This window comes from Mixophyes fleayi, chromosome 11 (assembly GCF_038048845.1).
Source record: "Mixophyes fleayi isolate aMixFle1 chromosome 11, aMixFle1.hap1, whole genome shotgun sequence".
NCBI lineage: Eukaryota > Metazoa > Chordata > Amphibia > Anura > Limnodynastidae > Mixophyes > Mixophyes fleayi.
Window position 1 is genome coordinate 9,398,161 of NC_134412.1, and position 282,182 is coordinate 9,680,342.

Sequence of the window (282,182 nt, forward strand, 5' to 3'; positions counted from 1 at the left end):
ACACTGGTGGCTATAAAGTATCAAATAAGGATTTGTCTAAATGATTGTTTTAAAGGGACACTATAATCAGATTTGTATATAATGTATGTTTAAACATAAATTTAAGGATGATAAAGTTATCTTTTCTATTGAAAACATTTTGCACAATTTACCTTTATTTTTTTTATTTTTATTTTTTATAATGGTTGGATTACAATTCTCTGGTTGAGCTCCTTTTTATATCTAGTTTTTCTCCTGCAGACTTAATGTGTTGACACTCTTCACATTGCTACAAAATATGTAACTGTATTAACCCTAAATAGCAGATGGGTGTATAGAGCTTTAACACTGTTTATATAGTTCCTTTTGAGTGAATTAAACGAGAGATCACCAGGTGTGGAATAACTGTAAAATGTAATTGCCAAAGGGGTACATACAACTGCCACAATAATCATTTGGGTATTTATACTCTGGGCTTTATTAAAGCTGTTCCCTGTCTAGGGAACTATCAATCCAGCTCTATCAGAGTCCATCAGTCTAACAGAATTGCTTGTATCCAGCTGCCTAGCAAATGTGGTTGGTACCATCTCAACTCAAGGTATTACTATTTTACTTTAATGTTACATGATGCTTTTAAATATTGAGCAACTTGTATTTATGTACTGCTAGGCTCTGGAAATGTACATATATTACATTTTCTATTTAAAGTTTTTGGAGGAACTCTTGCTAGAAATCTAAAGCTTTAAATAAACTTGTAACATAAATGCAACACTGTGACTAGGCCAGTAGTATGATATTAGTGTGTGTATACATGATAAACTATAAACCCCCATAATATAAGCATCTTTCACTTTACCCATACATACTGTCAGACCGTGCTAAAGACAGTTGTTCATTACCTACATATGAACAATACTTGGCTTTGCTGCTCATGCCAAACTTCCTCTTCCAAATTAACCAGAGTCAAACATTACACTGGTCCTAATAGCACCTGATCCCACCCAAGTCCTCTGCAGCTACTGGTCACAACATTCTGTGCGGCTACAGACACCTTTACACAGCGAATGCAGCAATATTGTTAGTTAAACTGATGCCCATCAGCACGCAGCCTGTCTTTTCCCAATCCGCCAGTGATGACTCTTTCCTAGTGTATCGACAGACTGCGTTCTCATGAATATTGGATCAGCTCACAAAATGTGCCTCCAGTAGATGTAGGCAACAGGTTCATTCTTATAGGTCCATTAAACACAAAATATAAGTTTTACATGAAAGATTTCCTTTTATAAACTGCTTGTTGTGGAAGCTTATCAGAGCTGGTAACCCTGGAACGCTGTGATTGAGGTACTGTGAAGAAACAAGCAGTGTCCTATAGGTTGTGCTTTTGCCTGTTAGAGAAAATATCTGACACTTACTAAGGTCTCAGTTCTTGGGATGTATGTGTATCCGATACCTGCCCAGCAGAGATTGTGATCTGATAGTTAGATGCACACACAACTGGGACTTAATGTTCTTTGGAACCCACAAGTATTTCACTTGACTCTCTTTCTCTCCCCCACCCCCAAATGGGGTCTGTACTTTGTTGCAGCATGGATGAACTTGCATGCACTGAGCTGCAGATTGACTAAAATCGGCACACCCCATATTTGCCCCGTGTCTTAGAGCTCCCTTTTTCCGTGTTAATAACTACATTGCAAGTAGACCTTCATGAAGATGTACTGTTAGATTATTTTTTTTATTAATTTAGAAAACATTAATTTGTGCAAACTAATACATTATAAGGGTCATTTAGAAACTGCAAAACAGCAGCACAAATCCTCTTATGACGTTTTGAGTAACTGCATCAGTTTTTATGGGGACGTGTAGATTTGCATGCAAAGGTGGCACTGTCTGCAGAGTGTGAAATCCCAGCATGTTCCTTGCAGTATACATTTTATTTTAATGTTTGGGGTGCATCAACACGTAAAAAATTAATTTCAATCTATTGAGAATTAATAGCTAGGGGTAGGTTGGACTTTTAAAGTGACCTTTAATTCTTTCCAGCATGTGCATTGTCTGGTATAACCACAAAGCTAGGTGGGTGTGCATCTAGGCACACAAGTGCACTTATGGGTCTGCAGTTTTTCCAGTTTGTATCTGACCCTTTAATGTGTCCACATTTTACAGATGAATAAGCACCTAATGTCATTACTAATGTGGCAACTGCTGCCACGATTTATACCAAATATTCTTATGAATACTGATTTCATAGAGAAACAAGGATTGCTGTTCAAGAACTTATTGCTAAACAAAATGGAAAGGAGCTAATGTATTAACTGGGTATTTGAGTCCTGACCTCTAAATTGATACTTAACCTGTTATATTGTCCTTGAAATTGAGACCGTTTTCTTAACCTTCAGCTTTTTATTTGAATTTGTTAACCTGCTTTCCCTTTTGCAGTGCTTGCTTGTGTGCTGGTCAGACCATTTGTGATATGACCGAATGAGGTGGGTTTAAATTATTTTTATAACCTAATCCATTCTAATTTAAATGTATTGAAATTCGCGTTAAAATCTAATGCCCAGTAACTGATTCTAATGGTGCCCAAAAGATGGCTCAGAGGGCTAAATGATATAAATAGCTCTGATGTGATGTAAAAAAAAAAAACACTTAATTTTTTTTTCATTCAGCTTATAGATGAGTTTGTGTTGGCGATCAGTATGCCTTCAGTAACAGTTAGTGTAGTTGTCCTTTTTTGTTACTTTAGCAGGAAAGTTATCCAAAGCAAGTATTACATGTGGTTTTTTTGTTTTTTTATTAAAAAAAAATAATTTTATGTATCATTGGTACAAAGTTGTGGCCAAGATATTGACACTTGCTTGTTTTAAAAAATTATATATTTTAAATGCACTTTCAGAGTATACTGGATAAACCTTCTTTTTTAACTTAAGTAGTTAGAAATTAGAAGGTAATTCTTCCATATGAAATTGAACTCGCCTGTGGTGAGTAGCAGGTGCCTGCACTATAAAAATTACTCCTTGAACAAGCTCGAATAGAGACCCCTCGCTCTGGCTTTTGTGTCACTCTGTTCTGCAATGAGAATGGAGAAAAAGTGAATTGTCTGAGGAGGTCCGACAGAAGATTGTCCATGTTAGGACCTGTGCCACTGTAGCCAACCTCCCTGGATGTGTCCACAAGACACACTTTTCTCAGAGATTGTAGCACAGGTTAGTATGGTGATAAAAATTAGCACCAGCTGAACAGATTCACGCTGACCTTCACACACAAGGTATAACAGATTGAAATTGCACCATCAGTTGCCAATTTGATGAAAAGGGGTTATATGGTAGAAGCCCTCCACTGTTGAGATAGACATAATAAAGCACAAGTTTGCTGAAACACGTCTGGGCAAGCCAAATCTGGGATGTGCTGGACAGATGAGAACAAGAGAGCTGCATTGGGTGTCTTAAACATGTTCCTGGCATAAAATGTAGATTACCAGGCTTCATTAATACACCTTATATTCTCAGCATTTGTCTTAACCAGTACACGGACCTTTTTTTTTGACGTGGTGGTACTTGCTTACACTATATATAGAGCTGATGTGCACCATATTGCCCTTAGTCTAAGGATTTGCTGAGGTCCATGGTGTTTTGTTACTGTGAAAGTATACTATTGGGACCCGCGCCTCCGTTTTGAAACATTTGGTGCAACATTTTGGTTTCTGCAATTTGTAGTGACATATTGACCTCAAGCGTTCCACAGTCCAACCCCCCCCCCCCCTCCACCACACCGCAGAGTGAATTGAGTTGTAGCAGTTTATATTTATGTGTTATAGATTTGAAAGACCTAGAAGATTGTGTATGTCTGGAACTTCATGCCTCTCTGAAACTATTAAGCAGCTTCTGTGGTCTCCACTCTGATATTCAGTGTGTGGTATGATGCTCCTCCAACCATATGCAAGGTAGCTACAGGGTCATTCAGCCTCACCACATTGCTATGGGAAATGCTGGAAGATTGGAAGAACTTGGTATTTAAATTAATGCCATATACTTTTCAATGTTGGCTGCAGCGTGCCACATTTACTCATAGAATTATTTTTTTTCATGGAACATATTTCACTGTTTTTCTTCCAGTTTCATAATATCCCTCCCTGCAATGAGCTGCAGACTTATTCTAAAGAATCTTGTTTTGGTTATTTTCTTATTAAACTACTGAGGTATTGAGCTGTTGAAATCATTACTCAATTGTGCTCATGTCTCAAACTTGGAGAAACCATTAACTCCATAAGAGATCACCTTGCTGTACTGGTATTATACCATAACCATTATACTGACAAGTCTTCAGATTACTCTACTGAAATTACCAGGAACTAAAAATGCCACTTTAGCTACATTCCTGTCCTAACAAAATTTAATTATATTAAGTATTCTCTGACATCCATCTGGACACTTTCTGTCTCAAGGCTGTGAAATGTTTGTGAACCCCTCAATGTGCTTATTTACAATTAAAAAGTAAATGACGGTCAAATGCCTTTTTTTTTTCTTTCCCTGCAATCTTTCAGAAAAACTTGATTTGTGGAGGGAAATTCTCTGCAAACAAAGGTTGCATCCAGATGTTTGCCTTCAGTCAGACCTGTATGAAAGTAACTTTGAAAGCAGTGGGTTTATTTGCTTTAATGTTTGACCAAGTGCTTTTGTTCCTGCTTGTTCCAAAATTGCTTTAACATCTAATTGTTGAAAGTTCTCTAGCCCCATGTTCTAACCAAATGGAAAGTGTTGACAAGTAATATTTGCCACCACGCACCTCATATTAACTGGTTTCAGCTTGGCACCTGTATAGTTGGTTCTGTTTTTTAAAGTATCTTAAAAGGGATCAAAATCATGAACGTAAGTCCATCTATGACTGTACTTTGTAACAACTATTAAATTAGTTTCACAGTGCAAGAAAAATTAAATTGAATGTGTGAAACTGAAATTCCTCCCAGTAGATCTGAGCCTGCTTTCTGGATTTCTGTTTAAGCTTTTTGTCAGGATTACAGGAATGAAATGAATAATTTGTGAGAACAGGCCTGATCCACAGAAAAGTGTTTGAGCACTTATCTGCATTCGTGTTCATATGCATTTTCTGTTTGTGATTGCGCCTTTTCTTTTACAAGTCTGATATTCCTCTGCTTCATCTGGCAAAACAGTCTGGCATGTGGCCCAAATGGGTCAAAAAACAATAGTTTTTCAGAAAATCCACCTTGAAGCCGGAGACTTCTTAAAATCCACTATCCTGAAGCTGTAGTCTCTTCCAGAAGATTAAGGATTCCCAGCCACAAGGCGAGGCATTGCTACTCTGCTTTTAGAACTGAAGTTCATAAAAGCAAAAATCCACCGTGAAGACTAACGTGCCATTCGATAACGTAAAACCTAGCCGAACTTTGAGGATGCACAGATCCAGAAAATGGAGGCACTTGTGGAGTACGAGCAAAGAGTTGAGCAGGCTAGGTTCAATTTAATTTACCTGACATCCATGATGGACTGGAGGTCTTCTAAAACAGAATTTGGAGGAATAACCTCTGCGGCCGTTGAACCAAAAGAGCTGGAAGCCCATCTCATACCTAGTAGTTGGTCCCAGACACGGGCAGACTGGTATATGATGGGCAGAGCATGTACGGGCTTTAGCCTAAATCCACAAGTAAAAGAAACACATGCGTATGTCATCATTCGCCACTTTTGTCCAAAAAATAAACATGATGCAAGGAAATGTGTGTGAATTTGAAGGAACAATTATCCGTTTCTTTTGTATAGCTCCAGCGAACCTTGTCTGACTGAGCATGGCATTTATAACCCATGATCCCCTGGTGCAGCGTGGGTGGTAAGACCTAAATTGTGTGTCCCTATTACCACCACACCAGAAGAGCTAAACCATGAGCCCAACAATGGATGACTGTCCACAGATCAAGAGGTTCACCATTGGAAAAAACCATGACTCCATAAAGTGGTAGATCACTTCATAACATTTTATGCAAACCGGGTATTTGTCAGTAACTGGTGTTGGCCCCCAGACGTGATAAAGACCACTTTTTGCAATCCTTAAGAACTGTATTCAATAAGGTCCAGCAAAATGATGGACACATCTCCGGATTGTTACTCTGTCTATTACTCTTAAGTTAATTTAAGTTTGAGCGTTGCTACTTTTTTGTGTGTGAGATTTGCATCCAGGGAAATAGATTCCTGTAAACAATGGTTACTTCGAATAGAACTAGATTATATAAATTACCTGGAAGTTAGGTCGTTAAACCCGAAACAATTACCACATGTTGCCTTTGTACTGTTGCACGGGAGCATCTACTTATTGAACAACTGGTTATACGTCTCCCATTCTATGGGGAGACGTATGTGGGGTTAGACGTGTGTGATTTCTACACTAAGTGGGATTTTCTCACAAAGTGGACGAAAATGCAGTTAGACAACACAGTTGGACAAACATTGGACTACATTTGACTTGCTTTTACTCCCAGCAATAAGCTGCATCTGCCACAGCCTATTTCTGCACTACTTGTCTATTTATATGGAAAACTGCTAAGAGGTAATTCTTAAAATACCCTTGCTTTTTGCTTTTACCCCTTTTATCACAATGTTTCACAAATTGCTTTTCTTAGTCTCATTTCATGGCATGATCTTTAGGACTGTCATCTTTCACCCCTCCACCAACACACAAATTTGTTCATATTGCACCTGCATTACTCCACTCTCCTCTATTTAACACCCATGAACTGTTGTCCTATTTATTATCTCTAACACGTACAGCCTCCACCTGTCGCCAGAAAATAAAAGGCCACACATCTTACAATCCCCTTGCCTATCTCTCGCTCACTCTGCTTCTATTAGCTGGTGATATATCACCTAATCCAGGTCCCCCACACTCCTCACACACACATACATCAGAACACTACCGTTCTATAGCAAACCTCAAACACATCACCTGTCTCCCCTCTCTTCCCAAGTCCTTTAAATGTGCCCTTTGGAATGCACGCTCTGTGTGTAACAAACTTACCTCCGTTCATGATCTCTTCCTCTCAAAAAAACCTCAACCTTCTGGCAATAACAGAAACATGGCTCATGCAATCAGACACTGCCTCACCTGCAGCACTTTCACATGGTGGCCTCCATCTCACCCACACCTCCAGACCTGAAGGCAGACAAGGAGGTGGGGTTGGACTACTTCTCTCCCCACAGTGCACATACACAGTTCTACCAAATGTCCCATCACTCACGTTCACATCTTTTGAAGTACATGCTATTCGCATTTTTAATCCATTCTCCCTACGTGTTGCGGTGATCTATCGTCCCCCTGGAGCACACCAACAATTTATTGAGGATTTCTCTGCATGGCTCCCTCACTTCTTATCTTCAGACATCCCCACCATCATCATGGGTGACTTCAACATCCCCATTGATAACCCACCTTCCAAAGCTGCTTCCAAACTACTCTCTAACATCCTCACTTGACCTCTCCCAGTGGATTGAATCATCTACTCATAAGGATGGCCACTGCCTTGATCTTGTTTTCTCTAGACTATGCTCAGTTTCTAATTTTATTAATACACCCTTCCCCCTCTCGGATCATCACCTTATCAGCTACACTCTCACCCCCACTGCTCTAACCTCTCTACTGTCTAACTCAACCAAGCCTCCTCATACTCGTAGAAATCTTAATTCTATTAATCTTCAACAATTTTCCACCTCTCTCCAACACCTTCTCTCCCCTATCTCTACATTCTCATCCCCTGAGATGGCAGTACCTCATTTTCACCTAACCTTAGCAACGGCCCTTGATCAAGTGGCTCCAGCGACACTTCATACTACACGTCGACTTCGATGTCAACCGTGGCACACCAAAGCAACACGAAATCTTCAAAAACTGTCCCGTAAAGCAGAACGTCACTGGCGTAAATCTCGAAGCTCTAATGACTTCACATATACTTCTGTCTACCACTCCTATCGAAATGCTCTGGACACTGCAAAACAAACATACTTTCAATCTCTTATCTATGCTCAGGCTTCTAACCCCAAACGCCTTTTCAATACATTTAATCATCTTCTCAATCCTCCCACCCCGAACCCTCCATCTACTATCAGTGCTCAGGATCTTGCTTCCTACTTCAAGGACAAGATTGACAAGATCAGACTAGAAATGGTATCCTCTTCCTCAACAAGCCATCAGCTCATTTCCTTCCCACTACCCTCTGACACCCTTTCTTCATTTGACCCCACAAATGAAGAGGAAATTTCTACGCTCTTCTTATCTTCCTACTCTACCTCCTGTCCTCTTGATCCTATTCCCTCGCAAATTGGTAGATCCCTGTCTTCTGTGCTCATTTCACCTCTAACTCAAATCTGTAATCTCTCACTCTCTACTGGCATCTTTCCATCACTATACAAGCATGCAGTGATTACTCCTATTCTAAAAAAACAAAACTCCGACCCAAACTCTCTCTCAAATTACCGTCCCATCTCTCAGCTCCCTTGCCCCTCCAAGCTTCTAGAGAGACTTGCCTACACTTGCCTCACACGCTTTCTTTCCACAAACAACCTGTTGGATCCTCTTCAGTCTGGCTTTCGTTCTCAACACTCCACAGAGACTGCGCTGACCAAGGTTGTTAATGATCTGATCACTGCTAAGACTGAACGCCATTACTCTCTCCTAATTCTCCTTGATCTCTCGGCTGCATTTGACACCGTTGACCACTCTCTTCTCATACAAACGCTGCAATCCCTAGGTCTTCAAGACACAGTTCTATCCTGGTTCTCATCTTACCTCTCTAATCGCTCTTTCACTGTTAATTTCTCTGGAGCCACCTCTGCTCCGCTTCCCCTATCAGTTGGAGTACCACAAGGCTCGGTGCTAGGTCCTCTGCTGTTCTCTATCTATACTGCTTCTCTTGGAAATCTAATAAGTTCCTTTGGCTTTCAGTATCTTCTCTATGCGGATGATACCCAAATCTATCTATCCTCTCCTGATATCTCGACATCTGTGTTGTCCCGTGTAACTGACTGTCTTTCTGCCATTTCATCTTGGATGTCCTCTCGTCAACTCAAACTTAATCTTTCTAAAACAGAGTTAATAATATTCCCACCCGCCAACAAGAGCATACCTGACATTTCTATCTCTGTTGATAACATGACCATAAATCCCACCCCACAAGCTCGCTGCCTAGGTGTAATCCTTGATTCACGCCTATCCTTTGTTCCCCACATTGACTCTATATCTAAATCATGTTACATACATCTAAAGAACATTTCCAGAATCCGCACATATCTCACACAAGACACTGCTAAAACCTTAATTCATGCACTAATCATCTCCCGCATTGACTATTGCAATTCCCTCCTTACTGGTCTTCCCAAAAACAGACTCAAACCCCTAAAATCTATTTTGCATGCTTCGGCAAGACTGATTTTCCTTGCAAATAGCTATTCCTCTGTTGCATCACTCTGTATGTCTCTACACTGGCTGCCTGTCTTCTACCGAATCCAATATAAAATACTTTTACTAACCTACAAGGCCATCAACAAAGCTGCACCAACATACATCTCCTCTCTTGTCTCAAAATATCTCCCAACTCGGCAACTCCGTTCTGCAAAAGATCTGCGTCTCTCATCCACCCTCATTACATCCTCCCATTCCCGGTTACAGGACTTTTTTCGGGCTGCACCCACTCTATGGAACTCTCTCCCTCGCACAATAAGACTCTCCTCTGTTCTACAAACTTTCAAGCGTTCTCTAAAAACCTACCTATTCAGACAAGCTTATAATATTCCTCAACCACCATCTTAACCTCACTACCTTTAGCCTGTTACACAATTTCACACAAGACAACTACCCCCGGACCAACATTGTTGTGTGACAGGATCATTTAGCTTATGAGTCACCCTACCTTTGCAGTCTGGCTGGGCCAAGATGCAAAATGCATACTTAACCTCATGTGTCAATCTCCCATTGTCCCATAGATTGTAAGCTTGCGAGCAGGGCCTTCTCACCTCTTTGTCTGTTTTACCCAGTTTGTTTATTAGTTTATTACGTTTGTCCCCAATTGTAAAGCGCTACGGAATATGTTGGCGCTATATAAATAAATGATGATGATGGTTAGTTCTAGCATGAGATTGAACAGATAACAGTAGAGTGTACTATCTATGGCCATATTTAAAAGGTTATGGTTAATCTAGTTAAATATTAGTGGATTGGCAATCCTCCCACTGAAATACATAGAGGTTCTCACTGTATTTACTTTGTGGATTTCCTAAACAAAACCATACATTCTATAGTAATATTTAGGAAGATTAAATATTGTATGTGGCCTGCAGGGCTGTTTATGACCTCGTACTGCACAGTCAGTCACAAACTACTTGTATAAATGTTGAATACTTATAAGCAAATAATACTTATTATTGCCCATCTTGAAATGAGAACTGTAAAAAGAAATGCCTAAGTTGCTAAAATATAAATGTTAGTAAATATAAGAAAATGGTATATAACTGAATATAAAATTTAAAAATTCCTAAATAAAGTGCAGATTTTTTTGAAAATTTACAGTAGTATATATAACATTTGGACCATGTTCTCCTTGGGAACAGAGATTCTAATTTCTTAGAGGGATAAATAGAAAATCAGTTTGAAACAATGTAATCTACAGATAAGAGGTAAATCAAAATTGGCCAAAAGTGTCTAGGAACGTAGAAGTCCTATCATACAAAGCAGCGCTTCATGAGCTGAATTGATATACTGTACAGGTTGCTCACCAATCCACTGTGGCAATGAAATCCTTCAGTCCCCAAGGTGTTAAATCTCTTATATAAAACTGCAGTTAGACAATGTAAGTGTGTTCCGATTTTCAGAGCATCTGTAAAATGTGTAACCAGGTCCTAAGCATAAAATATTAGGCTGGCGCGTTTCTCCACAGCTATTTAATTAGAAGAATAAAGTTCTGTGTTGGAGTATTCTTTAAACCCCAGACCTCAATCTTCAGATGGATTCAGTCTGGTAAAAGAAAAATTATTGTCCAAGTTTTAAATTGACTAATTCACAACTTGTGTATATATAATTTAATTATTCTCAGCCAAACTCTGAACTTGATGATTTGGAGAAAGCATATCCATAGATCCACAAAGGAAAGTTCTTATGTGTATCAATCAGAAGCACCCTCAAGTATATATAAACATTGGTGTTAAATCAGGATTCGGCACTGAGCATCAATGGTAATTGCATAACTTAATGGCAATGGTGGGTTGGATTGATTGAGTCTGCCCCACTATTAATGGTTTTTCTCATTGTTTGAAAACCCTTACTAACATTTTGACATTGTTATATAGAATGTTATAAGAATAGGGTTTTGGTTTTTGTTTTTTTTAAATGTGAGAAAGCTATATTAACGGGGAATATAAAGAATCAGCTCTAGAGTATCCTTTTCTTTATCTAGTGTGGTTTTCAGCCAGTCTAATCCTGAAGACGTGAAACAATTCGGTGAACCGTCCCGCGTGGGTCCAGCTGGAGGCTCATTCACTGTAAGTTCTCCCCAGCGTCCTGTCTAATCTGAAGCCAGAAACTTTAACTTTCTGGCCTAACAAACATCTGCTTCCATTGTATTGGATATTCAGCAATTCTTGGAGGTATAAAGATCCTCTAGATATCTTCTGTGAGGGGGCTAATGTGACTTTTATGAAAAATATTGATGAACATTTCTGTGCAAGTACTTTTAGGAGATGAGGATTCCATGAGTGTCTGAACTTGGGTTGCCATTGACAGTGCTGGGCAGGGTTGCAGTCATTTGTGTCAATCCTGATGTGCATTTGCCATGGTTAATCTAACCTGTATACAATTATAATATGTGGCGATGGCTTTATGTTTGGGGGCTTGGTAATCGGAGTGAATCTAAAGGCTTTTTGCCAATTAGGCTCTGAAAATGACCTTGCCTCCTTCTATAATGTTATACAAATGCTATTTGGATAGTAGCTAATAAAATCACATTTCTCCATAGCCCCTGAAAGTATATGGTTTTCTAGCTGCTTAATCATTAGACAATTTAATGAGGTGCCGTGCTATTTGGGAAAATCTGGGGTTTGAACCAAGGGTGGGTGTGTGACAGGAAATTTCTAATGATGTGTTGACATATGTGTCTAGTCCATGCCACAAGTCCTTAACATATAACTGCAGCCTGCTTATAACGAGAAACAATGCATAGTTTGATTAGCCTTTAGATTTGGGCTACTGCAGTTTGAGTAAGCAGATTCTGGGGCTTTTGTTTTTTCGACATGAGTGGATTAATTTAATATCTTGAGTTTCTAATGCGGAGAGTTAATGTATGAAGCCTGGTACATCAGTTTGGAGAAGGAAATCATTTTAGTTTCCATTGATCTACCAAAGTAGGATAACTGGCTAAAACCCCATCCCCACCTGCCCAGCTCTTTGGACAAGTTGCTTCCAGTTTTAGTTATTCTTGTGATTACAGGTTTGGGGGATTATTAGTGCGCTAACGTAACAGAAGTTGCTCAATCAATTTATAGGCCAGCACTAGGTGCTTTAAAGGGTGGGGTTATCCTGAAAGGAGCAATACAGAGAAAATTCCCCAAGCACACCACTGTTAACCAGGAATAAAGCTGCTAATTCTACTTGTACATAAAAATGCTGAATTCTTAGTTACACATATTGTAAATGTATACTAAGCTGTCCTTCATGGAGCTTCTGCAAAAAGGGTGATTTTTAACTAATCAATGAGTCCCTATATTTGGGTCATACGTATCTTTTTAAATTGAGAGCTAACGTACTAAGAGGTACCCAAGAACCTCCAAATGACAGTATTGCACCAGCACTCCCCATCAGCTACTGGTGCCAAAGCTGTCACCCTGAATATGTCATGTACTTCTTTCCCAGTCCAATGGATTATTTGCTCCATGCATGCGAGTCTGAAAACTTTGCCATCAATGTGTCCAAGCTGATTGAAAAACCTCATACCTTACCATATTTCTCAATTTTGTCCATTAGTGGTTTAAGTGAATGTTTTGGCGTAGCTAAATCTAAGAATATCCACAATGGCAGAAATCTTATTTTCTCCTATATGAATGTCCACAGTTTGCCAGCCTTGTAAAATACGCAACATTTTGAAATGACACATTGTGGAGAACTTTTCTGCTTCTACTGTTAATGAAGTCTTTGGAAAATTAAGATTTTAGGTTCTACAACATGTAATAGGTGGGTTTCTGTATTCCACCATAATATTCTTTTGCTGTGAAGTCTGTAACTTTGGTGATAACTAGACATGGCTTACAATCTGTGAAGTCTCCATCTTAGAAAGGATTCCTAATGCCCCAGGGAGAATCACAGTTGGATAATTCTGGTAATTGTGGACCTTTTAGATGAGTCTAGGATTCCGACGCTCCTTAGGGTTGGTTTGTTTTTTCTGATCTCAACGTTGTTGACCGCCACCAAAAACTGAAAAGATTGGGCTTGGGCTCCGCTGTGTTTTGAAGATAATGAACAAAGTCTTGGAGGTAGACCTTTCTTCTAAGTTTAAAAATCTAAACTTGTTTGAGGCTTCCTTGGCCAAATCCACATCAATTGTTTGGTGATTCTCTTTTTTTTTTTTCTGTTTAGGGTTATTAACATAAAAATGTAATTAGCAGTTTCTGTCGCTAGTGAACTAGGCATGATCTTAAGGGTATTATTTTAAGCTGAATGTGGAAAACTTTTGTAATGTAGGTGAGGGAGTTGTGGATTTTTATTTTTTGCATTTAGTTTATATTTGCCCATTTGTGCAACTGTTTAGGTGCAAAGACCATGACTGTTTTGTAAAGGTATCTGGCCATGTGGGATCTCAAGGTTATGGACAAAAAAAAAAGTCGTCACCAATGTGTATGTCAGAAATGGGAATATGTAATTCAAACACCCGCAAAGTTAAAACCACCTTCCTAATGTGTAAATCTCCCTTAGGCCACCAAAATAGCTCTGACCCCTCAAGGCATGGATTCCACAAGACCTATGAAGGTGTCCTGTGGTATCTAGCACGAAGATGTTAGCAGCACATCCTTTTAAGTCCTGTAAGTTGAGAGGTGGGGACTCAGTGACTTGGACTAGTTTTTTTTCAGCACATCCCACAGCTGCTTCCTCAACTGGAGATCTAGCGAATTTAGAGGCCAAGTCAACACCTTGAACTCTGTCATATTCCTCAACAATTTTTGCAATGTAGCAGGGTCCATTTATCCTGCTGAAAGAGGGCATTGCCCTCAGGGAATTCCATTGCCATGAAGGAGTGTACTTGGTCTGCAACAATGTTTAGGTAGGGGTTACATGTCAAAGTAACATCCATATGAATGCCAGGAGCCAAAGTTTCCCAGCAGAACATGGCTTAGAGTATTACTGACTGCTGGCTTGTAACCTTCCCCAGGTAAACAACGCACATGCACCCTACCACATGGCGTAAAATTAAACCTGATTCATCAAGCCTGGCTACCTACAATTTCTCCATGGTCCAGTTCTGATGCTCACGCGCCCATTTGAAGTACTTTCGCTGATGGACAGGAGTCCGCATGGGCGCTCTGACTTGTATGCTGCTAGGCTATAAACTTGGAAGCACTGTGTGTGATTATAGCTGGCATTAACACAAAATGATGAAAAAGATACAGTAGCTCTTCTGTGGGATTGGTCCAGATGTTCCAGCCTTCACTTCCCCTATGCTTCAGTGAGTCTTGGGTGCCAATGAACCTGTCATCTGTTCACGGGTTCTTTCTTGGACCACTTTCGGCTAGCTCCTACCTACTGCATCGTGGGGAAAATTCAAAAGACCTGCTGTTTTGGAGATGTGCTGACCCAGTTATCTATCACAATTTGGGCCTTGTCAGGGTCGCTCAGATCCTTATGTTGGAAGCAGGAAAAACAGGCAAACATATCAACTTCACGAACTGACTGTTCACTTGCTGCTTAATATTTCCCACCCCTTGACAGTCCTGAGAGACTGTTCTTGGCTCTGATGAGGTTGTGGATATTGATGGTCTTTCAGAAGTCGGACTTATTGCCCCCACCCCAATTGGAGCGCCTTTATTAATTTAACAGCATCCAGCAAAACCAAGACTTGTCCTAGTTGTAACGGAAGAAGCTGGCCTATTTCTCCTAGCCAAACATGCTCCAGAGAGACAGAAGGATGATGGGAGACATGTAGTTGCCAGTAGAGCCTTAAGCTTGGTCTTTTCAGAGTCTGGTGAATGTAATCGTAGAGAAGGGCAACCGCATGTTGGGAATTTCTGGTGTTCTATTCTCATCTGCACCAAAGTCCATTGCCTCCTACATCCCAGCTCAACCTTGCCCCATGAACCTCAGCAACAGTATATGCAAGTTTAGGCAAGTATTCTCATAGAACACTGATCTGTGCATTAGACTGTTAACTTAGAGCAAACGCATGGCCTCATCTGTCTGCTCCAGCTGCTGATATTTTCTGATCTATTTCTGATTGTCTCATGCATTTAACAAAGATCTCTATACAACGACCAAAACTGACGTCAGCCTTGTCTAAGTCCAGGCCCAGGAAAGGTGGCAGTCATCTAGTCAATTGCCAGCGCTATCATGTAAACCTACATCATGTTGATGTACAAACAGTGCCCCTATCCCAAGCCTTTGCAGAGCCCCAGCTCATGTGAGGCAAAATGAAAGGTTTTCTGATCAACACTGCCTCGGCCTGCATGTGTGTGATGATCTTTGTTGAAGTGAACTATGTCTCAAGTGGAACAAGACTCTCCAGCCAAGCATCCTTCCATCTATACAAGACCCACCCCACAACTGAGCGTATGGTGGAGGCTCCATCGGGTTCAGGCCTGAGAAATGACACTTCTCATATTTCTCCAGGCTCTCTGCTTTGAGGATGGGCAATGCATCACTGTATGTCCCAAAATGCCCTTTTAGGCTCTCTAGGTCTCCACCCGCTCATCCTTCACATTCCAGCCCCACTTGTAGCGGTCATGCTGTTTTCTTTGACACTTTTTTGGCATTCTTTCTCCTCTCAACATGCATGTTGTCTGCTTTTTGCCTGATAGAAACTGCAAAACTTAGCTATGCCATACATTGTGGAAACCTCATTTCTCCAAGTGATGAGTGCGTGGTCTCGTCTGTCAGCGCTTTCTTTTTCAGCATGGCCTAATTCTGCGGCAGGAGGAAAGCCATGAAAGTGAATTGTGCTGTGGCCTGGCCTACAGCCTTTGAAAGAGGTCTAAAAGTTCAGAGTCCACGGGGGAGTAATCTATATTAAGTTCTTGGACAAAGTTAAGCATGACGAGGCTGCCCCTTATTCAGAACGGTGATTTAGTCCTGTGGATAAACCGTAAATGGAAAATTGCTGCAGAATAAGTTACTCAGGACAATAAACTGATCTTACACTGGAAATTCTCAGTTGAAAAATCACTGCTCTTATACTGTTTCATCAGAAGATGCTTTCACTAGAACATGAAATAAGACACACACAGAAATTTATTCTGCCGCTTACGGCCAGAACAACAACATTCCTGTAGGTAATTTCTCTTTCGGTTTGTCCAGAACGGAAGTCCTCAATTTAAAAAAGAAATCGCAGACTTCATGGAATATGGCTAAAACATTCTGTTGCGGGACCTTTAAAGAAACCTGTTGAACAAAGATCACAACCAACTAAAAAAAAACACGATGAAAACCTAAAAAAAAAAAGAAATCTTTTATTGTTCTAGTACTAGAACAAACACGACTAGGATAGATGCATTATACCAATCCCAAGGCTAAAGCACTTCTACAAGAAAAAAAAAAAAAAAAGCAAATCTGATTTAGTTTGTAAAGATTTTTATCAACCTTGGTAGAATATAATCACAGTGCGAGATGCAGAAAACCATCAATGATGGAATCAAGAGTTGACTTTGATTAATGACCCCACAAACTTTTACGCACAGTAACTTAATAGTCATTGGAACATCACTACATACATACGCAACAGGTTTTCTGTGTCAGTACACTTAAATTGAGTAAATTTTTTTCTGGCAGGTTTCATTACAATGTTAAAAAGACTACCACAATTTTGACATTGGCTATCCAAAGCATCAGTTATCTTGTAGGCTTAGTCGGGGAATCCAGCAAAAGTGCTCTAACGACACAGTAGCCGAGCCGATTGTTATAAAAAAAATTTACATAGAGGAACAGAGAAGATTGATCCATCCGAAATGAATAGTAATAGTCAAATCATTTGAAAGTCATAATCATGAGAAATAAGAGGCAGACACAAAAACAATGCCTAATTGTCTCAGCATGTCCGGACCACGGCAACTAAAATTGTAAACGCCTATGCACACATACACAACTGTTGAGTACAATCACCAACAAATCGGCTCCATGAAACACCTTACAGGACAGTCAGATTGCAGAACATTTTTGATCCTACTGTCCATACATATGATGAGTAAACAAGTGGGCCAATTTGGGCAATACGACCAGCCAAAATTCTACTGTTCAGACATCTTTCAGTTGCTGCAATTAAATCTATGATAACACAAAGCAACTATATAGGATTAAGCGACCAATGGAAACAAAGCCTGTGGTTTATAATTCAATTGACATTTCATCACCATCATCAGCTCATTATATATAGCCACTACTTCCACCGTGCTATACAGAGAATTCACTCCCATAAGTTCCTGCCCCATTGAAGCTTACAGTCTAATTTTCCGATCATACACAGTCTTGTGTATGTTTTTGGAGTATGGGAGGAAAATGAAACAGCTGGAGGAAGCCCACCCAAACACGTGGCGACCCTACACACCCTTTTAAACACTATGGAGATTAATCGCCTGCAGTCTATGCAAGATGTTTAAATTTCAGCATTGCATGAGGAAAAGCTCATCAAACAGCAAAACTACTCTAAATTTTGTTTTGCGTAGCACAGAACACAGGAAACTGGCAAAACGAGAAGTCTCTTATTATGAGATTAATCTGTTGCACTCTTGCAACTAAAAAAAAATAAAGCCTGTGTAGCCTAGCCCATAGGAGTGGAATCTTGGTCCAGCTTCTAACTCTTGTCACTGTGGAAGATACAATCCTCATGAAGCAGAAGGCAGGAACCAGTTTAGCCTGATCGCAAAATACCTTGTTCGTCCGGTTTGTCGATGTATCTGGTATTTTAGTGGAAAATTCCTGCAGCAAAGCACTGGCCAGAGGCCGTCTCTTAAGAAAGAGGCCGTAGAACAATTCTGGGTACAGCAAATTGATAAAAAGGGAGAAAGGTTTGTAATAATGCTGTCGTCCAGTTATTAATAGTTATTTTTGGTAGTTAAAAAACATGACATTTGTAAGACTGTTTAGCCATGGAGGGATAATGATTTATTTAGCTACTCTATTTTTAATAAACTGATTAACTGCTGGAAATATTCCTTCTTACCAATACATTTTAGGTAATTTTAAATAATTGCACCCTTGCGGGTTGTCTGGAACACCTCCCTCCCCGGTCTGGGGATAGGGTGGTGAATTGGTTGACAGGCTCGTTATGCACCACCTTACGGCAGCCATGGATGGTATTAATTTGTTCCTCCCCCTTTGTGTGCCTGCCCGTCTCCTCTTGCTAGCATGGCAGACGTGGGGCACGCGCCAACTGACTGACAACGTCCCACACGTGCAAGCAGAAGAGTGTCTAGGGGGCTAATGATTTAACAGTGGGTGGGAAGTATTTATTTACTGGTGGGGGCTATTCATTTATTGCTGGAGTGGTTTTGGGGGCTTTTAATTGAATGTGGGACGTATGACCATTCAGTAAATGTGCATACAAAGTATTTAATACCAGACTGTTTAGGAGTGGATAGGTTCTTCTCTCTTCCATCCTTCACGGCAGACATTACAATGGGTGGGTTTTAGTTTCAGGTAGAGACATGAAATTTTTTATTTCTGCGCAGTCTACCATAGACAGAGTGAGTGGTGGGGATAGGCCTATTTATTATATGTGAATGCTATTCATGTCAGGGCTGGTTGCAGGGAGGTCTAATTATTAAATGAGGGTTCTATTCTGGTCTGGTTGGTGTGAGGAGACCCAGAATACTCATTGTTAGGCTTTTCATATTTCATATAGCTATCATTTTTTTTTTTCCCCAAACATGGCCCCAACATTCCAGGATCCAGCAGTAACGGAGCATAAGATAGCTGCAGCTAGTGAAAGCAGCACAATCTGCCAACTGTCCTGATTTTGGGCGACTGTCAGAATGCAGGGACAGTTAGCAGACTTGTCCTCACTGATCTTTGGTTGCTGCATGCATGCGTGTATATTTGAAGTGGCTGGGAAAGGGTTGGAGAGTTGCCTAAGAACCAGCTAAAAAAAAAAAGCCAGTGCTTGGCGTGGAATCCCTATAGAAATCCTACATTTGCCCCTGGCTCTGGCCATTTAAAGGCTGTGGCCCTGGCTGATTCATCAACAGTGACACTAATTATTTAGCAAAAGTAATCCTTTAAGAATTCATGTTCTGTAGTGGTAATTCCGGTCACTTGATGGATGCTGTGTGGTATTTTGTCAGCTGTAACGCAGAAGGCATTATTTGTGGGCGTTACCACCCAGTCATGTCACCAACCCACTGTCAAATCCAAACTCCTGAATAACTCTACTATAAAGAAAGGAACACTGCTCCCCCTTGTGGTAAGAGACTATGTAGCAGGTGGCCAATATCATTATTTAGCCTTTGACCATACTGGCTATCCGGCAGTGACATACATCAGAAGAGACCCCACACGGGAGCGTCGGGCACTGGAGTACATTTATTGGAAAGCCCTCTGCCACTTAAGCATTTCCACTAAAAACACATTTAGAATACATTGCCTTATTTTGCATTTTGGCTTTTAGTTCCGACATCATTGTGTGTGTTTATATTTTTTTTAACCAAGAATGAAGTGTCAGAGATTGTAATATAAATGACATAACGCCATCATTACAATACAAGTAATAAAGGCGTTTACCTGGAAGGAGCTGAAAAATGTCTATCAAGAGTATAATAAATAGAACTAATGTAGCAGATACTGAATTATCCATTCTGCATGGCTGTTACTGGAGTCTCATACCGGTGTTGATTGCGTAGAACATGCCGCTTTCAAAACGCAATACCAATGCACTCCTACTGTAATACGACAAATGAAAAACATACGTTTCTTCAGTGTACGTATGTACAGTAGATTCACTTATTGACTTTTAATATTTTCCCATCTTTAAACAGTATACACCAGCGGTTCCCAAAGTGCGATGCAGCCAGGAAGAGAAAACACACAAAAAAAAAAAAAGTACCAATCCGGCAGCGCCCGGGACCAGCATCCTCACTGAATGTCGGGCGTGACGTCACGCCCGACATTCGGTGACAAGCGGCAGGAGAGAGGAGGGGGCTGGGTCCTGGGCGCTGACAATTTTTTTTTTTTCCCTCTTACTGGACCCCGGGGATGAAGAGGGGGGTAGTGTGGAGATTAAGGAGGGCACAGTGAGTTAGCTGTAAATTATTCTTTGACAGAAATAGAATTGAAAGAAAAAAAAAAAAAATATATATAAAAATATTCTTTTCCCTTGAATTTATATGTGTATTATTTTTGCATATAACTAAAGTATTTCTGTCCTGACTTAATACTTATTACGTTTTTTTTTGACCCAACTATAAAACAGGACTGCTCGGTAATTATTTTGGAGGGGTGCCTTGAAAAAATGATGAAGACTCTGTGGGTGCCATGAACTGCAAAAGTTTGGGAACCACTGGTATACACAATCTAAACTGCAGCGTTAAACCTATTACCGTTAATACATAATTTTAAACACTGATTTCTTGAGCAAAAAGCTGGCATTGAATTTGTGTAATAGTGCACAGTCCATGTTACTTTTGACAGTAACGCAGCCAATTGAATATACCCTATAAAATGGACCAAAACACTAATATTTATCAAACTTTTATAATAAAAATGTAACATTTAAGAACATAAAAATGTTTGTTTGTTTTTTTAAATCTTACAAATGGGCTCATATTTGTGAATCTGCACCCAAATAATAACCAAACAATTAGGACATGCTGCCAATTTGTAGACTAAACATTCTGGATTAAACATTTCATTAGTCACTATAACCAACACACACACTATAGAAACCAGACAGATTTATACATAAAATTATTTATTGTTTTACACACTCATCCCTCAAACTGTATCAATCTTAATACAAAAATACATACAGTAATAGGGGGAAACCCAGTGAAATGCATTTCTTTAAAACAAAGAGAAAAAAAAAATTCACAACATAATCTATTGCGTCATTACATATTTGCAGTACAAAAGAGAAATCTTATTTTCAACCAACGACAATTTAAGAATTGTAACATTAAGTTATTTCTCCTTGACAATCCATGCTACGGGCGCCGTTTCCAGTCCACAACGTTGTGAGCGTGCCTTCGCCCGCGCACTTTGCTGTAGAGAATGAGCACACTTTGCGATGGGTGAAAGTATGGAACCAAGTCTACCAATGCTGTTAAATGGATACTGGTGACCCACCCCACTTCAATTCCTATAGACGTGCAGATTTCTGCTGCGCAGGCGTCTACGGTGCGGGTCAGAGGTCACGGCGTCTCCTGCACGATTTAGTCTATGCAGGAAAGGTTTTGGTCTAGTGAAAAGAATGGTTTACATATACTGTATATTAAAAAAAAAAAAAAAAAGTCTTACGAGTTTTGGATCCGGAAGATTATTTCTTCTGTTTAGGTGGAGGTCTGGAACAGAAAACAAAGAAATTATTTAGAAGTGGCATTACATGGCATCACATTATCACCTCAATTATTGTGCAAAGTAATGTGAACTACCCAAAAATATTATTACTCGCCTACCGGACTATCCCCCAGGACTGCACACAGGAAATATATTCACCAGAAGGACCCTAACGACATAATATGCAAGCCGTGTTCCTATTGCACCCACCTGTAAACTCCAACCACCACCGCATGATCCCTCTCGTAAGGCTCCAACGTAAGCTGCTCCTGCGGCTTCATGTTCTCTTGCTGCATTTTCTTTACCTCTGAAGCAAACACGGCTTCTGGCGCTGCTGTGGAGTCGATACAGTTTGCCTGGGGGAAGAAGATATAATTACAAAGTTGGTATATATAGCTAGAAGTGACAAATCGCAATATCCATGTCCTCTGAAAGCAGGTGGGCATTAGATCACAGCAATCTTTGCTTAGCTGGCAGTGTTTTGTAGAAGCCGGATTTATAGTACCAAAAAAAAAAATCAGAAGGGACAGGAGCGAAAAATGAAAACCTATGGCTCCCTGCATTTGTAATTCCTATTTAGCATGAGCAGGTTCCACACCGAGACCGTCACTTCTGGGTTTATTAATAAGAGTTGGACCAGACTTCCCAAAATTCTCATTTTAATCTCAACATCTTTTATACCGACCTTTATAGATATGACAAAGTGGCCTCCGTTCTTGAGGAAATTGTGGGCGTTGAGGGCAACAATTCTGGTCTGATCAGGCTGGGCTACGTCCGCGAATATGACATCGACCATTCCTGTAGAAAGAGATTGGTTGAGTTGACTGGACTGCGGAAAATCGAAGACATACAAGCCAAACCACGATAAACATAACGGGAACCGCGAGCTACGGAATACTACGGCAAACTTACCCAACAACATGCGGTATTTGTGTGGGTGTCTGGCGTCTTCAATCACGGGAATGATGTTTGTACGTTTTTTGGCAACGTTAATCAGATCACGGCCAGATCTGTGAGAGAATTCGACGGCGTAAACCAGACCTTCCTGTCAGATAGAAATGTACAGGGTTGCAGTGAGAGCGGCCATTATTAAGACCAAAAAAAAAAAAAAGCTCAAAATTGTCTAACAGTGAAAAAATAATAATTCTAGAGTTTCGGAATCGCGCTGTGTACTTACAGGACCGACCAAGTCTGACACATGGGATACGGTGGTTCCGGACGCAGCCCCCAGGTACAACACTTTAGAGCCGGGCTTTATGTGTATTTGATCCACTCCGCCCAAAATTGCCGCTGCAAGCTTCGATCTGAATGGGTTCCAGGCTCTGTATTCAGTTTTCACTTCTCCTTCCTGTGAAAATGATGTAAACGTCATTAGTCCACACAGCATTCCTTGCGGACCGTCTTGCAGGTTTTTAGAAAACGTAATTAGCACTAACCCACATCATAACCACTAGTAAGACGAAGCATTACATCATCATGACAATAGTAAAAAAATTAGATGTATTAAGACCCGTTGTTGTAGTCACATGACTACCACGGGCGGTTTTCTACAAACCTCAATGGAGATTCTCTTTTCTCCATACACAGATTCTCCAGGAACGAGATTCTTGGTCGCCAGCGCGTCCTCCTTCCCTCTGCAGATAAACACTCCTGTAAGAGAGAAAATGTCCGATCATAACCCGCCTGCGATGTTTCCACAGTAGACGTCCGTCTGCGGCACAGAGCCGCGATGTACTGAAAAGATCCCAATCGGGACCACCGTACTGTAGCGATGGAAACCTTACCTTCATGTCTGTGTGGCTCTACCACCACTTTAACTCCTCCTCTGAAACCACCTCTCCCGCCACGGCCTCCGAAGCCACCTCTCCCGCGAGGTGCTCCTGCAATCACACCAGCGCGTTAACACACGTCAAAGCAATCAATGCAAATCATTCACAGACAGTACACGCTAGAGAAGCCTCCAGTTCCTATCTGCACAGGATTCTGGGTATATTATGTGCTCTGAAAGGACTGTATGGCTAAACGTTCACATAACCCGCGTGTTCACCAATACACACGATAGAGCTGTCATAACTGCAACCAAATACCAAAATAGACTTACCAAGGGTCTGGCCCCCACACATTTCCCCCCCAGACAGGCAGCCTGTTGTTTACAAACACAAGTGACCTAAAAGCCATCTATATACTGTTCCCAACCATTTTTACAAGTGGTCTTCATGCCGAAGAACTTACCTCTTCCAAAACCTCGTCCGCCGCCACCTCTGCCTCCACGATCGCCAAATCCACCTCTACCCCCACCGCCGAATCCACCTCTCCCTCCGCGATCGCCAAATCCACCTCTGCCTCGGCCTCCGAAGCCTCCTCTACCGCCGCCACCACGGTCTCCTCCTCTAAAGCTACCTCTAGGACTGAATCCTGCAAGAGAAACACAAATTAAATAGATTGCAGAAAAAAAATTGAAAGAAAGCGGCAGATTTTATATAACGATAATAATGTACAGGTCACGTTGCTGCCGAAAGTATTTGAATCCCCCCCTCCCCCAAAGAATTAAACATTTTGTATTTACTGTGGTAGATCCACATAAATAATTCAATTCCTCCAGTTATACAGGCCGAAGATGAGCAGCTTGGAGCAAGGTAAGTGAAAGGCAAAGTTAAACTAATGTATGTAATCATAAGTACATAAAAATGCATAACATAAAAAAGACTATTTTTAAAATTAAAGTTTTATATCTGACTTAATATTGCAGGACGGTGTAGCTCCTCCAAAGTTTTGGACATATATATCTGCATAGTGCAGTGGTTCCCAAACTGTGTGCCGCAGCGTTCTCACAGGGGTGCCGCGGCCAAGGCCGGCCGTAAGCAAGGCGGGAGACTACTTGGTAATTATTTTGGCTTAGGGGTGCCTTGAAAAAATTATGCAGACCCCAAGGGTGCCTTGAAATGAGAAAGTTTGGGATCCACTGGCGTAGTGTGTATCACATTAGCAGCCCTTACATCATATCAGGCTGCAGCAGCCCTAGAGCAAAAGATCTGAAATAAAATAAATTGGAGCCTCCCCATTAAGCCAATGGTCCTGGTGAGAACATGTTCAGCTGGGTGTTGCACCTATCTCATATAAGCCTTGCCCTATTGCCCACTCAGGGTACACTGTGATATTGTTGCATCTGCATTAAGCCATTTGGAGAACAGTGTGGAAAACCAACATTTGTTACTTTAAATATAAAAATAATTTCCATATTAATTTATAATAAAACAAGACAAAACCTGGTGTATTAACAAGGGTGGTGTTACCAAGAAGGAGGGTGACTGAAAGCCCTTAGTTATACTGCCGCTGGGAGTTTTAGTTCCACAATAGCTTGAACGCTGGGACTTTAAATTCCATAACAGTACCTATAGTACAATGGCATAAAGTGGAAACTCCATAATACTTATACTTGATACTAGAGGTACTAAGTTACTGTATATCTGGGGTGTTTGCCTATGCAGGCGATAACAGATTTTGGTGCCCTCAGATTTTAGGTGTAAGGGGCACAACCATGTTCCCCATCACATGTAAAGCTCTCTATAAACTTCCCCCAACTATTGTGCAGTCATCTCATTAGAAGAGAACAGTAAATCACAATGTAATAATAATAATAATCACAATGTACACAACCTCTGCAGAATCTACAACACTGAATGTAACAATTACTGTACAACACCCATATGGAAAGTAATGAGAAGTAGCTGCATATAGGAGGATGTGGTGGATAATACCAGAAATAGAGTTATGAACCAGTATGAGGCATTGTCCTATAAAATATATATATATATATATATATAATCTCCTCTGAGATGTAAGAACAATGAGATATTAGGGATCACTACAGACCAGCACCCCCGGGTACATGCATCATACAGACACGTGCAGGGAGCCCGGCACATGCCCATGCTGGTGGGGGTTAGAAGGACACAGAGCCGCCTCCCCACCCCAGGGACCTCGCCCTGACTCAGGGATCACCGTGCACCCTCCCCCGGCCCCGCTCACCTGGCCTCATGGTGTCTCCCCGGGATCGCTGGAAGCTGCAACCACCCAACACGTGTCCGTCGTACTAAGACCAGAGAACTCCCAGCAACCTCTGCGTGAAAGGGGAAAAGGCGGAGTGGCGCGCATGCGCAGTAATCAAATCTCGCCAGTTGCCGGAAGTCAGTGGCCGCCATCTTTTCCCCGGGCAGTGCCCATATATAGTGGCTTTACTACGACATAGAAGGAGGCCTTTTCTAGGGCAGAGATTGTTCTGACCCCTCAGGTTCATTAATATTTTATCACAAATCGCTTCAGAGAGTGATATATCTCTCCATGTGTACGAACATTCCCCTTTATTATCTCAGACAGGCCTGGCCAACTTGTGGCTCTCCAGGTGTTTGTGAAACTACAAGTTCCAGCATGCCCTGCAGGCTATCTGCTGGGAAAGCATGCTGGGGCTGGTCGTTTCACAATATCTGGAGAGCCGCAGGTTGGCCAGATCTTTTCTAGTGCATAACATGTATAGGGACATATAGCAAATATAAATGGTAATAAAACCTAAAGCGGAGCCTAATGAGTGAATTAATTAGATAGAATCGTGAATAGCTAAAATAACAGTAATATGATTAAACAGGTTCACGTATTATTCTTTCATCAGGTGCCGCAAAGGGAATTTAGGACAGTGGGCCCCTAAAGATGCCACTATAAGAGTATAGTGGCATCATTAACAAGAGAGAAAAATTGTGTTATTGTTATCCTCATATCTCTTTCATTCCCCCTCCATTCCTCTCATTCCCCCTCCATGCCTCTCATTCCCCCTCCATGCCTCTCATTCCTCCTCCATGCCTCTCATTCCTCCTCCATGCCTCTCATTCCCCCTCCATGCCTCTCATTGCAGCTCCCTCCATGCCTCTCATTGCAGCTCCCTCCATGCCTCTCATTCCCCCTCCATGCCTCTCATTCCCCCTCCATGCCTCTCATTCCCCCTCCATGCCTCTCATTCCCCCTCCATGCCTCTCATTCCTCCTCCATGCCTCTCATTCCTCCTCCATGCCTCTCATTCCCCCTCCATGCCTCTCATTGCAGCTCCCTCCATGCCTCTCATTGCAGCTCCCTCCATGCCTCTCATTCCCCCTCCATGCCTCTCATTCCCCCTCCATGCCTCTCATTGCAGCTCCCTCCATGCCTCTCATTGCAGCTCCCTCCATGTCACTCTTATTGCAGCCCCGTCCATGTCTTTTCCAATTGCAGTCCCCTCCATGATAGCATTGCTGCCCTGTCCCCCATAGGTCTGATTGCAGCCCCCTCCTCCCCCATAGTTTTCATTGAAGCCCCCCTCCATCTATATAGGTCTCATTGCAGCCCCCTCTTCTATAGGTTACATTGCAGCCCCCTCCTCTATAGGTCTCATTGCAGCCCCCTCCTCCTCTATAGGTCTCATTGCAGCCCCTTCCTCCTCTATAGGTCTCATTGCAGCCCCCTCCTCTATAGGTTACATTGCAGCCCCCTCCTCCTCTATAGGTCTCATTGCAGCCCCCTCTTCTATAGGTTACATTGCAGCCCCCCTCCTCTATAGGTCTCATTGCAGCCCCCTCCTCCTCTATAGGTCTCATTGCAGCCCCTTCCTCCTCTATAGGTCTCATTGCAGCCCCTCCTCTAAAGGTTACATTGCAGCCCCCTCCTCCTCTATAGGTCTCATTGCAGCCCCATCCTCCTCTATAGGTCTCATTGCAGCCCCATCCTCCTCTATAGGTCTCATTGCAGCCCCCTCCTCTATAGGTTACATTGCAGCCTCCCTCCTCCTCTATAGGTCTGATTGCAGCCCCCTCCTCCTCTATAGGTCTCATTGCAGCCCCCCTCCATCTATATAGGTCTCATTGCAGCCCCATCCTCTATAGGTTACATTGCAGCCCCCTCCTCCTCTATAGGTCTCATTGCAGCCCCATCCTCCTCTATAGGTCTCATTGCAGCCCCATCCTCCTCTATAGGTCTCATTGCAGCCCCCTCCTCTATAGGCCTCATTGCAGCCCCCTCCTCCTCTATAGATCTCATTGTAGCCCCCTCCTTCTCTATAGGTCTCATTCTAGCCCCCTCCTCCTCTATAGGTCTCATTCTAGCCCCCTCCTCCTCTATAGGTCTCATTGCAGCCTCCCTCCTCCTCTATAGATCTCATTTCAGCCTCCTCCTCCTCTATAGATCTCATTTCAGCCTCCTCCTCTATAGATCTCATTTCAGCCTCCTTCTCTATAGGTCTCATTGCAGCCCCCCACCTCCTCTATAGGTCTCATTGCAGCTCCCTCCTCCTCTATAGGTCTCATTGCAGCCTCCTCCTCCTTTATAGGTCTCATTGCAGCCTCCTCCTCCTCTATAGGTCTCATTGCAGCCCCCTCCTCCTCTATAGGTCTCATTGCAGCCCCCTCCTCCTCTATAGATCTCATTGTAGCGTCCTCCTCTATAGGTCTCATTGCAGCCCCCTCCTCTATAGATCTCATTGTTGCCTCCTCCTCCTCTATAGGTCTCATTGCAGCTCCCTCCTCCTCTATAGGTCTCATTGCAGCCTCCTCCTCCTTTATAGGTCTCATTGCAGCCTCCTCCTCCTCTATAGGTCTCATTGCAGCCCCCTCCTCCTCTATAGGTCTCATTGCAGCCTCCCTCCTCCTCTATAGATCTCATTTCAGCCTCCTCCTCCTCTATAGATCTCATTTCAGCCTCCTCCTCCTCTAGAGATCTCATTGCAGCCCCCTCCTCTTCTATAGGTCTCATTGCAGCCTCCTCCTCCTTTATAGGTCTCATTGCAGCCTCCTCCTCCTCTATAGATCTAATTTCAGCCTGATCCTTCTCCTCTATAGGTCTCATTGCAGCCCCTCCTCCTCTATAGGTCTCATTGCAGCTCCCTCCTCCTCTATAGGTCTCATTGCAGCCTCCTCCTCCTCTATAGGTCTCATTGCAGCCCCCTCCTCCTCTATAGCTCTCATTTTAGCCCCCTCCTCCTCTATAGGTCTCATTCTAGCCCCCTCCACCTCTATAGGTCTCATTGCAGCCTCCCTCCTCCTCTATAGATCTCATTTCAGCCTCCTCTATAGATCTCATTTCAGCCTCCTCCTCCTCTATAGATCTCATTTCAGCCTCCTCCTCCTCTATAGGTCTCATTGCAGCCCCCCTCCTCCTCTATAGGTCTCATTGCAGCCCCCCTCCTCCTCTATAGATCTCATTTCAGCCTCCTCCTCCTCTATAGATTTCATTTCAGCCTCCTTCTCCTCTATAGGTCTCATTGCAGCCCCCTCCTCCTCTATAGGTCTCATTGCAGCCCCTTCCTCCTATATAGGTCTCATTGCAGCTCCCTCCTCCTCTATAGGTCTCATTACAGCCTCCTCTTTTATAGGTCTCATTGCAGCCTCCCTCCTCCTCTATAGGTCTCATTGCAGCCCCCTCATCCTCTATAGGTCTTATTGCAGCCCCCTCCTCCTATATAGGTCTCATTGCAGCCCCCTCCTATAAAGGTCTCATTGCAGCCCCCTCCTCCTCTATAGGTCTCATTGTAGCCCCCTCCTCCTCTATAGGTCTCATTCTAGCCCCCTCCTCCTCTATAGGTCTCATTGCAGCCTCCCTCCTCCTCTATAGATCTCATTTCAGCCTCCTCCTCCTCTATAGATCTCATTGCAGCCCCCCTCCTCCTCTATAGGTCTCTGTCACTCACCGGACTGTGAGTGCCGCTTCTCGTGTGTTTAGGAACCGTGGCCGTCCACCATCCTGAGGGTCTGCGCATGTGCAGCCCTTTCAAACCTTCAGTACCTGTTGCTTTTAGTTAATTGGCTGATCAGGCAACACTCCCTATTTAAAGCACCTGTGGTCAATACCTCGTTGCCTAATCTTGGAGTCTCATTCCCCATGAGCCTCTGAAGGTGTTCCTGTGTTTCCTCGTGTATTCAGCTCCTGCTGATTCCTGTTGTTCGTTGGTGGTTTCCAGACCACTTCAACACTCCTGTGTTCATCGTGACTGCACCAGCTGATTCCTATCCGCTGCCTCCGTGCTTCTACAGTATCCTGTTCACTTCAACTCTCCTGTGTTCATCGTGACTGCTCCAGCTGATTCCTATCCGCTGTCTTCGTGCTTCTACAGTATTCTGTTCACTTCAACTCTCCTGTGTTCATCGTGACTGCACCAGCTGATTCCTATCCGCTGCCTCCGTGCTTCTACAGTATTCTGTTCACTTCAACTCTCCTGTGTTCATCGTGACTGCTCCAGCTGATTCCTATCCGCTGCCTCCGTGCTTCTACAGAGTCCTGCTCACCTCAACTCTTCAGTGTTCATCGTGTCTGCAGCCAGCTGATTCCTTTCCGCTGTCTCCGTGCTTCTACAGTGTTCCTGCTCATTTCAACTCGCCTGTCTTCATCGGGTAAGCGCTCCGCTGCTTTCATCTCAGCTACTGGTTATCAGACCGCCTCAACTCTCCCGTGTTCTCCAGGTGTCCAGTTCCATATACTACTGCTTCCTGAGTATTGCCTTGTTCTTGCTGGTCTACCTACCGTGCGCTGCACCAACTTGGTTATCGCTTCCATCTTCCAATGGTCTCTCCTCCTGCCGGCCTTCAGCCGCTCAGGTATCCCTGTACGTCTCTCTGACAGCCTGCTCTCCTGAACCGCGGTATGCATTCTTCTCATTGACTGTGCTTGTGTATTGCATATCTAGCTGGACTGAGTTTGTTCTCCTCCGGAGTTCCTATCCACTGAGACTATTGCTATCATTTGACTGTGTTTCCTATTTGCCTGGATAGTTATTGTGACTCTGTATATTTGTGCAGTGCTGCTCAGTTATTATTATATTGTGCATATCATCGTGGGATCAAGTTCTGTGTGCCTGTGTATACTCTGCATTGCATTCATCTCCTCGTGCTCCTCCTCACATATATATTGCAGTGGTACAACTTGCTAGATGCAGACCACTGTCTCCTGTTCCCTGTGACACCAGTTTCAAGTATCCTCTCACATAGCAGTGGTACAACTTGCTAACGCAGACCACTGACTCCCCTGATACCTTCACCTGGATTCCATTCCTTCACCTAGACAGCGGTACAACTTGCTATACGCAGACCGCTGACTCTCACCACCTCCTCGTTACTCCTGGACATTCCTCCTCACTATAGCAGTGGTACAACTTGCTATCCGCAGACCACTGACTACCCTCACGTTTCCTTGTCCATCTAGTTCCTCGTGTACAGTTATCTACCTATTACCAGTGCTGCTAGTCATAGACTTTTCTCGAGCATTCTCTTACCATCTGCTGTCTCCTGTTCTGTGGTCATCCCGCTACCAGAGTACCATATTACCAACTATACTGCTCTGGTAAGTCCATCATCTGGTGATACCTGGGTAAAGACTCCTAGTGCCCGTGACAGTCTCATTGCAGCCTCCTCCTCCTCTATAGGTCTCATTGCAGCCTCCTCCTCCTCTATAGATCTCATTTTAGCCTCATCCTCCGCTATAGGTCTCATTGCAGCCCCCCTCCACCTCTATAGGTCTCATTGCAGCCCCCTCCTCCTATATAGGTCTCATTGCAGCCTCCTCTTTTATAGGTCTCTTTGCAGCCTCCCTTCTCCTCTATAGGTCTGATTGCAGCCCCCTCCTCCTCTATAGGTCTCATTGCAGCCCCCTCCTCCTCTATAGGTCTCGTTGCAGCCCCCTCCTCCTCTATAGGTCTCATTGCAGCCCCCTCATCCTCTATAGGTCTTATTGCAGCCCCCTCCTCCTATATAGGTCTCATTGCAGCCCCCTCCTATAAAGGTCTCATTGCAGCCCCCTCCTCCTATATAGGTCTCATTGCAGCCCCCTCCTCCTCTATAGGTCTCGTTGCAGCCCCCTCCTCCTCTATAGGTCTCGTTGCAGCCCCCTCATCCTCTATAGGTCTTATTGCAGCCCCCTCCTCCTATATAGGTCTCATTGCAGCCCCCTCCTATAAAGGTCTCATTGCAGCCCCCTCCTCCTATATAGGTCTCATTGCAGCCCCCTCCTCTTCTATAGGTCTCATTGCAGCCTCCTCCTCCTTTATAGGTCTCATTGCAGCCTCCTCCTCCTCTATAGATCTCATTGCAGCCCCCTCCTCCTCTATAGATTTCATTGTAGCCCCCTCCTCCTCTATAGGTCTCATTCTAGCCCCCTCCTCCTTTATAGGTCTCATTGCAGCCCCCTCCTCCACTATAGATCTCATTTCAGCCTCCTTTTCCTCTATAGGTCTCATTGCAGCCCCCCTCCTCCTCTATAGGTCTCATTGCAGCCCCTTCCTCCTATATAGGTCTCATTGCAGCTCCCTCCTCCTCTATAGGTCTCATTGCAGACTCCTCCTCCTTTATAGGTCTCATTGCAGCTCCCTCCTCCTCTATAGGTCTCATTGCAGACTCCTCCTCCTTTATAGGTCTCATTGCAGCCCCCTCCTCCTCTATAGGTCTCATTGCAGCCCCCTCCTCCTCTATAGGTCTCATTCTAGCCCCCCTCCTCCTCCTCTATAGGTCTCATTGCAGCCTCCCTCCTCCTCTATAGATCTCATTTCAGCCTCCTCCTCCTCTATAGATCTCATTTCAGCCTCCTCCTCCTCTATAGATCTTTTTGCAGCCCCCCTCCTCCTCTATAGATCTCATTTCAGCCTCCTCCTCCTCTATAGATCTTATTTCAGCCTCATCCTCCGCTATAGGTCTCATTGCAGCCCCCCTCCTCCTCTATAGGTCTCATTGCAGCCCCCTCCTCCTATATAGGTCTCATTGCAGCTCCCTCCTCCTCTATAGGTCTCATTACAGCCTCCTCTTTTATAGGTCTCATTGCAGCCTCCTCCTCCTCTATAGGTCTCATTGCAGCCCCCTCCTCCTCTATAGGTCTCATTGCAGCCCCCTCCTTCTCTATAGGTCTCATTGCAGGCCCCCTCCTCCTCTATAGGTCTCATTGCAGCCCCCCTCCTCCTATATAGGTCTCATTGCAGCTCCCTCCTCCTCTATAGGTCTCATTACAGCCTCTTTTATAGGTCTCATTGCAGCCTCCTCCTCCTCTATAGGTCTCATTGCAGCCCCCTCCTCCTCTATAGGTCTCATTGCAACCCCCTCCTTCTCTATAGATCTCATTTCAGCCTCATCCTCCGCTATAGGTCTCATTGCAGCCCCCCTCCTCCTCTATAGGTCTCATTGCAGCCCCCTCCTCCTATATAGGTCTCATTGCAGCTCCCTCCTCCTCTATAGGTCTCATTACAGCCTCCTCTTTTATAGGTCTCATTGCAGCCTCCTCCTCCTCTATAGGTCTCATTGCAGCCCCCTCCTCCTCTATAGGTCTCATTGCAGCCCCCTCCTTCTCTATAGATCTCATTGTAGCCTCCTCCTCCTCTATAGATCTCATTGCAGCCCCCTCCTCCTCTATAGGTCTCATTGTAGCCTCCTCCTCCTCTATAGGTCTCATTGCAGCCCCCTCCTTCTCTATAGATCTCATTGTAGCCTCCTCCTCCTCTATAGATCTCATTGCAGCCTCCTCCTCCTCTATAGGTCTCATTGCAGCCCCCCTCCTCCTCTATAGGTCTCATTGCAGCCCCCTCCTTCTCTATAGATCTCATTGTAGCCTCCTCCTCCTCTATAGATCTCATTGCAGCCCCCTCCTCCTCTATAGGTCTCATTGCAGCCCCCCTCCTCCTCTATAGGTCTCATTGCAGCCCCCTCCCCCTCTATAGGTCTCATTGCAGCCCCCTCCTTCTCTATAGATCTCATTGTAGCCTCCTCCTCCTCTATAGATCTCATTGCAGCCCCCTCCTCTATAGGTCTCATTGCAGGCCCCCTCCTCCTCTATAGGTCTCATTGCAGCCCCCCTCCTCCTCTATAGGTCTCATTGCAGCCCCCTCCTCCTCTATAGATCTCATTGCAGCCCCCCCTCCTCCTCTATAGGTCTCATTGCAGCCCCCTCCTCAGGGGCAGACACAGGATTTCTAGAAAGGGTTTTCCACGACACGCTGCCAATGGGCGTGACCAGCATGCATGGGAGCGTGTCTATAATTTTAGACAGTGGTGGGCTGCTCTCCAACTATTTCTATCCCCATCATATAAACGGGGCAGGACACCTTGATCATACAGTGCCCCAGGCTGGGAGGGGGGATTCCAGGCACAAAAAACCCCCCACTGAGTGTGCCTCTGCATCTCCCCCATAGGTCTTATTGCAGCACCGCACTTATCCCTCATAGTTCTCATTGCAGCCCCCTCTCCTTCTTCACAGGCATACTTGCCAAACTTTTCTGGGGAAATCCGGGTTGAAGGTGGGGCGTGTGGCTGCAGTGCTTGGCGAATACACGTCATGTAGGCCCTGCCTCCCGGTGTTAACGGCATTGCATAGCAGGGGGTGGGGCTTAATGGTGCAATCACGTCAATGGGCTCTGCCCCCATAAAGATCTGGGAGGATGCCTACTATTCCGAAATATGGGAGAGTAGGCAAGTATGCTCATAGGTCTCATTGTAGTCCCTACCTCTACCATAGGGCTCATTGCAGCTTCCCTACATAGGTTTAATAGCAGTTCCTCTTCCTTCCTAATAGGTTTTATTGCAGCCCCCTCCTCCCCATAGGTTGCCATATGGGCCTGGAGCTGAAAAATATCAAAGGCCTTTTGTGAGAAGTGCTGTCCCACCGGAGGTGTGGCCAGTGATGTGTGGGTGTGGCCAGTGATGTGTAGGTGTGGCCAGCTGTGGGTGAGTGTGGTCAGCACCATGGAGGGCATAGCTTACACTTCCCTCAAATCACCTACATCTCCCTCCCATCCTCCCTTATATATATAGAGAGCACCACTAACTGGGTCAAACATCATGTACGTAACGTGAAGAGTGGGAATACGTCCCAGCTGTCCCTCATGCCAGGACAAGCTCCTGGATAATCAGGATAGTCCCCTAAAATCAGGACTATCCTGATAGAATCGGGACAGGTGAGAGGTAAAGGTATGTTATTTTATTGACCATTGAAGACAAACAAATGGTTGATTATTTTTATTTATAAAGTGTTTTAACAGAAACATACATGAAAAATGCTAATTTAACATTGAAAACAGTACAAGGGGGCTGAAAACTTAAGAAAAATAAATAAATAAACCTTGAATCTATGTATAATATATATAAATACACTGTATATTGTATGTATCTATATTGATCCTGATATATAAACATTTACTGTCCACGTTATTAGGTACCTGAACACCTGCTCGTTAATGCAAATATCTAATCAGCCAATCATGTGGCAGAAGCTCAATGTATAAAACCATGCAGACATCGGGGGCTGGCTGGGCTGGGGGAGGGCAGGGGGGCATCTGCTCCCCGGGCCGGTCCCATAGTGGGCTACCTTGGGCTGGGTCCCTGGGACACCTGCATTTTTTTCCCTTTGAAATGTTTTTAATAGGCTGCCGACTCGAGCCCCCTCCCCCCCCTCGGACTGAAATTTGCCAGCCCTCCCATGACAGACATGGTCACAAGCTACAATTGTAGTTCAGACCAAACACCAGAATGAAGACAAAGTGTGATCTAAGAGACTTTTACTGTGGAATGATTGTTTACTGTGGAATGAAGGTGACAGTAACTCAATTAACCATGGGTGTTATGCAGAAGAGCATCTCTGAATGCACAGCACATCCAACCTTGAAGTGGAAGTGGTACAGCAGCAGACAACCACACAGCACCCTTGTGACCACCACACAATGCACAGTACCCTTGTGACCGCCACACAATACATAGCACCCTTGTGATCACCTCACAATACACAACACCCTTGTGATCGTCACACAATACATAGCACACTTGTGACCACCATACAACACATAGTACCCCTGTGACCATCACACAATACACAGCACTCTTGTGACCACTATACAACACATAGCACGCTTGTGACCCCCACACAATACACAGCATCCTTGTGACCGCCACACAATATATAGCATTCTTGTGACCACCATACAACACAGCCTCTGTAGTAGCAGCCCCCACCCCACTCAGAAGCAGGCAGCCTCGCGATTGGCTGCCTGGTGCTCTCCAACGACGGGACCGCCCCCTGGAAACCAGGGAAGCCACCAGAGGTCCACATCACCACCCCACACAACTCATCATCCCTGAACCTCCCCTCTCCCTGCGCTAGGTGCCCTCAGAAAAAAAAAAATCCCTCCTGGCTGATTGGGCCTGTTTCTGTGGAGAGGCCTGGGGCCGCAACTGGATCGGGCCCATTGTCAATCCAGCTCTGTTTATGACCTGCAGGTAACTTGTTTTGTGAAATTATTTAATTTACTATTACATCTTGATTAACTGTCAGATTTTGCTGAACATTTTTATTGATGAATGGCGTAATTGTTTTAGAACACACTTGTAATGTATAGGCAGTCTTATTCTGCCCTACAATTAATGCATTACATATCGGAAGAATAAATGAACTTTGCTTTTTCAACACTTACTGCTTTCTGAGTGCTCCAACAACACTGTTAATTAGGATTGCTTGAGATAAACGGGCTGGTTCTGACGCATTCCGTATTCATAGGACAATTGACAGTTTGACCTATTGAGCCAATGGTTAATTTTGAATAGACCAATCATAATAAAGCAGAGCGGAAAGAACAAAATCCACACAAGGTTGGGGATAATCTCATCCCAATGTTGCCATCTCATAAGTTAACATAGCTGAGGGGGTGCTCTTCCAGTTAGTAAATATTAAAAGAAGAAAGAAAATAGGATAGGAAACACAAGAAGGCACTCTTCTTGTATTTCCAATTCTATTTTCTTTCCTCCTTCAATTGTAATAAAGATAAGAGAATTGTTTCAAAAAATTTAGGGTCTTGTGTAGAGTCAGGTGAAAGTCCATTTGTGTAAAGTATGAATTTCACTACTACTACATGTATGCACAAAAAAAACTCTGTATGCCGTGTAAATAACATTCTACGTATACGGCTTCTTACACTTATAGAGGCGAATCGGGGGAGGCAAGGAGCGTGCAAGCGTAGGGCAGATACTGTAAGGGCACGTACAAGAAAATGCTAATGTTTTGGTTGTTATAATCTGGAGGGGTTAAAACACAATTAGCTAATCATCGTCATTGCTTATCTTGTTTCCAGCCCTAATGCAAACTATCCTCTTCTTGATAGAAGTATCTGTGTATGTGTCCACGTCTAATTAAATCACATTTATGTAAACACACACTTACTGTATGTATGTCCCCCTTCCCTCCTCTGGTCTAGGATTGCAAATGTCAACGATACCCAAAAATCTGCACATGGGCATAAACATACAAATTTTTGCAGATGGTTAATAATATTTAACCTTGTCATCCCAAGGTTGCATTTGAGCCGATCATGACATCTATTAGTGGGATGAACTATTCAACCAGGTAGATCACACTGTTCCCGAATCCTATGGCCAATCTCAATGCAGCTGGGGTTTCCTCACCTTTAAAAAATAGAAAACTGCTTTACAATATTTATGAAGACATCACTGTTACAAAATACAGCGTACTATGAGGACAGTTTTATAAATCTTGGAGTTATGTAAATCTGTGTTCAATACTGTCAGAAGCCCCAATAGCTTGTTTTCATCGGCTGTAAAGAGATCTGGGGGTAAATGTATCAAGCTGAGAGTTTTCTAGCGGGTTTGAAAAACCAATCAGATTCTAGTTATCATTTATTTAGTACGTTCTACAAAATGATAGCTAGAATCTGATTGGTTGCTATAGGCAACATCTCCACTTTTCAAACCTGCTGGCAAACTCTCAGCTTGATACATTTACCCCCTGGTTTAAGTCTCGCCCATGTGAGTGATTGTACTGATATTTTTTAAATTTTTCAGTTCTCCGCAATTCTAACAATGTTCCTGACAAACTTATTTGTACAGAGCTCTGGTCTGAATTTCTTCTTCCTGGTAATAAAACTAATCCCTCAATCCTCTCTGCATGTAAGTCAGCAAAGGCAGCAATCAAAACTGGAAATATACAGCCAACAACAAAAATATGCTTTGTAATGTCTTATGTCTATTTTTACAGGAAGCGCACAAATTAGCCCCTCAAGGTTGCTGCACGTGCAGAATGGCAAACGTTTGAATCTTCTGATGGGAGAAGCTATCGGACAATGGGCAGATTGGGGCTTTACTTCCTCTTATATTCTGCCCACATACAAAAATAAGTTTTTATTTCCCCAGAAGGAGAGAGGTCGGGGAGGAGAGGTAGATTTGGGTGTCTTCTGTATAGAGGTGGTATTAGAGGCTGAAGGAACATATTAATTCACCAAGAGATAATCTATAGAGAGAAAAGCAGAGGACCAAGAACAGAGCCTTGAAGAGTTTTGAGCCATGAAAAATAGTGTGAGTGTAGTGGAGGATATGCCAGCAGTAGAGACACTGAAAGAGCATTTAGAAAGTTAGGCGGTGAACCAGAAGAGTACACTATCATAAAGGTCAAAGCAGTGAAAAGTGCAGGAGAAGAGGGTGGTCAACTGGACCAAAATTAACAAAGAGGTCAAGGAAGACATTTAAAGCTCTTCTCAATCTTCCCACCCCAAACCCTCCATCCACTATCAGTGCCCAGAATCTTGCTTCCTATTTCAAGGACAAGATTGATAAGATCAGACTAGAATTGGTATCCTCTTCCTCAACAAGCAATCAGCTCAATTCCTTCCCACTACCCTCTGACATACTCTCTTCATTTGACCCCACAAATGAAGAGGAAATTTCTACTCTCTTCTTATCCTCCTACTCTACCTCCTGTCCTCTTGATTTTATTCCCTCGCAAATTGGTAGATCCCTGTCTCCTGTGCTCTTCTCACCTCTAACTAAAATCTGTAACCTCTCGCTCTCTACTGGCATCTTTCCGTCACTATACAAGCAAGCAGTGATTACTCCTATTCTAAAAAAACAAGATTCCGACCCAATCTCTCTATCAAATTACTGTCCCATCTCTTATGTTCTCAACACTCCACAGAGATTGCGTTGACTAAGGTTGTCAATGATCTGATCACTGCTAAAACTAAACGCCATTACCCTCTCCTAATTCTCCTGAATCTCTCGGCTGCATTTGACACCGTTGACCACTCTCTTCTCATACAAACGCTGCAATTCCTAGGGCTTCAAGACACTGTTCTATCCTGGTTCTCATCCTACCTTTCTAATCGCTCTTTCACTGTTAATTTCTCTGGAGCCACCTCTGCTCCTCTTCCTTTATCAGTTGGAGTACCGCAAGGCTCAGTGCTAGTTCCTCTGCTGTTCTCTATCTATACCGCTTCTCTTGGAAATCTAATAAGTTCCTTTGGATTTCAGTATCATCTCTATGCGGATGATGATACCCAAATCTATCTATCCTCTCCTGATCTCTCGTCCCGTGTAACTGACTGTCTTTCTGCCATTTCATCTTGGATGTCCTCTCACCAACTCAAACTTAATCTTTCTAAAACAGAGTTAATAATATTCCCACCCACCAACAAGAGTATACCTGACATTTCTATCTCTGTTGATAACATGACCATAAATCCCACCCCACAAGCTCGCTGCCTAGTTGTCATCCTTGACTCACACCTATCCTTTGTTCCCCACATTGACTCTATATCTAAATCATGTTACATACATCTCAAAAACATTTCCAGAATTCGCACATATCTCACACAAGACACTGCAAAAACTTTAATTCATGCACTTATCATCTCCCGCATTGACTATTGCAATTCCCTCCTTACTGGCCTTCCCAAAAACAGACTCAAATCCCTACAATCTATTTTGCACGCTGCGACAAGATTGATTTTCCTTGCAATTCGTTATTCCTCTGTTGAATCACTTTGTATGTCTCTACACTGGTTGCCTGTTTTCTACCGAATTCAATATAAAATTCTCTTACTAACCTACAAGGCCATCAACAAAGCTGCACAAACATACATCTCCTCTCTTGTCACAAAATATCTCCCAACTCGGCAACTCCGTTCTGCACAAGATCTACGTCTCTCATCCATACTCATTACATCCTCCCATTCCCAGTTACAGGACTTTTTCCAGGCTGCACCCACTCTATGGAATTCTCTCCCTCGCACAATAAGACTTTCTTCTACTCTACAAACTTATAAGCGTTCTCTGAAAACCCACCTCTTCAGACAAGCTTATAATATTCCTCAAGCACCCTCTTAACCTCACTACACTACCCTATTACCACCTGTTATACAACTACCCCTTGACCAACATTGTTATGTGACAGGATCATTTAGCTTATCAGTCACTTTTACCTTTGCAGTCTGGCTGGGCCGACTGCAAATGTAGACTTAACCTCATGTGTCAAACTCCCATTGTCCAATAGATTGTAAGCTTGCGAGCAGGGTCCTCTCACCTCTTTGTCTGTTTTACCCAGTTTGTTTATTAGCTTACTATGTTTGTCCCCAATTGTAAAGCGCTACGGAATATGTTGGCGCTATATAAATAAATGATGATGATGATGATGGAGAAATAAACCTTCGACTTAGCTGTGAACAGATCATTGGTCACTTTATTGAGGACATTTTTAGTGGACAGTAAAAAGTGAAAGCCCAATTAGAGATGGCTGAGGATGATATGCGAGGAGAGAAGCTGTCAGGTCTCGTGTTTATTCAGTACTTGACTTACCCTGCGGTTGGACCACAAGTTTCATAGCAGTGCAGATCCACAGCCACAGACAGAGGATTTCTCATATTACCTGACAAATCTGCTGGACACTGTGCAGTGAAACACAGGCTCAGTTAATAATACGCTCCATCCTGTTCATCACTTCTGTGTTCCCCCAACAGTTGCATGCACACATTTTAGCAGCAAATGCTTTGCGGGAGAACGGTAGCCAACACTAAGGGTCAGGTCATACCTGTAATCTTACAACCAGGCAGGGTAAATGTTAATCTGTGGTAAGTGTCATTATGCAGGTTTAGAGAGAAATTAACTTAAATGTATAGTTTCTTGTTGTTGCTTGTTTGTCTTCTTTTGTATGGCATTTACTTTCCTGTCGCTGGTCGATGGTAAGGAATGAAAATGTTTGGGTTTTTTTGTTAGTTGAAATTGACTTTGTTTTGTTCCCCTTTTCTATAGATAAAGACAAACAAAGAAATATATATACTTAGTAATTAAGGGGATTGCTGGAGTACAAAATTTCTCATGAAAAACAAATTAACAATGGGTCATTGTAACATTCTTTCTTCTAGGTGCAGTGGTCTATGATAACCTATTTGGCTGAGATTCATTATCTAAAATGAAGTGTGTACATGCTCTGCTCTAATGTTGTTTAATGTATTCAGGAACACACAGGGGGATACAGAGTATGCAGCATCACAAAAGGTTAATTTTGCACTTCTCCATTATAGTCACCAGTCCATCACAAGTTTATATAGTTATTATGATATTTAATGGGCTCCTTACGAGCAAACGATGGATGACACTGGATTGGATGGGTGACTTAACTCCCAGTTAAACTTGAGAAGAATGGGGAGAGGTCATAGTTTAGTGAATAGCTAAGGGGATTAGTGGAATACTAAAGCCATTTTACCATAGTGTCCAATCCAGCTATCATTTTGTTGTAAAATCTCCTTCTCTGCTTCTTTGCTTATCTGCTTCTCTGCTTTTCTGTTCGTCTGCAAATCCTTGTTTTTATTATTCTTTGCTTTCCTATTTCTCATCCTTTACATCTCTGTCAGTATCCCATTCTTTTCTTGTAAGGAGATACAAAAACACATAGACATGGTCTCACTCATGGGGCTAAGACATTTGTGACATCGGACAGAATTAGGGTTACACACCCTACATTGACATAGTCACGGAAGTAGCTAGGGTTTGTTTTTATGTGTATAGAAGCTGCTGATTTTAAGCAGGTGTTTTGTTAGGTAAATATGATTCATGTTTTATAGATTGCATGTGGTATCTGCCTTTTTGTCTCCTGTGTAAGGTGTGCCTCTATATGCACAAAGGGTGGAAGGAGACAGGAGACTCACTGAAGGTAACTTAGGTAGACATACAGATATGCATCTCTGTGTAGAACATTGGAGTAAGATTTTTGCCACAAGACTTGACATAAGTGAAACCCTAGAAAATGTAAAAGTTTCATGTTTTTATATTTTTCACCGTTAGACAGACATGTACTGGATATTGTTATAATTGACGAAAGTGTTATAGAAATGGACCCCTTTGCCCTCCTCACTTAGCCAAGTAGCTGAACGTGTGGGATTGAAAATGGCATGTGAATTGTCAGAGGGTAAATCAGTTGACATACTTTAGTCTTTAGTATTTTTCTAGTATGGGGGCGATATTGAGGCGACTGAAGAACGTTTACGACAATGGCAGAACATAAGTAGAACACTCACATTACAAGTAGGACTTGTGACAATGACACAGTTACCAACTGAAGTAGCTGTTATTTAACTTAACACTTACACACATGACTGTACATGACTTTCACAACAGGGCGGACGTAGCTGTCAAATGGACAGCAGGTTTTATGTGACAACTGACAAATCAATGTTTTGTTTGGTTTTCCTTTTTATTGTTTTAAATTGTACACACACATAAATTAGTTAATATATATGAGATTTGTGTTTCCTGAAGAATAAACAGTCTGGAAGGCGAAGGGATGTGGTCAGGAATCTGCTGGACCCTGGAGAGATGGACAAGGTAGGCCTGTGGCTCCCAGAGGGTATCTTCCAGGCCTAGCTGAAGCAGCACCTGGTCTAACTGGGTACAGAAGGTATGTGCAAGCTGGTAAGAGTATACTGGTGGGCATCAGACTTTTCTTCTCAAGCTGGTAGGAAGGCAATGTCCTGTCTTACTTGATTGAGAGAAAATGTCAGGAAGACAATACCAATAGAGCCATCCCATACCCCTCCTACAGATGAACTTTCTCCAGGTAAAACAAATCAACTTCATCCAATTACCACCTTGCAGGATCCTCAAGTATGTACTGGTGTACTGATGAAATATATCTGGGTAAAGGTGTATTGAAATGTTTCTAATGTATTGCTGAGTCATATTCAGGTTCTTTTTAGTAGACGTGGTATCCCTAGGGTTATAGAAAGTGATAGGGGTATTCATTTTATTGGTAATAACTGTATAATGTATAAGCAGTGATAGTAAGTTACATACTTTTGATCAACCTTAAACCAGTGGTAAAATAGAGTAACGGTACTAGCTAGAATAAATTGAATAGAATGATGGTCGAAACTTGATTGAGTGGCTGGTAGCTTTGGCCACTAGTCCCTCCCCACTATCAAAATCACTCCTAAACTGCCTCTTAACCTGTCACCTTTTGAAATGTTTTTGACTTTTCTTGCGATGAATTTTGTAACGGAGAGACTGTTCTAGACCTTGAAAGGAAAAGCAAATAGTGAGATAGCAACCAAGAACGTTTGAAACACTGTCTCCTGAGGTGTTATACTAACTGTTATGATGTTGGACTGGGAGAGTATGTTGTGGAACAGTAATTTCCTACGCTCAGGTTGTTTGACAGACAGGTACCAAGTGTTGCCGACCAGCATCACGTCCTTAGGGGTAGCAGAGAGACACTGGTGCCCATTCCATCCACTGCAGGAGTCAACACCCGGAGAAGGTTCAAATTACACTCGTGAATCTGTTCTGGGAGCCCCGATTGCAGTTAACAACACCTGAGCCAAGGACCTTGCAAAGACAGTTGTCCAGCATGATGTAGTAGTTTTTCCTGTTTTTCCCTGTTCTGTGTTTCTCTCATCTCATTCTCTTTTCAGGACAGTCAATTCTTTCAGTTGTGAACAAGTGACAGAGGCTGGTTCAGGTAATGATATTGAGGAGTTGGGGATGAAGAAGTTGTTAGCACAATCAGTCCAACCAATTACTCTATTCAATTCAGGGGTAAAGGAAAATTCTTATAACCTTGGAGTTTGGAGACAGTGTTAGTGTCACACGCCGGTCCCATAAACAGGTACCGGCGCTGTTACTTTCCTCTTGTAAGCGGTGATTGAACTTACTACTTGGTTCTGAGACATCACTTTTACACATGTGCTTCTTGTTACCTTGTCTTGGACCTCCTTCCTATTCTCATTGGTTTTGGAGTATTATTTAAACCTCCCATGGTTCTCTGTTCTTTGCCTGTTCTTCGTGTTACTCACTCAGTTCTAGGATTTGGCTTCCAAAGGTCTGACTTACCTATTATTCGTTGATCGCCTGGATTCAGCTGTACTCTTCACTGCTACTGTTTGTTTCATCGGGACTCGTTATAGTAGCTGGACTTCTCTCTGCTGCTAACCCGCATGGTGAACTATTATTGTGAACTATATGCTACGCCTGTGTTCATTGCCGCAGCTCAAGCTTCTCATTCCTGTCCGGCTGGCTCAACACCGCTATCGCTTCACTGTCGGATCTGCTGCCGAGTTACCTGTCATCTGTAGTTCCACGCTTGGCTCAGCTGAACTTCACCTCGCTGCTAAACCTGCATGGTGAGTTATTACTGTGAACTACTTGCTACATCTGTGTTCACTATCGCAGCTCAAGTTCCTCATTCCTGCCCGGCTGGCTCAACATCACTATTGCTTCACTATTGGATCTACTGCTGAGTTACCTGTCACCTGTAGTTCCACACAGGGCTCAGGTATATTCCACTCCTCCGCTACTTCTAGGTAACAAAATGTTTGATGTACTTGTCCTCATCTCTGCCACTTGGGATTGTTATCTGTAGATCAACGAGTTCCACGCCTTTGCCTTTTCTACAATGGGAATTACCGCTATGCCAGTGACTCACCTGGTACGTTGAATCATCTTCGTTTACGGATCAGCTAGTTCTATATTATCATTATGTTTGGACTGTTGCTGTATCAGTGATTCGCCTTTATCTGCCGTGAGTAACTATATTGGATCTAGCATTCTTCCTCTATCATCTCCATTGTTGAACTATTGCTCTACTCACTCCCTGCAGTTGTCAAGGGTTACCAACTATGAAGTAGCGTGTTGAGACTCATCATTTCATCCTGACCAACCTGCCGTGTGTTCAGCCTCTGCCGTTATCCCAAGTTATCTTATCATTCAATTATACCAATATCCATTACTACCACTCCGCAGTACCTCCTAGTCTACAGTTACTATTTCTCAGTATTGCTCTTGCCTGTGAGCTATGAACTTTTTAATCTGTACTTATCCATCGTGTCTAAATCTCCACTACCGTCTGCCACTACTCGTTTGGGAGACCATGACCTGCGGGACAGGAGCTGCGAAGCCCATATTCCCTTGCGGAGATCACTGGTGAAGACCTCCTACCCGTTAGACTCTCGGCAGAGACAAGGGATCTACTAATTCATTCAGAGTCATGACAGCGAGGGGCTATTGTCTGAGAAGTATTGCTCCAGTAAATACTTTGACCCCATAATTGAAGAGAGGTGCCTCCAGCAATGCCAGTCCAGTAATATTCGGACTTAAGCAGGGATCCTTGAGAATGATTATCATTCTTGGGTGGGTAAGGTTTTAGACCAGACTGAGTGCTAGGTGTGCTCTCACGTGCCTCAGAGATTATATCGAGTAGGACTAGTTCTCTTTCTACTAAATATTCCTGAGGTACCCGAATTATGGGGTGGGAGGTCAGTAGGGGAACAGTAATATAGCTAGGTCCCTTAGTTTGGAGTCTCCCAATATTTGGCAGTCCGAGCACCGTTTCACGTACAAAGAAACTTGAGTATTGGGAGACTGGGAATAACGAACAGACAATAGCCCGCCCCACAAGTGTTGATGAACAGAACTGTTGAAATTATTAGAGTGTATATACTAACTCAGTTTGAAGGAGATCATAAATTACATTAACGTTAATGTTGGTGAACATGCATTATTTAAATGTTGTCTAAGCTAAAAGACATGCTTTGGACAGATGAACAAGTTAGGCATAAAGAACTGTAATAGAATATTCTATATTGTTGATACATGTTCTATCGCACCCTTGAAGGGCATTCAAAAGGTTATCTCCAATCTCCAGAGGTATAGGTTGCATAGTAAAAGAAAATTGTTTCTAGGATTGTGACTCTCTTTTATGGTAACCTGTCTGAGATCTACAGACAGTGTGGTCACACGTAAAGGGGGACATACATTACAGAACAATGAAACATACTACTAAGATCCTGCAATAAAATCTTTAAGGTGATAGTTTTGTGCACTATCAAAGGGTGGAGCTGTCAAAGTCGAATAATTGGATGAAAGTATATTGATTAATATTGTTTTACCGTGCGATTGCGATCAGTACGTGTCATGGCGCAATCGCATGATAAATAACGCATGCATACACTTACACTAACACATTCACTTGTATATAGTTATGTTCTCCCCGTGTTTGCGTGGGTTTCCTCCGGGTACTCCGGTTTCCTCCCACACTCCAAAAACATACTGGAAGGTTAATTGGCTGCTATCAAAATTGACCCTAGTCTATCTCTCTGTGTGTCTGTGTATGTATATTAGGGAATTTAGATTGTAAGCTCCAATGGGGCAGGGACTGATGTGAATGAGTTCTCTACAGCGCTGCGGAATCAGAGGCGCTATATAAATAAATGATGATGATATAGTTCATTTGTATAATAGTTCCAATCCACAGTCGTTTATGAACAGATGTTGTTGAGTTTATAGTTAAATAACATAAGGTTATATGTACACGTTAGTGAGATCTAAGGTTCAGGTCATAGGAAACATGTCATGTCTGGTATCATTCTAATCACCTATTTATCTGCAGCGTTCCGGTTCAATCGCCTAAAGGATCGCACCTTGCGTATGCTAGATATGAATTATAGGGAATAAATGATCAGAATGGTATTGTCTGTGTAATGTAAATAGACCAGTTTGAACTAGTTCTTGGCGGGAAGATTAGTATGCATCTTCTGGAGAGCTGACCCTCACCCTCTGAGGGCATCGTTTGAACTGGCCAATGACCTGCATTACACTGGACCTTCCTGAAGCCTGATCCTATGGAAACATGCCAAATCATCTGTATTGTTTTCACTGTATCACTGAGTGTATATAAGCAGTGTCTCTGGGACCAGCATGCAGTCACATAGACCACAGACTTCAGGATTGAATGACTGTAAGCTGGATCCAGCAGAGCGCAGCGTATGTATCGGCTGTACTTATTTAATTGTTATTCTTTTGCTTTTGCTAATAAATCGCTTTGTGCTTTGGAAACACACAAATCGCATAGACAATGATTATTGGTAAATGATAAAATTACTTATAAGCAGCTTCCTGGAAACAACACACTACCAATTTATTGAGCTTCTCTCCTTAAAGCAGCACTCTGTATCCTGTTGTCACCTGGTTGCCTTACTCTGTGTCTGTCCCTTGGCTCGCAGATGACTGCCCTTTCTAGCTTTGACCACTGGCTCTTGGATGACTACTCTCTCTAGCCTTGACCTCTGGCTATTGGATGACCTCTTCACTGGTTTTGACCACTTGCTCTCGGACAACTACCTTATCTGGCTTTGGCCCATGGCTCACGAATACCATCTCTGGCTAAAACCTACATTTGTTGCTACATGAGACTCTCTGTATTTAAAGGCACAGTACCTCTTCTCACTGTAACGGCTAGCGGCTACTGTCATAAGCTTGCAGACCTAGTAATAGAGGTCTTCGTCTATAGCAGCCACCTTTCCCATAGAGCTAGTCACGCTGACAGATACTCAGATTCCCCAGGTCTTAAACTCTAGCGCAGTGTAAGCTTATGAGCAATAACGCAGCGAGGGACAATAGGGGGCGGTAGATAGGATGGTAGCGGGAACAAAAGTAGGCCGAGGTCAGAGGTTAGTAGCAGGTAGAATGTTTAGGTTGAGGCAAAAGGTCAGGGCTGGCAGCGGGCAGAAAAATCCAAGAAACAAGTCCAAAGGTCAGAGTACAAGCAGGATCCAATCCACAAGCCATTTCGTTAGGTGCTTTTTCGCTAGGTGCTTTTTTTTTTAAAATTACCTAGCGAAACGTGCGTCGGCGAGACGCCACGCTCGCTGACTCACTTTCTTATTAATGAGAAAACATAATATACTTATGTATGCCAACTATTACTTATAAATGTAAGCAAACATTATTCATAATCCTTTCACAATATAAATCTTTAGAACCATATTAACAAGGGTTCAATATTATTTTAGCTTGTAGGTGAACAATAATAGTGTGGATATTAAAATCTTTGCAAATCCATATAAATGTATTTCTTGTGATGATGATTAACAATAATAATTAAAGCACACACAGCTGAAGAACAATTTTAATTCAAGGTGGAATGGTGACTAATGAATATAACCAATGTTCTCGTTAAGTGAGCAGTGAGGTGGGTATGCTGCCATTTTAACAGCAAATTAATTACCTTATTCAATAGTATTGTCATAAACCTTTTTAAATATTTCGCTAGTTCGTAACTATTTGGGGATGAGATATGATTACTCTCCAATTTTAATGTATATCAATAAAGCGTAATCCATATTTTATTTTTGAAAAATAAATTAAGTCATTGAGTGTCCGCTATACACACATTTTGCTTCTTATGTTCTTTTTGAGTCCTAACACATGTGTAGTTGCACCTCCCTTCATGAAACTAAATTATGTTCAGCAATCATAGTCTAATAAAACGATAGAAAGGATAAATTACTTTTCTTAGTGCGGTGTCAGTATTTGCAACATTGAGAAAAATATCAAGAAACGCTAATGGCAAAACCTAGCTTATTTGTCTAGAAGTCCAGTACTCACCTGGCTATGATGGAGATGTCTAGAAGCCCAGTACTCACCTGGCTGTGATGGTGATGTCTAGAAGCCCAGTACTCACCTGGCTGTGATGGAGATGTCTAGAAGTCCAGTACTCACCTGGCTATGATGGAGATGTCTAGAAGCCCAGTACTCACCTGGCTGTGATGGAGATGTCTAGAAGCCCAGTACTCACCTGGCTGTGATGGTGATGTCTAGAAGCCAGGTACTCACGTGGCTGTGATGGAGATGTCTAGAAGTCCAGTACTCACCTGGCTATGATGGAGATGTCTAGAAGCCCAGTACTCACCTGGCTGTGATGGTGATGTCTAGAAGCCCAGTACTCACGTGGCTGTGATGGAGATGTCTAGAAATCCAGTACTCACCTGGCTATGATGGAGATGTCTAGAAGTCCAGTACTCACCTGGCTATGATGGAGATGTCTAGAAGCCAGGTACTCACTTGGCTGTGATGGTGGAGGTTGTTACTTGAATCTCTAGGTGTGTTCTCTCTTATGATCATGAAAGTTGCACCAGGATGGCTTGTGACATTGAGAGAAGTACACAAACAAACCTCCACCAGTGATGGTAGAGTCCCAAGTTTGAATCTGCAGACAGGTATCATTTTGGTACTTAGGATATTCCACATGTTTGGTGACATTTAGAAAAGTCTCCTAAAGATACTGTGCTGGGTCATTGGACTAGTACCCATGTGCTCTACTAGCAGAGATGTTGAAGTCCTGTTTTTTCCCCCCCCAGACAGCATTCTGTACCTTGGATGTTGCTCCAGACTGGTTGATAACATAGAGCATAATCTCCCCACACCACACCACACCACACCACACCATACCTAGCAAACGAGATGGCTCAGGAGACTTGTGTCCAGATTGTCTGTTCACAGTTAATGGTGGAGGTGCTGGTTCAAACCCCAAGGCAGATGTCTTTTAACTACCTTGTCTGATGCACCAGAATGAATTATGACACTGAGAAAGGCTAATTACTTAAGTTTGAGTTGACTCAGTGGACTAATAGCCTTGTTCTTTGCTTGAAGAGATGATGGAGGTCTTAGTTCAAATCCACAAGCTGCTGTAGGTTTTGTACCTTGCATTTTACAACTGGCATTTTAAAGACATTGAGAAAAGTCTCCCCCCACTTGCTACCATGATGTGTTGGCTCAGATGACTAGTAGCCAGGTGCTCTCCTGTTATTAGAAGGATGCAGTCCTGGTTCAAATCCTCCCCTTAGTACATTCCTTGGTGTACCTGGCTGGTTTGTGACATTGGGGGGTAAATGTATCATAGTTGGGTTTTTTTCAACTTGCCGGAAACCGGCGAGTTGACAGCTAAAATTTAAAGCGGCGCTGGCTTGTAAAGGCAAACTTGCCTTTACAAGCCAGCGCGGCTTTAAATCTTAGCTGTCAACTCGCCGGTTTCCGGCAAAAACCGGACTATGATACATTCACCCGTGAGTCTTCCTACTTACCTGAAGGATGGGTTGTCTTTAGACACATTGAGGGCATAAGATAGTGGACAAGCAATAAAGTGCTGAACTGACAGCGTAGATCCTATCAATAAGTAAAAGAGTGGAGTAGTTGCAAGTTAAAAATGTAAGAAAAAGTTGTGTTTTCATAAATTGGCTTTTAGTTCTTTTAGAACCTTTTAGTCCTGGTTTATGTTCTCCCAGACAGCATTCTGTTAGTACCTTGGATGTTGCTCCAGGCTGGTTGATGACATTGAGCATAATCTCCCCTCTTACTTAGTAAACAAAGTGGCTCTGTAGACTTGTGTCCAGACTCCTGGTTCAGCACTAATGCTGAAAGTTCTGTTTTGAACCCCAAGACAAGTTTCTTTTAACTACCTTGTCTGATGGCAGCAGAATGATTTATGACACTGAGAAACCCTGGCTTGCAAGTGCTAAAGCTGGCTCAGAGGACTAGTAACCTGGTTCTCTGCTTGTAGAGAGGTTTCAGGTGTTGGATCAAATCCCCAAACAGCTGTAGCTTTTGTACCTTGAATGTTACACCTGGCTTGTTGAAGACATTGGGAAAATATCTCAATCCTCACTTACAGCACAGGTTGGCTCAGATGACTAGTAGCCATGTGTTCACCTGTCTGGTAGATGGCTGAGGTCCTGGTTCAGATCCCCCTTTGTACATTAGTCATTGTACCTTGCTGGTTCATGACATTGAGAAGCTTCTTCCTATGTGCATCAAGTAGTGGGTAAGTAAAGTGCTCAACCAACAGAGAGATCCTTTGTAAAAGATTGCAAAAGATTGCAAAATAAGAAAGAAATGTACTTTTGAAAAGTTGGCTGTTAGTTTCTTTAGAAACCCCACACAGCCAGGTTTTTTTAAATAATGCTAGACAAGTATATTAATACATCATCACTTCAAGGAGAGAACCCACTAAGCAGGGATGATGACAGAGAAACCACCAAACCTGTCTGGGGATTCAAACCAGGACCTCCAACATCACAGTCAGCAATCTGGCTACTAGTCAACTGAGCCACCAAGCCAGTACATGATGTGAGCAGCAGTGTGTCTTTATCAATGTCATCAAGGGGCCTGGAGCAAAATCAAAGGAATTGTAAATGTTACCAGGCTGGGGATGTGAACCTGGGAACCCATATAAACTCTAAACAGATCTCCTGCTGACTGAGCCACCAAGCTAGATGATATTGAAAGACTTTTCTCATGGACTTCATCATGCCTGTTGCAATATGAAATGTGCTGAAAAGGAATCCACAGCAGGACTGACTGTCCATGGGCATCTCACTACTAGTCATCTGAGCTAACTTATCTCAATGTCTTCAATCAGCCTGATGCAACATTCAATTTACTATAATGAAGCCAGACAGGGGATTCAAACCAGCACCTCCACTGTCACTGAAAGTAAAGAACCTGGCAACTAGCCTGCTGAGCCATTTTTACTCTTTGAGAAAGTTTGGAGACTTCTCTCACTGTCTTTAATGAGTAACTTTGTATTAGGCATTGGCCATGTTTCTAAACTGAAAGTCCCAGCAAACCCCAAAAAAAAAAAAAAAAAACAAAAAAAAAAAAAAAAAACATCAAAGAGCAAAAATGGCTCAGCAGGTTAGTCGCCAGGTTCTTTACTTTCAGTGACAGTGGAGGTGCTGGTTTGAATCCCCTGTCTGGCTTCATTATAGTAAATTGAATGTTGCATCAGGCTGATTGAAGACATTGAGATAAGTTAGCTCAGATGACTAGTAGTGAGATGCCCATGGACAGTCAGTCCTGCTGTGGATTCCTTTTCAGCACATTTCATATTGCAACAGGCATGATGAAGTCCATGAGAAAAGTCTTTCAATATCATCTAGCTTGGTGGCTCAGTCAGCAGGAGATCTGTTTATAGTTTATATGGTTCCCAGGTTCATATCCCCAGCCTGGTAACATTTACAATTCCTTTGATTTTGCTCCAGGCCCCTTGATGACATTGATAAAGACCCACTGCTGCTCACATCATGTACTGGCTTGGTGGCTCAGTTGACTAGTAGCCAGATTGCTGACTGTGATGTTGGAGGTCCTGGTTTGAATCCCCAGACAGGTTTGGTGGTTTCTCTGTCATCATCCCTGCTCAGTGGGTTCGCTCCTTGAAGTGATGATGTATTAATATACTTGTCTAGCATTATTTAAAAACCTGGCTGTAGGGGGTTTCTAACAGCCAACTTTTCAAAAGTACATTTCTTTCTTATGTTCCACTCTTTTACAAAGTATCTCACTGTTGGCTGAGCACTTTACTGCTTGCCACTAACTTATGCCCGCAATGTGAATACAGACTGACCATGCTTCAGGTACATAGACTCTTCTCAATGTAATGAACCAGCCAAGTGCACCAATTTATGTACAAAGAGGGGATTTGAACCAGGATCTTGGTCATCTACTGACAGAAGAGCAACTGGCTACTAGTCATCTGAGCCACCAAGCCAGTACATGATGTGAGCAGCAGTGGGCCTTTATCAATGTCATCAAGGGACCTAGAGCAAAAGCAAAAGAGCTGTAAATGTTACCAGGCTGGGGATTTGAACCTGAGAACCCATATAATCTATAAACAGATCTCCTGCTGACTGAGCCACCAAGCAATTACACAATGTCAGCTGCAGTGTGTCTTTTATCAATGCCATCAAGGGACATGGAGCAAAATCAAAGAAGCTGTAAATGTTACCAGGCTGGGGATTCAAACACAGAAATACATATAAGCTGTAAACCAATGCCCTAGCTACTGCACCACCAAGCTGGAATGTTTGATAGAGAGATGATAGAGAGATGATAGAGAGATAGCGAGATAGAGAGATGATGGAGAGACTTTTCTCATGGACGTAATCAAGCCTGTTTCAACATGAAATCTGCTAAAAAGAAAGTCACTCTGAATTTAAAGCATGAGTATGATCTAACTTGTACTTTTCTCAGTATCTATAATCAGCCTGATGAAAGCAGTAAAGAGCTCAACTGACAGAGAGTTCTAATCAAAATGGAGAAAAGAGTATTCTAATGGTAAGTTAATAATCTAAGAAAGACATCTCTATTCATACATTTATACACAACAGACAAGTTTTTTCTAGAGAACGCTAGACAAACAAGTTACCAAACCATCACTACAAGGAGAGATCCCAAAAACCAGCCCACTGAGCAGGTTGATGATATAGGAAAGACCATCAAGCCTTCCTGGGGATTCAAGCCAGGACCTCCAGCATGACAGTCAGTGATCTGGCTACTAGTCAACTGAGCCAGTACAAAACATAAGCAGCAGTGATACTTTTATCAATGCCATTAAGGGGCCTGGAGCAAAAGGAAAGGTATTGTAAATGTTACCTGGTTGGGGATTTGAACATGGGAAACTTTACAAACTACAAATCAATGGCCTATCTACTGTACCCCTAAGCTAGAACATCCGTTCCCAATATGGAGAGACATTTCTCATAGACTTCATCAAGCCTGTTGCAACATGAAATGTGCTAAACAGGAAGCCACTCGGGGGAAAAAATATTAATCTGCGATGTATGCAAATCGCTGATATTCAGTGACTTTAACAGCTAAATTTAAAATTTTAAGGGCAAGATTTGACTTTAAAGACATTGCCATTTTAAATTTAGCCATCAAAGTCGCTGAATATCAGTGATTTGCAGATTAATACATTTACCCCTCAGAATTCAAAGCAGGGCCTCTACTATGACTGTCCATGAACACCTCACTACAAGTCAACTGAGCTAACTTATACTTTTCTCAATGCCTTCAATCAGCCTGCTGCAACATTCAATGTACTAAAATGAAAACAGACAGGATTCAAACCAGATCCTCTTCTATCACTGCAATTAACTAACCTGGCTACTAGTCTACTGAGCCATTTCTTTCTATAAGTAAGGTGATAGATTTTTCTCACTGTCTTCAATCAGTAACTTTGCATCAGGAATGGGCCATGTTTCTGAACTGCAAGTCCCAGCAAACTCAATAAACCTCTGTTAGACCATCAGTGTAGAGAGTCCAGCCACAACTGGAGTCCTCTATTTCTCTGACCGCAAAAGTCTTTGGAATGTGATTATCTTATATTTCTACACAGGTACCTTTAGAACTTTGAAACAATGGTGTCTAATCATTCTGCTCTGTGATGAGGTTTGTACATGTCAAGGACTATAGAGCGGGGAAGGTGACCAGTGATATGTGGAGTGATGATGATGATTTTGGTGTGACCACCTCTCCAACAGACAAATCGCGGCTGTGGGCAGTTTGTGGTAGTGGTTAAAGAGAGACCTTTGGGGCCTCCTCAGTGTACAGTGAGGGCGTGCCAAGCTCGAGCGCAATCGGAAGCATCCGATTCAAGCTTTGTGCATCTCAAAGGTTTGTGATTTTCTGTCGTATCTCTTGCACCAGCTACAAGTCTAGTGCCGATTACTAGTGATGATGATCGCATATACATGCTAGAACATGTGTTTGCAATCAGAAGCAACTGTACACATTTATTTTATGTCCACTAGACACTAATAACATCATAATAAATGGACTTTATGGCGAAAGAAAAAAAACTAATTTTTATTTTATTTTTTAATGTTTTGTCATTAATAACTATGACAGGTGAAATAAATTGAATTCATTTTTTTCTGTGCGTGACTTTATATTTCACATATGTATTGGACGTATCCAGCAGTGTATTGTCTGTTAGAGCAGAGTGGACCTAGACCTGAATCCATCAGCAGATGCAGGGCCAGTATAAGGCCCACATGGGCCTGGGGTTGAAAATTATTGCTTTTAAAACGTTCCTAATAGGCTGCTGAGATGAGTCTTGGCCCCCTCTGGCTAAAATTTGCCATCCCACCGCTGGCAGACAAGATCAAAAATTACAATTGTAGTTCAGACCAAACACCAGAATGGAGAATAAATGTGATCTAAGTGACTTTTACTGTGTGATTGTTGGTGGCGGACGGGTTGTTTCAGTACCTCAGAAACTGCTGATCTCTTGGGATTTTTACACACAATAGTCTAAGAGATTACAGAGAACGGTGCTCAGCACCAGAGCAGCAGTTCTGTGGGTGGAAACACCTTGTTACTGAGAGACGTCAGAAGAGAATGGACAGCCTTCACGGGAAGGTGACAGTAACTCAATTAACCATGGGTGGTATGCAGACGAGCATCTCTGAATGTACAGCACATTATACCGTGAAGCGGATGTGCTACAACAGCAGAAAACCACACAGCACCCTTGTGACCACCACACAATACACAGCACCCTTGTGACCGCCACACAATACAGAGGGCAAAATATGATTTTTATTATAACAAACTGTGCTGTTAATGTGTGAGAACGTTCCTTCTAACACCACAAATGACCAATGTGGAATATATAAGATTTGTTATATCTAACTATTCTTTCTTCAAGTGTTCATACATCTGAGTAGACTTCAAAATACAAATAATCAAACACAGTTACCAGTCAGTGGTACCAGGGTATAATCTCCATTGAAAAAGTTGGTAATTTTGTTAAGGAACGGATCCTTATGCTAATACACACAGGCCATTCACACATGCATGTTATATTTTCACATATCCCTTGTTGCTGACCTCTGTCTGGGGCTGGGTGAAAGTTGGTACAGCATGAATCACACACAGCCTCTGTAGGCGCAGCCCCCACCCCAATCAGCAACAGACAGCCTCGCGATTGGCTGCCTGCTGCTTTCCAAAGACTTGACCACCCCATGGCAACCAGGGAAGCCGCCAGCGGTCCACATCACCACCCCGCACCGCTTATCACCCTGCCCCCCCCCCGTTTCTCTGCACCATGTGCCCTCACACGGAAATATTTTTTTTCCCTCCTGGCTGGCCTGGGCATATTATTGTGGAGAGGCCTGGGGCTGTAGCCCCATCAGATCCATTGTTAATCTGGCCAAGCCTCCCCTCCCCCTTAAGTCTCATTTCAGCCCCCCCTCCACCTTCATAAGTCTCATTGCAGCCCCCCTCCTCCACCTTCATAAGTCTTATTGCAGCCCCCTTTCTCTCCAATAAGTCTCATTGCAGACCCCTTTCTCACCAATAAGTCTCATTGCAGCCCCCTTCCTCTCCAATAAGTCTCATTGCAGCCCCCTTCCTCACCAATAAGTCTCATTGCAGCCCCCTTCCTCACCAATAAGTCTCATTGCAGCCCCCTTCCTCACCAATAAGTCTCATTGCAGCCCCCTTCCTCACCAATAAGTCTCATTGCAGACCCCTTCCTCTCCAATAAGTCTCATTGCAGACCCCCTCCTCCACCTTCATAAGTCTCATTGCAGACCCCTTCCTCACCAATAAGTCTCATTGCAGACCCCTTCCTCACCAATAAGTCTCATTGCAGACCCCTTCCTCTCCAATAAGTCTCATTGCAGACCCCTTCCTCACCAATAAGTCTCATTGCAGACCCCTTCCTCTCCAATAAGTCTCATTGCAGCCCCCTCCTCCACCTTCATAAGTCTCATTGCAGCCCCCTTCCTCACCAATAAGTCTCATTGCAGACCCCTTCCTCTCCAATAAGTCTCATTGCAGACCCCTTCCTCACCAATAAGTCTCATTGCCGCCCCCTTCCTCTCCAATAAGTCTCATTGCAGCCCCCTCCTCCACCTTCATAAGTCTCATTGCAGACCCCTTCCTCTCCAATAAGTCTCATTGCAGACCCCTTCCTCACCAATAAGTCTCATTGCAGCCCCCTTCCTCACCAATAAGTCTCATTGCAGACCCCTTCCTCACCAATAAGTCTCATTGCAGCCCCCTTCCTCACCAATAAGTCTCATTGCAGCCCCCTTCCTCACCAATAAGTCTCATTGCAGACCCCTTCCTCTCCAATAAGTCTCATTGCAGACCCCCTCCTCCACCTTCATAAGTCTCATTGCAGACCCCTTCCTCACCAATAAGTCTCATTGCAGACCCCTTCCTCACCAATAAGTCTCATTGCAGACCCCTTCCTCTCCAATAAGTCTCATTGCAGACCCCTTCCTCACCAATAAGTCTCATTGCAGACCCCTTCCTCACCAATAAGTCTCATTGCCGCCCCCTTCCTCTCCAATAAGTCTCATTGCAGCCCCCTCCTCCACCTTCATAAGTCTCATTGCAGCCCCCTTCCTCACCAATAAGTCTCATTGCAGACCCCTTCCTCTCCAATAAGTCTCATTGCAGACCCCTTCCTCACCAATAAGTCTCATTGCCGCCCCCTTCCTCTCCAATAAGTCTCATTGCAGCCCCCTCCTCCACCTTCATAAGTCTCATTGCAGCCCCCTTCCTCACCAATAAGTCTCATTGCAGACCCCTTCCTCTCCAATAAGTCTCATTGCAGCCCCCTCCTCCACCTTCATAAGTCTCATTGCAGCCCCCTTCCTCACCAATAAGTCTCATTGCCGCCCCCTTCCTCTCCAATAAGTCTCATTGCAGCCCCCTCCTCCACCTTCATAAGTCTCATTGCAGCCCCCTTCCTCTCCAATAAGTCTCATTGCCGCCCCCTTCCTCACCAATAAGTCTCATTGCAGCCCCCTTCCTCACCAATAAGTCTCATTGCAGCCCCCTTCCTCACCAATAAGTCTCATTGCAGACCCCTTCCTCTCCAATAAGTCTCATTGCAGACCCCTTCCTCTCCAATAAGTCTCATTGCAGACCCCTTCCTCACCAATAAGTCTCATTGCAGACCCCTTCCTCACCAATAAGTCTCATTGCCGCCCCTTCCTCTCCAATAAGTCTCATTGCAGCCCCCTCCTCCACCTTCATAAGTCTCATTGCAGCCCCCTTCCTCACCAATAAGTCTCATTGCAGCCCCCTCCTCCACCTTCATAAGTCTCATTGCAGACCCCTTCCTCACCAATAAGTCTCATTGCAGACCCCTTCCTCACCAATAAGTCTCATTGCAGCCCCCCTCCTCCATCTTCATAAGTCTCATTGCAGCCCCCTTCCTCACCAATAAGTCTCATTGCAGCCCCCTTCCTCACCAATAAGTCTCATTGCAGACCCCTTCCTCACCAATAAGTCTCATTGCCGCCCCCTCCTCCACTCTCACAGGTCTCCTTTCAGCCCCTCTCCTCCTCCATAGGTTTCATTGCAGCTCCCCCATCACTAGTTACTTATCTTTAGTAGTGACGGTCAGCACCCTTCTGTGTGGGGCTGCCAGAGACCGTTATCAGTCTCATGAAGAGCGTTGTCTCAGCGCTCCGAGGAGTTAGTACGGAAAGATTAGTCTCATACATTAAAAAATGCATGAGACAAATAACTGTCTCCGGCAGTGGGACTTTGGTGCCAGGGGGTCGTCATGAGAGGGGGGGCCCAGGGCATGTGCCCCCTCCTAACACAACTCTGGTTGTATGGTCAGTCCTATCGCTAGTGTATTTGCAAGGCCCTCCCTCTTTGTATTGTATAGCGGCACCAGGTAGGATGCCCCTGATTTTTAGGCTTTTTAAATTAGCAGCTAAACCCCTGACAGCCATAATTACATATTATGTAGACATCAAAGATCTGAGTATAAGAGGGTTAGTTGAGAAGGTGCAATTTATGTCAATGATACCTTCGCTTTTTTACTTTCTTTCACATTGGTTGCTGCTCTTAATGCTATTGATGTATTTGGCTGACACTCTGGCAGTTTATGTAAAGAATGAAAAGGGGCCTCAGTCAGCAGAACTCAGTTGTGCAAATCTGTGTGTTATACTACAGGGACTGTGTGGATCTGTGTGTTATACTACAGGGACTGTGTGGATCTGTGTGTTATACTGCAGTGACTGAGTGGATCTGTGTGTTATACTGCAGGGGCTGGGTGGATCTGTGTGTTATACTGCAGGGGCTGTGTGGATCTGTGCGTTATACTGCAGGGGCTGTGTGGATCTGTGTGTTATACTGCAGGGGCTGCGTGGATCTGTGTGTTATACTGCAGGGGCTGCGTGGATCTGTGTGTTATACTGCAGGGGCTGCGTGGATCTGTGTGTTATACTGCAGGGGCTGCTTGGATCTGTGTGCTAATACAGAGACTGTGTGAATCTAATAATGCAGTAGCAGCAGGTAAGTACATGTACTAAGCTACATCCTGGCACCAGGCAGTAGGTAGATACAGGTGCGGAGATAGTTCCTGGCTCCAGGCAGTAGGTAGATACAGGTGCGGAGATAGTTCCTGGCTCCAGGCAGTAGGTAGATACAGGTGCGGAGATAGTTCCTGGCTCCAGGCAGTTGACAACCACAAGTAGAGAACCCGTTTCTAGCAGTTGGTAATTCCAGGTACAGTACTAGCTGCTGTCTCCAGACTGTTGGTAATAGCAGGTACAGAACTAGTTCTTTACTCTGGGCAGTTGTTTTCCAGTTGTGTCCTTATATCAGCAACTTTTATTGGGATAAGTAGTTCCTGAGCATGCTCATACTTATGTAAGTAAAACATCTATAGATATTTCAATATACTAGGCAAGAACCCAAATGTAGAGACTGCATTAACACATATGCAGACATACTGGTCACGTCTTCGCATCAGCCTTGTGACACCGTATTGTTGGTCAGAGTCCACTTGAAAGTTGCATTTGGCATAAAATTTATTGTGCTCTGTAGAACTTGTGCCCACGTTTAGTGCTGCTTGTATCCTGCAGGTAGAGCCCATTGCCTTGAGTACAATAAAAGCACACGCACGCACGAACGAACGCACACATTAATCATACCTCAGAGATGCAAACTACTTAGAGCTGAAAGTATCCTTAGATGCACCTACTTGTCTATAGGACTGAAGCAGGTTTATGTGTTTATAATTCTGCCTTCTGTATCTGTGCTGCAGACGCACCTATACCCCAGAGATGGCGATTTTGATGCCTTCTGTTTCTTCCCACCAGATGTATTTATGTGATCTATTCTTGTTTGTACATATTTAAGATATTGCAACTCAAAATAGGGTCACAGTGAGGCGAGGGTACAAGTGTGGTTCTCTAGGTCCATAATGCCATACATCTCTTTGGATACAAATACCCCTTAAGGACTATGTTTTCCACAATGCCCACACATCAGAAAATTGGCTTTTTTTGTGTCTTTTTGCACAAAAGGACACACCCTTTTACTTACAGAAACTAAAAAAATATATTGTGACAGGGAGAGTAAAAAATAAATAAACAATTCTAAAGCTGTCACAGCAGCTAACTGACACAAGGGAGCCAATGAGGAACATAAAAATACCAATGGCATTAGATGTTGTCCCTCCTTAATGTCCTTACTAGCCATGAACCAATAAATCTGTCAATGAGAAAAATGACTTAGTGTAATCTACGTGTCAGCTCTTTTCAAACGTGATCTATAAATTATTAGTATTGATGATGTAAAAGCCGTTGTTCTTTGATTACAGACAAGACATATATGTGATAAATTCTCATTATTAGTCACACCTTCAAATTTAAGATGTAGAATGCCACAAGCCAAGTACAAATCTGTTACAAGTCAATTAAGGAAACCGTTCTGACCGACATAATAGAAAATTAAGAGTCAACAAGTATAAAAACTTTTACCACCCACGTTCTGCCCTCAGTAAAAGTCCCAAAACTAGTATCAGTCCCACATCCTAAACCATGTGACCAAGTTATTTAACTCACAGAAATAATTATATTCGGCTTTTTGTTAGGATGTTCATAGATCACAATAGCTCTGCAGATATTAATATCACAATGATGACAATAATGTTCCAGTGTAACCAGCCAGAACAACCCTACACCTCTAAAGCAGACAAGTGGGACCAAAAAATAGCTATAATTTTTATATTAAACAGATGGAGAAGCTGCTATTATATTGTACGATCTCTCCAGGAATATCCCGAGTTCTATTAGCTGTGCTCTAATCACAGAGACGTAAGCTGGATCTAGCAATCTGAAACCTGTTTTAAACACTAAAACCAGCGACCATTGTGACGTCACTTGTATATGCAGACGACTCACACGGTGTACCCCAGACCTGAATTTGTGTATATTAAAAGGACAGAAAATGAAAATTTTCTTATAGGACTAGCACCTTTATAGAAACCATCATTTGTAGAACTCAGTCAGTAGAGGTGCCGTTGTTTGACTGCCCTTCATCTTTTACCACTGTGTCTGTCAGTTCCTATCTTATTACTGTGTTTGTCACCAATTCTAAAGCACTGCAAGGTATGCTGGCGTTATATAAATGATCCTGTCAACTCCTATATAAATCTTATTGCAGCTAATAAGCCTACCGGCAAACTGGCATCATACCTCCGTGGACCGGTCCAGAAAGGACAATGCCAGGGCAGCTATTGAGGTGGAAGAAATACCCTGCACAGAGGGCTGGGCCACACTTGTCATACCTAAACATCCCCCTGTGCTAGGCACAATTAAGCAAAGAAAAGGGGAGAAGGGGGCATTGTACACTTTAAGTATAAGACGGGTATCCTAAATAAGAGACAGTCACATCCGCACTGGTGCCTTCAAATATCATCCCCATCCCGTGGCCTCATCTACACTATGAATCGCAAATATTTAATATGAAATGTAAATAGAAGGGGACCAGTTCTGCTGTCCAGAAAGGACCAGCGGTAACATGTATGTTGCAACTGCACTGTGTTCACACATGTATGCAAGTATAGAACCAGGAAACGGGGACCTGCTTTAATGACGACAAAGTTTCTCCTTACGTAGACCCTGCACAGACTGTCTATAGTGAACATCCCCTACAGTCATCCAAATACCCCAGGAAGAGATACAACTGGCCACATACCCTGTACCGATGCACCCGATGTAAGACAACGGCCCCAATACCACCATGATTCCCGATAATAAAAAAAAAACTACCATATGAATCTCTCTGGCATAGCAGAAATAGCCGACCTCAATCAGCCACCTCCCCAAAGATGTCAGAAGTTATCTGTACTTTCAGTCATATGTGACCTAACTAAGCCATCAGGCTGTTGTTGGCTGCCGTGAATCCACATGATCATTACTTATAACGTTTGAGCAGAGACTATGCTAACCAAACAGTCACACATCCAAATATCCACATTTACAAATATCAGCACAATGCAGGAACTTTCTACATCCCTAGGAAGCGGGAGGACAGCACTGAGCATACACGGGAGCAAATCCACTGTAATCTCATTACAAACAGACTCCGTTTTTTTTTAGACTGGTTTAATTGCGTTAGACCCAACTAAACACATTACCAAAGACAGACAGAGCTGCAGAAACTCAATTAACAGGTCTGATCTGATTAAATAGAAGGAATGGAATCAACGTTCCTGGACAGAATGAAAACAGTTTCGGCGACTGGCGACTCCTGGAAGTAAACGGATAGACGGGGACTTCTTAGAAGTCAGGTCGGTCCTTCTTCAGATTCTTGTAGTCAATCGTCTCATTGTAGAACTACAGAAAGAAGAGACAGTTTCAGCATCACAGAAGCAGAAAGAATACACAATGCAGTAGATTTATGGATACACAGAGAGGAACGCTAGTCTAATGTCCCCAGCTGTAACTATAGAACCCTTTCTATACACCAAGGGCTAGATTTACCAAGCTGCTGGTTTAAAAAAGTGGGGATGTTGCCTATAGCAACCAATCAGATTCTAGCTATCATTTATTTAGTACCTTCTACAAAATGACAGCTAGAATCTGATTGGTTGCTATAGGCAACACCTCCACTTTTTCAAACCCGCAGCTTAGTAAATCTAGCCCTAAGTGTATATTGGTGGTGTATAGACAAATGGAAAACACAAATACATTCTAAGTCACCCTCTTTATAACACCTAGACAACTAAAACTTCCAATTCTTATAAAAGATTCAAGAGACAGCGAAGCAAACTCCAACACATTAAATGTAAATCTTCTTCCCTGACCCGGGGACATATTTGGCTAATTGTTGTAATAGATTTTAGACCTGATGTTTCATTAGGGGGAACGTCACACGAGCTATTCAAATTCTAGCTATTTAGGATCGAGCTTAACACAGTAATGAATGGAGACTCAAACTAGTCTTTACACACTACAATCGCTAGTTCAGAGCTACCACCCATTACTATAAATAACTACTTTAGCGATTAAGTGCAGCCTTTAGAAGCCAGCATTTTAATCAGGTCACATGACCCTTAGTCAAATTTAAATGATGCAAACAGCAATGTTAACAAACATATATAAAGTAGTATATGTATTTAGCAGCACAAGCGAGCCCATATCTTACATACATTTTGAGAATCTATAGATATTTTGATGGGACAGCTTGTTTTGTTCTTTATAAATTTATTACAACTTCCATATTTAATCTATAGAATTATATATAAATAAGATAGTTCAAACTACTGCAAAGAAAACAAAAATAAATAAAAAAACAACACACAAACAGTAAACAACTGCCAGCATTATACACCCACACGGTGCAGTATACACACACCTTGTACTGGTAGTTAGCGCTCTTCTTGTTCCAGGGGTCTGGGTTGTTTTTCTTGTCCCAGCTTAAAGACAAAAACACAAGTCTTAAGTGCCATAAAAACAGAAATGGATCATATTACGAAAGAATTTATGATCAACTTACGCAATTTCAGGGCTTGTCAATGCCACTCGAATAGCGTAGGCGGCCGAACCGACGGCCCCCAATCCCACGAACACGAACAGAGGGATTAACTACAAAACACGAGACCCCCGTCACAACTCCTCAATGTGGAAGGCGGAGGAGAAAACAGATTGCAGTAGATGTAGAAGCGGTAAATATACACAAGTGTTCAGTGCTTTAAATGAGCCACATAATGTAGATTCCCAGCTAAATGAGATTTAGATTTAGCTGTATGCTGGAAGGGAAGCTGAGTGTGCAAAGATTGTGCCATATAAATGAAAATATAACCTGGCTATATGAAGGGAGAGCCGTCAATGTCACCTCAAGCAAAGCAGGACTTAGTGACCTTGACATAAAGTCCAGCTGAGGAACATTCATAATTTGGAATACAGGGTCAAGAAGTTCTTTTAGCAAGTTTTACATGACACCGTCTTCTATCAGGTTGTCTGTGCAACAGAAATACTACAGGACTGAGCCCGGCATATGACCTGTCTACGATAAGATCCACAATCATCAGGATAAATCTTGTTTTATTTACAAGCTCAATGCAACTTGGCTCTAATGTAAGACGATCAACACCCTGAGCTACGTGCAGAGAGAAGCACAGGCCCCACGTGACACAGAACATGCAGGAAGTATGTAGTACACACACTAAATACACAGACATGGTTACTATTTAATTAAAGCTTCAGTGTCAGTTAACTTACAATAATTTAAAAGTGCGTGATGATACTTTCTAGATCAGTGGATTCCAAACTTTTTTCAGTTCAAGGCACCCTTAGGGTCTCCAAAAAATTTTGCAAGGCGCCCTTAAGCCAAAATAATGACCAAGTAGTCTCCCTGCCTTGCTGATCACTCACTGGCCCTGACTGAGGCACCACTGTGAGATCTCCAAGGCACCCCAGGGAGCCCTGGGGGCACAGTTTGGGAACCACTGTTCTAGATGGTCATCTGCCCTCTATAACTATGACCTCCAACATGACACTGTCTAAATATAGCAACACTAATCAACAAAAATATTAAATATCCCATATCTCTGGTCATCCCATACATGACCACAGGAGATAATACTAATATAAAGACATAAAGCTGATGGGACCATGGAAGTTAGGAGGTTACCAGACAAATTGGGACATTAAGAGGACAGTCTGTAGGACATGGAGGGCGTCTAATGGGAAGTGGGGACATATGATGTAAGGGTCACAGAGGGCGCAGAACTCCATGCAGTGATCACCCCCCTATAACTGGCCACATGCACAGTACAACCCCTCAGGGCCAGTAGTCCTGGATGGTGGACACTGAGGGTTATAATACAGCTGAGGAGGCTGCTATGTGCTCAGAGGCTCCTGATTGCTAGCTCTGTGGCCAAGCCTCGCTTACTGCACCAGGACTCATGTCTGTATCATTAGACTGTAAGCTCTTCGGGTCAGGGACATCTACCACACTGCGTCATTAGGGCATGGAGCAGGTATTACATGGGGAGGGGGCTCCCCCGGCCCGGGGCAGGGGGTACAGGGGGGTAGAGGGGTACGGGGTACTCACGCTGGGGTGCTTCCTCCCATGGGCGAGCATCGTACGGAACATGATGGCGGCTTCTGAGATTCCTGCACTGAGCACAATGTCACCAGTACACAGCGAGGACCCCTGTGACGTCACCGGGGCTGTCCTAGGTACTGCCTGCACAGATCCTGGTTACCTACAGCCCCATTATATATACATCCCAATATATACACATTATATACACATATCCCTATTATATACAGTTTCTATGTCCCTCTAGCATATACATTATATATATATATATATATATATATATATATATATATATATAATACACATCTATCTATCTATCTATATATAACCTTCCATCAGGCTCTTCCCATGTCATACAGATTTTATATCCACTTGCACATATATAATATTTATTTATACATATTACACAGGACTCTACATGGAGGTAACATACAATGGGTTTCCTCCGGGTGCTCCGGTTTCCTCCCCACACTCCAAAAACATACTGGTAGGTTAATTGGCTGCTATCAAATTGACCCCTAGTCTGTGCTTCTGTCTGTCTGTGTGTTAAGGGATTTAGACTGTAAACTCCAACGGGGCAGGAACCGATGTGAGTGAGTTCTCTGTACAGCGCTGCGGAATTAGTGGCGCTATATAAATAAATGATGATGATGATGATGATATATGCCTGTATAGATTAAATATCCACCTACACGGATCAGCCACAACATTAAACCACTGACAAATGAAGTGAATAACATTGATTATCTCCTTACAATGACACCTGTCAGGGGATGGGATATATTAGGCAGCAAGTGAACAGTCAGTTCTTGAAGTTGATGTGTTGGAAGCAGGAAAAAGGGGCAAGTGTAAGGATCTGAGCGACTTTGACAAGGGTCAAATTGTGATGGCTTAGACGGCTGGATCAGAGCGTCTCCAAAACAGCAGGTCTTGTGGGGTGGTCCTGGTATGCAGTGGTTAGTACCTACCAAAAGTGGTCCAAGGAAGGACAACCGGTGAACCAGTGACAGGGTCATGGGCACTCAAGGCCCACTGATGAGCGTGTAAACAGAAGGTTAGCCCCTCTGGTCCAAACCCACAGAACAGCTACTGTAGCACAAAATGCTGGAAAACTTAATGCTGGCTATGATAGAAAGGTATCAGAACACAGGGTGCATTGCTGCGTATGAGGCTGCATAGCTGCTGACCAGTCAGAGTGCATAGGCTCACCCCTGTCCATCACCCAAAGCACCTCAAATGGGCACCGGAGTGCCAGAACTGGACCATGGAGCAACGGAAGGTGGTCTGGTCTGATGAATCACGTTTTGTGTGTGCATCGTTTACCTGGGGAAGAGATGGCACCAGGATACACTATGGGAAGAAGGAAAGCCTTGCAGAGGCAGTGTGATGCTGGGAAACCTTGGGTCCTGGCATTCATGTGGATGTTACTTTGACACGTACCACCTACCTAAACATTGTTGCAGACCAAGTACACCCCTTCATGGCAACAGTATTCCTTGATGGCAATGCCATCTTTCAGCAGGATAATGTACCCTGGCAAACATTGTTCAAAAATGGTTTGAGGAACATGACAAAGAGTTTAAAGTGTTGACTTAGCCTTCAAATTCCCCAGATCTCAATCTGATCGAGCATCTGTGGGATGTGCTGGAAATACAAGTCTGAGCCATGGAGGTCCCATCTCGCAACAGGACTTAAAGGATCTGTTGCTAACGTCTTGGTGCCAGATACCACAGGACACCTCCAGAGGACTTGAGGAGTCCATGCCTTGACGAGTCACAGCTGTTTTGGCAGCACGAGGGGGATCTACACAATATTAAGCGGGTGGTTTTGATGTTGTGTCTGATTGGTGTATCTGTCTGTATATATCAGAGATTAACTGTACAGATTATATATCCAAATACACATATGATAGAGATTATAGTTATAGCCAAAAATATTGGCACCCTTGCACAATTTTTTTTATTTTAATTACTCAGTTTTCTTTAAACAGAAGGTGAATTAAACAACAGTATTTGGTCTCCACAATTCTTTCTTTGTTAATAAACAGAACCTTTTCATTCTAAATTTAAATGAAAAAAAATGGCAGACAAAATAATTGGGAACAGGAACATCAAGCTCTCTGGAGACTGAGTTGTAGCCTTGAGATTGCCTATGTTTGTCTCCCCCTCCTCCGGCTTTCATTCTTTCCTCCATGCTCATTGCAGTACAGTGACGTAAAGCAGAAGAATACGTCATTATCTATTCGAGCTTGTTTAAGGAGTGATTTTTAGAATTCAGACACCAACTAATCACCATAGGAAAGTTCAGTTTCAAAGTAAAGAATAACCTGCTTGAAATCGAATTATTTCTAACTACTTCTAAATTGTGACAATACATTTGTCCGGCTATTTAAGGATTTCTGTGTGGAGTAAGCTACGTCATAGTAAATGTTTCTGCTCTTTGTGTTTTAATCCACTGCAAAACAAAGAAATACACATGTGGATATCAAATATATTTTTTAAAAATTGTAACAATTTTCTGGGAGAAACAATGCATTATTAGAATAATCTGTTATAGTTTTGTTTTTACCAATCAGTTTAAAGTCAGTGTCATTAGCCAAATGATCCAAATGTTAGCTTCTTTATTCATGCATGCATGGGTGCAGCACTCTTAACAAGAATCTGAACATCGAATAATGCCTATGAAAGTCTTATATACATCTCTTGTTACTGGGCAGATTTTAGTAGCACACCCTCTTTTTAGTTCTTACTGCCATAACATTTTGACCTTGCAGGGGTCCTCGATAGATCTGGTTTCTGTCTGGATTTCTCGTCCGCTGGCACAGACAAACACAAAGAACATGTCTTATCTCTTTCTTTGTAAGGCCTCAGTTGGACAGATTATTCTTCCCTGCAGGATATTAACTGTTACTATATAAAAGTGTATATAAGTTATTGTGTAAATACATATATATGTATATTACTTGAATTCATCCAATTGCCATTAAATTTATAACTGAAAGGGTGCCAATACTTTAGCTTTATATAGTACAGCAAGGTCTGCCTACACCCCACTTAATGAAATGAGTTTAGGTGCACGATTGCTAGCACTGTTGTCAAGCTTATATGTCAGTATCCTCACCAGTAATTGGCATTGTTACCTTCCTAATTGGACAGCACTCTTTTCAGAACTCACCATATCCTCCCATCAGTGATAGAGAAAGAACCAGGATTAATCAGACTCTGGGATGCTTTCCCAGACAGCTACTGCTGGTGATCCGCATGTCTAGCCCACTTCACCTGCTCTTAGTTCAGATTTTAGTGAACAGGAGAAAAACTCTGCAAGACTTCAGCTTGGTGCCCCATCTGTGACTAGGACGAGTTATGTTGGACTGATGCAGACAACTTGTCATTGTACTCAGCTTTGTTCTCCTTCCCGGGCCGTATGATTCACGTAAGGTGCCTTCAAAAGACTGAGATGCAATCCTGCCTTCACACTCCAGATAACATCCTACTTCACCATATTCCTTCCTTCTTACCCCCCCAACCCAGTTCCCTGGCCTAAACCCTATAATGCATCCTACTACCTACAGGATTCTATTCTCCTGACCCTGCTCTACCTCCCTCTAATTGTAATACCACTTTCATACTGACAGCGCGGCAATATCCCGGGTTGTTAACCCGGGATATTGCCGGGGCACAGGGCAGTATAGATAAGAAGATTCCCGGGTCGGGCGGGTTCATACTGCACCTGCCCGACCCGGGTTTTAGAAAAAAAAAAAAGTGTAAAAAAATGATTTTAATTAATAAAAAATACATAACAAAATGTTTAACTTATTTTCAGCCAGCGGTGTCTCCGGTGCGTTGCCGGCTGTCAGGGGGACCTCTGGGTACTAAAATGACGTCATTTCTAGTCCATTAGAAATGACGTCATTTTAGTACCCAGAGGTCCCCCTGACAGCCGGCAACGCACCGGAGACACCGCTGGCTGAAAATAAGTTAAACATTTTGTTATGTATTTTTTATTAATTAAAATCATTTTTTTACACTTTGCCATTTTTTTTTTTACAGTATGAATGGTGAGACCCGGGAATTACCCGGGTTGCACCATTCATACTGCAGGCGAGCGGGGTCCAACCCGGGAATTACCCCTCGCAAAATTCCGGGTCCAAGTCCCGGGATTTTGTGGTTGGACTATTCATACTGCACCAAGACCCGGGTTTTTCAGCGTGCCTCTGCAAAAACCCAGGTTTTTGGTGCAGTATGAATGGGGTATAACTGGCACAGGGATCTTATCTCGTGGTTGTTGTTCTTAATACTCGTTTACCCTGACCGTGTTAATATGAATCTGGAGGAGTAACATCTGTTACATAAGTACTGTTTACAGGGTTGTGGGGTAGTAAGAAAAATTAAGCTCCTGTATTCCTAGGTGGTGGTTACAGCTGTACACAAGTTATCTACCTTCCGATGACTAACGTTTGTTTGGACACTATTTTTTTTTTGCTATTTATATCATTGGGCAGAGTGACTTCTTACCTTTGCCCAGAAATAGGATAAAGGCAGCTGCCTGGATGCAGTATCTAATGCAGAGAGCACAACGGAGCTCATCAGGAAAACAGAAATAAAACAATATCAGATAATAGGAAAAAAAACAAAAAAGGAGAAAGCATAATATTCAGGAAAAGTTGCAGGAGGTGATGAACAGGCCGATAACATCTGGTAATGGGAAACATCCGTCCTGTCTGGGATTCACCCTCTTTCACTAAATGAGATGTCAATCCACCTGGAGGCGGGGCTACCGTCGCCAGTCTATGGCTTAATGCAAGTCATGTGACACGAGAGGGCGGGGCTTGTAACATTCATCGCTGAGCTCCAGGATTAAACAACAGTGTCATAATGTTGCGGTTTAATAAAGTGAAATGTAGACACAATAAATAGAACACAATGGTGTCTTATAGTAAAAATGTTCAAAGTTTTATTATTTAGGCTCACCAGAAAGTCACAGTCGGCACTTATTTATATACAACGGTACATGAGAAATGTTTACATAGAAAGCATCCTGTAAATGATACTACGAGTAGTAACACCCCCCCCCATCTTGTTACTTTGTGCTGGTATAGATCTCAGCTACTTGTGAACTGTGAAAGGTATATTTGCAGCAGTTTCATTTTTAATTCATATTAAAAGAGTTTCTCAACTCAAAATCCAGTTTGATTCATTATTAAAAGACGTGGGGGATAATTAAATAGCAGCCGATAGGATATCAGTTTTAGAAGTCTCGATTACTCATACTAGGGGGAAGCGAACATCCGATTGGCCGCTATGGGTTAGATTTCACTTAAAAGAGTCCTTATCTGATGTAAGATGTATAATATATAGGACCGAGGCGAAGATGTTCGATACTACATGATGCCCCCTAGTGTTTTCCATAAGTATAGCAACAGAAAGCCATAGGTACAAAGGGACCTTGCAATCATCCCACACATCACTAGCTGTGCTGCTGGTGGACCCCGTTCGCTCCGCTCTCAGTCTGTGTCCTCACACCTCTCACCTACATCATAACACTTCACCCGACACATACACCTTACCTTCCCTAACAAAGGACAGGTCCACTGCCTTCTACAACATTAGTGTCCTCCTCCCTTGAAACAATCTGTTCTGCTGTAAATATCCTGATGCTCCAATTGGCTAAAAATTTGTTCAAACCTTGCCCACTGCAAGATTGGGGATACAGCATTTGGATAATAAAAAAACTGCTCTGGTCTTAGTATAAGGCACTGTTAAGTTCATATTTACAAACATTTCTTATAGACAAATGGAAAAAAATAAAAGAAAAAAAAATCATAAAGTAAATTTTAAGCAATTGTCACACTAGGAGAACATACAAGATACAGAATTCATCCCATTCATAACATGATGTAAAAGATAATTAAAACATAATTCACTATTTTACATTGTAAAGTTAATTATTTTGCATCCTTGCAAAAATAATTAAATAAAAACAAAAAAAAGTTCTCTTTACAAAGAATAAAAAATGTAATATAAAAAAAACAAAAAAAAAAACAAAACACAAAAAGGGCTAAAAACCACCAAAAGAAAACCAGGTTCAGGCACTTTTTATGATTTAGGTTCCCCCAATCCAGGACAAAGTAAGTCTTTGCAAGTGATAGGATTTAGTCCATTTTCTATCCAAGGTTCAAACCACCAGACTCTCCCGACTCAGAGCTTCACCCTGAAAAATAAGTTTATAGTTTAAATCAGATCTCAATATTTCAAATATCCAACTGAATTATGAGACTAAATATAAGGTTAGAGACACCATAATTGACCAGTCGGACAATACTGTATATAACACTCAGTTTTGGATTTTTCCTTAATCATCGTTGGAACCACTGAATAGCAAAAACAAGAGAGTGTGGAAAATAACACCACAAGTAATGTTAAAGAGCCATCCAAAACATACATAAAGATAATACCATATATGTATTTATGTTAACTGACCCGTTTCAGCTTCTTCCCTCTAGAAGAGACGGATTCCGTTTCAGTATACGGAGGAGGCGGTGGTGGAAAATCGTCATCCTGATGTTTCCTCCTTCCTTCTGAGCGGGAAGAACTTGCGACGCTTTCTAAACCATCTCGGTTGGCCGCTTTCTTCTCCTTCTTTCTCAAAACATCATCAAGGAATCGATCATCATATTCAGGTTCCTGACGGGACCGGCCTAAATCCCAGAGGTCATCTCTACTTCTGCTTCTTCTACCTTCATAGTAACCATCACGCGGGTCAGGGGAGCGGGTATCCCGGCCTCTACCATATCCTCTGCTGCCGTTGTCCTCGTCAGAGTTACGTCTTCCTCGATTTCGGCTGTCGGAGGGAGGATCACGGTAAGGTTGTCGTTCCCTCCTATCATAATCATCCAGGTGGTCAACGGAGCGAGCACGACCACGTCTCTCGGTGACTGGGCCACCACGGAACCTGTCCTCTCCGTAAGGGTCTTGCCGAGGAGGTGCTGGGCGCCTGTAGTCACTTCCAAGAAGACTTTCCTCCTCTACGTCCCGGATAGGAGTCATGGCTTGATTGCGCAAACGACCAAGACCATTCTTCAAGACGTTTCTCTGGTCCTCCTCGTGTAATGAGCTGACCTCACTCATTGCTGAAGCTGGAAGTAGAACAATAAAGATAATCAAGTAAATGTATAATCTCTTACCACATTTTAAACTACAGAACATATTACGAAAGCACTCACCATTTTCAAATCTGCCATTTGCAGGTCCTGGTCTTGATGGATCGAAGTTTGCCAGCTCTTTCTCCATATAGTACAGGACCCTCATCGAATCATCCTGTTGGTTAGCTTGTATGCGGTAGCCACTACGTACTAAACATAGAACGAAACGTGGATTAATAGAAATGTAAAATATGACAGAACTCGGGTGTACAATAAAATATTAAAGTGGAGCGAGATGTTGGATGTATGAACTTGCAGAGCTCATTTTGGGCCCATTTTAGGGACTAGTATACACAGCAGAAACCTCTTCTGGTGCTGTGTGTGTAGACTATATAACAGGACAATGGGCGGAGAAACCTCCAAAAGTCTGTGCGATCACTGGTTGATTATGCACATGGTAAATTTCTGGCTGCCGGAATCTACAGCTGGAGAATGTTTGGTGCTCTGTAATAATTATACACTGAGTGGGTAGGAAGGTACATGAGCTAGGTATCATTCACATGAACCTTCTCAATATTTCAAAGGTTCTTCAAGAACGAACTTTGGTTTTCGAAGCCTTGAAGAGGCTTTGCTGTCAACGCCAAAATCGTTCTTCCCGTCTACTACAGCGACTATCTGATAACGGTTAACAGACTGAATGCACAAAGCTGGAGAAACAGCATATATGATGGATTCTGAACAAAGACTGAAAGGAGTTGTCCACATCTGGTCACCAAGGAAGGATTATATTAACCCATTCTAAATGTGTGGAGCTCTCCGTACAGAGTAAAACAAGGGTTTATTTATAAGACATGATGTGGCATTGCTGTGGCACTGTTCATCTATGTTGAAGCCTACTGTTGGCCAAGTAATGAACTTTGTAGCTCCCACACATGTCAATGAATGCAAATATGACAAACGAATGTATCTGCGCTAAATTACTGGTGAAAGCTGCCTGAAACCAACATGTTTATGAAGAACACATGACAATCTATCCATACCTGAAGTTGGACCATCATTGTCATGAATAAGTGGTGCCTGGGAACTGTGTCCACCTACTGGAAAGAGAAACGGTCACATTACAATCAATGCAAAGAGGAAATGTGAACCTACCTCCAAAAAATAGACTATGGCAGCAGATAAGAACCACTTGGCCCATCTAGTCTTTCAGCCCCAATACCCTCGGGCACCATCTGATCCTTTCATACTGATCATGCACCGTTTTCACTGCTCTTCTTGTTACAATGTCTAATTTCTGTTCTGCTGGAGATCATGACCTTCAGAACTGACCATCGTATTTCAGGGGGTAAATGTATCAAGCTGAGAGTTTTCTGTCGAGTTTGAAAAACCAATCAGATTCTATTATTTATTTAGTGCATTCTACAAAAGGACAGCTAGAATCTGATTGGTTGCTATAGGCAACATCTACACTTTTCAAACTCGTTGGAAAACTCTCAACTTGATACATTTACCCCCAGGTGTGGTCTCAGCAATGGTTAAGGTTTTGTTCCCTTGTATGATCTAAGGGAGATTTTATTTAAAACATTATGCATATATATATATATATCCCTCCCCATATTTCCCTGCATCTACTCCCTGAGCTCTCCTGTAACCGAGGTCATCATTTCCCCACAGTGCTATAAAGAGGAGGGGGGTGTCCTAATGGCAAACGATGAGTAACATCACTGGGGGTACGGCCAGAAAGGTGCTGCCTATCAAGTGCCTGAGTTTGGCAATGGCCTGCTAAACTACAATATAAATAATACCACGGAGCAATGGCTATATGACAACCATCACCGCCGGAACAGAGTCTGCTGGTTATTACCGGAGCTTGCGGCATCGTAATCCATCCCGTAGCCGTTGTACATCGGTTGCATGGGACCCATCTGGATGACGGATCCTGGCGGAGGCATCTTCCCCTGGCTCGGGTGAGAGTACAAGGAGGGTGCGTAGCCACTGGGGGCGTACATGCTGGGCACGCCGGCAGTCGCTGCCTTTCCTGCTTCATACACTGTCAGAGAGAGGTTACCGTCATTATAAGCTCACCCTCTAAGGCCTATGAAGCAAACTATATATACTTATGTGTATGGACTCAGTGCCGCGGAATCAAGACTGGCAAGGATAACTTTATAAAGCTAGTCAGCTGGCTGTGGGCAGCGCAAGAAGTCACAGGATCTAGTGTAAATGTACAAACTGCTGTAATGCAAGCGGTACTGTGCGCCGCTGGTGTGATGCAAGCGGTACTGCGCGCCGCTGGTGTGATGCAAGCGGTCCTGTGCGCCGCTGGTGTGATGCAAGCGGTACTGTGCGCCGCTGGTGTGATGCAAGCGGTCCTGTGCGCCGCTGGTGTGATGCAAGCGGTCCTGTGCGCCGCTGGTGTGATGCAAGCGCTACTGTGCGCCGCTGGTGTGATGCAAGCGCTACTGTGCGCCGCTGGTGTGATGCAAGCGCTACTGTGCGCCGCTGGTGTGATGCAAGCGCTACTGTGCGCCGCTGGTGTGATGCAAGCGCTACTGTGCGCCGCTGGTGTGATGCAAGCGGTCCTGTGCGCCGCTGGTGTGATGCAAGCGGTCCTGTGCGCCGCTGGTGTGATGCAAGCGGTCCTGTGCGCCGCTGGTGTGATGCAAGCGGTCCTGCGCGCCGCTGGTGTGATGCAAGCGGTCCTGCGCGCCGCTGGTGTGATGCAAGCGGTCCTGCGCGCCGCTGGTGTGATGCAAGCGGTCCTGTGCGCCGCTGGTGTAATGCAAGCGGTCCTGTGCGCCGCTGGCGTGATGCAAGCGGTACTGTGCGCCGCTGGTGTAATGCAAGCGGTCCTGTGCGCCGCTGGCGTGATGCAAGCGGTACTGTGCGCCGCTGGTGTAATGCAAGCGGTACTGTGCGCCGCTGGTGTAATGCAAGCGGTACTGTGCGCCGCTGGTGTAATGCAAGCGGTCCTGCGCGCCGCTGGTGTGATGCAAGCGGTCCTGCGCGCCGCTGGTGTGATGCAAGCGCTACTGTGCGCCGCTGGTGTGATGCAAGCGGTCCTGTGCGCCGCTGGTGTAAACGTACGGGCTCTGGGGCAGCAGCACTTCTCCGGGCAGCAGGGGCAGCTGACATAGCAGCAGCAGGTGTGTGGGCAGCACTGGCACCAGCAGATTCCAATCAGCAGGAGAAGGAAGAATCCACCGAGGACGACAAGGACGACAAACAGCCAGTCTGAAACACACAAGAGGAACAAGACACAACGGTCATTGCCTGAACATATAAACAACTACTAACCATGCAGCGATCACCACGTTACACACTGGAATACAAGCAACTTATTGCATCATCCTAATCAATTATAATTTTAAGCGGACCCATCGCCAACACACAGTAGAGAAATCCACGCTGTCAACATGACCAATGCTCAGTCTATCAATGCACTAGTTACACGACTGAGGCATGAGGCACAGAGTATCTAGGCTGTACTGTGCAATGGAGGCGGAGCCATTGTATATTGGATCCGCCTCCATTGTGTGTAGGTGAAGGGCCCACTTTAATGTTACACTGTAAGGGACATGCCAATGGAAGTGCACGACTCATTAGAATACTCTAGGTGGTGCTGTTGTAAATGGTTTATCTTGAGGACAGTACTCAGGCAATTCTCACTTATTTTTATATAGAAACAGATTTGAAATAACGCCCTGTGTGTACAAAGTCAGGGATGTATCGATGAAACTATGCAGGGGGGGGGGAAAGAAAATGAAAGATAAAAAAGTAAAAAATACTCGTCCCATTGCAAAGTTCAGCAGTTCAATGAAGAGCGAACTTGCAAAACATTAATTCCATCAATGGACAGAATTAAGGTAACAGTATCTCAACCAAAGCCGTTTTAACCCCCCCCCCCCCACCCCCGATAGCAAAGTACAAGTGCAGCCCTGTGCAACATGCTCCTCGATATCTCATTCCCAGCTGCAACTAGAAGCCAGACCAATCACACATCACGGACAGTAATGTGTGCAGAGTAACACGCATGGAACATGCATATAAACACCAAACCATCCTAGGAGAGAGGGAGATTGAAGCAGTAAAACAAAACCGGTCCCTGACTTATCAATATAAAGGACTTGTGTGTGTCGTGGGGGGTATTATGAGGAGAGATTAGACCAAGCATTATTTTATACCAAGTACATCATCACCAAGGCTGTGTACATGATTTTTCTATTCTGTTTCACCATAGCAGAAAAGAGCAGTGTACCTACAGCCATGTAAGCACAGGAGAGCTGCAGCTATATTATATTATATTACACACTTGTTTTGCAGAAAGAGAAGCAAATTGCAGAAGCTCCCAAACTTAAATCTGGTTTGGCGACAAACCACTGTCCTCGGTTATAAGCCAGGCTCAGTGTAAGGTCAATGTAGCGTTTAATAAACAAGTCCCATCTGTATAGCAGATCCGTATAAAGCGATGTGGAATATGCTTGAGCTATATAACTAATAATGTAGGAGACAATGGCTTCCCACACGATCACAGCACTTTCCAACTTTAGCTTTTAAAAGATTCCTGAAACTTATACAGATACATCTGGGAACGTTATTAGTGGCCCTTTTATAGGTTACTATTCGTCTTTTAGGCCTGGTTAGGCCTAGTAAACGGTTTCCTAGACGCTTTGGCCAGATATCTGGGACATACATGAGCCAACATGGGCCTATACAATCCAATGAGATCTTTCTGCTCTATAATCTGGTCATGGAACCGTTACCTTCCATGTTATCTATCTGAAAGCCTGGTAATAGTTCAGAGACGTCTACAGACGTTTTACCTAGGGGGACAAAAGAAAAACAAGTTACTAAATAGAGATTTGTACTAAAAGGCTTTGCATACGGGGGAAACATCAAACTAGTGTTGAACTGTAGAAATAGATAATGGTTACCGGTCTCTGAAACCAAAAGTAAAACAAAGTGCTAAATAATTGACAGGTTAGGAATCTCTACGAGCAGCTAAACACAACATGTGCTGGTAATATGTAGAACCTGACATTGTTCAATAAATAGCAGATAAAACAGGACTCAAATTATTTCAAATGGAAAAATATCCAGATAAAAAGGCACAAATTCCACTTATATTTTGCATATTATTTTCCTCCACAGACCATTCATTGTACCACAAGTCTGTTCCCACCTACACTCATACAGAACAGCCAGACGCTCGGGACATGACCCGTTCCTCTCCCCTCTGCACTGCCCCACCCATGAACCAGGTAAATTTAGGACACCCAGACTGCATTAATATATATGGAAACAATCGCTGTCCGACTGCCAATCACACTGAAATGTCAGTGTAACTATTGGTGTAGGCAGCGATTGGGTGCACAAGCAAAATGAAATTATAATTTCCCCACTAGATTGCAAGCTCACGGGCAGAGGCCGCTTTCCTGGCGTTTTCTTGCCTACACTATCCTCTCCACCTGCACGCCCATGTCAGGCATCTTCTGCATCATCTCCAAGACTCCACCTACAGCGTCCCTGGCCCTGTTTTCTGTGCCCATGATCCTGGACACAGGTTGTCTTCACACAGATATGCTGCCTGTTTTGTCCCCAGCTCTCCCCTCTATTATACAATTCGTTTGGTTCATTGTGTAATTTGCTGGGTATTTCTCTCTACCCCCATTATACGGCGCTGTGGACCCTTTGTGGCGCTTTATAATAAATTATTAAAGAGGAGTTTCAAGATCCAAAATACTTCTACGGCGATGGTGCACATAAATATATAACTGGGTATTATCTACGTATCCTATATAAAAATGTTCTATACACTACTCGTTTTTATTAGTGCACTACACATACACCACCCCCCCAGTCCCTCTGTGATCCGTCGATCAGCACGGGAAGCTGTGGTTTGTGGACTGCACTGTCCAGGTGATTTAGGTCTAACTAGCTCATGACTATCTACAAAGGTCATTTTCCCCCAGGCGACCGGCCCTCCACTTTCCTCAGTACAAAACAAAGACATCACCTTTTCCAAACACACAGTAGATGGCAGCATTGCTTTACACACAGATCTGTGATCAGTAAATGTGAAACGCCGGAGAATTAAAAAGAAGCAGAAAGATTAATGTAACACACACCAATATCACTGACAAAAAACCAGGGTTCTACAAGAACAACGTTACCAACATATTTTGCAAACAACAATGTAGATCTGACTATCAAACACTAAATTAACATCACAAAATAAGCAGAAATCCACAATGTTATGTACTAACAACGTATAAAGGAGTGTTCACATTTATATTACAGTACAGTCTACATGTGGTGTAGTTTACAACATTGCACTGAAGGATTCTGGGATTACTGATCCCTATGCCGGCTCACCTCCCTCCTGCGGTACGAGTTAGTCTGACGCACGCGGCTTTCTACTGGCGCACGCGGCACATGATCACCGTAGGTCCAGGGCATAAAGACACCTTGGTAAGGTTACACAATGTGCACCCAGCAACTGACTGTCACTGTGATACATTTATTTTGGAAGGACCTAAATTTTCCACAGTAACCAGAAGGTTTATTTCTCAAATCAGCAATGACCGCGCCACCACAGACCCACGATTCCTTATACGCCAACGGAGGTCACTCTTGCAGCCATGATTTACCGCTCCAAGCTGCCAGATTGAAATCCCTGCCCTACGATGAGCCTTAACGTTCCAAATTCCACAATGCATTACCCAGTAACCTGTGCACCCTTCTGCTGTTTAAAGCATTTTATCCTCAGTATAGAAAGCGAAGGGATGCTGAAGATGAACATTTTCTTCTCAAAGAATTATATGTACACCGATCAGCCACATTAAAACCACTGAAATGAAGTGAATAACATTGATTATCACGTTACAGTGAAACCTGTGCATCGTTTACCTGGGGAAGAGATGGCACCAGGATGCACTATTAGATGAAGTTAAGCCGGCGGAGGCGGTGTGATGCTCTGGGCAATGTTGTGCTGGGAAACCTTGGGTCCTGGCATTCATGTGGATGTTACTATCCCTTAGATTGTACGCTCCTCTGAGCAGGGCCATCTCTCCTCCTGTTTCCACCACTTCTAACTCTGCTCTCCAGCTACTTAGCCCTCCTCCTCGAGGGTCCTCCACCCCACGTCCACTCTCGCTCCCTCCTCCCCCTGGGGGTCTCCCTGTCTTCCGCGCCCTCCTTCCTGGGCCCCGTCGTTTGCGGATCCTCCCTTCCCCGCCCTCTCTAGCTGTGCATTGAGCGTACTGAGTTGCTGTGCTTACTGTTTACTGTACTGTGCTGTCTCCCATTGTATTGTGATTTTGTTTGTCTCTGTACGGCGCTGCGGATGCCTTGTGGCGCCTTATAAATAAATATTAATATTAATAATAATGTTACTATGACACGTGCCTTGCATCTTGTAATGTCTCTAAACAGTCACAATTATTTGCATTATAACTTATTCCAATAATTTCCTACTATTGATGTGAGATGCACAAGTCTATAATGATCATATTCTCCCCAATGTGTAATTAATTCATTCATTCCCCTAGAATTATACCCGTCATCTCCAACTGGCTACAAAAGTTTGGTTAATGATGATGTTGCTGCAGGTACCAGTCTCACCTATTTGAATACTCTTGGATGGATACTGTCCGGACCCATTGACTTATCCACTTGTTACTTGGAGAGCAAAAGTAACCTCTCCTGTAGTCAATCTGTTTGTCTACATCCCAGTAGGGTATCTCTTTCAGATATACTGTGGGCGACTCCATTGAACAATAATATAGAGCAAAAATAGCTGTTTAGGCTGTAGGGATTTTTGTTGTCCCTTCTACATATCCACCCCCATCAGACTTTACAGTCACTATTCCTTCCTGTGTCTTTTTTCTGTCCGTGCTTCAGCATATTACATTGTGTACTTGGGGCTAGATTTACTAAGCTGCGGGTTTGAAAAAGTGGGGATATTGCCTATAGCAACCAATCAGATTCTAGCTTTTTCAAACCCGCAGCTTAGTAAATCTAGCCCTTGGTCTCTATTACAGTAGCTTTATATGCCTTCATCAGTTCTCCTCTAATTGGCCCCTGGTGGTCTCTAAACAGAGCCTGTGGCCTCCCACTCACCTCCATATATACCAGCGTCGCCCTCACATAATCACAGGTTCAATGATCTGAGTGACTTCACACCTCAGGACATCCCAAACAGGCAGGAGATGAAGGTCACACAGAATAAGGTGCTCAAACCCTGGTAACACAATGTAGATTATCTTATCCTGTGTACTTCGTGCAGAAAGAACAAGGTCACCATGCATCCAGGTAAAGGGCCATTTATTTAAGATTATAACACAGCCCAAACATAGGTCCCTTGTATAGATCAATTATTATTACTCAGTTTTGTTTTTGCTTGTTTGGTGGATTAACTGTAAGAAACTTATTTGGATTTTTGCATGGTCCTTAACCTCCCAAAAGATTTCATGTTCTCAATTTTCAGTAAAGCAGATCCCTTATTCCCAGGATGCATTTCCTCCTCTCTTGTTGTTGGCTGTTCTGTGTTACTGTGGGGTCTAGGTTCATATGAAAATGATGGAAAAGTTATCCTATTACTTAGGGTCTTAAGCCATCATCAGAAATTAAGCTATAATCAGAAAATAAGCTAATCAGAAATAAAGTTTTAAGCTATTATCAAATATAGTGCTTTGTATGCTTCAAATACTCACAATGTTTTTGTTAAATCAATTTAAGATGGCTTATTGCTTTAAATCTAATTCAGATATTTGGGGGCATATTCAATTCTTTAGAAGTCCCGCGGCGTTAAAACTATTACAGTTAATACGGTAATTTGTAGCTGGATTTCAGCTCGCGGCTCAGGAAGCTGCGTGCTGAAATCCAGCGAGTAAATTACCGTATTAACTGGTTTCCCGCGCGCTATTACCGTAATAACGGTAATCGTGCGCGGACCGCGGGATTTTCAGCGTTTCCGCCGACAATTGAATACGCCCCTTTGTGTTAATATTCTGTCTGGAATCAAAGAAAAGACAGACAACCGCAGAAAGAACACAAGACGTGATCAGAGCATCTGCTACAGCGAAACTGCAGAACCAAGAAGTCATGCCGGCCTCAAGAATCCGGATTAAAGAATTAATAAGGAACTTGAAGAATATTTAGCAATCTCAGAAAGTACCAAGCTTCACCGCTACCGGGTTCCCATACCTATTTTTATGATATAGAAACTTGCAACATGTTTATTAATATTTACACTGACGTGATTGATTATGACGTGATTAGGTTATAAAATATGAACGATTTCAATTAGTAAAGCCAGTTCAATTTGGACACCAGCCACTCTGTGGTCTCTTATTTCTGAGCTCGGATCGATCAATACATCAACACTGCTGCTACAGCATCTGATATATACTAACATTGACTTGTCAATTGCAGGTAAATATACATCTGTATAGCGATACAGGAGGCAACCCTATCATTACATTATTACAGATTGGACTGTTTGGGGGGTATTCAATTGTTAGCATTAACGCTGAAAAACGAGCGCTCAAAAAATATTACCGTTTATACGGTAATATTGCGCGCGAAAACCGTTAATACGGTAGTTTGCTCAGGGAGCAGCGAGCTGAAATTCCGCGAGTAATTACCGTGTTAACGGTAAGATTTTTTGAGCGCTCGTTTTTCAGCGTTAACGCTGACAATTGAATACCCCCCTTTGTATAATATTACCGGAAGGACACTGTCTCTTTATATGTCTGTAGGGATTACTGTCTTATACACCCCAATAACTGCGTTACAGATCTTACTGCTGCAGGCAGCTGCCCCTGTACTAGTTACACAAGTATTGTTGTATCGTTCAGAGCATTAGAATATTTGTATATCTCCAGTGCCCTTGTGTTATTTCACGGCAAATCTGATACACACGAACGATTGCCTCTTTTTTACCGAAGTTGTCATAATTATTCTGCATTTCATTTGTGCTTAAATTAATTTATTTCACTTCCCGGCACCTCTAATTTCTCATTCACCTGATCTCACACATGTACCTGTATCAGGAGTCGTTTCTGCAAAGATCTAAATATTTATTACGGTGAGAGCAGATAACAAAACTGCTGTCTAGATGATAAATATATAAAACGATGGTGGAAACCACCTCCGCTGCTCACATAGGACACGGCGGCTCTTTGTCCCCTGGTGCGGATTCACTAACACAATTTCCTTTGTACTCCCCATTGCAATTAGTGTCTGTCCGCTCACCGTCCTATGTCCGCTTTTACTGTGACTTTTCTCACTTTAAGATGTGCCACTTGCTGCACCCTCTGGATATCACCCACCAAATAACTGCACGGACACATTTCTAGGACTTTAGGGTCACTCTACAGCTATAGTATATAGAACAGGATAGGAAATATGTATTTTAACCCTTCCACAGAACGACAAGATGTCCTCTTTACCACCAGCTTATGTAGCCAGTAAAATATTCATTAAATTAGAGTATTTTCAAAAGCACCATTAACGACGATATCCTTACCCAGTACCAGTAATTCAGAGTAAGCCTCATTATTCCCAGAAAGATCCTGTGCCGAGAACACCGTGCAGTAGTAAACGCCGCTATCGCCCCACACCGTCCGGTCGAAGGAGAGATCAGCATCTGCAAACACACAGAGGACGAAGGACAACATTACTAGCGGCACCTATCCAATATGTCCGTGTTGTATATTGTGTCATAAATCAAACCAGAAGTCTCCCACTTTAGCTGGGTTCCCTTTTGTAGCACGTGTGGTGAATGTCCTCCTTTCACGAGACCCCCCCCCCCAGTTACTAGTCCAGTGATAGACAGTGTGAAGGGGCAAGATATGCCAGCGATGGTTGAGTGGACCCAACCAAGTAGATAGTCTGGTGCCTTCATAGAGGATTACACAGGTAGAATCAACCATCAGAGAACCCCTTTAAGCTGCTCACATAACAGGGTCAGGTAGTTTGACAAAACCAAAGAAAGAATGGATCAGTGAGTAATCTGGTTACACATGAAGATAGATCACAACGCACCTGAACATCAGGGTCAAGCTATGATGTCACACACGCGGTTAATGGCCACCATCATTCAACTGGGTCTTCCGCTACACCAAATCCAATCTGACAAGAGATTGCCTGATGCAACAACTTGTACTTTTGTGCATAATTATATGTCTGAACTTAACAAAACCTTCCCTCAAAAACAATAAGTTTAATAGGCAAACTGGTACAATACGGCTATATAGAGACATTTGACTTATATTCTGCCACCTTTACGGTGCAGTCCACTGGCTGCTGACTGAGGCCAGTCAGAGATTCATTTCAGCAATTGAAAAAAACAAAAAAAACCCTTTCCCATCTCTCTTATTTTTCAGACATAAGTTTTAAGAGATGACCGTCAGGACAGGTGTTATCCTGCAGCAGCTAGATTGATCTTCCTTGCAATCCGTTCTTCCTCTGCTCAGCCACTCTGTCAGTCTCTACATTGGCTGCCTGTATTTCAACGAATCGAATATAAAATTCTTCAACTAACATACAAGGCCGTCAACAAAATTGCACCAACATACATCTCCTCACTCGTCTCAAAATACCTCCCAACTCGACACCTCCGTTCTGCACAAGATCTGCATCTCTCTTCCACCCTCATCACATCCTCCCATTCCCCGTTACAGGATTTTTTTCGGGCTGCACCCACTTTGTGGTATTCCCTCCCTCGCACAGTAAGACTTTCCTCTAGTCTCCAAACCTTCAAGCGTTTTCTGAAAGTCCACCTCTTCAGACAAGCTTATAATATTCCTTAACCATCGTAATCTCCCTAAGTTACCTTATTACCACCCTCTACACAGCTAACACAAGACAACAACTCTCTGAACAACATTTCTATGTGACTGATCACAAATTCCACTCAATACTTTAACCTTTGCATTCTAGCTGGTCCATTGTGCAATATGATGTAGCACATGCCCTTGTGTATTAAACTCCCATTGTCCTATAGATTGTAAGCTTGCGAGCAGGGTTCTCTTCCCTCTCTGTCTGTATAACCCAGTATTGTCTTATTGTTTGTTCCCAATTGTAAAGCGCTATGGAATTTGCTGGCGCTATATAAATAAATGTTGATGATTTATTAGAAGAGCAGACCATTGACTAGACTGCCATTGTTTGAGCCTCTGTTACATAATCACCTTATCTCATCCCACAGCCCACCTGCTAATCTTATGCCAACAATACCGAAGCACAGGAAGTAGTTACTGCGGCAGAGACAAGCAATTCGTATAGAGAGCACCCGAAAGTATAGGCACTCTCACGGGCAAATGGCAGAACAAAGGGCCATCATTACATACACTGTGTATCATAAATAAAACAGCAATTGTCATATAGGCAACAGGCCTTAAAATCTGGGATCCAACATTGGGTTCACACAAAAAAAGTAAATAAATTCTGATTAGAGAGTAAAATCTCCACACAGATAAGAACGAACTACCTACCGTTGTTTATGGTAATTTGGCGTCCTTGATAGAAATCTCCCAGCGTGACAGAGTTGCCCTGCTTTGTGGCCACGATGCGCACCGTCCTGGTGCTGTCCTGGCACTCCACGTAGGGATTGTAGCCGGGGTTTGCTTGCTGCAGCTGATTGTTGATCTGGGTGTCCTGGCCGGTCGGGTTGAAAGCATCCGCGATGCGACTCCGGCAGAAGGATTTGTACTTCCATGTGACAATGGGAGGCTGGAGAGCGCTGGTCTGGTAACTGCACCGCAACGTGATTGGCTGGAATAAAATCACCACATTGAAAGGATTTCTCACCGTCACCTGCATTCCAGTGCTGCTCCCTAAGATAGGAGGAAAAACAAAGTATCATTAAAACCTACATGTAGCTTGTGCCAAGAAAATGCTGATTTAGTGCATACATCTCGCTTTTAAAACACAAACGTCGCAAAGCCTGAAAACACCAAGCAGGGTACACAATATATTACTGAAAAACCACTATGCTTTACACCAAGAGGCAACCTTGATTGGCTTCTGGCCTAAGCAGTTTCAATTCATCTTTCTCTGCTTATTTCACACTTAATTCAGAGTAACTGCAAATAGGAGGGGCGCAGCCGCCACCTGCGCAACGGCAATGGCAAATTTGCCTTAGCTATGTTAATATATAAAGCTGCCTACGCTTACTATGCAAACAAAGGGAACACAAAAACATTGCACAGCATTACTTTTTGATAAATAAATACAATGAACAATCAAAGTTTTAATGCACAAAAAGTCCCCAAATCTGCACCTTTCTCTAGTCCTACAACCAGCGAAACCTTAAGTAGTTAAGCAGTGACTATTTTTTAGATGCGGTTATTACATACAACTGTGCTAGTCGAACATCCCCGATGACGTTACCAACTGGCACAAGCTGTGTTTATCATTGCAAGTATAAATTCTCCCACTCTATGCATGTCAGAAACAATATGCTATTAGATATAGATGTAGAGGAGCATGCGCTTAAGCTGGGTACACACTACAGAATTTTCGATTTTACATGCGATCGATGGTCCGATCGCTCGGTCCATGGACTGCATACACACTAGCCTTGTATTAGACAATAAAGGGAAGAGCGGCCGTCCCGTTAGCGACTTTTTACAGCCATGTTGTCATGAGACATGATTGTAATTTCGTACACACTGAAGCAACATTTGCGGGGCATGTAACGATATACCAAAGACATTAGCATAAAGGGGCAGAGCTATCACTATAGTTAACACCCAAAATCGCACAAAAAGAGAAGACCACACGGTCTCTTCATTCATTCCTATTTGTAAACCTACAATGGATACAGTAGAAGAAAAAGCAACTCCACTTCTCCTGCTTGCTGTGGCAAGAAGACTGCAGGTACGGAACCAAAGAGAAAAAAGGAGAAAGAATAGATCTTGTTGGAGCAAAGATTGGTTCAAGAGGAGAGACACAAATATTAGTTAATAAAGGTTAATGACTTTATAAGTTTAATAGTTTATAAAGGTATAAAGTTTATAAAGGTATAAAGTTTATAAAGGGTAAATATGAATAGGTTCCCAACATAGATGCAAAGGGTAATAACACACGTGCTTTACACAAGTGCAATGGTCTGTAGCCAGACAGGTGCAATATACATCTATACAAAACACAGTGTTCCGCAGCCCCGTTCTAAACACTCTTACTATACACATTAAACAACTAAAATATTATTAATTACATATTACAGATTAACTCACAGCACATTCCTATCATACTATAAAGTAACTACTACGCTTCAGTTCTCTTTTGGGTAATATATAAGAATACTTCAGATCTCTGGAAGAGACAAAAGGCAGCGTTGCATGTTCTGAACCTCTTCAAACCAAACACCCCACCCAGGTTGAAAAGCTCTTCTGTCCCAGACTAATACGAAAATCACAGAGGTCCTTGTACATGTCATCCACTATTACACAGATATATGGCTGCAGCATTGAAGTACTCGGCAGTGACTGGTTGGTGGCGCTGTAACACAGCTGATGTAAGGAAGGAGGGTGGTTTGGACATATCTGCCCCCTCCAGTCTTCCCTTTGAAAATGGGTCTAGTCTCTTCCTGCCCTCCTGCAGAGATCCCATTCACCAGTGACTGCCTGTTCCCAGCTCTCCCCTCCTCTAGGAATAACATCCCCCCCTCCCCCAGCACCGCAACTAACAGGGAAAGTCTAATTAAAAAGTTACATAGGAGATAAAGGGTGATAAGGAGCCATGAGTAATAGGAGACACAACAGGAAGAGCTCTATACCCAAACATAACAGTGAGGGGAGGGACACAGGCACACCCGGCGTCACCGCAACGCGAGGGACACAGGCACCCCCGGCGTCACCGCAACGCGAGGGACACAGGCACCCCCGGCGTCACCGCAACGCGGGGGAGGCGCACCCCGGCGTCACCGCAACGCGGGGGAGGCGCACCCCGGCGTCACCGCAACGCGGGGGAGGCGCACCCCGGCGTCACCGCAACGCGGGGGACGCGCACCCCGGCGTCACCGCAACGCGAGGGACGCGCACCCCGGCGTCACCGCAACGCGAGGGACGCGCACCCCGGCGTCACCGCAACGCGAGGGACGCGCACCCCGGCGTCACCGCAACGCGAGGGACGCGCACCCCGGCGTCACCGCAACGCGAGGGACGCGCACCCCGGCGTCACCGCAACACGAGGGACGCGCACCCCGGCATCACCGCAACACGAGGGACGCGCACCCCGGCATCACCGCAACACAAGGGACGCGCACCCCGGCATCACGAGGGACGCGCGCCCCGGCATCACCGCAACGCGAGTGACGCGCACCCCGGCATCACCGCAACACGAGGGACGCGCACCCCGGCATCACCGCAACACGAGGGACGCGCACCCCGGCATCACCGCAACACGAGGGACGCGCACCCCGGCATCACCGCAACACGAGGGACGCGCACCCCGGCATCACCGCAACACGAGGGACGCGCACCCCGGCATCACCGCAACACGAGGGACGCGCACCCCGGCATCACCGCAACACGAGGGACGCGCACCCCGGCATCACCGCAATACGAGGGGCGCGCACCCCGGCATCACCGCAATACGAGGGGCGCGCACCCCGGCATCACCGCAATACGAGGGGCGCGCACCCCGGCATCACCGTAATACGAGGGACGCGCACCCCGGCATCACCGCAATACGAGGGACGCGCACCCCGGCATCACCGTAATACGAGGGACGCGCACCCCGGCATCACCGTAATACGAGGGACGCGCACCCCGGCATCACGAGGGACGCGCACCCCGGCATCACCGCAATACATCACCGCAATACGAGGGACGCGCACCCCAGCATCACCGCAATACACGGGACGCGCACCCCGGCATCACCGCAATACGAGGGCTGGAAAATTTTAGCCTGGGGGACAAGACTCGGTTCAGCAGCCCATTAGGAACATTTTAAAAGATTAAAAATGCAGGTGGCCCAGTGACCCAGCCCAAGGTAGCCCACTGTGGGACTGGCATGGGGGTCAAATGCCCCCCAGCCAGCCTGCCTCTGATAACAGTAACAGGGAGGATACGTGCCCCAGCATAACTGTAATAGGAAGTATGTAGGGGGTGATATAGACCCCTAAGTAACAGGAGACATATGAAGGGGGTGATATAAACTACTTATTAATAAGAGACATATATAGGGAATTAGCTATAAGGCTGAGTAATAGGAGACATATGTTGGGGCTGATATAGACCCCTGAGTAATAACAGAGGCAACAAAAGCATTGGTAGGGGGTAGTAAATTCTCTGTGTAATAAAATGAGGTGCTGGAAAAGGGGCATAGACCCTGTGTAATATGAGTAATATAAAAGTAATGTGAGCCGTGTATTCAGAGTCCATGTATTAGCCACAACCCTGTATTACACTATATATTATATACACTATAATATATATTATATACACACACACCATATTATACGCTATATAATATACTCTAGCTATTACATATAGACACCATATTATACATTATACACACACTGTATTATACACTATATATAATATATAGACACTATATCATCCACCTGTACCCCCAGTCTCACCTGTGAGGCCCAGCACCAGGCTCAGGGGTACGAGCAGCCAGGATCCCGGCTCCGCCATGATCACCTCCCGCCTGGTACCAGCCGCCGCCCAGGTACAGCCGCCCCGACCACCTGTCAGCCCGGGGAGGGGGAGCTGGGCACCCGGACACCGACTTACACACCGGACACTAAACTTTCCCGGCTGTCGGGAATTAGAGGAAGTCTCCCCCACTGTGAGTCACCTCCCGCCCCGTGAGGACCGCAGGAAACCTGGGAGAGGGTGGAGTCCCCCCTCCCTGTGGTCGGGGAATGGTTTAGCCCAGGTAAGCCCTGCCTCTGCCCCAGCACTGTGTGCAGGGCTGACTGATGGCTCAGCCTGTCCCAGTGACTACTCCAGATCAGTACTTACTACAGGCTTCTTCCATGGTGTCTATTACTTCAGAGAACAAATATTATCTTATAGTTTAAAATTGATTTCAGTTTATGTCCCTGTCACAATCCCCCCCCCCCCCCCCAATAAAAGCTTGAGCCCCAGGCTGCAGCCTAGGCAGCCTGATTGACTTATCCAGGAAAGAGACTGTCCTGACTTCATGTCCCTGTATTTACCCTCTAACACCTTTCCTCTCATTGACCTGGTTCATGTCGCTATATTTTATATATATATATATATATATATATATATATATATATATATATATTAGGGATGAGCGCACTCGGATTTATGAAATACGAGCCCACCCGAACGTTGTGGATCCGAGTCGGATCCGAGACAGATCCGGGTATTGGCGCCAAATTCAAAAGTGAAACTGAGGCTCTGACTCATAATCCCGTTGTCGGATCTCGCGATACTCGGATCCTATAAATTCCCCGCTAGTCGCCGCCATCTTCACTCGGGCATTGATCAGGGTAGAGGGAGGGTGTGTTAGGTGGTGCTGTGCTGTGCCGTGCCGTGCCGTGCCGTGCCGTGCCGTGCCAGTCTAGTGGTGCTGTGTCCTGTGCTCTGTGCTTCTAAGGGCATAGTTATTTCCCCAATATTCACCTGTGTTTAAAAAAATAAAAAAAAGTTTTTTTAAAAAATACCAAAAACTACTTTAATTTTTTTTAATTACCACAAAATTTGCACAACCAATCCTGCAGTATAAGCCCATTGGTACTGCAATATTACCAAGTTCACACATTCAGCAGTAAAAGTCCAGTGGTACTGCAATATTACAAAGTTTACACATTCTGCAGTATCAGTCCAGTGGTGCTGTGTCCTGTGCTCTGTCCTGCTGAGTTCCGTAGTGCTGCTGGGTCCTGTGCCGTGTCCTGTTCAGTCCAGTGGTGCTGTGTCCTGTGCTCTGTGCTTCTAAGGGCATAGTTATTTCCCCATTATTCCCAAGTTTTTAAAAAATAAAAAAAAAGTAAAAAAAAATTTAAAAAAAAAAAATATATATAATAATTATAACCAAATTTGCAAAACCAATCCAGCATTATAAGTCCATTGGTACTGCAATATTACCAAGTTCACACATTCTGCAGTATCAGTCCAGTGGTGCTGTGTCCTGTGCTCTGTCCTGCTGAGTTCCGTAGTGCTGCTGGGTCCTGTGCCGTGTCCTGTTCAGTCCAGTGGTGCTGTGTCCTGTGCTCTGTGCTTCTAAGGGCATAGTTATTTCCCCACTATTCCCAAGTTTTTTAAAAATAAAAAAAAAGTAAAAAAAAATAAAAAATTTAAAAAAAAAAATATATATAATAATTATAACCAAATTTGCAAAACCAATCCAGCAGTATAAGTCCATTGGTACTGCAATATTACCAAGTTCACACATTCTGCAGTATCTTGTGCTACATATAATGGAGACCAAAAATTTGGAGGATAAAGTAGGGAAAGATCAAGACCCACTTCCTCCTAATGCTGAAGCTGCTGCCACTAGTCATGACATAGACGATGAAATGCCATCAACGTCGTCTTCCAAGCCCGATGCCCAATCTCGTAGTACCGGGCATGTAAAATCCAAAAAGCCCAAGTTAAGAAAAAGTAGCAAAAAGAGAAACTTAAAATCATCTGAGGAGAAACGTAAAGTTGCCAATATGCCATTTACGACACGGAGTGGCAAGGAACGGCTTAGGCCCTGGCCCGTGTTCATGACTAGTGGTTCAGCTTCACCCACGGATCTTAGCCCTCCTCCTCCTCCCCCCCCCTACAAAAAATTGAAGAGAGTTATGCTGTCAGCAACAAAACAGCAAACAACTCTGCCTTCTAAAGAGAAATTATCACAAATCCCCAAGGCGAGTCCAAGGGTGTTGGTGGTTGTCAAGCCTGACCTTCCCATCACTGTACGGGAAGAGGTGGCTCGGGAGGAGGCTATTGATGATGTAGCTGGCGCTGTGGAGGAACTTGATGATGAGGATGGTGATGTGGTTATTGTAAATGAGGCACCAGGGGGGGAAACAGCTGATGTCCATGGGATGAAAAAGCCCATCGTCATGCCTGGTCAGAAGACCAAAAAATGCACCTCTTCGGTCTGGAGTTATTTTTATCCAAATCCAGACAACCAATGTATGGCAATATGTAGCTTATGTAAAGCTCAAATAAGCAGGGGTAAGGATCTTGCCCACCTAGGAACATCCTCCCTTATACGTCACCTGAATAACCTTCATAGTTCAGTGGTTAGTTCAGGAACTGGGGCTAGGACCCTCATCGGTACAGGGACACCTAAATCCCGTGGTCCAGTTGGATACACACCAGCAACACCCTCCTCGTCAACTTCCTCCACAATCTCCATCAGATTCAGTCCTGCAGCCCAAGTCAGCAGCCAGACTGAGTCCTCCTCAATACGGGATTCATCCGAGGAATCCTGCAGCGGTACGCCTACTACTGCCACTGCTGCTGTTGCTGCTGTTAGTCGGTCATCTTCCCAGAGGGGAAGTCGTAAGACCGCTAAGTCTTTCACAAAACAATTGACCGTCCAACAGTCGTTTGCCATGACCACCAAATACGATAGTAGTCACCCTATTGCAAAGCGTATAACTGCGGCTGTAACTGCAATGTTGGTGTTAGACGTGCGCCCGGTGTCCGCCATCAGTGGAGTGGGATTTAGAGGGTTGATGGAGGTATTGTGTCCCCGGTACCAAATCCCCTCGAGATTCCACCCCACTATGCAGTCCAGATACTTGTTTGGTGGAATTCAGACACGTGGAGGGTTTTTTAATTATATTGTGGCCTCGGTACCAAATTGTGTACCGGGGCCACCCCACTACGCAGTCCAGATACTTGTTTGGTGGAATTCAGACCAGTTGAGGGTTTTATTATTATATTGTGTGGACCACTCTATCTATACCACACTACAACTCTATACCACTCTATTTCATACTTTAATTCTATTTCATACTTTAATTCTATTTCCTACTTTAATTCTATTACTAATTAATTACCATAAAGAGGAACAAAATAAACCAATTTTACCAAAAGTATAATATGACTTAGACTTACAAACACTACACTTGAAAGATCGTGCCTTTAAATGAAAAAGTCAGTCTTCATTGCACAACTATGTGCAACAGGGACAGTTTTTTGGGTTTACAAAGTCAAACAATAACACTTTGACCCTGTCTGTCTGGGATCTCAATGACGAATTGTCTGTACCATGTTTGGAGGAGGTATTGTGGCCCCGGTATCAAATTGGGTACCGAGGCCACCCCACTATGCAGTCCAGATACTTGTTTGGTGGAATTCAGACACGTGGAGGGTTTTTTAATTATATTGTGGCCTCGGTACCAAATTGTGTACCGGGGCCACCACACTACGCAGTCAAGATAGATAGATGCGTATTGCGTATCATAGATAAAGTACATTCAGTGGTGTGGGGCAAATTGAAAAATATTCAAAATGCACTGACATTATCAAAAACAAGAGGTTGTCACACGCTAAAACTCCAACATGTATATGATGGAGAGGATGGAGGAGCAGCCGTATGTGTAGTGTAATGCAGATCTGTTGAAGGTTTTTTATATATTTTATTGTGGTGCCCAGTGCCCACTCCTCTACGCAGTCCAGGTACAATTATTGGTGCGAATCATAAAAGTTCAGGGTTTTTAAGATATTGTGGTGACCCACTCCTCTACGCAGTCCAGGTACAATTATTGGTGCGAATCATAAAAGTTCAGGGTTTTTAAGATATTGTGGTGACCCACTCCTCTACGCAGTCCAGGTACAATTATTGGTGCGAATCATAAAAGTTCAGGGTTTTTAAGATATTGTGGTGACCCACTCCTCTACGCAGTCCAGGTACAATTATTGGTGCGAATCATAAAAGTTCAGGGTTTTTAAGATATTGTGGTGACCCACTCCTCTACGCAGTCCAGGTACAATTATTGGTGCGAATCATAAAAGTTCAGGGTTTTTAAGATATTGTGGTGACCCACTCCTCTACGCAGTCCAGAAAGATACCTTGTTGCAACGTTTTGGACTAATAACTATATTGTGAGGTGTTCAGAATACACTGTAAATTAGTGGAAATGCTTGTTATTGAATGTTATTGAGGTTAATAATAGCCTAGGAGTGAAAATAAGCCCAAAAACTTGATTTTTAAACTTTTTATGTTTTTTTCAAAAAAAATCCGAATCCAATACCTTAAATCCGAACCGAGACCTTTCGTCAAGTGTTTTGCGAGACAAATCCGAACCTCAAAAATAACGAAAATCCGGATCCAAAACACAAAACACGAGACCTCAAAAGTCGCCGGTGCACATCCCTAATATATATATATATATATATATATATATATATCATATTATTATTTTCTCTCATCAAAATGTCCTCTCTCACCTTGATTTGTGTCTCTAACCTGTTTCCACTGTCCTCTCTGTATCCATGAATCTGAACTTCTTCCAACACTTGTCTCTGACTTGTTTTAACTTTGTAGCATTCTTCCCAGTTGTTTACATGTCTGACCGTTATCTCACCTGGTTCACCTCTGTAACCTTCACCTCTGTCCTCTCTGTATCCATGAATCTGAACTTCATCCAACAATTGTCTCTGACCTCATCCCAGTCATCTCACCTGGTAACGTTCACCTCTGTCCTCTCTCACGTGGTTCATGTCTCTGACCTTCTTTTACCTTTCCTCTCTCACTTGATTCACGTATCTAGCCATCCACCTGTCCTCTCTCGCAGCTGGCTCATGTCCCTATATTTACCTTTATATAGTCTTACCTGTTTTGTGTATCTAATCTTCTTCCACCTGTCCTCTCTCACCTGGTTAATGTCTCTGACCTTCTCCCACCTGTCCTCTCTCACCTGGTTCGTGTCTCTGACCTTCTCCCACCTGTCCTCTCTCACCTGGTTCATATCTCTGACCTTCTTCCACCTGTCCTCTCTCACCTGGTCCGTGCCTCTGACCTTCTTCCACCTGTCCTCTCTCACCTGGTCCGTGCCTCTGACCTTCTTCCACCTGTCCTCTCTCACCTGGTCCGTGCCTCTGACCTTCTTCCACCTGTCCTCTCTCACCTGGTCCGTGCCTCTGACCTTCTCCCACCTGTCCTCTCTCACCTGGTTCGTGTCTCTGACCTTCTCCCACCTGTCCTCTCTCACCTGGTTCATATCTCTGACCTTCTTCCAACTGTCCTCTCTCACCTGGTTAATGTCTCTGACCTTCTCCCACCTGTCCTCTCTCACCTGGTTCGTGTCTCTGACCTTCTCCCACCTGTCCTCTCTCACTGGTTCGTGTCTCTGACCTTCTCCCACCTGTCCTCTCTCACCTGGTTCGTGTCTCTGACCTTCTCCCACCTGTCCTCTCTCACTGGTTCGTGTCTCTGACCTTCTCCCACCTGTCCTCTTTCACCTGGTTCGTGTCTCTGACCTTCTCCCACCTGTCCTCTCTCACCTGGTTCGTGTCTTTGACCTTCTTCCACCTGTCCTCTCTCACCTGGTTCATGTCTCTGTCCTTCTTCCAGCTGTCCTCTCTCACCTGGTTCATGTCTCTGACCTTCTCCCACCTGTCCTCTCTCACCTGGTTCATGTCTCTGACCTTCTCACACCTGTTCTCTCTCACCTGGTTCGTGTCTCTGACCTTCTCCCACCTGTCCTCTCTCATCTGGTTCGTGTCTCTGACCTTCTTCCACCTGTCCTCTCTCACCTGGTTCATGTCTCTGTCCTTCTTCCAGCTGTCCTCTCTCACCTGGTCCATGTCTCTGACCTTCTCCCACCTGTCCTCTCTCACCTGGTCCATGTCTCTGACCTTCTCCCACCTGTCCTATCTCACCTGGTTCATGTCTTTGACCTTCTTCCACCTGTCCTCTCTCACCTGGTCCATGTCTCTGTCCTTCTTCCACCTGTCCTCTCTCTCACCTGGTCCATGTCTCTGTCCTTCTTCCACCTGGTTCATGTCTCTGACTTTCTTACAAATATTGTTTATGTATCCTCATTGTCATATACCTGGCAGTGTCCGTGTCCTTCTCACAAGGTCACTGGAAGTACAGTGGATCTTGGAAATGATCTCAGGAGTTTAGTTGTTTTTTTAAAACAATCTCTGGTCCCAAACATCCAGTTCTTCCTACACTTCAAGTCAGAACATTCAGCGATGGAGTAAATTATCAGTTTATAAATGAATCTTAATTGTTTAACATCAACCAAGCAAATGTCACAAACTTTGGTTGTGTAATGGTTCCTACTAGGAAAGTCTGCATTTATTTTCTTTAATTGGCCTGCAGTACTTCCCCAGAATTTGTGGTCCTTGGTGCTTCTGACCAACTCACTTACTTGGATAGCTACATCTAGGCCTTGATGTACAATTTTGCCACCGGCTTGCTGGTTTTGGTGCAACATATCTAGCGCCAATTCCTGTATAGGAAGCAGAACCCAGTCCAGGCAGCTAGTATAGGAAGCAAGACCCAGTCCTGGCAGCTAGTATAGGAAGCAAGACCCAGTCCTGGCAGCTAGTACAGGAAGCAGGGCCCAGTCCTGGCAGCTAGTACAGGAAGCAGGGCCCAGTCCTGGCAGCTAGTACAGGAAGCAGGGCCCAGTCCTGGCAGCTAGTATAGGAAGCAGAACCCAGTCTTGGTAGCCAGTATCGGAAGCAGAACCCAGTCCTGGCAGCTAGTATAGGAAGCAAGACCCAGTCCTGGCAGCTAGTACAGGAAGCAGGGCCCAGTCCTGGCAGTTAGTACAGGAAGCAGGGCCCAGTCCTGGCAGCTAGTACAGGAAGCAGGTCCCAGTCCTGGCAGCTAGTATAGGAAGCAGGACCCAGTCCTGGCAGCTAGTATAGGAAGCAGGACCCAGTCCTGGCAGCCAGTATAGGAAGCAGAACCCAGTCCTGGCAGCTAGTATAGGAAGCAGAACCCAGTCCTGGCAGCCAGTATAGGAAGCAGAACCCAGTCCTGGCAGCTAGTACAGGAAGCAGAACCCAGTCCTGGCAGCCAGTATAGGAAGCAGAACCCAGTCCTGGCAGCCAGTATAGGAAGCAGAACCCAGTCCTGGCAGCTAGTACAGGAAGCAGGGCCCAGTCCAGGCAGCTAGTACAGGAAGCAGGGCCCAGTCCAGGCAGCTAGTATAGGAAGAAGAACCCAGTCCTGGCAGCTAGTATAGGAAGCAGAACCCAGTCCTGGCAGCTAGTATAGGAAGCAGGACTCAGTCCTGGCAGCTAGTATAGGAAGCAGAACCCAGTCCTGGCAGCTAGTATAGGAAGCAGAACCCAGTCCTGGCAGTTAGTATAGGAAGCAGGACTCAGTCCTGGCAGCTAGTATAGGATGCAGGACCCAGTCCTGGCAGCTAGTATAGGAAGCAGATCCCAGTCCTGGCAGCTAGTATAGGAAGCAGATCCCAGTCCTGGCAGCTAGTATAGGAAGCAGGACCCAGTCCTGGCAGCTAGTATAGGAAGCAGGACCCAGTCCTGGCAGCCAGTATAGGAAGCAGAGCCCAGTCCTGGCAGCTAGTATAGGAAGCAGATCCCAGTCCTGGCAGCTAGTATAGGAAGCAGATCCCAGTCCTGGCAGCTAGTATAGGAAGCAGATCCCAGACCTGGCAGCTAGTATAGGAAGAAGGGCCCAGCCCTGGCAGCTAGTATAGGAAGCAGAACCCAGTCCTGGCAGCTAGTATAGGAAGGAGGACCCAGTCCTGGCAGCTAGTATAGGATGCAGGACCCAGTCCTGGCAGCTAGTATAGGAAGCAGATGCCAGTCCTCGCAGCTAGTATAGGATGCAGGACCCAGTCCTGGCAGCTAGTATAGGAAGCAGGACCCAGTCCTGGCAGCTAGTATAGGAAGCAGATCCCAGTCCTCGCAGCTAGTATAGGATGCAGGACCCAGTCCTGGCAGCTAGTATAGGAAGCAGGACCCAGTCCTGGCAGCTAGTATAGGAAGCAGAACCACATCCTGGCAGCTAGTATAGGAAGCAGAACCACATCCTGGCAGCTAGTATAGGAAGAAGGGCCCAGTCCTGGCAGCTAGTATATTAAGCAGAACCACATCCTGGCAACAAGTATAGGAAGCAGGACCCAGTCCTAGCAGATTTATTGCTCAAATCACCAATGACGACCACCCCAACAAAGACCTGCGATTCCTTACATGCCAACAGAGGTGACTCCTTCCAGCCATAGATTTAAATCATTGCCCTATAATTGCCCATTGTTCCATAATGCACTACCCAGTAATCTGTGCCCATATATTAGGAGTTAACCTCAGCCTAGAAAGTGAAGGAATGCAGAAGATGAACATTTTTATCGACGTATGATATGTACACACAACCCCTCCCCCCATATGCGGATGTTAAATGTTTAGCCGGTAGTTGCAAAGTATTTCCTTTACACTGCATGTGAAAATTAATTAAAATAAAACAAGGATAATGCATTTATTTTATTAATCATGAATATCATTGGGGGTGGGATTTAAAAACATGACACAGAGTTCAGCAAAGTTAGAGATGGTTCCTTCCTGCAGTCTCCCCGGTCTTCCACTGCAATCTGCTCCGTGTGCTCTTCCTTGCCTGTCAAGCTGGATAAATAAATAAAAAATCCTAGTTGGAACGAGGCATGAAATATGGAATCTTGTATGAATTCTGTATGAGTTTCGTAGGAGCTTCAAACAGGAACATAGAATGTGATGGCAAACAAGGATCTACAGGCCCAATTAGTCTTTTCTGTGTGCACTATTTTTTTTGGGTGGGGGGAAGCAGAATTGGGCTTATTTCCTTTAATGATTCCTGTTACATCTATTTGTATCAAATGCACAAAGACACACCTTGTCTTGCAGATCACCAATGAACACACTGAAGAAAACAGGACTGTGGACTGATCCCTGAAGATCTGCCCTGGTTTCCATCCTTCATCTGAGATTACACCGCTGACTACAACACTCCGTCTCCAGATCTTTAGCCAGACCCTTATTAATCTTTGAATCAGAACCGATGACTGTTAGCTTCTGAATTTATTGTGGAATATTGTATCAAATAAGCTATATCCACTGAACAGCCCCGATCTATCACTTTATTACAGAGTCAAAAGGTCCACTAGATTTGTCCTACATGTTGCCTTGCATCTTGTAATTTCGCACAAGTCTCTAATAATCATATTATTCCATACTTGCCAACTCTCCCGGAATGTCCGGGAGACTCCCGCATTTCGCTAGAGTCTCCCGGACTCCCGGGAGAGTGTGGCAATTTCCCTGATCAGCAAAATTCGTTTTAAATGACGCGATTTCGGTGCCCCGCTCCCTGCACGCCCACGTCCCCGCCGGCATCTCCCGGGAAGAAAGAAAACAAATGTTGGCATGTATGTATTATTCTCCCCAATGTGTAACTAGTTCAGTCATTCTACGATCACCTAGAATTAACAGTAAGCAGTAACTGGTTAAAAGTGTGGTTAATGGTGCTGAAGGTACTAATCTCACCTGTTTTAATTCTCTTGGAGGGATACTGTCTGGACCCACTGACTTATCTACTTGTTGTTTTGAGAGTTGAAGTAAGACCTCTTCTATAGTAAATCTATTTGTCTACATAGCAGTAGGGTTTCTCTTTCAGCTCTAGTATAGGCGACTCCTTTGAACAGTAAAATAGAGCAAAAAATAGCTGTTTCATAAGTGAGAATCTTTATTGTCCCTTCTACATATCCACCCAATCAGATTTTAGCATCACTATTCCTTCCTGTGTCTTTTCTTGTGTTCCTGCTTAAGCATATTATATTGTATACTTATGGCTAGATTTACTAAGCTGCCGGTTTGAAAAAGTGGGGATGTTGCCTATAGCAACCAATCAGATTCTAGCTATCATTTTGTAAAAGGTACTAAATAAATGAAAGCTAGAATCTGATTGGTTGCTATAGGCAACATCCCCACTTTTTCAAACCCGCAGCTTAGTACATCTAGCCCTTAGCCTCTATTACACTAGCTTTATTTGCTTTTATTAGTTCTCCTCTAAATGGGTCTTTATTTTGTCCTGGTGGTCTATAAATAGTTTCTATAGGAAAACCTCTCTCTCACGTCTCTGCTTTAGCCTCCTGCCCACCCCGCGGCCTCCCGCCCAGCCCGCAGCCTCCTGCCCAACCCGCGGCCTCCCGCCCAGCCCGCGGCCTCCTGCCCACCCTGTGACCTCCCACCCAGCCCGTGGCCTCCCGCCCAGCCTCTCGCTCTATATGCCTGTAGGGATTACTGTCTTATACACCGCACTCTCTGTGTGACAGGTTCTTGGGCAGATAAGTGCCCCTGTAGTAGTTACACAAGTACTGCTGGAGTTTATATATCTGTATATTGACAATGTCCTTTTATTATTCATTACTGCCACATTCTAATTGTTCTAATAATTATAGCTATTCTAACCAGTTTTCCACCTCATTTTTCATAATTATTCTGCATTTCATTTATGGTTAAATCACCTTATTTCACATCTCCGCTCCTTTAATTTCTCATTCACCTGATCTCACACATGTACCTGTATCAGGAGTCGTTTCTACCTGGATCTAAAGGTTCTGCCACTATCAGGATAGAATCAGGTACAGTCTCCTCTTCTGCACCATATATTAGGGTGAGAGCAGATAACAAAACTGCTGTCTAGATGATAAATACATAAAACGATGGTGGAAACCACCTCCGCTGCTCACATAGGACACGGCGGCTCTTTGTCCCCTGGTGCGGATCACTAACACAATTTCCTTTGTACTCCCCATTGCAATCAGTGTCTGTCCGCTCACCGTCCTATGTCCACTTGTACGGTGACTTTTCTCACTTTAAGATGTGCCACTTGCTGCACCCTCTGTATATCACCCACCAAATAACTGCACGGACACATTTCTAGGACTTTAGGGTCACCCTACAGCTATAGTATATAGAACAGGATAGGAAATATGTATTTTAACATTTCCGCAGAACAGCAAGATGTCCACTTTACCACCAGCTTATGTAGCCAGTAAAATATTCTTAATATTCAGATTATTCTTAATATTCAGATTATTTCCCAAAACACCAGTAACGACTTTATTCTTACCCAGTACCAGTAATTCAGCGTAAGCCTCATTATTCCCAGATAGATCCTGCGCTGAGAACACAGCGCAGTAGTAAATGCCGCTATCGCCCATCGCAGTGTGTTTGAAGGCGAGATCTGCATCTGCAAACACACAAAGGAAGAAGGGATTACTGGGGACAGCATTACAAGGAGCGCCTATCTATGCATCGGTCATTCTTGTGTGACCTCATCTAGAAGGGGAAATTTAGGCAGGTTTAACGGTATGGAAAGGTGGGAGAGGTATGGAGTCTAATACATACTTGCCTACTCTCCTAGAATTCCCGGGAGGCTCCCGAATTTCGGGGAGTCTGGAAAAGTAGGCAAAGCTCCCGCATTTGCCGAAATTCATGGCATTGAATAGATGGGATGGGGCTTAATCGCGCCATTAGGCTCCACCCCCTCCATTCAGTGCTGTGAATTTCGGCTTTTTTTTATAGTGGGGGCGGGGTTATGGTGACGCAACAATATCACCACGCCCCCCTCCTACCCCATGTCAGAAATCTTACAAGTTGGCATATATGGTCTAATATACACATATCCCCTGTACCAGACAGAAATAAGCTAACAAAAAACAAAACTTTTCAGGTTAGAGGCTTTAAAGAGAACTGGTCACCGGAATGGGGATTACCGTTTTATTTATTATAAAAATAAACATTCTGCTTCAGAGTCTAGATTCAGACTGTGGGGTATATTTACTAAACTGCAAGTCTGAAAAAGTGTAGATGTTGCCTATAGCAACCAATCAGATTCTAGCTGTCATTTTGAAAAATGCACTAAATAAATGATAACTAGAATATGATTGGTTGCTACAGGCAACATCTCCACTTTTTAAAACCCACAGTTTGGTAAATATACCCCTATGTTTCCTTTCCGGTTTCCCCATAAGTCACAGTTCCCGCTCGCTGGAGAGCACACAGGTGGTAAAGAGGTGGATGGCTTGGGCAATCTAAATCTACACCGTTCCTGTACAAATTACGGAACGAAGGGCTACCGTTACATTCCCAGATCGGCGAGAGGCTCGCTTTTAAATATGGGATCCAAAGTTGGGTTCACACACACACACAGACACACAAAAAGGTTCCGAGTAGTGAATTAAACCTCACACAAAAACGAGCAACCTACCGTTGGTTATGGTAATTTGGCGCCCCTGATAAAAATCTCCCAGCGTGACAGAGTTGCCCTGCTTTGTGGCCACGAGGCGCACGGTCCTAGCGCTGTCCTGGCACTCCACGTAGGGGTTGTAGCCGCGGTCTGCTTGCCGCAGCTGATTGTTGATATGGGTGTCCTGGCCGGTTGAGTTAGAAGCATCTGCGATTCGACTCCGGCAGAAGGATTTGTACTTCCATGTGACAATGGGCGCCTGGGTAGCGCTGGTCTGGTAACTGCACCGCAACGTGATTGGCTGGAATAAAATCACCACATTGAAAGGATTTTTCACCGTCACCTCCATTCCAGTGCTGCTCCCTAAGATAAGGAGGAAAAAAATTAAATGTTCAAAAACTTTACATACTTTATGCCTGCACCAAGAAAATGCTGGGTTAGTGCTTACGACTTCCTTCGAAAGTTGTATGCCTGGAAAATTGGAAATACCAAGCAGGGTACATGATATATTAATTAAATACCGCTATACGCTGCACCTTCATTGGCCTTTGTCCTAAATAAATCCAATTAATCTTTTGTGCTTAAGTCCAAAACAAAGTCATAATATATAAGGGGAATTCACATTATTGGCTACGTGCATAATGCAAACAAAGGCGGCACCAAAATGCTGCACACTATTAATACTTGATAAATAAATAGAAAATGAACAAAGTTTTAATGCACAAAAAGACCCCAAATCTGTACTTTGCTCTAGTTCTACAACCAGCGAAACCTTTAGTAGGTAAGCAGCGGATATTCTTTAGATGCACGCTGTTATATATTTTAATATGGTGCTGAAACAAGGTGTATGTGTCATTGTGAGTATAAATTGTCACACTCTATGCATGTCACAAACATTATGCATTTAGATATCGCTGGTACAGACGTATGCTCTTAAGCTGGGTACACACTACAGAAAAATTCTCCCCATGCGATATCGCTAACGATTTTGGCAACGACCAAAAGCCCCAATCAGCATGCCGGTTCACGTGTACACACTTACACGATTTTACATGATTTATCTTCAGATCTGTGCTCTTCATCTGTCATAACCATCAGCTGAAAAGATTGTGACTCTGTAAACTCGAATTTGCCCGACATTGTTCCATGGTTTACAGATATTTTTAGTCCGGTTATAAAATCAAATGAAACGATACGATGCTCTTTGGTGCGATAAAACAGGATTGTGGGAGCGTACACACTAATGCGATATCGGACCTAACAGTGGTTTATCGTGTGTTTTGCATCAGTTGAAAAACTTCTAGGGGTAAATGTATCAAGCTGAGAGTTTTCTGGCGGGTTTGAAAAGTGGAGATGTTGCCTATAGCAACCAATCAGATTCTAGCTATCATTTGGTAGAATGTACTAAATAAATGATAGCTAGAATCTGATTGGTTTTTCAAACCCGCCGGAAAACTCTCAGCTTGATACATTTACCCCTTAGTGTGTACCCAGCTTTAGCTATCAGTTGTGCCACTATACCAGCAGCTGCTCTTTCAAGGTGATCAAATACAAAATCAAAAATTCTGGCACCAGAGTAACTATATATATTTAACAGCTAATTTTTTTTTTTTTTCAGATTTACTCACAGGACACAAACACATTCCCATCTTAAGTATAAAGTAACTGTTATACTACTGTTCTCTTTTGGGTATCATATAATGATATAAGAATACTACAGATCTCTGGAAGGAAGACAGAAGGCAGCGTTGCATTTTTGTTTCTAAACCTCCTCAAACTGAATACCACAATTGGGTTGAAAAGCTCTTATGTACGAGGGGCTCTCGTCTCTAGCTTTTGGATTAGTCTGGACCATGTCATCCACTATTACACAGAGCTGTATTACCGGGCAGTCCCTGGTTGTTGGCACCGTAGCACAGCTGACGTGGGGAAGGAGGGTGGTTCCCAAGTATCTGCCCCCCCCCCAGTCTTCCCTTTGTAAATGGACTGAGCCCCTTCCTGCCCTCCTTCAGAGATCCCATTCACCAGTGACTGTCTGTTCCCAGCACTCCCCTCCCCTAGGAATAACATCCCCCCCACCCCCAACACTGAAACTAACAGCAAAAGTCTCATTAAAAAGTTACATGGGAGATAAGGGGTGATAAGGAGCCATGAGTAATAGGAGACTCAACAGGAAGAGCTCTATATCCAAACATAACAGTGATAGGAGGGATGTAGGGGGTGATATAGACCCCTAAGTAATAGGAGACATATGAAGGGGATGGTATACACCAATTAATAAGAGACATATATAGGGAATTAGCTATAAGGCTGAATAATAATAATAGGAGACATATGTTGAGGCTGATATAGACCCCTGAGTAATATTAGAGGTCACAATGACCCAGTGTAATAATACGAGGTGCTGGGTAGGGGGTCATAGACCCCGTGTAATATATTACCGAGTAATATAAAAGTAATGTGAGCCCTATATTCCAGGTATCAGCCATGACACTGTATAATACACTACATTATACACTATATATATTATACACTATATATTATACACACTGTATAATGCACTATATATTATACACACTGTATAATGCACTATATATTATACACACTGTATAATGCACTATATATTATACACACTGTATAATGCACTATATATTATACACACTATATTATACAGTATATATTATACACAATATATTATACACTGTAAATTATATACACACACTAGATATTATACATTATATAATCCACCTGTAACTCCATGGGGGAACCTAACTCCCAGATGCCGTGATTACAGATATACCCGGTCCCCCCAGTCTTACCTGAGAGGGCGAGCAGCAGGCACAGGAGGGCGAGGGGCCATGAGCCCAGGTCCGCAATGATCATCACCATTCTGGTAACAGCCGTCACCTAGGTACTGCCGCCCCGATCACGTGCCAGCTGCCTGGTATTAATGAAAGTCTCGTCTGCTGTAAGTCACCTGCCTGTCTAGGTGAGGATCTCAGGAAACATGGGAGTGTATTTATCTTCATACACCTTTCCCCTTTCACCTGGTTCATGTCCAAGTATCTACCTTCATATTTACCTTCATACACCTTTCCTCTCTCACCTGGTCCATGTCCAAGTATCTACCTTCATATTTACCTTCATACACCTTTCCCCTCTCACCTGGTCCATGTCCAAGTATCTACCTTCATATTTACCTTCATACACCTTTCCCCTCTCACCTGGTCCATGTCCAAGTATCTACCTTCATATTTACCTTCATACACCTTTCCTCTCTCACCTGGTCCATGTCCAAGTATCTACCTTCATATTTACCTTCATACACCTTTCCCCTCTCACCTGGTCCATGTCCAAGTATCTACCTTCATATTTACCTTCATACACCTTTCCCCTCTCACCTGGTCCATGTCCAGGTATCTACCTTCATATTTACCTTCATACACCTTTCCTCTCTCACCTGGTCCATGTCCAAGTATCTACCTTCATATTTACCTTCATACACCTTTCCTCTCTCACCTGGTCCATGTCCAAGTATCTACCTTCATATTTACCTTCATACACCTTTCCCCTCTCACCTGGTCCATGTCCAAGTATCTACCTTCATATTTACCTTCATACACCTTTCCCCTCTCACCTGGTCCATGTCCAGGTATCTACCTTCATATTTACCTTCATACACCTTTCCCCTCTCACCTGGTCCATGTCCAGGTATCTACCTTCATATTTACCTTCATACACCTTTCCTCTCTCACCTGGTCCATGTCCAAGTATCTACCTTCATATTTACCTTCATACACCTTTCCCCTCTCACCTGGTCCATGTCCAAGTATCTACCTTCATATTTACCTTCATACACCTTTCCCCTCTCACCTGGTCCATGTCCAAGTATCTACCTTCATATTTACCTTCATACACCTTTCCTCTCTCACCTGGTCCATGTCCAAGTATCTACCTTCATATTTACCTTCATACACCTTTCCTCTCTCACCTGGTCCATGTCCAAGTATCTACCTTCATATTTACCTTCATACACCTTTCCCCTCTCACCTGGTCCATGTCCAAGTATCTACCTTCATATTTACCTTCATACACCTTTCCCCTCTCACCTGGTCCATGTCCAGGTATCTACCTTCATATTTACCTTCATACACCTTTCCTCTCTCACCTGGTCCATGTCCAAGTATCTACCTTCATATTTACCTTCATACACCTTTCCTCTCTCACCTGGTCCATGTCCAGGTATCTACCTTCATATTTACCTTCATACACCTTTCCTCTCTCACCTGGTCCATGTCCAAGTATCTACCTTCATATTTACCTTCATACACCTTTCCTCTCACACCTGGTCCATGTCTATGATCTTTGTCTTTGTCCTAGCTCTTCGGTCCCTGCATATATCTCTTGTAAACTGCTGTATCTCACCTGTCCTTATGTCTGTTTCTTGTAACTTAACCTGTCTCCATTGTCCCTATATACACTATATGGCCACACCTGTTAATTATTGAATTGAGGTGTTTCAATCAGACCTGTTGCCAGAGGTGTATAAAATCAAGCACCGAGCCATGCAGTCTCCATTTGAAAACATTTGTGATACAAAATGGGTCGTTCTGAAGAGCTCAGTGACTACACACGTGGTACTGTGATAGGATGCCACCTTTACAATAAGATGGTTCGTAAAATTTCATCCCTGTTGGATATTCCATGTTCAACTATAAGTGATATTATTAGAAAGTGGAAGCGTTTAGGAACAACAGCAACTCAGTCACATAGCGCAAGACCACGTAATATCACAGAGTGGGGTCAACGACTGCTAAGGAGCATGCTGATTCCATAGTTGAACAGATCCGAACTTCCACTGACATTAACGTAAGTGCGAGAACTGTTTGGTGGGAGCTTAAGGGAATAGGTTTCCATGGCCGAGCAGCTGCATGCAAGCCTCATATCACCAAGATCAATGCCAAGCGTCGGATGGAGTGGGGTACAGCACATCGACACTGGACTGTGGAGCATTGGAAACGTGTTCTGTGGAGCGACGAATCACGCTTCTCTGTTTGGCAGTCAGATGGGCGAGTCTGGGTTTGGCAAATGCTGGGAGAACGTTACCTGCCTGACTGCATTATGACAGCTGTGAAGTTTGGTGGGGGAAGGATAATGGTATGGGGCTGTTTTTCAGGGTTTGGGCTAGTCCCCTTATCTCAAATAAAGAGCAATCTTAATGCTGCAGCATAACAAGTCATTTTGGACAATGCTATGCTTCCAACTTTGTGGCAACAGTTTGGGGAAGGCCCTTTTCTATTACAACAGGACTGTGCCCCAGTGCACAAAGCAAGGACTACAAAGACATGCTTTGATGAGTTCGGTGTGTGGAAGAACAGAGCCCTGAACTGGAACGGAGATTGCGAGCCAGGCCTTCTCGTCCAACATCACAGCCTGACCTCATAAATGCTCTACAGAATGAATGGCACAAATTCCCACAGAAACACTCCAACATCTTGTGGAAAACCTTCCAAGAAGAGTGGAAGCTGTTATCACTGCAAAAGGGGGACCAACTCCATATTAAAGTATATGTATTGAATACAATGTCATTACAGTCCCTGTTGGTGTAATGGTCAAACGCCCCAATACTTTGGTTCATATAGTATAGTTTGTACCTGTGATACCACATTGTCTCTTTTACTGCTTTTGTCTCCTGTCCTATCAACATTTTTTCCCTATCTCACCTGTCCTTATATCTGTCTCTGGTACCCATCTTATCTGTGACTTTTACTGTTTCTGTCTCCTGTACTGTGACTTGTGTATCTGTCAGATGTCACCTTACAGTTTCCATTATATAATGTTTCTTACCTGTCTCACATCTGGGACTGCATCACTGCCCAAATTGTTCTCCTCTGGCCCTGCAGTTCTGCCTGTCTCTTTCAGCTGGCACAGAAATGTCCCTGTCATCTCACCGGGCACTGCAGCATTGTCCCTCTCTTTCTAACTGGGCACTGCAGCATTGTCCCTCTCTTTCTAACTGGGCACTGCAGCATTGTCCCTTTCTCTCTCACCGGGCACTGCAGCATTGTCCCTCTTTTTCTCACCGGGTACTGCACTGCTTTCCTCTATTATAGCTAACTAACTTGTCACTGCAATCAGCTTGTCTCCATTCACCTGTCGCTATGTATGAAAATGCTCATAAAATTTTTTGGTGTAAAAATAAATCTGTAACATTGTTTTATAGAGTCCTCAGCACCTTCCTGTATAAATGAAACATTAGGTTTAGAGAGATTGCTTATTACAGACAGTTGGGGAGATTGACTGCGGCTGTTCATCTGTCGAACTGTAACGCAGGTGTCCTAAGGGAGGGCAGAAACCTCCCATAGAGCAGAAGGGCGATGTGATTACTAGCTGCAAGTGTTTGGGTTAGTTTGGGTTAGTGTCTGAGAAGGCTGAAGTGTGTGAGATTACCGTTTTATGATCGCTGCACAAGGTCCCCGAAAGTGCAAATAACCTTGGAAATGATCTCAGGCGTTTAGCTGTTGTTTAAAATAATTTCTGGGTCTGTAATTCCACTCCAAGTCAAAACATTCAGAGATGGAGTAAAGTATTGAAGTATAAATGTATCTTAATTGCTTAACATCAGCCAAACAAATGTCACAAAGTTTGGATGTGTTAGTGGTTTCTACCAGGGAAGTCTGCGTTTATTTACTTTAACTGGCCAGCTATACTTCCCTAGAATTTGTGGTGTTTCTGGCCAGCTCACTTTGATAGGTACATCCATGTCTTGTCTTACATTTTTGGCACCGTTCTGTTGGTTTTGGCAGAACATTGCCAGCATCAACTCCTGTTTAAAGCAGTCCATCCTGGTGGCTAGTAAAAGAAGCAGTACCCAGTCCTGGCAGCTAGTATAGGAAGCAGGACCCAGTCCTGGCAGCTAGTATAGGAAGCAGGACCCAGTCCTGGCAGCCAGTATAGGAAGCAGTACCCAGTCCTGGCAGCCAGTATAGGAAGCAGGACCCAGTGCTGGCAGCTAGTATAGGAAGCAGGACCCAGTCCTGGCAACTAGTATGGGAAGCAGAACCCAGTCCTGGCAGCTAGTATAGGAAGCAGGACCCAGTCCTGGCAACTAGTATGGGAAGCAGAACCCAGTCCTGGCAGCTAGTATAGGAAGCAGGACCCAGTCCTGGCAGCTAGTATAGGAAGCAGGACCCAGTCCTGGCAACTAGTATGGGAAGCAGATCCCACTCCTGGCAGCTAGTGTAGGTATCAGGACCCAGTCCTGGCAGCCAGTATAGGAAGCAGAACCCAGTCCTGGCAGCCAGTATAGGAAGCAGAACCCAGTCCTGGCAGCCAGTAAAGGAAGCAGAACCCAGTCCTGGCAGCCAGTATAGGAAGCAGGACCCAGTCCTGGCAGCTAGTATAGGGAGCAGGACCCAGTCCTGGCAGCCAGTATAGGAAGCAGGACCCAGTCCTGGCAGCCAGTATAGGAAGCAGAACCCAGTCCTGGCAGCTAGTATAGGGAGCAGAACCCAGTCCTGGCAGCTAGTAAAGGAAGCAGGACCCAGTCCTGCCAGCCAGAATAGGAAGCAGAACCCAGTCCTGGCAGCCAGTATAGGAAGCAGAACCCAGTCCTGGCAGCCAGTATAGGAAGCAGAACCCAGTCCTGGCAGCCAGTATAGGAAGCAGAACCCAGTCCTGGCAGCCAGTATAGGGAGCAGAACCCAGTCCTGGCAGCTAGTATAGGAAACAGGACCCAGTCCTGGCAGCCAGTATAGGAAGCAGGACCCAGTCTTGGCAGCTAGTATAGGAAGCAGGACCCAGTCCTGGCAGCCAGTATAGGAAGCAGGACCCAGTCCTGGCAGCTAGTATAGGAAGCAGGACCCAGTCCTGACAGCTAGTATAGGAAGCAGTACCCCGTCCTGGCAGCTAGTATAGGAAGCAGGACCCAGTCCTGGCAGCTAGTATAGGAAGCAGGACCTAGTCCTGGCAGCCAGTATAGGAAGCAGGACCCAGTCCTGGCAGCCAGTATAGGAAGCAGGACCCAGTCCTGGCAACTAGTATAGGAAGCAGAACCCAGTCCTGGCAGCTAGTATAGGAAGCAGGACCCAGTCTTGGCAGCTAGTATAGGAAGCAGGACCCAGTCCTGGCAGCTAGTATAGGAAGCAGGACCCAGTCCTGGCAGCTAGTATAGGAAGCAGGACCCAGTCCTGGCAGCTAGTATAGGAAGCAGGACCCAGTCCTGGCAGCTAGTATAGGAAGCAGGACCCAGTCCTGGCAGCTAGTATAGGAAGCAGGACCCAGTCCTGGCAACTAGTATGGGAAGCAGATCCCACTCCTGGCAGCTAGTGTAGGTAGCAGGACCCAGTCCTGGCAGCCAGTATAGGAAGCAGAACCCAGTCCTGGCAGCCAGTATAGGAAGCAGAACCCAGTCCTGGCAGCCAGTAAAGGAAGCAGAACCCAGTCCTGGCAGCCAATATAGGAAGCAGGACCCAGTCCTGGCAGCTAGTATAGGGAGCAGGACCCAGTCCTGGCAGCTAGTATAGGAAGCAGGACCCAGTCCTGGCAGCCAGTAAAGGAAGCAGAACCCAGTCCTGGCAGCCAGTATAGGAAGCAGAACCCAGTCCTGGCAGCTAGTATAGGGAGCAGAACCCAGTCCTGGCAGCTAGTATAGGAAGCAGGACCCAGTCCTGGCAGCCAGTATAGGGAGCAGAACCCAGTCCTGGCAGCCAGTATAGGAAGCAGAACCCAGTCCTGGCAGCCAGTATAGGAAGCAGAACCTAGTCCTGGCAGCTAGTATAGGGAGCAGAACCCAGTCCTGGCAGCTATTATAGGAAGCAGAACTGTGTCCTGGCAGCTAGTTTAGGAAGCAGGACCCAGTCCTAGCAGCTAGTATAGGAAGCAGGACCCAGTCCTGGCAGCCAGTATAGGAAACAGGACCCAGTCCTGGCAGCTAGTATAGGAAGCAGGACCCAGTCCTGGCAGCTAGTATAGGAAGCAGAACTATGTCCTGGCAGCTAGTTTAGGAAGCAGGACCCAGTCCTAGCAGCTACTATAGTGTCACGGGCACTAGGAGTTTTGCCCAGGATTTCACCAGATGACTGGGCTTACCAGAGTCGTGAAGTTCACACAACGGTCCTCTGGTAGCGGGGTGACTAGCGGAACAGATATCACAGCAGATGGAGAGAGAATGCCAGTAAATAATAGGAAAGTCAGTGACTTGCAGCAATCTTTGGTCAATGAATCAGCCTCTAGCTGATATAGTGGAAAGGCAGATTTGAACACGGAGATCAGGATGGACGTGAGTAGATGCAGGGGGGTAGCAGGGAAGTCAGTGGTCTGCGTACAGCAAGTTGTACCACTGCTTATGGTGAGAAGACTTGTCCAGGTGCAGGTAGGTAGCGGGGAAGTCAGTGGTCTGCGTACAGCAAGTTGTACCACTGCTTATGGTGAGAAGACTTGTCCAGGTGCAGGTAGGTAGCGGGGAAGTCAGTGGTCTGCGTATAGCAAGTTGTACCACTGCTTATGGTGAGAAGACTTGTCAAGGTGCAGGTAGGTAGCGGGGAAGTCAGTGGTCTGCTTATAGCAAGTTGTACCACTGCTTATGGTGAGAAGACTTGTCCAGGTGCAGGTAGGTAGCGGGGAAGTCAGTGGTCTGCGTATAGCAAGTTGTACCACTGCTTAATAGGTGAGGAGGTGTACAAGTGTTGATAAGTGGAAGCATACAAAGATAATAGGATGCAGACACTGAGAGCACAGAGGAACTTGATCCCAATAGGTATGCAGCGTATCCAACAAAGTCTATATAACGGTATGTGTGGCGCTGCTTGGTAGAGACTTGCTCAGCACAGATATGCAGGCCAATATTGGATAGTCAATCACAGTTATGCATATAACGACTGAGTAGTACGGTTAATTCCAAACAGGTATGCTGCGTAACAATAACAGTCTATAGCAGGTATGGATACCGCTGCTAAGCGTGGAAACTAGTCCTAGCGGATATGCAGAGTAAACGGAGAAAGTCAATAACAGATAGGCATACCGCTATTCAGTAGAACAGTCTGTCCACAGGGAGATGCAGGAACTGCAGAGACTCTGGACGGCAGAGATGAGTGTAGGAACCACAGGTGAGTAGATCCGGTAATCAGAGTCCAGCTGAGGACACAGGCAGGAAACAGGAGACTGTAGCAGGTATGGAAACCAGCAATGAGAAGCACAGGGAATCCACAGGAACTGAAGACACTAGTAGTACACAGGGGATAGTAGCGGGTATGGAAACCAGCGATGAGTAGATCAGGAATCAGCAGGAAACTGAAGACACTAGTAGAACACAGGGAACACCTTCAGAGACTCACAGGGAATGAGACTCCAAGATCAGGCAATGAGGTAATGCACACAGGTGCCTTAAATAGGGAGTTGCCTGATCAACCAATTTGGATTAAAAGCAACAGTCACAAGAGTTCTTGGGAGCTGCGCATGCGCAGTCCATTAGGATGGCGGACGTCCGCGGTTTAGGACAGGTGCCGGCAGGAAGGCTAGGGAGCCAAGCACCAGCGCAGAGGCACTCACGGTCCGGTGAGTGACATATAGGAAGCAGAACCCAGTCCTGGCAGCTAGTATAGGAAACAGGACCCAGTCCTGGCAGCTAGTATAGGAAGCAGAACCCAGTCCTGGCAGCTAGTATAGGAAGCAGGACCCAGTCCTGGCAGCTAGTATAGGAAGCAGGACCTAGTCCTGGCAGCTAGTATAGGAAGCAGAACTATGTCCTGGCAGCTAGTATAGGAAGCAGGACCCAGTCCTGGCAGCTAGTATAGGAAGCAGAACCCAGTCCTGGCAGCTAGTATAGGAAGCAGGACCCAGTCCTGGCAGCTAGTATAGGAAGCAGAACCCAGTCCTGGCAGCTAGTATAGGAAGCAGGACCCAGTCCTGGCAGCTAGTATAGGAAGCAGGACCTAGTCCTGGCAGCTAGTATAGGAAGCAGAACTATGTCCTGGCAGCTAGTATAGGAAGCAGGACCCAGTCCTGGCAGCTAGTATAGGAAGCAGTACCCAGTCCTGGCAGCTAGTATAGGAAGCAGAACTATGTCCTGGCAGCTAGTATAGGAAGCAGTACCCAGTCCTGGCAGCTAGTATAGGAAGCAGGACCCAGTCCTGGCAGCTTGCATAGGAAGCAGAACCCAGTCCTGGCAGCTAGTATAGGAAGCAGGTCTCAGTTCTGGCGGCTAGTATAGGAAGGAGACCCCATAAATTGCCTGCTGTTCTATGTTATCTTTCCAATCGCTTCTATCATTTGTGATAGAGGTCCCTTCATTCCTCTCATTATCTTGGAATTAAATGCAGGAGGAGCAATCAAATGTCACCACCAATATTGGACCCAGCAGGGATATAATATAGCTACTGTTTGAAGTCTGTTTGTGATGTTATTAGCTGGGACTTCTGGGGAGCAGTGGGCAATACATTATAAAATAACCGGTAGCTTGTTCCTCTTATAACTCCAGGTAATCATTTACCCCCTTATTTTCACATCTCTGAATCCAAAGTCGGCTTTGATCCTTGCTAAAAGCCAGTATACAACCATAACTGATTGAAAACATTTAACTATTTCTTGATGCGGAGCATAAATTGAGACACATCATTCTACAGAACACCGGCCTTTTATGATGTCATTCATTCCGCAGTTGCTGTGGTAGCGGCATAAGCACTCAATCTGGACCGTAATAGAGGTAATTATAACAGCTGAATCAATGAATGAGGTGCCCCGTGCTATATTTCTGGTGGTCATATTCCTTGAGATGACCTCTGCTAGGAATGAGAAAGACATAACTTTATCCTGCCCAGCTCACCGACCATGTACAACTGCCTTGGCATCTTATAATCCCATACCCCTAAAATGTGAGGAGAAGTCTGAAAATGCTTTGATTTCTTGGCAATACCTTGATGTGTTTCAACCCCACGCCCAGGCAGTGACTTTTATGCAAAGCAACGGTTCAGCTCCTCACAATAATTGGGGAGCGTCGAAGGCCCTGGATTTGATGTCACGGTCTAAGCTGGTATCTGGAGATCTTCAGATTTTATCCCCGAGAGTGCAAGATACTGGAGTGTACACCTGTTTGGACGGAGAGAAGTACCTGGCCTATTATGAAATTGACTTCCAGGATGCTGGACACATTTACATCTCTCATGCCAGTTTAGGACAGAGCGTCCAACCTCAGACTATGGTTGATCTTGGAGAGGAAGGAACAGTGAAGGTGTTTACTGTATGGACTGATTGGCAACCTTGTGACCGATGTAGAACACTGGGTGAGAGAAAGAAGGTTGGTTTTTGCTACGCAGAAGTTATTAAAGACTCAACTCAACCAGACTTGGTTTATGAAGGGCCCACCCCATGTGGTCTTCTAAGATCCACTTCCAGACAGATCCCACTTAATCACACACCTGAACTGAGAATTGAGATGTGCAACGAGCCTTGTAATACAACCGCATCTGTGGGTGAAAGGATTCTGTCCGTGGTCCTGGACAGTTATCACACCTATCTCCATGCTGACGTCTCGCTTAAATGTCCTACTTCTTCTATCTATAGGTAACTAAGACTGAACCTAATGATATCACCCTTAGAACATTATAACCCTTAGTATTGAAAGCAATTAACTGTTCTCTCTAAACTGATCTGGAAATGAAAGAGTCAATGGGGCGGATTTACTAAAATTTCTAAAAAGGAAAAGTGGAGGAGTTGCCCATAGCAACCAATCAGATTTTAGCTATTGTTTACCTAATACAGTCTAGAAAATGATAATTAGAATCTGATTGGTTGCTATGGGCAACACCTCCACTTTTCCTTTTTAGAAGTTTTAGTAAATCCTACCCCAAAAATCTGAATTTACTGTGAAGTCCATGACGTCATGCATTGTGAATCTGCTGTTCAGTGCAACACGAAATCTCAACATTTCAAGTGAGTACAATATGAGGTGCACAAATGCATCTGGCCCCCATTCAGCGAGGGACACCCCATCCGCCCGGCTCCACCTCACCATCTTGACGTGTTAATCCAAAAAATAGTCAAAATTAGTTAATTGATGCAAAAAATAGTCACATGATGTCACAAAATAGCGTTTGGGCTACTGGGCGGCATTTTTCATGAACAAGCTTTATTGATTCTTTTGCTAACAAATTCTGTTTTTAACAATATGATTATTAGCAGATCACTCACCCCAGCCCAGTGGACACGTTTTTTTTTTCAGATCAGATGAGTCATTACAATATTCTTGAGTCCTTTAATCCATTTCAGGTTACATTGACACCTATGAAATAATTCATTAATTTGACTGTTATATCTATCTCTAAATATTTTCTAAACTAAACTGGGCTTTATTTGTTTTCTCAAGTAGACAACTGTACAGCTTCCTTAATCCGCCTGTCTGGCTCTGTGTACTCAAGATTAACTGTCTAAATCAGTGATGGGCCTGAAACACTTCTGGGGCCACACGGTGTGGCATTTAACCTTCAGAAGGGCCGCACGTCACCCTTAATCTCAGGAATAAGTTAAACAATTCAATTAATCAAAGAAAGAAAGAGACAACTATCTGCAATAACATATCCAGACTTGCCAACTTTTCCTGGTTGGCTTCAAGGAGATCCTGGGGGAGGTGGGCATGTGGCGGCGGGCTTTGTCAAATCGCATCATTTTGGCCCTACCCCTAAACGATTGTGACAATTTTGGCCAATTACAGCAGGGGGCGGAGCTAGATGACGCAATATTTGCCTCATTAAGCCCCACCCTTGCCATTATTGCAGGGCGAGAACCGGGAGGTTACCCCGCTCTCCGGAAGCTCAGGAGGTCTCCCAGAAATGCGGGAGTAGTCAACTATGTGTTAAAGAAAAGCAGCTAATGAATCTCTAGAGACTAGAGACTGAAGTGTCTTTTACATTTCTGTCTCCATTACTGAAGTCATGTTGTCTCACCTGTCAGTCTTTGATTAAATCTTGGGGCTAGATTTACTAAGCTGCGGGTTTGAAAAAGTGGGGATGTTGCCTATAGCAACCAATCAGATTATAGCTTTCATTTATTTAGTACCTTCTACAAAATGATAGCTAGAATCTGATTGGTTGCTATAGGCAACATCCCCACTTTTTCAAACCCGCAGCTTAGTAAATCTAGCCCTTGGTCTCCATTAAAATGGCCACCTCCATAGGCATCAATACATGGACATAGGACACAATTTCTGAACTGTGTCATCATGTCACAGATGGCGAAGCCAACCACGTCTTGTACTGGCTCAGCATCAGGGAGAATGCCGGACTCTTCAGGGAGTGAGGGAGATCACCCCTAGTTCAGGGAGTCTTCCTCACATTCAAGGAGAGTTGACTAGTATGAACATATCAGCAGGCATTTTAAACAAGTGTCACAAGCTGCAACAAACAAATCTGACAATGAAGCAGGAATGAAGCTAGGGTCCGCAGGTGGAGTCTCGGAGGGCCACATATGGCCCTAGGGCCGCCAGTCGTCCATTGCTTGTCTAAATTCATTATAAAAATGTATCACAAGAAGTTTCACATAACTAAATGATTCAGGTAAAATGCCCCTACAAATGTCTACAACCTCCTATAAATGATGTGTTTTACTTTGCAGACCCGTGTACTGGGAACATGGGAATAAATCCTTCACACGCTTACAGCAGCTGACTAAGACGATGTCCTATGTTTTGGACAATACTACCGGAGGTGGCAGCCTGTATATCCCAATTCTCAACAAATCCGATGCGGGAATCTACAAATGCTACGTAGATCGTGTCCTGACTGGTATATTTCATGTGATAATCCCCGACACCCAAAACACTGCTGTACGGCAGCCTTACACCGCAACAGAATCCGTCATTATCGCGATATCAATGCTCCTGTTTTCCTTAATGTTGCTGAGCATTATCCAGGTTTGCAGGAAAATATCTATGCGTGTGGTCCATTAGGATTACATAAAACACTATATTGTTATTTATTAAATAAAATATACAAGTTTCCTGTTGAATTGCCGTTTCTTTTTTTTTTGTCTCGTTTATCACTGCATTCAGTTGCATTTTTTTAATGGCTTAAAAATATACCATAGAAAATTGTGTTGCTGTTAAGTGTCTCTATAATTATTCTACTGTTCATGAAATTGTGACCATTAGGTGGCGCTGTTTATCGTTGCCTGTGGAGGAAATATCACTTCAGCTGTGTTCTAATGTTATAAGAACCATCCTTTGTGAAAGGTCTGCAATTCTGGCAAGTATTGGACACTCAATTTCCACCAGTTTGTGATGACAAATAGTCTACTTGTAGGAATATTAAGTGATATGTATAGTTTTTCTTCAATGTAACGCCAAGACCACCACTCTCTGATATACAAATATTTGTAGGTTTCGCAAAATTGTATACATTTTTAACCATTTAAAGACAGATATTGAAAAATGATTGATTTGGAAATACATATATGTTTATAAGATCCTGGATTCTGAGTAAAACACGGTTACTTCTAGTTTCGAAGTTTTGAATTTTCATGCAAATTTGCTCACCGGGGGCGCTATCTAACTGGATTCTGTGGATGATCCTCTGTTACCATATAAATACATTAATACGTGCAAATGTGCATCCTAATAAGGCACCGTGTGAAGAATAATAAGACGATATGCATAAATGAACAGTATAAATTGTGAATGTTAGCCATGCCGGCTTATATGGTATAGTTCAAGCACCAGCGCAATCCTTTTCCTGTTCCTGGTAATTTTAGACAGTGCTTGGCTGCTCTCCAACTCTTCCTATCCCCAACATATACACGGGCAATGCTGCCTGCACTACTGTTAGGGGCACACAGCTCTCCCTTTTTGAGCAGAGCCGTGTGAAGCGGGACATACCTCCCAACTGTCCCTACACTCAGGACAAAGTACTGATTGAGTGTGTCAGAACAGTTGACAGACTGTCCTGCTCTCTCCTACCTGTTCTTGCTGCTTTCAATACTTGTTGAGGAGAGATGGCTGTGAACATTGCAGACAGAAACGATCTGCACACAAGCTGCAAAGTGGCTGGTCCCGGGGCAGGGTCCAGCCACCTCAAGCATACAGTACCCCAGGCTGGGAGGGGTTTCTAGGCACTAGGAACCCCCCCTCGGTTTGCCTATGATTTACTAGGCAGTGGTTCCGACAAACTGCCGATTCTCGACGGTTTGCCATCATTTTTTAAAAATGCCAATTTTATTAAAGACAAAGCCCATCGGGTTTTGTCTTTAATAAAATTGCCGTTTTCAGAAAATTGCGTCAAACCGACAAGTGTCAACGGCTTATCTGAACTGCCGCTTAGCAAATATACCCTAAGACTCTCTGCGGGAATCGGTACATTACAGTAATGGAGGAAGTTCACACTCTGTAACTACCTGTGGATTTGCATCCTGAATCAAAAGTTAGACACAGGAGTCATTGATGAAATCGAGGGATTACACGAATGGACATATCTCATCATCAGTGTTTAATTATAACTAGAGATGGTCACTGACCCCCGTGTTTTGGTTTTGTATTCGGTTTTGGATCTGGATTACCGTCGTGTTTTGGTTTTGGTTTTGGTTTTGCAAAACCGCCATTGCGTGTTTTGGTTTTGGTTTTGGTTTTGTTTGGTTTTGTTTTGCTATTTTGTTGGAAAATACATGTTTTTGTGCCTAAAATAACCCAATTTAGTGCTCCAACTGTTTTAGAGATAAGTAATCTAATTGTTGAGGTAATAAATCATCCAAAAAAAACTGTTTAATTCTTCATTGGTATGCCTTCATTTATTCTACACACAAAACAGATTGTCTTCCTCTCCATCAATGCATATTGGCAATGCAGCCATCGTCTTTGGATGTATATTACACCCTACACTTATAGTTAAATATGTAAAGAAATGGAAAAAGACAGTTTGCTTTCTGTCTCTATAGGCCCCCCTCCACTTTTTTAAAAAAACAAAAAATTCAGCCATTATAGACTGTACAATATTAATTGACATGGAGAAAGCCAGTTTGGTTTCTGTCTCTCTAGGCCCCCCTCCACTTGTATAAAATACCAAAAAATCCAGCCGTTATAGACTGTACAATATTAATTGACATGGAGAAAGCCAGTTTGGTTTCTGTCTCTCTAGGCCCCCCTCCACTTGTATAAAATACTAAACAATCCAGCAGTTATAGACTGTACAATATTAATTGACATGGAGAAAGCCAGTTTGGTATCTGTCTGCATCAGATCCTCTCTCCACTAGGAGTAAAATAGAAAACTATTCAGCCGTTATATAATCTAGAATATAAATAGAAATTGAGAAAGGCAATTTGGTATCTGTCTGCATCATAATCATCAACATCATCAATAGCGCCCTCGTCGCCTACACAAATCTCCCCCTCATCCTCTTCTAATTCCAAAGTGGCATCCTCAATTTGGGTATCACCGGCTACATTCGGGCTATTAAGGCACACATTAGCAGAATGCTCACGATTAGACATCCCACTGTTGGATGGACTCTCCACAGGGATTGTTGTCATTTGTGAATCAGAGCAAATATTCTCCTGTAATGCCTCACTGTTATCTTGCAGCTCGGCTTTGACGCGTAACAGTAGTTGTGCACCAATTGTAGGCTGGGTAACTTTTTGGGATCTGCCACTAATAGCCAAAGGTGAAGGCCTCATTCTCTCTTTGCCACTGCGTGTGTAGAATGGCATGCTTGCAATTTTTTTTTTATCGTCACTTAACTTTTGCTCAGTTACACTTCTTTTTCGCTTCAATACAGTAAAATTTTTTTGGGTTTTTGTTTTTTGCACTAATTTGGAAACACTCTGTTGTTTGACATCGCCTTGGCCAGATGACGTACTGGGAACACTAACATCAGGACTGGTGACAGAACCTGGTTGCTCATTCAGATCATATGTGGACTGCTTTGAATCCATTCTGAGCGCAAACCACTGGGGAGTGCTAAAAATTATTTGGTAGATACTGCTGACAGATATGACTTTTGACAGCCAGAAATATTAATGCACAATTAAGGAGGACACCCCAAAAACACTGAGGAGTGCTAAAAATTATTTAGTAGATACTGCTGACAGTTATGACTTTTGACAGCCAGAAATATTAATGCACAATTAGGGAGGACACCCCAAAAGCACTGAGGAGTGCTAAAAATTATTTAGTAGATACTGCTGACAGATATGACTTTTGACAGCCAGAAATATTAATGCACAATTAGGGAGGACACCCCAAAAGCACTGAGGAGTGCTAAAAATTATTTAGTAGATACTGCTGACAGATATGACTTTTGACAGCCAGAAATATTAATGCACAATTAGGGAGGACACCCCAAAAGCACTGAGGAGTGCTAAAAATTATTTAGTAGATACTGCTGACAGATATGACTTTTGACAGCCAGAAATATTAATGCACAGTTAGGGAGGACACCCCAAAAGCACTGAGGAGTGCTAAAAATTATTTACTAGATACTGCTGACAGTTATGACTTTTGACAGCCAGAAATATTAATGCACAATTAGGGAGGACACCCCAAAAGCACTGAGGAGTGCTAAAAATTATTTAGTAGATACTGCTGACAGATATGACTTTTGACAGCCAGAAATATTAATGCACAATTAGGGAGGACACCCCAAAAGCACTGAGGAGTGCTAAAAATTATTTAGTAGATACTGCTGACAGATATGACTTTTGACAGCCAGAAATATTAATGCACAATTAGGGAGGACACCCCAAAAGCACTGAGGTGTGCTAAAAATTATTTAGTAGATACTGCTGACAGAAATGACTTTTGACAGCCAGAAATATTAATGCACAATTAGGGAGGACACCCCAAAAGCACTGAGGAGTGCTAAAAATTATTTACTAGATACTGCTGACAGTTATGACTTTTGACAGCCAGAAATATTAATGCACAATTAGGGAGGACACCCCAAAAGCACTGAGGAGTGCTAAAAATTATTTAGTAGATACTGCTGACAGATATGACTTTTGACAGCCAGAAATATTAATGCACAATTAGGGAGGACACCCCAAAAGCACTGAGGAGTGCTAAAAATTATTTAGTAGATACTGCTGACAGATATGACTTTTGACAGCCAGAAATATTTATGCACAATTATGGGGGACACCCCAAAAGCGCTGGGGAGTGCCAAATATGAAGAAAAAATAATAAACCTCTATCCTCCTCTCTGCACTAGCGATTTTGGTTAGAGCAATTGCAAGAACAATATTGTATTCTCTGTCCCTGCTCTAATTAGCCTATGACTACACCCTGCTCTCTCCCTCTGTCAAATTGCGATGGATTGCTGTGGAGGCGTGTATTTATAAAGTTGAAGTATCGCGAGAACCGAGCCCCGAGATCCGACGACGTCACAATGACGTTCGGCCTCGATTTGGATTCGGAACGGGCGGGAGAGTACCAAAGTTCGGGTGGGTTCGGTTCTCGGAGAACCGGACCCGCCCATCTATAATTATAACACAGATTATGTAGCACTGGACAATCATCATACAGATATGACATACATATAATAAACATAATAACAGACACATGCATACAATTAAACATCATAACACATACATGGATATTTAGGAGATAGCATGTACATTGAAGGCCAGAGATGGACAAACTCAGGTCTCAAGAACTACCAGCAGTTCTTGTTTTCAGGATGTCTTTAATCATGCACTGGTGAGTTAATCTATTTTCCTGGTTCAGTAATTATCCCACCTGTTTCCACAGACAGAAGTCCTGAAGACATGACCTGTTGTCTTGCTCTGGAGGACTGGGTTTGAGCACCTCTGTCTTCGAAGGTGCAGAAAAGCCTGATAATGAGGGCTGCGGTCCACATATTAATTTGATGTCATGGAAATCCCTGTAGTGGCAGGCAGTATGCTCAGTGTATGGGGGAACTGGATATATAGCAGACAGCAACGATATACTGTTCCTCAACTGGTGTGGACCAACTAACTGAAAGTCACTATCAGCAGCCGATTCCTGCGTACACACTATACACGTTTTACACGATTTACCTTCAGATCTTTGCTCTTCATCATAACTATCGTCCGAAAAGATCGTGACTCTGTAAACTCTATCTGCCTACAGTGCGGGCCGTGAGTGATTACACACTCCACAAAATTTGCCCGACATCGCTCCATCGTTTATAGAGATTTTTAGGCCGGTTATAAAATCAAATGGAACGATACGATGTGCTTTTGCACGATAAAACATGATCATTGAAGCGTACACACTAGTTTGATATCGGAGCTAACGGTCGTTTATCGGGTGATTGGTCCGATAATCGGGTGACAAAACTTTAGGGTGTACTCAGCTTATCTGTAGAACACAAGTAACTGGAGATGTACATTTAAGAAAACATTAGAGGGTAAATGTATCAAGCTGAGAGTTTTCCCAACATGTTTGAAAAACCAATCAGATTCTAGCTATCATTTATTTAGTACATTCTACAAAATGATTGCCGAAAAACTCTCGGCTTGATACATTTACCCCTAGGTGTCATACGAATTTTATTGTCCCTGTTAAAGAAAACCAGACGCAAACAGCGCAGCATCCACGTTAGCAGTGAGAGATATACCAGGGCTGCTGCCAGAGATATCTTTAGACACATGTCAGGTCTCCGGAGGAGTAAATTACTCTATCACAGTGTAGACAATGCCTCCTTGTAGGAGACAACTGTGATCATATAGTCTATTGATGATGTCCCTAACAATGAGTAATGTTTATGACTCATGGGCACGGATGATAATCTGACTCTTTGTTTAGGTGACATACACCCCCTCGCTATCATCCCCCAGCACTGACAGACACAGCCAGCACAAACTAACCTGCAGCAGAGCCTCAAATGTACAGAGCAACTTACACCATGGGCTGCGATGACAAACCATTGTACTCATCCCCGGGAAGTCAATGCAATCCATCCATGTTATTTATTGCAGCTATGCAGACACAATGATATTCCTCTATATGATGTTTATGATACATTATTAGTGGGGAACTGACGATGTATGATTGCGGGGATCAGGGCTAGCACCAGAAGTTCAGAAGAGCATGTAATAAGAAAATTACTTTGAGCACCACCAACAAGAGCATACCTGCCATTTCTATCTCTGTTGATAACATGACCATAAATCCCACCCCACAAGCTCGCTGCCTAGGTGTAATCCTCAACTCACACCTATCCTTTGTTCCCCACATTGACTCTATATCTAAATCATGCTACATACATCTAAAAAACATTTGCAGAATTCGCACATATCTTACACAAGACACTGCAAAAACCTTAATTCATGCACTTATCATCTCCCGCATTGACTATTGCAATTTCTTCCTTACTGGTCTTCCCCAAAACGGACTCAAACCCTTACAATCTATTTTGCACGCAGCGGCAAAATAGATTTTCCTTGCAAATCGTTATTCCTCTGTTGAATCACTCTGTATGTCTCTACACTGGTTGCCTGTTTTCTACAAAATCCAATATAAAATACTTTTACTAACCTACAAGGCCATCAACAAAGCTGCACCAACATACATCTCCTCTCTTGTCTCAAAATATCTCCCAACTCGGCAACTCCATTCTGCACAAGATCTGCGTCTCTCATCCACCCTCATTACATCCTCCCATTCCAGGTTACAGGACTTTTTTCGGGCTGCACCCACTTTGTGGAATTCCCTCCCTCGCTCAATAAGACTCTCCTCTGGTCTACAAACTTTCAAGCGTTCTCTGAAAACCCACCTCTTCAGACAAGCTTATAATATTCCTCAACCACCCTCTTAACCTCACTACATTACCCTATTAACACCCGTTACACAATATCACACAAGACAACTACCCCCTGACCAACATTGTTGTGTGACAGGATCATTTAGCTTATGAGTCACTTTTACCTTTGCAGTCTGGCTAGATTGTAAGCTTGCGAGCAGGGCCTTCTCACCTCTTTGTATGTTTTACCCAGTTTGTTTATTAGTTTACTGTGTTTGTCCCCAATTTTAAAGCGCTAAGGAATATGTTGGTGCTATATAAATAAATGATGATGATGATGATGATGATGAGCACGTCAGAGAAGATGACTGCTGATAATGTCCTCTTGAAGGGTAATCCTCACTTTTTCTTAAAACCAGGACTGTTGTGAGACCTGGGGGTATATTTACTAAACTGCAGGTTTGGAAAAGTAGAGATGTTCCCTATAGCAACCAATCAGATTATACTTATCATGTATTTAGTACATTCTACAAAATGACAGCTAGAATCTGATTGGTTGCTATAGGGAACATTTCCACTTTTTCAAACCCACAATTTAATAAATATTCCCCCTAAAGTTTGTTCAGGCTCTAAAATCGATCTCATACAATTCAAGTAGTAATCTGTTTTCAGTTATCTTGTTAATTATAGTCCATCAGCATTCTGAATTGCAGGACAATGAACTTTGTGAATATTAGAGAATTCTACTAGAGAAAAATGGGATCGTCGTGGTAAAATTGGGAGTCCTAATCTCTTTCCCCTGTGAAACAATTGTTGGTGAAATCTTGTTGGCTTGTCATGGGGCCAAACTCATCCCGTGCACTATCACACAGGCCCGTAGGTCAAGACCACGTAATTTGGCCCACATACCTATCCTAAAACGCAAAGGGAAAATGTAACCAAGACTGTATCCTCTGGTATAGAAGACGTTTCCTCTGGTGGCTGAGGGGTTCTTTCACTTTTAGAAATTGGGGAGGAAAGATCAAAGCTCTGTTGGAACTCTTTGGTGGGCATTCAATTGTCAGCAAGTTTTTTATTTTGACCACGTTAAGTCATTTTAACGCTGTTTTATCTAATTTTCGAGCGGGTTAACTTTACCCGCGATTCGATTCCATTTTTAACGCTCAGTTTTTTTTTCATGAAACGGTCCTCACGTGCTCCAGTAGAAGGTCTGTTGAAAGTATAAGGTGTGCGAGAGGCAGCCATGTTAAAAGCTATTCAATTGTTTTTTAACCCGTCGCGTTAAACAGGCAAATATGTTGTTTTATCTCGCACCTCCTTGGGGTGTGTTACAAATATAAAAAAACCTCTGAAAAGTATTTGAAATCATGTACTAATGTGGAAATAAAGTTAAACTTATGTTTATCACTAATGCCTAACATGTAAAATTTGATTTTCTTGTGAAAAAAATAATGAAATAAAATAAACATAAAAAAATAAATAAAAATAAATCACTAATTAATTATATTTATATATGTTTTTGGTACAAATATGAATGTAGTAATGTGTTTTGACATGGTGTAGATGATTGTATGGTAAAAAATAGTTTAATTAAAAAATATGCTAAAGAAAGTAGTGTAATGTAGATATTACCAATGTGTAATGCAATCTAATGTATGGAAATGTATGCAAAACCTTTTTTTTTGTTATACATGACTGCGCTAAAACTCCCCTAAAAACTCGCAAACACAATGTTACACGCGCTGGGGCAGCATTCCCTCTTTTTCAATTGAATTGCACGAGTTATCCCGCTGTGCTAAATCAAAACGGTCGTTATTGCCATCAAAAACCCGCGGGAGGGGAAAAAAAACTTGCTGACAATTGAATACCCCTCTACGTATGCTGATTACTCCAATGCTGTAATCTATGTGCCTTATGAAGTAAGGGCTACAATATTGTTTACCTCTATATTTGTAATGTTGTCCTCACGTGGTATAATAATATAAATGTACTATGTCCCTTAATCTGGCCACCTATGGAACGATCTTGGAGTTCTGTTTCATTTTTTGGTCCGTCCTCCTGGCTATATGCGACAACAGCCTGCTCAGTACAACAAATGGTGGGAGTCCAAGGGGATGGACCCCACCAGATTACTTTGCTAGGGAAGGTAGGGATTTAATTATTAATTATTAAGTCATGAATGCAGAGTTAGTATCTTAAAGCTGCACTACCATCTAGGTTTTTTAAAAGATTTTTACAAAATCTTTCAGATCCATTTTTCCCAGGGCTCTGTGTTTCATCTTTCGGCGGCTTCTGATTGATCCTCCTGCTCACATACCTTCTCCACAGCTATGTGTACACCACTTTTAGTGGTAATGAAGCGTTAAGTAAAATATTGCAAATAAAAGTGAGAAAAAAATACTGTACAATGTTGTAGCACTAACAGTTTTATTGTTAAAGACAATGCTTAAGCAATCTTTTAGTCGAATGTAGTGTAATGTAGTATAATTATAATGGCATAATAATATAGCATACAGAACTTTATTGTCTAATTGATGTAAGCCAGAAAAATGTACCAATTTATCACGCTACCGGTCATTTACAACATGAAAGGTTACACAAGCGCAGTCATAACGTCAGGAAAGTCTACTCGCAAAACCTGCGCTGTGAACTTTACAGCAAGTACATTATTGGCAGGATGAGTAGCTGACCTTGGCCTTTGAAACGATGCACATGACAATGGTCATGTGCATCGTGTGCATGGTCAACAAATCGAGATTTAATTTTGCAGAACAGGATCTTGACATGAGCCAGCATGGGGTTGGAGACTGACCAAAGGGTGTCAAAGTCAGGCAGCATACTAGAAAGTTAAACCTCCACTGTACCAGTATACTGTAAGTGACCCACAGTGCGCCTTGATACCGTATAATCAAAATCAATGTATTTAACAACAAACTAAATCAGAATATTGGGTCAGGGATTATAGGGAACAAGAATGAGGGTCAAACTAGCAGTATTTTGGGTAAAAATGGAAAAGTTGAAATTAATAATCGCCGATGACATTATAACCTTAGCTCAGCGCTGTCGTTTTCGATTGTTCTACGGCGTCTCACTTTCCATACTGCAAAGAACCGTCAGATATGAGGATAAAAGTATGTACAAAGACCAATCACTCTCCATCTTTTTAAATAACCCTACTAGAATTTTAAAAAAAAACGGTTTTGCTTTTTTTTTTTTTTAGGTTGCTAAGCATCCGGGAACTTGTCCGTGGACGTCCAAATGACCTAATTTTGTTTTCATTCCTAAAGCATTTACATTTTTGACTCTTTATTCGCACGTTCATTCATGTGATTGAAGCCATGTTGTGAAGGCCAGGCCAATAACCCTCAGACGAACAGAAGTTAAAGGCACCGAGCGCAGCCTCAACAAAGCTCTGCTTGTGAGGAGCACAGAGGCTTGGTCCACCGGGACAATCCTCACAGCTCTTTAACTGTTTGTCCTTTGTTCCAGGCAGAGGGTGGTATTACTTGGTACTGTTGGTGTGTAAACCAGGGGATGACAAGACACAGCATCACATCTGTACTAGCAGAGGATATGGCAAAACTCCCTGACTGATTTGTGGTGAGTACGTCTTATAATCGTCTTATAAAAACCACAAGTTATTAGAATAAGTTTTCATTTTTTTTTTTTCCATTGCACCTTTATGTGTTATTGAGAGAAATAAATGTATTTAGCCCAAGGTTGGTTTGTTATTGCACTGTGCAAAGGCAGAGTTATGTTAGACAATCTTACAGCATTATTTTCAGTGGGTAGTTCATATTCTACTGTATAATAATAATGTGTTATTAATGCAGCTTGGAGTAGAACAATATTTGTCTGGGGTTAATATAACCCCACGGTTACTACAGTAAATTGTTAGTTTAGTTGTGTTTTGGTGCACTAAGGGATATAACTATTGTTTAACTAGTTATCTCCTTGTAGGGTCGAATGCTTTTGAAAGTATATAGGGTTTGAGTCATTAAGGAAAGTAAGCAAAAAAAGGAGTAAATGTTCTCTGGGACAAACCATGTTACAATGCAAGGGGTGCAAATTAGTTTATTATTTTGCGCATAAGTTAAATACTGGCTGTTTTTTCATGTAGCACACAAATACTTGATAGCTTTATTTTTACACTGAAATGTAAAGTTGATCTAAGACATGCCCGACCCCAACTAATTTCTATCCCCACATTTTAAATTTACCTCCCCCTCCAATGCAACATGGTTTTGCCCAGGTGCAAAGTTACTCCTTTTTTTATGCTTTGCTCTCCTTAATGAATCAGGCCCATAGAGTGTATTTAGTATAATGCATTCCCTACTGTATATTATATAGATAGTAAAAGAGTCTGTAGGCTTCTATACAGATCGGAAATCCGAGATGACTTCTAATATTCATAATAAGTTAAATTAGGGAGCGCTTTTTTCCTTATAATACACATGTATTCCTAATCAACACATGAAGCGATGATTATGACGTCAGAATTCACTGTTTATACAGATATTACATACAGGGGTCTATACATTTATTAGACTCAATTGTGTGTTAGAATGTTAGGTTTCCAAATAGCGTATTTCAAATAGCAAATTATGTGATTGTTTCATTAACATTCAGGATGCAATGAAATTAAGGGTTCGTTGTAGCATAGAATATGGGGTGATTTTATTCTATCTAAGTTTGCTCCCAGGGACCATCAATTTAGGAGAACATTTTAAAGTCATTCTCCTATCCTGATTGGTCGACGGATGTGAACACAGGTCCACCAAGCTCGGGAAAGTTTTTGCCTTTAGTAAATGACCCCCATATGTGATTCAACTTTAAATACGCGTTAAAATGAGGATATTATTTTCGATCGTTAACTCACGCAGCACTTTGTACCTCTGTTGGATCACAAGAAGAGTCTGTTTGGATCCTACAATGACAATACCATCAATCAATCAATTTGTGTTTTACTTGCTTGAATGTGTTTGCAGTTGTCTGTATATATCTGTGTATAATAAGCTGCACTTTATATGTTCCGTCCGTGCGTTTGTGGACACAAGAAGTATTTTGTTACTCAATGGCCATTTAAAATGGGAGATATGGCTTAGTGAAGTGTCTTTATCTTATGTATAATATTCACTAGTAAAAAAGCAAGGTTTAGTTGCTAAACATTGCAAACTGACACTGAAGCCAGAGCAACCAATGAAACACTTGCTTTTGTTATCTCACCTTCACCACACAGATAAAAGCTAAGATGTGATTGGTTGCTGCGGTTGTAGTGTTGATTTGCACAATTTTAAGAAATGCTTTGAAGATCAAGAATCTCAGTTTGCTTTTGTAGATGCATTTTTTTCAGCAGCTTAGTTTCCTAATCCCCCAAGTGAGTTTGGAATATTTCCCTACCCCAATTCCATTGAGAGATACCAAGACACTTTTACTTGCAAACCTGGTGCAGCCTTGAAACTAGGTTTAAAATCAATGGGCAGCTCTTTCTTGAATAAATGTGGCCCCCACATATACCAGTTAGGGGGTCCCCCCAGGCACACATCATTTATCTGACGCTGAGAGCCGTCTCTGACCGAATCGTATTCACTGTGTTGCAGAGAAAAGGTCGTATGATATCCTATAACACATTATTATAGACCTTTGGGCTGATTGATTCTCCTATGCCAAGAAGGGAACTGACTGTTTCTCCTTTCTGGCATTACTGATCAGATTTGTTCTCTGTTTCTCTAAAGGGAGACTCACAAGTTACAATCTAATCATTCAATCGAACTCTTTTTTTTAAACAAATTATTAATACACCATACAGATGGTCAAATCGAGCAATAATATGATCATCTTTGGTGGGAAATCTGCATTGAATTAAATTAAAGCCGATTGCAGTGTGCATATGGTAATACTACAATTCCAGTCCACTGACCCTGAAACTGTCCTACATGTTATTGGAGGATGGAGACAACCAAAATTGTGGTGAAGTTTCACGTGAATTGAGTTTTGCGGCAGAACAGGTCATTGTGTGAAGTTCTGTATTTGAGTTTCCAGTTTTGCTTTGTTTCATAGAACTTCACACCATCGCAGTGAATTCACATTTTGCAGAATTTGTAGTCTATGAATTAAGCTGAAACAACAGCATTCAGTCTGCTGTGTGGTGTGGTGGACTTGGAGCCAAATTCCTGCAAAAAAACATGGCAAATGCAGAACCAGGCAAATATTTTGCTTGATAGTTTTGAAAACTTTGCTCGTCTCTGATGAATTGGTCTTTCTGCTCTTTCAGATCCAAAGTGTAATGTATGCAAAGCAATTGCTTATTGACCTTATCTAAAACAATCACACTGCAAAATATGTGATCATAACACGTGTTTCTATTGTATATTGATGTGATTGTATACTGATATGATTGTATACTGATATGATTGTATACTGATGTGATTGTATATTGATATGATTGTATACTGATATGATTGTATACTGATATGATTGTATACTGATGTGATTGTATATTGATATGATTGTATACTGATGTGGTTGTATACTGATGTGATTGTATACTGATGTGATTGTAAACGGATGTGATTGTAAAGGGATGTGATTGTATACTGGTGTGATTGTATATTGATGTGATTGTAAACTGATGTGATTGTATACTGATGTGATTGTATACTGATATGATTGTATACTGATATAATTGTATATTGCTGTGATTGTATACTGATATGATTGTATACTGATATGATTGCATACTGATGTGATTGCATATTGATATGATTGATGTAAATGTATACTGATGTGATTGTATACTGATGAGATTGCATACTGATATGATTATATATTGCTGTGATAGCATATTGATGCGATTGTATACTGATATGATTGTATATTGCTGAGATTATTTGTTGATGTGATTGTATACTGATATGATTGTATACTGATATGATTGTATATTGCTGAGATTGTTTATTGATGTGATTGTATACTGATATGATTGCATACTGATATGATTTTATATTGCTGTGATTATATATTGCTGTGATTGTATATTGCTGTGATTATATATTGCTGTGATTGTATACTGATATGATTGTATACTGATATGATTGTATATTGCTGTGATAGCATATTGATGTGATTGTATACTGATGTGATTGTATACTGATATGATTGTATACTGATATGATTGTATACTGATATGATTGCATTCAGACAATTACTGCATGTATAGTCAGTTGATGTCACTGGCATCAGGTAAATGATGTGTGTCACGTGCGTACAAGGATGATAATGGCATCACCCTGTCACTGCCCTCTTGGCGGTCACTGAGGTGGACGTGGCTTGATGTCACTGCCCTCTTGGCGGTCTCTGAGGTAGGCGTGGCTTGATGATGCAATGTGCGTCATCTCCACACGTCCCAACCCAACCAGTGCCCTTGTTGGAGATTGGCCTGTGCTCTCTCTCAGGAGTCACCCACCAGTACGGGAGTCTCCCGGGTACACTGCCAGAGTAGGCATTAACAGGAGTAATACTCTTCTCCCAAGTAGCAGATACTCAATCCCACCACCTCCACTAATGGTCCCTTCTCCGGGGATTATCCAAGATGAAATGAATACAACACTCACTGTGGTGTGGTAATAACTGGGCAGCTGCCACCAGCAATTGGGGTTGAGTACTTTAGAAACTGTGGAGGTCCTGGATGTCCCCGTAGGGTCTTCCTCTTGGGACTAGGGGAGCTGGAGACTAGAACTGGTAAAAAAAAAATAGGCTGAAGTTCTTTAAATGATGTAGCTAGGAAGTTATGGTACAAAATATATTTGTTTCACTATAGGGAATAGAAAGTTTATTAAAATGCATCTATCCTTTAATAATGAAATGGGAAAAATAAATGGAGCAGTTTAGATGATGTCTGCACATTTCATACGAGCACAAAAGTACAAATAACTTATTTGTTTTTTGCATACTTGGAATGAAAAGATTCTCTTCCGTTATTCAAAATACTTGTCCGTCTTCTGTTCTGTGTAACGGAACTGTGATTGTCCCCCAAACACTACCGAATACACACCACTTGGCAGGACAGGGACAGCCTCTTAACTGTACACTAACCACTATATTTCTGGAACTCTGTTAAAGGGAAGAATCTCTTTTAAATCCAAAAGTTTTATAACTGTATATGACGTGTCGATGTGTTTTCATTATTGTCTGCTATGTTGCAATGGATGGACCAGAGGAAGACTCAAATCTGCATTTACTTATATAAGGCCTTAAACCCATAGAGAAACCGAGGGGGGGGGGGGGTTCCTAGTGTCTGGAAACCCCCCTCCAAGCCTGCAGCACTGTATAATTGAGGTGGCTGGACCCTGCCCCCGCTTCACACGGCTCTGGCTGAAAAGGGAGAGCTGTGTGCACCTAATAGTAGTGCACGCAGCTTTGCCCATGTATATTATGGGGATAGGAAGAGTTGGAGAGCAGCCAAGCACTGTCTAAAACTATAACTACGCCCCCATGCATGATGGTCACGCCCACTGGCGGCGTGGTATGGAATCCTGCGTTTGCTCCTGAAATTAGTAACAATTTTGGACATGAACCATACTTCACCCAACTAATAGTACAGCCAGGGTTCTGTGCTCTGTCCCTGCCAGGTCAATATTATGTTTTTTAGTTCCCTCTTAAAGACCCCTCTCTCCTCCCCTACCTCAAATGCTCTCATGGTTCTAATCCCTACTTTATTGCATCTGTTTGAAATAAATACATGAGACTACACAAACCTTAAAGGTTGATAATATTTAAATATTTAATATTATTGTCTAAAAAAAACATGTGCCCATTCCACAAATCCAGGCCTATTTTTTCAAGATTAATGCCATTATACATTCTGTTGGTTTAAGATATAATTTCCAAATCTAAATTGGGACAAAATAGGCAACTTCCACGATCCACAGAAACCACGTTCAATCCACAAATCTACACCCACATTCTCATACAGCCACAGCCCTTTCGAATCCAAGAATCTTACCTATTGGGCGGTATATTTAAAACCAGGGTCGGCGAAATGCGTTAATCCCGTCAAGCATGGCAGGGGGGTGCCATACTTACTGGGGCACCTTGCCAACCCGCTTGTGCTAAAAAGTTCTTGTCACGGGCACTAGGAGTCTTTACCCAGGGATCACCAGATGGTAGGCTTACCAGAGCAATGTAGATGGTAATAGGGTACTCTGGTAGCTGGGTGATCACGGAACATGAAATGATGGCCGATGAGATGCTCAGGAAAGTCTATGACTAGCAACACTGGTAATAATGAGGTAATGATACACAAGGAACTGTATGGACAAGGACACGTGAAGGTAGTCAGTGGTCTGCGATAGCAAGTTGTACCACTGCTATAGTGAGGTGGAATGTCCAACAGAAACAAGGAGGTGATGAGAGTCAGCGGTCTGCGGGTAGCAAGTTGTACCGCTGTCTGAGTGAAGGAATGGAATCCAAGTGGAGGTATCCAGGTAGTCAGTGGTCTGCGGTAGCAAGTTGTACCACTGCTCTGTGAGAGGATAATGGAACAGGTGATACCGGAAACAGGGATCAGTGGTCTGACATCAGCAAGTTGTACCACTGCATATATATGTGAGGAGGTGCACGGGGGAAGACTGCAACACAGGATATACACAGGCACCTTATACACGATCCACAGTAATATGCACAATATAGGTATATATATATGTAAATGACTGATCAGGTCTGCAATCTAGAAAGTCTCTTGAAGTAGTCCAGCACAATGATAACACAGTCAATGATGGCAATAGACTCAGCGGATAGCAGACTCCAGAGAGAACCAAACACAGTCCAGCAAGATATGCAATACACAGCACAGTCAATGAGAAGTATGCATACCGTGGTTCAGCAGTAGCAGTCAGATGGGATTGCAGCGGTACCTGAGCGGCTGGAGGCCGACTGGATAGGAAGTCCCTGGATAGGAGAAGCAGCGGTCTAGCAGGTGCAGCGCACAGGTGAGTAGACCGACAGGGACACGAATCCACAGGAGTCAGCAACACGTGGAACTGGACTCATAGGAAACCCAGGAGAATGGAGATGATCCAGCAGAGGGTAGTAGAAGAGATACAAATCCAATGCTGACAGGAGGGTAGAGGCCAGTGGAACACGTGAAGGCGTGGAGAGTGGATCAGCAGGAGATGGACGATAGCGCTGACCACAGCGGCAGGACTCAGCGGCACACGGAGGTAACCAGTAGCAACCACAGGAACCAACAGCGATGGGAAACAGGAGTGCAGCGCAGGGCCGGAGCTGTAGATCACGAAGTGTAGCAGATGGTAATGAAAAGCGGCAGTCTCGAGGAAGTCACAGCAAAGATGAGATGAGAGTGTAGTGCACGGAGGCAGCGGATAGTAATCAGCTGGCAGTCACGATGTTGAACACAGGCGAGTTGCAAGCAGGAGACTGTAGTGCACAGAGGCAGCGGATAGTAGTCAGCTGGCAGTCACGATGTTAAACACAGGCGAGTTGCAAGCAGGAGACTGTAGTGCACAGAGGCAGCGGATAGTAGTCAGCTGGCAGTCACGATGTTGAACACAGGCGAGTTGCAAGCAGGAGACTGTAGTGCACAGAGGCAGCGGATAGAAATCAGCAAACAGACTTGATGAGAAGCAGGTGAGTGAGGTAAAAGCTGGAGTGCACGGAGGCAGCGGATAGCAATGAGCAAACAGTCACATTGATATAAAATAACGTTGAAGTGGTGTAGAAGACTGTAGTGCACGGAGGCAGCGGATAGGAATCAGCAAACAGTCATGATGATAAAGTTGATGGTAGAAGTGGTATGGAACCACAGTAGTAGAAGTGGTTTGGAAACCACAGGAATCAGCAGCACTGAATACACAAGTAATACAGGAACACCTTCAGAGACTCATGAGGAATGAGACTCCAAGATCAGGCAACGTGGTAGTGACCACAGGTGCTTAATATAGGGAGGTTGCCTGATCTGCCAATTAAGTTAAAGGGGTATACACTGAAGTATAGAAAAGGGCTGCGCATGCGCAGACCCTCAGGATGGTGGACGGCCACGGTTCCTAAATGTCCGGGAAGAGGCACTCACGGTCCGGTGAGTGACAGTACCCCCCCTTTTAAAGGTGGGCACAGAACGCCTGGAACCGGGCTTGTCCGGATTTTTGGAGTAAAACTTCTTCAAAAGGGCAGGAGCATTAAGATCTTCAGCTTTGATCCAAGAGCGCTCCTCAGGACCAAAGCCCTTCCAATGAACGAGGAAGTGGAGGACTCCTCGCGAAATTTTTGCATCTAGTACCTCGGTAATCTCAAAATCCTCCTCCTGATGGACTTGAACTGGCTGCGGAGCTGAGGGAGGAGTTGAAAAACGGTTGATAATAAGAGGTTTGAGCAAAGATACATGGAAGGCATTAGAAATCCGAAGACTCTTAGGAAGAAGGAGTTTCACACATACTGGATTGATAACTTGAATGATCCTATATGGACCAATAAAACGAGGGGCGAATTTCATGGATGGAACCTTCAAACGAATATTTTTTGTGGATAACCAGACACGATCTCCAATTTTTAGTGGTGGAATAGCCCGCCTCTTCTTATCAGCGAAAGATTTATATTTGACAGATGTCTTCTTCAAACAGGTTCTAACCTGAGACCAGATATTTTTAAAGGTCTGACAAACAGTCTCCACCGCAGGAACTTGGGTGGGCGGGAGGGCAGGAAATTCCGGAAAAGACGGATGGTGACCGTAGACCACAAAGAATGGAGTTTTGGATGATGACTCATGGTACATGTTGTTATGGGCGAACTCAGCCCAAGGGAGTAACTCTACCCAGTTGTCTTGATTGGCTGATGAAAATATCCTTATAAAAGTCTCAAGATCTTGATTGACACGTTCGGTTTGTCCATTGGATTGTGGATGGTAAGAAGATGAGAGTGCTAATCGTATGCCCAAGGTTTTACAAAGGGCTCGCCAGAATCTGGACACGAATTGTACTCCTCTATCAGACACAATCTCAGATGGACATCCATGGATACGGAAGATCTCTTTAATGAAATGTTCAGCCAGGATAGACGAGGAAGGCAAACCAGACAGAGGGATGAAATGAGCCATCTTCGAAAATCTGTCCACTACGACCCAAATAGTGTTATGGTTCTTACTAGGTGGTAAGTCAGTAACGAAATCCATACTAATATGGGTCCATGGTTTGGACGGAATGGGTAGTGGTCGCAGCAACCCTGCTGGGGTTCTGCGGGAGGATTTGAATTGCGAACATAATTCACAGGAAGCAATGAACTCTTTGACGTCTCTCCTCATTGAAGGCCACCAGTAACTTCGAGAGAGGATCTCAAAAGTCTTGTGTTCACCGGCGTGTCCAGAAAAACGAGAGGCATGGAACCACGAAAGGATTTTCCTCCTTAGAGTAGGAGGCACGAGGGTCTTCCCAAATGGTAGCGTTTTGGTGGATGAAGCAGCCAGTGAGATACATTTGGGGTCTAGAATGGTATGGTTGGAAACCTCTTCTATATCAGAGGATGTAGCAAAGGCTCTAGATAAGGCATCAGCTTTTTTGTTCTTGGCAGCTGGTTTGAAGGTAATTATTAATTCAAAACGGGAAAAGAAAAGAGACCATCTTGCTTGACGAGGGTTCAAGCATTGGGCAGACTGGAGATATGACAAGTTCTTATGATCCGTGAAGATCGTCACCGGATGGCGAGCTCCCTCCAACAAGTATCTCCATTCCTCTAATGCGGCTTTGATAGCCAGTAATTCCTTGTCTCCGATGGTATAATTCTTCTCTGCGGGTAGGAGACCCCGAGAATAGAAGGCACAAGGGTGGAATTTTTGCTGTTCCGAGCGTTGGGAGAGAATAGCTCCTAAGCCCACATTAGAGGCATCTACTTCTAGGAAAAAAGGGAGTGTCACATCAGGCTGACGAAGGATTGGAGCCGAAGAGAAGGACTCTTTTAATGTTTGAAAGGCTTGAATAGCCTCAGTAGACCATTGCTTAGGATTAGCCCCTTTACGAGTCAGGGCCACAATAGGAGATGCAATGGAAGAAAAGTCTTGAATGAAGCGTCTATAGTAATTGGCAAAACCTAAAAAACGCTGGATGGCACGAAGAGTAGTTGGCTGGGGCCAATGTAGTACAGCATTTACTTTGTCAGGATCCATCTTCAGACCAACTCCGGAAACAATATACCCCAAGAATGGAATCTGGGGTAATTCGAATGAACATTTTTCTAATTTACAGAACAATGAATTTTTCCGTAGCCTGGAGAGGACTTCTGCCACATGTTGGTGGTGAGAAGGCAGGTCCTGTGAAAAAATCAATATGTCGTCCAGGTAGACGACGACACATACATATAATAAGTCCCGAAAAATCTCATTGATGAAGCCCTGAAAAACAGCGGGGGCATTACATAGCCCGAAAGGCATTACCAGATATTCGTAATGCCCGTCTCTGGTGTTAAACGCCGTCTTCCATTCGTCACCGGAACGGATTCTGATTAAATTGTAAGCACCACGAAGATCCAACTTAGTAAAAATACGGGCTCCCTTAATGCGGTCAAATAGCTCAGTGATCAACGGAATGGGATACCGGTTCTTGATAGTAATGGCATTGAGTCCACGAAAATCTATACAAGGGCGTAATGATCCATCCTTCTTTTTGACAAAGAAGAACCCAGCTCCAGCGGGCGAGGTGGAAGGTCGAATGAACCCACGCTGGAGGTTCTCCCGTATATATTCAGATGTAGCTTGAGTTTCAGGTAACGAGAGTGGATAGACCCGGCCTCTGGGAGGAGTCTTGCCAGGAAGAAGATCAATCGGACAATCCCAAGAACGATGAGGAGGAAGACGTTCAGACTGAGCTTTATCAAAAACATCGGTAAATGAAGCATATTGAGGAGGGAGTCCCGGTGAAATAGCTGAAATGGAAGCTTGCTGTACCTTGAGAGGAATGACTTGGGAAAGGCAATGATGGTGACATTCAGGCCCCCAAGACGTGACTTGAGGGGTGCGCCAGTCAATCTGGGGAGAATGACACTGAAGCCATGGAAGGCCTAGGACAATCGGACTTGTCGTAACAGGAAGAATTAAAAACGATATCTCTTCATGATGCAGAGCACCAATCTGAAGGGTTACTGGAGACGTACTCTGGGTGATGAGACCGTTGATGAGACGTGATCCATCGATAGCCGTCACAGTAATGGGAGTTTTTAAGGTAATCATTGGTAGAGACCATTGATTAACTAACGATTTGGAAATAAAATTTCCTGCTGCTCCGGAATCAATCAATGCCTGTGACTCAAAGGTCTTGGTAGCAAAGGAAATAGTCACATCAAAAGCGCAGACTTTAGATTTCATAGACGATGGAGAGGACTCCAGGGACCCTAACTTCACCTCTCCAGAACTAGTTAGGGCCTGGCATTTCCCGATCTCTTAGGGCAGGAGCTGAGGACATGAGTGGAATCAGCACAATAGATACAGAGTCTATTCTTGACTCTTCGTTTCCTCTCCTCAGAAGATAACTTGGAACGTCCAATCTCCATGGGAATCACAGCGGGTGACACTGGACGAAATTGAGGGTTAGAGCGAAAAGGTGCTTTAGCAGAAGTCGTTTTCTCAGCCTCTCTTTCACGAAATCTCATATCAACACGATGGCATAGAGAGATCAAATCTTCAAGTGACGAAGGAAGCTCTTGGGTAGTCAGTGCATCTTTAATTTTATCGGAAAGCCCCTGCCAGAAGGCGGCAACTAGGGCTTCAGTGTTCCACTGAAGTTCAGAGGCTAAGATCCTAAATTGAATGACGTACTGGCCTACAGTATGAGATCCTTGTCGCAGACGGAGGATGCTGGAAGCAGCGGAGGTCACACGACCTGGTTCATCGAACACACTTCGGAATGTAGAAATGAATTTGGCACTATCTTGTAATATTGGATCGTTCCTCTCCCACAGAGGGGAGGCCCAAGCCAGGGCTTGTCCTGAAAACAAAGAGATAAGATAGGCCACTCTGGAACGATGGGTAGAAAAATTTTGAGGTTGGAGCTCAAAATGGACTGAACATTGGTTAAGGAAACCCCTACAAGTTTTGGGGTCTCCATCGTACTTTGACGGAGTAGGCAGGTGAAGCGTGGAAGCTATAGACACCTGGGATGGCAATGGGGAAACGGAGGAAAGCACAGGAGCTTCAGTAGTAGCTGTCACAGTCTGTCCAGATGTACCTTGGGAGGTTAATGACTGATAACACTGAAGTAACAGCTGTTGGCGGGCATCCTGTTGCTCCACACGGCTAACCAGATGTTGCAGCATCTCTTTGGCGGTAGGTTCCACATCTGGGTCTGTCATGGCCTGATCTTACTGTCACGGGCACTAGGAGTCTTTACCCAGGGATCACCAGATGGTAGGCTTACCAGAGCAATGTAGATGGTAATAGGGTACTCTGGTAGCTGGGTGATCACGGAACATGAAATGATGGCCGATGAGATGCTCAGGAAAGTCTATGACTAGCAACACTGGTAATAATGAGGTAATGATACACAAGGAACTGTATGGACAAGGACACGTGAAGGTAGTCAGTGGTCTGCGATAGCAAGTTGTACCACTGCTATAGTGAGGTGGAATGTCCAACAGAAACAAGGAGGTGATGAGAGTCAGCGGTCTGCGGGTAGCAAGTTGTACCGCTGTCTGAGTGAAGGAATGGAATCCAAGTGGAGGTATCCAGGTAGTCAGTGGTCTGCGGTAGCAAGTTGTACCACTGCTCTGTGAGAGGATAATGGAACAGGTGATACCGGAAACAGGGATCAGTGGTCTGACATCAGCAAGTTGTACCACTGCATATATATGTGAGGAGGTGCACGGGGGAAGACTGCAACACAGGATATACACAGGCACCTTATACACGATCCACAGTAATATGCACAATATAGGTATATATATATGTAAATGACTGATCAGGTCTGCAATCTAGAAAGTCTCTTGAAGTAGTCCAGCACAATGATAACACAGTCAATGATGGCAATAGACTCAGCGGATAGCAGACTCCAGAGAGAACCAAACACAGTCCAGCAAGATATGCAATACACAGCACAGTCAATGAGAAGTATGCATACCGTGGTTCAGCAGTAGCAGTCAGATGGGATTGCAGCGGTACCTGAGCGGCTGGAGGCCGACTGGATAGGAAGTCCCTGGATAGGAGAAGCAGCGGTCTAGCAGGTGCAGCGCACAGGTGAGTAGACCGACAGGGACACGAATCCACAGGAGTCAGCAACACGTGGAACTGGACTCATAGGAAACCCAGGAGAATGGAGATGATCCAGCAGAGGGTAGTAGAAGAGATACAAATCCAATGCTGACAGGAGGGTAGAGGCCAGTGGAACACGTGAAGGCGTGGAGAGTGGATCAGCAGGAGATGGACGATAGCGCTGACCACAGCGGCAGGACTCAGCGGCACACGGAGGTAACCAGTAGCAACCACAGGAACCAACAGCGATGGGAAACAGGAGTGCAGCGCAGGGCCGGAGCTGTAGATCACGAAGTGTAGCAGATGGTAATGAAAAGCGGCAGTCTCGAGGAAGTCACAGCAAAGATGAGATGAGAGTGTAGTGCACGGAGGCAGCGGATAGTAATCAGCTGGCAGTCACGATGTTGAACACAGGCGAGTTGCAAGCAGGAGACTGTAGTGCACAGAGGCAGCGGATAGTAGTCAGCTGGCAGTCACGATGTTAAACACAGGCGAGTTGCAAGCAGGAGACTGTAGTGCACAGAGGCAGCGGATAGTAGTCAGCTGGCAGTCACGATGTTGAACACAGGCGAGTTGCAAGCAGGAGACTGTAGTGCACAGAGGCAGCGGATAGAAATCAGCAAACAGACTTGATGAGAAGCAGGTGAGTGAGGTAAAAGCTGGAGTGCACGGAGGCAGCGGATAGCAATGAGCAAACAGTCACATTGATATAAAATAACGTTGAAGTGGTGTAGAAGACTGTAGTGCACGGAGGCAGCGGATAGGAATCAGCAAACAGTCATGATGATAAAGTTGATGGTAGAAGTGGTATGGAACCACAGTAGTAGAAGTGGTTTGGAAACCACAGGAATCAGCAGCACTGAATACACAAGTAATACAGGAACACCTTCAGAGACTCATGAGGAATGAGACTCCAAGATCAGGCAACGTGGTAGTGACCACAGGTGCTTAATATAGGGAGGTTGCCTGATCTGCCAATTAAGTTAAAGGGGTATACACTGAAGTATAGAAAAGGGCTGCGCATGCGCAGACCCTCAGGATGGTGGACGGCCACGGTTCCTAAATGTCCGGGAAGAGGCACTCACGGTCCGGTGAGTGACAGTTCTATTTTCACGTGCCCCCTTATATTCCAAGTGCCCCCACTGAACAGCAGGGATCAGAATAAGTGTGGTGGTATGGGGGAGAGCCGATTAGGTAGCTGAAGTTTTGAACCTAAACGCTAGAGATGCTCAACTTATAATAATAATAATACTATGTTCTAATTCAAATTTTGAGTTTTCCCGTTCCCATGGAAAAAATATTAAAAATGCCATCAAATGTAGCCGCTAAAGTTCGGACAAGCTCAAATCAAGGATGTAGCTACATGTTTTCGTCTATCTAAAGGAGAATTTAAAATATATTTTTGAACTTTAGAGAAAATTCGGCAATCCTCTCTGAAACAAATCTGAACACTATTATGAAACGTTGGTTTTACTTTAATGTTTTTATCAATGTGTAATCGATTTTCATAACGGATCAATTCTTCTATTAGATCTACAATCATTCTGATCAGCAATGTCCTTTAATGTTTAGTGATAGATAAGTCACACACGGATCATTTAATTATTATGAGTCGATAAACTTTCTATCACTGCTTATTACAGAGATAGAAAATACAGGCTAGCGGTGGCTAGCGGGTGAGAGTGATCTTACCACCTCGTCAGCTAGTCCTGGATATATCTCATACTTGCCAACTCTCCCGGAATGTCCGGGAGACTCCCGGATTGGGGATGGGTCTCCCGGACTCCCGGGAGTGTATGGCAATCTCTCGTATCTGCCCACTTCCTAGTGAAGTTGGCAGAATTAGGTCCAAAATGAGGCAATTTTCGGGTCCCCGCCTCCCGCACGCCCACCTCCCCCTGGCAGCTCCCGGAAGCTAACTACAAGAAGTTGTCAAGAATGATATATCTGCATACCCATTTTTTCCAGAGTAAAGGCTTTTCATAAATAAATACAATATGAATGTGTTATATAGACCCAGGAAATGCAGAAACAAGCACGAACCTGCTTAACAGGAATACTCCACATGTATACAAGCAGGAAAACCAGTCATTTCCGGAAGTTGTAGCTGATATTCTGCAAGTGATGGCTGAATAAGCTGCAGCCCTGTACAGATCCTACACACTGCGAATGTGACACTTTGTATGTATGTAGAAGTGTATTTATAATGTGACACAAAACGCCTTACACATACCTGCCAATAACATGTTAGGACACAGCACAACTCCTGCAAACCCTGCCACAATTCACCTGTTCATATCAGACAAGACCGTTCTCTTTTTACTGCAAGACACAGAGGAAAATCAGGACGGTCCTGCAAAAACTGGGATGAGTTAAAGCACACAGTATATGACAAATTGGGTACAGCAACAAAATCAAATTAATGTTACTAGTTGTTACTAGTTCTAACTGCTTAAAGAATTTGACTCTTTGTTAGATAAATATTTCTAAGTTATATCCAGCAGCAAAAAGAGACTTTCCTATGAAAATAGGGTTACATGAGAGAAGAGTGATAGTCGTTATCTAACCCCCCTGATTCCAGTATTTAAAACAGCAAATTTGTCATTCCAGCGAGTTTTGCTTTTAATAAAATTGCCATTTTAAATAAAGCCGGAAAATTGGCGATTCTCAAGAACGCAGATTGGTACACTGGAAGTGATTAGGTGAGTGGCTATGGGTGGAATGGATATAAGGATCTGGAGAGGAGGACAAAAAAATGCTCCAAGTGTCCAAATGTCTCTATATGGAACCAAATGACTTTGTGAGCCATAAAAGCCCTTACTCTACTCTCTTCTCCATTCAGACAAGAGAGTAATGTTTCCGTTGTCTGCGGTCCTTGAGAATATTGTTGCTCAGAAATCTGGGGGCTGATATAGATTTAGGAGCAGATCAATCTGTTGGGTGCAGAATTTCAGTTGGAAAACAACATTTTGAGTTGGGAGGGGGAGGGGGGGTGAAATGTGACCTGATTTGCAGTTGGCGGGAGGGGCTGTATAGTCCGACTGTACAATACAGTGTAATGAAACAGCTGTCAGTGGAGGAAGAAATATTTTCCCTGCATTCAATAAAATTTCTACCTCTATCTCTAAATCAGCTCCATGGTGCCAATACCGCTGTACCCATTATACCCACCAAATGTGTCTACACCCCCCACACACCTCATGCATAGGCAAACCGAGAGGGGAGGGGGTTCCTAGTGCCTGGAAACCCCCCTCCAAGCCTGGGGCACTGTATAATTTAGATGGCTGGACACTGCCCCGCTTCACACAGCTCCGCTTGAAAAGGGAGAGCTGCGTGCACCTAACAGTAGTGCATGCAGCATTGCCCATGTATATTATGGGGGATAGGAAGAGTTGGAGAGCAGCCAGGCACTGTCTAAAATTATAGCCACGCCCCCCATGCATGCTGGTCACGCCCACTGGCGACGTGGTGTGGACAACCCCCTCTACAAATCCTGCGTTTGCCCCTGTCATGTGTGATGATAACGCATCCCCTCTGTGAAATATAAGGATATTAGAAGCCAATGTAGAGTTCCATAACCATATTATTATTATTATTATTATTATTATTATTATTAACATTCATTTATTTATATAGCACCAGCATCATCCATAGCACAAGGCTGCAGACCGAGTATACAGGTCACAGACCTATATTATCCTCATGTTCTACAGTAGAGTTTGTATTATTTGTTATTAATGGATGGTTTATGACAAACATTCTATAATGTAAAAATAGCTGTTTTATGACTTGAGACAGAAAGTACCTCATGTATATTGTCAAGTATATAGGAAGAGTTAATCTCACTCCCGCAAAGAGCATATAACACGTGACTCGTAAAATACTGAAAGCACAAATAGTGCTACAACAAAATGGCTGCCTGCAACATCTACAAAGGACCGGATTGCATTTTTTTTTTTTTTTTGGGTGAAAAAATAGAATTTTGAAGCTTTAAGATTTCTATTAATGTAACGTCCACTGAGTGCTGCTATTGTTGATGCTGCACCGTTGTTTTTTTTAATGAATGGCCTAATGCTGTTTTAACCCTTATTGGGTAAAAAAAAAAAATATAATATATAATTGGGATCTCATTGCTTATATGCTGTTTACTTTCAGACTGCGGGCAGGGACCGCCCACACGAGCACTGATTCTATCAGTGAACGCTGCAGATAACATGCATTGTCTGCTCATAAAGTGCCCGTGTGTTATAAGCCCTAGAGGGTTATCACCGATCACCCAAGTGCCTCTGGGCCCTTAAGCAGCTGCTACGGCTATTGTTTTGCTCTTGTCTATTGTCTCGTCCCTATTTTTCGTGGGACTGTCCCATTTCTCAGACCCTCAATAAAGGATGTGGTTAATTGCAAAATAGCAATGGTTTTGCAAGAATGTGGTTGGGTCAGTGTCGGACTGGGGCATGAAGGGCCCACCGGGGGATATCATGGTAGGGGCCCACCAGAGGGGGCGTGGCCACCCACCTGTATGTATGACTTGAGGGGGCATGGTCAGCCCACCGAGGACATGGCTAGTGCCATATTGTAGCATATGAGAATGCAATGTATACAAATTACCCAAACACTAGTATTTGGTAAGTGAACAAAACAAATATGTGAACAGAGGGCTGGAGCACAACTTCTTAGATAGTGGTCAGATTAAACCCCCTTCCAAAGAAATCTCTAGATATAATTATTTCTCCACTTATTAAAATACCAGCTTAAAACTGGTATTATGCTGAGATCAGTGTTATTAAGTGGTGAACATATAATGAAACGAATAAATTTAGATATACTTTTTTACAGAGACTTTAACTAGTGGTTAATGTGGTTGGCGTAGGGGAGTAATGTAAAGAGAGTGCACTGTATTAACTAATTCATATTATCCCTGCTTATGTATGCCAAATTGTTATTTACATTCCAGTTCATTCATTACTTTTCTTTTAAAAATGTGATCATGGTTATTTATCATTTTTTCTGTTAACATTCTACAACATATAAACAGTTTTTCAATGCTGGTAGAGAATCCGTTAAAACTAGAATGTGCCTGGTTCTCCCTGGGTTATCTATGGAATTTCTACATGTATGGCCACAATTAGGAAACACACCAGAGGAGAGGGATCTTATCTCAGTTTGTGTGAAAGGGATATGGAAAATAATATTTACAACAAATGAACAGAAAGAAAAAAAAATAAGCAGTAAAGTCTTGTAATAATAATAAACATGATAAACAAGTATTATATCTATAATTCTACAGGAATCCATACATTTAAATTTCATTAATTTCTGTTTCTATATGGCGTTTTCTCTTTTACTCTCAAAAAGTGCCACATATGACTTTGTGTATTGAACAGATAAAATGTACTGTGGTTAAATGCAGTGAGACTTTAATCATTCAGCATACATAAGGGAGGACAAGACTTAAGAAAATGAGAGAAGTTAAACACTCTGACTTGCAGGAGAGCTAAATCTATCACAAGTTTTTGACAAGCTCTGTACCTTCCACACATATTATATAGTTCTTATCTTCGTGACCTGCTGTCATCAAGCCATAAATGTACTCAGTCTGCGGGATGCCTAGGGAGAATGGCCTCCTGGAGGAAAAACAGACAATCCGAAAGGGGTTACGGCTTCTCATTTCATAGCTCTCCTATGCGTTCCACTGTGGAACGCACTGTGTTGCCTGATAAGGATGCCTGTTAGGGTCAAAATAGATCACTACTGTGTACCTGTTTCAATGCACTTCGCCAGGAATAGTAGCAGTTTGGGTCGCTGTCAGGATAGTAGAGGAACAGAAAGCCCTCAAACAAGTCAGAGCCCTTTACACATGTCCTCCGTATCGATTGAATTCTGACCCCGCCCCCTAGCAAAAGGGGGCGGGGCCATCGAACAGCGGGGCCTACCGGTGATTTTCCCGGGACCCCGCTGGGCCAGTCCGACGCTGGGTTGGGTGGACTATGAACAGGGCCTATTCGTCTCCATGTTGCTGTTTAGAATTTTGGGGAATGTTATTTTGACTAGTGTATGTGGTTATATATCATCATCAGCTATTTAGTGTCACTAATTGCACAACTACAGAGAACAGACTCACATCAGTCCCTGCCCCATTGGAGGTTAAAGTCTAAATTTCCTAACACACACACACAGTCAATTTTGATAGCAGCCAATTAACCTTTTAGTATGTTTTTGGAGTGTGGGAGGAAACCGGAGCACCCAGAGGAAACCCATGCAAACACGGGGAGAACATACAAATTCCTCACAGATGAGGCCATGGTAGGGAATCAAAATCACGACCCCAGTGCTGTGAGGCAGAAGTGCTAACCACCGAGCCACTGTTTTGTATTATAAGTATAGTGTGGCTTTAAGCCTGAGGGACACTCTGGGCTCAGGTCCAAAGATGACCTCACAGGGGAGCGGCCATGTGTCACGGGGACAATGAGACAGACTGGCTCTCGGTGAAACTTTTATTCAGCTGAAAGTGAAACTAACTCCACCTGTGGAGCAAGTTCACAGGAAAACAAAGTCACGATCTGTCTGCTCAGCCAGGTGCTCACTGTTGCTGTAGAGAACTAGGTGACGTTCCAGTATTGTAGCCTTGCAGCTACAAACACGTACAAGCTTCATTTATTACATAAACAAACTGACAGCGGTCTCAGTTCCACTACTCACCAGAAAACCATAAAAAAATGAAATATAAAAAACAAAAACATAAGAAAAATCACTCCACATTTATTAAAAACTACCCTGTATTATCAATGTTCCCCAAACAGCACCTTCTGTTGCTGGTGATGGGAAACGTCAAAATGTTTTAGTAGATTTCAATGAACATCCCTTTGCAGTTTGATCATCATCAATGTCAGGTGTCACGAAGCTCCACAGCGTCTGAATAACGCATTGTACAAGATATTAAAATATAAACTATATATATATATATATATGTGGTTGATGAATGAGGTGAGACATATGATAGAGAGGACCCTGCTTTTCTACGCTGGACAGGAATAGCAATCCCCAGTCTTAGCTCCCCCTTTGATCCCCCTCCCCATCGCCAGGTCTTGAAACTCTCCAAGAACTCCACCATTCCCAGGTACCCAGTTGCAAAGAGACATACCACGCAGGCTTGATCGTTATAATGTGCTCTGGTATCCTAATTTCACCACTGGCGACAAGGCAAGCGTGATATCACTACGGTAGGGTATGACATCGTTATGAGCCTGGTCATATCTGGGAAGGAACAATACACCAAGAAAATACGATAGAGAGAAGGATCACATAGGCAATCAGCTATTATATAATAATAATAAGCTTACTCTTAGTCCATGAAGAGAGACAGTATAGAACTGCGTCAAGCACAGTCGAGCAGGGTCAATATCTGAGCCAATAAGAGACCAGTGGTTGACCACAGAAAACCAAGTACGTTGGCAAACGCACATTGAGACATGGCCGCCATCAGGGGGGTACGGCCAGTACAGCTGTGAGGGGCCCAGACAGACTAAGGGGCCCGGACAGACCACTCCGTCCGTCCGGGCTCAGGTTTGTCCGGGCTCCCTGGACTGTCCGGGCCCCTCAGTCTGACCGACCGTGCTGCCCCTTCTTCTTAACTTAATGTCCCCCTCTTCTATTTGCCTCTCCCCTATCAAATGAATAATACCCAATTAACTTACCTTCTCCTCCGCGATGCTGCAGCTCCCGGCCTCTGATAGGCTGGAAGCGCGCCGCGGTAATGTCATCACTGCGCTGTGCTCCCAGTCTGTCAGTGACCGGGAGCTGCAGTATCGCGGAGGAGAAGGTAAGTTAATTGGGTATTATTCATTTGATAGGGGAGAGGCAAATAGAAGAGGGGGACATTAACTGTGATTGGAGGGAGGGCGGGGAGAGGGGGAAACTGTGATTGGGGGGAGAGGAGAGGGGGACATTAACTGTGAAAAGGGGTGGGGTGAGAGGGGCAAATTTACTGCGATTATGGGGGGGAGTGGGGAACATTCACTTTGGGGGAGGGGTACATTTACTCTGATTGTCGGTGGGGGAGAGGGGAACATTCACTGTGATTGGGGGAGAGAGGAACATTTATTGTGATGAGGGAGTGGGGGGAGGCATGTACTGTGATGAGGGATAGGGGGCGCATATATGGCGAAGAGGGAGGGAGGCACATGTATGGGGAGGGGGGGCCCTACCAGATTAATTAGTACTGGGCCCCACAGTTTCTAATTTCAGCCCTGCATTGAGATGTGAAGATCGACAGCCCCTCATCAGTGCCTGGTGTCCATTATTGTGGGTGTATCTGTCCCTCCTTTGAGTCTACATGTCGGAATCAATATATCTTATCCAGTAGGGCACATTTGTAATAATAATATGAAAATACAACCTGAACAGAGAGTAGACAGGAAATTGGAACAACAGCCTGAATTAGTACCAGTAGTAGTATTACTACGGAGTACAAGGTTGTGCCCAACCCAACTCGCTATCAAGTGTCTTGCGGAAACTGCCAATCTATCGCCAAACATAGAACTTAGCAATAAGTGTGTGAGGACAATGCGTAGCCGCTGGTATGTAGGTACATAGGTTCCCTTACTGATATCACCACTTGCAGTCTTTGTATATGTTATTTACAAACTGCATGAAAAACTAGCTCCATGTTTATCCATGTTTATTGCACCTGCAATAATTATTATTAAAAAACAAATGTACTAACATCTGGAAATACTCTGTGCTGCTGTTACATTGTATTGCTGCCACAGGTTGATCGGATACCTCCCTCGTCTGTGTGTAACCAATTTGGAAGGACAAACGCAATAGGTCCTCTGACCCTAGCCACACACACCTAACAAATATGCTCCTCAATCAGCAACATGCACAGACAAACAATGGAAAGTACGAAATATTAACAATTATTATTTTATTGTTCATGCAATTTACATGCACGTAAAGTAAATGAAAAGCACATGAGAAGTATTTAGCGGTGAGGGTACCTTATAGTTTATCAGAAATGTGGCAGTATGTGAGACTGCAGGTTTATATTTACCTGCATTCCTCTCCTTCAGTTGTGTAGCTGAAGATTTGACTCAGAGTTAAAAACAACATTTAAATTATAATTTGCTCAGACTCAGCACTTGGCCCTATTTGCAGAAGATGTCGACACAGCAGCAGAATATTCTGCATTCCTGAACATGTTTTTTCTTGATCTGACTTGAGAGCAGCATTTATACAAACTAGTTATGATGGTCCCTGAAATAAATATAGTTTACGGCAATCTTTTTGTTGGTTTGAACAACAATCTAGATTCTACCTGCACATTCTGAGAGTCTCCCTTGTGTGTTGGCAAGTTTGGATTAAAGAGTTGATTATTAGAAGGGGTGAAGGTTCAGTGCCCATAACCGTTCCTAAAACTTTATCATCAGCAAGTTTCACAAAGAGAATAAAGTAGCAATTAGATGCAGAGATGAGAAAAATTATTTACTGTGTTTTGGAATTCGTCAGGTCTCAACTCAACCTGTGAAATGACAAAGAGGCTCTTATTTAAATAATAATAATAATAATAATAATAATAATAATAATAATATCACCATCATCACCTCCACAATCATCATCACCACAATCATCATCACCTCCACAATCATCATCACCTCCATCACCTCCACAATCATCATCACCACAATCATCATCACCACAATCATCACCTCCACAATCATCACCTCCACAATCATCATCACCACAATCATCACCACAATCATCACCTCCACAATCATCATCACCACAATCATCACCTCCACAATCATCATCACCACAATCATCACCTCCACAGTCTTCACCTCCACAATCATCACCACCACAATCATCACCACCACAATCATCACCTCCACAATCATCACCTCCACAATCATCACCTCCACAATCATCATCACCACAATCATCACCTCCACAATCATCACCACCACAATCATCACCACCACAATCATCACCACCACAATCATCATCACCACCACAATCATCATCACCTCCACAATCATCATCACCTCCACAATCATCATCACCTCCACAATCATCATCACCTCCACAATCATCACCACCACAATCATCACCACCACAATCATCACCACCACAATCATCACCTCCACAATCATCACCACCACAATCATCACCTCCACAATCATCACCTCCACAATCATCACCTCCACAATCATCACCTCCACAATCATCACCTCCACAATCATCATCACCACAATCATCACCTCCACAATCATCATCACCACAATCATCACCACCACAATCATCACCACCACAATCATCACCACCACAATCATCACCTCCACAATCATCACCACCACAATCATCACCTCCACAATCATCACCTCCACAATCATCATCACCACCACAATCATCACCTCCACAATCATCACCACCACAATCATCACCTCCACAATCATCACCTCCACAATCATCACCTCCACAATCATCATCACCACCACAATCATCATCACCACCACAATCATCACCACCACAATCATCACCTCCACAATCGTCATCATCACCAAAATGAACATGTTTTATTCTCAAAACTTTGACTTTTAGGTAGCCCCTCAATAAAGTTCTTCTCTCCCTAAGAAGACCCAGGACTGATGCCTGTGGTGGAAATGACCAGTCCTAGCAGCTGAGACAGAGGATGTGCAGCTTATGTGCTGTCTGATGGGATCAGATGCTCCACACACTGCACATCTATAAAACGAGGATATACGAACCACCATCCCGCCACGCTGACGATGCGATCCTCTCTTTCTACCAGTGTGGCTGGACGGAACAGTGGGATCCAAGAGGGTAGCACACCTTAGGTTTACATAGGGGGGTACCTAACCCTAAGGGGGTCACCCAAAAAACGTCAAAGCATCTAACGCTCCCTACAACACATTTAGGTTAAAGCTTAATGTCAGGTTCACTTTAATGCTTCCATTCCCTGTGTGCGCAAGTTAAACACTGTTGTTAATGTGTCATCCAAATGCTAGTTCTCAGCTAGAGACCAATTCCCCTTCCTTTACGTCCCTGTTGCTCCCTCACTCCGAACTGACTGTTTCTTAAATCACATTGAATGTTACCCCTTTGTTTAAAATTAGCGCTGGTTGCAGATAGAATAGAACCCAGGTGATTCCCAATAATCACTCTGCAGAGTCTTATCGTCCATTGGGTGTGCAAACGTCAGATAATCACCTGGTGCTAAATATTTATCTAGTATTCTAGTAGCATGCTATCATTTGGCATGTTAATCTGTCATGCAAACTATGTTCTAAGGGATCTCCAGTACCTGCTTCTTAGATTATAATGTCTCTTAAACCATAATTGCCAACTTTTCCTTTATCCCCTCCAGCTGGCAATTGTGGGTTAATACATAAAGGTTAATACATAGAGAAATATCTGTATAAACTTCTGTAAATAATATCTGTATAAATAATCAGTTGTGATGTCATCACTTATAATTACTGAGTTCTGATGTCATCACCTCATTGCTCGTTAGGAAAATGTGTGTGTAAAGGATTAATCCACCACTTTCATGTTTTTGTTTCCATTTTCTACACAATTTCACTGTCATTTACAATAAAAAAAGGATTCTTGAATTTACCAGATAAAGGAAGGATTTTATTACCAGTGGAATAAACAGCTCTATGTGTCCTGAATGGCTGCCAGCAGCATATGGTGATGGCACGTTGTTATTTTAGAAAATGATGCTTAGGAAACTGCTTTCATGACACGTCATGTCATGTCATACGTGTGCTCTGTGAGCAGCAGGAAGACATTAGAGGACACAAGCACATATTCCATTAATGAGACAAGTATCCCAGGGGTAATTCACAACTGTCCTTAAAAACTAGAATGTAGTGACATGATGTGAGGAGGGGAATGGAGGCAGCAGAAAGCCACAGACTGAGAGTTATATAGTGGAAGGAGCAGGGTCCCCCAGCAGCACAGAGTATATCAGGAGATGAGTGATGTGTTAGTGAGGACAGGGCTGCATGTGACAGGGGCAGGGACATGATGTGAGGAGGGGAATGGAGGCAGCAGGAACCCACAGACTGAGAGTTATATAGTGGAAGGAGCAAGGTCCCCCAGCAGCACAGAGTATATCAGGAGATGAGTGATGTGTTAGTGAGGACAGGGCTGCATGTGACAGGGGCAGTGACATGATGTAAGGAGGGGAATTGAGGCAGCAGGAACCCACAGACTGAGAGTTATATAGTGGAAGATGCAGGTTCCCCAGCAGCACAGAGTATATCAGGAGATGAGTGATGTGTCAGTGAGGACAGGGCTACATGTGACGGGACAGTGACATGATGTGAGGAGGGGAATGGAGACAGCAGGAACCCACAGACTGAGAGTTATATAGTGGAAGAAGCAGGTTTCCCAGCAGCACAGAGTATATCAGGAGATGAGTGATGTGTTAGTGAGGACAGGGCTGCATGTGACAGGGGCAGTGACATGATGTAAGGAGGGGAATGGAGGCAGCAGGAACCCACAGACTGAGAGTTATATAGTGGAAGATGCAGGTTCACCAGCAGCACAGAGTATATCAGGATATGAGTGATGTGTCAGTGAGGACAGGGCTGCATGTGACAGGGGCAGTGACATGATGTAAGGAGGGGAATGGAGGCAGCAGGAAGCCACAGACTGAGAGTTATATAGTGGAAGATGCAGGTTCCCCAGCAGCACAGATTATATCAGGAGATGAGTGATGTGTTAGTGAGGACAGGGCTACATGTCACAGGAGCAGTAACATGATGTGTTAAAATGTGCCTCTATATCAAATCAAGTTCATCTACATTTCTACTGGTACAAAATGTTACTAGGAATTATAGTATTTGGGGGATCAGAGCTCTTTTAAGGATCAGACTAGGCTGAGAATATATCAGGCTTATGGTTATGATTTGGGCTTGGACTAAAGTATGATATTCTTAGAATAGTAGATATTATATATTAGATCTAGATTATTGTTCTCCATTGTGCTTTGACGCCTCCTGTCACATGACATTAATGGGGAGCTGCATCTTGCATCTTATAGCCCCGCCCTCAATCACATGATATAAATGTGGCGCTATGTGTAGCATCTTATAGCCACTCCCCCAGCCACATGACATTAATGTGGCTGGGGGAGCCACGCCCTTAATGACATACATATGGGACTACAAGTCCCAGTCACTTTCACCCAGCAGCATCACTTCTGCCGGGGACTTTTGAGGACACATTCAAAATATAAAAACATGTTTAACAGAATTTATTTTATGTTTATTACAACTGATTCAAAACAAGTTCCAGAAACTATTTATACTTGTAAATCAAAATGTTTTTTTTTTTTACCCTTCTCAGTATACACATAAAAAAATATTATCATATATTTATGTCTTCTTCATTTTCAACTTGTTAAGTTACTTTGGTCCTAGTAGAATAAGAGATCCAGTTCCTGTAGAACTATTTTAAATATGAATTGTGTCCATGCATTGTATCGGGGCTGCAGAATTCAGGGCTACAAGTCAGTGATTATCTTTAATCAGCAACATTTAGGATGAAAGCAGGAGAATAATAGAATAAGATGCAGTGCAATATCAACCAATCAGAGGTCAGCTTTCATTTTATAAACAGCCCTAGAAAAATGACAGGTATAATCTGATTGGTTGCTATGGGTTACAGCACCTCTATGCAATTTGCTACCTGAGCCATAATGGCTGAATAAAATATTGGCATTGCTGTGCTGTACCTATGACCGGAAGAGAGGGTTTAAATGTTATCTCTGGTTGGGTAAATATGAATCACAAATGATTAACTAGAAAATACAAGAAGGTATTTGTAGTTTCAGTCAGACTGAATGCTGATTTTTCATTTTTGTGAGATACATATTTGTGGCTGATTCTGCCTTCTTAAGCTTATAGTAAAATAAAAACATGTATAATGTTTCCAAATGACTCTAGAAAGCAAAGATAGTTCTATTTAAAACAAAAAGTAACCAAAAGTTGACCTCTGGGTAAATAATGTTTGCTGCCTGCGTCTACTGCCATCTGGTGGTGAGTGACAGACATCACCATCCAATCATGGACTGTGTTGTGCTCAGCTTTTCACAATTTATAGGACCACAACCGAAACTAGATAATACTTTGGACGGCTCGAAATCACATGGCCATCTCTTGTCCACTATCTATTTCCTTAGGGGGGCAAGGAAATAAGACAGGTCCGACCAACTGGATTTAACAATCCAAAACAATAAAAGGAGATTCACAGCACATTTGCTGCATACTTGCCAACTTTTCCTCGTTGGCTTCAGGGAGATCCCGGGGGAGGTGGGTGTGCGGGGGTGGGGCTTGACGAATAAGATCATTTTGGCCAAGTTGACGCAATATTTGCGTCATTAAGCCCCCCCACCACTTATCTATTGCGGGGGTGAGAACCGGGAGGTTGCCTTGCTCTCCCGGGAGGTCTCCCATAAATGCGGGAGTAGGCAACTATGCGTTAAAGAAAAGCAGCTAATGAATCTCTAGAGACTGATGTGTGTTTTACATTTCTGTCTCCATTACTGAAGTCATGTTGTCTTACCAGTCAGTCTTTGATTAAATCTTGGTCTCCATGAAAATGGCCACCTCCATAGGCATCAATACATGAACATAGGACACAATTTCTGAACTGTGTCATCATGCCACAGATGGTGAAGCCAACCACATCTTGTACTGGCTCAGCATCAGGGAGAATGCCAGACTCTTCAGGGAGTGAGGGAGATCACCCCTATTTCAGGGAGTCTCCCTGACATTCAGGGAGAGTTGGCAAGTATGATCTGCGGGTGTCATGCATACCACAATTATGCTAAATATTTGGGGAGAAGTCACTTCCAATAAAAAAAATATTGTGACTTAAATATGCAAATCTTTGTTCCAAATGTATCTGAGGAAAAAAACAAATTCCATGTAGATCAATATTTTGACAATTATGATCCAAGATAAATTTTAAATGCTAACTTTCTCAGTGTTGTCACATAGAGGGTTTAGTTGATGATTTCACACGTTACATTATCTGCATTATCTGTGAATTCTTTAGCCTTTGCACACTGCCATCTAATTTCTTTTATGAAACATTTTGGATTTACTTTGTGTTTTCACCAGGCCCTTTAAAAAAATGCCAGTGTAAAACTGCATGTGAAAAAGCGTATAAATGCTAGGCGTTTGCATGCATGTCCAGTGTTTGTGGATGATACATTCATATTCATTTGCAAATACAACAAGAACAAAAGCGGGGCAGAGTTTTTAACCATTGGTTTCAATGGCCCACTCATTTTTATTGGAACCCCACTGAAATAAGGGGGAAAGTTCTAGGAATAAATAATTAAAGAAATCAGGCAGCACACCTTCCTTAAGCTTCCTCAACCAGCCCCAGCATTCGAAAGCCTGGGCTGTTTTTCCCTAAAAGGGTACGATGAGTGTGGGGTCCTCTTATTGTAGAATCCAGGGCTATTGCCTCTTTGGGGACAGCCCACAAAAAACAAAGTGTGGACCCCATATCAGAGACTACTGGTCCCAAACTAAAAAGTGTTACAACCCCTGGCTACCGCCCAGGTTCTCTCTTGAACCATGTCCACCTCCGCTATTAGGAAACACGTCTCAATGTTGTGGACCTTCAAAGCTTCTCAAGCCTTAGCGATATCACTAGTTCCTTGTGAATCAATAACCAGTATTTCCATAAATATAGGTTCTAGAGGCCACAAAATAGCTGTCTCCATCCTGGGTGTACTTTATAACAAATGCTTATTATTATTATAAAGAACTTTGCCGAACAAGCACAAGGGAAAATGCAATGTACAATGCGACGAGGTATTGCAGAGCAGAGAGGTGTCGTGGGAAAAGACTGAGCGTGAAGATGAAGGCTCCTATTGTGCGTTATCGACGGCTCCTTGTGTTCTTGAACTAATCTCTGTCGGCTTTTTGTTCTCTGACTGCCGGCTGCCTGAATAGAGACACTTGTACCAAAATAATCTTTCTGAATGACGCTGACCTTGTGGACTTGACGTGTCAGGGAAATTTCAGTGGCAAACGGTCTGAGCAGCACATGAGGGGCCTGGTGTACAGCGAGCGCTAAATCACCAGTGCGGGATGCCTGGGGTATGCGATCAGCCTGACCTAATAGGAATAAAACAGGTCAGGCCTTCTACTCATAGATTTAAGCATGCAGAGTTTAAATTGAGATGGGGTGGAATCTATTTTCTACTTCCAGCGACAGCTGCCACTTTGCATTCTTCATAGTCATAAAACAAATTTACAAATCCACAAATACAAGACCACTCTTATGATGTCACTTGGCTAGGGCTAAGGGCGTGGTTTTTACAGCCAAGATGGCGGCCTTAATGTGGGGTGTAAACGTTTGCAGCATATAGCGGGAGGAGTTACATGTGGAAGAGGATTTAGGACTCCCTGCGCTTGTTAGTGTTGTGTCGTCGTAGGGGTGCTGCCTACGCTGGAGGGAGGAGGTTCTGGGTCGAAACACAAATGGGAGGAGTTTTGTTCTGAAAAATTTCACTTTGCGGGGCGGGATTATTTAAATGAGCTGCAGGAGGTGTAGAAATCAGGGAGGTTTTCCCGGTTTACAGGTAGGTGTTCAGCATTTTCCTCCACATAAAAGGGTTTTAAATTCTCTGGCTAATAAGAGGGACTCCAACTCATCCCTTCTTTTAATTGCACGCATATTGTACCTCACAGTTTCAATTTTGCGGAAAAGCGCATTTCTTTGTGCACCTCGACCAATGTTAAAAACAAAACCCTTTCAAACAGAAAAGCCACTTAGGTCATAGAGAGTTGCGATTTTCCACCTGCGGACAACCCGTTCAAAACACACCTGTCCCCTGCACGTGGTGGAAGCAGTCGTTTTATTGGCCGAACCAATATTCCTGAGAATGAAGCCTATCACCTACCTAGGGAATGAGCGATATAAACGATGTGCTTTAGAGAACGCTTGCTTACTTACTGGTCCAAACGGCGCAGAGGCGACTCGCGTCATCACGGCTCCCGGCTGCGCGATGACGAAAAACATAGGAGAAAAAAGTAAAAGTTGTAGTTATGACAGTCGTTGGTCCTAAAGGGACAGTATGCAGAATTGACTATATCCAGCTATGCCACAATACTTTGAAAATTGGCGCAGAGGGATTGTACAGGGAGTGTTCCTAAGACTGGACCATGGTCTTATCTGTGTGGAGTTTGTATGTTCTCCCCGTGTTTGAGTGGGTTTCCTCCGGGTGCTCCGGTTTCCTCCCACACTCCAAAAACATACTGGTAGGTTAAGTGGCTGCTATCAAAATTGACCCTAGTCTGTCTGTGTCTGTGTGTGTATATTAGGGAATTTAGACTGTAAGCTCCAATGGAGCAGGGACTGATGTGAATGAGTTCTCTGTACAGCGCTGCAGAATCAGTGGTGCTATATAAATAAATGGTGATGATAAAGATGATGCCCGCGCACCTTTGTATTGACATAAATAACCTCCATTGAGACGTACGCCGGTCTGCCCTGTAACAGCCGTCGCTCTATAAAGAGCTCTAATAAACTTCACTATGACCTTTACTCTGTGTTAAGCGGCTCTTTGTGTCCTCGGTGTCCTGATCGAGGCCTCCTTATAACTCAGGAGCAGGGCCTGCCAAGCAGAATAATCCCCAGCACCACACACAGATCTTTTGTGCCCGGCGACATGAGTGTAGGTTTGACGTGTGCCTGGAATGCTTATGTGGAATGCCAGGAATCCGCACAAGTGTAAAGAGCCATTCCGCCGCGGCTGCCTGACATAGTTATACGGTTCCGCTTTATAAATTTCTTTGTAAAGAAGGAATTTTCAAAAAGGTAAAACTAGAAAACCGCGAGCTCCGCCGCACAAGCGGGACCTGCGCTCGTTTTTTTCGTTACAGCGCTTGTTGGTTTGCGAAAGATTGCGGCATAGTGCGCAAAGATGGCGTTGACCGAGTGGGTGAAACTGTCTGCAAGGATTGGTGCATTATTTACTCTAGGGATTGATCACCAGGAAGAACAACATTTTGCAAACCAGCAAATGCCTGCTCACTCTGCAAAGGCTGCGGTCAATCAATTGCATCGGCTCCCAAATCCCTCTCTGCCTGTCGCCATTCATGTTAAAAATTGTGTTTCGTTTTTATTTTTAACACTATTTAATATTTTTTGATAATTTAAAGAAGTATTTTATATATATATTTTTGGAACACTTTGAGCACTACTGCGTATTATCATCATCATCATCAGCTATTTATATAGCTGCTACTAATTCCGCAGCGCTGTACAGAGAACTCATTCACATCAGTCCCTGCCCCATTGGAGCTTACAGTCTAAATTCCCCTAACATACACACACACAGACAGAGACTAGGGTCAATTTTATTAGCAGCCAATTAACCTATTAGAATGTGGGAGGAGACCCATGCAAACACAGGGAGAACATACAAACTCCACACAGATAAGGCCATGGTCTGGTATTGAACTCATGACCCCAGCGCTGTGAGGCAGAAGTGCTAACCACTGAGTCACCGTGCACAAGTTAGCTGTTTGAGATTTGAGCTCTTCATTCGCCCTAACCATCATCTGAACAGATTTTGACTCTGCACACTCCATAGAGATCTATGGACACTGCCGGTCCTGAGTGCATACACACTGCAGAATTGGAACGACATCGTTCCATCTCTGAACAAAATTTTCAGTTCGGTTTAAAAATCAAAAGAAACGATACGATGAGCTTTGGAACGATAATTGTTCACCGTTGGAGCGTGCACACTAATGCGATATCGGGCCGAACGATCGTTTATCCTGTGATTGACCCGACAATCGTCTGAAAACACTGTGGTGTGTACCCAGCCTAACTTGGAGGCTGCCGCTAGCTGGAAAGCCTCCTGTTAGGACTAAGTAGAATAGCAGCATAGTAATGCTGCTGTTCGTCCTGTAGGGCGAAGCCTCTAGTGTAATAGGTCTAATTTGCATACTGGAGCCATTGGCATTAAATAAGGCAACAGGACGCATTTATTGATTAACTATACGGCATCTTATATAGATAGTTTCCAATATAAAATACTCTTACAAACCTACAAGGCCATCAACAAAGCTGCACCAACATACATCTCCTCTCTTGTCTCAAAATATCTCCCAACTCGGCAACTCCGTTCTGCACAAGATCTGCGTCTCTCATCCACACTCATTACATCCTCCCATTCCCGATTACAGGACTTTTTCCGGGCTGCACCCACTCTATGGAATTCTCTCCCTCGCACAATAAGACTCTCCTCTGGTCTACAAACTTTCAAGCGTTCTCTGAAAACCCACCTCTTCAGACAAGCTTATAATATTCCTCAACCACCCTCTTAACCTCACTACATTACCCTATTACCATCTGTTATACAACTACCCCTTGACCAACATTGTTGTGTGACAGGATCATTTAGCTTATGAGTCACTTTTACCTTTGCAGTCTGCCTGGACCGACTACAAATGCAGACTTAACCTCATGTGTCAAACTCCCATTGTCCAATAGATTGTAAGCTTGCGAGCAGGACCTTCTCACCTCTTTGTCTGTTTTACCCAGATTGTTTATTAGTTTACCATGTTTGTCAACAATTGTAAAGCGCTACGGAATATATTGGCGCTATATAAATAAATGATGATGATGATGATGATGATGATAGTTTAATAAGAAAGCACATTTTTAATTGAAAAGAAAATATAGAGAGCCCTTTGTGAAACTGAGATCCCCTGGCGTACAACACAACTAATTAGGAGTTAATTAGGAACTCTCCAATACTTTGGCCTGTCATCAGCTCTCTACACTGCTATATCGACCCTCCATGACAGCGGTCACGTCACCATGGCAACAGCTGGCCGTGTTTAGGTAATCGCTCCGTGATAAACAGGCCGACATATTGTCCATCCCACTCGTTTCCAATTTTGGCGAATTATGTCAACATGACTGGCTTAGAAAAACATAATGGGAAATTAATAATTAGCTGGTAACATTGGAAAATAAACAGAATTGACAAAAATAGTATTAATTCTGAACAGACAATACGCAAACAAGTGATTCGCACAGAGGACTGGATTATAAGTCATATTTCTGCTCAGTGACGAGACTCTCGTAATATATGTATGTAGTCTCTTCAGAGCTTTACCATGATGCAAGAAAATAAAAAATAAAAATACGTCTTAGGTAGACCAGTCATCTGCACAAAGCGGTGTCAGCCATTGCTTGGATTAAACCAACATTCAACTTATTAATTCAGTAGGAACAAGAGACATCAGTGAGGCACGAGGCATGAGGCACGAGGCATGAGGCACTTTGTAGTTTGCTTCCACTGAAGCAGCTATAGCTCTCAAAGTGGCCAAGTGTTTAGCTGAGAGTTAATCAAACATCCGTGATCATTGTCCCCTCTGCTTTGAATGTCCTATTTGAAATAAAATCAGATTATACCTGGGATGTATAAGAATAGATAGGAATAATTGCATCCGATATTCACTATAAGAGAAATGTTACTGTGCAGATGGTCAGGAATGGAAAACATGGACATTTCCTGGGATAAAGCTTTAAAACTCTTGGACAGACCCTGAATATCAGGCAGTGTGTGTTTTGTTTACATTTTACCTTGGTGCACTACACCTCCCAGCAGGCCCTGGATGCCATGGCATGCTGGCATTTGTGGTGCCAGAATTCAGGAGTCTCCCGGACATTCCGGGAGAGTAAGTAAGTATGCTTAAAGTGGACCAGGGCATGTTGATACCTGCAGTGTACCGCGGAAAAAAGGCCGCTTATTCCTAGGGGCGGGGGCACTGATTTTTTCGGCAGGCTGTTCTGTCTAGGGCTGGCTGGCAATGAGGCTGGGTGGCAAACCTGCGCTGGTGATAGCAAATTTGGAGGGGCTCTCACTGTTTTTGTCCCCCACAATTTTGCTGGTCGGCTTTTGTAGGAGGGGGGGGGCTGTTTTTTTTTAAATTTTAATGATGTATTTTTGGGATCTACAGTCTGCAGTGTAAGACAAGCCTAAGACGGATCAGCCCTTTTAATAAATGAAAAGCTTCAATTGTATCGTAACGATATGTACGCCTGCTGTGTCCGACATACTTGCCAACTCTCCTGGAATGTCCGGGAGACTCCCGAAATTCGGGTAGGTCTCCCGGAGTCCTGGGAGAGCAGGCAAGTATCCCGCATACGGAATTCACTCTTCAAAATGATGCAGTTCGCGGTGAATCGCATCATTTTGGCCCCGCCCCCTGCGGAAAAATTACATTTTTGTCATGGGGGTGGGGCCAAAATGACGCGATTGCCCGCCCTCCAACCACGCCCCCTTCCCGGGATCTCCCGGAATTGCCTTTTCAAAAGTTAGCTAGTATGGTGTATGATGCAGAGCCGCACGAGCATACTACGTACATTACGTGATTTTAACAGGCGTAATATACACCTAGGCTTTTGACATAAACTAGATCTGACTCTACATGAAGACCGGTCTGTGTATCCCTATTTCTGATAAATGAATATCACAGACGCCCCTGATTCTAAATATATTTACTACAAATATATTCATAAAAATAGTAAGCATTAGATAAAGGCAGATCTATGATCTATACCATGTTAATTCATGGTGAGGAATGCAGTAAAATGTATACTTGATTTTCATGGCAAAAAAAACAAACCCAGGCAGAATTGTCCCTATTTTTTATTCTTGCAGTTTGCCTTGTATAGGCTAAATTAGGATCTTGGTTTGAAAATAAAAAGTCCCCAAACCTCAAATTCATCCATATCAGTGAATGACTAATGAACTAATATCATTTGATATTTGACAGCGTTTCCTATAAGGAGCCTGAGATCACATTGACACAGTAATGTATATGATGTCTGATATACATCAGAATGCCCATCGCTGTGTATCCATCCGATTTAACATGAGTTAGGATCTTGCCAGGATGGGCACAGATTGCACTCCCACTTTCACACCTACACAGAGGCAGTCAGACACTAGCGGAGCTTCTCAGTAACATGTTTGTGCCATCTATATACAGCTGGTGACTACCAGCTATAGGGAGGGAGCACAACGCACACACAGGAATTTGTGTGTGGGTTCAATCCCTGATGAAAAACGTAAAAAAAAAAATGTGCATTTTGGAACTCCTACTAGTAAACTGCCACCGTCCTTATTCTGGAGAGACCGACGTACACTGGTCAGACTGCTGAAGAAGTGATTTTAATACTGGGAAGCAAGTTATGGAACTTGGATTCTGCAAAAGAAATTAAATCTAGGTAACACTTTCATTTGTTGTCTGTCTGTGGCTGTGTCATAGAAAATCTCACTTTCATCTGTTGCCAATCCTAGGAGTGATCTTGGTGGAAGCCATCCTGTCCTTTGTGATTGACCGCAGCTAGTGCAATGCTTTTTCCTGCTATTAAACTATAGACACCTTGCAATCTAATCATAGTATTGTCGCCGCTGTGTATTGTATAGATGTACAGTAATTCAATGGATATATTTATGTCATGTAGCAAATATCTGCACAGGTTATCATCCTAATCCTGCTCCTATAATCTGATTGCAAAAGTTTTTTTTTTGCTTTCTAATAAATGTATCGTGTTTGTGCATTTCATGTTTACTGATAATCATGTTGGTGTTATTAATTTATTAGTCTAAAGGTGGATTAGTGAGCTCTGGTTATCAAAGAGCAGCCGCAGGTTGTGTCTTCAGGATTTTCCTTTGTAGAAACAGGTGTGTAATTAATTACTGTTACCAGTTACAGTTGACGAATGAAATGATCAAAAGTCAACCTTTGAGGACTAGAGATGTACAGCGCTACGGAATTTGCTGGCGCTATATATAAACAAATGATTGATGATGATGTACCCAGTAACTGGTCTGTAGGTATATATTGTATAACGTGAAACATTTTGATCAGCCTCCTTGAGCATCTGCAGTTCCTTAAGGAAAATCCGTCTTTGCAAATTATTTCTTACATTGATTACATTCATTTCGTATTAGCCAAAATGTGAATCTAATGGTTAATTTTTTTTTTACCCTAGATCACCCTCATCAACACTTTATGATCGATTTCCTGAGAGGCTGAAAGTTCAGGTAGGTTTATATAAGTTCTGTCTTTTCCTTTCAAGTTACTAAGTTATTCAGAAGGTGTTGAATGGTTGTGACACAAGACCTGTACACAATGATCCTGGGATAGACCTTCTGTTCCCAGCTCTGATGGTGCAATGTTTAGTTTGATTACATAGGTCTTTGGCAATTCACGGATTCATAGTTTTGTGGCGGTCTCTCTTGACCTTAAAATGATCAATGGCGGGTCACTGAGTAGAGCCCCCCAGCCCCCGTTTCACGGCGGTGGACGTGTTTAAGATCGCCACATGCAGGGGCAAACGCAAGATTTGTAGAGGGGGGTTCCCACATCACGCCACCAGTGGGCGTGACCAGCATGCATGGGGGCGTGGCTATAATTGTAGACCGTGCTTGGCTGGTCTCCAACTCTTCCTATCCCCATTATATACACGGGCAATGCTGCCTGCACTACTGTTAGGTGCACGCAGCTCTCCCTTTTCAAGCAGAGCTGTGTGAAGCGGGGGCAGGGTCAAGCCACTTCAAATATACAGTGCCCCAGGCTTGGAGGAGGGTTTCCAGGCACTAGGAATCCCCCCTCCCCCCTCGGTTTGCCTATGACAAATGTTTTTAATGTATTAATATTACTGATGTCACCCTCGTTAACTGACGAAGCGAGGCTAAGGAAATGTAGCGCACAAATGGTATTAATACCTATGTATAAACTCCTGTAAATAATATATGACTGAGTTATAGGGGTAAATTTACTAAATTGCGGGTTTGATAAAGTGGAGATGTTGCCTATAGCAACCAATCAGATTCTAGGGCCTGATTCATTAAGGATCTTAACTTAAGAAACTTCTGTTTTTTCGTGTAACACATAAATATCAACTTTAAATTTCAGTGTACAAATAAGCTATCAAGTATTTGTGTGCTACATGAAAAAACAGTCAGTATTTAACTTATGTGCAAAACAGAGTACTAATTTGCACCCCTTGCATTGTAACATGGTTTTGTCCAGGAGACTGAAATAAGAAGTTTCTCAAGTTAAGATCCTTAATAAATCAAGCCCCTTGTTATCATTTATTTAGTACATTCTACAAAATGACAGCTAGAATCTGATTGGCTGCTATAGGCAACATCTCCACTTTTTTGCAAACCCGCAGCTTGATAAATTTAACCCCTCAGTGATATCTGATATTCATATAATGTACAGTAGTCAGTGCATTTTTTCATATATAACCCAGTACACTGATGGAATACAGCTGGAGTTAGTGTAACTACTGATAGAATGTCATGTTTGTCTTCATAGCAACAGAGAAAACAGTATGGCTACTCCCACTCATAACTATATGCAAATCTGTGGATTTAAAGGTCTCTCAGTTATTGGTATAATTCCATGCATATCCCTACGTGTTCATGAATATTTATAGCAACAAAAGGCCAAAAAAAATCTTGCTGAAAGGTTAAATAGAACCGTATCTGGGATGTGTGACGTTAGGACTAGATTCAGGGAACAATGTGTCACTGTTCCGCAGTCCTAAATATAAAGTTTTATCTGATCTGCAGCGCAAGTTCTGAGCTGTGATTTAGAGAACGGTTATTATGCTTTCCAGAAATAAAGTGCAGCTCCCAAAGAGACAGATTCACGCTCGATTGGGGGTAATTGACTCTAATAATTGTTTCTATTGTTAGAAGATCTGGCTGGTTCCCGCTGAGCTTTTGTTGTTAGTGATAACAGCAAACAGACCGCAGCGTCCTCTCTAGACAATATGGCAGCCAGGGCGGTGAGTCAGGAGGTGCCCGCGCCCCTCGTATATTCCAAATGAAGTGTAAATAGTTTATAAACCATTTCAATGTATCTTAAACACATTATTATCACAGTGCATTGTAAGAAAAGAGGAAACAGTCTACACTTGCAGTAAGGGTCTAGGGTCCCAGCGATAACACGTGCAAATTAATGCCACTTAATAATTAGGGTGAAGTGGTCAAAGCCCTTTTGCTGCCCAATGTAATATTATTCACACCCTTAGATACATGGGGCCCTTAGCCAGCGGCAGAGCTACCAGGGTGCAGCCATATAGGTCCTGGAGGTGAGGGGTGGCCCAAAGTACCGTTGCCCACCCTGCAACAGTAGTAGTTCCATCACTGTCTGCACCTACCATTATCTGAGAGGAAATAGGCTTCATCATGAAGATGGAAGATCACTCCCCTCCCCCAATATTTCTGGTAATGTAGCATTTCGCCCCTATCCTTAGCCTTATTCAAAATGACCCTCTTCTCTCTCACTGGCCACAAATAATCAAGGCCTGATGTTACACAAACCACCCTCTGTCACTCACTTATTAGTTTATATGTACAGAGGAAGACATTGATGTGTTCTAAGATGGCTTCTGTCCATCATTGCGCTCCTCATCCTCCCTCCTGTGGGATAGAGGATGAGCTTCATGAGCACATGACTTTTATAATGGAGGGATTGGTGAAAGAATGAGTAAGGGAGGACCATTTGCACTCTGCATAAACAGGATGATAGCAGTGTACTTTGTGCGCCATCTCCTCTCAGCAAACTCAAATCTCTCCTGCTGTCTCTCACTGACACAGGCTATTTATTTCATGTGCATAGGACTATCAGATGGAATGTAACACCCCATAGACCTCTCCAGTGCCCTCCTAGGATCTGATAGTCCTATGCACCATGTGTGTATGGAGAAAATAGATTGTGACATACTTACTCCACTAGAGGGCGCCAATGCTGGTGATGCAATGTGATGTCAGCAGATGAAAGGCTGAGCATCCCCCCCCCCCCAGGGTGCATACCCAATGCCGTCACCCTTTTTTCATCGTCAGGCCCCATAACTTTTTGATTTGGTCAGAAGGGGGAGGAAGGGGCAGTTCAAAAGTATTTGTGCAGGGCTGAGTTGTGTGTGTGTGTGTGTGTATGTGTGTATGTGTGTGTGTGTGTGTGTATATGGGAGGGGGGGGTGCTGAAGGGTTATTGAGATAATCTGTGGGAGGTGAGCATCTTGTCCGGCTTTGGGTGGACATAGGACTAGCATTAGACCTCTCTGTAGGGGCCTAGCAAGTTATTTAGAGTTAGCAAACTTGCACCCATGCAAGTTAAATACAACCACCTGAATTTAGAGTTGTATTATGCCTAGGTGCATCTCAACTCTAAATACGAATGTTAGTGCTTGTATGGCAAAAAAAATACGCCCATAAAAAGCACATAGTACACACAACTCAAACCCTAAACATGGGCGAGTTTAGGGGAGCGTGGTTAACTTGCATCTCCACGCCCCTGACCTGTCTCTCTAATTTTAAGACGTCAATATGTGTTAGATATTTGCAGACCAAAATACTGGAGCAAGTTAGACAGAAAATTGTGCGTGAGACGCATATTTATTCAGCTCACATGCACCTGTGTACAACTCTAAGTCACCCCCTATGAATTATTGGGAGGAATAATTTTGCCGCCACCCATGAAGGGGTTTGAGGTGAGCCCTAGGCTGAAGGTAGAGGCGGTCTATGGTTGTCAAAGCCATAGCTGGGTCATGATGTGCTGGGTTGGTGCGAGCACGGTATTGGTATTAAAATCATTTGCATTATGAATTTGATTATTATTTCACTGTCTGTTATTGTATTATTATATTTTATTATATTTTTACCATTGTCGTCTGTTTGCTTATCTATTGATTAGTCTTTTAGTTGAATATTTGTTGGATGGTTGGAGCGCTGATTTTTGGACTTAATACTTTGATACTGTTATCTTTATTTATTAATGTGAGAAGTCCTGTATGTTCTGCTCTGTAGGAAGATGTCCAACCCTTACTGAATTGTACATATCTACAGTTCCTGCTGGTACCAATAACAGCTCCACCGCTCTTACTGTAAAGAACCCTTTTAGGCTGCTGTTAAATTGACCTTTTAGTATTGATTACTGGTCGGTACCTCCGATTTAAGCTACTAAGGTATATTTTTCACAACATTTATAGTTTGTTTTAGTTGTTTTGGAGATTTGCATAATCTTTGAAGCTCTTCTTCTCCATGCCATAGATTGCCCTCCGAAACATAATAAAATTCCCTGCTTGCCCCTGTGTGGTTCTGGTGGATTATACGTAAAACATATCAAATAAACGCTGCCTAAAGCTGGGTACAGGGTTTTTGTCCAATAATCGGCTCAACCAGCCGACATACGACCGCTCGTTCGAAAGTCTGGTCAGTGTGTGCAGTGACACGATGGTCCAAAGTCTGTCCAAATGGACGATTGTCGCCTCATTTGGTTGGACGTACCGTTCAATATTTTCGTTCCAATCTCCTTTCCGCTGTGTAGTGTGTATAGACTTCCGACCGATCCACGACAATCCTCCGATACTTCCACGACCTGGGGGCCGTGTGTATGTAAATTTGTGATGCCTGTACCAGTCCCACGTGGTGCGGTATCCGCAAATCACAGACTTGTGTTTTGTATAGATGTGTATTGCACCTGTCTGGTTGCAGACCATTACACTTGTATAAAGCACGTGTGCTATTATCCTTTGCATCTGAGAGAATGTGTCTCTCCTCTTGAACCAATCTTTGCTCCAACAAGATCTACTCTTTCTCCTTTTTTTCTCTTTGGTTCCGTACCTGCAGTCTTCTTGCCTCAGCAAACAGGTAAAGTGCAGTTGCTTTTTCTTCTACGGTATCCATTGTAGGTTTAAAAACATGAATGAATGAAGAGACAGTGTTTCCTTCTCTTTTTATGCGGTTTTGGGTGTTAACTATAGCGAAAGCTCTGCCCCTTTATGCTAATGTTTTTGGTAAATCGTTACATGCCCCGCAAATGTTGCTTCAGTGTCTACGAAATTACAATCGTTCCTGACGACAACATGGCTGTAAAAAGTCGCTAACGGGACGGCCGCTCTTCCCTTTATCGTCTAAAACAAGGCTAGTGTGTATGCAGTCCACGGACCGAGCGATCGGACCATCGATCGGACGTAAAATCGATCGGCATAAAAAGTTGGTGGAAAATTCTGTAGTGTGTACCCAGCTTTACAAATAAAACTAATATCAGTACAGGGAGTAGCTGAATATAACTGCAGCATCACAAAAGAAGGAGTGAAAGATGTATTCACAGACACTGGCTCATTGTTCAATTTTTTTTTTTTTAACATAAAGTTCATTGTTTCTTCCTCAATGAAAACGAGACCTTCCTGCTGTCCCAGAGCGAATGTTGTGGGCTTCTCGCTGATGAAACGGAGCATTCTTGTTAAGGATTCCACTGGATGAATGTGAGACATTCTTGTGTCCTGTGGCGGACTAAGGGTTAAAAAAGAGCTATCTGTTTAACATTTGTTAAATTCGTCTCGAGATTCCCCATTCACCGTTCGTCATTCACCGTTCGCACTTAATAACTGTTAACGTGTCTCAATTTAAGCTCTAATATGTTTGAACCGCCTTTTCCACGTTAATCGGCTCTAAGGTGGTTGAACAAACTTTCTCAAAATTAGCTGGACTTTTTTTTTCTTTAATCGATCTCAAAAATTGGAAAAATTCCATTGAAATGGTACAAATTCTGTACCGATTTGATGATCCTGTTCTAGAAACGATTTATGCGGCTAGTTCGGGAATTTCTACTCCCAATAGGTATTCCCTATTGTCCGCTCTAATAGACCCAAATTCCATTAGATCCATTTGGACCAAGGGTCGTGCAGTTAACAAGGATCTTACCTTCCCAGAAATCTCTGGGATATCACTGAATTTCCCGTTATAAACGTGGCAGTGCTTGTACACTCAGGACACAGCGATCACTTTGACAGCCTTGTACATCGCGGGTCTACATTGTGGTTCCGGTGTGAAAGGCCTCGCGGCTAAAGGCTGCACCGGTCCGCCGATTATATACAGCGAACGTGCGTCAATAAATACATGAAAGGTCAAACGTAAATGCCATGAACATAGAACCATTTCTACGATTCCACCTGGACAGTTCATGTCTGGGTTGCCTATAAGATAAGCACAGTCCTGGTGGAACTGCGGAATGTGAACTGGAAGACTCTGTAGATAGGTTCAAGAAAGAGTTGGACATTTAGGACACAGAACATTCAGGGCTACTGGGATTAATAACACAATCTAACAAATTGATCCAGGAAATGATCCAATTTCCAGTTTGGGGTTAGGAAGTGATTTAACCATCTTTAAGACAATTAGGTTTTATAGTTCTGTTTTGGCTTCCTCTCGATAAACTGGCATTTTTGAGGATGATGGGTTAACCATAACCATTGTGGGACCTCCATCCAGCAGACCACAGAGCAATCAAAGATGCCCATAGGGGTCTAGCAATGTTGGGACAGAATTTCATACACATTTTGTGGTGGGACTGTCCAGGAGATTAATATGTATGTGAAACTATGTTATTTCAACAACTGTAACAATATGATAATGATTCGAACTGCTGTACGGATACACTATGCGAGATTTAGATTTTTAACTAGTTAACATTTGGACAATTGATAATATATTTACTATTACTTTTCTTGAGTAAATGAATAAATATATTTATTTTCATATAGAGTAATGGTAATGCCTTGTTGAATGCACACATCTCATTATTAGTTTAATTATTTTGCACTGAAGGTAGAGTGTAGTAATATAAGGACGACCTTTCTCCGGATCTAGAGAACTGGTCAACAATTGTATCTTCAGCCTTTGGGTGTTGAATAGATCTCAAAGTGTAACTGTTTCCTGTTTTTTTCTAAAATTGTAATAATTAATGGGGGATGTGCTAGGATCACTCTGATACAGTAGCTCTTAGTCTGCTCAGAATGCTGATACTAGCAATACTGTTATTAGAGTTCCTCAAGGGTTATGTTGAAGGTAACTTGTAGCCAATCGGAACCTCGGAATGTTCCCAGCGGCGGGTGATGAGTGGGGTGATCATGTGAGCGGCAGTGACCTGTATACTTGTGTAATTATATCAGGGAGGACAGGGCTGCATGTGACAGGGGCAGTGACATGATGTGAGGAGGGGAATGGAGGCAGCAGGAAGCCACAGACTGAGAGTTATATAGTGGAAGGAGGAGGGTCCCCAGCAGCGCAGAGTAAATCAGGAGATGAGTGATGTGTTAAGGAGGACAGGGCTGCATGTGACAGAGGCAGTGACATGATGCAAGCAGAGGAATGGAGGCAGCAGGAAGCCACAGACTGAGAGTTATATAGTGGAAGGTGCAGGGTCCCCAGCAGCACAGAGTATATCAGGAGATGAGTGATGTGTTAGTGAGGACAGGGCTGCATGTGACAGGGGCAGTGACATGATGTGAGGAGGGGAATGGAGGCAGCAGGAAGCCACAGACTGAGAGTTATATAGTGGAAAGAGCAGGGTCCCCAGCAGCACAGAGTATATCAGCAGACAAGTGATGTGTTAGTGAGGACAGGGCTGCATGTGACAGGGGCAGTGACATGATGTGAGGAGGGGAATGGATGCAGTAGGAAGCCAGAGACTGAGAGTTATATAGTGGAAAGAGCAGGGTCCCCAGCAGCACAGAGTATATCAGCAGACAAGTGATGTGTTAGTGAGGACAGGGCTGCATGTGACAGGGGCAGTGACATGATGTGAGGAGGGGAATGGATGCAGTAGGAAGCCAGAGACTGAGAGTTATATAGTGAAAGGAGCAGGGTCCTCCAACAGCACAAAATAGTGATGTTTCTCTAAAGCAGGAAGATTGTGGAGCCAAACACACCTATATATATGAAACATGATTAATAAATGAAAGTGTTGGATTAGTGGTCATTCAGGTCTACATACTATGGAGGAATGCATCCCCCCGACCTGTGTGATTCTACAGTCCCATTCCATGAAATCCTTGGATACATTAAAAACACATCTGATTTCCAAATCTGTAATACTCCTAATAGTTCTGTCATATGCTCCCAATCTGTTTATTTTGTCTTTCAATGACTCCATCTACATAATAGAGTGGAATATAACAACACCATACTGCCATCCGAGTGTAATGATCTCTGGACCAGAATGCCGGGACAGGAGGTGGCGGCAGATTTTGGAAGGTTGTTTCGTAATCTGACAAAACTGACACATTGTGTTCACACTGAAGATCATCAAGGACGTAATAAGACAGAGGGAACTGCGATCTCAGAAGAGTGTATTCATATACCAGGATACCAGGATAGTCACTGCAGGAGGGGCAAATATAAACGATATGTTTGGGGAGGTCTCCCTGGCAAGTCACCTGACCCGGCTCAAACTGTCACTCAAAATCCCTCTCACAGATGGTAACGTTGTGATTTCACAGCGATGAGGGAGCGATGTTGTTGAGTGCAGGGAGTTGATCTAGGGGAGAAGGGGGTGACTGCCCCAATCGCAACCCCTTGGATCCATAACTGCACTAGTACCATTGTTCTTATCATAGCTATGGATATTCAATTTACTTGAGGAGAGCAAGCTAATTTCATTATACTGCAATATTAAATATAGCCGAAATTTTATTTTTAAAAAATACATTTTAAAACATAGGGGGAATTTCAATTTGGCGCGAGATGTCTCCAGAACATCAATGCCGAAGTTATGGGTGGAGTCTCCTCTCATTTTTCAAATTTGCAGAGATTCCTACAGTAACTGCCGGCAATGTGCACAGCCGGACATCGCGGTGATATCCCCATAGAGCTCCCGGTTTTCTCAGGGCTATCTTGTTTTTCTTAGAATCACAGGAATCTTTACATTGGAACGTTGATGTTAACATTCGTTAGCTAGAATTCCGACACCTGGTTCCAGATCCATTTTTTTTAAAAAATAAATAAAAATGTTTTCAATACGATATTCAAACCAGTATTCATAGCTCATCTTAATTACACCTCATTTAACATTGCTTAATGTCAAGCACTGGGGGAACCTGGAGCGGGGATTGATGATGTCATTATGATGTAAAATGAATCTCCCAGCTCAAAAGTGACCAAACTGGTGAATATGGCTCCCGCCGAGGGGAGGTTCCCTAGGTCGGTAAGGTATGTATGCTTTAGGGTGCAAGTCTACTTTCCGTCTTTGGAGATGAAACACGTGCGCTGGGTTACAGAAAATCTGAAGCAAAGTCAAGTCTCCTACTATAAGAACTGCTCCTTTCATCAAATTGAACAGTGACCTTTTTCTCCTAAAATACTGCTCAGTTTAACCTCAATTATGGCTTAAATTAATGGGACATTGTGACAGTCTTTATTAAACATGGCATCGTAGTTACCCAACCCAGCGATTATTCCACTCACAACAAGCCCAAGACCACCCTCTAAATACAAGGATACACATTTTCCACTTGAAGTGGATGTTGTTATTTCTTTGCAATGGAACCAGTTGAAGTGCCGAGGGCCTGTAACTCTGTAAAGGCTGCGGGACAAAGAAACGCTTTATGGTTTCTCTGTGTGATTTGAATATTCTCCTAATGTTATGTGTTGCAGAATACCACAGCTTCGCTGCGTGGGTGCGTGATAACTAGGTTTACAGCTAGTGATCTTAGAGGAGACCCGAAACCTGGGGCGGTGAGTGTGTGTGTGTGTGTGTGTGGGGGGGGGGGGGGGTTCTTTTTTATGAAGTAGAGATTGAAAGAAAGTTGCTGACAAAAAAGTTTCCTCTTTGCCAGCACAAGGACCTTGCACATCCAGTATGTTAATCATATAACTGGGCAGTGCTCTCTCCCGACTGCCGTCCACCAACCTCTTTGTAAACACTCTCAGTGCTCCCACTGGCATTAGGAAACCACCACTGACCCTATCATCATCATCACCATTTATTTATATAGCGCCACTGAATCCACAGTGCTGTACAGAGAACTCATTCACATCAATCCCTGCTCCATTGGAGCTTACAGTCTAAATTCCCTAATATACACAAACACAGACAGACACACACAGACAGACTAGGGTCAATTTTTTTTTTTTTTATAGCAGCCAATTAACCTACTAGTATGTTTTTGGAGTGTGGGAGGAAACCGGAGCACCCGGAGGAAACCCACGCAAACACGGGGAGAACATACAAACTCCACACAGATAAGGCCATGTACGGGAATTGAACTCATGACCCCAACGCTGTGAGGTAGAAGTGCTAACCACTGAGCCACCGCGCTGACCCTATCAGCACAATCACGAGACGGCACGCACAAGTGGGCATTGGGTCATTGGAACCAATAGCTTCCATTCCTATTGCCATTTACATGATAATATCGCCGGAGCAGCCATACTCAATTAAGAAAATAAAAATGAATCATGAAACCACTTAGCTTATCTTGTATTTCAGTGATACTCAGTTGCCCGGCGATACTGACAGGCAGCAGTAAGCAAAGTCTTAACACTTCGCTTACCAGTCTTGGTGCATCTGAGCATGCGTGACCAAGCTTGCCGGTTGGCTCAGGCACAGTGAACTAGGTGCCCGGACTTGGCTTCCACTTGTTTAAAAAAAAAATAATATATATATATTTTTGGAAAATATTCATTTATTGTTGACATTACGACTACAAAATATACTTTATTTAAAGAAAAAAAAAAAGCATTTTTTTCCATGATCACTCTCTGCTATCACCATCCTAAGATGACGATGGTGTTAGGAGAATTACGACGGGACACGTACCCCCACAATGCTTGTTCAATAGAGTTTAAAGAAAAGTGCAAAGCATCGGGAAGCTTTCACCGGAGAACCGCCAAGGGTGGTGATGCCAATTTGTGCCACCGCGCAGCAGGGGGTGGAGCCACGATGACATAATTTGCTGCGCGATGCAGAGAATCGTGTCCATGAGCAAGCCCCACCCTCTTCACCATGGAGTAACGCCGTATCCAGGAGGGCAGATTACACTCTTACAAAAAACTACAAACTTTTTTCACTGCCCATAGGGCCGATTCCATATAATATGAAACAATAAGTATTAGATTTAAGTTTATAATATATAAAATTCAAACTTTTAAACAGATTAAGCAATTAAACTTTGGGACAGATCCATATCCTTCAAACCTAAAAAAAATTATATTGAAGTTTAGTATCATGAAAACATCAAATTCATCACGTCGTATTTTATAAAAAATATTGGTATTGATGTTTCTTTTGAAAGTGCAATAGTGCCGTTAGGACCAACAACCTGAGAAGTGCTTAAGTCACCAAGACACCAAATTTTATATACCACAGGGGCAAACGCAGGATTTGTAGAGGGGGGGTTTCCACACCGCGCCACCAGTGGGCGTGACCAGCATGCATGGGGGCGTGGCTATAATATTAGACAGTGCTTGGCTGCTCTCCAACTCTCCCTATCCCCATAATATACATGGGCAATGCTGCGTGCACTACTGTTAGGTGCACGCAGCTCTCCCTTTTCAAGCAGAGCCGTGTGAAGCGGGGGTCAGGATCCAGCCACTCAATTATACAGTGCCCCAGGTTTGGAGGGGGCTTTCCAGGCACCAAGAACTCCCCCCCCCCTCGGTTTGGCTATGTACCACCCTTGTATTTTGAAGCAATGGCCTCCCTTCAGTCAACATTACTCATTTACATACAAGGACATATAGTTTCTCAGATGCAGTAAATGTGTTTTTTTTTTCTTTTCAATTCAACCAGTTCAAGTGCCGAGGGCCTGAAACTCTGTAAAGGCTGCGGGACAAAGAAACGCTTTATGGTTTCTCGGTGTGATTGGAATATTCTACTAATGTTATGTGTTACAGGATACCACAGATTCGCTGCGTGGGTGTGTGATAACTAGGTTTCCAGCCAGTGATCTTAGAGAAGCCCAAAAACTTGGGGGGTGGGGTGGGATTTTCCATTTTATGAAGAAGAGATTGAAAGAAAGTTGCTGACAAAGAAATGTCCTCTTCATTGGGACAAGGATATTGTATATCCAGTATGCTAATCGCACAACTGGGCAGTGCTATGCCTCTCCACTGCCATCCACCAACCTCTTTGCAAACGCTCACAGTGCCCCCTACTTGTGTAGAATGTTGACGCAGAGCATGGGAAGAGAGAGGTGGATATGTTTAGAATTCCACAAATGGCTGCAAGATTGTGCAGATTTCACCTGCAGAATTTGGCCTTCACAGTCCTGCCCCAATCACACAACACGGCAAAATAAATTGACCATCATCAAGCTAGCTCTATTCATACACTATACATTCGACAAAATGCTGATCTACTGATACAGCGCAAAATGCCGTTCTATAGGATGGCGAAGCGAAAGTGGAACTGGAAGACTGTATGGCTGGAACTTCGCACCTCTGTGAGACGACCCGTTCCATCTTGAAATGCAATTTGTTCAGCTTTTCACTGGGGATGAGACAAAGTGCTGCCCAGCTGTGCAATTAGCATATTAATCCTGCTGAATCCCTGGTTTATCTGCATCAACTGTTCTACTGTGTACCGACCCGGCTTGTCAATTAACCCTTCTCCTGCCGAATCCCTGGCTTATCTGTATCAACTGATCTACTGTATACCGACCCGGCTTGTCAGTTAACCCTTCTCCTGCTGAATCCCTGGCTTATCTGCACCAACTGATCTACTGTGTACCGACCCGGCTTATCAATTAACCATTCTCCTGCTGAGTCCCTGGCTTATCTGTATCAACTGATCTACTGTGTACCGACCCGGCTTGTCAATTAACCCTTCTCCTGAGTCCCTGGCTTATCTGCACCAACTGATCTACTGTGTACCGACCCGGCTTGTCAATTAACCCTTCTCCTGCTGAATCCCTGGCTTATCTGCATCAACTGATCTACTGTGTACCGACCCGGCTTGTCAATTAACCCTTCTCCTGCTGAATCCCTGGCTTATCTGCACCAACTGATCTACTGTGTACCGACCCGGCTTGGCAATTAACCCTTCTCCTGCTGAATCCCTGGCTTATCTGCAGCAACTGATCTACTGTGTACCGACCCGGCTTGTCAATTAACCCTTCTCCTGCTGAGTCCCTGGCTTATCTGCACCAACTGATCTACTGTGTACCGACCCGGCTTGTCAATTAACCCTTCTCCTGCTGAATCCCTGGCTTATCTGCATCAACTGATCTACTGTGTACCGACCCGGCTTGTCAATTAACCCTTCTCCTGCTGAATCCCTGGCTTATCTGCACCAACTGATCTACTGTGTACCGACCCGGCTTGGCAATTAACCCTTCTCCTGCTGAATCCCTGGCTTATCTGCACCAACTGATCTACTGTGTACCGACCCGGCTTATCAATTAACCCTTCTCCTGCTGAGTCCCTGGCTTATCTGTATCAACTGATCTACTGTGTACCGACCCGGCTTGTCAATTAACCCTTCTCCTGCTGAGTCCCTGGCTTATCTGCATCAACTGATCTACTGTGTACCGACCCGGCTTGTCAATTAACCCTTCTCCTGCTGAATCCCTGGCTTATCTGCACCAACTGATCTACTGTGTACCGACCCGGCTTGGCAATTAACCCTTCTCCTGCTGAATCCCTGGCTTATCTGCAGCAACTGATCTACTGTGTACCGACCCGGCTTGTCAATTAACCCTTCTCCTGCTGAGTCCCTGGCTTATCTGCACCAACTAATCTACTGTGTACCGACCCGGCTTGTCAATTAACCCTTCTCCTGCTGAATCCCTGGCTTATCTGCATCAACTGATCTACTGTGTACCGACCCGGCTTGTCAATTAACCCTTCTCCTGCTGAATCCCTGGCTTATCTGCACCAACTGATCTACTGTGTACCGACCCGGCTTGGCAATTAACCCTTCTCCTGCTGAATCCCTGGCTTATCTGCAGCAACTGATCTACTGTGTACCGACCCGGCTTGTCAGTTAACCCTTCTCCTGCTGAATCCCTGGCTTAACTGCATCAACTGCATATAAAACATTATTTTATATGCCATTATTTTGTTTTTCCTTATTGTACATTTACAAGTTTCTACTTTTTACCTGTTATTATTCTACTATTTATATGCCTTTATCTTGTTTTTCCTGATTTTATATTTACCAGCAACTAGTTTTACCTGTTATTATTCTTGCCTATTTCCATTGTCCTTATTACCTCTCCTTCTATTATTCTTTGCCTTCCACGCCCTATTTGGTTATTGTCCTCCATCTTGCTATTGTCTCCCTGCTTATTCTTACCTGTTATCCGCTGTCCTTATTATCTTACTGTTCTGCTATCATTCTTACCTGTCTTCATTGTCCTTATTATCTCACTGTACTGTTGTTCCATGCCCTCCACGCCCTAATTCGTTATCATCTTCCACCTTTTCATTGTCTTCCTGCCTTTGTTCTTACCTGTTTTTCACTGTCCCCACTATCTCACTGTTCTGTTACTCTCTCTCCCTACTATGCCCCCCCGCTCTCACTCCATACCCATACTCTCCCCCCGCCCTACCTCTCCCGTTCCTCCCCGCCATCCCCCGCGCGCTGCTCATCTTGCTAACCTCATCCCCATATCCCCCCTCTCCTCTCCCCCTTTCTTCTGTGCCCTCTGGAATGCCAGATCCGTCCGCAACAAGCTGACTGCTATCCACGACCTCTTTCTATCCAACTCCTTTAACCTTCTTGCCGTTACTGAAACCTGGCTCTCCGATTCTGATACTACTTCCCCCGCTGCCCTCTCCTATGGTGGCCTCTCCTTCACCCACTCCGCCAGGCCTGGTGCCCGCCCTGGCGGTGGAGTTGGCCTCCTCCTCTCCTCCACCTGTACTTTTCGTGTCATTCCCCCTGAACCCTCCCTCTCCTTCTCCTCTTTTGAAGCTCACTCCATCCGCCTCTTCTACCCCATCCATCTCCGCGTCACTGTCATCTACCGCCCCCCTGGCCCCACCTCCCTCTTCCTTGACAACTTTGCTAGCTGGCTTCCTCACTACCTCTCCTCCGATCTCCCCTCGATCATTCTCGGTGACTTTAATATCCCCATCGACAACCCCACCTACCCTGCTTCCAGCAAACTGCTCACCCTCTCTTCCTCCCTTGGTCTCACCCAATGGACCTCCTCCTCTACCCACTGCCTTGGTCACTCCCTTGATCTTGTCTTCTCCTACCTATGTAATCTCTCTGACTTCTCCATCTCTCCTTTTCCTCTATCCGACCACCATCTCCTCTCCTTCTCTCTCTCCTCTTCTCCTGCTCCCCCCCCCTGCCCAAACCTACTCTGTCCATACGCAACCTCGATGCTCTTGACCCTGCCTCTCTGTCCTCCTCTCTCGATACCCTCCTTTCTCCCCTTTCCTCCCAGGCCTGCCCCAACCAGGCGGTCTCCCTCTACAATCACACCCTCACCTCCGCTCTGGACGCGGTCGCCCCTGCCCACTCCGTCCACCCCCGTTGCTCCAAACCCCAACCCTGGCACTCCAAATTTACCCGCTTCCTCCAAAAATGCTCCCGTTCCGCCGAACGTCACTGGAGAAAATCCCGCTCCCTGGCTGACTTCCTCCACTTTAAATTCATCCTTTCATCCTACAGCTCTGCCCTCTCACTCGCTAAACAATCTTTCTTTAAATCCCTCATCTCTTCCCAGTCCTCTAACCCCCGCCGCCTCTTTGCCACCTTCAGCACTCTCCTGGCCCCCTCCCCTCCCCCCCACCCCCTCCTCCCTGACTGCCTCTGATTTCGCCTCCTTCTTCTCCTCTAAAATCGAGGCCATCCGACTTGAAATCTCCTCCTCCACTCTCTCTTCCACCCCTCCCACTCTTCTGTCCTCCCCCCCCAACCACCTTCCCCTCCACTCCTTCCGTCCCACCACCGGCGAGGAAGTCCACTCTCTCATTTTATCCTCCCCCCCCACTACCTGCCCCCTGGATCCCATCCCCTCCCACCTTCTTCGCTCCCTTTCCCCCACCACCTGCTCCCACCTTGCTCACCTCTTTAATCTCTCCCTCTCCACTGGCATCTCCCCCTCCTCCTTCAAACATGCTCTCGTATCCCCCATTCTTAAGAAACCTAATCTCGACTCCACTTCTCTCTCGAACTATCGCCCCATATCTCTTCTCCCTTTTGCCTCCAAAATTCTTGAGAGGCTCGTCTGCAGCCGTCTCACCTCCTACCTTTCTGAATACTCCCTCCTTGATCCTCTCCAGTCTGGTTTCCGTCCCCTCCACTCCACTGAAACTGCCCTGGCTAAAGTCACCAATGACCTCCTCTCTGCAAAAGCCAGGGGCCACTTCTCCCTTCTCATCCTCCTTGACCTCTCTGCAGCCTTTGACACCGTTGACCACCCCCTCCTCCTTCACACCCTCCAGTCTTTCGGCCTCTCCGGCCCAGTCCTGTCCTGGTTCACCTCTTACCTTACTCACCGTTCCTTCTCTGTCACCACCTCTGGGTCTCTCTCCCCCCCATCCACCCTTCCAGTTGGGGTCCCTCAGGGCTCTGTTCTGGGACCCTTACTCTTCTCTCTATACACCTCCTCCCTGGGTGAACTCATCAGCTCCTTCGGCTTCAGCTACCACCTTTACGCTGACGACACTCAACTATACCTCTCCTCTCCTGATCTCTCTCCCTCCCTCCTCTCTAGGGTGTCCGCCTGCCTCTCTGCCATCTCCTCCTGGATGTCCTCTCGATTCCTCAAACTTAACCTTGCCAAAACTGAGCTCATAGTTTTTCCTCCCTCTCATACCCCATCCCCTTCTGACCTCTCCATCACTGTCGACAATACCTCTATCTCGCCTGTCCCCCAACTTCGCTGCCTTGGTGTTATCCTCGACTCCTCTCTCTCCTTTGGCCCCCACATCCTCTCTCTTGCTAAATCCTGCCGCTTCCAGCTGCGCAACATCGCTCGCATCCGGCCCTTCCTCTCCCAAGATGCCACCAAATGCCTTATCCACTCTCTGATCATCTCCCGCCTGGACTACTGCAACCTCCTCCTCACTGGCCTCCCCCACTCTCATCTCGATCCCCTTCGATCCGTCCTTAACGCTGCAGCTAGGCTTATTTTCCTCTCTCGCCGCTCCTCTTTTGTCTCCCCCCTCTACCTAGCCCTTCACTGGCTCCCATTCCCCTTCAGAATCCTCTTTAAGCTCCTCACACTCACCTACAAGGCCCTCGCCAACTCCACTGCGCCCTACATTTCCACCCTCCTCTCTATTTATGCTCCATCCCGCCCTCTCCGTTCTGCCTCTGACCGTCGCCTCTCTTCCCCCCTTATAACCTCCTCCCACGCGCGTATCCAAGACTTCGCCCACGCTGCCCCCCTCCACTGGAACAAGCTCCCTCCCTCCATCAGAACTTCCCCTAATCTGTCCAGCTTCAAACGGGCCCTAAAAACTCACCTTTTTCTTAAAGCCTTTCTGTCTCCCACTTAACTTCCTACCTTATCTTCTGCCTCTGTCCCCCTACTCTCCCTCTCTCCCCTGCGTCTCTCTGTCTGTCCACCCCTCCCCTTAGATTGTACGCTCCTCTGAGCAGGGCCATCTCTCCTCCTGTTTCCACCACTTCTAACTCTGCTCTCCAGCTACTTAGCCCTCCTCCTGAAAGGTCCTCCACCCCACGTCCACTTTCGCTCCCTCCTCCCCCCTGGGGGTCTCCCTGTCTTCCGCGCCCCCCTTCTTGGGCCCCGTCGTTTTCGGATCCTCCCTCCTCTTTCCCCGCCCTCTCTAGCTGTGCATTGAGCGTACTGAGTTGCTGTGTTTACTGTACTGTGCTGTCTCCCATTGTATTGTGATTTTGTTTGTCTCTGTACGGCGCTGCGGATGCCTTGTAGCGCCTTATAAATAAATATTAATAATAATAATAATAATATTAGTTGGGCTGATTAGCATGTTAGTCTCACTCAGGGCAGGTAGGGGAGGGGACACATTTAGCATCAATGTCTATACCCGTTAAGCTAGGTCCACACAATTTTTTTGTCCAGTGCAACTAACTGTGTGTTTGAAGAAACAGTGGAATATAGTGTGTAACTTACAATTGGCAGGACTTGCAGCAGAGTAAAGTATAGAGTGTGGGGTGGTTGTGGAATCGAGAATATAATTATGACTATAATATGCAAGGTCTGTCTATAGTTTATTATTAGTGACACACTACTTGGGAAATAACAAGTATAAAATGATTTCAACAGAGCTCAACAATAACACATCTTACATTTGTATCAGTGTTTGACATTAAAATATCATCATCATCATCATTTATTTATATAGCGCCACTAATTCTGCAGCGCTGTACAGAGAACTCACTCACATCAGTCCCTGCCCCAATAGAGCTTATAGTCTAAATTCCCTAACATACACATACACACACATACACACAGACAGACAGACTAGGGTCAATTTGATAGCAGCCAATTAACATACTAGTGTAAGAAATGATAAATATCTACTTTGTTTCCAATATAATGACTGCTCAGAGGTTAGGTACCATCTCTGATACATTTCAGGAGAGATCTGGTTTAAATATGAGTGTCAGCTTTTTGGTCAACATTCCTTGTCCCAAATATAGAAAACACAGATTGGAGTCTGAGCAGGATCTATCAGTGGTTAGAAAGCAGAGTCCAGCAGGGAAGGTGTTAAGTGAAAACAAGGCTCAGACCTCCCCACAAGCAGATGACGGAGCCGCCGACACCCCCACACTCTCCTCCTGCGTGTGGAAGTGAGTCAGTCGCTGGCCCCGCGTTACACTGTGCCATCAAAACAGCTCTTGTACCGTCATTCAATGGCTGCTTGTGGTCTGACAATACAACAGGCGGCATTGTGTGTTTATCAGCCTGGCCGGTGTCCAGGAGGTGAATGGAGATGTGTGGCTGGGACGATGCCCCCTCTGTGCTTTTGTGTTCCCAGCACAGGGTGGTACAGGGGAAGGGGGGAATGTTGTGTCCTGTGCCTCTAACCTCAGCCTTAGTTCTCTCTCCAGGATTGATATGGATCTTAGGGCTGCATTTTTGCTGCGCTGACCTTTAAACGGGGCTGTATTCACTTTGCAGGCAAACTAGGTATGCGTCTAGGGCGCAACAGTTCAAGGGGCAGTGGCAAAATAAGTCCAAGTATGCTTTGGTTACTTTTTCTTCTTTTAATGCAACTCGGTCTTAACCACCACCTATCCTTCCACTAAAATGAACGGATAAGGGGCGTAGGACACAGTAATTTCACCTTATGGTCTGCAAAGTTGCTAAGTGGTGGAGTATACACTGACCATGCCTAGGACAGCAAATTCCTGACATTTCTCGGGCCGGAAAGGTCTAATGACTGTTCCGGAATGTCCAGAAAGTTCTTGAGCTATTTGGCAGATCCCTAAGAGTCTGGCAATCTTCCAAAAGCCTGGTCAGAGAGAGAAGTGGTGCAGCTCCCAATGAACCCTGGCACGGGTCCCTTGTATAGTGGAGACCGGCCCAGGCTGACTAGGGCTGGGGGATGATTGAGGATATTGGTCATGCTGTTCACTTATTAATTGCATGGGAACTGTCGTGTCTTGTCAAATATATATGACGATACCCAGTGCTTTTTTTGTCATAGAACTGACCGGAACTGAGTTCCGGCACCTTTTTTCGACGGATTTTCCAAGTTTTAAAAGTAACTTTTGAACATTTAATGTTTGGTCCACGTGGACTTGAATCGCCCTGTCGAGCGTAGCAGGTCGGTGGCAACATCATTAGAACGGTGCATGCGGGCTGCTAGTGTGTCCAGTGCCATGCATGCGTGCTTCGTCCGCGCTGCTTGTGATGGCGCTGCTCGGCTTGTGATTGGTGAGGTGGTCGCACGCTGAGTGCTTACTGCGGGCGGTGACTGTTATGTTTCATTACACAACTGACGTGTGTGGTGTCTGTACAGTGATTGACTACGTGATGTGAGTTCCGGCACCTTTTTTCATACAAAAAAAGCACTGAGGAGACCCATTATCCACCAGCCCTGAGCTGGAGCACAATTTAAGTTCTTTACCGAGTGAAACTGGCTATGGACGGCTAAGAGTGGACCTAAAAATCCGCTCTCTCCTCTCCTTTATCTCATGACCATAATCTTGCTCTGCAAAATAAAATCTGGCTCCTGCGCTGCTCTGTAAAATATGGTGCAACTGTGCTCATACTCCTTCATCAGGACTGCCTTACTTCCATCCAACTCCGCTCTGCCTGTATAAACTGCTGTACTCTTGCCCTTCAAAAGGTATACAGACAGGCATATAGAAATCGAGTTTGCAGACAGGTGCCAATCACAAAATATATACAAAACAATGAATCCAAAGCATTCAGTAATGACACAAGCAAAATGTCCAAAAAGTGAATGAAATGAGAATCCTACATTCCAAGGGGCAAAGATGATAAATCTTCTAAAAGAGTCCCAAACCCTTCAGGAATCCTCGTGGGTCATTCATAAGAAAAAGGAGAGAGGAAACAAAACATAGTGCAATCCACATATATGGCAAGATATAGGAGGGGAAAATAGTCCCTATATACTCCGCGCATAATAAGTAGACAGGAACACCTCATGTGATGATGGGTTCAAATAAACCCCTCAGGGTTGCGCACTCACCAAATGATATAGTATAATAAGCCCGTATCAAAGATGTAGTTCCTTACAAAGATGGGTCCTCTGGTGTGGAGTTTCACTTGATTATACCGGACTTTTCATTGGCAGCTCGTTTCTTTAGCCACTAAGGTATACTTCAGATGGAAACACTCACACCAAACTGCACATGAACTATTTGCACACAAAAATGTCTTTCAACAGAATTAATTGAACACTTGAACACACCTTCTTAGTAACAGACAGAAAGGATCATGTTTGGTGATTTCAAAATCAATAAAGCAATGTGTAGTCTAATGAATATCAGATATTTTTACTATAAGAACTAAACACAAGCTTGTTTTAATCAGTATAAAATAAAAGAGAGTTACTCATAACCGCCATTGCATAGACCCGGCATCCCTGTCATCCTTTGTCTATATAGAAATCGAGGCACACGGCTAGTCCGGAGTTGTACCTGCTCTGCAGAGCTGCTCGTTGAAGTTTGTCAAAGACCTGTGAGAGAATGTATCTAACCAACTGTTAGATAAAGGACAGGTGTAATATTTGCAGAATAGCCCCTTTTGGTTTTTTTTTAGCACATGCGATTGTGATCACTTTACTATAGATTATTCGCTGGCACAGGCTCCTATTGGAGCCACTGTCAAAATCAATTTGATCCAATTGCCACTTTAATGAATTTCTTATCAATTTGCAATTGGTCATCAATAGAGCATATATACCGTACATACTCGAGTATAAGTCGACCCGAATATAAGCCGAGGCACCTAATTATACCACAAAAAACTGAAAACTTATTGACTCGAGTATAAGCCTAGGGTGGAAAATGCAGCAGCTACTGCACTGTATGTTATGCACATTATGAGAGAGAGAGATATGATTGGTATCGATAGCTGTAGACACCTCATTAAATACGGGTATATCTTTGTATCTTAGTCAGGGCCTGGCTCTGTTCTCCCAGTCACTTCAGCTACTGACAGTGGGTGGAGGGTAGCTGGACTTGCACTTTCAATAACTAAATAGCACAGACTCTCTCACATTATGTGGCGTTCACTGGGGTGATCCTGGTCCCATTCCACCAATCAGGTGATTGACACTTCCCTAGTGTCCACTTGTACAAAGCTCACTTCCGGTAACTGGTAAAAATCCTAAAGTTGCCTTTTCTTTGTCCTCTGGAATGTTGTGTTTCTCTTTTGCAAGAACCTCAGTATTACCTACATGGGACATGGCAGTTACCCTAAGCCAGGAAGTATGGTTAGCTAAATCAGCTAGCTGATTGCTGTGTGCCCACTAATTGCACTGCTCTGTAATGTATCACTGCAGTCCCACCTAGGTGTGTACCCAGGACTAAGTGAACACACAACTGCCACCAAATGTGAGTATACCAGGGGTAATAGTGTGTCATATTGAGAGAAGAGAGAGAGATAGAGAGAGAGATTTTCTTACCTTTACTTTACCGCAGTGGAGCGCATGTGCGTTCCAATGACAGGAAGTTCGGCATTTGGAACGCAAGTTTGCGTTCCAAATGCCGAACTTCCACTGCAGAAGTTAAGAGCTGAGGGACCGGACAACAGGTAAGTTCACTGGTGTATAAGCCGAGGGGGGCTTTTTCAGCATAAAAAAAAAGTGCTGAAAAAGTCGGCTTATACACGAGTATATACGGTATATAGAGAGAGAATATATACACTCAACAATAACCCCCAATCCAATAGTTCTTTCAAATATCGCTGTATTCCTTTGTGGGACTAGTGGGCAACTTGATATACGTGTTGTTTCATGATTATAGCAAAGTGTTTCAGCATAATTCTGACCATCTATTACCACCAGGGACCATTAACTCTTTGTGAACAATTCTCTCTTTCTAGGACATTATTCCTAATGATACACAAGTTTTCCTAATGAACATTCCAGTGATGACATCAGTAGTCACTGTTAGACATACAGATGTTATAAATATAGTAACACAACACGTGTGTCATTATTCTGATCCTACGTATATAGATTTATTCTCTGAGCCAGAAGCCTGTCATCCTCATAAAGTCGTATGTGTGAAGCTTCCTGCTCGTCAGATTGCCTTGACGTCTACTACAATATCAATGTTTAGGTCTATTAATTCATGTTTAATATATTTCTCTATCCTCCCACTCACATCAAAGAACTTGTGTTGCAATCGCATGTGAGTAATCTCTGAGCATCACAAATTCCTATTTTCCTTTACTATAGTGGATTATTATTATTATTATTATTATTACTGGGGATCTGCTTCACTGTCATACTTACTAATTGTCCCTCCTTCTATTGTCCCTATGTTCTGCTAAACTGTCCCTTTATCAAGTCTGATGTCTTGTACGAAAGATCTCCTCAACTCGCTCCCTCCTAAATTAAATATTTTGTGCATTGTTTACTATTATTTCACCTTTCTGGCTGTGTATAGTAAAATTAGCTTTATGTATTGAGATGTATTAGTTAGTCTGCCAAAGTGCTTACAATTGTCCACAGCAGACGTTCTGAATGAGATTGTCAAGTGGGAATAATCATTTTCTGGTGGTCGACTGGGCACTTAAAAGTAACAGCTGGCAAAAACATCAGGACAAAAGTGCTGAGCGTCAGAACAGTGGGATAATCCCATAGAATTTTAACATTTACAGGTATCATCACCATTTATATAGCACCACCAATTCCGCAGCGCTGTACAGAGAATGCTTGTCATTCACCACTCCCTGCCCCATTGGAGCTTACAGTCTAAATTCCCTAACATACACGTGGGTAAATTTTGAGAGCAGCCAATTAACTGCTCAATGTGTTTTTGGAGTGTGGTAGGAAACCTACACAGATAAGCCCATGGTCAGGAATCAAGCTCATGACCCCAGTGCTGTGAGGCAGAAGTGCTAACCACTGAGCCACGATGCTGGTATGAGTGCAAGCTTAGGTCTCATCTCTTTTGTGCAGCGTTTCCTATCTCACTGAAAAGTGTGTGATTTGTGAGTAAATAAACGCTGCTAAATAAAGTGGAACTAAACCCCAAATATATGGTGAATATATACCGAGCGACGACTGTTATACAATGTCACCATTGATGCCTAGGAGCAGAGTGGATGGTACTGGTGCTGTATATACTGACAGCACAGACTGACAGTCTGATATAGCTTCCATTACCGATAACAGTTTGTAGACTTATTTACAGGGGCCTGTGACTTGCGTTATGGACTTTCACACAAATATGACAATGGACAGTGAGCAACTTGTGACTGGTTTTCTCAGTAAACAGCTGTTGTGGCATTCTAGTTAAGACAAGACAGCGTACTTCTTCCAACTTTTAAACCTCCTATAAAATAGTTTTAATTGTGACACTAAGTGACACTATACAATATATTTAGCTGCTGTACTTGTTTAGTTCAATAATTTTTTTTTAATGAAATCTGAAAGTAGTTTATCAGTCTTATGAGATCAGATTTATTTGAGGCATCTAAAATATAATAGAACGAATTGGATTAAAATTATGGGGCGGATTTTTAAAAAAGGACAAAACGCCCTGTTGCCGACAAAAAAAGGAGTTTTACTTTCGACCTACATATCAAAGGGTTAATATCGGTGATTATGCTTCCTGTGACGACATGGGGGAAGTATCGATGTATTTGTACTGCAGCAATATCTGTTCTGTTATCCAGTGATTAAAGTCATTTAAAATGCCTTTTTCGTAAATAAAATATTTTTTTAAATGTATACAGATTTTTAAATATTTTTAAATTGATGAAAAATATTTTTTTTATCTATTTTGAAACTTTTTTTTTTTAATGTGGAACTGAATGTTTTTTTTAAAATTAAATTGCATCGATTCAAATTAGTTTTTTATCGCCATGATAAGCGACGATTAAAATAAATAAAATAAAAAATCAAGTCTGGTACATTGAGGGGTATGATTCTCCTGTCCAGCAAGAAGTCATTTCTTAACAAACGACTATAGACCAAAGGCAACCCATGGCTTCGTCACAAGCTGTTGTAGTACTACAAGTCCCAGCATGTTGGGAGTTGTAGTTCCAGAACCGCTAGAGAGCCACAGATTGGTTAAACCTGCCATAGATTACAAAATAGAAAAAAAGAAGATTCACTAAATATAACTTATATCACAAATATATAATTATACAGTGGAACAAATCAAACTCATAATAAATCACATTGAGCTGGTTGCAACACCATTGGGAAGACCCGTTATATAGCAATTGTAAATTATTTTGTCTCAAGTGTGTCAGGTTTGCTGATGTATAATAAAATAAAATGCTTTATTTTCAAGGACGGCAAAATAGTATCATCTTTATTACCACGGTAACAATTATCTTGTAACTTGATACTTGTAGCTGCGCTATAGTCAGGAATGTGACACATGTGGAATGTTTGGAGGCAGCGCCCCCTAGTGGGATTACATGGTACATTCACTGTTTCATGTTGCAGCAGCATTTTGCTGTCTTGTTTTATAACTGCTCTGCCTAATTGGCAGATGAAGGAGGATAGGAGAATTACTTCTGCACAGATATAGGGGGGTATTTTTTTTCTCCCCGCAGTGTTAAAAAAAAATCAAACGCGAGTTTTTAACTGCTATAGCGACCGTTTTTAGTAAACGCAGCGTTAAAACTCGTGCAATTCAATTGAAAAAGAGGAAACGCTGCCCCCACACGTTAATCATTGTGTTTGCGAGTTTTTAGGGGGGTGAAGGGGAGTGTTTTTTAACGCGGTCATGTATAACACAAAAAAAGAATTAGCATACATTAGATTGCATTACACAATCATTCTATTTGATAATATCTACATTACAGTACTTATTACAGCATAATTTTTTATTTCACTATTTTTTACTATAGAATCATCTATGCCATGTCAAAACACATTAGTACATACATATTTGTACCAAAAACTTACATAAATATATTTAATTAGTGATTTTTATTTTTATTTTTTTTATGTTTTTTTCCCCCATTATTTTTTCACAAGAAAATCAACTTTTACATGTTATGCATTACTGAAAAACATATTTTATCTTTTTTTTCCCATTATTACATGATTTCAAATAGTTTTCTTAGGTGTTTTATTTTTAGCACACCCCAAAGAGGTGCGAGATGAAAGAGCATATTTGCCTGTTTAATGTGCCGCGTTGAAAAACAATTGAATAGCTTTTAACGCGGCTGCCTCTCACACACCCTATACTTCAATAAACCTTCTACTGGAGCGCTAGAGGACCGTTTCATGAAAAAAAAAAATGGAGCGTTAAAAATGGAATTGAATCGTGGGGTAAAGTTAACCCGCTTGAAAACTGCAAAAAACGCGTTAAAATGGATTAACGCGGTGTTGAAAAATATCTCCCGGGCAATTGAATTCCCCCCATAGAGTTGCAATAATAAGTAAATCTGTTCGATCCTTAATGACTAGGTGTAATTTATACCTACATGAACAGAGCGCATTTTGTAGTTTTACTGTGTGTCCGTTAAAAAGAAAAACGTTTTTGAACAACTTTACTTACCCAGGTCAGTCTAACGATTGCTAATTTTTAGGACTGACAAAGCTTTTTTTTTTAGTAGGAAAATTAAGTAATTTTAAATACTCCCTGTTTTTTCATGTAGCACACAAATTCTTGATAGCTTATTTGTACACTGAAATTTAAAGTTGATATTTGTGTGCTACATGAAAAAACAGTCAGTATTTAACTTATGTGCAAAACAGAAAACTAATTTGCACCCCTTGCATTGTAACATGGTTTTGTCCAGGAGACTGAAATAAGAAGTTTTTTAAGTTAAGATCCTTAATGAATCAGGCCCCTGGTGCATGAAAGAGTAATGGAGCTCTGTATCTATAACTTACATGAAAGAGGAGAACGAGGGGACATGTGTAATTGAAGTATTTAAGCGCACAACCGACAAGACCAGCAGGGAGTATTTTCCAGTACCAGGGTGATGTCCCAATGCGGGATTTAAACTTTACCACTTTCTCAGCTAGCAAATACTATGTTTATTTCGAGAACGCTAAACCACTCCAAACACAATTCTAAAGAAGATGAGAACACTTGGGAAACTACGGAGGAGTAAAGTTCATGAGTAATGTTATAAAATATAATTTTCCTGGAAGAGTAATAGATTGAAAGAAATTTCCATCAGGTGCTCTTGAAATATAAACACAGGTATAGATGGATCATCATCATCATCATTTATATAGCGCCACTAATTCCGCAGCGCTGTACAGAGAACGCACTCACATCAGTCCCTGCCCCATTGGAGCTTACAGTCTAAATTCCCTAACATACACACACAGACAGACTAGGGTCAATTTGATAGCAGCCAATTAATCTACCAGTATGTTTTTGGATTGTGGGAGAAAACCAGAGCACCCGGAGGAAACCAACACAAACGCAGGGAGAATATACAAACTCCACACAGATAAGGCCATGGTCGGGAATCAAACTCATGACCCCAGTGCTGTGAGGCAGAAGTACTAACCACTGAGCCACCAGGTGGATAATAAACCATTTCTAGAATAATTTCCGGACTAGATGGACCAATTGGTCCGATTTTCGGTCTACATTCTATGTTTCGGCAGATTCTAACATTACTTTTTTAAAGTGAGTAGGCCATGTTTTCAAGAGTGATCCCTACAGTATATACAAGAACTAACCATTGTTATTTTTAATGAATTAATTGCACTTGTGTCAGATTCAGCGGTCGGCACACTAGTCCTCTGCCTATGGGCGGTAGAAGCTGATAGATGAGGCTTTGCTTGCACGGTGTTTATATCGAATTTCTTCTATCATTGGCAAAGAAAAATGAACTTAAGGGGCACGGACACTGAAAATGTCCCAAGGTGTGGTCACACGACGCCCAATCCTAGGATGCCCTGTTTGGCAAGATATACCAATGTTTTTATGCCTACACTGATGTGAATCCTGCCCTAACTATGAATATTAGATTATTATTAATAATAAATATTGTAATGAATTAGGTGATATATGCACAAGTTTATACACAGTGTAGTGACCACATTTTTTTTATTCATCCATCTAGTTTGTCTGATCCCCGGTCATTGTGAGCGATGCTCCCCATGGTTTTCTACATCCGTATCCCCATCAGCCTTTAGGCTGGAGATGCCCTTGAGTTGTAAACTGCTGTATAAACCTCTTTAACCGTAACCATATATGAAAGCGATAGAAGACATTTGAGTTTGTGTCACACGTATGGCTCTACAGCTCTGTCTATGTCTCATGAAGGACTTCTGTCGTCATACAACCCATGGCTAATATGAGTATGTTTTCCTACAGTGAACGTCCTACTGCTCCAGAAGAAGATGGCGTGGAGGTGGAGATCTCTTCCTTTACTATTCGTCCTTATGGAAGGTAAGAGCCTTTATCCAGCAGTAGAGACCATAAAACTAGTATCTCACCCCTTCACAACGCATGGCTGATTTATTGCTTTCAGAAGATCCCCATTATAATTTAGAAAAGCTTTTTGGAACCTCCAACAATGAAAATACTTAAAAGACAATTTTCACCTTCGAATAGAACTCAACATCTTCTTGCTCAAAGTTTGTGAATAGCTCTGGTTATTATTATTATTATTTACATTAGTTTATAATATAGTACCAGCATCCTCCACAGCCCTTTACAAAATGTAAATAAACACAGTAATCAAATTAAACTGAGAAAGAGGTAAGAAGGGCCGAGCATTCAAGGGTTCATTCAATCAGGTAGCAACAGCTGGAAGAACAGGTCATTCAGCCAACTGTCCAACTTTTGGCGGCACAGTCCCACACAGTCAGGGCTTTGTTCTGACTGCCTGGACAGTGGGAGGGCAGGTCCTGTGTCATGGTGCTTTGCTCATGGATTGGAAGCCCCGTGCACCAATCAGCGGTGCTCTCTCTGCTCCGTGATGTGGATGGTCTGTGCAGTGATTACAGGAGAGATATGTGCGTATTCTGGAGATACGTCTTAGATGTATGTAGCAGGAATTGTCGCAGGGTTGGATGTGATGACCAAAGAATTATTATCAGCTAAGAATGACACTTATTCATTGAGATTAAAGTGGTAGGGTTTATTGTTGTGTTGTCAACAGAATGAGGTCAGGTAAGAAGCTTCTGTTGGTTGGTGGAAAGATTAATTATTCAATTTTTACAAGACCGGGTCTGAGTGAGAGGACTTCCAAGATAAAATGGCAGAAACACGTTCAGTAATGCGGCCTAACACAGATGGTTAAAGGTCTAGAGAGGATAGAAGACTAAGAGAGCCACAAGGAGGTGATACTAAAACCCTAAGTAACTTATTAGTGTTCCAAGAGAAGTGGTATACATAGAGAAAGCAGAGGACCTAGCACTGAACCTTGTGGTCCTCCAACTGAGAGAAGAAGAGGAGAGGAGGTGGATCCAGAGACGTGAACACCTAGTGAGCTGGTTGATAGGGTATGAGAAGTGGTATACATAGAGAAGAGCAGAGGACCTAGCATTGAGCCTTGTGGTCCTCACTCCGAGAGAAGAAGAGGAGAGGAGGTGGATCCAGAGATGTGAACACCTAGTGAGCTGGTTGATAGGGTATGAGAAGTGGTATACATAGAGAAGAGCAGAGGACCTAGCATTGAGCCTTGTGGTCCTCCAACTGAGAGAAGAAGAGGAGAGGAGGTGGATCCAGAGATGTGAACACCTAGTGAGCTGGTTGATAGGGTATGAGAAGTGAGTGGTCAACAGTGCCAAATACAGCAGAGAAGCCAAGGAGAATTAGAAACTAGAAGTGGTCTATAAATGTATCAGCAGTTGAATAATGATGGAAATATACCAGTGGAGAGATAACAGATGTTAGTTAAGGTTATGATAAACAAAGGAGATAGAGATAGACAGATTTGTGAGGGGATAGTGTAGAGCGGACAGGTAGTAGACATATAATGAAGTGGGAGGAGAACTAGATGGTGGAGACTTCACTTTTATTTGTGGCATCAAACATAGAAAAGGTGCCAGAGGGTGCAGGAAAGGTATTGACTTCAGGGAAGAGGACAGGATTCCACATTGGATGTTTTCAATAATGTATAATCTGTTGCGTATATTTGAGGAACTTATTGGAATCACAACACTTTCACCAATGACATTCTATTTTGTACAAAAGTTTTTGAAAACAGTGTATTGAACTTGTGTGTCACGGTTGTGGTTGTGGTTGGCTCTGAGAGTTGCTGGAGCCACGTGATCAAGGACTGTTTCTAGGACATGAATAAGATGCAGGACAGCCAGACCAGGGCAGGAGAGTATAGTTATTGGGGAGAGAAATTGCTTCCGACAGTTGGAAAGTTGTTGAAAATGAATGGACCCCAGATTTATGTCAGTATGAGGAACGTTGGAAGAAAGAGAGAGAGAGAAAGAGAAAGTAGTGGTATATAAATCAAGTTAGGAGAAAACAAGATCAAGGCTGTGACCATCATGATGAGTAGAAGTGTTGATCTACTGGGAGAGGGCAAGATTTGAGATTATAGTAGTTGAAGGCAAAAAGATAATGTGGATAATCTACTTTGAAATCATCCAAAATGATAATGGGGGTGTATAAGAGTAAGAAATGAGGGATATAAGGTGAGAAATGTTCAACGACACATCCAGGGGAACAATAGATCATAGCAACACTCAGAGAGAAGGGGTTGAGAATCCAGATAGTATGTGCTCCAAAAGATGGATATGTGAGTGAAGGAACACATGGGAGAACTTTGAATATGTATCGTGGGGAAGAGAAAGTTCAACTCCACTTCTTTGTCTGCTTCCAGGTGTGGTTGTAGAGGAGACCACCATGTGAAAGGGGTGTAGGTGAGGCAGTGTCTGGTTGCTTGAACTGTGTTTCTGTTAAAGTTTAAGAGGAAGAGGTTATGATTGGAGGTTGGTTTGTTACAGAGAGAGTGTGACAGAAGACAGGTGATTTGTTTGAGGATAACTGGATTTGTAAGTGTTCCAAGGAAAGGAAAGGGGGAGAGGGGTGTAGAGCGTTGCCTTGCTGGATTTGGTGATATATCACCCGCTGCTAAAGGTAGGAGGATTACAAGGTAGAGGAGATGATTTTAAGATTTACAGAGTTTTATTTTGTGCTGACAGGATGGAAAGAGGTGCATGGGTATTAGTTAGAGAGAGATGCATTAATAAGGAGGCAATATGGATAATGAGGTATGATGAATGGTGGACAGAAAGTAAGTCATGTTGTAAGGATAGTGATCGGATCATAATATCTAGCTCGATAATCAAATCTATGATCAACTCCCTTCCAGGTGTGTTGAGCAGACAGTGGTCAGCCTGGATGCCCCCGTCCATCTCGGCTTTCAAGGAGACCTGCGTGGCCATTCCGTGCACCTTTGACTATCCCGAAGACATTCGACCATCAGTGGTGCACGGCATCTGGTACCTCAACAGCCCTTACCCTAAAAACTTCCCTCCCGTGGTTCTGAAATCAAAGACGAACACAGCGCATGAGATCTACATGGGTCGTACGAAGATGATAGGAGACCTCCAGATGTCAAACTGCTCAATACAGATCGACAAAGTCTCAAGCGAACTTCAGGGGAAATACTACTTCCGGGCCGACTTGGGTGGCTACAATCAATACACGTACTCAGAACACGCCAACCTCTATATACTAGGTAATGCTTTTGTTTTCAATATTTTAGGGCTTAATTACCGCTGAGATAGTATCCAGCATCTGTACAGAGTTCTATAGTGCACATGTAATGTATGTAATAGTTCACATGTAAAATACTGATACTGTATGTAATATGGTTCTATAGTGCACATGGAATGTAGAGTTGACCATTAAATTAATGACAATAATCTCCACAATGTGCATTATAGTGAGTTTAAGGGCTAGATTTACTAAGCTGCGGGTTTGAAAAAGTGGGGGTGTTGCCTATAGCAACCAATCAGATTCCAGCTTAGTAAATCTAGCCCTAAGTGTCTTGACGTATTTGCAGCCAGTGAATCTAGCAATGAGTTTGGCAGTAGTCCATAGGGGTTTTAAATAATTAATGGGCCATGTTAAAAGTTTTCCACTTGATTTGGACAGATTTAGTGGTGTTGGGCAAAGTTTATTTGCAGTTACTATTTAGAGGATGGACCCCTCTTAACTATATCGGCTCCCAGGCACGCTACTGACTCATAAGTTCAAGTGAGAGCAGATTCTTCTTCTGTCGTTCATAAAACAAAACAACCTATTAAATTTCAGGCCGTCTGTAAAAATAAATCAGAGTCCCCCTGTGACAGGACGAGGGCCTATCGCTCAGCAACCCAAAAAAACACAGCTTCCCAATGCAACCGTTACTCATAAGTCTTTCACAGGCTCTCGCAGGCCAAGTCATCCCAGTATTCCCCAGTGCGCTGTTTCTGAACAAATTAGCTGGAAGTTTCCTATTGGAAGTTTCGGTTGTTTGACAGACAAAAGCTGGACGGCCACAATTGATTTGGATCCCATCCATCGCATATTACACCAGTGAAACGGATACTCTATCTGACTATAAGCCAGACTATGTGAAAGGTCCCCTAGCACTGTCACACTATAGATCCTTGTTGTATGAAACATTTATAAAAAGGAATCTAGAGAAAAACGTATGCAATAGCAATGAAGACAGAATAGTACATAACACTCCACTGGACATAACTGCTTTTTCTCAGGACAGTTCCAGGTTTTAAACTTTTATCTCTGAAAAACTTTGTCCCTAGATCTGTCCTATTTTCTCTTTCCAACCTTTCCTCTCTCTGGATGCCACCATCATCCATGCTCTTGTCATCTCCCGCCTTGATTATTGCAATCTACTCCTTCCTGAAATGTCTGTCCTTCCCCCTGAAATCTGCGCTGAATGTGGCATCGCGACTAATGTTCCTCTCCCGACGTTCCTCTTCCACTATGCCTATCTGCAAAACCCACTATTGGCTTCGCATTCCTACTTCTTATGTAGTTGCTTTCTTTATAGCCTGTTGTATTGATTTTTATGGATTCAATTCTTTCTTGTGTTGTCTTACTTATCTGTATTTATATTCTGTTTATTTTTTGTTGATTGTACTAGATATATGATAGCTAGAACCTGGTTAGTTGCTATGGACATCACCTCCACTTTTTACTTTTTAGAAGGTGTGATACATTTACGCCATAGTCCACGAAGGTAATATTTAGTCCGGTCCTATTAAATGAACAATCGTCACAGACCTCCGTCAGGAAAGAGTTATAGTATGTTACAAGTTTAACTCTGTTCTGTTTTTTAGATGAACCTTTTGTAGTCGAACCTCAGGAAATCGTATCGGGCACCGAGGCCGAGATTACCTGCCTGGTGGACGATAACTGCCCGGACATGAAGCCCACCGTCACCTGGATGGACATAGAGGGGCTGGAGCATCACATGGTGTACGCCCGGCTCGAGGAAAGCAACGCAGCCTGGAAACAGATATCCACTTTGAAATTCCTGCCGTCCCATAAAAACAATGGACAACGGCTGGGCTGCAAAGTCACGTTCCCAGGCACAGAACTGGAGTATAAAGGCTTTGTGACAATGGATGTAAAATGTAAGTTACACATTATATATATATATATATATTCATTAAAATAAATATTATCATTTGTATCTTTTGTTTATAAAGAGCTGGCATTTTAGGCACTGATGTACATAGGGGGATTCATAATATAATTTACCTACAATGATATGAAAGTGAAGTTAGAGATGGCCCCTTCCCAAACAATTTTGCAATTTAAGACCTTAATATCTAGTATCTTAATATCCAGTAGGGAGTTTTTTGTCTGTATATATGTTCACTAGTACAGGCTGAATTATTATTATGATTATTATTCTTTATAACACAATATAAGAGATGAGCAAAATTTTCAAAATTGCTCAGTTGCTAACATTCATTGTTCAATGCTAACATTCCACACATGGAATGTTAGCATCAATCCATGTGTGGTCGCAACTATTTGCCCCTATCGCTGGCAGAATATGGCTTAAAGCAGGCCTGTCCAACCTGCGGCCCTCCAGGTGTTGTGAAACTACAAGTCCCAGCATGCCCTTCCAGATATCAACTGGTTGTCTACTGGCAAAGCATGCTGGGGCTTGTAGTTTCACAACATCTGGAGGGCAGCAGGTTGGACAGGCCTGGCTTAAAGTGTTTCCAGTCGTTCCCCAACTAGACCGGACAGCAGAGTGGATTAATCGTCATCCTCTCAGCTCATTCGTAATCTTGAAATTCTGTGAGATGCAAACTTACAAATACAGTGCGGATAGGAATTCTGCTGAAGCAAAAGTGTAACTGGGGAGATTGTGTCATCAGAAGTTCGCACCAGCACGGACTGGATTGCTCTACTGTAAAATTCAATTTACACCAAATGCTGATGGTGGGGTGAGCTAGGTTGGGGTAGCTACCAAACTTGGGGGGTACCAGGAATCGGATTTCAGGTGGTCAATGGATTAAATGACGGATTTCGCAAGTTTTACCTTTAAAGACATCACCATTTTAAATTTCTCCTGCAAAGTTGTACAATTTCGGCGACTTGTGAAATCCGCAGTTTAATACATTTACCCCCAATTTTTGCTGCCTTATGAGAAATCTCTTTGTAAAAATAAGAAGTAGAATCAATTCATCTATTTAACATAATATTGATGTATATAATATACAGTAACTTATTTTTGCTATAGAGCGTAAGTGTACAGCGGTCTACTTTGCGACCTATGTCTCAGGGATGTTATGGAATTCTCTACCTTCCTATGCACACTGTCTGTCACCACTGTACGCACATTGCCATATTTTAGAAGGAGCACATTCGACAGTTGGCATGTGCCATTATTTTACACAGTAAACCCAAAAATTTGTCCTGATTGTTCTATGCTTCTTTCCTAAGGGAATGTGACCATTTCTGTCTATTCCAGACGCCCCTCGCATTGTGGATATAAACTCGTCCACGGAAACGACAGAGGGTACTCAGGTGGTTTTCATTTGCGTGATCGATAGCAACCCCGTCTCACGTGTCACCTGGTACAAAGATGACTTATTTTTAAAAGAAGACTACACGGGGAACCTGACCCTGGAGCTGGAGTACGTCACCTACAACCACGACGGGATATACGTCTGTGCGGCGGAGAATGAGTACGGCCGGACCAACAAATCCATGGGACTTGCAGTCATGTGTAAGGAAAAGTTTTGCTTTATTGATAATATAATGGGAATATAGTTCCCCTACTGTAATATAAAAGGCTGTTAGAAGTCACAATGGATTTCTTTTTTTCTGCTTCCATGAAAAACGGAAAATGTGGGTCTGACCATATATCGTTTCCAGTCTGTAAAACTTGCTTTGGGAACCGTTGAACACTTTGTTTTAAAGAGCTTAAATCATCAGGAGAGCTGGTGACTGTGTCTTGTCCTAAGTAATACACAAGGATGAGTTCTCTACAGTGACCTATTTTTTTTGATTAAATTAATTTATGCTGTAAGTGGGCGGGACGTTTGTCTTACAGTCACATGTAAAGAGTAGCATTGGGGGCTGGCTGTTACACTTTTACAGGTCAATCTCTTAGAGGCAAACTATCATGGGGTCATGGGTCAAGACCACCCCTGTGATTTAATCCATTATCAACATAGCTTATTCTGGTGGACAGATGTCATTTTTTTTTCAGAACCTTATAGAGATGAATGAAATGGTTCGACAAAGATAAAACTGAGCTTAACGTCTTGTAAATCACCTTGCGATGGTAATTTGGGAGAGTCATAACAAAAATCATATTGTAAAATCTTGATTTTAAACAAAAAAATATCTTAAACATGCAATGTTTACAGCAAATTCAGCAAATGTACATTACAGGGGACATTTAACACCTTAACACATCCTTTAAACAACTTTTTATAAAATTTGAACCATTGATAAAAGACTGGTGATTGATTTAACATCAGTAGAATTGGCCCAATATCACAAACCATTTTGCTAACAGCTAATAACTTGCACATGGCATGCGGATAGAGGACTGCATTTTAGAATTAAGCAGATTTATGGCACTCGTGTTTGGAGACATTTTACTTGTATCAACCAGAATCTTAAAGCTCCTCTGTTGCATCAACAATTTGCAGATGACAAATTTGACAAAAATCATCAGAACAGAACTGTGATAAACATTTCCCCCACAAGATGGCAGTAGTGTCTTACATATAGTTAGTTGCATGAATTACAACTTATGTTTCACACAATTGCATGCTTCTACTCTTCATTGTAAACATGACTTGACTCATGTAGAGTTCCCATCTGTCCCTGGACGCAGGTTCATGTAACTGTATATCACCATTTGCACCCGCAAGGAAGTATGTGGTGGGTGTTATTATGGCCTGAGCAAGCTTTTGTCTCAAGATTGTTCTGGTTTTTCATTCAAAAAATGACGGGAGCCCTATTACTGTAACAAGTTGATAACATGACTGACAGGTGATGTTTGTAAAGCGGCAGAATCTTCTTAAGGGAGAAGCTGGGCGTCTTAGGGCATTTTTTGCTTATCTACACATGGACACACATGAGTTGGCTGAATTAAAATACACTGTGCTGCTGGTAACATTGTAAAGCCCTGATTGGCTACAGATCATTCTAACTCCACCCACCACATCTTGTGCATATCCGTATGCCTCCAATTTTGAAGAAACACCAAAAATGATGTAATATACTAAATAACATATATTGATATAGAACTCTTTGTAATGAGATGTTATTTTATGTGATAAAGAAAGGTAAACACTGCACTGCTGAAACAATCTTGCTGTTTATTTGGGAAGTGTCAGGATAGCATAAACAACAATTCATTACAATTTCTCCCGCAACCCTACTTCGATCTATATAGTAGTTTCCCTCACTACCAGCCGGCCACTAACTGGCATTGGTTGCCCCGCCCAGAAATACGAACAGTGTTTTATCCTCCACCCAAGCACTACAAACCAAGCACTGCAAACAACAAACCTATTACACCTGCATGTGTATATGTGCTGAGAGAGGAGCCCAGGGAAAATATAGCCATGTCTGCAGCTATTAAAATGTTCCACTAACCTGTCAGTCTGTGGGGGATACACTGATGTGTGTAACATTTCTACTCTTAACAACCGGCACAGCTCCTTCATTAGATGATACATAAAGGGGGTACCCTGATCAGTCAAGATTTCTTTGGGGATATTGAACCTGAAGGAGTTATTTTGCTCTGAATCTCTCCACTTCAGCAGCCAATTCCTCATATATATATATATATATATATATATATATATATATATATATATATATATATATACACACAATAAATACTATAGCGCACAGTTAGGTTCAAGTTATAAAACCAATATGGACATATATATTGGCTTGTGAGCAAATAAGCACGTTACATCTTTTGCTCACTAGGGTGAATCCAAATGATAGCACTATGTGCAAATAAATGTTAATTGGTATCAGAAATAAACAAATCTATTCACAATGATCCTCCCAATAAAGGGTATTGTCTCTTACTGTTCTGGATTCACTCTAAACATCCAAAAATGTCTGTATTATTCCTCATACAACTGAGAAACAGCAGGAAAAAAATGTTTTTTTTGGACCACACCCAACTTATAGTTTGAACATTTAACAAGTGTGGCACTACAATGACCAGCAGTTTTTAAAACTTTTGCTTTCTTTTGCAACCCAAAAAGCTGCTAATCAGTTCCCAGTACACAGGTTGGTATCTCTACAGCAACATTTAAAATACAGCATTACAATAGATTGATACATTATAGTGGTTTTTAACACACTCCACTCACCACCTTTGCGTCTGGACGCTCGTTGGACGGCTGTGTTTTGGCTGTCCTTTAAATCCCACGATGACACCACATGTGATAAAGAACGGCAAACACTGCACTGCTGAAACAATCTTGCTGTTAATTTGGGAAATGTCATGCTAACATAAACAGCAATTCATCACAATTCTCCTGCAGCCCTATGTCTGGCTATACAGGAGTTCCCTCACTACTAGCCGGCCACTAATTGGCGTCGGTTGCCCTGCCCGCAAATACAAACAGTGTTTTATCCTCCATCCAAGCACAACAAACCAATCACACCCATGTGGAACACCTGTGTGTGTAGGTGCTGAAAGAGGGGCCCATGGAAAATGTAACTGTGTCTGCAGCCTGCTGCTGCAGTCTAGCTGGGTTTCTACCTACTTCCCTATAGGAGAGGTATGACAAATACACCTCTTTGCCACATTTATTATTATTATTATTATTATTACTATTATTATTATCGTTATTTTGTTTTAAATACAAAATTATTTTATTAGAGGTTCAACAAAACAGTTTTGTAAAAATACCCAAAGAGTGCAAATTTACATACTGACAAACCAGCTCTGCAAGGGGTGCAAATTCTGTTATTTTTGCATGCAAGAGAAATGAGATTTTGCATGTAGCAAATATCAGGGCAAATTTATGTTTACACTGTTGTTTGGAGTCGAGTTGGGATGTCCTTTGCTAATTCTATCTGCCCACACCTAGCTCGACCTAGTTTTGCCAAGGGGCAAAATTGCACCTTCCAGATGGATTTACTCCTAACGCACAATGAAGCTTTTGACACTGAAGCTAGCTGTACATGCTGCAGCTAATATCAGGCAAATGAGCCAATATTGCAGGTAGAAGGCCCCGATATTGGGTACTGTGGCCCACTATCAGCTTTTGTGTGCAGGTAGCAATGAAAGAATGTTCCAGTCGTTTCCCACAGGGGCCAATTGGCGGGATCCCATCTGTTTGGCCAACCATGAGTGTAGCCAAACTGGACGACGATCTTGTTGCTCCACTCATGGGTGCCCTAAGACAGCCAGTGCTTAATATTTACTTTACCAAGAACCAATGCCCACAGGGCAGAGACCACGCTAACCCTATAGTCAGTAGCAGGAGGGAAATAACTGTGTGATTTTATTATCTTTCAGATGCCCCCTGGAAACCTTCGGTGAATGCGTCGATGGTGGCAGTAGAAGGAGAGGCGGTCACCATAACGTGTAACACACAGGGGAACCCAGATCCCATCATCTCCATCGTAAAAGACAAACAAATCCTTAACTCTGTCATCTTTGAGAATGACCTGGTGCTGGAGATCCCCTCGGTCACCCATGAGCACGACGGTGAATACTGGTGTCTGGCTGAGAACCAGTACGGACACAGTAACAGCTCCTTTAACCTCACCGTTGTGTGTAAGTCTTTCCTCATTAATCAAAGTATAAAAGCAAATGTTACTCTGCTAACACTGTCTGGTGCAGATGACGGTACCCCCATCACTGGGAAACCCGGTACAATGTAGCATCTTTCAGCTCTCACTCCTCAGTAGATTCACACATCAGAGGACTTTTATGAACACTGGTGCACAGAGAAAAAGGTGCTGGAACCTAGACTAACCAATTCTGTTGTCAGGGTGTAATGTAAGCGTTGCATAAGATGCTGGGACGTTATTAATAAATAATAGTAATAACACAAATTTTTTAGTATGGTCTAGAAAATGAAGGAAATGTTTCATTGGTTGCTACGAGTAACTCCATCTTTTTCTTGAGCACCATTTATCATAACTGTCCCCCATTGGTCAGTGCTTCCACTCTCGGTAAGCTGGTTCTCCTTGACAACACACAGACAATTGGATGCAGCTGAGCAATTGTCTGGACAATTCCAATTTCCTAAATAGCCGATAAAATAACTTACATCTGCATAAATTTATTTTATTGCGGATCGTCAGGATAACCTGGACAGGGTCCATATTGATCAATAAGCATCTTTTTACAGCGATTCGGCTGAACAAAATTCCTTTATCGTCGCAATTTAACTTTTAAGCATATCGCCATTGCAGTATGTGCTGCCAGCAGGAGGGATTTTCGTACTTTAATAAATCAAAATCTTAGTCTCCTTTCAGTTATTTGACCAAAGTAATCCTAAAATGTCCTGGGTCAGGAGATTATAAGATAGAAAACTAAAGAAACCTATGACAAACGTGGAAATAAGTCTTGATTGTAACCCTTATAAAGCCCTAACAATAACCAGATCCTAAATTTGAACCTTTCCAAATATAAACATTACACCTAATTTATGTACCAAACACAATCCCAACATGAAAACTAATTATAAGGCCAGTTTCTGCCATAATATTGTCCCAATTCCTAAAAGATCTCTGCCGAATCTATAAAGGTAGGAAACCCTCAGCATAATTTGTACACGTCTTGTCCTGATGCTCTTGTTTGTAACTCCTTGAGTTGTATGGAGCCCACTATCATCATCATCATCATTTATTTATATAGCGCCACTAATTCCGCAGCGCTGTACAGAGAACTCATTCACATCAGTCCCTGCCCCATTGGGGCTTACAGTCTAAATTCCCTAATATACACACACACACACACACACACACACACACACACACACACACACACACACACACACACACACAGACAAACAGGGGAACAGACAGAGACTAGGGTCAATTTTTTTTTTATAGCAGCCAATTAACCTACCAGTATTAAATCAGCCCAGATGCCAACGTTAACAGGATTCGGTCATATTTACGACAATGAAAATGTCGAACAGTTAACCTGTCGACATGAAAATGGCGACACTTCCATTCTGGTGACAGTTTCAAAATGCCAACATTGCTCTTTCAATGTCGGCATTGTGTCTGTCGACATTGTGAATGTCAACAATCACACTGTTGAAATTTTGAACTTGTCACCAAAATTATTTTTTTTTTTAAATTAAAATTTGTTTATAAGTTAATCTGGTGCTGGCTAATTCGCCAAACGTTTGCCTTTCTGTGGCATGAGATGTGCATCAGACTAGATAGGGGGCTTATACATCATCCCTAACAGAACTTATGACATGCGCCATGTTTTTGTTATCAGCCTTGCGGTTGCTGACTGTTGTTTTTCTTACAAAGGTTTTACAGTCCAAAGTATCTATTTTCAAGCTGAGTGGCCTATTAAGATTCGTCCTGCCAATCTGGCCAACGCTGCATTGCTTTTGTGCCAGAAACAAGTTCTCTGCTCAATTAAAAATGATTTTATAATATTTTATAGAGGAATGTATGGAATAACAGAGGCCATATTTTACATAGCTACATTTTTGTTAAGTGATCAGTTTCAAATGATGAGTTCTTCCATTGTGAGCTTTTTAGGGGTTAACTGGTCCCCAATAGTTAAATATGGTTATACGCAAATACAACCAATGACATCTTGCGGACATCAGTGGTTTGAAGTCAGTAGTGCTAATCAGGTCAAACCCAGTGACCTCAGGTCTGTGATCTGCCAGTGAGGGCCAGTCGTAGAGAAATGACTCCATATATCCTGCTCCTTGAAGATGGAGAAACTGCAGGGAAGGTGCTAGATACCATCTGCTAGGGATGGTATCTAGCAAATAATTAACTGCTATAAAAGGACCAGAACGTGGCCTTTTACTCTAACACTTACCGATTAATCATGTTTTCTTCTTCTAAAAATAATTTGTTTATATTTTTTTAGTTTCCCCGTTAGTTTTATCTGAATCCAAGTGCACAGTGACCAAGGACAATGTCCAGTGTATGTGCACCGTCAAGTCCAACCCGGATCCATACATTATGTTTGAGATCCCTGAGAAGAACTTCACAGTCAGCGAGCTGAACACGGAGTACGTACATTCCCAGAGAAACGGCTACATGGTGAGCAGTATCTTGACCCTTCAGAAAGAGACAGAGCTGCCCCAGGTCGTCCTGTGTTCCGCAAGTAACTTGTACGGCAAGAAGGTCCACGAGCTGCTTTTCCAGGACTCCAGTAAGTCATGCTCTCCGAAATCTATCAAACCTTATAAAGAGGAACAGTGAAGGTGTTGACCAAAGCAGCCAATCAGATTCTAGCTCTCATTTTTTACTATGTACCAGATAAATGATAGCTAGATTCTGATTGGTTACTACACCTCCACTTTTCTTTTTTATGAATTGCTCAAACCCCTTTCCTTTAATGAATATGCTATATCTTCTTATCTATTATAATCTTGTTCTGTATTGCAGATACTCAGAGTTGATCTTGTCTATCTTATTTTTCTATTCCAAAAACGAATGCAATAAGTGTGTTCTTGCTGGTTGGATTTAGACTTGGCACTGCCCCAGCCATTATAGAGGAATACGCACCTAAAATTAGGAACTATACACTCCCACATTCTCATGACCTTCTATCCAGCACTCCTGAATTTATTATTTTACTTAAAAAATTGGCTGTTGTTTAATATCGTAACAAAAACAGAAGAATGAAAAGGAAAAAAAAAATCTATTATTAAAATTAAAACATTTTCATGCCACTATATGCTACGTAAAAGTATTGCCACCTAGACAAATATAAAATAAATTACATTTTCTGTTAAATAACAAGCAAAAATACTGATTTGCTATTTAACATTTAAAATAAAAATAAAAATACAAAACAGTGGTGTCCCGTGAATGAACCAGGGCACCACGCCGCCAGTGGGCGTGACCAGCATGCATGGGGGCATGACTATAATATTAGACAGTGCTTGGCTGCTCTCCAACTCTTCCTATCCCCATAATATACACGGGCAATGCTACATGCACTACTGTTAGGTGCACGCAGCTCTCCCTTTTCAAGCAGAGCCGTGTGAAGCGGGGGCAGGGTACAGCCACCTCAATTATACAGTGCCCTTGGAGGGGGGTTTCCAGTCACTAGGAACCCCCCCTCCTTGGTTTGCCTATGTGAACATTACCAATGAATGAACATTTTCAATTTAAATGCATTACAATTTTATTGAACATATCATCTGTGTAGCATGATCTCTTGCCATTGTTTTAGACTCTAGTAAGTCACATTGTTTATTAACTGGACTTGTATGTTCATTTGCTGACAATCACTAGTAATTTCTGCACCTCTCCTGGTTTTTGGTTGTACAATCCTAATGATTATTTCAATCTTTAAGCCAAAAAAAGTATTTGAAAATAGACTTAGTAATGATGATGGTACATGTGTCAAAATAGTTTCTATGCAGTATCTTCTACATACACCATCCTTTTAAACAACGGAATTCCCTTAACCGTTTATTCACTGGACTCTTTACCCTATTGGTTATTTTTAGTTTTACATTACTGTATTTATTATTTTAAGGTTTTTTTTTCTATTTGCATATTTACACCTATTCTTCAAAGTTAACGCTACTCACAGGCAAGTGATGTTTTCTACTTATTTTTTCTCCAGTGAGACTTTGTACAACAAGATGCTTTGTTCCTGCCCTTTGCTCACCAAGTGTATCCAGATTCTATCATCATTTGTAATATTCCTGTTGCTGAATGTATTCTAGTATTGGTTGCTGGGAGACAACATTTCCCAGAATGTCTTTCACACTTAGCAGAGCCAACAGCTAGATTACAGCTTGTCTATTATTAGTTACTTATTACTTTCATATATGTTTTGTGGATCCCTCCCTACCCCCTTTTACAGACAACTTAATATGGGCCAAGATCGGACCAGTTGGAGCCGTGGTGGTTTTCGTCATTCTTGTTGCTGTCGGTGGCTACATGATTAAAACCAGAGAGAAGTAAGCGACTGCTTTGGTTTTTAATAGCCTTGTTTATGAGCCAAGCGTTTTCCTGACTTGAATAGCGTGTTAATTAGTTACGGTTCCCCTGCCAGATTCCAGACAGCCTTTGCAATCCTACCAAACAACTGCTGGGAGTAGAACCTCACGCTGATCCTAAATAGTATAAATGTTTAGTGGGTTCAGCTGAGGACTTAGCAGGGATGGAAAGCATTCAATAATAGGCTGAATGCTAAAATAGTAAATAAGCCGCTTGTATTCCACTCTCCGGGATCGTCTACAGAGCAAAAGTGCATAACATTATGGAACATCACTTATTAACAGAACAAGTGAACAGTACTGTGTTTTACATTCTACACGGAGGGGCTGGTGCGTGAATAGAACTGGAAGCTCACTGTTAGCACACACATAAAAATGTGCTGATGCTTTAAAAAAAGGGTTTTATCCATATAAATAATCAGCAGCTATAATATAGAGGCTATACAGTGTTATAACTAACCCCCAAATAATATTTATTTTCTAAGGAGGGGGATATTGCAATTCATTTTAAAAAAATCAAGACTGAAATAAACTTATTTCATCAATAAATAATTTTTCCAGTTTTGTCTTCCTGTCGCGGCAATCCTGAAGTTGCATTAACAGGCTTCACGTTGATGCCTGTACCTCCATGATACTTGACACAAAGTCTCCCCCTTTCAAAGGGAGGATGGCAGTAACCCCTTAACCGTATAGGGCGAAGAAAAGCAGATAATGAGGGGGGCACCCTTAGTTCATACATGCCAACCTTTAAGATCCCACCCCCCCAGGAGAAGTTATGTGACATGGGATAGGAGGATAGCCTCGCCCCCACTATAAAAATCTGAAATTTGCGACATTGAACGGAGGGGGCGGAGCTTAATGACACGATTAAGCCCCCCCTCCATTCAATGCCACGAATTCCGGCAAATGTGGGAGCTTTGAATACTCTTCTGGGAGTCCGTGAGGACTTCTTGAAATTCGGGAGCCTCCCGGTAATTTCGGGAAGTATGCCTTAGTTTATTGCATGTCTCTAATACGCCGCTCTAAGTGCAACAAATGCACTTACGTGCAAATAGATCCTATGGGGTATATTTACTAAAGGGCAGTTTGGTCAAACCACCGTTTGATGGATATTAAAACCGCCGGGTTTACTAAAACCCAAACCGCCGTGAAAACGGCCAGAATTGATATATTTCAAAACCACCACTTTACAAATCACAATCCCGATTTTAACAATGATGAACATACAAACGGCCGGATTTACTAAGCTGGGGTTTTCAAAACCGCCGCAAAACAGCCATCCAAACGGCCAAAATGAAAGAGGTGGTTGTAAGTGGCGAGATTGCTCAAACTGCTGCTGTTTGAGCTATTTTGCCATTCAGAACATAAGAGGAAGCATCAATCATATATAAATTGTTGAGGCAATCATTATTTATCGACTAAGGTGCAAAATTAATTAATAATTTACTTATGTAATTTTTGTTTTCATTTTTAAGGGGGAAAACTTATTGAATTATGATATTATTCTGGCACTATGTAATGCCAAATTGTGCAACAAATATAATATTATTAATAATATTAAGTGATTGCTAATGGTGAATATTATTGTTTTGATTGCACAATTTGACATTACATAGTGCCAGATTAATATAGTAGTTCAAAAATTTGGCCCCTTAAAATTTAATTATTTTACCAAGCTCTTCTTTACCAGGCTCAGTGATCCCTCTCACTGTAACATCTACCCTTGTACATGTGCTGTGAAATCACTATAGCTTCTGGAAAAAGGCTTATATTTCACATTTGGTTTTTGTTTCTTTTTCTGTAGAAAGAGCATGACAGAAAGCTCTAGTTTCATCCAGAAAGATCCCTCACCGTCGTATAGCGGCGATGCCTCCGCCAAGAAAAATTTGGGGAAAATTGAGGTAAGGCCAAGTTGAAGATTGCACATTTGTTGTGTATAACAGTTTTACATATTGCAGCAGGTCATGTTCAGCCGCCAGTGGTAGCAGGTGACTTACTGCGCAGTTGTGGACATCATCAGTGAAGCCAGCCCCAAGTATTAATCTAGAATTTATTGGAAGCCATGTGACAGGCCAATATTTGCATAGTTTTCCCACCTAAGTCACTTTATCTCAGCTATGCCATATCCCCAACTGCTGTGTTTATATTTGTGAAATGCTTCCCAGATAGATGTTCAGCCTTAGGGAATAGCTGGTAAGGGTCCCCGTGGTGTAAATGGAGAGAGAAGGGTGGGCTCCCTTTACAAAGCACAGTCCAGGTCTTCTGTTCTGCTGTCAGACTGACTAATGCTGGCACCTGTGATCTGTGTTTAAAAGGCTGCTAGGCAGTGGATTCAGTCTCTCAGTACTTGGGAACAGGGACTGATTTTCTCATTTTCTTGCTTAATAAAACTGGCTGAGGCCAGTTGTACCCAAAGCCTTGGACATGTGTGATCTCTCGCTTGCTACACACTACCATCTACCGCAGGAGATGACACATGTTCCCCTACATATAGTGGTTGAAGTAGAATATTCAAAGTGGTGGCATGGAAAACATAAGTGAATGTAGAACTTCCCCAGTACATCAATTTCAGTTGAATTAGCTTCTATCTTACAATGTGTCTCTATTGCTGACTGAGTTATATCAGACGGCAGCCATTTTTCTGCAAAATAGGTCAACCACTCTGGCTTCTGCTTTGGAGACAAATTTGTTTGTGACAATTGATCCCAAAGTTTTGAGTTAAGTGATAAGTGTGTGCTGCCCTATACCAGCCCACTCCGACCACTGTACTTGTATATAAGATACAGGGGTAAATGTATCATACTCCGGTTTCTTCAAGTCGCCGGAAATCCGCGAGTTGACAGCTAAAATTTAAAGCGGCGCTGCCTTGTAAAGGCAAGTTTCCCTTTACAAGGCAGCGACGCTTTAAATTTTAGCTGTCAACTCGCGGATTTCCGGCGACTTGAAGAAACCGGAGTATGATACATTTACCCGACAGTGTGCTTCACAAACATTAAATGTTATGGAGACCCCACATTGCAGCATTTATGACAGCATCTGAGCATCGAGAAAAAGACGAATTTAAATAAGTACATCCAATTGCATGCGCTTCTTTAAATCCTTTTTTTTCTCGTTGTCTTTTGAGCAATAAAGTTGTAGCACAACAACTTTTTAAGGAGTAACAATTGATTAAAAAATTATTGGACATTCTGTGGATTTGCTTTTATTTATATGTTTACAATTATTCAATACTGGAGGTATTATACTGATTGGTCATCGCCCACAGTGATATTCCCTGTTGGGGGATAAATCAATATGTGCTTTTAGTAGCAGGGCATGTCTGGTGAAAAATGCTCTCCCAGGATTGGATGTGAGCGTCACATAATCAGCTGACATCTGAGTCTATCGGCTAATGCTGATAAACACAGCTACATATTTCAATTTAATTTGGCCAAAAGTGGGCACTATTGCATTATAGTCTATGAACCTGTAAGTATTAACTTAACATTCTCTTAAATTAAAAAAAACAACCTGCAGAGAAATAAAGGTACACAATTTCTTATAGACAGTGGGCCATTTACAGAACATAAATATAAAACCATGTTATTAATGTAGTATAATGTCCCTTTGAAGGAGCGAGCAACCTTTAAAACGTCTTTAAGTGTTTAATTTGTGCATGTCCTACTGTAGCAGTTACTAGATAAATACATTTGTTGTTGTCACTATAGTAGCTCTCTGAGTTGGTGCATGTACAACTGATGTCACCAGGGGCAGGGCCCACATGTTGTAGAACGGATAGAACCGATCATTTCAGGATCCCGAGCCAAATAATCACCTGTAGCCAAGGATTTGAGGAAGGTCTGACAAGGAGGGAAAACAGGTTCAAAAGAGGGATACACATCTTAAAAGTGTGTAGAGTGGAACAGAATTATGTTTTACAGGATATATCCAAAAGTAGAAATGTACCTTTATCTTAGCTTAATATGAAACAGGTGGAACAATCAGTGGCACAAGGGAAAAAGTGACAGAACGTTGAATTACAGCTGTTGTAGAGTTTCACAAACAGCCATATACCATTATCTAATATTCCAAACCTCCATGTACCTTTATCTAATATTCCAAACCTCCATGTACCATTATCTAATATTCTGAGCCACCATGTACCATTATCTAATATTCTGAGCCACCATGTACCATTATCTAATATTCAAAACCTCCATGTACCATAAAAACCTCCATGTGCCAATATCTAATATTCCGAACCACCATGTGCCGTTATCCAATGTTCCAAACCTCCATGTACCAATATGCAATATTTCGAACCTCCATGTACCATTATCTAATATTCCAAACCTCCATGTACCAATATGCAATATTTTGAACCTCCATCTACCATTATCTAATATTCCAAACCTCTATGCATCAATGGCTAATATTTCGAACCACTGTGTACCATTATCTAATATTACAAACCTTCATGTACCAATATCTAATATTCTCAGCCACCATGTTCCATTATCTAATATTCCAAACCACCATGTACCATTGACTAATATTCCTTTTTTAATAGTCAGAAGAGATCAGCTCGGTGGAAGTAAAATGACCCACAAGGTACGTACGGAGATGTTTGTGTTATTTGTATTAATGACGGGTAGAAATAGTAATCGCCGTCTCCCTATAGAAAGCAATGGATAACACCTAGTTTGCGCAGATAAAATCTTTTAAGGAAACAAGAGGGGAGGGGAGGCCAATATTAACCCTTTCAGCCTTACATATATAAGCTTTATTAATTTTGCTTTTAGGCTACTTCTGATTGTATTAGCAACTACCAGTGTTTGTCAGCATTTTTTCCTGCGGCTCTGAATTGAATTGTCTTGTGGTCCAGTCAGTTTGGCAATTTACCAACCTATTTTCATTGCATGACGCAATAGTGTGAAATGCCTGTTTTATCTCATGGCTGCAGTCTTTGTTACAGTTATAATGCTTGCGCATGTCATGTTATTCTCAGAAACCTAATTAATTGTGTTGTAGATATTTAGAGGTGGGAAATATGTTCCTAAAATAATTGTCTTTGTTCTGTGTGCCTCAATTGTACCAGTACATTTGAAAGAGGAAATGACGTAATGTAATATTACTGAGTAATGACATCATATGCTTCAGAAACTGAGGACTCTTTAACAACTGCTGTGTTACATACAAGGCAATTTATTCTCTACGGTCAATGATAAGGATATTAGAAGTCAACCGTGACCATGACCACAAGGTCAAAGACCAAATGCTTTCATACAGTTCACTGAAAACCAATGTAACTTATAATACTAATTATGTATAATCATATACTTAGCTTTCAATATGAAGACTGCGTAAATTGGTCAAGTGAAATGCTCCAGGAGCCCCGTTATTAGTGCTTAAAGTCAGGTTATTGCGGACACCACTGCAGTCAGTCCAGGCATGAGGCTGCTTTAGACTTTTATACTAGATACAGAATGTTGCTGCCCAGACCCATCATAGATGTAAGGTATAAACAGGAATAGCTGTATATCATTGGTTAATGTATGCATTAAATTGCTTAAATGTGTTAAAGCACGGAAAATACCTTAAAACTATGATGTCATAATGGAATGCACCTGCCATGGCAAAAGAGCACTGATTTAAGCATAGCTAGCTGTTAACCCTTAATGTACCATATCATCATCATCATCATTTATTTATATAGTGCCACTAATTCTGCAGAGCTGTACAGAGAACTCAGTCACATCAGTCCCTGCCCCATTGGAGATTACAGTCTAAATTCCCTAATATAGACACACACACATACATACAGACAGACACACAGACTAGGGTCAATTTAATAGCAGCCAATTAACCTACCAGTATGTTTTTGGAGTGTGGGAGGAAACCGGAGCACCCGGAGGAAACCCACGCAAACACGGGGAGAACATACAAATTCCACACAGATAAGGCCATGGTCAGGAATTGAACTCATGACCCCAGTGCTGAGAAGCAGAAGTGCTAACCACTAAGCCACCGTGTTGCCCATAATGTACCATAAAAGACACTACTTCTTGTTCTCCCATTACTTATTTGCACACACCAACACGTTTCGCCTTAAAGGATTTCGTCAGGCGGATGTCCTGGCTCAAAGTATATAATAAGTAAAAATAGGGCTAGGTTACAAAAACAGCCAATCAAGAACTGTATTTGATGAATGTTAATTAACCAACAGAAAGACATAATCAATATGAATGACATGCTAAATATCCAATAAACATTCACAACCCATCACAATTTTTTATTAACCGAGTGTTGACCCATAAAATTCAATATGATAGATGCCAAAAGTAGGATGGAGATGTTCTGAATGATGGACATTCCTCCTATCCAATCCAATAGGGCTGTTCAAATAAAACCCCTCCTACAGGCAGGAGCAAGTTAATCATGAAAAAGAGAGTTTGTTTCAATGAACCAATCAAATTATCCAAAAACAGAGCTAATAGAAGTGCAAACATATTCAAGCTTAATTGCAATCACTTAATCTATTCCAAACGGCATAAGTCATAGTTTAGGTGTAACTAAATAATAGTTTTTTAGTGATACATAGAAAAGGCGCTTTCTGTCCAGACTTTGCAGGATCAGCATCAAAGAGACAACATTTACATAATGCATTAGGACAGCTCTTTTTAAGAAACTTGTATAATTTATGCCTCATCTTTTAAACTGGGCACATATTGTTTCTCAAATCGGTTTGTTGAATTTGTGTAAAAAATGGAAAAATTTGCTGAAATCTCTAAAATTTTTGATTGATAGTGAAGACAAAAACTTGAGATAAATTTGAGAAAGTGAACAACTTTAACCATGTTCATAATAATTTTGAAGTGGTTCGAACTTCTAACCCTTGACTATTTAATTGTTATGACAAACTTGGGAGGTGTTCTGTTTACAGCTTGAGTTGAATAAACTTCACAAATGTCTTGCCTCAGTGGGGTAGTAGAAAAGGGGTACCGGGAAGTGATACTATGAATTTGCTCAACTGCAAGTGAGCCGTGTCCAGGCAAATTACAAAAGCCAACACAATGTCATCTTTGACCGAGTATGGTTTTGAGCATGCCTGATTAAAGATGGCATAGGTTGGTATAGCCTGGCGCGCACTCCAATACACTGGTGATTCAGGTAATTACTAATGGAAACACAAGACAAGATGAGCACACAACTTCTTACCCAAAACATCTCTTTCACACCACATTATCTCCATTGTCTAATTTAGAATATTTTCTTCTTATATTATCTGTAGAACCGGTTCCTCAGCATTTCAGAAAGAATCCTGCTGAGCAAGAAGCAGCCGCCTTCAACTGTGGACTCTGAGTATGCAAACATTGACTTTACAAAGAGGAATGTAACGGACATCTACACCTCCCCCGAGGAGCTTACTGAATACGCGGAAATCCGAGTCAAATGACGGGCACTTATCTAACAGCGCAAACACAACTGGCACCCTGTCCGGCCACCAAGCGTCAAGATTCCTCATGTTACAAGGTTTATTAAATAAAGGACATAATCCAGTGGATCCCAAACTTTCTCAGTTTGAGGCACCCTTAAGGTTTCCATATTGTCAAGGCACCCCTAAGCCAAAATAATTACAGAGTATTGCCCAGCCTTTCTTACCCCCGGCCCTGGCTGCGGCACCCCCGGGGCGCACAATTTGGGAACCGCTGACGTAATCACTATCCCTCACGTCCAAACCTGACGTGAGGGATAGTGAGATTAAGTGTAAATCACAAGGATATTAGACTTTACCGTATATGATAGGAGATAGCGCTGCCCTCTAATCCATACCAACCAGTCTCACATTTGCTTTCATCAGTCTAACGTGCCCTACACTAATAAAAGCTAATATCTGATTAGTTGATATGGGTTATAGGACATTTCTGCTAATTATGCCATGGTATTGAATGACCCTGCATGGGCATATTATACAGGGTAGAGAACTGAGATAACTTCTAATATCTTTATTATCTATACTGGGACTTGTGTTATTAATTAGAATGCATATGGTTTCATAATGAATGCGGAAATGTTGACATCATTGAAAATCGATAGCAGCGGATATTTATAAGGATATCATTTTCAGGGGCTTTTAGATCTATTAATGTCACCAGTTATCAGTCAGCTCTCTACAGTTATTTTGAGACATTTGGATTTAAGAATACCTCAGAAATGAGTCAAATATTATAATACACACAATAAGATGGATGCATTTCTGTTCAAGTCTGTGTCTTCAAACGAGTTACCCCTCTACTGGTTTCAGTATTATGAATATGAAGCCAAAATGGAGCGATTATATATTTTATATATATTTTCCTATATATGTTTAATTTGTGTGGCTGGATAGGCTCCTTGATCAATTACCTCCGGACAACGGTGCCAGTGGTGTCAGGGGGAGTGGGTGAGTATCAAGCTGTATTATGGTTTCATCTCCTTACCCACAATCCTTTGTGCTGTTAGTCAAAGAAACAAAAGCATGTGTTGGATCAGATAGCAAAGGGAATGAGGATATAAATGGCAAGTAACTCAATTTGAATGGGCAGACTCCTCTGTCGTCTATCAGGCTACTGACATCTTACGATGCCATCTGTGCCATAGGGTTTGTATGAGAGAGACAAAAAGCAGACAAGTCCCTGATATCTGTTTAAAGGAACAATATTTACATTTCTGACTTTAGGAAATGCAGAGTAATCTCATTTTTTTTTATCATTATAACCATGTAGGGGGCGCTGTTTCCTTTGTTATTACATAGCTGTCAATATGAAATTTTCTTTCGTACCTTTCGAGAGGCAAAAATGGCAGCTCCTTGGTGTACTAATTATTAGAAACATGCTGAGAATTCATGATCCCTCATTATAGTAAGCATATCGTATATTTTCCAATACAAAATGAAGGTCAATTTTAATTTTTGTTTTTCACTCTCTGTAGTCTCTAATGCCTTAATAATTACTTTAGGTTGCCTCCAATAATTGGTCATTTGGAATTAGGTTTGAATAGAAACTAAATTTACCATAACCACAATATTTCTAAAGTGTCCTCGTTAAAAGGCCATCAAACCTTAAATGTAAGCTGACGTAACTTGAAATCTTGCAACTTTTGCCAAACATCTCCTCACCTTGAAATAACTCGTCATATTATTATTATTATTAATTTTTATTTATAGGGCGCCACTAGGTGTCCGTAGCGCCGTACAGGGACAAACGAAATTACAATACAAGGTGAGACAGCACAGTACAGTAGACAATAAGCACAGTAACTCCGTGAGCTCAAAGCACAGCTAGAGAGGGCGGGGGAGGGGAGAGGGGAAGGTCCGCCAACAACGGAGTCCAAGAGGGAAGGCACGGATGACAGGGAGACCCCCAAGGGGAGAGGAGGGAGCAAGAGAGGACAGGGGGAAGAGGGTCCTCAAGGAGGAGGGCTAAGTAGCTGGAGAGCAGAGTTAACAGTGGTGAAGACAGGAGGAGAGAATACCCTGCTCAAAGGAGCGTACAATCTAAAGGGTGGGGTAGACAGACAGAGAGACACGGGGGAGAGATGGAGGAATGGAGGATAAGGATAAGGGAAGGGGAAAGAGGGGAAGAGGCAGAAGAAAAGGTAGGAAATTAAGTGGGAGACTGGAAGGCTTTAAGAAAAAGGTGGGTTATATATCTCATGGTTTAGTAAGTTCCTTCTGTAGGTCGCTGATGTCAAGGAATACAGAAATATAGGGGTAAATGTATCAAGCTGAGAGTTTCTGGCGGGTTTGAAAAAGTGGAGATATTGCCGATAGCAACCAATCAGATTCTAATTATCATTTATTTAGCGCATTCTACAAAATGACAGCTAGAAGCTAATTGGTTGCTATAGGCAACATCTCCACTTTTCAAACCCGCCAGAAACTTGCAGCTTGGTAAATTTACCCCATAGTATCAAACGCCAGGATACGACATGCATCTGTAAATGCACTATGACTATGAGGCACATTTGCGCAAATCGAAATGCTCAGAGCTTTTCACTTTCCAAAATGACCTTAACAAGTTCTAACTAGCTTCAAAAACAATTTTATATTGGAGTTATATACATGAAAAATAATAACTTTAATTTAGATATGTAAATATAAGAACAACTTGGATTTAAGGTGCAATGGTTTACTTATAGGGATAGTTTTTATATTTTGCTGGAGTTCTAAAATATGGCACAATTTCTTTTGTCTGCATTAAGTTGTTATTAATCAATGTGGCCACTTTCATTGTTGCAGGGAAATGTTATCTTTTACAGCAAAATATATTATATATGTGCAGCAAACATAGCGGGTACAGTATACCTCATGAACCCTTTGTCACTTTTCCTTGAGTGTTACTTATTGAGATAAGAACACTGTTCCACCTTCATACTGCATAATTCTCTTTGAACAGTTATAGCTCTAATTCCATTTAGTCATAGACATTTATATATTGTCCAAAGCTGCAGGACTACCTAGCACCAGACTAAGACATCCCTAGCCAGAACTCTGGGGGCTGCTTTGTGCATCTGATTCCTTTTGCTCCTCCTGGTTGTTTGTGAGCTGGAGAACCAATCACAAGACGCAATCAAGAGATTGTGCTTGTGATTGGCCCTCCCACTCCCACTCCCCCTTCACTTCTGCTTAAAGTTGGTAAATTAAATTGATTGGCCAGTTCTGTATTGCAGAGCTGGTGGAGCCACAGGAAGACGGCTGCACGTAGAAGCCCCACAAGGCTCCAGTTACGGGGCAGGGCACTTTCCCATTTTTTTTTTTTGGTTCATGTGCTTTTGCAACTTTAAAGATTTCAGAAGGGTGATTCTGATCTGTGTAACAAAGAAAGAAGGGGACTGAAGAAAAACCATCATCATCATTATTTATTCCTGAGGTTCCATAGATTCAGCAGAGTGGTTCAGTCAACAATACACAAACAGAACATAATACAAAGAAATATAGATAGAAATATACCTGTAGATTGTAAGCTTGCGAGCAGGGCCTTCTCACCTCTTTGTCTGTTTTACCCAGTTTGTTTATTAGTTTATTACGTTTGTCCCCAATTGTAAAGCGCTACGGAATATGTTGGCGCTATATAAATAAATGATGATGATGATGATGATGATGATAGTTCAGACACTAAGGAGCTGCTTAATAGTATCCCACCCTCAATTCTTGCCAGCTTTGGAACAATCTGCACTTTTTGCTTCAGCTTCATTACCCATCAATGAAATGACTGCACAGATGATTACTTCTACTAATTCCAGGAGAAACAGGTGGATGCTTAAGCAAAGTGTGAAAATGATATCCAAAGGCTAAAGTTAGAAAGCAAAGGGGCATATTCAATTAGCGATCAGCATCGTGGCTACGTGTGACTGCGCATTTTTTATTTTAATGCGGTACTGCAAGATCACGGATTTCCCTTCGCTGCTCTATGGGTGGTGAAGGAAAATCCGCAATGTTACGGTAACCTGGAGTCCCTTCGGGTTCGTTACAGAGGCACTTTGCGCTTAATTGAATATGGCCCAAAGACTCTTAATGATGGTATTTCTCTTTTAAACGACTGATAGCTCAATATTTATTTTCCAGATTGACTTGAAATGTACTCATAATATACTTATCACATGGAAATATATAGGAAGAAAATACTATATTAAGAAAATGAAGACAATGAAAGGAAACAGTGGCCACATTTAGAGTTTCTGATTCTGTGATTTGTTATTTAATATATATATGGTAGATTTTGACTTTTAGGTATCTGGTATCTCCCTTTATGATGGAAAATGAAATAGCACTGTGTCTGCCCTGCCGGCAGTAGAGGAGTTAATTTAACTCGTGTGTACTAGCATTGAACGTAGAAGGTTTACAGAAATGAGCAATGATCACCAAGCGGAAGATTTATAGAACCTTCTAAAAAATAAAAGTGGGAGTGTTGTCTATAGCAGCCAATCACGTTCTAGTACCTTTATCTAGTACATTCTAGACAATGATAGCTGGAATGTGATTGGTTGCTACTGGCAACACCCCCACTTTTGCTTTTCTTAGAAGCTTTAGTGAATCTACCCCTAAGAGTGCAACTATTTGGTACGTTTTCTATAGGAGAGAATAGAGTAACCTATTGCAGAATTACGGTTTGTGTCCCGTGGATGGTAATCAGTAATCGAATCGCAAGCTCTGCAGTTTGATTTCCTCACAGCCCCCAAAGTCTGTAACCTATAGCATGATGTATATTCCTGTAAACTAGATAACTTAATTATTATTGTTATATATATTTCATATGTTCATATAATAAAATGTATATAATATGAAAGCAGCTGTCCATGTTGGTGACCCCAGTGTACAAAAACAATAAAGCTACAAAAAGGTTTTTATTGTGATGCTCATTTTATTCATATGTTCTCCATGGCAGAAGAATATACTTTCTGAGTGCAGTGAAAATGTAGATCTTTAATGCCACCTATAGTCTCACACACACCATATAGAACATAATGTAGGACGAAGTTCTATGTGCATGTTCATCAGTCGATCCTACTAGGAAGAACTGCACCACTAGTATGGGGAACATGTTTATTCTTCTATAATCTGATTGGTTGCTAGGGGCTACACCTTCATTTTTCATTTTTAGAAGTTTTAGTAAATCTACCCCCAAGTATTTCAGGAAAACAGTGTTTTGATCTTATGGGAGACAGTGACCTGGAAGCAAGCAGGAAGCCACGTACTGAGAGTTAGATACTAGAAGGAGCAGGATACTCCAGCAGAAGATCATAGGTATCTAAAACCCCAGAAATTCTGTTTCCAGCACTGGTCCTGATTTCATAGAACCATCACAGGTTTTAAGCAAACAGCAGAAAAAAATCCTAAAATTATCATCACGCCAGCACCTTAATCTCCAACCAGACCCCAAGACTAGACAGCCAGAGTTGGCCTACACTACCATAGGGAGATCATGAGTGTGGGGTCTCTCTGTCCGCAGGATATTCAGCAACGGGCCTGTGCCCATATGGTGGTAGATTCCTGCTAAAAACAGTGTACCCCTCCTCCCAAAGACTAACAGTCCAGCGCTCCAATGACTGGGCCTCTTCCCCGTTCCCCTGGATTGAAGGGGCTGGGCTAATGAAAGAGGTAAGGACAACTTTTCATCTCAGTAGCCCCAGTATAGTGAACAAGGGTCCCTAATACATGTCACAATATAAACCAGCACAGGATATATTATTTCAACTCAAAGCCATCTATTTGGATTTATAATTTGCGATTTCTATTTGGACTACTGTACACATGGAAATGAGATAATTGCATATTATAAAGTGGTGAATGATGGATCAGGGGGTGTTCGTATTACATTGTATTATGTATGGAAAATAACACTGTCAATGTACTATCCTCTCTTCTGTATATAGCACATCATTACATTATATTGTAGACGAATAGGGTAATGTGATTTTCTACGCTATCTTTGGTTTTAAGTATTCTCATTTGTATGTCTGGCATAGGAAGCACACAGAAACACTGCTGCGTTTTGACCTGGATGAATACATGATCCCAAAGAGTTGTAATTAACGAAGAGTTTAGATAATATTCATCACTTTGTGTAACAGTTTTACTTTTACCAACAAGTGTATTTGAGTCACGGAGCAGACGGCTACAAATTGTTGTGAGACATTAAAAAAGTATGTGTGTTCTCCCATGTATACACCTAGGTAGATGGATAAGGGCTATTGTAGATAAGAACATTTGTGTCTTGCATTTTTCTTGTCCTTAAATGTTCTAAGCAGTGTAATATATTCATTATTTTATTTCCATTAAAACACACTTGTTTTATTTACTGCTGAGTGCAATTCTGTATTGTTTAATTATGGAACCAATGATTGTGTAGGATATTTTATCATACCTGAGTAACTCAAGAAGTGATTTATTTAAGTACAGAAATTGATAGGGGGAATTATTTAATTTAATTTCCGAATGTATTTATTTAATTGCACATTGCAATTGTAGGAAGCAGCCCATTAATGTGATATTACAAAATACTGTAGGTGATAATGCCATGAGTTCACATCACTGGCACATTCTGACTCTACACTGACTGCGGTTTCATATTTAAATATTTAAATTGTTACATAACCAAATTAATATTTGATTTGAAAAAAACAAACTGGATCCTGTTGACTTTAGAATCTGTTCTTCACACAATCACAGTGAGTAAATGCAGCTGTGTAAAAAGCTGCAAACAATTTCTAATAGTATATTGCTAACTGCTTACTTGATTGTAAAATGCATAACATTTTAACAGCAAGTGTTAATGTTCACGACCCTAACTATAAATCCCCAAATTATATTCCTAGAATGCCCCGAAATTTAAATGCCGATCATTTTTCTCATGACTAACTTAAAACAGAAAGACAGTTTTCGAAATAAAACTGCGTTTGCGACAATGTCAAACTCTTTGTCAACTTTTCTCCTCAACTTAAAATAAGAAATTGTTTTCGGAATACCTTTTGAACTGTTTAATATTTTTTGCCGAAATGTTCAAAAGGCACATTGGGAATTAAGCTAAAATTCCCCTAAAGATTTCGTATATCGACACAGAACAAAATTTGGTGGATCCCAAGATGTATGGGAATTTATTGTATATTCCACATTTCAGGCAATGTACTGTAAAAGGGAAAATTATGAATACATTCATTAACTTAGAGTTCTAGTCACATGAGAGTTTAATTAATTTGATTTAATATTATTTTGCAGACATCTGAAAATCTCCTAAATTGTTGTACATATAGGCGTTGATTAGTTGCCTTTCCGTTTTGTATTTTTTTTTTAACATTTAGATAACATTGTTTAGCATGAGAATATTTTGACACCATTACAAGGCTATGAATTTAGTTTTCTAAAAAACAAACCTGTATAATATTACAGGTTGCGTCTACTTTTTTTTCCCTTCCTTCCCAAACTAGTTCGTTGCTTTAATTATATTGTTGTTATTGCGTTTGCAATGTATTTTTTTTAAAGAGGTTCTACTAATATCTGATAAACAATGTATATTGCTGTCAAAGTTTGGAATTTACCTAACTGCTATCATAATCATCTTATGCATGTGTTCCGCTTATATAAAGTAACAAATTTCATTAATGATTTAAAGCAGGGTTGTCCAACCCGCGGCCCGCGGGCCGCATGCGGCCCACGACGTCTGTAAATGTGGCCCAGAAGGAGTTTTGGTTGTGGCAAGGGGGCAGCACTAATGGAAAAAAAAATCCTGCAAAAAAAAGAAAAGAAAATACTTACCTTGCGGTCACGTCAGCTGGTACTCCAGCTCCCTCCCTTGTCTGATCCTCCGTGCAGTGCTCGCAGTGAATGTCGTGCGTGATGTCATCACGCCCAGCATCCATTGCGGAGCGCAGCACAAAGGAGTCACCCGCGCGAGAAGAACAATCAGCAGCACAGAATTGGAGAAAAGAAGAGAAGAGGACAGGAGAACAAGCCGATTAAAAGGTAAGTTAAGGGGGATTTTTTTTATTATTTCAAGGGATGCTGACAAGTGAATAAAAGTCACCTGGTCCTGGAGCATCATGGACCTTATCTCCCTGCTACATACTTCTACTTGTAATACTAATGGGGCATTATATATTATTCTCTTTGGCCCATTATAAGTTGTTATCCCTTAACTAACATAGTGGTGTAATTAGCAAAACAGGTCACAATTTGGGGTCACAGTGATGTATATGTCAGGTACCGCAGGCCTGGTCAGGGCACCCTGATATACAATGCCTGGCTTAAATGCACTTTATTGATATTGCATTGAAACAATACAAAAAGTGATTATAGTATAATAACTAGAGAGGATTTTTTGAACAGGGCGATTGAAAGGTAAGTATAGGGGGATTTGAAAAAAAAGTGATTTTATATTTATATATAATATATATATATATATATATATATATATATATATATATATCACTTTTTTTTCTCATATATATATATGTTAACTATGTTTTCTATGGTTTTTTTGGATGATCAGCTATCGTTAGTGTTAGTGTATCTTATGTGCGGCCCAAACCAACTCGTCGTCTTCCAATGTGGCCCAGGAAAGCTAAAAGGTTGGACACCCCTGATTTAAAGGGTCTACTTTGGAAAAATGGAAATTGATAGATGGGTTCTCTGCACTTTCCAATGTAAGTTGTGAGTGTGGTTGCTGCCAAGGTAGGGAATTTAAGGACTACAGGGGAGTCCTAACCCACTAATATTCAAACTGTAACCAAGAATGTTTAACCAGGCACAAAATGGTATCGCTGATAAGGTATTTATTAATTGTGGAGATATTGTCTGGAGTGTACATAAGGGTGTAATAATGTTTTTTTATGCAAATAAAAATCCATGCACCATCATTATATAGCGCCACTAATTGCGCAGCGCTGTACAGAGAACTCACTCCCATCAGTCCCTGCCCCACTGGAAATTACAGACTGAATTTCCTAACATATACACACAGAAACTAGGGTCAATTTGTTAGCAGCCAATTATCCTATTAGTAAGTTTTTGGAGCACGGGAGGAAACCGGAGCACCCGGAGAAAACCCACTGAAACACGAGGAGAACATACAAACTCGACACAGATAAGGTCAAGGTGTGGAATAGAACTCATGACCCCAGTGCTGTGAGGCAAAAGGGCTAACCACTAAGCCACCATGCTGCTCAAGTCTCAAAAACAACCAATACATACAGTTATGTAGTATTTACACATTTTATAGGCTGATAACTAGCATCATGAGACATCTAATTAAATAGTCAGAATCACAGAAATGCAATGTATCTTGTCATAAAAAACATGCATAAAGAAACTGGCCGGTATACAGTAATAGGTCTCAATAACAGTTCCTAATCCAATGCACATTCAAATATCTTTCACTAAGAAAAGTGTGTCCAATTTCAATTTGGTAAATAGATTGTTTCCCTTAACGAGGGTTAGTTTGCTCAATGTCTTGTTAAGCAAAGGTCCAAAGAAACTTTCGAATAAGGCTCGGAATTAAAGTTCTGAATAAGGCTCGGAATTCAACCACAGGTCTGTGGATGGGGATGTCTTTAAATGTTCCTGAAGCAATGAGTAGAGTGTCCACTCACCAACTGATGTTACTATATGGAGCGGCGTTTATTCCCTAGGACCACAGCGGGGCGGGGTGGTGCACACACTTTCCCCCTGTTTGTAGTGTACCCTGAGTCCCCTCCTTTTCTAGGTCCGCAAATGAACCATTGTGGAGTGACCATGTCCCCTCCCAATTGATTTCCCCCCAATCTTTGCTATGGCCACTCCATGGATTCTGCATAGGATTGAGGTCTGGGCCTTGTCAAGGCCATTTTCTGAGGCCAAGAAGCCCCCCCATAGCATTATGCTCATGGTAGGGATAGCGTTCTTGGGATGATGCGTTAGATAGGCTTGCACCCAACGTAGCGCCTAGCATTGATTCCATAATATTTACTCTTGGTTTCATCAGATCAAAGTATGTTCTTCCACTGATTTCTGTCAGACTCTAGGTGAGATTTAATGTAGATTTTCTTTAACAATGGCTTTCTTTCTGCCACCCTCCTATGGCTGACAAAGTGGTTAGCATTGCTACCTTGCAGCGTGAGGTCAGGAGTTTGATTCCAACCAAGGCCCTATATGTGTGGAGTTTGGATGTTCTCCATGTGTTTACATGGGTTTTCTCTGGGCTACTAAGGGTTTCCCCACAGTCCAATAATATACTGATAGGTTAATTGGCTTCTGATACAATGGACCCTAGAGTGTGTGGTTGTAAGTTCCAGTGGCGTTGGGAAAATAATTAAAAGATAATTGATAAATAAATAATAAAACACATATTTGTGAAGTGCTAAGGCTACAAATCTCTGCCATGAAAGGCTGTCATCAGTCAAAATTTGTGCCCTCCCTGCATGGACTCTGACGTTTGACAAAACTGTGAATTTGTAGATAAACTCACAGATTTGCCATATTCTCTAATTTTTTTATGATGTGCTTGACAAAAAATATTTCTGATTCCACGATGTAAGAAAATAACATGCGCAAAAATGTTGAAAAGTTTGGATACTTTCTTTAGAGCCACTGTATACTAAGGTTCAATCAAGCAAACAGAAATGATGGATGAATTGAGCATATTATAGAAAGCGTGATGGAAGGGGTTAGATTGGACAGGCTAATTACAGATTTACATGGGTGTCCATTGTCATACTGGGGGTGATAATTCTCATATGGGTATTTAAATCAGAGTTCTGTTGCATTAGTACTGTGGAAAGTCTTAAGGCTTTATTGTTGTGCTTGTTTCCAGTTCTTTAATATCAAACATAAGGAAGTCACTGTCTACAATGATCCCACCCACTTAGTGTACATCTCTAGGGCACCATTGTTTTATAGACACATTATAGCTTTTGCCAAGGATTCCAGCTGTATTGAAGCTGTTGTGCTCTCTGTACAATTGGCTGTGTGTTTGTTCACTTGGGAAAGACATTTAAAGAGCCAGGAAAAGATTTGACATTTGAGCAATGGTTATGTATCTCTCAGCTGAATAATGTACCTGGCATAACTGTAGCCATTACAGATCTTTATAGACTGATACCAGTCAGGTGATCTGTTTCTATCCAATAGAATTTGATGGATAGAAACAGATTAGGACTACATCATTTTTATTTTGTTGAGTGTAGTTGTCCTCCGTTGTTGAGTTTTGTATTCTTTGTATTTTCAGTCACTTAACCTGTAAAAAAGAAATTAAATTAAACATTTCTGCTCAGTCCTTTGATGCAGTTTGTCATATTTAAACAGAGTAATTAGACAGTGTCCCTCTGCAAATTAATATTTACAATTGTCAAGTCATTTATGCTGACTTATCGCTGCAGCAGGCGTGTTCATCTTTGGATCCCTGTTGGCAAAGAAAGATTGGGTGCCCTAGTGAAGAGAGATTTCAACAAAGAGAATTGCAAAATTGTTTATACACTGCAGATGAGGTGTAATGCTTCCGCATTCCGCACTCTTCACAGTGTACTGCTTATAAAGGGTGAGCTGCTTGCATCTAATGGTGGTGCCCACAGCTGGTCCTTAATAAGCAGTACAGTGTGAAGTAGGACATGCATCCCAACTATCCATGCAGTCGGGATAAAGTCCTGACTGAATGGGACAGTCACATAAAACTGGGATTGCCCCACCAGAATCAGGACAGTTTGCAGACTGTCCTGGTCCCTCCTACCTATTCTTGAGGATTCCACTACCTGTTTTACCCATGTAAGAGGAATTGCTGCTTGTCTGATTCCTGGAATGTTGGGGCCCTGTTTGGAAAAAAAGGGATCGGTACATAAAATATGGAAAATTTAGCAGTGAGTGAACCAGTTAGGCTTCCCTCCCACCAACCAGTCCCAATGTTAAATCAATAGCCCCTACATTTAAAAATTAGGCCTCCCTACCTTAAACCAGTGCTGACTTGAAATGAATAGCATTCACATTTAATAAACATATCCCCACCAATTAACCCTAACCCAACCCTAAGCATTCAGAATAGACAGACCTACTTCCCCCAACATGCCCTGACATTTAATGAATGAACTTCACATTTAATAAATACACCTATTTCCTCCCAAATAGCCCCAATATTAAATAATTAGTGTTACGATTTAATAATTAAACGTAATTCCCCCAAAATTCCTCCAATATTAAATAAGTCGTATTTGCTATTAAGAAATAGCCATTCTTCACCCTAAACTCAGCCCACCTTAAATGAAAAGCCCTAAAACTATCCTAGAATTACTTAAATAATATCATCACACCATCCTAACTTAATACTCACTACTATGAAACACCATTAAATAAATTGCCAAACACTAACAAATTAAGAATTTTCACCCACTATTAAATGATTATTACCTTCACCATTAAATTAACACCCAGCCTCCACCCCTATTACAGTAAGAACCTTCCCACACTTACTTTCTATCATCAGGCTTTATTTCCTGCACATGCCACTCGCCCCAGGAAAGAGGAGGACGCGGCATGCACTGTAAACGGGAAGGGCAGGAATAGATCTGCGCGTCTTCGGTGGGGAAGTGGCTGGTCCCAAGGGAGGGACCAGCTGTGTCAATGAGTTCTAGATGGAGGGGGTGTTTGTGGGCAGCTGGAACCTGTTTTGCCTCCCCTTTCTGCCGCGCCCTTCACTGGCTCCCCTTCCCCTACAGAAACCTTTTCAAACTCCTTACACTCACCTACTCGGCCCTCTCCAACTCCCCTGCCCCTTACATTTCTATGCTCCTCTCCATTCACACTCCATCCAGTTCCCTGAAGTCAGCCAATGACCATCACTTCTCCTCTACCCTGATCACCTCATCCAACTCCAGAATCCAAGACTTCTCATGAGCTGCCCCTCTTCATTGGAATGACTTCCTTCGCTCCATCCAACTGTCCCCCAATTTGGGTTCCTTCAAATGGGCACTCAAAACTCATCTTTTCCTCAAAGCCTACCAGCCATCCACCTAATCTTCTATCCATACATGATTAACATGATTACGTTACCCTCTCTCTCCCCCCCTCTTTCGATTGATCCCCTCCTCTAACTCCTGACAATGTACTTTATATGAAATGTAGTGTACCCTTAAGAATGCTTCACATTTTAATTTGCTCTGGGATATATGTATATATTTTAGAAATTGTAAGAAGTTTTGTTGAGGATGATAGAAGCAGAAGTAAAGATGGCATTTGTAGAAGAAGCTTATTACAAATAGCGTGTTACCTTCAAACTTCTTGGAAAATTGCACCATAAGTACAACCGCAGGCTTGTCAGGAAACTGATCTTGTGATTCATCAACTGTTTTTGCACATCAACAAGTTCTTCAAAAGTACTATAAAAATCTGTGACCTGGTATGCATGAAAAAGAGCAGATTCTATACAGAAGAGATGGTGCTGTGTATATTCTGTTCTCCGATCGATCATAATGCATGCATGCAGGAAGATTTCCTTTGATTGTGTATAAGCTCAGCATCAATCCACGGATAGCATACATTGGATTTGACACTCCCTTTGTGCCTCCTGTCTGTTTACCCTTCCTCTAGGATGCAAGCTCTTATGAGCAGGGCCCTCTTCCCTCTTGTTTCTCTACCTATTCTTCTGATCCTACGTCACTTTGCAAGCTATATTTGGAGTGTTTGAAGTCCTGGTAGTATTTGTTTAATATTCGGTACTGTATTTACCCTGTATGGTCTTATGTCTATCTCTGTACAGTGCTGAAATTTTTTTGTGGTGCCCTATAAATAAAGACTAATAATAATAATAATAATAATAATAATAACCTGCCCCCCTTAAGTGTGCCTGATAAAATACCTAAATGAAAAATCCCCCAAAAGAATCTCCAACACCCTGATGATAAATTATAGTTCATTTTATCGGTTGTATAACAAAGTCTAAAGACAATGTTAAAAGATGTGGGTCACAATGAATATAAAAAGACAAACTGGTTCATCAACCCTCTTCTATAGAAAAAATAATAATGGTGTTAGTGTCGACATTTTTCACATTCATAACGAAAATCAATGGAAAATATGGCTTGACTTTTGGGATGTAGAACACAACCAGTCCGTACAGGGTTATCGGCCAGGAAAAGCTCCAGAATTATAACTAAAATATAGGCGATGTTAAATAATTTTGTGTCAAAAAAGACAAAAAGTATTATAGGAGTGATATCTTTATTGGCTAACCAAAAATAAATCATTATATTTGCCAGCTGTCAGAGCACAGTGGCCCTTTCATCAGGCAAGTTTACAAATGAATGACTGAGAGAAAGGCACAACACTTAAGAGCTGTTACATCAAGAAATTTGTACAGGGGGTGGGATACATCATTAAGATAAGCTAAAGTAATAAAAAGGAGGTTTTCGTTATGGATGGAAGAGTAAAAGTCCTACGAGTTCAGAGGTCTGCACTCTGCTGTGGGGTGTGAAGTATGTTCATGTAGTGGGTCATAACTCACTGACACATTTTCATGTACATACTCCAATGTGGTGTTCATGATACAGTGTACAAGGTGCCCTGAGGGAATTTACATTGGAGAGACCAAGCAGAAACTGCAATCGAGGATGAATTTACACAGACACACAATAAAGAAGACTCTGGACACCCCCGTGGGTAAACACTTCTCTGGTCACAATATGCCAGATTTAAAAGTCCTAATACTAAAATGTCTTTCTAAAAATAACAGGGAGAGAAAAAAAAGCTGATAAGAACATTCCAGTCATTGACTAAAGGACTCAATTTATGACCCACTACATGGACACACTTCACACCCCACAGTAGAGTTGCGGTTACCAGTTACAGGTTTGTACATAAAAGTGGTTAATGTCAGTACCTAAGTTCCATCTCTGTCATGATTAATGTAAGCCATAAATGATTATAAATTGAGCAATATGTTAAAAAACAAAACAGTTTGTGCTAATCAAAGTGGTACTAAAGGGCTAAGGGGTTGAACTTTGATGTGGCGCTTAGATTTTGCACCGTGTACTTTTCTGCACACCTATATGTATCTACTCCTTGGAAGTGTCACTCAAGAGCAGAGGTCACCTTGATATGCACTGGGCATTTTAGTGCACATTTGCAAAACCAAGATGTTCTGTGCATCCAATGTGAGGTGGAACTTGGCACATGGGAAAAGCAGCTGGAAGTAAATAGAATTTTACTGTTTACAACGTTAAACAAGTCAGAATGAAATCATTATAGGCTCTACCCTCTTTGCATATAACTTGAAGGCATCATTGTATTACAGAAAAAAGCTGCTTACGCATCTCCAATGCTTCTGGCTGTATTGTTGATCATGACAGCACCACGTTACAAGATAAACATCAGAGACAATGAGCACTTGTGTAAATGTTTCCACGTGGCTTTTGACATTTTCTTAATGCACGGTCATATAGAGGTGGAACACCTGTTTGCATGGACGTGTGATGTGGTAGCATGTGTGGAGATTGGGCATAGAGGGTCCTCTACTAAATGCATTGGAGATTGAGCCTTAAACGTCTTACTGACCTCTTCTCATCCACCATACCACTGGAAGATTTGTATATATTATACTGATTAATCTGTCATCGATATCAATGCTCTGTATACTCAGCAGTATTTTTTAGCTGGATGCGTCAGGAAATGTGTTACCCTCAACTCACTGTGAACACAAACTTAAAATAAATATATTAAACATATTAATGGGTCCCATTTATGCTTGGTGGCTATTAGAATATCCTCGGATTACTTTAATGACCTCTTTGAGCCTACTAATAGATAATAAAAAGAGGTAAATCAGCACATGATACAATAACACAAAGTCCTGTACTTTAAAAATTACAAAGATTGTTTCATGCCTTAATGATGACGTTGTTTTCTAATTAAAATGTTTATATTGGTTTATATTATAATATAGGGCAATTAATTCCACGTTTACTTCAACATCAACAAAATTCAAACCTCACTATCTGTCCTACTGAGGCCTTGTACACATGGGCATTAGTAAGACATTTAACGAATGTGTCAAACACGCTATGACACTAGCTATAACCTTATCTGTGCTTCCCTTTACCTCAATTTCAACATCACCAGAAGAATTCCAAAGAGTTAAAGCGAGCGTTAAATTATAAAGGGTATATGAACGCCTAAAGCGTTCGGTAAGCGCTTGTCAGGGGTCATGGACAACTTCCCTTAAAACACAAGTGTAAACAAAGTTTATTACCAACGGCAAAATATATTCATAGGGATGGAGGACATGAAGATACGTGGCTCAATCATATATCCACAGGACAGAAATTGTATCCAAATAGCCATAGGTTAATCCACCTGACATAGATTTATTTGTTTGTCATATGACATCTTCCCTGTCCAACTGGGCATGGTACATTCTGAAAAAAATCATCAGCTTGTATCCACCCATCCTGCCTGGAATATATATATATGCTAAACACAGAGCATAGATCATTCCACCTGGAGAGATCATCTTATCCACATTTTTCTTGACCTCTGCTACCAAGATGAAATCTTTCTCCACTATCAGTCTGTTCATCTTGTTGGTTCTGCTGGGCTCAGGTATGTATATACATTTAAGAGATGTGGACATAGGTTTAGCCTGTTTAATATCTGTGATGTAAATGCAGTTAGCCAACAGTTATTTTTCCTTTCCTCCATGATAGTGTAGACAGTATCGCTGTAACATATTTCTATGGCAACATTTGTCACAAGGAAGAGCACAAGAATACTCACAGCAGCACATCATATTTCAGGAGATGAGTGTGTTGGCCCTGTGGCAGGCAGTGACCTGTCCACACGTGTGATTGCGTTGGTGAGGACAGGGCTACATGTGACTGGGGCAGTGTCATAATGTGAAGAGGGTAATGGAGGAAGCCACAGACTGAGAGATAGATAGTGAAAAGAGCAGGATCCCCCAACAGCACAGTTGTTGGGGGATCTTGTCATACCAATTCTGGAGGATTATGGTGTTAAACACCCCTTTACATGAAAAACTTCATACGTTTACATTGTTTTATTTATTAATATACTCCCCAAATGATATCAACTTTTCTGCATAACTAGTTTTTAAAGGATTTTCTATATATTTCAACACAGTGGATGGTAGTAAAAGCTCAAATTATTTGTTCAAACTGAATCTTTACACGGCAGAACTCTCAAGTACACAAGAAAATACATTAGAAACTACTTTATGCATATACTTAAATGTGTATCCCCATCGTAACGTAGCAGGAATGTTGTAACACTAAATTGCAAATCATCTTTTTCATCAATTGGGGGCATGCGGCATTTTTTGTGTGTGGACAGTTTTGTGTTATTTGTTTGTACAATCTGTGTGAAATTGTGGAAAGTCCTAGAGCAACACTATATAGTATAGTGCAGTGGTAGGAAACTGTGACTCCTTAGTTTTTTCTGCAACTACAATTCCCAGCATGCCTTGCCAGAGTGGTTGGGGATTCACATGTTGCCCAAACCTGGATGGATGGCTCCCTCATATATTGAAGATGTCATGCAGGGGAGTGTATATAAAGGTGAATCCTTTACCTGTATTTGAAACTTGCTGATGTGTGGCTTTAATTCTCCTCTAAATTTTGAAATTTACTGAACATTCTTTAACATTAACAATACATACATCTTTTACATTCTAACCTTACCATTTTAACCTTAACATTCTAACCGTATTATTCTAACCTTAACATTCTAACCTTAGCATTCTAACTTTAACATTCTAACTTTAACATATTGACATTAACATTCTAACGTTAACATTCTGACGTTAACTTTCTAACATTAACATTCTGACGTTAACATTCCAGCCTTTACCGACAAATGCAAATCTTGTGAATCTCTCACCTCAACGGACTGTGAAGAAACTGAGATAGAATGCAGTGATGCTAAATGTCTGACATTTTCCCAATACTATTACAATGGTGAGTATTTTCTTTACAAAAAAAATGTAGTTTATAATATATTTCCTTAGTTCAGGCTTTGCAATGTCTTTAAAATAAATACTAATCCTCTTTACTTATCTGCAGATGGAGATGTATTCCACTCAATAAAAAAGGGATGCGCAAACACAGCCCCTTGTGGAGTTTTCGCCTCAATGACTCAGGAAAATGTCCAAATCAGAGTTTATACATCCTGCTGCAATGGGGAATTATGCAACAATGACAAATTTTACCGTAAGTTTGATGTTTAAATGAAATAATGTACCATATCAATCTATCTATCTATCTATCTCATATCTATCTCATATATATCTCATATCTATCTCATATCTATCTATCTATCTATCTCCTATCTATCTATCTATTAAACAGAATATTGTAAGAAATGTTACCGTAACTTTGATGTTATTAAGTTATAGTAATCATTGTAGCAGCTTCCTTTACCTTTTGTGGGGCTCAATTGGTTAAGTCAGCGGTTCCCAAAGTGTTACAGGGGTGAGGTACAGGGGGAACCAATCCGTCAGCGCCCGGAACCCAGCATCCTCCTCCCTCCTCTCTTCTCACTGAATGTCGCGCGTGACGTCATCACGTCCGGCAGGAGAGAGGAGCCGGAAGAAAGAAGACAGAAGAGAAGACAGACACACCTAAATACTGATCATGTTATTTTGACCCAACTACTTATAAAATGGGACTGCTTGGTAATTATTTTGGAGGGGTGCCTTGAAAAATGTATGGAGACTCTAAGGGTGCCACGAACTGAAAAAGTTTGGGAACCACTGGGTTAAGTAAAGGTTTATTATGGGTAGGAGTCAGGGTTCAATTCCCGTAGGTTTTTAGAGTATATATATTTTTTAGGCTATCTTTAATAGTAGTTTGACTGTGGAGATGTCTTTTAAAGATTTTATTTCCCAATAGGGAGTCTGAAATGTACAAGAGACGATAAGACTATTTTGTAGAATTTGTTTCTAGTATTATTGCCCTGTTAAATTAGTATTAGAGCTCACTATAGGCTATTGTTTTTTTCCCCCCACTTTTGATACACATAGATGTTTGTTTTAATTCCAGCTAACATTTACAGATTCCTGATATATATTGAATGTGTTGTTGAATCAGTTGAATAGTGATACAACTGTTTTCATAAATTTAAGAATGTTGGATTGTATATTGTAACTAGGCTGCTGAATTTATGAGCATCCCAGATGCTTTTGATTAAGAAGATGGTTAATGCTTGGTAGGAGCAATACAATTTCACTCTTTGATAAAGTCACAGAGAGTAACGAAATGCGTCAGTTCAGGGTACTATCAGTGTACAGATATGGGGAAAGCAGACTGAGGTGGTCCTTTTTAGTTAACCCCTTATGGATGAGGATGTTTTTCATGGAGTGAGATACTCACGTATGGAGGCGTAATTACACAGTCTATACTTATCTGTTTGGTCACTGCTTCTGGAAAGGACGTGGTAAATGGGAGCCCAAATGTGAGCGGCATCTACTTTATCCGGCTAACTATTTGCTCCAAGAAAATTTGCATAAACAATCAACATCCTAATGTGCAGCAATTCCACAGGTGACCGTGGTCGGTCCTGGCAAGTTCTGTGTTTTTTTTATTTTATTTCCAACTACTGACTTGCTTAAAGGAGTAATATTTACAGTTTGAACACTTCCAGTCTGCAGATTTGACTAACCAGACACCTGGATATTATACAGTCAATTACATAGCGAATGATATAGTGATAGAGGAGAGCAAACTGGCCACGCAACCCCTCCAGGTACTGCTTGCTTTACTAATCATGTCCAGATTGGACTTGGTATTAGTATATATAATATATATGTGATTTTTTTATATTAGACTGGATAACTGATAATCTGGTAGCTATTGTTCTAACCATCTTGAACAACCCATCATCATATATTCTTGCACATATTTTATATGTGATATTAATGATAAATAAGTTTGGAGGTAATAGCGGTATAGTTATATATATATATATATATATATATATATATATATATATATATATATAAATATATATATATATATATATATATATATATTATGATCTGTTGATTTTGTATTAAATAAATGGTTATTAAAGTTTATCGGGAATATGTGTGTGTTCTGCCATAGTTGTTTATTATTCCTTTCTATTCAATATAATCAAGATGACCGGCACTCCTTGTTGTGATATTTTATTAGGTTGAATAATATTGGAAGAAGTTGTCGCCTCCATCCATAAGGAACTGATTTTCATTGGTTTGTTTTCAAATCTAGCGCCAAGGAGATTTAGGGCTAGATTTACTAAGCTGCGGGTTTGAAAAAGTAGGGATGTTGCCTATAGCAACCAATCAGATTCTAGCTTTCATTTATTTAGTACCTCCTACAAAATGACAGCTAGAATCTGATTGGTTGCTATAGGCAACATCCCTACTTTTTCAAACCCGCAGCTTAGTAAATCTAGCCCTTAGTTTTGTTTTATGTTGTTATAAATCAGTATAAGCCTTTTTAACAGGAATGCAGTAATATATTGTACTTTATTAATTGTATTTCTGCTCTAGTTCCTCCTGATGATACCACACTAAACGGTAAAACATGTCCGTCCTGCTACAGTAAAGGGACTGTGGATGAATGTGTCAGTGATAAAAGCATGAAGTGCTTAGGAACTGAGGTCCAATGTCTGGACTATAGAGGAACAGTCCAGAATCCAGGTAATTTTAGTGTGTTTCTTAATTAAAATGCTATAAAGCAAAACATTCACTAATATTTTCAAACTAAAAGGGATTGTGTGATTTCCTAAAAACCACAGATGATAATATCTTGCTTTATACATTTTATTTCTGCCTTTTCCACTGCATTTTATTGAATTTTTTTAAACAATTTTTTTAAAACTGTTTTTCATCTGTCACTTGTGAACTGGAGATTTTTACCGACTTGTATCAAGTGATTTTGAAAAGATACGAGTCTGAGCTCTCCCATATTCACCATGTGATGACTAAGTTTATATCTGTAAACCACTCAGGCCGCGGCCTTTTTATAACGGTCAATTTACTGCAACTTTATTGCTTCTCTTACTCTTAAATTGTTTCTCAAACATGAATTTATTTAGAAACAATGGGGTCCATTTAAAAAGACAAATACGGATGACTGTTTCCTCTCGATTTACCTCTTTTTGGACGCTTTCACCAGCTGTCCACTGCGGCTTTCCCGGAGGAGGAGTCAGGGCGGAGTCAGGGAGTGCACACGCGATAATGTGATTACCATGTTATGCTCTCTCTCCCTTCACCAAAACCCTGTTCTCCAATTTTGAGCATAGCGCGTTGATAATAAATAATTATAAGAATAATTTACAATTGTAGTGATTAATTGTTACATGACACAGCTTTACTTAAAAAAAGAGCAATGGGCTCTATGTATGACAAGTTATCCACTAATTAAAAATTATATTTACTGTCTGCGGCCTATGGACCTGATTCATCAAGGAGCGTATCTGCCGATTTTCTGCGCGTCATCCAAAAAATTACTCTGCGCATGCCGATAACCGGCTCATATGCCACAGAAGGCAGCCACGTTGCATTCATCGTCAAGCACAAAGGATGCTTACTATAGCCTACAATTTCAGGGATTTAACGGGACGGGGAAGGGATGTTTGGTCGTAGTGCAGGGTGCCAAGGGAGTCTCAATCGTGAGTGTATATACAGCAGCATTCGATTCACGCACTGGGCATCTCAAAAGTACTTGTTTTTCAGCCATATCTCTTGCTCCAGTTACAGGGCTAGTCTAAGTGTCGCTTACTAAAGATGACGGTTCTATATGCATGCTATACAGGCATATGCAATCAGTAGCCACTGTAAAAAAGCATTTTTTTAAATTCTTTTTTAAAGTTTTATTTTTGCAAAGTCACATTAACAAAAGAATACGATTGACAGAGTGAATACACTTATCAAGAGTGGTCAAGAATATCATAGAGTCTACGACCAGCGTAAAACATGTGAATCATTAAGTCAACCAGACATTTAAATTTAGGAAAAATTAGTGATCCAAAGTTTCCGTACAAAAAAAAAGAGAGAAGAAGAGGAAGAGTACAGAGGAAAGAAAGAGCGAGAGAAGAAAGAGAAAGAGTAGAAGGGTAAGAAGTGACTAGATCCGCTGTAAAGGAAGAGAGAAGTCCTAAAAAAAATAAAGTATTAGAACTGAGTTATGTAAAGGGTGAACATGCCTGAAAAAGGATAACCACGGGTCCCAGACGTTGGCGAAGGCTCTCGAGGAGTTCCGAATAATACTGGTCATATATTCCATCCGTTGAGTCTGCCAGACTCTATTAATTATGGTCTGCATTAGAGATGAGCGGGTTTGGATATCTGAAATCCGAGCCCGCCCGAACGTTGCCAATCCGAGCCGGATCCGAGACAGATCCGGGTATTCCCGCCAATTGCAAAACTGAAACCGAGGCTCTGAGTCATAATCCTGCTGTCGGATCTAGCGATACTCGGATCCTATAAATTCCCCGCTAGTCGCCGCCATCTTCACTCGGGCATTGATCAGGGTAGAGGGAGGTTGTGTTAGGTGGTCCTCTGTCCTGCTATATCTCTTGCTGTGCTGTGCTGTGCTGTGCTTTTTTTTTCAAAATAAATCCAAAACCTTAAATCCGAACCAAAACCTTTCGTCAGGTGTTTTGCGAAACAAATCCGAACCCAAAACCTCAAGCAAATCCGAATCCAAAACACAAAACACGAGACACCAAAAGTGGCCGGTGCACATCCCTAGTCTGCATGGAGGGAGGGGATTGTAGACGCCAGTCTGCCGCTATTTGACACGTAGCTGCGGAAAGAATGTGCTTGATCAATTTATTCTGATGTCTGGATGCCGAGGGAGCTCCCACAGGGAGGAGAAAGAATTTAGGCTCATGGGGAATGTCCACCTGAAGGATTGAATTAATCAAGCCTCTGATCTCAACCCAGAAGCTTGACAAATTTGGGCGCGACCACCATATATGTTGGAATGTGCCCTCATGGGAGCACCCCCGCCAGCACCGACTCAGACGAGTCAGCGAGGATTCTACGAAGACACGAAGGCACATAGTACCATCGTTATAGCACCTTATAAACATTCTCTTTAATTCTAACACAGATGGAGCTAGAGGCAGCATTCTCATATGTAAAAATGCATTTTACGTACAGCAGACATTGATAACATCCTTATAAATGTATTTCATGGGGAAAAAAAACCCAAAAACTTTTCTTTAATTTTTTTTTGTCATTAATGACTAATTAATTCAATACTTTTTTCTTTGCTTTGTATTATTCTGAGAATGTACATTCCACATAGGTATTTGGACGTATCCTGTTGTGTTCTATGTAGCAGAGCAGAGCAGACCTACACCTATATTTATCAGCGCACGTATCTTCAGATCTGTTCTTTGTTGACTTCGGGCGTGCGCAGACCTGAATAACGTGCATTCTGAAACAAATGCAGATTGCACTCTGTGTTCCTGATTCATTAAGGAAAGCAAAAAAAAAAAAAAAAAGAAGTAACTTTGCACCTTGGCAAAACCATGTTACATTGGAGGGGGAGTTAAATTTAAAATGATGGGACAGATTTATATTTGGGGTAGGGCATGTCTTAGATCAACTTTAAATGTCAGTGCAATATAAAGCTATTAAGTATTTATGTGCTACATGAAAAAACAGCCAGTATTTTCCTTATGTGCAAAATAATAAACTAATTTACACCTCTTGCATTATAACATGGTTTTGTCCAGGAGCAAATGTACTCCTTTTATGTACTCCTTTTCTTGCTTTGCTCTCCTTAATGATTTAGGCCCAGTATGTGTGCATCGATGGATCAGGCCCTGCGTGTCTACGTGTACTACATCTCGACCTGTGATTGGTGATTATAATCATACTTGCCAACTGCACAACTGAGATGCCAGAGGGGGTGTAAAGTGGCAAGTTCAGGGCTCATGGAGCAGTAATACACAACATGTCATAATGCAATTTACAGTGCATCTTGTCAATGAGGCCCCCACCCTACCTAATTCAATAGGAAGTGGGCAGGATCCGGGAGAACCCTAACCCTGCTTAACCTGGAGTCCTGGAAGACTACCCCGAAATTTTTGATTTTCCCTGACATTAGAGTAGGCAAGTATGGCTATAATTCATTAGGTGAATATCGCCCCCCAAAACATTGTGCATCAAAATGTACCCTATGCAGCAAAAGATGGAAAGATTATACTTATTAAAATTCACATTTGTGTTTGAAGTTTAGAGTTAGGCATAGCAGAGTCTATTACAGTGCTGTAGCTAGATATTTTCGTGCCCTGGGTAAGAAAGAACACTGCCGCCCCTCCCCCCCCATCTTGATGGATGTAGATGCTGCCTTTCAGCAGTGGTGCACCGCCGGGGAGGTGTGTGGACATGCCTAACCCTCTACAAGCTCAAGATCATTCTCTAACACTGTACTGCGCTCTCCTACCTGCTCTTGTAGTTGTGACTACCTGGTGCTGTTGCCGGTGTCTTAAGCTCTGATGCAACATGGTCGGATCCTGGAATGTTGGGGTCCTGTTTGGAAAATAGAGTGTTAATATTCACCTCCTGGAAAGTTGAGCAGCGAGTGGACAATCTAGGCCTCCCTCCCCATCAACCAATCGGATGTAGCTTTTTTAAAAATTTAATAAACAGGCCACCTTCCACCCAATCAGATCCAACATTAAATAGCGTTCCCATCTATTATGTAGATCTATTTCCTCCCACCACCCCTAATATTAAATGAATCACATTCCCATTTAATAAACAGACATATCCCAACTCCACTCCCGCCAACCCTTACATTAAATTAATAACAATGCTTGTTCAAGGCTAGGCATTTAATTAAAAGGCCTATTTTCCCAGATGCGTCAAAATCAAATTAATAGCTTACAAATTTCAGTGTAAAAATGAAGCTATCCAGTATTTGTGTTCTACAGGAAAAAACAGCCAGTATTTAACTTATGTGCAAAATAATAAATTAATTTGCCCCCCTTGCATTGTGACATGGGTTTATCCAGGAGCACACTTATTCCTTTTTTTTTTTTGCTTTACTTTCCTTAATGACTCAGGCCTATTTTGTATAATCATTTAACTATATTAAAGAAGTTGTACTGTTTTACTGTTTTGTAAATACAAATATAGTTGAGATAGTTACATTTATAACGTACTTTGTAGAGCCGTTATTCTTTCATTACTGTAGGTTGTGAGTTTTAGCTGTTGGCCAAATACTTGATTTCTGTAGTCCTCACAGAGTTAGCACAATATCATTGCTGTTGGACTGACACATCTTGTTTTGTGTTTGCAGATCAGACAGTGGCCAATTATTCCGTCAAGACTTGTATTAATCCTAATGCTTGCAAATACAAATTTGATGTTCTACTTGAAATTAAGGAGAAGTACAGGGCCTTGCTTGCTTGCTGAAACATCTAAAGCCAACTTCGATGAATGAGCCAAACGGTGAAATTGATCTTCGATAATTTTTAGCAACTCTTCAAAATCTATTTTAATCGTAATGCAATGCACGGAAGTCTCCTAGATGACCAGCTTAATGTGGCAATATAATAGGATTTATAAATCAAATGCTCTCATTTATTGGTTCTGCACGATTTGGAGCTGGATCCCTCAACTACACAAAGAAACAATAAAGATTGCTCACAATTTAAGGTGCTCTAAAAAGTTATGTCTCCCATATCAACCAATCATATGTTTTCTTTCTCTCCACATTACTAGAAAAATGAAAGAGCTGCTTTAGAAAACACCTTCTTATTTACTGATATATGTCAAATAAATTTACTAAGTGTCTAAACAAGTAAATACGCAAACAGAGAAGATTCTATTACTGAAGTACACAAGTACCAACTTACTACCCACAATGCCCCAGGATCCAGCCCAAATAATTCTTGTGATTCTTAAAAATTCATGATTCTCTAAACTACTTAATAAATTCTCTGCAAGCAACATGTTGTTATCAGGGTGTCCTTTATTATTACTATATGCACGTAATGTTTTAAACACACTGAAGAACTAACAGCATGCAGTGACTTCATGGCATAGAAGTCATGTGACAGCACTGACAAATTACATCATACCAGTACTGTGACATCACAAATGACATCTCACCACGGCTATGACATCACAGCCTCAGATCATTGCCATTGCAACTTATGTCCTGAAAATGGTGTATCCTCTTCACCTGTGTTATTTGAGGGTGGATAGACAGGTGTATGGGACTTCCACAAGTGTCTGAAATACCTGTTCAGGTTGGACATGGACTGGCTATTTATAAGATGAAAATACAGTTGCTGTATTATTATTTCTAGCATTATAGGTGGAGAAAGGCAACGCACACACTGGTAGGTTTACATGGGTTAACTTGTGCTATGTTATTTTGAATGCTGCTTGTTTCATTTAATTTTGTTTTAAACTATGCAATCACCTGTAAAGAGATATTGAATGGCAGTGGGAACATGGGCTTACTGGGGGTTCTGTGATTATTCTATGCAGGAAAAGTTTGTTTGTAATGCAAGTAACACATTAATATAAGAAATAGTTACATAGAAAATTAAAATATGGGTGGTGATAGGTCATATACACAGTCGATCCCATTTTTGAAAATACTTCTACTTGCCCCTGAAATATTTTGTCCCAATCACATTGCCTGGTTCCATACTGTCCAATTTTGATGCCGTCATTAATGAAATGAATGATGGACAGAGATCTATAATCACTATTTTATGCTCCATAATTATCAAGAATTGCCCGACCGTTGCAGTTACCAGAGGATACATCGTTGGACCACAAATCTAAGTGACTCATTCTTAACTCAATAAAAATTTAGAAGATTTACCTAAGATTACATAAAAGTCAAATGCACATGTAGCGTTCACAGGGCTCCATAGCAATATTTTTAGAGGGGGGGGTGGGGTGGGGGGTGAGGGTTTGGTGATGCTTACCCAAAGTGGTTGTGAATCCTGAGGACACCTTGGTGCTCTAACGAGTGGGTATGGGAGCTGATGCATGTGCAGGGCAGCCCTTTCTGGGATTTCAGTTCCATTGTGATAATTTGTATCCTAAGTTTTAAGAATTATGTGTCACACACGGATGTTACTTTTCAAACCTGCTGTCAGGCGTGCCCCCTCTACTCTTCCCTCCGCTCCAGGTGCAGAACCCTGTGCCACAATCCTACTCTGTACAACAGAAAGCTCATTACCCTTCAAGAGCTTAGAACCTGTGTTTAAGTGTTCTGATCTGTGACCCAGCTGATTCATCTGCTCTGTGCACAGGCCTGCGCAGAGTATTAGGCTCCAAACATTTACTCCAGCGTTCCTGTGCGTATTGTAACTGAATCCTGTGTTTTTTGACCCTGACTGTTCCTAACTTCTCTTCTTGCTGTCGTTTGGTACTGTTAATACTCGGGTTATTCTGACACTCCTTCCATTTGCCAAATGGCATCCTACAGTCCGTTTGTGTACAAGTCACGGCTACATTGCCCAGTCTCTTCTTGTCATCAATGCTGTCTCGTCACACCTCTAGGCCTGTCAACCCACTAGCAGCAAAATTGGCAAAGTATTCTATTTTGAAATCCACCCTTCCCTATTTATGTGAGAAATTGTAATGCTGCCTTCAGGAGTAATGAAAGGGGAAAGGTCCCTAACCCATATTGGTAAGCTTACAGTGAGAATATCCCAGGTGCGAATTGGTGAATAAAAGGTAATAAATAGTGTAGTATAAGAATGAGGAAGTGAAGTCTGATGCATAAATAGATTTCAAATAATGGTACAACAAATTGTATTGATTAAAAACAAATTCCAAGTGCACTGGATAATAAACATACATAGAGTAAATTGAATTGATTCACAAGAGTATCAAGTAACCATGTAACTACATTATAGTCACACATTGTTGCAAGGGTTTCATATGTGCTAACATGACATAACGTGCAACATGACATAACAGGTGTTGAAGCCTGATAGAAACATCCAACTTGGTGGAGAGATCTAGTTGAGAAATAACGATATAAGTCCTGAATGATAGTAGTCTCTCTAGAGTCTAGAAGGTATCCGGATATTGAATATATCTAGTTGGCAGGTAGACTGCTGGTACCAATCCTGTTTAGTAGCTATATAAACCGTTGTAGGCTACTCGGATGGATTCCACTAGGTGGTAAATAAGGATATATATATAAAGTTAAATCTGCCAGAGGTGGACTGGCAGGTGTTCTGTTTTGATTAGCCTCAGTGCAGACTCACTCTGTCATCCTACTGCTAGCTGTGGAAAGAGCTGGAAGCCATTAAAATCAGGTAAGTTACTTTACTGTTATTCTGTCACACGTACAGTATGTCCTCTAGCTGTATCTCTGTAACTTAGGTGCATTACTGTACAAATGTGTAACTCTGTCTGCAGTCTTTCACTGAATGCCTAACTTTTCTATTAGAAACTTGTGGAAAACCACTACCTTTGTCACTATATATATATAGTGAGAAAGTACACCATTCACAGGAATCGGACACAGGTATGCTGATCCATTTAGCTGTTTATTAGGAGTTGTCAGGATGGTAAAACAGCTCCAATGCCGGTACAGCAGTCATATCCAGTAGCAGTACAGGAAAATCCCCACCACCTACATCTGGCTAGACATTACTTCCCTGTCTACTCACCGGCCACTTACTGGCATCGGTGTTGCCACCCACACATACAGACAGTGTTTTTACCCTCCACCCCAAGCACTACAACAAATCACAGCAAACCAATCACACCCATGTGAACACCTGTGTGTGCGTGTGCTAAGAGAGGAACCTAGGGAAAACATAACCCTGTCTGCAGCCTGCTGCTGCAGACTAACTGTGTTCCTACCTGTTCCCTTACAGGGAACTGTGGCAAATATCCCTCTTTGCCACAATATATATATATATATATATACATATATATATATATTTAGCTACTTTATTAGGTACATCTGCTCTTTAGTAGCAAACATCTATCAGCAAGTCATGTGGCAACAACTCAATACATAAAAGCACGCAGACATGATCAAGAGGTTCAGATGCTGTTCCGACCAAACACCAGAATAGGGAAGAAATGTGATCTTTGTGACATGAACTGTGGAATGGAGTCACTGAATACTGAAAGTTACATTCCTGAGCTTCTCCAACAGATTGACACTGGTAGTAAGAATAATTGGTCATTAGTCGGACAGTGGCATCAGTAGATATTTAGACAATTAGATAGAGGAAGGTGGGCTGCTCCCATAATAAAGAGGTTAAAAGGCAGCACACACAATAAATTATGATCATCAGAGGGCATCCATCATTGACTGTGAAGAAACAAAATAGAAAAAGAGATCTTTAAATTGACATCAGTATCATTAGACATTTAGACAAGTAGATTTATGAAGGTAGGCTGCACCCAGAATAAAAATGTTGAAAGACTACTCACATAATAAAATTCTAAAAATATATGGCATCCATCAGAGACAATAATACAACAATAGGAAGCAATGTTCATTAGATAGACAGCATAATCAGCAGACATTCAGACAAATAGATAGATGAAGGTAGGCTGCACCCAGAATTAAAATGTTAAAAACTACGCACACAATAAATTTTGAATGTAAGAGGGCGTCCATCATTGACAGTCATGCTACAAGACAGAATAAGGAGGTTATTAAATTGACAGCAGCATCATTAGACAATTAGGCAAGTAGACAGAATAAGGTGGGCTACACTCAGTATAAAAATATTAAAGACTACAATACATTTTGAACGTTAGCAGGCATGCATCCATTGACAGTCAAGCAACAAGTCAGAAGAAGAAGTAATTAAACTGACAATAGCATTATTAGACATTTAGATAGACGAATGTGGGTTGCACCCATGATAAAATAGTTGAAAGACTACACACACAATTAATTTTGAATGGTAAGAGTATCCTTATATTTTCTTTGGTTCTCACATACACACTGGTCTTAATTGTCCTGGCTGCACTTTTCCAAATGATTTTATTCAGTTGTACACATTTTATTAAATTTAAGGAAGTACACCTTCTCCATTTTTCACTAACTTCTATTTTTTTGGGGGGAGTCAGGCCACTCCCTGCAGGTGCTGCATGGTTTGGAAATGGAGTCTTTTTAAGGTTTTAATTGTGAGACCCTGAATACATTTGTTGCTGCACAGGCTAGAGACTCACCTACAGGCGATGCCTTGATGTTGGAAGGTGAGCTTATCCCAATATAACTATATTGTGCACAAAATTCTCCTGCTTATGTATAAGCCGACACATAGTGATTTATATAATGTTTGCTTTAGTGCACTGGACAATGTTTTCTATTGTTCTTGTCAAGACTATTGACTTGTTAACAGAGCAATTTCATTTAAAACACCTGTGCAAAAAAAGTTTATTTACAACAGCAAAATTTATTAAGAATGAATGACTTGAAAATACGTGGCTCAACGAGATATCCATAGAACAGAAATTGTATCCAAATAGTCATAGGTTAATCCACCCGACACAGATTTATTTGCTTATCACATGATATCTTTTCTGTACAACTGGGCATGGTATATTCTGGAAAAGTTATCACCTTATATCCACCCATCCTGCCTCGAATATTTATATATATATATATATATATATATATATATGCTAAACCCAGATTATGGATCATTCCACCTGGAGAGAATAATTCACCCACATTTTTTTTCAACCCTGTTACCAAGATGAAATCTTTCTCCACTATCGGTCTTTTCTATCGGTCTTTTCATCTTCTTGGCTCTGCTGGGCTCAGGTATGTAATACATTTATGAGATGTGGCTATATGTTTAGCCATTCATAATGTAAACAATGTTTTTATTATTTTTGCTCCCCAAATGATAAGATGATCTGCAAACATTTGTATTTAGTTTTCTATTTAAACATAACAACTTTTAATATATTTAAACGTATCAACCTTTCTGCAGAACTAGTTTTTTTAAAAAGATTTTCAATGTTTTGCAACAAAGCGGGTGGTAGTGACAGCTCAATCTATTGGTTGAAATTGAATTTATACACGGGGGCAGAACTCTCCAGTAGACAAGTAAATACATTAGAAACTGCTATATGTATATACTTAATGTATGTCACCATCATAAATTAGCAGAAATGTATTAACACTAAATTGCAGGTCATCTTTTTAGCAATTGGGGGCAGTTTTTTTGTGTCTGGACAGTTTTGTGCTGTTTGTCTATAGAATCTGTGTGAAACTGTGGAGATTCCTAAAATAACACTAAATAATATAGTGAAGAGGTAGGAAACCTGTGGCTCCTCACATTTTAGTGCAACTAAAAGTCCCAGCATTGCCTTGTCAGAGTAATTGGGGATTCACAAGTTTCCCAAACCTGGTATATAGCTATTGAAGGCTTCCTCTTACATTGTAGATGTCATTCAGGGGAGTGTATAGAAAGGTGAAACCTTTACCTGCATTTAAACTGGTTGATGTGTGGCTTCAGTTCTCCTAAAAATTTTGGAATTTACAGGACCTTAACATTCTTAGACATTAACATTACATGCAGCGTTAACATCCTAACTTTACCATCCTGACCTTAACATCCTGACCTTAACATCCTAACTTTACCATCCTGACCTTAACACCCTGACCTTGACATCCTGACCTTAACACCCTGACCTTGATATCCTGACCTTAACATCCTGACCTTAACATCCTAACTTTACCATCCTGACCTTAACACCCTGACCTTGACATCCTGACCTTAACACCCTGACCTTGATATCCTGACCTTAACATCCTGACCTTAACATCCTAACTTTACCATCCTGACCTTAACATCCTGACCTTGACATCCTGACCTTAACATTCTGACCTTAACATCCTGACCTTGACATCCTGACCTTAACATTCTGACCTTAACATCCTGACCTTGACATCCTGACCTTAACACCCTGACCTTGACATCCTGACCTTAACACCCTGACCTTGATATCCTGACCTTAACATCCTGACCTTAACATCCTGACCTTAACATCCTGACCTTAACATCCTGACCTTGACATCCTGACCTTAACATTCTGACCTTAACATCCTGACCTTGACATCCTGACCTTAACATTCTGACCTTAACATCCTAACTTTACCATCCTGACCTTAACACCCTGACCTTGACATCCTGACCTTAACACCCTGACCTTGATATCCTGACCTTAACATCCTGACCTTAACATCCTAACTTTACCATCCTGACCTTAACATCCTGACCTTGACATCCTGACCTTAACATCCTGACCTTAACACCCTGACCTTGATATCCTGACCTTAACATCCTGACCTTAACATCCTAACTTTACCATCCTGACCTTAACATCCTGACCTTGACATCCTGACCTTAACATTCTGACCTTAACATCCTGACCTTGACATCCTGACCTTAACATTCTGACCTTAACATCCTAACTTTACCATCCTGACCTTAACACCCTGACCTTGACATCCTGACCTTAACACCCTGACCTTGATATCCTGACCTTAACATCCTGACCTTAACATCCTAACTTTACCATCCTGACCTTAACATCCTGACCTTAACATTCTAGCCTTTACCTACAAATGCAAATCTTGTGCATCTCCCACCTCAACAATGTGTAAAGAAACTGAAATTGAATGCGGTGACTCTAAATGTCTGACATTCTCCCAATACTATTACAATGGTGAGTATTTCCTTTACAAAATAAAATGTAGTTTTTAATATTTTCTTAGTTCATACTTTCTAATGTGATTAAAATAAATACAAATCCCCCTTTTTTATCTGCAGATGGAGTTGTATTCCGCACAATATATAAAGGATGCGCAAATAAATTCCCTTGTGGGGTTACATGCTCACTGACTCAGGAAAATGTCAAAATCAGATTACATACATACTGCTGCACTGGAGACTTGTGCAACAATGACAAGTATTACAGTATGTTTGATGTTCAAATGATTTAATGTACCATATTGGAGTAGATGTCAGAGCAGTTATCTATCTATCAATCTCATATCAATCTAGCTATCATATCGCTCTCTCACATATCAACATATCTATCCCATATTTATTTATCTATTTCATACCTCTCTACATCATATCTATCTATCCATCTCATACCTCCCTGTCTCATATCTCTCACTCTATCTATTTACCTCATATCTCTCACTCTATTTATCTCATATCTATCTATCTATCTATCTATCTATCTATTCTGGAACTTATTAGTCATGGCCTAAAGTTGCTAGGAGTTTGTCAGAATTTGTGGGTTTTTGTTTGTCCACCCGCTTCTTAAGGATTGATCACATGTTCTCAATGGGATTAAGGTCTGGTGAATTTCCTGGCTATGGACCAAAAATTTCGATGTTTTGATCCCCGAGCCACTTAGTTATCACTTGTGCCTTATGGCAAGGTGCTCTATGATGCTGAAAGGCATTGTTCATCATCAAACTGTTCTTGGATGATTGGGAGAAGTTGCTCTTGGAGGATATTTGGTACCATTCTTTATTCATGGCTGTGTTCTTAGGCAAAATTGTGAGTGAGACTCACACATGAATGGTCTCAGGATGCTTTACTGGTGGCATGACACAGGATTGATGGTAGCGCTCACCCGTCCTTCTCCTGACAAGCGTTTTTCCAGATGCCCCAAACAATGTGAAAGGGGATTCCTTAAAGAAAATGACTTTACCCCAGTCCTCAGCAGTCCAATCCCTGATACCTTTTGCGGAATATCAGTCTGTCCCTTATATTTTTCCTTTAGAGAAGTGTCTTCTTTGCTGGCCTTTTTGACACCAGGCCATCCTCCAATAGTCTTCGCCGCACTGTGCGTGCAGATGCACTCACACCTGCCTGCTGCCATTCCTGAGCAAGTTCTGCACTGGTGGTGCCCCGATCCCGCAGCTGAATCAACTTCAGGAGATGCTCCTTGCCTTTGCTGGACACTCTTGGGCGCCCTGAAGCCTTCTTTACAACTATTGAACCTCTCTCTTTGAAGTTCTTGATGATCTGATAAATGGTTGATTTAGCTGCAATCTTACTATCAGCAAAATCCTTGCCTGTGAAGCCCTTTTTGTGAAAAGCAATGATGACCGAACGTGTTTCCTTGCAGCTAACCAAGGTTAACAGAGGAAGAACAATCTTCCAGTCTGTTATTTTAACTCAATCAGCATGACAGAGTGATCTCCTGCCCTGTCATCATTAACACGCTCACCTGTGTTAACGAGAGATTCACTGACCTGATATCAGCTGGTCCTTTTGTGGCAGAGTTGAAATGCATTGGAAATGTTGTTTTTGGGATAAAGTTCATTGTCATGGCAAAGAGGGACTTTGAAATTAATTGCCATTCATCTGATCACTCTTCATGACAATCTGGAGTATATGCAAATTGCCATCATAAAAACTTAGGCAGTAGACTTTGTGAAAAATAATTTTTGTGTCATTCTCAAAACTTTTGGCCATGACTGTAAGCCTTTTTGGCAGAAATACAATAATTAATTCTACTTTAATAAGCATTTTTCTCTTGTAGTTCCGTCTGATAATACCACACTAAATGGTAAAACATGCCCGTCCTGCTCCAGTAAAGGAACTTTGAATGAATGTGTCAGTGATAAAACTATGAAGTGCTTAGGAACTGAGGACCATTGTTTGGACTATAGGGGAACAGTCCAGAATCCAGGTAATTGAAGTCTGATTTTTAACAAAAATGATATAAAGCAAAACATTCAGAAATGCTTTTAAACTAAACGGGATTGCAAAATTTCCTATTAACTATAGATGATAATATCTTGTTTTGTAAAATATATACAGCATATCTGTCTTTTCCACTGCATTTTATTGGAAAGATTTGAACAATTTCTTAAAACTGTTTTTCATATGCCAATTGTGAACTGGAGATTTCAGCCAACATGTGTTAAGGAATTTTGAAAAGATACGAGTCTGAGCTCTCTCTTATTGACTACATGATGACTTATATCTGAACAACAGGCAGTGAAATAAAATGCAAGCCAGGGTCTTTTTATAATGGTCCATTTACTGCCATTTTATTGCTACTCTTACTGTTAAATTTCCTCTTTACCAAACATGAATTTATTTAGAAAGAATGGAGTCTATTTTTTTTTTATTTTTTTTTAAATCCACTATTTTTATTGAAATTTTTTAAGATATAAACATACTAAACAACAAAAAGAAAAGAAAAACAATTGCATACATATCGGAATTAAATGACGGAATTTACAAGATTACATTAAAGCATAATAATAATAAATGTGCTATATTCATTCAGGATCATACATCGTAAATGCTTATACATAAGTATGTTACACATGCAGGGTTTATTACATGGACTCAGATACTTATTATAAGAACTGCGGTAGCCATACATTTAAGTAGATAGAGCATCTGTACTAGATGACATAGGATAGAATGGAGACTCTAACCATCTGTACCATATATTCTCAAATTCCTTCAGAGCCTGTCTGCTAGTATAAACAAATCTCTCGTGCCTTATGGTGGTATTGCACAGTGCCTTCCAATTTTTAACCGTGGGACTCGTTGGGGCCAACCACAGCCTCGCTATACAGACCTTAGCCAACATCAATAACTGTGAAATGTACATTTTTGTCAGTTTATTAACTTTCCCCTTCAATCGGAGCCCAAAGAGACAAGTGGCCGGTGAACTAAGAGACACTTCAATTCCAGTAACCTGAATACATCTCCTGATCCTTCGCCAGAAGATTTGTATACATGAACACTCCCATAGAAGGTGCCAAAAGTTAGCATTGATCGAATTGCATTTCGGACAGTTAGGGGTAGCATCCGGGCGAAATTTTGCCAATCTAATAGGGGTAAAGTAGGCCCTGTGTAAGATAAACACCTGTATTTGTTGAAATTTTAATGATGAAGTATAACCTTTAGTACTGTCTGTAACCATTTCCCACTCCTTGTCTGATAAAGGGCCAATATCTATTTCCCACTGATTCCTCAAACCATCCAAATCATCTGCAGTGGATTCATACAGAAGACATGAATACATTCGAGAGATCAGACCTCTATAACCCAAGGCCTGTAATTGTTTCCTCAGTGGATCCACCCCAAACACCAAAGTCTCCCCTTTAAATTGTGTGTTTAGGGCGTGTCGTAACTGAAGGTAAGAATAAAACATTGTTCTGGGTACAGAGAATTCCCCAACCAACTGTTCGAAGGATTTAAGTAATTTAAGGATTAATGTAATTAATTAATTAATGTAAGGATTTAAGAGTCTATTTATTAAGACAAATATGAATGACTGTTTCCTCCCAATTTCCTCTTTTTGGATGCTTTGACCAGCTGTCTACTGGGAGCCTTCCCGGAGGAAGAATCTGGGCGTACATATATGGTAATGAGATTACCATATTCCGTTGCTCTCTCCCTTCACCAAAACCCCTTTCTCCATTTTTAAATAGAGCACGTTAGTAATAATTCATTTTAATAATATTATATTAATTTTATTATAATAATTAATAATTGTAATAAATTATTGTTACATACGACAGCTTTACTTCAAAAACAGAGCACTGGGCTCTATGTACACCGATCTGCCACAAAATCACTTGCCTAATGTTGTGTAGGTCCCCTCATGCCGTCAAAACACTGACCTGTTGAGGCATGGGCTCCACAAGACCCTTGGAGGTGTCCTGGGGTATCTGGCACCAAGACGTTAGCATCAGATCCTTTAAGTTTCGAGGTGGGGCCTCCATGGCTCTGATTTGTATTTTCAGCACATCCCACAGATGCTCGATCAGACTGAGATCTGGGGAATTTGGTGTCCAAACAACACCATGAACTCTTTGTCATGTTCCTCAAACCAATTCCTGAGCAATTTTTGCTGTGTGGCAGGAAAGAGGCCACTGTCATCAGGGAATATTGTTGTCATGAAGGGGTGTACTTGGTCTGCAACAATATTAAGGTAGGCGGTATGTGTCAAAGGAACATCCATATGAATGCCCCGACCCAAGGATTCCCAGCAGAAGATTGGATAGAGCATCACACTGCCTCCGCCGCTTTGCTTTCTTCCCACAGTGCATCCTGGTACTATCTCTTCCACAGGTAAAGGACACACATGCACATAGCCGTATGGGGTTGAACCAGGTGGGCTAGCCTTCGCTCCCTATTAGCATCAATGAGTATTGGGCAAACATGATCATGTCACTGGTTGTCCTTCTTTGGACCACTTTTTGTAGGTACTAGCCACTGCATACCAGGTACACCCCACAAGACCTGCCATTTTGGAAATGCTCTGACCTAGTTGTCTAATCATCACAATTTGGCTAGTTTCAAAGTCGCTCAGATCCTCATGCTAGCCCATTTTTCCTGCTTCCAACACATCAACTGCAAGAGCTGACTGTTTACATGCTGCCTTATATATCCTCCCCCTAGACAGGTGCCATTGTAACTAGTTAATCAAAGTTATTCGCTAGACTTTTCAGTGTTTTTAATGTTATGTCTGGTCAGTGTATGTCAAGTTTTCCATTATATAAAATTATTTTTACTGTCTTTGCCCTATGGGCCTGAGTCATTTAAGAGAGCAAAGCATGAAAAAAATGGAGTAACTTTGCATCTGGGCAAATCCATGTTGCATTTGAGGGGGGAGGTAAATTTAAAATGTGGGGACATTTATATTTCATGTAGGGCATGTCCTAGAAGAAGTATTTGTGTGCTAGATGAAAAAAAAACAGCCTGTATTTAACTTTTGTACAAAATAATAAACTCATTTGCACCCCTTTTCCTTGTAACATGGTTTGACCAGGATCAAATTTACTCCTTCTTTGTCTTATGTTCCTAAATGACTCAGACTCTATGTGTCTACTAGTAATGCAAATGGACACGTAAGTGGTGGTTATAATCATACTTCTGCAAATGTGATATTCCGGAGGGGAGGTAAAGAGGCAAGTTCAGAGGTTTGTGGAGCAGTAATCTACTATATGACATGATGCAATTTGCAGTGCATCTTGTCAATGCGGCCCCCCGTCCTACCTACTTTACTAGAAAGTGGGCGGGATCTGGGAGAAAGGCCCCCTCTACCGGGGATCCGGGAGAAAGGCCCGCTCTTCCGGGGATCCGGGAGAAAGGCCCGCTCTTCCGGGGATCCGGGAGAAAGGCCCGCTCTTCCGGAGATCCGGGAGAAAGGCCCGCTCTTCCGGGGATCCGGGAGAAAGGCCCGCTCTTCCGAGGATCCAGGAGAAAGGCCCGCTCTTCCGAGGATTGGGGAAGATTATCTGAAATTCGTGATTCTCCTTGACATTCCGGTAGAGAAGGCAAGTATGCTTACAATTCATTAGGTAAATACTGTCCCAAAACTTTGTGCATCAAAATTTACACTATGCAAGACAAGATGGAAAGAAAATACTTATTAAAATACATATTTGTGTTTGAAGTTTAGAGTTATCCATACCAGGGTCTATTGGTTAGTCTAAATGTACTTAACAAATAAACCCCACCTTCCTGTGTGACATCATCTCTATGTTGGACAATGGAAAGCATATCAGAATATCTGAATACAAGTCACATGTAGATTTGAGAACTGGTCCAAGTATTTTTAATTTATTTTTGTTTAAAGCGTATTTTAGTGAATACAACTCATGTTGTACTATTTAATTTTTTGGGAAATAAAAAATATACATTAGTTGAGAATAGTTACATTTACAACGCACTTTTTACAGCCATTATTGTTTCATTAACGTAGGTTAACAGTTTTAGCTGTTGGCCTAAATACTTGACTTCTGTAGTCCTCACAGAGTTAGCACAATATTATTGCTGTTGGACTGACGCATGTTGTTTTGTGTTTGCAGATCAGACAGTGCACAATTATTCCGTCAAGACTTGCCAGAATTCTATTGGTTGCACATACGAATTTGATGTTCTATATGCGATTACAGAGAAGTACAGGGCCTTGTTTGTTTGCTGAAACATCTAAAGCCGACTTCAATGAATGTACGAAATGGCGAAATTGATCTTTGATGATTTTTAGCAACTCTTCAAAATCTATTTTTATCTTAATGAAATGCACCGAAGCCTCCTGCATTGCCACTGATAAAGAAATTGAATATCCAGATATATCGAGAAAGCATTGTTCATTTATTGCAATAGAGCAGGGTATCAGTATAGATGGTATTCTCCAAGATCACAGCGGTACAAGACATATTCCATGTGCTCATATATTACATATGGAAAACAGAACAAGGAAGGGGAAGGGGCAGGGTTGCGCTGCTAAAAACAGATGTCTCACCCTTAAAGGTTACATTATACACAGATAAGGTTGTTTAAACACAATGCACTACTCACTCCACAATAACTGGGTAATTGGATAATGTTAGAGAGGTGTTGGAAATAATAAGACTTAACTTTTATTATAAAAGAATTAAAATATCCAATAAAATTACAGCGAGAAACAAATATATAAGTGAAAAAATAGTGATTAAAAACTGAATGCTATCTTTATCACATATATTTGTTTGTTATATTTTCGCTGTCATTTTATTGGATATTTTAAATTATTTTATTTTCATGTTTTATTTTACTATCATACATGTCAAGGCCTTGCTGCTCCTGTAAAGCTTTTCAGTTTTAAAAATTCAGTCTTGGAAAGAATTCTATTTCTGCCTGTTGTCCTCACCCAATTTAGAAATACATATTTAGTGATTAAGTTGCTCTAACAGATTTACCAGTATTGTTGATAAACAGAATTTTTTTTTTTTGGTGCAAATTTGAGATGCTATCATAGAAAGGAGGAACAAAACTAGTATCTCTGAACCATTCCTATCAACCCTTCTGTGGACACATGAGACAGCTGTAGAAAGTTGTTTTAAAGGCAAAAAGAGAGATTGCGGAGTCTGTTAAAGGGGTTGCTTCAAACATTAGAATCAACTATATGGTTCATTCAGCCAACATCCAGGAGTCCTTAACATCCTAAGAAAATTCTTCCTGTAATTGTGCTAGAAAAGTAAAGTCTGTAAGAGCAGATTGCTCAACTAGTACATACACAGAGGAGACGGGATCTGATGGAATGTCAGTTAATGCTGCAGTCTTATCAGCCTTGTTGTCAGCAATATTTGCAAGACTAATAAGATCTGGAAAGCCTGTATGTGCTTTATTTAACAACAGCTATAGCCTAGGGCAGACTTTCCCAACCCTAGTCCTCAAGTAACCCTAACAGTGCATGTTCTCCATATCACTTTACTGGAGCACAGGTGGTATAATCATTACTGACTGACACATTGTAACAGATCCACAGGTGGTACTAATTATTTCACTGGTCACCAGGGAAACCTGCACTGTGAGGGGTTACTTGAGTACTAGGGTTGAGAAACAATGGCCTAGGCCCTAGGGTAACAAATCACATTCAATAGATGTTCAATACACTGAAAATTTTTGATAGTTGTGGCTGGAGAGTTTTTAAAATCTCTGAGTTTCCAGAGTTGACCCTAATCATAAATATAGCGAGAATCAGTATAAATGTTAACAATGCAGTTATCACCTAACATGCAGGCTTTTGTAAGTGCTATAAGCTCAGCCACTTGTGCAGAAGTTGCAAGTGCTTCTTTCACAGATCCATTTAGGTTACCGATAGCATAGCCAGCACGCAAAACACCTGAATCATATCAAAAGCAAGACCCATCCATACAATATTCTAAGTCAGCATTTGGAAGAGGAGGGTCAGATAATTCAGGACACGGTCTGGTGACAGTGTGAACCACCTAATTACAGCCATGATCTGCTATGTGTGTCTCACCCTCATGTGGTAAAGGGAGGAGTGTAGCTGGGTTAAAGATAGTGCAGCACTGTATTTTAATATATGCAAGCACCCAGTGTGCAGTTTCATACGTTGTTAATCTAAAAGCATGAAAGTGCTGTGTGGCTTTTATTTTTTGCTGTTTTCTAGCAAAATGGACATAGCATTAGGTACTTAAAGAATCAATGAGCTGCCTTGTACTAGATCAGATGATTTATCAACTAACAGAGCAGCTGCTGCCACTGATTGCAAATAATCTGGTAACAATGTGGCTACCTTGTTGAGTTATTAACTTATAGCACACTAGGGGGCGCTTTCTGTTTCCTCTTTGCTGTATTAAAAACCTTACTGCACCACCCTTGTACAAATGACAAAACATCATGAATGGTTTCCCATAATCTGGGAGGCCCAGTGCAACTGCAGCAACAATATCACCTGTAATATGTTTAAATTCCTGCAGTCTCTCTTGTGTCCAACATGGTCCAGGCTAAGTAGAAAGCAACACCGCTTGTACATTATTTATAAGTCTAGCATAATCAGGGATCAATTTACAACAGCATAAAGATGTACCCTGTGTAGACCTATCGCTGTTCTAAATACCAAAATTTTAGGAGAACAGAGCTGTACTTTATCCTTAGACACCATGTGATGCTGTGTGCTCGATCTGGATTCAATGCCTAGCATGCAAACATGAGCAGTTTAAATGATTTCAATTTAACTTTCACAGTGTTAATTGTCATCTTACCACATCATTGGGGCCTGTGTTCCCCTAGAAAGTATTAACATTGGCAAGGGCCCTTTGCTGATATTCCTTTCAGACATAAAAAGACTGCCGATACAAAGACTCATGCAAACATTATAGAGATCATCAGCACAAGTTTCAGGAATCTGCAAAATACTGCATAAGGAGTAAAATATACAGTTGCTCTTGAACTGTTACTGGTAGAGCCAGTTTCCTGGAGGGTGAAGAATTCCCTGAAATAGTTATTGATACAGGTGATTTCAAAGTAAAAATAAATCATATATATATATATATATATATAGGCAGCACAGTGGCTCAGTTGTTAGCACTTCTGCCTCACAGCACTGGGGTCATGAGTTTGATTCCCGACCATGGCTTTATCTGTGTCGAGTTTGTATGTTCTCCCCATGTTTGCATGGGTTTCCTCCGGGTGCTCCGGTTTCCCCCCACACTCCAAAAAAAAACATACTGGCAGGTTAATTGGCTGCTATCAAAATTTGACCCTAGCCTCTGTCTGTGTGAGTGTGAGTGTGTATCTATATTAGGGAATTTAGACTGTAAGCTCCAATGGGGCAGGCACTGATGTGAATGAGTTCTTTGTACAGCGCTGAGAAATTAGTGGCACTTTATAAAGAAATGATGATATACATACATACATATCAGGTGTGGGAAAAATGCTGCAAAGTAAGAATGCTTTCAAGAATAGAAGTGTTAATAGCTTAATTTTTATCAATTAACAAAATGCACAGTGAATGAACAGAAGTAAAATTTGGATCAAAGCAATATTTGGTGTGAACACTACTTGTCTTCAAAACAGCATCAATTCTTCTAGGTACACTTGCACACAGTTATTGAAGGAACATCTTGGAGAAGTAACCACAGATCTTCTGAGGTCTATTTCAACCAATTTTTAAAGGCATACCATCAGAGATACAGTCTGTTGCATTCTATTTAGATTCCACAACCCATTTTAATATCTTATATAACACATTCACATAAAGTTAAAATTACAGTATATATACTACATTCATGTTTATCCACAATGTGCTGTTTCCCAGAGGAGGAGATTGATATATGTTGTTCAGACCAAACACCAGAATGGGGAAGAAGTGCGTCACACTTCAAAGTAAGTAACAGCTATGAAGCCCAGGGGGTAAATGTATCAAGGTGATACAAGATGTATGAAGCTGAGATTTCGTGTCAAATCGCCAGAGATATGTTTCTGTCAAAATCGCTATTTCCAAAATCAATAGAGATCAAACTCCCGACTGTTTGGCACTCTAGCTATACAAGTCTCAAATGTATGAAGCTGCGATTAAGCAAACTCTGGAGAGTTTGCTTTCAAACACGCCAGATTACACTGCCTGTTATATAGCTGGAGGTCCCGGCAGCTGTCAAAACTGTAAAAATTAGATCAAAGTTAAAAAAAAAGCAAATTTTTTCACCGACTTTTCACGGAACCAGCAGTAGTCTGGCAGCACTAGGGTTAGTAGTGAATAGAGGGGGGACCCCACGTTTTTTTTAAATTTTATCTATTTTTCACAATTTTGACAGCTGCCGGACCTCCAGCTGTATAGCAGAACAGTGTAACAGTGATGGGTTTAGTAATCACACTGTTGCAACACAGGAGAGTTAGCTAAACACGGGAGTGTTTTACATCGCAGCAAAGCGCCAGAGATGAGCAGCTTTGAAGATCTCAGCTTGATACATTTGCTGACTTTTGGGCTAAAATAAGATCGATCCACGGACATGACAATGAATTCAGTGTACTCCAATGGCCTCCATAGTCACCAAATCTCAATCCAACAGAGCACCTTTGGGATGTGGTGGAACGGACGTCAGCCCGGGGGGCACACGCCACACAGGCGGCCGCATCACATGACACGTGATGTGGCCGCGTCATCAATGACGCGGCCGCATCACATTTATATTACTTTCGGGGGGCAGGCGGCCCTAGCAGCCGTGATTCTGAGCGGCCCGGGGGGGCGATGCCCCCCTGCCCGGCCCGCCCCTGCCTCTGAGTGTATATCATAGCTGAGGGTTATTTTGTGTTTTCTAGCAATCGGTAAATACCTTAATAACGTTATCAGGAGGAATTTTTGCACTGGCTGGTGCATGTCTCTGTATTACAGACAATACATAACATTTGCAGATTCCAGTAAGAATTTGAATAGCCTAATAAATAGATGCATAAAGGTGTTTAGAAGACAAATGTTCTACAAAAAGTGGTGACCTGTAGCAGCTTTCTGAGTGATATATTATTATTCAAGGTGTAATAAGCACCCAGAAATGTATACTATGTCCTGTAATGACCAATCTGTTATTTTTTCATTTGCAAGCAATAAAAAGTCTCTGTCCACCATAAAGTATGTACTTTACTTTTTATATATGTTAATAACACATGTGGGGGTTGCAATGTTCGTATAGTCGCTATCAATAAATATTGGCCGATGCGATTAATGTGCTTCCAAAGCACAAAAAGAGATTTAATAGCAAAATTAAATAGAACACAGTAATATTTCAAAGTACAACCGATATATACGCTGTGCAGCTCCTGGATTCAAAAACAGTCCGTCAATTCTGATGTCTGTTGGCAAAGAGTGAGTCTGCTCCTGAATAAGAGGCTACTTTTATGTGGTTAACTTTAGAATAAACACTGATGATGTCACAAATATACACAGATAACACTAACAGAGGCCTTCTTTGGATCAGGGTTAACGATGTTCCAGTAGACTGCTGGTCATAGATCAGTTCATTTGATCGTCTCCCAAAAGAGAGGGGACAACTCACTCCAGCTGTTACCTACGTCTCTTCCTGTTGAAAAAATCGGTTTAAACTGACCAATAAAAAGAGCGCATTTGAGTATTATTCTTATATTGCTCATAAGTTGGGACCGCTAGATGCTATCACTACTCTGTCAAAACCGGGTTAATGCTGGTGAAATATGCTTCAATATGAGACCAAATTCTTAACATTTTAGAGGACCTGATCCATAAATACCTTTACAATAATATTATCTATATAAATAACCTTTAATTCATTTATTAAATGATCGCGTGTGGATTGGAACCTTTAGAAAATGTGTACTATTTACCAGTGAAAATGTGAATATAAGTGTGTGTGTTATTAATTTGTGCCTTCGCGTCATTTCACGTGGCGTACTAATCGCAATCGCATTGGTAAACCAATATTAATTAATTTAGCCAACTTCATCCAAATATTTGATATAAACAGGGTATATTTGCTAAACCGCCAATTCCGGGCACTTTTAAGTTATTTTTTTTAAACGGCACTTTTAATAAAGACAAAGCCCATCAGGCTTTACCATATAATTTTCCGCTTGTGATTCCAGCTCATGACCTCTACACTTAAGAGCTCAACTAGTTGGAGCAGCATGTAGAATGTTTGTGAACAGTATGGAGGTCATGAGTTTGAATCCGAGGTGGATGATTACATTGTTTTTTATTGTGATATGTTTTTCATTTATTATCGAGTATATTTTTTGTTATTAAATATATTAGAAGATGCAAGAAAGGGATGCAACTTGCGTAACTAATGATCAAACAATGTGATATAAGGTTTCTATAGGTACTTATAGTAATTGACTTAAAGTGAAACTATTAAACCATATTTTTTCTGCACGTTAAGGTTGTCACCCTAAGATTTATTTCTCTCTTCTTCTTTTTCCACAACATCACTAGTCAACATTTTGGAAATCTATTCAAACAGGCTGTTTGATAGCTCAACAAGCTGGAGCATGTGTGTGAATAGTGTGGCAGTCTTGAGTTCAATTCACAAGTGGGGCATTATATGGTTAATGAGTTTCTTTCTATAAAATGTTTTAATATTTATTATATTGGTGGTTACTCATGTTAGAACGGGTTTCCACTAAATATATTTTAGAATGTGCAATAATAATACAGTTACATTTTATTTTTATTTGTTGAAGACCCATAAAGTTTGGTTTCAATAGTTTTCCCTGTGTGAGAGATGCTTTTAATCAAATAGTTTTTTTTTTTTATTTTAATCTGTTATTGTAATAAAATAGTCTCATTTTACTTTTATATGGATGTATAGAAGAATGTTCTAAACCAACACCTTGAACTATGTTTTTAGTTGATGTGGTTATTATTTTTTTAGTATTGAGTTTGGATGTTAAAGCAATTGAGAGCAAGTTCTACAGCTGATACAAGTGACTCTTAATGAATGGTGTTTCTAAGTCTGAAACTTGAAGGAAATCTCATACTGCTGTCTGTAAAAATGAGAGCTGGACACTTTTCTCTGATGAAATTATTGTTTCGATAATGAAACCAGTCAGGACTTTATTTCAAGTGGTTGTTTAACAACTGCAGACCTCACATCTACACATGAGGATTCATATGTGGAAAATCTATATATACTTTTTGCACTTTGCTATTAAATCAGCTGTTTTCAAATATGCAGCTCCCATGAAACTAGACGACCCTTTATGGAGGTGTCATCTAAAGAGAAGTTAATTGATGTGCGCAGGACTTCACATCAACTCTGACGATATACAGGGACCCTGGCTCGCCGCGATTTGTGATTGGATAAAGAATCTTCTTTGACAACTTAAACAGAACTGTAAGTCTGCTCATATTCATTTGATATGCTATAAAGTTGGCTCTTTAACATCGCAATTCAGCTCCTTCTATTCAGTCAGTTTGCTTCAGGCTAGTTTGTATATGATGTTTCAAGAACGTGCGAGTATAGAGGATTTCCAATAAGTTGCACCCCTGACTTCACTCTTTTGTACACCAAGTCTAATCAGTGAAAGATTCTAAGGGCTAGATTTACTAAGCTGCGGGTTTGAAAAAGTGGGGATGTTGCCTATAGCAACCAATCAGATTCTGTCATTTATTTAGTACTTTCTACAAAATGACAGCTAGAATCTGATTGGTTGCTATAGGCAACATCCCCACTTTTTCAAACCCGCAGCTTAGTAAATCTAGTCCTAAGTCTGACTATTAATCTAGGCGTCATTATAGAGACTTATACTTTTTGTGGTTTCCCATGAGCATATGCTGTTTACAGTTATTCTATAGGTCCAAAACCGTAATTTATGAAAAAACACACCACTAAATATAATTTCTTTGCTCAGTTATTGTATTGTTTATATGGTTATTTATATATTTTAATAAGGTTATATATTTTATCTGTTAACTTTGTTGGTATGTATAATAAGCTAATTGGGCCACATTCTGCGCTATATTTCCCCTTTATTCTTGTATCACTTCATTCATTTGGTGGTTTACACAGCAGCGTTTTTGGCCCTATTTGGTTTGCGATTAGCTCCTTATAGAATGCACTATATTTTGATTTACTGTTCATTATTCATTTTTTAATTATACTATTACATTTTTGGGTGATAACCTATATAAAATGTACTTATCAGATTTAAACTGACATACTGTGCGCCACAGGTTCTAGTAGGAAATTGGATAACGCTCTCTTCTTTTATGCTTTGTGTGTGTGGTCATCTTGGATTGTATCACATAATTCATTCTGACAAACTACTGTAGTTTCCAGCAACTTCTTCAGTCACATGATTTAGCCAGCCTATCAGTGAACAGGGCGCCCTACTTAAACCAGGAACTACTTGTTGCACATTGCAAGTACAGCTGTCATCCTTTAGGTGAAGGTTTGCTGGCTCTGATCCTGTTCCTGTCTACAGTAACTTTTATCAGCATTACCAAGAGCTCTGTTCCTGTCAGCAGTACCAAGTGCCTCTGGTCCTGTTCACGGCATCCTCCTTCTGCATCCATCTTGCACACTTCACTGTGGGTTCAGTCTGCCATTAGTTTCTTCACTGGGTGTCTGTTCCGAGTCTCCTGTGGATTGTTCCAGCTCTGAGTTCACTGAAGCAGGTTTCAGGCCGGTTCGCCTGATTACAGGTCTCGGCTGCATATACCAGTCCTGAGTTCTCTGGTTCAGACTCCACCGGTAGCCACAGAAGCCGTACCTCTCTTCCCTGTAAGGCCCAGATCAGCAGGAGCTTCCTCAAGGCCCCCAGCTTCAACTACTTGTCTACTAAGCCAGCTAAGATCAAGGGTCCTACTCCAGATCTCCAAACCCAGCATTCGTGACACATGCATTCAAAGCAATAAAAATAGCATCTCTTTGACCTGCATAAATGCTTTTGACCTTTGGCCTTGTGCTTTTATATTAAACGCCATAGTAGCTTGTTATAACTGTATAATTTACAGTACAATGGCATTTACTATATATATTTGTAAATGTTATTGGCTCTATTTTATTAGGAAACTGGTATTTTAGTTTAAGTTCTATGGGGCATATTTAATTGGGTTCGGTGAACTCGATTAAACGCGGCTGCGCGTGTAAAGTGACAATACGGTACCGCTACATCATGGATTTCTCTTCAGAACACTATGGGGTACGCATGGAAATCCGCAGTGTTGTATTGGGACTTGTGCAGCCACGTGTAATCACGATCGCCGGACCTAATTGAATATGCCCCAATAAGACCTAAAATATATGACAAGAAATTGACAACTATTTTTTTTTTTTTATTAGAGTGAAACATTATTATTATTATTATTATTATTATTATTATTATTATAGCCTTTAACTTAATCAAACACTCTTATACTTGCAAATGTTGAACATCTGACAGATAACTAAATACACTTAAATATCTGCTACATTTTGCAGCCTTCTTAAGGTATGGGTGTAATTGAGAACTATATTTAGTCCAGTGTGGCAACACTTTCATGCAATCGGATCCATCGGAATGTCAGCTCTTTAAGCATGTAAAAGTCTCAGAGCTTACAGTTCATCATCAAAGGCAAAAGTGACTGATCTAAAAATAGTATCAAGTACACAATGTTCAAATTTCATATCTCTAGATACTGCAAATCTGACTACAAGCAGAGTGTGGCTGAAAGCGGTTTATGACTGATAGTGATAGACCACGATGTTAAAGTGGAACACAATAATAATAATATAAGAAATGTATTTAAAATCGGCTTTTGAGAGGCATTTCTCATATAAATGACACTGACAAATGATCATTTTATACAAATATCAGTTTAAAGATCTCCGTTTCACAGACTGGAGAATCTTGCAGTTTCTTAAAAGTGAAAGCTCCTGAGTTACAGCGCCAGATTAAGACCCTAGTGAGTCTTAGGCAAGATACTGTTTTCATCCATGTCAAAATGCCATTCCCATGACCTTCCCCATGACCTTCCCCTTGACCTCTCTGCTATACTATTCTATTTACAGATCTCTGTGTACAGTTCAAATCACTGATACATTAAAGATCAGGACAAATAATTTTGCTGCTGGTTATGTTGCAATTTTTAATTGTTAATGTGTCAAAACAAATGTAGTTTATTGGAGCTCTGAACTAACTAGTTGGTGCAGATAGCAGGCAACTTATTTCCATTGTCTACTGTGCATATTTCACTTAAAAATAACAATAAACCCTATTGAATTTCCAAACTGTAGTCTCGCACATAACAATTTTGTGGAGCAGAATGCAGGGGGTTAATATATAAACGCTGTTTTCCTTTAAATAAATATATCCGAAAGTTATCAGATTGAGGAAATGATGTCCGTATATGAATCTGCTGCATTCCACATTATATTGAGTATGTTTAGTATTGATTTTTTTTAAATCTTTTTTTTTTTTTTTTTTTTCGATAGCATCGTTGTCCTTGGAAATAAAGTCAATTTGCAGATAGCAATCGGCAAACAAGATCATAGCAGAATGTCTCATTCCCATTTCCTAGGGAAATGGATGGTTTGATTAGTTTAGTCTGGAGTTATCCAGAGTTTCTAATACATTAAAGCTCCTAAATCTGTTTTGTGCTAGATTCCAACTACACAGTTAATTTAGTTGTTTGGCTGTATACTATATGTTATCAATGCATTTTTGGAATCCTGATGCTAGGGCTCCTACTATGTTCTCTGACACCTGTTTGACATATGGTTGTTTGAAAATATAATTTTAGTTTTGTTCAACAATTTTATTAAAGCACTTACCTCCCTCCCCGATTTGGTGGGTTTTTAAATGCTATGACCTCTTTCTTCTGAAGGAGGACCGTGAGGACTACCAAAAGTAGGTCCTGATCTGATGTGTAGACTGTAGCCTGGCAATGTGTTGGGTTAGAGAAGAAATTGTAAATATCCGCACTGGACATAATACACTTATATGTACCGCCCTGATTTGTCCATTTACAATGATTTATTAAGGATCTCTTGTTTATATTTTATATGGATAATTGGGAGGTGCTCCCCCAGAGTATGACAATATCTCATGTCACCAGCACTGTATATCAAGGAAGAAAAATGTCTCTGTCGTGGGGGCTCTCTCAAAGGGTCCACACTGAACCATACGTTGGAGAACGCAGTAACGTCCAATTCATTGTTGAGCGCAAATGGGTCTTTATGAGAGCCTACAATTTCATTGGTGGAACAGGGAAGGGAAGGGGGGGGCATATACATGTAGCCAATGTACAGTCAGGGCGTGCCAAGATCGAGAGCACACAGCTGCATCTTATTATTATGGTGCTTTGGGCATCTTTAAGATACATGACTTTCAGTCGGATCACTTGCACCAGCTATGATCAAGTGATAGTGATGTGGCCGCGTATGCGTGCTACAGCATGTTTGCAATCAGGACAACTGTAAAAATGTATTTTATGTACAGCAGACATTCATAACATCCTAATAAATCTATTTTATGAGAGAAATTTTTTAATAAATATATATTATCAGGTGACATTAATTGAATAGTTTTTTATTCTGTGCATTCTTTTGGTATTTGATATTCCACATCTGTATTGGATGTTTTCTACAGTGCATTATCTGTCAGAGCAGATATAGACCTGTATTCATCAACAGATGTATCTGCAGATCTGCTCCTTGTTGAATATGGATGCACGTAGTCCGGATATATGTTTTGTTTTTTTTTCTTTTAAAAACCTACAATACCTTCGTTTTGCGTTCCTTGAGCTCTTAGTGTTTCACATCCCTTCGCTGAAAAGATATTTATAATCTCGCTTTACCAAAACAGGTTACATTTATGAAAAGTACATTTGTTGTAACTACTTTCATGGTTCGTAGTTATTCATTGTTGCAATCTCTCTTCGGAGTGAGATTTCCTCAAGTTTGCTCATAACACTTTATCCTTCTGATCTTATCCTTATCATTATGATTCATTGCCTGTCTGTTTCATGATAATTTAATTGTAATTTATATTGTGATGAGCGCACCACTGGATGTGTGATTTGGTAACTCTATCAAATCGCATTCTCATCGGTCGCAGCTCAAATACTGGCAGCATTTAGTTATCAGATTAACACTGCCCCTTGACACTAGCCTGGCCATCCGTTCAAGGAGTTAATTACAGCATGTATAAGGAAAAACTCCTGCTGTGGTTCACTGATCATCTCCAACGCCATATTTATGGTTGCTATCTTATTCCAATAACATGGGCAGCACAGTGGCTCAGTGGTTAGCACTTCTGCCTCACAGCGCTGGAGTCATGAGTTCAATTCCGGACCATGGCTGTGTGGAGTTTCTATGTTCTTCCTGTGTTTGCGTAGGTTTCCTCTGGGTGCTCCGGTTTCCTCCCGCACTCCAAAAACATACTAGTAGGTTAATTGGCTGCTACCAGACTGACCCTAGTCTCTCTCGGTCTGTCTGTGTGTGTGTGTTAGGGAATTTAGACTGTAAGCTCCAATGGGGCAGGGACTGATGTAAATGAGTTCTCTGTACAGCGCTTCGGAATCAGTGGCGCTATATAAATAAATTATGATAGTGACTAAAGCACTAATGCTGACAGCCTTTCAATTCCTTAATTCATGTGCTGCCTCTTGTTGTAGGTCTGGCTGTTACCATTCATATTTAATTGGTATAATTGTGCTATAATACTTTAATATGGTTTGGTATATTTTCTTTAGCTATCGTTAGCTATAATTTTTAATAGAATTTGCTACATTTTTTTTTAAATGCATATATAGTTTGGAAATGTATCAACCTAAAAAATTAAAATATTTAATACATCAGTGTGGACCCTTTGAGAGTGCACCCACAATAGACTATTTTCTTCTTTTACATACAATACATCGTCTTCGCCAGTTGACAAATCACTGCGCCAATTCCAAGTGCCAACGTTTTGACAGGTTAAAGGTCCAGCAGGAGTTTCTTTCAGAGCTGGAACTTCCACAAGACATAGGGTCTGGTGCAGAGTTGTTGGAGAAATGGTTGCTAATTATGCCACAAAACAGCTAACGGAACAATAACTTATTTACGACCATGTGCAGATGTCTCAATTTGTACACGTCTCCAGATGTATGTAGCTCCACATTGACAGCATATGTGCCTGGCTTACACCAAGTCACCATCATCAGTGAGTATTTACACCTGCCTTACAGCAGGTGTAAAAGATACACTTTCTGACAGGTGTATATGTGTGACTCTTCAGGTCTGCATGAGCCGCATTTGCAAGATGACACCTTTATGTTTCTCGGCCTACGTCAGACCGGCTCTTCCCTGGTCCACCTCTACAGCCATAAGCGAATGTGTGGGCTAAATAAGCGCAAATCTGCACTGGTGCATATCCATCCATTCACTCTTTGAGCATGCACAGTGCAAATCTGCACAAGTTTGGTTTTACACACTGGTGGAAATGCAACTTACAATCAAGCCCATAGTGTTGGCGTGAAAAAAAAACCTATAAAAGATGGAACCTGCTTAAATTGTTTCTGGTTTTTGTACAATCCTCTCCCTGACAATACTCTTGTTCTATATAAATCATTTACAGCACTGAACAAAGTGTAAATAATTTCAGTAACTAAAACCAGGACTACCGTGACAATATATGTACGTGGGTGGGGTTTTTTTTGTTGCTGATTAAAGTCCCTGGATAGTTGCATATGGCAACAAACATTAGGAGTTCTGGAAAGTTGTAAGAAGAGGTTACTGGAGGAAAACGGCAAGCTGTAAACACATAAGTGAAATATAATTGCTGCGTTAGTGAAGAAGTGTATGAAAGAAATTCACATAAAACATTTAGCCAAAAATAAAATAAACGATGAATAAAAACATATCTTGTAAAGCATAACTCTGAGCCTGTACAAATGACATGTAGAACATTTCTGTACTATGCCCATGTCTGGAATAAATGGTGAGTGAACTAAACCAACCGTCCTGGATTGCCCAATAATATTTACAGGTGCCATGGAAAGCTCCTTTAAGGATTCAATCCTCCAAATTCTTTCAGTGCACTTATCAGAAATATTGTGTTCCTGCTTTATTGTTGCCAAAGTGTTTGAGGTCTTACAAATTATGCTGATTCTTAGCATGATTCTAAAAAAATTAGTAGTGCTTTGCAAAAGGTTGATATGACGAGCCAGGCTGCCATCAGAAACTGTGGGGCCTAGTACCAATTAATCTGGTGGCCCCCCTCTCCATACATGGCCCCCCCCTCTCCATACATGGCCCCCCCCTCTCCATACATGGCCCCCCCTCTCCATACATGGCCCCCCCTCTCCATACATGGCTCCCCTCTCCATACATGGCTCCCCTCTCCATACATGGCTCCCCTCTCCATACATGGCCCCCCCCTCTCCATACATGGCTCCCCTCTCCATACATGGCTCCCCTCTCCATACATGGCTCCCCTCTCCATACATGGCTCCCCTCTCCATACATGGCTCCCCTCTCCATACATGGCCCCCCCCTCTCCATACATGGCCCCCCCTCTCCATACATGGCCCCCCCTCTCCATACATGGCTCCCCTCTCCATACATGGCTCCCCTCTCCATACATGGCTCCCCTTTCCATACATGGCCCCCTCTCCATACATGGCCCCCCTCTCCATACAGGGCCCCCCTCCCTCTGCCATACATACACCCCCTATCCCTCATCTCAGTATATTCCCCCCCACTCCCTCATCACAGTAAAGGTTCCCCTCCCCCTAAAGAAAATACCTCCCTCTCCCTCTCCCAATCAGTTAATGTCCCCTCCCCCAATTACAGTTAATGCCCTGCATTCTTTCTGCCACTCTCCTATAAAATGAATACCTAATAAATTTGCCTTCACCTCTGTGATGCTGCAGTTCCTGGTCACTGATACACTGGGAGCGTGGCGCGCAGTGATGATGTCCCCGCGCCACGCTCCCAGCCTATCAGTGCCTGGGAGTCGGAGCTGCAGCATTGCGGAAAGAAGGGGCAGCATGGTCAGTCAGACTGAAGGGCCTGAACAGTCCAGGGAGCCCAGACATATGGAGAGCTGTCCGGGCCCCTCACAGCAGTACTGGCCATACCCCCCTGATGGTGGCCCTGATGAGAAGAGAAAGAAAATGAAGGTTTGGGAAAAAGGGAATGGGAGATAGAGAGAAAAGAGAATTCCTTTAGGGGATCAGTCCTGTAAAACAAAGGCAGGTTTGAAATTTTGCCATTTGTCACAGTTCCCAGAATCCCCATGCTGCTTATTAAGTGGTTAGGCTTGATGGTACCTATAATACTGTGGCACTTATTTAGAAGGGGCTTCTTTCTTGCCACCTTGCTATATAAAGCAGCATTGTGTAAAGCTTGTGAGATAGTTATCACATGCAGAGCCTGACCAATCTCAGGATAAAGACCTGTAAGGCCTTCAGTGTACACAATTTTTTTTTTTTCTGGCTAGAGAGTTTGATTATATGATTTTGTGAATTACACTGGAAGTGCAAGAGTTTAGGGTCAGAAATAGTTGAGAAAAAAGGGAGAGTTAGTTTAGGGAAATTTATAATTTATTTTAATATTCCTCCGCCTTTCTCCATCTCCTTTTCTTGTCTGTTTTTTTTCTTCTTCTTTCCCTCTGTCTCTTACCTACCGGTGTTTATCGCTTCTAGTGGGGTAACTCAAGATCCAGAAGCATAACATGGGAGCCAAGTAGACATGGTAGGATATTTAGAAATAAGCCGGCAGGGATAGCAGTGTCTATAATGAAGGCAAAATATGGCATCTGTGCCATAAGATATTGTGATGACTGGTCATGGTTAACCAAAGAATGTGTGAGACCTTTTCCCAGTCGTGATACTTTTGATAAAGCCCTTTTGCACTATTTTGCGCATCGGGAATGAGTAGAACGGAGTGAATGTTTAACACTGTGGCAGTAGAAAGGTAATAAATAGGTAATTAATAAAACTCTGGTAGATAAGACAAATAATGTAACATGTACATCTAGCACATTGCCTCCCCATTATAAACCTGATAATGTAACTCGGCTGTTTCCAGTATTGACTAAAGAAGTAGAACCTGAAAGTAATGAGGACAAAGAAGAGCCTTCCTTTATTGCGACTATGGCACAGGTTATACAGATGCAGATAGCCCAGCAAGCAGCATCTGACTCACCATCAAATTAAAATTTCCAGCCAAACTCACCTACTGATAATGTTAATCCCTTAGATTGCCCTTTACCTATGTTTCCAATGAAACGAGTGAAGAAGAGAGCAAATAAAGATAAATAGAAACCACAGAAATGACAGAAAGTGTACAAATGGGAACTAAACCTAGCAAGTGAAATGGCTAATGCTAATGGTGTTGTGCCTACCAGGGACATAGTAATGAATTATCTTTTGGAGTAGGTCCGAGATACGATTTATTACAGATTTTCAAGGCCCTAGGAAATTCTTAACTAGATGCAAAGAGTTTGTTAGAGATTTGTGTAATGCACTGGAACCTACCAACAAAGACTGGCGATCCTTACTTAGAGCATGACTTAAAAAGAAAATCCTTAAACTAATCTAGGGATGAGTACATGTTGTCAAAAGTTCCTAGTTCCATTTGGACAAAGGATGAACAATATATAAGGGTTGATGACTACAGTAGCCCGGGTTATGGTCCATTTGAAGGCAGACAGATAGGCCCCAAGGATTCAACAATGCCCATTAAAACCAGAAGTAGTTAGTGTATCTGGTTATTGAAAGATTATTAGAAAATGGTATTTTAGTCAGAATGCCTAGTGTGATCTATAGTTCAATCTTTATAGTTAGAGTTGTGTGAGGGACTATAGATTGATACAAGGGTAGTGAACAAATTTGTAGAGAGCTAATTCTGTCAAAAAAAGAGTAATGCTACACATTTTACTGTGATTTATGTTCTACATTCTTTTTCACTCCATTACATGCTGATTGTTAATACCTCTTTGCCTTCATTTTCAGAGGGGATAAAATACGTCCACAAAAATTCATTGATAGTCCTAGTATCTTTTTCCAGATATTACGTGACTGCTTGCAATCCTTTCAGCGAAAGAATCTGTACTTATACAAATGTAGACAATTTGTTATTGTGTTCTAATTTTTTGACATCACCGCTTACAGATACCGAACACCTGCTATAGCATCTCTCGCAAAAAAGGACACAATGTATCAAAAGATAAACTCTAAACTTGTCTGACAAAGGTCAAATACCTAGGCCATTGCCTTACAAAATATTTAAGACACTTAACAACAGATAGAATACAGTCTATACGAAATATAACATTACCCAAAAACAAACAAAAAATGTGTACCTTCCTTGGGATGTGTGGGTACTGTAGACAATGGATTCCAGGATATTCCAGTTTAAAACTACCACTAGAGGAACTAGTTTCCTCATCCAAACCACATAGGGTCATTCACACAGATGCGACTGAAGCCTTCCTTGCTCTTAAAGAAGCCATTACTCATTCTCCAGCCCTAGGTGCCCCGAATTCCAATTAATCTTTTGATCTATATTGTACTGAGGCCAATGGATGTGCAGCAGGGGTGCTCACACAGAGACAAGGTGATGCAAATAGACCAGTTGCATATTATAGTATGAAATGAGACTCAGTAGCTCAGTCTCTATCTGTATGTTTAAGAGTGGTGGAATCCACACCTCTTCTGGTTGAAAAGACTGATGTATTGTATTGGGATATGATTTGACTCCATAGACCTCATGCTCTATCTGCACTTTTGAACTGAGCACAGAGAAGACATGTGTTATCGGGAAGGTTTACAAAATGGGAATTAGCCCTTATGGCACCTTTCAACATCACCATTAAAAGGTGTAACACGTTGAATATGGCACATTCTTATCTTATGTACCTCAGGATACACAGAGGGTGCGCTATGAGGAAAAATGCCATATGTTCATGAAAACACATGATTGCTTAAAGCATCTAGACAGACCTTTACTGCATGACCTGATATATGTGATGTTTCACTAGAACCAGTAGATTTAGCGTTTTACAAAGATGAGTTGTCCCAGTCAAACAGAAACAGGAGAACTCTGCACAGGATATACAGTGGTTTATGACCTGACATAGTGGAGTCAGGTCTATAAGGCCCACCACATTCAGCACAACTAGCTGAATTGATGGCACTCAAAGAGCATGTGAGTTGAGTAAAAAATCAAACTGTTAACTATACATATTTGAGATATGCATTTGGAGTAGTACATGCCTTTGGAACTCTGTGGAACACCAGTGGCTCATTCACAACACCTAAAGAGATTATAAGAAGCAATACAATTACCAGAGGCAGTAGCAGTGGTAAAATGCCAAGCACATGTTTGTAGCTCAGATCCAGATGCACTTAATAGGAGGGCAGATGAAGCCACTAAGGAGGCATCAAGAGAACCTATACATCATTAGAATGTATCCTCAACAATTGATTTAATGCTTTTGGAAACTTTTAATGAACAGAAACTAATTGAGATGCATCAGTTGTGTTACCCACAGAAAAAAACCACTTTGGAAGTCGAAGGGTTGTGCTCAGGAGTCCAATGGATTATATAAAGATCGTCAAGGTAAACCATTGACTCCCAACGCATACCATCCAGGCCTGGCTGAAGCAGCTCATGGTTTGACCTAGTTAGGGTCAGATAGTATGTGTAAATTGGTAAGAGCTTACTGGTGTGCTAGAGGTGTCTATTATCAGCACAAGAAAAATACTACTTCATGTCTTATTTGTCTGAGAAAGAACCTAAGAGAAGCCATACTAACAGATCCATCACACATCCCTCCTACAGAGGGTCAATTCCAGGTGACACAAATTGATTTCATCCAATTACCTATATGTAGAAAACGATTATGTATTTTCTAGCTGAGTTGAAGCCTACGCATCTGCAGCTAACACAGTAGTATTAAGAGCCAAGACATTGGTGCAAGAATTTGTCTGCAGGCATGGCAAAATAATGGCAGAGATGAGTTTGACATGGCATGAGGCTTTACCTCTGGTCATCCATAGCATCAGAACCACTTCCATAGCTCCAATTTTATAACCATATGAAATTTTAATTGTGAAAACAACCAAATGTAGTAATAGACCCACAAAATGGCCTGAACTATAATAAAAAAAAGTTGATTTTCAATATCTCATAAAAATGTTCAAAAACTGAAAAGACAGAAGAAGGTTTAAAACTTTTATCACCTGCAAAGAGTTGCAATGATATTGAACCGGAAGAATGTTATGGTAAGGAATTTCTTACGCTCGTGTTGTTTGGTAGATCATTGGGAAGGACCTTTATCAGGTGGTGTTGGGATACTCTAATTCATTCTGCACACTGCAAGAAGATCAGCAAACAAGAAAAGACATCAGTCAAACACACAGAAGAAGAGGTATTCTCACAACTCCAGAATTTGCTCCAGGAGTTCGTAGATGAACCAAGCCAAGAAGATCATGAAGACTAATGGACTCTCTAACCTAGCCAAGTCCTGGATATTTTCTTTTCCAGTTTTTTTTTTATTTTGTTTGTTTTTTGGCTATAGCTAACAACTTTTTAGAGGATTCTGAAGTTAGAACTGAAAATGCCGGTCTGCGTTGTAATGAGGTGACAAACTTAATCAAAACCATTGTGTTGCCCATTGGTAAGAGGTCGGTAAGCAAAGTAGATGACTTATGTGAAGGGTTACCATCTGGTGAGTATTTGTATGTGTAAGTATTGTGGTCATCCTCTAGAAAAACACTATTTTATGGTGTCAAAATGATCCAGAACATACCTTAGACTTGCATCTTAGAGAAATGTATCACTATTTGATTGGAAGAGTAATTAATCTGCTAAATAGCCATAACATAAGAAACTTCTTATCATTAACATGTCTCTTGCTTTTATGGAGTGGCATATGGAAGGTAGCTTTCATTGTGTGTCCATCATAGATGCGTGCAACTCGTTCAAATAAATAGCCATTTTTGTCAGATATTTCACTGTAACATTTTTGGCTGTAGTTAAGTCAATGGCAGGGTTTAACACCAGATTAGGGACTTTCCCAAATAAATTTTTGTATGGGCAGATGTTTAAATGTTCCCTTAGGGTTTGTTCTGATGCAGCACAAGAAGTAAGGTCTCAGGACATTGTAGATAAGTCTGTTGGGTGATCTTGGCAAGTTTAACTCTTAGTGCCATTGTACCTCTCAACTTTCCCTCTAGCCTGTTGATGATAGCGGGTATGCAGTTTTTGTTTGACCCCAAAAAGATCACACATCTTAAACAGAAGTCCATTAACAATGGGTTCTCTGATCAGAGGAGACAACCTGTGGGATCCCATACCTGTATACATGTTCCTGTACTAATTTCTTTGCTGTTATATTTGCAGTATGTAAGAACATGGGATATACCTCTACCTACAAACAAACAACAAATTTCTACATGCTAGTACATACTGTAATATTCTCACCTTAGAAAGTTGGATGAAGTTAAATTGTTTTACCTGGAAGGGTGTTTCAGTAGAAGGGGGATGAGAAGGTTCTGTGTGCACTGGGCTTTCTGGATTTCTCATCAAACAGATGAGGCAGCCCTCACAATGTTTAGCAGCAAATGTAGAGAATCCAAGGCATACCAGTATGTCTTTATTAGACTTACCATGTCCATCCCACCTACCTAATCTATTTGACAGTTCAGCCAGTGCAGGAAGTAGATACTGACTTTCCTTCATTACTGGGCCACAATCCTTGGATACCAGTAATACATTCCCCATCCTTCCATCAGAAGGCTTCCTGTGGAGAATAAGCTGATTGCATGGATACAATACCAATATATGGTATCATAGGGACATCAACACATTTTTCAGCTGCTGCTTTTACAGCTGCATCTGCTCTAATTTCCATCTAAAACATGGTCTTGACCTGATGAGAGTATTTGACATTCAATCACTACTATTTGTTCAAGTAGCTGCAAGACGTCTCAAACTTTTAAGCTTTTTTTTTTCTTTGTTTTAGTGTTATATTATGCAATAAGGGTACTAGCTTCAATACAGCTGGGGCAATTATCATTATCAGAGTGTCAGATCTTTTGTTTCACTATTTGTAAACAATCATGTGATGGGTTATATGCTCTCTCCTCCCTCTGATTCTGTCCAGTATCATTAACGGGGCATTAGTGTGGCCGGGTTCAGTACATTGTATATCTGTTAAATTAATCAAACACTGTGAAACCAACACAGAAGTTTGCAACTTTCCACTTAGCGCCTCCCTTACTCTCCCTCTGAAGCATCAAACAGGCATGTTAAAAATCATGCTAGGTGATAATAGGGGAGGTACAGTTAACTCCATCTCACAGTGGGTGTAACAGGGGAGGGTTCAGTAGACCCAATGTGCATGGAAAAGGCCATGATCTAATGCAACAGCAATTGGTCCTGATTCATTAGGGCAAGCAAAGCAAAAAATTAGTAACTTTGCACCTTGTAAAAAACTTGTTGCATTGGAGTGGGAGGTAAATTTAAAAGGCAGGGACATCTTTATAGTTTGGGTAAGGCATGTCCTAGTTCAAATTTAAATTTCAGTACAACAAAAAAGCTATCAAATATTTGTGTGCTGCATGAAAAAGCAGTCAGTATTTTCTTAATGCAAACTAATGAACTAATTTGCACTCCTTGCATCGTAACATGGTTTGTCCAGGAGCAAATTTGCTCTTTTGTTTTGCTTTGCTTGCCTTAATGAATCAGGCCCATGGTGTGTATTAAAAGGAAGGTACAAAAATGTTAATTAAGCACCGAACGTTGTTTAGCAATTTGTATCTTACAAAAGCAACCATACCTCAGTGTCTCTCAAACCAAAAAAAGATACAAATAACATGCACACAAGAAAATGACAAACTCACACAAGTGTAGAATGCAAACAATTGCATCTCTCTCGTTCTACAAATAAAAGCAGAAAACATTTCATTCTCCACTCTCTTAGAACTTCTGTTAAGTAAAAATAGAGGCACTCACCAATTCACTAGAGCAGGGGGAAGAATAGAAAAACCACTGATTTCCTACAGTTGTGGTAACACAAGTCCCAGCGTGCTAATAAAATAAATACTGATCATTCAATTTAAGCTCTTGTTGTTGTTACCCCAGAAACATTTTAATTACTCTTGAATTATTGAAGCATACTTGTAAAAAAGTTTTCCTCTCAATCATACAAACATTTGTCCACGCTTTGCGTCACATACAACAGCAACTTCAACTTTAAAAGCATTTTTTCCTATACACTTTCTGTCAGAGTACAATACTTGTTAATGAGAAATTCTGCAGCTTCAATCCCCCACGCAACCCTCCCCTTCCTTCTTTTAGGACAAAGAAGCACACAGAAAAGGGAAGAGTACATTCCACACTCTCAGAGCGTCTCACAGACTTTTTGCTGTAAATAATTAATTAAAAAATCCAAATAAGGGTAAAAGTTAATTTATCTTGTGGATGCCATGTTTTAAAAAAAGAAATTAAAAAATTCTCAAAACAATCTATTAGATATCTGGCCCTCTCTCATAACCATATTGCTTCATAAGGGGAAGGATAGAGACTATGGGCTACATTAAGTCAACAAGTATAATATTTTCATTCATTTACATATTTGCCTAGCAGTCTGTAATTGTCCCAACATGTGCAGGTCAAAATAGCCAGACAAGGGAATGTTAACATGGTCTAGAGCAGGGGTGTCCAACCTTTTAGCTTCCCTGGGCCACATTGGAAGACATCGAGTTGGTTTGGGCCACACATAAAATACACTAACACTAACGATAGCTGATCATCGAAAAAACCATAGAAAACATAGTTAACATATTAAACTTACTTTGATGAAGTTAGTAAGAGTTAGGAAACCTGTTGCAGAATCATGATTAAAGCAGTAGTCCCATTACCAGCTACAATTTAACTTACCTGCATCTGCCCCTTAGTGGGGTTCGGGGAATTAAATGCCAAAAACTTTTTTTTCCTCTCTTTCTGCACCCATGAATCATTTTCTTTATTGACCAGTTTGAAATGGTCACCGATATAGGTAGCATCAGGAGGACTAATAGAAATCTACAGAGATTTAAAGATAGGGTGGCGGGAAAAATGGCTCATGGAGCAGCCTCCGATGAGGGTAACAGTGGGTGATATTTTCACCCTACTCAGCACTGCACATTTAAAATGGTTTAAAATATAAAAAATACAATTATCTCTTAATATTTATATTAGATACATACAGAGAACACAGCTAGTTCATAATTGCATGGTGCAGAAAGTCAAAATTCAGAGTAACAACAATAAGATACTGGATAATCTTTCACTGCTGCTGATAGTTCGCGCGGGTGACTCCTCTGTGCTGCGCTACGCAATGGATGTCGGGTGTGATGACGTCACCCCCGACATTCACTGCGAGTGCCACACGGAGGAGGAGACCAGGGAGGGAGCACCAGCTGATGTGACCGCAAGGTAAGTATTTTCTTTTTTTTTTTTTTTTTTTGCAGGATTTTTTTTTTCAGTGCTGCCCCCTTGCCACAACCAAAACTCCTGCTCGGCCACATTTACAGGCATGCTGGGCCGCATGCGGCCCGTGGGCCGCGGGTTGGACAACCATGGTCTAGAGCCTTTTAGTTCACAGAATTCTATCCATACTTTCTGTACTTAACTGTCACTGGTTTCCCCTTTGGAAATTTCATTCTATCAATGATTGGCTTGCCCCCATTTGTGACCTGAAATATCTTTTATACACCAGTTGATCACAGTGGTTATCTGTAGGCTCACAGGATGTAAGCCAAGTTACCTCTACACTAGCAGAACGTTGATACTGCCTCCAGTAAGATGGCTTTCTACTCATTATTACACGACCACACGTGTGCACGCTATGCAATCTGGGTCTGTGGCTGATTCTGACATTAGGTGACAAAATTCCCTAATCTGTAACCTGACCGTGTCAACTGCCAAAGCAGTCAGATCATGAAATTGCAAATGACCCTTGTCACAGACTAGCGCCATTAAGGCCGCTCACTGGCCCCTCATGGATCGGGAAAAATTTATCTCCTTGTCTCCCCACAAACTTACTTCTTTCTTATCACATTCAGGGGCCTCCTTTTATTCAACAGGTGTTTCAACACTACAAGGCTCAGACAAACTTATTAGGTAGAAATACAGACACTGATAGCACAAAGTAATACAGATATCTGCTATTGTCTATTAATGAAAGAAAACACTTGGATCTTACGTAGAAAAGTCGGGGTCATTTTTCAAAGGCAGCGCCTCACAAAGTCCTAAAACAAACACACCCTGTTTTAGGACTCCTTCCTTCCCCCTATTCAGAGTTTGACTTTTCAGGGGCCCACAACACATCTGGTTTTCTCATACCTTGGCACAGTCAGGCACAAATGATGTCTTATCTCCCCTTTGTTAGGCTTAGTTGAAGGGACTATTCTTCCTCTGCAAGATATTAATTTGTATTAACTATTTAAAGTATAAATATATTACAATGACATGCATAAGCTTCATGGACATTCAGGACCCAGGGTATTGGGAGATTTCATCACTTCAATGGCACAAAGCATACTCCGTCAGAGATGATGGCAAGGCAGTAGACACTGAAATGATAGAAGAAATTAGTAGTAGTATGGGATATGTAAGTACCTCGGTTAAAAATACCTATTTAGAGAGTTCAGCTAAAATACTATAAATTAACGATGCAACCTGAGACCTGTTTTGAGCAAATGGAAGAAATTGGTAGAGATAGATTTACAGGTATACTGTGTTTTAGGTTTCTCCCTACCTTATATCTTTCCATAGGATATTTACTACATTTTTGTGCAAAGATCATATAGATATTTACTCTCCCAATTCAGTAGGAACATGCTATTTGGAGAAACTGGTTCTGACAGTTATATATATGACCCATGATCAAATGTTAACGGTACATACCAGTTTCTTCAAATCTCATACATACCCAATTTGAAAATGGGCACAAGAGGTTTAGTCCACCCAAACAAGATTCATGCTTTAAGGCCTATTTATGAGTCTGAGGGGTATCAATTTATACTGGCCTTGGACCTTAGCTGGGTTGCAAAAGGTTCTATCAATTATAAATACATCCGCTCACTGGTGCATCTAGCTAATAATATAACTGACAGATATGAGTCATTCAGGTATGTGGCCAAAGAAGTATTTAAAATGGAGATAGTACAACATAGAATGATATTAAATTATCTAACCTCAATCACCGGTGGATATTGAATAACCTTAGAGACTAAGTTTGGAGTTAAGTGCTATACATATATTACATAGAAGGCAGATAACCCTGAAGAAATAATTCTAAAATGAAATAATTTGCTCAACTAAAGAACTTTGCTATCAATATAATGCAACATTTAACTAAAATAAGTGAAAAATTAGAATAGTGCTTTACTGGTTAGATCCAGTGAATTGGTTCAAAGGAATAGGTTGGGTAAAGAATGTGTTTCCTGTTGTAGGCAGACTTGTAATTCTGGATCCTCACCGTCCTATTATGAATGTGTTCTAGTTTAAGATGTTAAATTGTTACAAGTCGATGCTAGAAAAGATATCTGAGATGATGGTGACAATTCTGCTGGATGTTGCAACATCTATTGAGTACTATACAGAAAAAAGTGAACCTGATAGGTAAGTACTAGAAGTATATACTCTGATTGAGAATCCGAATAGTGAGGAAGATAATTTAAAGTTAATGGTTAAGAGTAAAGGAACCTTGTTAAGGTTTGTCAGGTTGATTATATTATGATCCATCCATTGGAAATAATTTTTTTTATAGGCATAACTATCAGAGGGTGGACGGTTAAAATAAAGAATAAAACTAAGAAACAATAAAAAAAAGATTGACTTCTTTTACTCCTCCCCATTAAGCTATTTTCATTAATTCAAATATTATAAAAAACAATTTACATTGTTTCTTCAAAATAATGTCCAAATCCAGCATGGGATTGATTGTCATCCTTGAATCTTTTGTCTCATCAAGAAGCCCGGAAAAAGTTTGCACCAGTTACCAATTTCTTGGTGCACTAGACCCTAGAGGCGGTGCACAAGACACCAGGATTTGTGCCCGTCACAAAACGATGCCTACATCATCCTCAGTGGCTGGAAGTTCAACCATCATTCAATGTCGAGTGATGTGTTTTTCAATCAATTGTATAATGCATGCTCAATATATCCTGCTACGTGTACTGCTGTCTGTACAACTATGCACTATCCTAATATCTCTCTGTAATAAATATAGGCCTGCTCCGTTGGACGAGCAGGCATTCTGGATTGAAGCTGATATGTTGACTGTGCTGCGGTATCTATTTATTATACACTAGAGAATAAATCTATTCTTTCTTTATTCCTTAATAAGTTCAGAGTTGTTTTTTTTTTTTACTTTAATACAATTAAGACCTTAAGGGTGAATAGCTCATGATTACCTTTTTAACAAATTTTTAGAGTAGAGCCAGTAAAGGTAGGGACAAAGCAGGTCTTATTTACCAGAGAGTTCGTATGGAACCATGGAGCCTGAAGTGAGCACATTGAACAGTGCCCCCCTCCCCTTCATATGACCTATGCCTGAGTGAGCGACTGACTTTATATAGCACATGGGTGAGTCTAGACCTTGGGGCTGATACACACCCAGTCTCAAAATGGGAGTTTACGCTATGCAAACTATTGCACGTCCCACTCTGCATCAGATATTTTTTGTTGACCAATAATAGTAACTGTCTAATAACTAGATCTGTTTTGAAAAGATATTTGAAAAGTATATGTATTACTAATTAATCACTATTTACCAAAGCCATTTTACACTTTCTGTAACATTTCATTCTTTACTTCCTTCTTTATTTCCTCCTCAGTCTCCAGCTCTCGCTTGTTCAAAATCCAATTTAACGCATTTCACAGCTCTGTGCATAAAGGTTTGCTGAATCTCAGTAAACTGTGTTTTCAGTGGACTTCACACACAAAGTCTGATGTCTGGCGAAATGTAAAAAAGTTCATCAAATGATGAAGGCAGGGAGTCCATGGAGCTAGGTGAAACCATTAGTCAAAAAGGCATTAATAAGAAACGTAACATATTTTCGTAGTATGTGCTTTAATGTAGGTCAATAAAAACATTTCTGCAACAAGAACCTTGTGTGACCACAGGCTTTCCTAATAAAAGTCAAAATATTTACTATTTTTGTACACACTAGCATGTGAGATAATAGAATGTCTTCAGAAAACCACATTTATCTATCATGAGAATATATATCCGCATTATTATGAATATGATGCTTATGATTATCAGTACTGGTGGGAGTATTGGTATTTGCAAACAATTAACATGGGTTGCTATCTACAGGAGAAGGGAAATAGATAGGACATGAGTAAGGGACAGGGGGAGACTCGCTTGGAATGAAGAATCAGAATGGGGCACATATTTTCCCGGTATCAAAGGAAACACCCCCCCTTCCCCATTGTAGGAGCATGCATATTAAGGGGGAGAGTTGCCAAAGTCTTCAACTTTTGACAACTTTAAAAATCTCAGTTCATCACCCTCCCTTTTTTTTTTTTTTTTTTTTGGAATGCTTTTGATGTAGCACCTATCAAGTTATTAAGTGTCAGACCAGGATTCAGATGAAATAAAGAGTCTTCTTTATTTAGCAAAGAATATATGTACAGTACAGGGGATCAGTGAGCTCTCAAGGGAATGACACACCCGGCACATACATCACACACTTTATATGGATAAATTCTCTTTGCATGTATTTTATCTCTTGTCGCACAGACCGTTACACCTGTTAGACTGGAGAGCCAGCTAGCAGAATAGAAACTTTTAAAACAAACTCTTTCAAAACACGCAGCACATTATGGAGCAATGTTCACCAGACTTTGCCGGTCTCTGTATGTACCACTTACTCACCATCTGTGTGAGCTCTGTGTCCACCAGCTTTCCCAACATATGTATATGTCAGGTGATTGGCGTGGACATCTATCCATGATCAGCAGTTGAGTAAATGCAAGGAACGAAGAGAAAGTAGGTCCCAATCCAGAAACAAGGAAGCATCTTGGTTCTCTATATCAATAATATATCTCTATATCAATAATATACCCATATAATAACATAAGGTGCATCTGTCCAATGTAAAAGAAATCTTCACATATATAATATAGACCGTCCTGATGTCCCTATTCTCGCATTATTAATTGAAGCTATAAATGTCTGTAAACTAAGACATTTGTCAGCAGAAAAACGGAACCGTTTTCTATAGAGAGATGATTGTAGTGTGGGAGGAGGTTGGACATTGATTTGACATTTACACTTTGTATGATAGCCCCTCTACAGGTCCTTCCACCTCTACCCACACCTTTGTGTGTCCTGGGGTAGAGAGGAGGTGAATATACTGTTGTGTGCATGGTGAACCATCTAGACCAGTGATAGGCAACCTGAAGTAGCCGGAGGGCTGCATGAGTGCCCTCCGGCCTTCAAAGGGGCCCCACAAAGGAAGGAGGAAGGGCACAGTGCACTCCCTCCTCCTTCTGGAAAGTTGTGTGACCTCCCTGCACTATCAGGAGGAGGTCACGTGTCGTGAAAGTCGGCTGGCCCATTCTAGTAAGATCGGGAGTAACCAGTTCGGGGCCACAAGTGAGAACGGGCCCCCAGGCCACCTGTTGGCCAGTGAGACTTATGTGAAAAAAAGAAAGCAATTGGTGATGCACATCATCAATGAGATCTTATGTTCTTTTTATTGCAACATTGTTTTTGCCAATCTTATGCAACACTGCCTGCAAGTTGTACAAAGTGTTGCACTGCTTTATTAAAATTGTTGCGAACTCACTGACATTTAAGTATTAGCACATCCAGATATAAATAGTCCTTTAAATACTTGTAAAAAGATGCAGCAATTGACCAGTAGGTTGACTTGACTATATGAACTTTAAAAGGAGAATGACTGAAACAAGAAGCAACAGCAAATTATACTGGAGACCAGGACTTCCACCAGTGCAGCTGGTATAGGTTTTAACTGTGACATCTCCAATTGTATTCTCCATTAGCGGAAAACCACACGCCTCTTTTGTGGCGCAGCCACGTAAAGCTGTCGACATTGTCATCGACGGTCCTGCAGAGGTAAGTAAAGGAATACAGCATGAATAAAATATACTCAAGCTTGTTATTCTGAAATAACTGGCGTAATGTGACAATGTGCCAACTTTTGTGAAAGTTGGTGCATTCTTAATGTACTTTGGTACAAATTAATTACACCTCCAGAATCAATATGAAGAAACTCTGCTGGGACTGGTTTTGTTTGCGGGGAGAAGGCGAAAAAAACGTCAAATTTTGGTAACATTTTTTCAATTTGGTCAATTTTTTTTCTCAATTTTTGGGTGTGATGTGGGGCACAATTGTAGCCAATTTTGCATCAGCTGCCACCTTACAGTACTAAATCATTTATTTTACACTTTCCTACAAATCTCTTTGATTGCCTGTGAAATAAATCTTCACAGTTCGTACCATCTCCCTGAGACTTTCCTTTAAAACTAACACAAAAAAAACCCTGACAGCCAACGACCAGCCAGGAGTCTCATGCGCAGGGTTGTCCCAAGCTGTGGGCTTCTCCAAAATCATCATAGGCCAAGCTGAGTAGTTCAAGGGCAAATTCTTGAAGTTGAAAAATCCAGTATACTAAATAATAATAATAATACTCTGCATTTTAATAAAGTGGCGCTGCTTAGATTTGAGAACTGAATAATTATAGTGTGAAATGTCTCTAAATAACATAAATCTCAATCGGGAAATTGTCTAAACTGTGCTAGATTAATGATCAATACAATGTGACTGGTTGCTTTGGGTTACAGCAACTTTTTTTTTGTACAGACACCAGTGCATTGATTTTCATAAATGTCTGGCAATAAATTTACTAAATAAGGGAGTCCCTTGAATCCTAAAATAGTTGGTAACAGAGAATAGCAATTTGCACATAGATACATTGCAAATGGAAGGTTGATTTCAGGAAAGACTTTTTTTTTTTTTTTAGCTGAAGTTATCCTTTAAACCACAAACTTAAATTGGTGTCACAAGTGAATTTTAGAATAGAGGTTTGTTTATGGAACTTGTTGTGAAGCAAATATGTTACCGATATCAACCACAATGTTTCTTTTATTCTCTAAACTCTACTAGAAGACAACTAGATTCTGGTTGCTGCGGACAACACCCCCACTCTCCACCTGTCCCTGTGGAACAGTGTCAGTAAATGTGCATTACTGCTTCCATTCAAAAAGAGACAGTTACTCTGCCACAAAGGAATCTCCAGAGCTTCCGAACACACTCGTCCACATGGGAAAACCGTAGAGTTCTACGAAGCTTGTGTGACACCAGCCTCGTGGTAGTCTAAGAATCTTTCAGTAAATGAGAACACTACACAAATATGAACACAAGAGATATTATTTAAGGGACGTTACCTTTTAAAGTTGAAACCTGAGAGATGCACTTTGTCTCGTTTCCCTGGCATTCCATGAACGTATCAGACTGACATTGTTTATCTACCGCTTCCATGCAGGACTTGCAGGTAACGCCATTTTTATTATAGTCATTCAGTGGAACTTGAATATTAAAAAAAAAAAGAGAAATAGAGAATATTTATTTATGTAGCCGAAATATTAGGAAAGTTTAAAGAAAAAAAAAGCCAAAAAACGAACAAACACTTTTTTGGGTAGGGCTTTAGACAATGTAATTACCAGCTTTTTCTAA

General features: G+C 42.0%; 8 protein-coding genes across 9 annotated transcripts in view; 3 read left to right on the forward strand and 5 right to left on the reverse strand.

Annotated features, from left to right (window-relative positions):
* Positions 1 to 21,101: 21,101 nt before the first annotated feature.
* FBL (fibrillarin) lies at positions 21,102 to 25,845 on the reverse strand. The gene is made up of 9 exons (XM_075189696.1): positions 25,732 to 25,845; positions 23,935 to 24,117; positions 23,487 to 23,582; positions 23,258 to 23,352; positions 22,880 to 23,050; positions 22,615 to 22,747; positions 22,388 to 22,500; positions 21,913 to 22,058; positions 21,102 to 21,707 (listed from the first exon to the last, which is right to left on the reverse strand). The coding sequence occupies exons 1-9, from the start codon at positions 25,739 to 25,741 to the stop codon at positions 21,683 to 21,685; spliced, it is 972 nt and encodes a 323-aa protein (XP_075045797.1). The 5' UTR covers positions 25,742 to 25,845; the 3' UTR covers positions 21,102 to 21,682.
* A 36,132-nt stretch (positions 25,846 to 61,977) lies between these two features.
* On the reverse strand, positions 61,978 to 65,062 carry COXFA4 (cytochrome c oxidase associated subunit FA4). The gene is made up of 4 exons (XM_075191041.1): positions 64,950 to 65,062; positions 63,390 to 63,478; positions 63,249 to 63,309; positions 61,978 to 62,227 (listed from the first exon to the last, which is right to left on the reverse strand). Exons 1-4 carry the CDS (start codon positions 64,989 to 64,991, stop codon positions 62,171 to 62,173), a joined length of 249 nt encoding a protein of 82 aa, XP_075047142.1. The 5' UTR covers positions 64,992 to 65,062; the 3' UTR covers positions 61,978 to 62,170.
* Positions 65,063 to 69,870: 4,808 nt separating this feature from the next.
* LSR (lipolysis stimulated lipoprotein receptor) lies at positions 69,871 to 88,938 on the reverse strand. Its single transcript, XM_075190877.1, has 10 exons — positions 88,679 to 88,938; positions 84,582 to 84,923; positions 82,613 to 82,732; positions 76,845 to 76,904; positions 75,169 to 75,315; positions 73,946 to 74,131; positions 73,122 to 73,178; positions 72,163 to 72,291; positions 71,420 to 72,075; positions 69,871 to 71,150 (listed from the first exon to the last, which is right to left on the reverse strand). Exons 1-10 carry the CDS (start codon positions 88,734 to 88,736, stop codon positions 71,115 to 71,117), a joined length of 1,791 nt encoding a protein of 596 aa, XP_075046978.1. The 5' UTR covers positions 88,737 to 88,938; the 3' UTR covers positions 69,871 to 71,114.
* An 8,533-nt stretch (positions 88,939 to 97,471) lies between these two features.
* On the reverse strand, positions 97,472 to 104,231 carry LOC142107443 (lipolysis-stimulated lipoprotein receptor-like). The gene is made up of 4 exons (XM_075190878.1): positions 104,043 to 104,231; positions 101,245 to 101,586; positions 100,105 to 100,224; positions 97,472 to 97,622 (listed from the first exon to the last, which is right to left on the reverse strand). The coding sequence occupies exons 1-4, from the start codon at positions 104,110 to 104,112 to the stop codon at positions 97,618 to 97,620; spliced, it is 537 nt and encodes a 178-aa protein (XP_075046979.1). The 5' UTR covers positions 104,113 to 104,231; the 3' UTR covers positions 97,472 to 97,617.
* Positions 104,232 to 112,945: 8,714 nt separating this feature from the next.
* On the forward strand, positions 112,946 to 116,161 carry FAM187B (family with sequence similarity 187 member B). Its single transcript, XM_075190889.1, has 2 exons — positions 112,946 to 113,781; positions 115,828 to 116,161. Exons 1-2 carry the CDS (start codon positions 112,946 to 112,948, stop codon positions 116,159 to 116,161), a joined length of 1,170 nt encoding a protein of 389 aa, XP_075046990.1.
* Positions 116,162 to 126,312: 10,151 nt separating this feature from the next.
* On the forward strand, positions 126,313 to 214,568 carry LOC142107546 (myelin-associated glycoprotein-like). Of its 2 annotated transcripts, XM_075191043.1 has the most exons (11): positions 126,313 to 126,524; positions 189,954 to 190,028; positions 192,916 to 193,284; positions 194,897 to 195,193; positions 196,549 to 196,806; positions 200,590 to 200,850; positions 203,152 to 203,439; positions 205,111 to 205,207; positions 207,051 to 207,147; positions 209,796 to 209,836; positions 212,517 to 212,623. In XM_075191043.1, exons 2-10 carry the CDS (start codon positions 189,980 to 189,982, stop codon positions 209,826 to 209,828), a joined length of 1,749 nt encoding a protein of 582 aa, XP_075047144.1. In that variant the 5' UTR covers positions 126,313 to 126,524; positions 189,954 to 189,979; the 3' UTR covers positions 209,829 to 209,836; positions 212,517 to 212,623. The 2 variants fall into 2 exon arrangements, with proteins under 2 accessions (XP_075047144.1, XP_075047143.1); XM_075191042.1 differs by lacking the exon at positions 209,796 to 209,836 and having other exon boundaries at positions 126,315 to 126,524; positions 212,517 to 214,568.
* A 14,624-nt stretch (positions 214,569 to 229,192) lies between these two features.
* Positions 229,193 to 238,683, forward strand: LOC142107860 (ly6/PLAUR domain-containing protein 8-like). The gene is made up of 5 exons (XM_075191501.1): positions 229,193 to 229,316; positions 230,573 to 230,686; positions 230,792 to 230,938; positions 233,260 to 233,409; positions 238,031 to 238,683. Exons 1-5 carry the CDS (start codon positions 229,262 to 229,264, stop codon positions 238,144 to 238,146), a joined length of 582 nt encoding a protein of 193 aa, XP_075047602.1. The 5' UTR covers positions 229,193 to 229,261; the 3' UTR covers positions 238,147 to 238,683.
* Positions 238,684 to 279,065: 40,382 nt separating this feature from the next.
* The window catches only part of LOC142107893 (phospholipase A2 inhibitor and Ly6/PLAUR domain-containing protein-like), a 10,429-nt gene continuing 7,312 nt past the window's right edge, over positions 279,066 to 282,182 (reverse strand). The window contains exons 4-5 of the mRNA XM_075191536.1: positions 281,894 to 282,034; positions 279,066 to 280,554 (exon numbers count right to left, since the gene is read on the reverse strand). Of these exons, the coding sequence (XP_075047637.1) occupies positions 280,361 to 280,554; positions 281,894 to 282,034 (335 nt within the window). The 3' untranslated portion in view covers positions 279,066 to 280,360. The remainder of the gene's footprint in view (positions 280,555 to 281,893; positions 282,035 to 282,182) is intronic.

Bases quoted from the DNA above. Each gene is read 5' to 3' on its own strand.
- FBL (XM_075189696.1), bottom strand. The intron at 23,583-23,934 runs GTAAGTTCTTCG...GTGTGATTGCAG, and splicing joins CGGACGAGGTTTTGGAAGAG to GAGCACCTCGCGGGAGAGGT. The intron at 22,501-22,614 runs GTAAGTTTGCCG...CTCTTTCTACAG, and splicing joins CAAATACCGCATGTTGTTGG to GAATGGTCGATGTCATATTC.
- COXFA4 (XM_075191041.1), bottom strand. From the start codon at position 64,991: ATGTTCCGTACGATGCTCGCCCATGGGAGGAAGCACCCCAGC. The intron at 63,479-64,949 runs GTGAGTACCCCG...CGTGTTTTGTAG, and splicing joins ATGGGAGGAAGCACCCCAGC to TTAATCCCTCTGTTCGTGTT. The intron at 62,228-63,248 runs GTGTGTGTATAC...TTCTTTCTGTAG, and splicing joins GCGCTAACTACCAGTACAAG to TTCTACAATGAGACGATTGA.
- LSR (XM_075190877.1), bottom strand. From the start codon at position 88,736: ATGGCGGAGCCGGGATCCTGGCTGCTCGTACCCCTGAGCCTGGTGCTG. The intron at 75,316-76,844 runs GTAACGGTTCCA...TGTGTGTTTCAG, and splicing joins TCAGATAGATAACATGGAAG to ACTGGCTGTTTGTCGTCCTT. The intron at 73,179-73,945 runs GTAATAACCAGC...TTCTCTTTCCAG, and splicing joins TTACGATGCCGCAAGCTCCG to TAGGTGGACACAGTTCCCAG.
- LOC142107443 (XM_075190878.1), bottom strand. From the start codon at position 104,112: ATGGTGATGATCATTGCGGACCTGGGCTCATGGCCCCTCGCCCTCCTG. The intron at 101,587-104,042 runs GTAAGACTGGGG...TCCTTATCTTAG, and splicing joins CCTGCTGCTCGCCCTCTCAG to GGAGCAGCACTGGAATGGAG. The intron at 100,225-101,244 runs GTAGGTTGCTCG...GTGTGTTTGCAG, and splicing joins CCAAATTACCATAACCAACG to ATGCAGATCTCGCCTTCAAA.
- FAM187B (XM_075190889.1), top strand. From the start codon at position 112,946: ATGAATGAGGTGCCCCGTGCTATATTTCTGGTGGTCATATTCCTTGAG. The intron at 113,782-115,827 runs GTAACTAAGACT...TTTACTTTGCAG, and splicing joins CCTACTTCTTCTATCTATAG to ACCCGTGTACTGGGAACATG.
- LOC142107546 (XM_075191042.1), top strand. From the start codon at position 189,980: ATGGCGTGGAGGTGGAGATCTCTTCCTTTACTATTCGTCCTTATGGAA. The intron at 203,440-205,110 runs GTAAGTCATGCT...CCCCTTTTACAG, and splicing joins GCTGCTTTTCCAGGACTCCA to ACAACTTAATATGGGCCAAG. The intron at 207,148-212,516 runs GTAAGGCCAAGT...TATTATCTGTAG, and splicing joins AAAATTTGGGGAAAATTGAG to AACCGGTTCCTCAGCATTTC.
- LOC142107860 (XM_075191501.1), top strand. From the start codon at position 229,262: ATGAAATCTTTCTCCACTATCAGTCTGTTCATCTTGTTGGTTCTGCTG. The intron at 230,939-233,259 runs GTAAGTTTGATG...TTTCTGCTCTAG, and splicing joins CAACAATGACAAATTTTACC to TTCCTCCTGATGATACCACA. The intron at 233,410-238,030 runs GTAATTTTAGTG...TTGTGTTTGCAG, and splicing joins AGGAACAGTCCAGAATCCAG to ATCAGACAGTGGCCAATTAT.